Genomic DNA, 259,622 nt, shown 5'->3' with positions numbered 1-259,622 from the left:
CAACAAATAAATAGTGTGCGTTTTTTATATATTTGGAAATATTTTTTTTTAAGCAAAATTATATATGCATATTCTCATCTAAATATATAACACATATTTGTATAACATATTATAATAGTTTTTCTTAAATATACCAATTATACTTATTTATGAATGTATATATGTTATTCTTATATACATAAAGTTTCAAATTTATTCACGGGTTAACTTTTTGTTTACAAAAAAATATGGTTTTTGTTAAATATTTTAATTAAAATTTGTTTGTTATAATAACTAATATACGTATAATAGGAATATAATATATTCATATATAATATAAATATATATGCGTATGTATTTTGTTTTTTGTTTAACTATATTCATAATATGAATGTTATATTCTATTTGTTTTGTTATTTAATATCAACATTTTAACATTTTATAATATTAAGTACTTTTTTGTTAATTTTTTTTTTTTTATTTTTCATATATTTAACCACATTTTCTATATATTACCATTATATACATACATATTATTTACAAAAAAAACCTTATAATATTTATGTATATAATAATATAAACAAAACTTTAAAAAAAAATAATAATTTTACTAAATATATTAATTTAAAATATATTAATATAAATTTTTTTTTTAATTTAAGTATAACAATTTTTTCAAAAAAAAATGCTACTAACTTCTTATATATATTTAGATTTTTATTATTATAAACATATAATTTTATATATTTAAAAAGAAAAGAACAAAAGAAAAAAATTTGCAACAATATTCTTTAATAACAAAAAAAAAAAAAACAATTTAATAAAATAAAAATTAATATGGGGGGAAAATATAAAACTCAATTAATTTTTATTACAATAAGAAAAAATATTTAATTTAAAATTTGCTATAATAATCAATCAGAAAAATATAATTAAAAAAAAATTTTTAATTATATGTTATTAATTATACATATTTGTACATAAATATAGAATGTTTAATGTTACATAAATAATATTCTATATTTATTTATTAAAAAAAATTATTAAACATTATATAAACATCTTTAACATATATATAACGATTAAAATTTATATAAAAAATTCATTTTAATTATCTTATTTTTAATCATATTTAATTTCATATATATAGGGAAATAACGATTACACATATTGATTAAATTTTTATAAAAATAAATTTCAATTTGAATTTATTAAAAAACTAATATTAAAAATATTATTTATTTGTTTTATTATTAACTATTTTACTTATTTACTCAATTATTTATTATATAATGTATATATAATAAATAATATACATTAATTAATATTTTGTATATCAACATTTTATATATTCGGTATCAAAATAATTTATATATTAAACATTATTATGTGTTTTCTTTTATATTTTAAGTATGTTAAATTATAAGATTTGCTAAAATTATTTTTTTGTTTTGGCGTGTTAATATATTTTATACACATTTACATTAATTTTTTTTTTGATTCTATAAAATTAGATATAACAATTTTATTAATATTATTTGATATAAAATTTTTATCATATATAAATTTAATAATGAATATGAATTGATTTTGAATTCTATTAATTAACTATTAAATATATTTATATTAATATTTAATATTTAATAACAGTAAATATAATTAATAATGTTATATTAAAATTTAATATAACATTTATATATATATATATATATTAATATTTAACACTTATTTTATAATATTGTTTATATATTGTAAAATATTACTATTTATTTAGAATATATACTTAATATCAAAAAATATGTTATTATATTCTCTATAATACTATAATGTATAAATATTCATATATACTTGTGTTATATATGAATATATTTATGCTTAATATATCATTATTTATGATAAAGTTATCAAATACATTATCAAATTTTATGTATATATTATATTGTATAGCTTTATCAATTTTTTAACTAAATTTTTATATAATAACAAACAAATAAGCATATTCATATGTCGTATATTATATATCATAAATATTAATTATATTAATTGTCTTACAAAATGAAATTGAAAAAAAATTTAAGAAATTAAATAATTTAATGAAAAACAAAAATAAATATTATTAAAAAACATCTGGGCATAAAAAATAATTAAAAATTACAATAATTTTTTTAGGATATATAAACGATATATTAATATGAATTTATATAAAAAAAAAATTATTAAAACTTTATTGTAGTAGCTTACCTTAAAAATTGAAAAACTAACTAACGTAAACAAAAAATATAACAAAATCTTTAGTTTTAATTTTTTTTTCTACTTACTAATTTTTGTACTTTTATTAATTTTGTGTACTCTAAAATTAATTATTGAGTAATTTTAGTCTGCAAAAATAATCATTTTAAATTATATTAAAACCGTTTTATACTCTATTATAATATTATAATGCTATATACTTATATATATATATATATTTACATATATATCAATATGCACGCACCCTTATTAATGTATGAATTATATATTTTCATTATATATGTATGTTTCATACAAATATATTGTTATTTATTTTATTTTTTTTTTAAATATGAAGCATATAATTATTTTCTAAAATTATTTCGTTACAATATGGTTTAATATAATGGCAAAGTTATAAAAAACAATTAAAAGAATTTTTTTTCATGATATTTATGTATATATATATATATACCTATATATAAATATATATAAATATATATATATATAACTAAATTATTTAATATAATTCAACATCAAAATGTAAAAAAGGTTTTCGTTATAAATAAAATCTTGATATTGAAAAAAAGAAAGCAAAACAAAACAAAAGATAAAAAAACGAAAACTGGAAACAAAAAAAAATATTATTTTTTTTTTCATTTAAATTCTATTATTTAAATGAGTAATTTAATAATTTTTAAATATAAATATTTAAAAAATAATAATATTAATATGCAAATAATATGGTCTATGCGCGAGTAATTCAAAAATTTCTTAATATGACACTCACAAAAAAAAAATTAAATTAAATTACATCAGTCCCGTTATATTAATTAATTTTACTTTATAATTATTTAAATTTTGTTATTTTATAATTGAAAATTTTTCAAGTTCTACTTCAAGACCAATATTATATTAAAATCAGAATGGTATATGTGACTTATAAAAATTTTAATCCAAATTTATTTAGTTAAAACCCTATATTAATAAACGAGAAACCTCTTTCATATTTCATCAAGCGAAATTACTCTTCTTAAATTAAATTAGACATGATATTTTATGAATAAAATCGAAATTTGTGGCAAAAAAATTTTCTTTTAGAAATTTTAACATTATACAGAATAGATAAAGAATAGGTAGAGTTAACCGTATAAATTCAATGACACACGAATGAAGAATTCTAAATTTGTATGATATTGTCACACCGTTTTATACGGCCTCTTCTTTTTACAAATACCATATAGTGCCATATATAAAGTAGCAACTTTAAAGTCTATATAATATCAAAATTAGGTATTACGTTTCTAAACAACTTCTGAAGTTGTATGGCAGCTAATACAAGAAGTTAAACGATTTCAAAGAGTCTTATCAAACAAAATTACATATTTGTCCTCTAATATAACTTCTATAATATCTGAAATATAGCCAAATAACTTTTGAACTTGTATGACAGCTACCAGAACCGCTGCTTCGATCCAATCCATATGAAATAAGTTTCTGGCTATTTACTAAAATAAATCATTTGTGAAAATCTGGAAAATTTAACTAACTAAGTTTTTAAGTAATTATTGAGACAGACAGACGAACAAATATTGCTAATCAAAAATATATACTTGCGTATATACATACCTCAAATCGTTATTTCTAAGCATTACAAATGGAGTAGCAATATTAATACTCTCCGAGTATATGTTCGTTCGGATATAGACGAAAAAACTTCACTTTCTTTATTAGGTAAACCTAATGGAAAAAATTGTTCTATATTAGGCCTCTCTCGGGACCGCTTTAGGAGTCTGGAACTCCGAATGGAATTTTTTTTTTTTTGATATTGTCGAAAATAGGCTATAAATTTGTTTAATTATTGCAGAATATATCAATGAACTGCTGTAGAAAACGCCCTGTATAAATATTACGGTTTTATTCTTGTAAAATACTTGTATCATAAAAACTTGCTTTAAAAATCACATTAAGTTCCATCTCATTTCAACTTACATACATACATACAATCATATGATATTTTAAATTTTTCTACGACTCGAATATACGAGTATTGCAAAAAGAACAAAAATTAAAATTTTTATTTAATTGTTTTAAAGAATTGTTTACTAAAAATGAAAACGACGATTTGTTTACAAATAGTACATGCATATATAAATAAATTAGAAAAATTTAAGACCTATGTAGGTACACGAATTTGAAGTAAATAAGTTTTACTTATAACTTATATTAAAAGTTTTTGGACATTCAGTTTATTTTTAATTTATAGAGAGCATCATATCAAGAGGTGTGGGTTCTCTTTGATTAAACATTGGTTTATAATAAATTACTAAAACAAAAAAGAAGAAAGGTGTATAATGACTTGACATATTAGAATAGCATTTCGATTGCATATAGTAAGTAAGTATCCTTGTAATTATATATCTCGTTCGTGTACTTTCTAGAAAGTTAAATAGAATGTTAAATGTAAGTATTTATTATTTTTTTTCAAAAATTTTGAATATATGTATATGTATCTATTATATCTAGAAAAAAAACATGATATCCACTTTTGGTAAAATAATGAACGAAAATAAAGGAATTTTACGCAGCTCTTAAAGAATATTAAAATATTTATATTAAAAAACTAAAACTAATTAAATTCACTTATTTTTTGGTCAAAAATTATAACGAAAACAGGTTAATGATTATTATGGGCTACGTAACAGAATAAGAAACTTTAATTTTTATAAATGATTTCTATACTCTATCAAGTCTAAAATGCTATACGAATGAAATTAGTATAGAATATTACGAAATAAAATACAAATTTAATCGAAAATTAAAAATATTTTTCGCACCTGACCATGATATTTCTTCATAAAAGAACGAAAACATTGCCAATAAGCTATTTACAAACAGTAATTTTTCTCAATTGCAAGGCTATTTAAAATAAAAATTATCCTAAAAAAACTTTAATAACTTTACAACGTATTGATAGGTGAGTATAATGTTTGCTTATTAATTTCTTCAAACCAGAAGGTGTTTACGAAAAAGTAAGCTCTCAAGAAAATTTATGCAATGTGATACATGTAGTTTATATGCAATGGCTCTTATAGAAAAATTGCCTTATTTCGGTATATAAGGACTGACTCTCCGTCACTTCAGGGGTGTCACAACTCTGTATTTTATTAATACTGAAATTCACTGAAAGGACTTGAACGAAAAAAGATCCTATCTTGCGGATGGAAACAAGAACTGGAGCACTGGTTATCTTCAGAAAAAGATTCCTCTATTCCTAAACAGTATTAATGTATTGTACTAATGTATCATACTTATCAAACTATTACGTCCATCAAAGAAAATTTTTGAAGGATACTCATAAGTCATAAGACTTTCGGTGTATCCATAGTATAAATTTTGTAGCAACATCGCTTTTTTATAAAATGCTACAAAAAACTACACAAAAGCTTTTTAAAATATTTTTAAATAAAACAAATTGACACTGTCCACGAATTGTCGGAAACAAAAATTACACTAGTTGTATGAATTTATATAAGAAAATAAATGAAAAAAACCTATTGAATCTGAAAAACAATTAAAATAAAAAAAATAATGAAATATAAAACAACAAGCTTTTTTATTAGTTTTGTAAATTTGTGTATATTTCGTTATATTTGCAACGTAGACAAAATTGACAATGTTAACAACTTTTTAAAAACAATAATTAGTTCATGAAAAGTAAAAGAAAAAAAACATTACGACTCTTTTATATTTTGTTTACTTTTAAATATTTTATTAGAAGCAATATTCAAAATCATATAAAAAAAAAAGACAAATATTCGAATTAAAAATTTTTAAAAGCGAATGAAAATAATTTTTTTGTAATATTTTTTTTTTCATTTTTTTTTTTTACAAAATTCTAACGAACAACATAATATACATAAAAATATAAATTCAAATTCGTTAAAATGTTCTAAAATTTTGTTTTAATCACAATGTTAACTTTAAAAACAATTATATCCCATAAAATAATGTTTATTAGAATGTTTTAACAAAAAAATCTTAAAAATTATTGTAATTTTTAAAAGATAAATTTCATTCAGTTGTATTTGTAAATTTTTTAAATAATTTAATTCCACTTTTTATTACTATTACAGAAATAATTGGGAAGTAAAAATAAGTAATAAGTTCTTGTCAAAACATTCTTACATATACATATACTAAAAATTGTAATAATCAATTTGTTTTGTTAGCATTGTTTTTTTTTAAGTTTCTTAAACTTATCTCACATTTCTGTATAAAATTCACTTCAGCTAAATCATTACATAGTCTCAATTATATTTTGATTTTTCATAAAAAAAAAAATTCTGACTAATTTTAATTGATCTAAGAAAACATTAATTAGAATTTCTTTTGTTATTATCAAATAAAAATTCAATTTAAAAAAATCATTTCAGTTCACGTTATAAGTTTATTTTTAATATTAACATGTTCAATTCAAGGTACATAAGCAGTATATTTTATTAATATTTTTTGTTTATTTAAAAAAATAAAATAAAATAACATTTTCGTTTCGTTCTAATTCAATTTTAAATACAAGTTAGAATTTTAAATTACACTCATGTAGAATACGATAATGTCGACGTTGTTATATTTAATTTATAATAGCTTATAATGAAGCCTAAATGAAATTGAAATATTCTTAAATGCTTTAAAAAACCAGAAAATACAAAAATTCAAGCCTAAGTAAATATTTTTTCTGTATTTTGTTAACTTATGTAGCTCTGACTCTTCAAATTTCTTTCATATAATGAAATCAGATTATTTTCTTCAACCAAAATTTTTTCAAAATATTTTTTTAAATTTTTATAAATTTTTTAAATAAATACTTGGCAAATTTGAATATGATACATTTGGAAAATATATTATGCATAATTAATTTAATTATTATGTATTAGTTTGATTAGTTTATACACAAATCAAACCTTAAAAAATTGATTTGAAGATGAGAAAACTTAAAAAAATCTAAACTATTTGACATAATATTATAAACATAAAGTAAATCATTAAACAAATATTCAAGTAATAAGGGATTAAATTGAGGCACATTATAATTAGCAAAACATTTCATGTTATATTTCTTAATTAGAAAAATAATATAATTTTTGCGAAATTTCAGAATTTCAAGTATTCCGGATTATTATTGATGCATTGACCTTTATTCATTGTAATGAAAAATACAAAGATGATTGCACTGAATATATTGTTTTAATTTATTAATTAATATAATAAAATTAAGTTTTACTAATCATTAATTTTTTTATAAATATAGATTAAGAATAAAAAATCTTATTTCCATCATCCGAAAATGATTTTTCATTTTTAAAAAACAACACTTAAAATGTTTTTGATTCATGAATGGTCAATGGTCTTACATATTTTTACCATCTCAATGTTGATTCTAAAAAATATTAATAATTAATGAATTAATATAAAAATTGGGGTTTACTAAAGTTAATTCAAAGCCGTCCAGTGTAATTTATTAAAATAAGTAGAACTAAAATTTTATTTTTAATAAAATTAAAATAAATTAAAATATTTAAATAATTGACTTGAATTTGTTGGAGTATTTATATTGAGTAAATAATATATTATAGTGTCTAATATATTACTACTAACTATATAATATTATAGTTAATAGTTTAACATATTATAGTGTCTTCTGATAACAAGGTTCAAAATATAATTTTTCTTATACGCATTTAAAATTGCTTTATGTGCTATTAAAATTTTACGAAATTTTTTAATATTCATTAAATTTTTCACAATTAATTTTAAAATTAGGATATAACCAAATTCTGTCAGTATTATTACTTACGTATTCTTAAGCGTTAGTTTTCACCAAAAACATTTGTTCAATATAGCTATGGGTTTTAAAAGTATTAATCAAGTATTAAATTTTTTTTCCCTGTGCATACATATATCACATAGAAGTTAAATCTACGACCCCAATATAAATCCAGAATTAAATTAAACATTTTTAGATTGCAACAATGTTATGGTAAAATTAAAAAAAAAAAGTAAAAAATATTTATACCTAGAACAAAATATAAATATATATATTATAAATAATTGTGTATTTATGTAAATTTCTGTTTAATTTTTTAAATTAAAGCTAGAATAAAGATTGCAATGAAATTAAATAAATGTAACTTTAAATTTATGCACATAATTCATACACGGGTAAACATAAAATATGAATACAAAAGTTTTTAAGATATCCACTTCTATATTGATTATAAATATCTATTTACATAACATAATAACTTGCCATTTGTTTTAATTTATTATGAAAGTTTTTATTTTATTTGGCTTTAAATAAAATTGTACGTCATTTTCAATTTCAAAACATTCAACATTATAATGTTTCAACCTTAATTTATTTTTTTCTACCTACATTTTCTAACAACATTATTTTTTTAGACCGCAATATATGACCCAGTTTATCATAAAAAAAGTAAAAAAAAAAAAATAATGACGAGTAACTATAAATTTTAAAATTCAATATCAAAACTACCTAAAAGAAAATAAGGATATTACAATATTTGAATTTTCCGTAACCAAATCTATTATCTAACTGAATTCAATTACAATTCAGATAATTGTAAAAGATAGGTAAAGCGGGAAAACTGCCCATAAAAAGCTTGATAAATTTTCTGTCTGGAAAAACATACTATGATTTGAAAATCTAATTATTCTAATAATAACGATTAATTGTAAAAAATAAAGAACAAAAATATTGCAGTTATCATGTTATGTCTTCAAAAATATTTTCAATATTATACTAATGTATTCACAAATATAATACATACATTATTTTTTATTTGATTCCACAAAATATTTTATCATCCCATCAATATTCTATTTCTTCAAAACACTTCTGGTTTTTAATAAATACTAAAATATTTTTTTTTCGTACCAATTTTCTTCACACCCAGTTATTTGAAATTAAATTTTTTTGGCAATTCTGACAAAGAAAATATAAAATATTACGTAGTTGAATATTTATTTTATTTTATTTTATATTGTCTCGTCTGATGTAATGAAATTAAAACTTACGTTACTACTTAAAAACTTTAGTTCTGAATGTAAATAAAAATTTACTTTGGATAAAAAGAAATAAAAAAAATCATTTAATGAAGAACAACAGAAATTGAAATTTAAAAGTTTGGTTAAAAAGTTGATTTGTCTACTACATAAAATTTTTCGTTGGCAAAAACTAAATTAACTAGTGCGATATTCGTAAATTAGAAGAAATAGAATAAGCAGAACTTAATGAAAAGTTAGCGTATAAATAAATATATCAAAGATAATGCCTATGCATACAATACAATATTTACTTAACATAACATATCATAAAAAAGCGTTTCTTATTTTTGCTTTTAAATAAATCAAATTAAAATTTAATAATGTTTGCAAAAATGGATATTTATCTTCTTTTTTTTATAGTTCATGCTCCTAAAATATTTTTTCTATTTGAGTAAAAATAGTAAAATAGTATATTTTTTTTTCGTTTTTCGTTCTGATAATACACATAGTATATAATTTTTATTTATTTTTTTTTATAATAGTATAACAGATAATAGTAGTATTATTTGTTCTTGAAAGAAGTAATAAATTTTTTTTAAGTTTCAAAAGTTAGTGATTCATTTTCTAGTTTTTATTTTAATATTTATTGTTTTTATGATTTGTAGCTTTTCCTTTCCTAGTATGTATTTAAAAAAATTAGTATTTCTATTGGTTTTTTCCTTTTCGAAAATTTTACAATAATATACAAAAACATTTTTATTATTAATTTTAAAAACTAAGTTTGTTTTAAATAATATTAATATGAACATTTACATACATATGTTAATTATATTTCACTATGTTGTATTTTTAATTCGATTTTGCTGAATACGGACTTCCAACAGACGTCGGTGGAGTAGGTGTTGTGATATTTCTAATACCATCCCCTTCACATATATATTTACCTAAAAAGTTTTTATTTTATTTAATTTAGGTCCCATAATAATACATAATTCTCAAAATAAAGTAAAACTTACCAGCCACAAATCTTCTTTTAACTAATGATAACCTGTAACCAGTTCCTACCAATTCGAATTCGATACCAGATAAAGTTGTTCCTTCACAATTAAATTGCACAGTCAAAGTTGAAGGAGTTGAAGGACCATTACGAACTTCTAATCTTGCTCTTAACGTTCCAATACCGTTGCCTTCAGAATGTTGAGAAATATCTGTGAAATTCCAAACTAAACGATTGGATTCTCCAAGCCTTAAAAAATAAAAAAAAAAACAATTAATTAAAAGAAAGCAAACACAGCAGAAAAGTTTTTTTTTTAAAAAGGTACACACCAAACTGAATGAGGTTTTGATTGGACATTTTTAACATCACCATCAACCGGCACTGATATAATTAAGTTTAATAATGATGATGGAGATGCCATAGCATGGCTATTATATTTGTAATCAATTTTTAATGCTGTGTGAGTCGGTTCACATTTCCAATAACTAACTAATTGAAATGGACATGAAGATGCACCTAACTTAGATTTAATCATATATTTTAATATATCAACATTAAAATATGATGCATTCGGATTTTGTTCAGATTGGCGTCTCAATAATGCTGTTAACGCATTCATATCAAATTCTAACATTGTACTAAAACTAGTCGATTGCAATTTATCTCTAGAAAAAATAATACAAAAAACGATCATAATAAAAATAACTTTTTTTTTTATAAACTGTACTTACATTTGAACTAATTGCTTATTTGGAATTAAATTTTCAAGATTTTGTGTATGTTTAATTCGAAAACCTAATTTGGCTGGATTCGGATTGTTTGCTAGTATACTAACAATTCCCGCTGGAAATGATAACATCATATCACCAGACATTTTAACTTGACATCGAGATTCATCACTACCTCTACAATAATTAAAAATAAGTTAAATAATCGAATTTAATAAATAAAAAAACTTAAGGAATTGACTCTCAAACCTAAAGTAAGCATGAATTATTTCGTGAAAGGCAACAGCCAAAGGTATTGTATCAGTCATTCCAATTGTTAGTGGCGATGGACCACGCGATGATCCAATACCAACAGCAGTACGAAATTCCATGCTACCAACACTGTCAGCTCGTGACATTGAAGAAGGGCTAACACGGCCACGAATAGCCGCTTCAGACCTTCGTGAAGGTGGTCTAGGAATTGCTATACTGCTTGCAGATGTCGGGGTTGGTATTTGCCTACTGCTTGCTTTTGATAAAGTAGCCGAAGCTGGTGCTGACGCACTTATTTCTCCTATTTCAGTTGAAAATATGTCACCTAAGTCAGCATATCTAACATAATAAAATAAAATTTTTTAATCCTGTATATGAAAATACTACTAAATTTATATTGAATTCACCTGGAGTTATTGGATACTGATAAAGTTGGACTTTGTAAAGGTGCGTAAGGATGTACAGTTGTCGGTGTTGATGCATTTGATGCACCAGGACTTTGCTGTTGATATGAATTATTTGAATGGGTTGATTGTAAATGTTGACTATGCTGTTGATGAAATAAAGTTAGACCGAGTAAATCAATGCTCGGTTTTTCACCCAATTTTTGTGAAACAGATTGTGATCGTTTCATTTCGTGGTTGTCAGAAGTTGAACCACCACGATTCTTTTATATACATATAATTTTTTCGTTTTGTTATATATGATTTTTTTACATAATAGCATGCATTTAAATGATATGTAGCGGTAGAAATACATAATATATGATTTTATTTTGGTAGTGTATGTATGTATGTATGTATAAATAAAAGAGCCAAACAACAACACATAGCGATAGTAAACGTAAAGCCATTTTTATAGTAAAATAATTTTGTTGAGTTACATAAAAATAAGTTATAAATAAATATTAAATTTTAACTAAATATATTAAAAAAATAGCAGAAATGTTATAAAGAAAAATATGTTTTATATTAAATACAAAAATCTACTACGATGATCACCAACAACTTTAGAAGTTGAGAATTTTATAATTTTTTGTATAAATTTTTTTAATAGTTTTTAAAATTAAGATAACGATACAATTTCCTTTTTCTATTAGAAAAAAATAACTAATTAAAACAAAAATATTTAAAAATTTAACACAAACCCAATTTTAAGGTTTTTCATAATATTTAAAAAACCAAAAAGTTTGGAAAAAGATTAAAATTTCAACAAACATAAATTAAGCTCAAAGCATGTATCTATTAAACTAATATAGTTTTACTTAAATACGATGAAGTATTTTAATGTTCAATTCTAAAATCAAAGGTACTAAAAGCAATTCAACGCTATATTTAGATTTAATTGTATTGAGGCAGTTGAATCTGAAGTAACCAGAAATATTGTATTGTCTTAGACCCCAAAAATTATTAAAATGAATAAAAATATCTTTGGTGTACAATATTTTAAAAATATATTCACTGTCAATTAGAATAATATTATCAGGAATAGAGCACTCTAAATTTCAGTGCTATACATTATTTTCTTTGTGTTACTTCCAAGATTTTGAAATTATTTGCAAAGCTTAAAGCTATGAAAGCATTATGTAGAATAATTAACATTACTCAAATGTTTTTTGTTTAATGTTGAAAATAAACAACTGAAACGTTTTAAATATTTTGACAAAATCTTACAGAATCCTTTTTGAACGCATATAAAGTGTAAAATAATTATTATAATCAAATTATAAATTCTTTCAATTACAGAAATTAGATGGGAATAAAATAAACATATTACTTCTATTTCAATATAAAACAAAAATACCATAAATGATTTCAATTTACAATAAAAAACAACAACAACATTTAAAATATTTTTAATGAAAGTGTTTTGTTTCATAGATGAAAAGTCTGATCCAAAAACATAATTCTGAATAAGATTACTGTTTGAAATTTGTATATGTGATTGATTTCTTACCGAAAGAACTCCAATCGGTGATAAGGAAATATTTCCAACAGTAGCTCTTAATTCATCAACGCTAGCTGATATTGGTGCTGTACCATTATTTAATGGTTTGATTTCGACATGAATTTTTCGTTCAGGTTTGTCATTATCAGAATCAGAATCTGAACTTGAGTAAAAGTTACCTAAAAAATAGATTATGAATTATAAATTTTTTTTTTTCAATTAATTTATATTATTATTATAATTACCCTTCTCTCTTTCATCATTCCAGCTGGTTTCTTTATTTCTAGGTTTAATACTGTATCCATCTTCATCGACTTCGGGAGTTGCTGTAGGAGCTATTCCACTTGTTGCAGTATTTGAATTTGTAAAATTCACATTTGCTGTTGTTGTAGCCGGAGTTTGTACAGGACTATTTTCATTATTCTTTTGATCAGATTTCTCATCTCTAAGTGCATTTACAAAAAAATATTAATTAAAAAAATAAAAGAGAAAATTTATCGTTAAGCAATTATTATTATACAAACATTTATTATTATATTACATTTTGTTATTTTTATAATTTAACTCAGACACATATTTATTTTAATCTAATTTTATTCTTGAAACACCGCTTTTGTTACTATATTTTAGTTTCATTATTCTAAACGAGATTAGTGCTTAAAACATAAAATTATAAAAACTTTTTTCCAATTTTATTAATATTTTCGAAATATTTTCAATTTTCTCTTTACAATCATTGATATTCAAAATAATATAAACATCGTATCAATGTTTCAAGATAATTTTATTTCGAATATTGATTTTTAAAATAATACTTGTAACTTTGCATAATTACTTACATTATTATATTCTCATCTTTGTTACTCGATGTTTCAGTGTCTTTCTTTTTCTTGGATTTTTTTGTTTTAGCTTTATCTCTTCGGCTACGTAAAATTCCTGAAACTAAATTATCTGTATTAAGAAAAAAATAAATTCTAAATCAAAATGTTATACAGCAATTTTTTTTCAATTAAAAAAAATATCATTTTTAATTTATTACTTTTCTTCAATTATAAAAATATTTTTACTTTTCTTTAAATGATGCATTTCTAGTATATGTAAATCAAAAAATTAGAAATGAAACGTTGAAGAGAAAAAAAAAAAGGAAACTAAAAGTGTAAAAACAAATTATTAAAAAACAAATAAAAATGTTTAAGTATTAACAAAAACTATAATTATAATTATATATATAATTATATATATATACTTTTGTATATATTCCTAAAAACCAAAACCATTCTGGTTAGAACACAATTTTACTTTCTTATTTGAAATTAAAACTGTTTGTTAGAATAAAAATTCTTTATAATTTTGTTAATTGATAAAAATTAACACTATCAACTATGATATCATTTAAATGCACATATTCATTCTGAATTGTTATTATAATACAAACAATAAGTTTGCAAGGTTAAGAAGTTATTGCTGATTCATTTTGATTGACGATTTCAGAACTCTACATAGTTCCGAAAAATATGTAACTTTTATAAATTTATTATTGTAAATAATTAGCAAATCAATATCGAAGTTCGTATCAAACGCTCATAAATGTTGGCAAAAAATTGTAAGTATTGCGAATACTTATTTTGTAATTATTGATAAATCAACAGAGCATGTTATTTATTACATTAATCTATTTTATTACATTCTAACACATTTCATTAAAATATTTAATAATTTAAATTTTTTTTGAAATGTTAGTAATTAATGTTTCAAAGTTTATTGAAAAAACTTCCAATAATATACTTACAATCCATCTAAATTTACTACTCGTAATTAAAAAATTTTGTACAGTTTCACAAATTCACAATTAAAAATTTCAGATTACTAAAACAATATTTCGCATTTATATTTTCTTTTAAATAATTTTACTTTTAATAAACACAAACTCTTAAATATTGTACGAAGATATGATTTGAGTCAAATATCGCTAATTTAAAAAATAATAAGTGCAAAATCAGCCTATTAACTTTTTATTCTAATGTGATTAATTAATATGGAAAAATAAAGATTATGTTCAAAATTATATGTGATTTATAATTATGAGTCATAGGAAGAGAAACTCCTAACAAAAAAAGTATAATCATAAATTAATAATGTGAAAACACAAAAAATGCGGCCAGAATTTTTTTTATTACAGTGCAATACATGAAAAAAACGACGCATAATTTTAAAATGAAATTTAAAATTTATTAAAATTTAAGTTGAGTTTACAAATCTTCAAAACAGAATGGAAATTTTCTTTTTTTAAGACAATAATTCTATTTTTGTAAAAAAAATTGAGAAAAATTTTCAGTTATTCCGTTAAATTCATTATTTCTTGGCCTTACTCAAGAAGTTATTTAAGAATAAAATTAAGAAAAAATTAAGAAAATTAAAAAACTTTTTTAAAAAAAAAATTATAACGTGGAAAACAAAAAAAAAATACTTAATTGCCAAAAATTAAAATGCAATCATAAACATTTTGAGTTTAAAATGTAAAAAAAAGAAATTTTGTATAGAAGTTTTGTACAACAGCAACGTTTTTTATGAATTAACAAAGATTGTTGTTTAAAAAATATTCTTACTCAAGCTACTACACTGGCAGTATAAGGCCACAGGTAATATAAGGACACCGAGGGAGCGGTTCTCATTTTCTTCTTATGTTTTGTATTTTGTTAATAAAATTTTCACTGTCCTTTTCTATATTAAGGAATTTGCAAATACATAAATGTACATGCACAAAAATGTTAGAGTTTGATTTTGGTATTTGTAAAAGAAAAAATCAAAAAAAGGGAAGTTTTCATTAAAAAAAAATATATCCTTAAAAAGATTTTGTTTTTTTTGAACTGTTAAAACAAAAATTTTTCTTTTTAATTCCGTGTCGCCAATTCTTCCGTTTAGGAGAAATCAGCTTATGATTGCGTGGCTTTATACTATACCAGAGCAGTGCTCAAATAGAAGATAGCAACTTTTTTTACATTGTGCAATTATATGATTAATACTATAAAACGTCTTCTACATATGTATTAAAATTAAAAAATATTAAGGTAAGATATTTACTAAAGAAAAAAATAAGGAAAAAAGACATTTTTATTTACTTGGCTATTAAGATTTAATGATTATGGTTAAGTGCATGTTTATTAAATCAGTTCTCTTATACTTAGAACTACAGTGCGATATTTAAAAAAATAGTTCTGCCAATAGCAACGCCTGTTTGGAAGTCTAAGAGTGCTAAAACAAAAAATTACAAAAAAACAAGGTATTCTGTAGCAGAATTTCCCAAGAGTTACAAATTAAACTGGTCTATTTTTTGCTGTATAGTAACAAAAATGGGGTATGATTGTAATTCTAACTAAAATTTAGATCTAACTAAATTCTGTAATTCTAACTAAATTTTTTTTTGTTTTTGATTTCTTTAAATACCAAACAAAAATTCATAGTAATTTAAAATGCGAATTTATAATTTTTACACAGCATTATTAATTCATGTTTTATGAATTATTATAGAAAACTGACTGTTTTACAAAATATAATTTTAATCAACTTGAAGATTAAATTATGATACTATAATATTTTTATAGTATTATCATATAAACTCAAGAATTCATAAGAATTTTTTTTATAAAGTTTTTGGGCACATTAAAAGTCAAGCAATAATTGTTATTATTGTTTTATGCAATTCACATTAATTTTATAAAATTATTATTAAAAAAAAAAATAGAATAAATTAAATTAAAAAAAAAATTAAAAGCAAAGGAAAATAACTAATTAATAAGAAGGCAAAAGAGTACATTTATTTTTAATTGAAATAAGAAATTTAAACTTCAATTAAAAAGCTATTATAATATTTGAATATTATTATTAATCGATATAAATTTTATTTTCAAATTTAACTACTATCATCAAATATCAGATATTTTTTATTTTCCAAAATTTTAATATTTATTATTTATTTCGGATATATTTTATAATTAATATTAATAATAGTTAGCTTATCATCGGGATTTGTACTATTTATTTGATATATGAGGTTGTTTTTATATATGTATGTAAAAATTTATACTGGACCTTCCCGCCCACTTTCCTTCTCTGCTGAAATAGATTACAGGCAGGATAGGTATATATATATATATATATATACAGTAACAAAATTAAAAATAATAAAAAATTATAATTTAATTTATTTTAAGAAAATTGTTAGTATAGAAAATTATTAGCAGGTTATGAAAGTTAATAAGTTAAAAACAATAAATCAACTAAAACAAAAATAAACAAACAAACTAATAAAAATATTATTAATATGATTATTATCAATTTATATAAATATATAACCTTTTTAATAAACGAGTAGATATCTAACGTACAAAAAAATCAAAAACTCTTACTTTCAATATTTCTCATATGCGATCATGCAATAAAATTGTATAAATTTGTTTATAACTTTTAAAATTATCTATATGGCTTAATATTCTTTAAACTACAAAATATTTAAGATAATCAAAATTACATAATGTATATAAATTTGAGTAATTTTTATTTATTTAATTCGTATAAATAATTTAATTCTAATTGAAATACGAATAAATTGAATAAATTTAATCATCATATAAATTGTTTCGTGCATAAAATATAGAATTGTGCTAAATTTATTTAAGCATATATATTAAATTAAAATATTGAAATAATTTGAGATATTATTATAAATTAAGATTTTGTAAATATAAAATAAAAAAATTTTAAAGAAATCAAACTTTTTTATTAAATGTTTGAATAGCGATTTTTAGCTAAGAAGACAAAGAATAAAATAGGAAAATTAAATTTGTAGTAGCTAGTTGTTTATTAATTCAAATTTTATAAAAGTTGATTTAACTTGATTCAAATGAATATATAAATCATTAAGTGCAACAATGATTAAGTTGAAACACACTCTTAACTTTTTATTTTTTTTTTATATAATTAATATTATATATAACAAATTTTTAATATAAGAGCTCTTAAAAATTTTTTATATTTTTTATTAATTAATATTTTACTTTGCTGAATAATTAATATGTACATTTTTACATGAAAACTATATTATAATATTTATTGTACTCACTCATGCAATAATCTTAGATCTATATATACTTCAATACTAACTATATCAATCATCTTACAGTGTATAAAAGTGCAGCCAAATTAATTTACTTCTAATACTTATCAAAATTTACATATATAAAATACTAAACATTTTAAATACATACTAGGAATAAATAAGTGCAAAAAAATGTAGGGAAGTTTTCCAAGAATGAATAGAAATATTTTTTTTTTCTGTTTGTTTACAAAATCCACTAGATTTTCCTATTTTTCCTCAATTCAATTAAAGATTGAATTTAATCAGAATTTCTTAAATTAAAAAAGAAAATTTCAATTAAGAAAACGATAATTAATATTACAAATATTTTATTTGATGCAAAAAGGAAATTGTAATTAGCTTGTAGAATTTCATTTTTTAACAAAAATTTGCTGAAGAAAGGTAATAATTAAAAATATAAATTGGAATCATAGGTAATGAAAACAAATCGAATTCAAATTAAAAAAAGGAAAGTGTATTAATGCATGAGGAAAAATATTAAATGAAAAAAGCAAATCTGAAATAAAGAAGTACATACATGTCTTGTGTATGAAACAGAAGATTTTCGATAACTTAGTTCTAACTTGTATGTTGATATAAAACATATTCTGAAAATGAAAATTGTGCTTAAAGTTCTAAAGGAGTTTTTAAGTTTTTTTATAAGAACTGAAAAAATATTATAAATTAGAAGAACAGCATAATAGAACAATCTTGGATATTGAAAAATTACTCGAGCTTGGTACAAATCTGCAAAAGTAAAATACATATTCAGTTTCTGTAAACATGTAAGTATGTGTGAAAATATTTTCAAAATTTAATTTAAAACTTTAAATGCATGTTTGAATTATAGAAAATCCTAATCATTTTATTATAATTACAATAAATGCAATTCTAGTAAATATTCTACTGAAAATTCGTTGTGTATCACACCGTTAACAAAAAATCATTAAAGACTTCATTTTGTTTATTAAGTTACAAAATATAAATATTCATTCTTTCGTATGATTGCTTTTTAATAAAGTATTTGCTTAAGTACTTATTTACATATATAAAAAGAATTTTTTTATACTACCCAAAATAAATATTAAAACAGAGTTCTTTGAAATATAAGAAAAAAACAATAAAGGTGGTTTAAAAGCAAAATTATTATTTAATAAGCCTACAATATTTTAAAGTAAAATATAAGCCGTTTACGAAAATATTAATTTGAAATTATTTTTCAAAATTAAAATCAAATTTTGTGAGGAAATCAAAATTAAAAGAGAATCGTATTTCTTAATTTGAGAAAAAATAAATTAAAAAATAATAAAAGAAAAAAAAATCCAATTACATTTTGAACCTCTTAATAAAGGATTCCTTCCAATTTGTGAAATATTTTGATTGGACAAGCCTTGTTCATTCGGGCTCGTTGGAGCTGACAAGGCTTCAACCTGTTCACGGCTTTCCCGGCTTCCTGCAAAATATTTTTTTTTGTGGTTTCGTTTTTGTATTTTTTGTTTTTGTTTTTTTTTTCTTACTTCTGAACTATCATACATTTGATTTGATTTTATATGTATTTATATGTATATTATGTAATATTCTTTACAAATATGAGAAAACAAAACAATTAAATTTTACAATGAAATTAACAAAAAAACTAAATAAACAATTAAACAAAACTTAAAACTAAACGAGAAAACATACATACAGATAAAATGAGAAAATATCAGGAAAAACATTAAAAATTTTTTAGAAAAATAAGTTTTTAATAAAATAATAAGATTAAAAGGAATTTTAAAGGTCTTTTTTAAGGGAAGATTTTAAAAAAAAATCTTCATTACTACAAAACTGCACTTTTTTTTTATCAACAAACACAAATATTTTTTTTTTTAATTCGAGGATTTATATTTTGAAATAATGCCTTAAATTTTAAAATTTGTTTTATATTATGTCTTAAATTTTTTTTATTTACAGATCAGTGAATGAAATTAAAATTATACTTAAAAAAAGTTAATAAATTTGAAAATTGAATTTAAAATTATTCGCTAATTTTGTGAAACAAGTTAAATGTAATTAAAATATAAAACAATTCGATTAGATTAGATTTCATATCTTCATTAACAATATTTGTAACAAATTATTAACTACTAGTATGAAATAATCGTATAGATTTATTGGATTTAAAAATTTTTTATCATTTTTAGGTTACAAAGTAATGCAAAATTGTTACAACATAAAAGATTACGAATTTTTAGCTAAGCAACAGTTTCCATTTAAAAAATTAAATTATTCTAAATTGTAAATTACTAGTTTTAAATTTTAATAAGAAAATATGTATAACAAACTTTTAAGACCATATTTAACATTGCTAAATGAAAATTATATTTTGTAATTTACTAAATAGCAAGTTTTTGCAAATTATTGAATTTTTTTCTTTATCTAAATTAATAATTTTACATTTAATTAACAATTTTTTTGAAATAAATAGGTTATAATTTTAATTTCCTCAAGAGATCTGAAAATTTAAATAAAAGACATAAAATTTATAAAATATATCTTTTATGAAACAGAATTTTCGAAAGTAAAATACGATGGTACATAGTAACTAACTTACATAATTCTAATAATAATAATTGTTTTACTACAAAAAAAAAAAACATTTTTTCTTGCAAAGAACAAACATTTTATTTGATATTAAGCCTTTCTCTAACAAAATCATATAAGAAAAAGTTTAAAAAAATATTTAGGTGTCATGGAAAACTTTCAAGTTAATTGGAAGCAAACTGATACAAAGTTATGATGGAAAAAAAAAACAGAATAAATAAAAGTTTTTTCACTTAAAAGCGTGATCTTGCCGGTTGGACATTCATTTAAATTGTGCGAATAATGAAACAAAAAATGTATTGAATTATTATATGCTTTTGAATTGAATTTTAACTTGATGGGTTTTATAAAAATGCTCGTGCAATTTCAACTATATTATATAATATTATATTTATAGTAAAACTTTTACTTTCTTTTTAATTTTTCATTTTGTTTGTAATACTAATATAACTCATTATTAGAAATAACATATAAATTAAATTTTAATATAACATTAAAAATAATTTCGTTGATTTGATTAATTTTTTTTTTCTAGTTTTTGATACAATATTATTAAAAAGTGCAAATTACGGGGTATAAACACAAGTTATTGTTTTGTGTCTCTATTGAATCAGAGTTAGTTATTTTGCTGTTGAAAAGCAAAAAGCGCAAATGTAATATTTGTTTAAAAAGGCATTTATAATAATTTATGTAATAAAATAAAAAATACATTAAGAGGATATTTGTAAAATTTGAAATAAACAATAGTTAATTGAATTTAATTAAATAATTTAAAATTAATTATTATTGAAAAGGGAAAAAACACGGTATTTCTTATAACATTTTTTTATCTAGTCAATGTTTTAAACTTTATAAAAACTTTATATAAACTCAAAAATTCAAATTAATTCTATTTGACAAATATCCTAAATTAAAATAAAATTAAAACAATAAACAAAATTAAGAAAAAAGTGAATTAAACTTAAACTTAAACGTATGGAGCGCAATTAAAACAAGAATTAATAATTAGAAATGTTAAAATGGGGAAGTTACAAAAAAAAATAAGCATAATTATAAGTAAGTAAGGAATTAAAAATTAAGAAGTTAATGAAAATACAGGAAAAAAGTAAGTTATTTTAAAATAGTTTAAAAATATTTTGAACATTAACATAAAAAATGAATTTCTTTTTTATAAAAACGTATAATGAAAGTAGTATCTTCAAAATCAAAAGAAAAAAATTATTTAATTAATTGAAAATGAAAAAAAAAATGTGTCAACGAAAGTATGTTTGCAATCTGATTTTTAAAAATTTTTTAAGAAAACAAGAGCAGCGCATTTTATTATTTTGCAGCGGCACGCCAACAAAAGCAACTTTGTTAACATTCAAAATATTTTTCATAGTAAACTATTATTGTCTTTTATTTTTTTTTTTTGACTATTATAAGTGATGAATAGAACAGCAGAAAATTAAAGATTTTGAAAAATATTTTTTTCCTTTTGCAAAGCAAAATAAAAAAAATAATTTTGTGAAAAATTTGAAGATTTGCTTTTTTTCTTTTTGTGTTTTTTTTAAAAAAATTGTTTTTTTTTTTTTTTCATTATTGCAATTACCCTGGGAATTAGACATGAAGAGATTTAGAAGGGAAGTAGTACGGCGGGAAGATTTTGTTTGTTGTATTGGTTGCTGTACTTGTGGCGACGACGTTTGTTGCTGATGTTGGGTAGATTGTTGTTGTTGTTGATGTTGTTGATGAAGTTGCGATGAAACTTTTGATGTTTGCTGTTGCTGTTCATTTTGTTGTTGACCTTTTTCTAAATTTATATTTTTTTTTTAAATATTGATACATATTTGTATTTTCATATTTTTTAAAAACTTTGAAAAATTTATACTTTTCAAATTCGGAAAAAAAAAATCTTTAAAAAAAATCTTTTATTTTTCTTTGCTTTTAATTTTCGTGTGAAAGTAAATTAAGTACCAATTATTTTTTAAATTAAAAAATGTTAATTGGGATATTTCAAAATATTTAACACTAAATTGCAAAAAAAAAAACTAATATAATGTAAAATTTACATTGATTTTGTATAACTTTGGTTTTAGGTAGTTGATTTACTAATATTAGAAATTTTCAGAATTAAAATTAAAAAAAAAAAATATATCCAAAAATATTTAAATACCTATTTTTATATTAAAATACTTTAAAATACATGTGTATTTTCAAATTTTCAAATAAACCACAGATCAAAAATGTATTTATGTTTTGTAACAATCATTTAGTGTTAATTTTCCGAAAAATTATGCAACTATAAAACTATACCAATAGTAATCATAAAAAATTAATCCAAAAATTTAAATGATTCGTGGTTATCAATTTGAAATTTTTATACTTTGTCATACAAACATAATTGGAAACAAATTCATATCGTTCGGAAGTAATTTATTTTTTTATTGTGGAAAAAACTGATCTTATAAAAGTATATTAACTTTAAATAGTATTAACTTTCAGTCACAAAATATTTTAGATACGTCAACTTGTAAATATATGTATTTATTTGTCATATAATTAATATAACTGCGATTTTTTTAAATAAAATGGTAATTATAATAATCCATTTTAGAACAAAAACAGCTGCAATAGTGGTTATATATTCAGTATTGCTTATAATTCTGTATTTCTAATAATAGTTAAATTAAAAAACTATATTGCAAAAAATAATATACTATATCCAGAGACAAACGAATAATAAAGTAATTAATGAAATGACATAATATAATGCTTAAACACTATGAAATTACTTTATGGAAATAGACAGGTGGCAATACGCAAACAAAATGAAATAATTAAAATTTTTAAAAATGTATATTAAAAAAAAAAAATTATATTTAAACTGAAAATAGGAAATAGCAAAGAAACAATGTTGTTTTTAAAAAGAAAAACATACTTGGGACAGTATTTGTTGATGAAAATGAAATATTATGTTCAGACAATTGACTTAAAGCTGGTGAAATATACGAACTTTGTATTGTGTCCTGGTTTTGTTGTTGATTTGTATGCTGCTGCTGAAGCTGATTTGGGTTACCTTCTGAATTGAATGCTCCATTACCGCTTACATTTGAAGTTGTATTGTCTTGATTTAAATTTGTATTAGTTATCGCAGCGTTTGGTTTTTCGGAATGTTTAGATGGAATATTTGATGAAAACCAGTTTCTTAAATTTGCTCTTACTGTGCTTGTTACTGAGTTTGGTTCAGGTGATACACCTCTACTACCAGGACCGCCGCCCCCACTTGTACCTAAAACCTTTTGTTGAGATGTTACTGATGGCACTGGACTTACTAAGGCATTTGTCGCTCCTGATACAGAACCAGCTGCACCAGTGGAATGTACTGATTGATGTGATTGTTGTTGATGATGCAATTGATTCACTTGACTTAACTGATTTACAAAAGATGTATTGCTATGTGTTTGATTTGAAGAATGCAAAGATGAAACTACTGGAGTTGTGCTTGATGATGGCGCCGATGACAAGTTTATTAATTCAAGTTCAGTGATTTCTGATTAATATATATACATGTTTGTATTATATGTATATATATATATATATATACACATATGTATATTTTTTTGTTGTTGTATTTATGTTGTTTTTGGTCCATTGATTTTAACATTTATTTATTCACAGTTGTTTGTGTTAGGTTTTTTGTTGTGTTATTTATTTTTTATTTCAAACCAAAAAATATACACACAAAATCAAAAGAAAAAAGTATAAGTAATAAAACGTATATGTTATTCAAAATTAAAACATATAATATTTAGTAAAATTAAAATTAAAAACTATCTCTAGCATTTTTTATATTTTTTTAAAAGAATTTGTATGTACCATGCCTTGCATTTTTATTAAGAATTCTATTATGGCAAACAAAAATTTCTTATCCTAACAAGCAAATTTTTTCTAAAACATTAAACGAGCAAAAACATTAATATTATACAGCTAGAAATAATATCGGCACTCTAGTTTTTTATTAATTTTATGTCTTCGATAATTTTATGCCTTATAATTTTATGAAAAAAATGCATAGGCACACAGTATAAAGCAAATTATAAATTTTAAAATTTTTTTTAATACTTTTTTCTTTCTATTAATAAAACAAACTAACTGCTTACCTGGTTTTTCTAGACCAGTATATTTATTTAACACAAATTGTTCCAACAATTTATCAACACTCATATCAAGAAACTGTCTCTTGAATTCACTATGAACCTAAAAATAAAATAAAAGCAAATAGTAATCCTTCAAAACATTCATTATGTATCAAATCTCACCTGTCCAACCATATCGTGGTTGGTTTGTACAAGTTCTAAATATGTTGATAAAAACTCTCTCATTTGCCGTAAATGTGCTTCTTCGATTTCTTGGAATCTCTAAAATGTTAACGTAATTTTTATTTGTTAAGTATATTTTATAATGAATTATGTATGTCTGAGATATAATTTATTTTAAATTTTCTCCTTTATATGGTATAATAAATTTTTATAATTCTAAGAAGAACTGAAGTTCTAAAATAGCTATTTCGATTGGATCATGTTTTGGATTTAAATTTCTGGACAGTTTATTTAATCTATTTCATAAATTATCGACTTTAAAGACATTCAAAACTCTTTAAATAGAAAAATATTTTCCAAAAGAAATGTTTTAATTCTAAATTTCTATAGTTAAACAATGCAAAACACTTGCAAATATTTTTTTATGTAAGCATTTCATGATTCATTCCCCTTAAGTTGAATCACAAAATCAAATCGAAATATAATTTAAAACTTGCATTACATTAATTACAAAATAATTAATAAACCCGATTATAATTATATTATTAATTAAAAATTGTACTTATATTAAAATATTATTATTTAACTTTCAAATTGCATATGTAAAAAAATAATACTCACTCTACACGTTGCAGTCATTTTGTTTTCAAATTCTAGCTTAATAGGTGCATGTTTATCCATCAAATTTTTATAATCATCTTGTAATTTTTTCAATTTTGTTTCAACTTTTTCAATATCTTTCGAAGTACCATTTTCTTTTCGTAATTTTTCCAATTCTTGCATTTTATTTGTATATAAATCTTTTGATTTTTGAACAGCCTGTGTAGATGATTGCATTGCTTGAACAGCTTCTAATGTACTTGATTCTTCATCTTTGACTAATTTATGTTTTTTATGTAATTCATCAGCATATTTACTTATATCTTTAACTAATTCACTTAGTTTTTGTACCATTTGTAAATGCAAATTCGATAAACGTTCTGCTGAACTCTTTAATATACCCCATATTGGGGCAAACGTTCCATTTAGAGTACCAGAACCAGCTTTATGGGCTAATTTTGTCATCAATTTAGAATTTTGTTCCTCAACATTGGTTTTCTCTCGAAAAAAATCTGATAATTCTTTGCTAGCAACAAATCCAAATTTCATATTGTGATAAAGAACATCATAGCCATTGTTTTTTTCTCCCTAAAACAATTGATGAAATCTTATTAGTTTGATTATTTAAAAAATTAATTAACTTAATGAAAATTAAAATAAATATTAGATGTACCATATTTCACTTGTTTTATTTAAATAAGTTGAAAATAATTAATGTGTTCTCATGTATTGTTAGTTGTATTAAACAATTAACACTAACAATTGATGTGTGTTGAAAAATCGGAACTAAAATTCAAATAAATATACGCCCATAACTTATATACTTAAAAATTTACAGTTGAATTGCAAATTTATCATTATTTTATAATTTTATCTAGTGAAGTATTTGATTCTTTTTATTATTTTAAAAAAGTGTTAAATGATAATTTTTTAACTACTCTTATCTAACCTTTTACCAAAAAAGTTATAGAATTTTACAGTTCACTCCTTACATTGTAATTCAATTCTTTTCAATTTCTAATATTCAATATTTTTAAAATAATATAAAAATTTAAAGAAATTTAAAATGAATTACCATCCTTCCAAACATTCATAAAACGATCCTACTATATTAAAATCATGTACCGTTTGTAGGTTCCTATTAAAGAATATAAGCAAAGGTTTCTATCAAATAGAACATGCATACATAACAATATTATGGAAAGCATATAAACATATTGACAAAGTAATAATACTACTGCATGAAATAAAAACTATAGGGAATATATGTATATATTATTTACCTAACAACTGTTTTAAAGTTTCAATTGGTTTAAAAACCATGTTAGTGCAATTTAACTAAAGTTGCAGTTTGTATCAAGAAAAATGGGTACATTGATTTTAAAATTTTATTTTAAAATTTGTGCAATAAAAAAAATATTCGTTTTGTATACTCACCCAAAAATAATCATTAAAATCGACCGTCATCTTGAAAATATACAAAATTTTCTGTTTTCTTAATTTTCAGCGTATAAGTTCTCAAATATCTTTTTGTTAAATCTTATTTTCAAGCTTCTACTTAATTTGCTCGTTAATTAATACAATTTCAAAAAAATCAATAAATATTACTTATAACAAACATCTAACTAATTAAATTTAAATTTGAAATAAATTTTAAATAAACATTTAAATTGAACATGACTTGTATCTTATATCTTTCAATAATGAAAACACAACGTTACAAAAACAATAAAAAATTAAAACTGCAGTTAGCGACCAATCTTAAAATTTTGAATATTCACGTCACATGCAGATTTTCTTTTTATAAAAGAACATTAGTAAAACAAAAAAAAAATAAATAATTTTATCAATATTTCTTCTTTTTTTTCTCTTTTTTTCAGATTTAAATTTTTTTGCTGGTATCGTATTTTAATTTTATTTTGTGATTGTTTCCATTTGAGGTGCAGGAAATAGTAATCTTACATCTTATTGTCGTTGAACAACAATGTCTTGAAATTAGTGTTTTTACAAGTAATTATAATATTCAACTGATACTTGGGTTTTTTCGCAATCTGAAAAATAAAATATCTGATATTGAAAATAATATTTAGTATACGATAAATTTAATATACATATGTAAGTAGGTATTCAAATTTCTAAAATATTAAAAATTTGTTTAGTTTTGTCATATACTTAATAATAAATTATATATATAAGTAGGCTACCTACCTTCTATGCCTACATAATATTGAAATTTGAATTGAATCAATAATATATAACTTGCTACAATTAAAATTATAAATTTATTTATTTCAATTAAAATTTAAAACTTACATGTATTACTACGTAGCTATAGCCAGGTATAATTTGTTATCTTGGTTTCATAAAATTATTAGAATATTTTGGACTCTAACTAGAAAAAAGGGGTTGTGTTTAAATTTCTCCCCTAGTTTTTTCTTAGTTTAAAACAAATTTAAATTTATATACTTAGGAATTATATAGGCAATTTATTGCAACTGAGGGTATAAAACTTATTTAAAACAATTCTAATGTTACCATATCTTTATTTGAATTGGGGAGCGATTATGGTTATACGCTCTTTCTAAGGTTCTAAGAGGAGTACTTATAATTTGATAGGTACATTGGTAAATACTTATAAATAGGTAAGTTTATCAAATTATATTATAATGAAACTATAAAGGATAAGCCGGCAGGCTAGTCACCTACCTAGTTAAACCTTATGACGCTATGAAACTAGTGCGTGAGAAATCATGCACTAGCCCTATGCTCCTTCTAGGAGTGAACAAAGGAAAAAAAAAAAAAAAAAAAAAAAAATAAAGGATAAGCCAAATTTTACTGAAATAAATGGACATACGACACCTGGCATCCTATCCAGAATATATTTCAAATTTAAAATTTTGATTTCTGGTAAATCATGAACTATAGATTGAATAGAGCATTGAATAAATAAATAACAATTCTAAATTAATAAATAAATCTAAAATAATAAATAAATCTCTAAATAAATAAATAACAACTTTATAATATCGGTGGTACTAATAAGTTAAATTCTTTTATTCTCAAACAAATAATATTCTTTATTCTAACAGAATCTTTTATTTCGTTGATTATAGAGCATATTTATGCAAAATACTTATCATAATATTGAAATTTATATACTATATAAGTAATTATAGACATATATATTTAGATAACTAAATTCTTATCAAATCTTTAAATAACAACAACATAATGTATTGCAAAATAAGAACCACCGTCACTAGTTAAAGTAAAACAAAAAAAATTGAATCACTGATAATAATAAGTGCCGCATAGGAGAAGCAAATAAGTATATTCAATTAATTTCAATGAATTACGAAGCTTCAATTGCATCCATTGACTTTATACAAGAAACATTTGACCTTTACAACATTGAATATAATATATGTATGATATCTTTCATAATATAAGTACAGATATGTATGTACAAAAAGAAAAAAACAAAAAGAAAATATTTTTCTCCCCACTATTGTAGTAGAAAATACTTTGCAATTCTTTTTGTATTATCATTATCAATGAAATTATAAAAAAACTACTAAATAATTAAAATTTTTAACTCAAAAGATTAGTGGCTAAATTAATTATATTTTTGGTTAATTTATTATCACATTTTGTTTGTTTACAGGAGATTTATAAAACGTTAGTGTAAATATGCACACTTACCTACCAACCTTAATTCTAAAATAAGATTTATTAAATTTTCTGATAGTCACAAGATCACATAAGCGAAAAAATTCTAAATATGTACATATATAAGTATGGAAGTATGAAAAATATAATGTTTTATTATTTTGTTTTTATAATTTATTGTATACTTCAAGTTACATACAATAAAGTGAACAAAAATTAACCAAACGAAGCAATTTTAATTATTTATTCTTTCTTCTCTTTTGATTAACCTTAAAAATGTAATTCAATTAAGTAGATAAAGGGACAGAATTTTTCAAATTTCTATTTTTTTAAAATTTCTAATAGTAAACTTTCTTTATAAACTTACTTTTTAATTACTTTTTAAAATGATTTCACTATGGCTACGTTTTTTTTTTTAAGAATAAAAAGATTGATTGTAATTTAAAATGACTTTTTTATTATTCGTTTCGTTCAGCAGCCCCTACTTTTAGTTAACAATTTTAAAAATGAATTTTGAACAAATTCAAAATGCCCAGTATTAGATCATCAATGAACAGTATTGTTTTTCATTTATATTTAAATTATGTTTTTTTATTCTATTATGTTTTTTAACTATTATATGTTTCTGTAATCTAAATTCTGAGGTTTCTTAAAAACCCATTGGATATGCTAAATATAATTACCTCAGAGTCTATGTGATTTAAACTTTTTACATTGATGAATGAACTACTTGTTAACATTAATTATGCACAAAAATTTATTTTTAATATATTTTAAAATAATTAGTTAATTATTTATAACAAGAATATAATAAAAATGGGTATTTTTTCGATACAAAAATTAAATCAATTTTCCTTCACCGAACCGAACTCATTTTTTCTGGCAATACTTCATATTTTCTGACAACAGCGACACTAGAAAAATTTAAAACATGACATATTAATTGTCAAAATATGTCTGCAAAATTCTATTTGGAACAATGCCATATTATATAAAAAAATCTTAAAATTATATTACAAGGCCATGATGTAAAAAGAACGAGATAAAAATCAAATATTAAAGGTAGATTTCCATTCAATCCGGACAATAACATTTTTATACAATAAAGAAAGTGCTGTTTATCCAACCAAAAACGTTGTACAAAAATATCGTTTTCTACTTATTCTGAAAATCTGACTTATCTCATTTTTTTTTATTAAACAAAACTTGTTAAACTTTTCAAATATTTGCACATATGTATCTGAGTATATTCGCTTCAGCTTTCAGTCAAAAATTATTTTTTTTAATTCAACCGAGTCGATTTTCCAATGAATCATTTTTAACCGGAAATTGATCTACAACTAAATTGGAGTATAATGAAAATCATATCAGATTTACTGTCAGATTTTTTAAATGTAAAATGCCGATAATTACTTTTTTGTGAAACTTTTAAACAGCGATAAATTTATTTTTATTTTGGTTACAATTTTCGTAGCAAATTATTTTAACCTAAAGTCGTCGTTATGTAAATATAATCATATGTTTTATCGTAGATTAAATCTAAGATTTTATCGTATATGTAAACCCATCTTTATCATCTTTCATTCAACCTCTTTCAAATCACTTGATTTTAATAATCTACTACATTTTGCACTAAGCGTTTTTTTATTTTTGACATTTTGCAGATTAGCCCAGCACAATGCACACGTTTCTGCATAATCAAAGTCAACAGTTCCTATTCAATTAAAAAGCCGGATCAAATGTTATTGTGGAAAAAATACCATACATTTTTGTTTTAATTTATTTGTAAAAAATTAAAATGCACACAAGTCATCAAACTACCCGACAATTTCTCCGGAAAACAAAACGCGGCAGCATATTGAAGGCATGATAGGTATAATTACTATTTAAACAAAAAACTAATCAATCGAAATTAAAGGTAGTTCGAGAGCATTATTTGCGTGACGACTTGAGTTGCGGTTCGAAGTTATGCAAAATTTGTTTCGAACTAGCAAGTGAAAGAAAGTTATCAAAGGATCCAAACATCCAAAGTACATTATTTCCATTTCCGCATTATTTGGTTTTGGACACTAACGTAGTTATTGATCAAATTGATGTTTTTGAAGAAAATATCATCTGCAATGTAATTATCCTGACAACTGTTTTAGATGAAGTGAAGAATAAAAGCAGTGCTATATACAAACGGTTTCGTGACATTATTAATTTCGACTCTAGAAATTTTTATGTGTTTGTAAATGAACACCACAAGTAAGTTTTCAAATGCATATATTTACATATAAACTTGTATAACTTTAATGTCTTTTTTTAACGTAGAGATACGTATGTTGAAAGAAAGAAAGGTGAAACTACTAATGACCGAAATGATAGAGCTATTAGAATTGCTACTAAGTGGTATGATAATCACTTAAAAGAATGCCAAAGTCATGAAGAAACTAAAAAAGTAACCAGAGTTGTTCTCTTAACTGATGACGCTGATAATCGTCGAAAAGCTGTAGAAGAAGGTATTTTAGTTGCTTCCGTCGAGGAGTATGTGCAATCGCTGACAGAACATCCAAATCTCCTGGATAAAATATCAAAAAAAAATTATGAATTTGAGAGCAGTAAGAAATCGCTTTTTCCACCTCATTTGACTGTTATGCAAATCCACAATGGTATAAAAAATTCAAAATTTTTACAAGGAGCTTTTATGGCTTCCAGAGAAAATTATCTAGAAGGACATGTAATGGTTGAAAAATTTGAAAAGCCGGTAAAATTTTTATATCAATTATTTTTTAATCAGAAACGTACTTAATTGAAAATTTTTCAATTAATCTTTTTTTAAATATAAGGTGCTCATACAAGGCAGAGAAAATTTGAATCGCGCTATTGATGGTGACACAGTTGCTATTGAAATATTACCCGAAGACGAGTGGTCTGCACCAAGTGAAATTGTACTTCAGGAAGATGAAAACGATCCTGGCGATATTTTAGAGGAAGAAGAAAATATTATTGATTCGCCTTCCAAAAAAATCGCAATTGAAAAATCACCTACAGGTCGTATAGTTGGTATTATTCGTCGAAAGTGGAGGCAATATTGTGGAATTCTTCAGAGCAATCCAATCGAAGGTTCAACAAAACATATTTTTGTACCAGCTGACAGGAAAATTCCTAAAGTGCGCGTTGAGACACGGCAAGCTCACAACTTGCTAATGCAAAGAATAATAGTAGCTGTAGACTCTTGGCCACGACACTCACGATACCCGCATGGGCACTTTGTCAGATCATTAGGTCCATTAGGCGACATTGAAACTGAAAATGAGGTCGTACTTTTAGAACATGATGTACCACATAGTAAATTTTCGGATGAAGTTTTAAGTTTTTTACCTCAGTTACCGTGGACTATAACCGAAGAAGTAAGATAAAAGAAATTTAATAAAAACTTAGAAATTTTAAGAATTAAATTTAAGTTGTTCGGGTTTTTCACATTGGAAAAACTAATATATTTTCCCAGAAAAACATTATGAATCTTAATTCAACTTCAAACCCAATTGCTATTAATTAAGTTGAAATATGATCTTATTCACCGTACTTTATCTTACTTTTGCTTCCCAGAAATTTATTAAAAAACAAATTTTTTTCATATCCTAAAGAACTTTTTAAAGTATTATATTTAATTCTGTATTTCGGATAATTTTAGGATTATGCAAAACGTGTTGACTTACGTGACCTTTATATATGTTCTGTTGATCCACCTGGATGTACTGATATTGATGATGCATTACATTGTCGTGAAATTTCACCAAATCTTTATGAAGTTGGAGTTCATATAGCCGACGTAAGCCACTTTATTAGACCAGGTAACGCTTTGGACCGAGAAGCAGCTCTACGAGGTACAACTGTTTATTTGGTGGGCAAAAGGATAGATATGGTTCCGGATTTACTTAGTTCAAATCTTTGTTCCTTACGCGGAAATGTTGAACGTTTTGCATTTTCCTGTATTTGGGAAATAGATGGCGATGCAAATATCATATCAAAAAGATATCATAAAAGTGTCATTAAATCTAAGGCAGCAATGACATATGAGCAAGCCCAAATAATTATAGATGATAAAAATCAAAATGACGACATTGCCAAATCTTTGCGTAATCTTAACAAGTTGGCAAAAATACTGAAAAAGAAGAGACTAGATAACGGGTAATAAATCAACAAAATAAATATTTAATTATCTTTCTGTATTCACCAAATGTTTTGATCAACAGTGCTTTAGTACTTGCATCGCCGGAAATTCGATTTCAAGTAGACAGTGAAACACATGATCCAATTGATGTGGAAGCAAAACAGATACGGGAAACAAATTCTATGGTAGAAGAATTTATGTTACTAGCAAATGTAACGGTGGCGGAACATATAGAAAGAGAATTTCCGGAGTGTGCTATGCTAAGACGTCATCCACGTCCATCTCAAAGTAATTTTGATCCACTTATTAAAGCAGGACGTAATCAAGGATTTGAAATTCATACGGAATCTGGTAAAGCTTTAGCAAATTCCTTAGACTTGGCCGTAAAAGAAGATAACCCCTATTTCAACACAATGTTGAGAATTCTGGCAACACGATGTATGATGCAAGCGCTATATTTTATAAGTGGTACGATTCAAAGAGAAGAATTTTTCCATTATGGCTTAGCTACTCCAATATATACACACTTTACATCTCCAATTAGAAGATATGCTGATATAATTGTGCACCGTTTGTTGGCAGCATCAATCGGAGCTGATAGCACATATGCAGAATTATTAGATAAAAAACAAAATGCGAACTTGTGTCAAAATTTGAATTATAGACATCGTATGGCACAATATGCAGGTCGTGCTTCTGTTGCCTTAAATACACATCTCTTCTTTCGTGGAAAAACACAGGAAGAGGAAGGGTGAGTAAAATTTTTTGATTTAATTTTCAATTTGTCGCTATTAATTATCATTTTATTATACTCTTTTTATCAATTTAGGTATGTTTTATTTGTACGTAAAAATGCTTTACAAATTCTTATACCGAAATTTGGGTTGGAAGGAACGATTTATTTAAATAAACCAAGTCAAGAAAAGGGATCTTTAAACGAAGTGAAGGCTTTGTTTGTTTATAATGAAGAAGTAAGTGCTTAGTTAAATTGAACACGAATTTATTTTTTTCTCTAGTTCTTACACATGAATTAGAATAGTTTCTAGTTATACGTGTACATTTTTTAATATTTGCAATTTAAGGAACACACGCAAACATGTGGAAATGTTACTTTCCACTCCTTCGATCCAGTTACTGTTAGGTTGAGTTTAGATTCGTCAAATGTTCAACACGAAAAATTAGTTTTTCAATTAGTTAAACCATACATTGAAGGTTTCAGTACCGTCCCAATAGATAGTGTAATGCCCGAAGGGGAATTACCAATTGAAGCAAATGTATCCACAGAAAAAACTCAAAAACAAGATGTCACCAAGAGGAAGAAAATGTCAAAACTAGTAGCAATGCAAACAGGAGAAAATGAAGAGCCTCGTAAAAAGAGTAAAAAAGGGAAATGAAATATTATTGAAATGAATTGATTAATTTAAAATTTTTAAATAAATATAAAAATTTTTCATAATTAAAAACTAATATTTTTTTCACATTGATCCTTTAAAAATTCAATATTTAACCAAAAAATTGAAAGATAGAAGCCAGATAATTGCCATCTTATAGATGGATAATTAATTGTGTGTTTGGTTCATACTTTTAGAACTCCAATTAGAATATATACAATTTATCGCTAAATAGGAGTGTGGTTCTTCTCGGAGGCAATAAATTTTTTTTCACTTATAAGTAAATTGTCAAATTTATAGTTTTGAAAAAACTCAAGACGGTTTGACTTTATTCCAAGCTCAAGACTTCTTTTTATCAAAAACTGTAGAAGGTGCATCATCGTTTAATTCAAAGAATGTATTTGATTTGCCTTTCTTAATTGCACTTGAATTTAAATTATGATAAAATTTATATATGTACACATATTTTGGTAAATAATAGTAACATGTTTATTTCTATTTCATCTGAATACTAAAATAATTTAAATATAATTTCTTAAAATTTAATCTAAAAAATAAAAGTGCAGAATTATAAGTAAATCATTCAGCTAATATTGGATTTGGAGCCGTCATAGCATACCCTAATTCTTGAAGAGCTCTTCTTATCTGCAAATTAAATCAAATTTAATTAAATAGAAATTAAAAAAAAAAGTCATTAAAGGTAATAAGAACATTGTAAATTTGGCTTCTTCAATCGTAGGTTTGGTAATTAAATTGACTAATAAACCTATACATGTATACTTATATGCTAAAATTTAACAAATTATAAGCAGCAAATCAAAACATACATACATCTGAAAATACGGTAGGGTCTTCTATTGTAGCTGGCAAAGTAACTTCTTCATTTTTGGCGAAATCGGCCATGGCTTTGCGCATTGTTTTACCTGATCTAGTTCTGGGTAAACCTTCAACTTTAGCAGCCAAACGAAAAGATGCGATTGGCCCAATTACATCACGTATTATTTTGATGATTTCTGATGAAATTTTTGTAGCTTCTTTTTTTGTTCCTAAACACATAAATAATTAAAGTTAGAAAATTTGTACGAACTTCTACTTTAGAATATGATTTAATGTAACCTTCTTTAACAACAAATAAACATAAGGGAACCTGACCTTTCGTAGGTTCAGGTACCCCAAATACTGCCGCATCTGCGATATCATGATGACGCAAAACTGCATCTTCCAAGCTTGAAGTTGCAATTCTATGTCCAGCTACATTAATCACATCATCATCTCTAGCAACAATGTAAACATAACCATTTTGGTCCTTATATCCAGCATCCATGGTATCATAGTAACCCTTAATAATTAAAAAACTAGGTTATTGGTTGTGTAAACATGTATGTATGAACATAAGCATTGCTACAATTTCTACATTTATTTGAAGTTATGTATGTATGTACTTATGCACTTACAGGAAACTTTTGGAAATAAATTTGCTTGAAAAGTTCATCGTTTTTATAAAGTGTTGACATGTTACCAGGTGGTAATGGTAATTTAATAACAATTCTTCCTAATTCTGCAGATTCAGTTTGCATACCATCTTGATTGAAAACTTCAACTGAAACGTAATAATGAACATACTAATTATATGTTTGCATTTACACTTGTTTTCAAAGCAAAATTTCTATTTAAACCTAAATATATATAGCTATTTGTTTATTATTATGTTCCATATCTTTATATATGTATGCATTTGTTTGTATTACTTTGATATCCCATAAAAGGTAAGCCGGTTGTGTATTTTGGTGGATACATGCTATGTCCAAAACCAACGCAACTCGCTGTTATTGCAGAGCCAGTTTCCGTTTGCCACCAATTATTTAAAGCAGGAACTTTAAATGTTCTTTCAATCCAATTTTTCGTTTCAATATCGCATTGTTCACCCGCAATAAAAATCGTTCGCAATGAATCTAAACAATATTTTTTGCCATATTTAACTTCTGGGTCTACTCGCCTTATAACCTAATGAAAAAATCGGGAAAGGAAAAATGTTTTCGTAAATATTTGGCAGGAATAAATTAACTTAAAGTATGTATAATGTATGCATGTGCATTGGGATAATTTAAATTGAGGACATGACTTACACGAAAAGCTGTTGGTACTGAAAATGCAGCTGAAACCTTATGTTGATCAATTATTCTAAAATATTGTCCTGGATCTGGTGTTCTGTCTGGTTTTCCTTCATACATTACAGATGTTGCTCCAATAAGTAAAGGTGCATAACAAATATATGAAAGACCAACTACCCATCCCAAATCTGAGGCTGTCCACCACACATCATTACTTGTAATACCATAAATCATTTTCATAGAATAAGATAATACAGCAAGATGACCGCCAATTGGTCTCTGAACACCTTTATATTACATTTTTAAAAATGTATGTTTCTTAATAATATAAAATTTTACCTTTAGGTTTGTCAGTCGTACCAGATGTATACAAAATGTATAACGGATCATTTGCTTCAACTGGAACACATTCACATCTCTCTGCTAAACTTCCTAATTGCAATACGGTATTCCATGAAACGTCTTTTTTACAATCTAAGCTTACACTTAAAACATTGTTCCGTTCAAAAATAACTCTACATACTGGTTTCCATGTAGACATTGCAATAGCACTATGCAACATATCTAAGTATTTGACAACTTTATTTGGTTCTACACCACAAGTGGCAGCAATTACAACTTTCGGTTTGGCATGTTCAATACGTGTACATAGTTCACTAGCAGCAAAACCTTTGAATTATTAATAAAAAATTAAACAAAACTATTTATGCTTTAAAACATGTAAATAATCAACGTCCATATACATATGTATATGTATGTATATGTATATGCACCTCCAAAAACAACAGAATGAATTCCACCAAGACGTGCTGTTGCTAGTACTGCCATAACTGCTTCCGGTATTAAAGGCATATAAATTATAACGCGATCACCTTTTTCAACACCAAGTTGCCTTAAGCCACCAGCTAACCGTGAAGTCTTAAGAGAAAATAATAGAATATTAAAAAAAAATAATAATTTACTTAATAGAAAATTTTGTTATACTTACAGTTTCATAAAGTTCATTATAAGTAACGTGTCTTATAGTATTTGTCAATGGACTATCATGAATTAAAGCTACTTTGTCTCCTTTGCCATTTAAAATATGCCTATCTATTGTATTATAACAAGCATTTAGATAGCCGCCAACATACCATTTTGTAAATGGTTCCATTGAGTTATCTAAAACTTTTTCCCATGTTTTATACCAATCAAGTGATTGTCCAACTTCACCCCAAAAATCTTCTGGTGTTTCAATTGATCGACGATAGGCGTCTAAATAAGTTGGGTTATCTATATTTGGAGGTTGTGTAGCACCTTAACATAAAAAAAAATTTATCTTTAACCTTTCGCTATATATGCAAACTTAATCAGCTATGTAAATGTACGGAAATATTTAATTTTTAAAAATTTACAAACAATTCTGTGGCTTAAAAGTTTTTAAATAAGAATCAAAAGTTGTGCAACTCTTCAAATAAGGAGCCAAATTAGCTGCCTAACCGAAAAAATTATTGGTTTATTATATATATTGAAAAACAGGAGAAAATATGCAGAAATTTTATTTATAGTTTTGTAATTTAATTTTTTCTAATATCAAAATTTTGTGAATTTTAATCTTTCGATCAGCTATTTATGCAACTTTCCAGGTCTATTAAATTTCTAATGAAGTGCGTTAACAGAAAATTGAATATCCTCATTGAAAATTAAGTTTTATGCAATAAAATTTGGTTATAAATTCAATAAAAATTATTAAAGTGTTCGTTTTTTTCTCAAATAACAAAAGGACTACTTTACAAACTACAATTGGTTAGATAAACTCCGAATTGCTTCACTTATGATTAATTAAATAGAAAATACTTTAACATGATTATTATAGTATTATCTAAGTATATACCTCTATGTATACTATACACAACAGGTGCTAAGTGTGCTATCTTAACACCTGTTGATGAATTCAAGAAAAACAAAAAGTACTTTGCATCGATTTATATATTAACCTTAAAATGAATTTTGTATAATATGTAAATTAAGCATAATTATAATAATTTTTTTGTCATTATAAAAGTTCGAAAGGTTATTAAAATGTTTAATATATATATACATATATATATAAATAATGTAAAGTAAACCTAAACATAATATGTATATGCATATAGGTACATATAAACATGCATACATACTTGAATTTAAAATATAAAGAAACAAATCTAAGCTCCGAATAAAAATATTTAAAACAAACAAAAAAAAAAATTTATTACAATGTGTAGAATAAATAATTCATAAATTAAACTAAGTAGCTAATATGTGCATTTTGCCACATATAAAAATATTTTATAGAACAAAATATAAGAATAATAATTATGTGTTTAATTAGACATTCATACGGACTTTTATTCGCACGCGTATACAATTATTTTAAACATTTGATGTTTAAAACACATTAATTTTAGAATATAAGAAACAGTATGACTTAAGGAATTTAATTATGACTTAAGAAATTTCCATTTAATTTAATTGCATACATTTATATAGCGTAATATGTATATAATATGCATGAATAAATTTAATTAAATAAGCGCTTGTTTAAAAATTTAACTTAAAAAAAAAAATAATCAATTATTTATGTAGATAGTTTCAACAGAAAAAAAAATATCCAAAACAAATTGGAAAAAATGCTTATCTATTAGTTTATTTCCATCCGTCTGTCCGTTTGCCTGTTTATAAGCTTTCTAAATTTTTTGATATATAAAAAAATATTCTTGTAGAAGAAAATTTTTACTATCTTCCCTACCTCTAAAAGTTTTCAAATCAAAGTCATTAAAATGTCATTTTTGACTATTCATTGAACCGAAACCACGAAAGATTTTTTTAAACTTTACTACAGCCTCCAGTTTATACCAGTACAGCCCAATTAAATACAAAATGGGTGGTAAAATAAAACATTTCCTAAATTACATTTGTTTCAAATTTTTGATATCGTTGTTCTCCTAAACAGAAATCTTAATTTTAAGAAATCTTTTTTGGACACTAATTAATTATTTAATTCATTAGAAGAAAATGTTTTCCAGCTCAACCCCTATAAAATCGACTCTACAATTTTGTAAAATTCAGCGCCTTATATTTCTGAAACAACACGCTCTTCCAAAATTTCTATAAAATCGAAAAGGTAACAGTAAATATCAAAAAGTATAATTATTTATCTTAACTCATTTACATAACTATTTCAGTTAAATCATTATGTTAACACTTCTTTCAATATTTCTCTTTTGGTCATCCTAATTATATGCAATAAATTGGAAATATTTTGGTACATGAATAAAAGTAATTTATTGAAATAATATTATTGTAGAAGATCGAATTTATTTAAAAACAGTATTTTCATTTCTTTAAGGGAAAAGTTCTTCTTTACAAACTGTTGGTTTGATTCAACTTTATTTAATTAATGTTTTAAATTGAAAAAACCTTAATTTTGATTTAAATCAAGTGTAAAATGAAAATTAATAATATAGTTTTTATATTTCATTTTGATCAATTATATAATATTATTTTATAAATGAAACAATATTAAGTACAGTACTTATAAATTATTTTGACCAATACGTGTATATGCATATTACATAACAAATTTTAATTTGGTCTTAAATTTCTTAGTTTTTCAAAATAACTTTTAAAGTAAATAAATTATTTTCTTTCATAGATTTAAATATATATTTATTGTATTAAATATAGATAAATGTATATGAATATAATTTACATATTTATGTTTCATTGCTTGCGCCTTCCTTTCAAGCACACATAAACTACAAATTTACTACTTTAACTAAACTACAAATATTCGCGGCTTTAACTATATTTTACATGAATACTACATATATTTTGCATATTATTTTCCAACTGTTATTGCAATTTAATATTTCTTTAAAATAAATTGAAAACATTGTGAATTTTTTGATTTATATTACTAATATTTAATCAATAACCCATTATGTAATTGGAGAACACAAATAAATACGATATATTCGTATTTATATTCGTATGTTCATGACAAACTTATTTTATTCACTTGATAAATTCAAAAGAAAAGTTTCATTATTTAAATATTGCTTATAAAATGTATTCCAAATAAAATTAAAAAAAAATTCGTTCAAGCATTGCCATTATTGTTTATTACGAAATTATATTAATAATCTTTATTACTGGTGTTATAATTCAATTTACTTGAAGTTACGCGTTTGCTTATAAGTTCGATATTTCGACAATGTAATTGAGAACATATAGGTGCAACGTTTTACAAAAACCCAAAAAAAAAAAATTAAAATTTATTTAAAATTTAATTTATTACACCGATTTTTAAAATAGAAAATTTATATTCACAACTATTGATTAATCAATAGCTGCAATCAATAGGAAACAAGCAACGGATTTAAGTGAAGAAGTTTTAAATATATGCAAAATTCTGAAAACATTCAACAATGATTAAGCAAAATTAATTTGATTGTCAAAAAAGTACAAATTTCAAAATTGCAAAACTATTTGCAAAACTTTTATATTTTTACTTATATAATTTTGTATTATATTTACAAACATTTTTATTGAATTTAGTATGAAGATTATGTTATTGTTAAACACTCTAATTTTATAGAAAAAAAAAATTTATATTTTATTATTTTCATTTTAAATTGTAAAGTGCATTGTATTGGTGTAAAATGTAAAATAAAAATTTATAAAAATAGTATATAATTTGTATATACAAGTCATTCATATTATATATATGTATATACGTTCTATTATGTACGATATATATGGGTCACATTTACATTATAATGCGCGATCTCGTCATTTTAATTTTATTATTATTTTTTAATTGTCATATTAATATTATTAATATATTGTTTTAATAATGACAACATATGATTATTTAAAAACAATAATAAACAAATTGTAAATATTGTATACCTTGAAGCTTTTCGTTGAGGTATATATACTCCATATATACTCTATATATATGTACATATATAAATATTTTGTTAACTGAATACACGAAAATATCAAATGACTTTAAATGAAATTTTTTTGTTTAATGCAAATAATGATATTTAAAAAAATTATATGAGCAATTTTAATTTTTAATAATTAAATTGTGTAAAATCGGTATAAATAATAATTTTTTAGTGTATTCGTATAGTGTGTATGTAGAATTAAATTTATTTATATATATTTATGAATTAAACTCTAACCAAAATCTTTATTTTTTAAGTTTAAAAAAGTTGCTCTATGGCCATTTAACGCAATATTGTTTTTCTTTTTCTATAAACCTTCATTCTTTTCATAATCTGCACTTCGTGAATGCAATTTGGAGAACGGGTTTGGGTACAACTCAAAGAACTTTTTCAAATATTTCAAAAACTAATAGAGGTATTAACATTTAATTTTGTTAAGATGTGTCCAATTATGTTCTACATAATATTCTGAAAATTTTAATATGGCACCGTTCCACTGGTTCGCGTAACTGCCATACAACTCCGAAAGTTAATTTTAAATATTTGGAAAAATATTAAGGCTAGATTCATGGCAGTTGTGTGTCCAATTTCAGGTCAAATATATTTTTGAAGTTTTGGTGGAATTTCTTAACAGGTTCAAGTAATATAGTTATTTCTAAATATTTCAAAAATAAATTTTTAAACTCAGATTGTCAAAGTTCAATCGGTTTTTAAACTCAAATTGTTATTATTTAATCGGTTTATACCGATTGAAACGTTTTTACTTATTATAAACTCTTATTCTTTCTATGCTCTTATTATGATTGCTCTTGTTTAGGATTGTTTATTTTGAAAGTGACTTAAAGTCCATTTGCAATTTCAAAACTCTTTTATATCCAAAATGCAATGACAATATCAATAGTTGAAATTGAAACTTATATTGTTGAATAGGAAAATAAATATTTTAAGAAGCAAGTAACCAATTAACCAAATTCTTGATTACTTTAAACTCAAACGGAGTAATATCTAATTTTTTCTTTAAAATGGACTTAGATCACTTTCTATCCTAATCATCCTAATAAGAGTTTATATAGTAAAAAAAATATTATATTTCATTTATTTTAAATGTTTGTACTTTTTCATAATTATTTTTTTTTTATTTATTGACGGGATATATGAAATTCAATTTGATGATAGAAAATTGGCTTTGTTTATGTAACCAAAAACAGAGTAATTAATATTTGAACCGATTTGAATTTTATATATTTTTATGAAAATTTATATTTTTTGAAATACGAAAATTTTCGATTAAAAAACTTTAATCTGATAAGTACGAAGATATAAAAGCATTTTAGGTATAATATTTAAAATTCTTATATATAGAACATGATGCTATTTTTTATAAAATATTTCTAGTAAATATTTTTTTTTTTTCAATGTAAGTAACAGTATATTGCTTGTTGGTCATAAATAATAATAAATTAATTGTTAAAATATGATTTATTCGAATAATATAAACACATTCAATTATTTACATTCAATTAAAAGCAAAAATTTAATATTCTTTACGTTTTATATTCGAAAAATTATTGGTAGAAATATTCTGGATATTCATTTATAATAATTAAATAGCTTAAAATTATTTATAACTTACAATTGTATTTCATATTTGAATTGCATACATTAAAGCGACTATTATGTCCTCCAGCCATAATTTTTTTTTTTAAATATATTATATTCAAATATATATAATAATTATGTATATAGTAAGTAAATATTATAGAATATTTTGAATAATTTCTTGTATTTCAATTTTTATTTTGTTAATTTTAATAATTTCACTTTCTTTTTCTTTTATATTTAAATTAATTATGTTTATTTATATAGTAGAATTTTTACACTATTAATTTTTTAAAAATTTTTTTTATTTTAATTCATATGTATTTAATAAAAAATATATATATATCTAAAATATTATTTAATATTTAATTTTAATAATTTTCAGAAAATTTTATTGTTTTTTTTTGATTATGATATTATAATCAAAAATGTATATAAAATAATAAGGTTATTTAAAATATTAAATTTTAAGAAAATTTTTAAATTTAAGTTTTATTCAATTAAATCAATATAGAATTTAATCCGGTTTTAAGGAGTGAAACCAATAAATATAAAATAGAAACTAAATTGACTTTCGATATTGAACAGTTCATACTTCCTGTCATTTAATTTTTAATGTACATATGTATATATATATATAAATTAAATAAATGTAAATTATTTATTCGTGTTAAAACAAAAAAAAATTTTTGTATATAGGTATTTATTTTAAATTATTTTAATTTAATTTTATTTATATATATATATATATATGCATATATGTACAAATAGAAAAAAACTTTTAATTTATTTATGATTTCATTTATTTTAATATTGTATTTAAAATAAGTTTATTTAAAAATTTTAAAGTCTAAACTGAAAGAATTTTATATTGTTGAACCGAAATTATTATTGCCCAAATACAATAATATATAAATATTTTGTAATTTGAGTTAAATAATTTATACTAATAATATATATAAATACATTCCATATATATGACATAGTCTTAATATCACGTAAAGCAGTAAACTTTCAAATAATTTTCCTGTTGTCAAAAATTATATTCATTTTGCTTTTAATTGAATTATTAAATGCTACTACCTCTTCCAATTACACTATACTATTAAATGGATTAATATAAATAATTATATTTTTTAATTGAACAGTTTCGAAACCAATAAAAAACTGAAAACTAAAATTTTGCATCAGGAAATCAAAAAATGACATTTTTAGGATTTTAAAGTGTTATAAGTTTTAGGGATGGAATTAACTAAATCGAAATTTCCTTCTGCAAAACTGATTTATCGAAAAAAACATTTTGTATATATATGTAATTTCACCTTTCGATAACTTAAAAGTTTTGTAATTAGACGGACAATTTGAAATTTTGACGGACAATTTGAAAATAGTAGCCATTATTAGTTTTCATTTTGTAGGAAATCGCTATAAAAAATAACTAGTAAATATTTAAAACATTTTATAATATTTGAATATACATATATGCACTGGTTGAGATTTGATTAAATATTTAAATTTAATAGTCACCTGAAACCAAATTGTTATAAAAGTTAAGACAATTAATTTTTTTAGCTTATTTTTCACTGTATATAGAAAAAATATTAATTTGTATTGAATGACAAGTACATAAGAAACAATTATTTTAAGAAAATAATACTTACATAAGCGTTTTATTCAATTTCCTCACAGTAGATATTTCGACCTCATGTCGCAATATTCTTTTAGTATACAATGGTTCATAAATGACATTATAGCTAACAATCTCTATAATAAAAAAAATAATCCCTATAATATGCACTGCTTACCAGTTTTTCATTTTTGTTGCATGTTTAATTGTAACATTATGTTTTTATTAAAAAATAATAGTGAAACTAACAGAACTGATTATGGTCAATTATATACAAGTATAACAATTTATGAAAGCTTATAGTAAAATTTAATAAATATTAAAAATTTTTGTTGTAACTAAATTTAATTGTACGAAATTTTTCATTCTTAAATTATTCATTTAAGTAATTAAATTCAAATGGAATTGTTAGACGAATAATTAAAACTTTTTAGGCAACTTTTAATTATATTAATTTATTTACATTAAACTAGGGCTTATGAATTACAATTAGGTATCCAAAATTTTATATATATTGTGAATGATTATGGATATTTTTATTATTATTTAGAATTAACGTTTCCCCAATTTTGAATTACATAAAGAAATAATTTTTTTTTGTATTAACAATTAGATACAATTATTAGATTTATTAGGTTAGCAAGCAATTCTCTAAAATACCTGAATTTCCAATTTTTGATAATTTTTTATAGCGAAATCGTAAACATTTTTCAAATTCGGCAGATAAATATTGGTTTTTGTTGTTCTACTGTAAAACAGGATAGTCAAGCATTGTAACGACGAAATGACGGTTGAAATTAAGCGTTATCTCAAATTTGTTTATTCTTGTAAAATTTTTTGATTTTGTTTTTCTGTTAGGCTGTATAAGTTGTAAGAATCTGAAATTTTGTAGCAGCTTCTAGAACAACTAATTTATTTCGTTTTTTCTACTTCGTTCCCTCCTTTTATCTTAACTCACCTAATTAATCTCCAAATTCGATGATATTTTATTAATGCTTTTTCTACATTTTGTTTTTTTTGCCCCGAAAAGTATGCAATAATTTTTAATAGCATAAATAATTTCGATATTACATATGTATGTGTGAAATTAGAATAATTCAAGGATTGATTTTGAAAGAAAAAATATTTGTACTCGTTCAAAGCAGAAGTAGCAGCTTACAAATCAAATTTATGGTTTGCTTGAATTTATATTTCGTAAATTTTTAATCCAATAAAGGACATTATTTACTCTTCTTTTAAGATGATAAAATCAAAAAAAAGTTATTTATTTGTATAAAGTAAAAATGAATGATTTAAGGTTATTTTGGAAAAAAAAAACACTCATTGAATTGAAAATTATCGTATATCAATGACATTTCAATGACGTATACAATTATAGTTATACCTTTCAGGTGTTAAATCACTACTACAAATTTAAATTATTTTGTATAGTATTTGTAGGTATAATATAAAAATAAATTGCAAAAGGAAATGAAAATATATTGGTAATTCTTCTAAAAATAAAGAAAATTCAAAAAATTTATTACGATTATTGAATCTTCTTTAGAATTTCATTATTTTATTTAGATGTAGTAAAAATCCTTATAATAGAGCGAAAAAAACAAAACTAAAAATTACGATTCTTAACAAATATATACGCATTTTTGAAAGAAACAAGCAACAAACACTCGATGGAAATTTTTCTGGTAAATGAAGAAGAATTGGATTGGATTATAAAGAGTCTGAAAAATTTTTTATAGTTTTCGTTTATATATATATGTATATGTACATATATTTTTTTTTGCTTATTAACTCTAAATTTAAATAAAGCGTAGGTGCGTATTTTAAGGATTTAAAATAATGGATGATCTACATATACACGCACACACATATAATAACAAATAATGAGACTTTTCTTTAATTGAAGATTGAATATAGCATTTAAAGTTATTTAATGAAATTAAAAGAAAAGCACAAATACTTAAATCGATGTATTTCTTAAAAAAATAAAAGAGTAAAAAATTTTACCTCATATATGCATCTAAGTAAGTTTTACATTTAAAATTTAATAAGTTCTATATAAGAAAAAATAGGGAAACTCTCCATAACATTAATAAGTGGTATGTGGCCAGCAAATAACCGAGCGCAAGGCATTGTCTATTTTAGAGAACATGTGGTATATAATTGTGAAAATGACCTTGAATTAAATACTTCTTTCAAATAGAAAACGTAAATTTTAATTTTTTGAATTCCCTGAAAAGTTTATCAGTTAGTTCCAGAAGTAAACTGAACTCAAATATTAAATTTCAAGAAAATCCGTTAATTAGTTGCTTAAAAATGGTACAAAATATAAAATCGGCCCCCATTGAATGTTCAATTTTCAAGCCATGATGTTAATATATAACACCCTAAATTTAAAAAATTAATTTCAAAAAAAAAAAATTGGTTCAATTATTTCTTCGCTTATATGGAAAAAATATAAATTTGGCCCGTAGGAAAACACAAGTTGTTGACACCCTATATTCACAAAAATATAGTTGACTTCTCAACTTAGTTAGTTGACTAAGCATTTATATAAATGTTCAGGTTAATCTGTTGAATATTTTCTTACAAATGATAAAAAATGTAAATTCAACCGCAGTAGCAGAGATTCAGTCGTCGATCAAATCCTCGAAGTAAGCTTAGGATTAATTTTTGATGAAAATCGGTTCAGTCGCACTTGAAATATTGATCTGCACAAAAAAAAACTGACCGACAGGCCGATATCTCTCCAAAAAATAGTTTATTTACGCTTCTCCATTATAAAGAAGTGTGTTTCCACCAAAAACTTGACATACGGTATTTGGTGCCATCACATAATCTGCGTTATTGTATGCAATGCAGTCGGTAATACATCTTTTCAACAATATGTTTAAAGCTAAGAACAGATGACTCCAATATAACAGGTGATTCCAATAGAAGACAATGATATTAGAAATCATTCTACCATAGGGATCTATATTATTTTGGAATTTATTCATTTTTGTGTTTTATGTCTGTACTAGTGAATAGAGAAATATTTTACCACTGAGGCAAAATTTGATATCGAACAAGAATATATAGCTTAAATATCATTTGAACATACATCTTAGATCAATGTGTCATAGCGTTATGAACGAACATTTAAATTCGTAATGCCCTATAATTATTATTCATATACGAAAAGAATAATTTGTTATGTAATTTAAGTACTTTAAGTAATGTACTTTAAAATTCGAGGAATTTAATCTAAAAAGTATATGTATGCATGCCACTTAGTATTGCATAGTAGAAATAATTTTATATTTTGTATACTTTGTAATTAAAAATTTACAAAAAGAGCAATTGAATATACGATTAATGTGCTCCGATATCGTTCAATACATCATATTATAAAATGCGAAGGAAATTTTTTTTTTTGAAAATTTCAAATATTTCGTGGATTGGATGTAAATATAACATAGGATCAAAGTGACAATTCAATTTTATTAATATTTGTAATATATACGTACTGGTATTTCAATTTCATTATTATTCGTATATTGTGTCTTCATTGTTCGACTTCTGTAATATTTTCGCCTGTAATTATAAAACTTACTTGTAACTTTCACGTTCTTATTAATTTACTTGTATAGCATTCACGTTCAACTAGTCGTCTTTTATTCGTCTTTTATTCTAATTACGATTGGCAAGATGCTATAAATTATTTTCCTAAATCAAATTGTAATCTAAATTATTTATCACTTTATCATATTTTTTTTTATATTTTAAATAATGTATAAATGAATTGTATATAATAATCTATAATAAAAAGAAAGTTTTATTTCTATATGTATAGTATAAGTTTTAGTTACTTAGTACACAAAATAAGTACAACCCAGAAATCTACTACGTGAACAAGTTATATGTGTGTGTTGTGTGGGTTAATCAATCAAGAAAAAATTTGCATTTTCCATTAAAATTTTATAATGATTTTTTTTTTAATTTCCTTATTTTTTTTTTTATTTTTTTTTTAACTATATATTTAAATATTTATTATAATGGTTTAGTTGAATTTGAATAATTTGATTAAAAATCATTTTTAATATATGTAATGTAAATTTTAGTTAACGTAAAAATATATTCCTTTAACATTAACTAAAAATCATATTGAGAGGAAGAAAAAAATTACAAATTACATGGTGTTTGGTTCTAACTACCGATTTATATACGGACATGTTAAATAAATGTAAATTGTATGATATATTTGAGTTCTTAGTTATGAATCTTACAGAGTGGTTCACGTAGTAGTGCTTTAATATATTTACCCATTTTTAATCTATCTCTATATATCTATATCATAATATAGAGCATTAAATATGGATAAAATTTTTATTTAGAACTATAGGGGTAAAATTTCAAGGATTCCCAAAATATATAGGGATTGTAAAGAATTTTTAGAAAATTGATAATTTTCCTCAAGTTTTTTTGCTTAGCTAAAAACCATTTGTTTGAAGCATCTACCATTCCATTCCTGAAAAGATAGACATTTCAAATAAATAGTTTTTTTCATAGGGCTAGCCAATGGCTTGAAATCAAAATGTAATTTTATTTTGTATTTTATGTACTTTCGAAAACACAAACATTTAGAACTTTAGATAAAATCCAATTTTTGGATGTAATGTAAGTATTATAATTTTTAAATTGATGGTTGCCGATGGGCCTTGTTGTTGGCTTTAGTGCTATGTCCTCACGGAATTGACCAGCCGTGGCCTCCTTTCTCTTATTATTTAAGTATATATGTATGTCATTGCATTGCCCTACATGCACATCACAAATTATTAAATTTGTGAAGTGCATGTAGTGCAATTTACTTTTTTCAACGCAATTGAAAAAAGTAAAGAGAATTATTCTCTAATTTAAAACTTTGAAATTATTCACAATAGCTAATTATAATTGTTGTTGTTATGTTGTTTTCTGTGAATAATTTGACATTTTGTTCTCTCTTAATAACATTTTCAAATAATTATTTTTTTTATGTTTGACTTATTTCTTTAACAAATATTTAAGTGAACTTTATTAAGAAATAATAAAAATGATGTAGGTACTGCTCTATATTAATGTTTGTTTTTTAATTAATTTTTTACATCGATTTTTTTCAGAATGAAGTTCACATTTTTATTTGTTATTCCTGTATACCTACATACATGTATGACATACCTAAATTAAAACTTTTTTTTTGTATTCCTGTTATATAATTTAAAAATTTTATCTATTTCATTTAATTATATGTAATAACTTCTGATATACATGTACACATATACTTATACGTATATATAAGTACAAAAATCCACAGGATGCTTAAATTTATAAGGAAAACTATAAACTAATTATTAATTGTGTTTGATAGGTGTACTAGGTACACGAACATATTTAGTGAAAACAAGAGATAAATATCTTCAATATATACTCGTATACATATGTATGTATGTATCTTTCATATTTATAATTATTAATATTTTAATACATATATACCAATACAATATAGTAAGTTAATGAAATATTCTTTTGTTTGACTTTTTATTATAGAAGAGAGAAAAAAAAAAATCATTTTAATATCTGCGGTAAGGCATGGAAATAGGATTATTGTCATCAAATTGGTTTTTAAGACTATAAATACTTGCACAAATTACGATTATTAAATTTTTATACTTAATTTACGATGAAAAATTTTATTTAATTTTATTTAATATATGATTTCCATAGTATATTTAAGATATTTATACTAAAGGAGAGGTAATTAAGTTGTTTCTATAAAAATGGGGGATGATTTTTCAATACCCAATAAAATACTATATTTAATTTTAGGCCATTTTGGACTAATATTTTTTATACTGAACGAGGAAAACTATAGATTACTATAGAAAAAAAATATGCGATAAAGCTTTAAAATGTTTGGAAAACTAAACCTCAACATGTATATACATATATTGCATGATGAAGAGGCCGACAGAATTCTCTTATATATTTAAAAAAACATCGTTTTGTATTCTAAATTATTTTAATATAGAAAGTTCTCTTTCATTTTGATTTTTCATATATGTAAAAACGAATTTCCTTTCCGGACACCTCAATTAAAAAAATTTTTTATTAAAATCATTTTCTAACTATACTCAAAATGTTATAGACGAGCGTTTCTCAAAATCCATGGCAACGTGACTCGCACTTGTTTGATTTTCAAATTTTTGTATTAATATTTAGAAAAATGTTTTTTATATACAAACCAAATTCATTTTATGACAATGCTAATAATACATTTACATTTTATATTTAAATTTTAAATCTTAATAATGACTTTTATATTGTTCGTGCTCCTTAACCAACTTTTCTACTCTTCCTTTTTATCGAATTATACAAACAAAAAACTTATTAAATTTTTATTTTTCAATATCACGCGACCATTTTTATACAGTTCCCGATAAAACTTTTGGCGCGCGATCCCCTGTTTGAGAATCGCTCCAATATAGACAACGAAATATACATATATGAATTTCTCAAGTATTTTCATTTTATTTTTAAGGGCAAGAGCTTTTAAATTTTAAATATTCTTTTTATAACGAAATTAATGTGACAATATACCACCATATATCACATCTTATTAGACATACCTACATATAAAAAATCTATTCCGTATTTTACACCTAAAATCCATAATTTTTAATTTTGATCTGCTATGCAGGGCATAAAAAAGCGGATTGAAACTTTTTCCAAATTTTAGATCAAGATCTCAAAACTCATATAAAAGCAATTTTTTAATATACAAAGGACTTAATTGTAAAATATATTATGCTCTTATGGTTTAGGGGTGAAGATTTAAGTCTGAATGACAATAATTATTAAGATAAAAAATTTTAATAAATGAAATTTTCTTGAAAATTTGAGAAAAAACAAACTCGTTTTTAATACAAGCGTTTTCATTTCCTAGAATATTTAATTTTTTTTTGCTTAGGGTGGGTGAGATTAAAATTATAGAAGAATTTTAAAAAATGAGATTCAAATTTTATTATAAAAATTATAACTTTAATTAAAGTATGCTATATTCATAAGAGCTACAATTAGCGAGGACAGGGTTTCTTCAAATATAATTCTGTTCTAAATCAAATTAAATTTATACTTTCAAAACTTTTGCTTGCATATATGAGAAAATTTTTACTTCTTACATAATAATATTCACGACATATTCTTTCTTAATTTTATTTATTTTACTTACTTTCTACAAAATATCCAAATTATCTTTATTATTTACATTAAGTGTATAACTTAAAGTAAGAAATTGTAGGATTTCAATCAAAACATTTACAAATATAATAATAACAATGTATACAAATGAAAGGATAATTTATAAGATTATAATAATTATTTTATATGAAATTCTTTATACTTATCAAATTGTACTCCTTTTCATCTCATTATATGATGTAATTAAATTATGTTTGAAAAGAAAAAGGAAAAATGAATATCCCTGCTTTTTTATCAAGTATTGCAACATGTTAATTGAGTAATACATCAGAACATATGTGGTGTTAAAATTAATTTCATTAATTAAAAATACAAATTAATATTATTCATAATTATTTTCATCCTATATGTTATTTTAATATTTTCTATTTTTAGAAATTATGAATTAAAGTTTTGGTCTTCTTTCATGTTTTTTTTTGGATTGGATAAATACAATATTTTCCGCCCAGGAAGTGGTAGTTTGTGGGTTCGAGTCCAGTTCGAAAAGGAAAAATTTTTTAATTAATTTTTCTGTTTTGATTCGTACTCCTGAATTCGTTCTCCTGAATCAAAACAGAAAAATTAATCGATCTGTTCTGAAGATAAATGATTGATAACGAAAATTTTGCAAATAAATAATGATTATTTATTTACAATATTTTTATTATATTTTAGTCACTGCCCTAATTAATGACTAAATTAATCAAATAAATTAACTAAATTAATTAATTTTTAATGTGGCGGCCTTATACATTACCAGTGCTGTCTTTTATTAATTAATTTAAATAAAATTATTTTTAAACTGTGTATGAGTATAAACAACATAAATTCTAATTATAAGAAATTATAAATTTAGTTAAAATTTATATACATATGTATGTACATATACCATTTAATAAAACAAAAATTTTTATACAAACTTTAAAAATATTCTTAAAAAATTTTGTATACTCGTATTAAATCAATGATAATCGCATTTAAGAATTTTATTTTGTAACACAAAATCAAATAATTATAGCCTTCAATTGTAATAAATTAAAACCATTTTTCAAAAACACGGTATTACAATTACATTTTAATTTTAAATATTTTTCAAAATTTCATTATATCAAATCACAAATAGCTATTGAATTGACCATTAATCTCTTAAGGAATCACAAATATTATAGTGCCCATAGTAATTATAGTAAAGAACTAAAAACGTCAGCATTATGTTTTAATTACATTTACTTTTTTCTGGTATGTACGACTTTCAAAATTCCAAAAATATTTAAATAATATAAATTTAATATTACAAAAATAATGAACACCACATATTACTATACAAACAATTACTTTCTTTTACAATAAAAATTTTGTTATGTAAAATAAAAAAAAATTTCACATTATGCTTACAATATTTTTTAACCATATTTTTCTTTTTACCACTCATTACGAGTTCATATACATAAATACATATATATACACAAGTACACACCAATCTATATGCATATGAATATGAAAATTTTGATATTTATGATTTTTGATATGAAATGACAATATCGACAAGGACATTATTGTACAAAATATTATAATGGTAATGATGACGAAGTCTTTGATTTTTTTTTAAAGAAAAATTTTTTATAATATATTGTACATGCGCAATTTATTTAAAGAAAATTTATATACATATATTTAATATATATATAAGGGTATATATACATATATGTCATTTCTATAATGCACTACACAAATACATAAAAAAAATATAATTTTATATTATAACAAAATCACAATATTAAATGATAAAACTTACTATATCTATACATACACACATACATAGAAAAATAAAAAAAAAAATTCGAAGAAATTCTGACTATGATGTTCTCTTATTCCTATATAATAAGGATATTTTTCTAAATTTTCATCATAAGTACAACAGGTTTCAATTCATTCACAATAAGTGAAAAAAAGAAGCTATACTTAATTAAATATTTAAAAAATTAAATTAAATTTATTAAAAAAAAAAATTAATTTTCATTTCCCTAACAAATAGAGGAATTCTATATTAACATTAAAAGTATATTTTATAAATTTTGAATAAATATTAAATATAAAGTTATTTTGTACAAAACAATTCTTTTTTTCCACAAAAAAAAAACAATAAATCAAATAAATATTTTATACAGGTTTGTATTGTAAATATTTACATTATATATTAATTATTTAAAAATTAAATTAAAAAATTAAATTTTTAAAAATGCTTTTTTTTGTGTTAATATTTTCAAATTAATTAAATTTTTAATAGAAATTAAACTAAAAAAAAAAGAAATTATGGATTTTATTGCGGAATTAATTTTAAAAAAACTATAAAAAAATAAGTGATAAATTATTTAATATTTTAATTTATTTAAATAAATTATTAAAATTAATAATTTAAGTATTTTGTAAATAGCTTATACAAATTTACATTGATTTTCATAAATATATTTGTGCTTATTTATAAAACTTAATAAAATATATTACTATAATTTTAAGTAATATATAATTCGGACTAAATTTTGTTAATTTTCATTAATATAAAATTTACAATTAGTCACATTAATTAAATACACAAAAGTCCTCGAGATACGATATCTTTTAATACGATATTTCAAGCTACGACATGGTAAAAATTTGGACCATTTTCATTCGGCTTGCGACATTGTTTTGTTTCTGATACGACATTCATAATTTTTTAAATTTTTTTTTTGACAGATTTTACTGATTTTTGAATAAAAATCTATTTCGAATTTAGTTATAAAGCAAATCTAAAGCACATTCTTCAATAATGAACTCTTTCTGGTTAAAAATACTAGTCAGTATAGTTAAAAATACGAATTAAAGTGATATATATATATACATATCAACTTAATCTGATTTTATTTTATTTCTCTTTCTCACCAAATTAAATTTGTTTTGGTTTCGGAATTACATTTGGTTGTTTTTTTTTTTTGAAACTTTGTTACCTTTTTTTTAAAAAAAAACAGGTGAATATAGAATAGTTTGTCTAATTCAGTTAAAATTTCTTAAGTTGTAGAAATGAAAACTGCATAATCAAAAACTTTCATTATAATGAAATTTTCAATATATACATAATAAAGTTAAATTGGATTGCCGATGAGAAAGCGGCTAACTATAAAATTTATTATAATTTTTGTCAATTACTTATTTCAAACAAGGTTTTTAAACACAATATTGCAATTTAAGAAATCACCCTGAATTAATAAATTTGATTTTATACAGGGTCATTTGGTATACCAACAACAAAATGTACCATTTGCTAGATAATCAAAAACGGGGGTAAAATATTATTCCGTAGTGGAATTTCAGAGATAAAAGGATTTAAACGAATTTTCGCAAAATTTCTACTAGTTAAAATTTTTTTGTTCATGGCTTCCGATCCGAAAAAAATGGTAGCTTCAAATATGCAGTTTTCGAAAGGACTAGTAAAGAACTTAAAATCAAAATATAATTATCAAAATAATTTTTTTTGCATATTTTCGGAAACACAAGCGTTCGAACTTTAGTAAAATTTCAATTTTGTTAATTTTGTAATTTTTTAGTTTTCTTTATCCCGATAATTTCTTACGAAATTTTAAAAAATCTGAAAATTTTCTTTACATAATTTTCTCCAGTTCTTCAAGACACAATTTAAGTCATCAAACGTTAAAAAATCTTTTATAGTTCTGGGAATATAGCAAAAAAAAACCTTCTGATTTCTGATAAACTCAAATATTGGCCGCTATTTTTGCTTTTTATTAATTTTAACTGCTATAATTTTCAATTATTATTAATTTTTGATCAAACTAATCATTCTTAAAGAAGCTCATATTTTTGAGAACCGTTGTTTTGATAAAAAAATGAAATTTTAAAATTTTTATTAAAATAGAATAAGTTGCTATTTTAGAATTTTTTTTGGAATTTTTTTCTACAAATAAACTTTTAAATAATGTACTATCTATTTTTGATCGTCTAACCTGGCCGTGGGCAAAGTGCGGCACTAAAGTCATTTGTAAATTCTTATATTTCTTATAATGTAAGAAACTCGAGTGGCCCGTACTCATACTCATATTAGCTCATACACCACAAAAGTTTACCGATGATTGCTCTAACCAATGGTTTATACTGCCTTATATCTTTTCGAATCACCCTGTACAGTCCACAACTTATAAAAAATACTATTACTATATGTACATACTTTTAAGATATTTTTCGATTTATTATAGTGAGTTACAAATCTAATATTATTCGAGATTTATATTCTTAGTAAATTATCGTCCAATTTCTATCAATTTTGAATTTGACTTTGAATATTTTTTTATAGTTGAATTTAATTTCACTTTAATGTTTCAATTTTTAATTAGAACTGATAGTAAGTTGTCTATAAATAGAAATAATAAATCCAGCGATTTTAAAAAAAATTCATAAAGAACTGCAAATATTTTGCTTTATTTTGCTTTTAAGTAAATTTAATTCTACCTTGTAACAAGTGTATTTACACCAAATAACAACTAAAGTGAATCAAAATTTAAATATATTTATCGTACAAAATAAAATCTACTAAAGTTTATTTTTAAATTCGAAAAAAAATATTTAAATATTTTCCGACATTGTAACTTGATTACGCATATCATAATGTTATAATGAAAATAAATTGGGTTGAAAAGCAGTTTTTTTGGTTTACCTTCCTTTACCCTCTATAGATGAATATCATACATCTTTAATATATTACATTTTGAGATTTTGTGAAAAATTAAATTGCTAACGCAAAAATCTTGTTAAATAAAAATTTTATAGCAATTTTATGATATTGTTTGTTTTTCCCTGTTAAATGATAAGATTATGCATCTTCTATTAGAACTTTATTTTTTGTGTACATGTTTATACACATATACATAGTACATAAAATGTGAATTCTTATTATTTTAAATCATTGTATTGTAAGAGATCCTGTTAATTTTTGGAAACTAAATTTTTAAATTTTGCAAATATTCAAACTAGAAATTTTATTCATTAAACATAAAAAATTCACTAAACATATAAGCATTATCCGAATGTCATAAGAATTTCCATATTTACACGATTTACTTTCTATTCGAAACTCAAAATAAAATATTTTCCATTTTTAAATGTTTCTCAGTTCAGGAGATCTCTGAAGAGCTTGATTCCTTAATATTTCTATAATAGGATTTGAATATTTTTACATTATACATATTTCTAACTCATTACACTTACATGCGTATGTACATATATATTCAATTTATATGTATAGTGACTACAACCATACACAATGATATTAGAATAGATTTAAATTTTAAATAAAAATAAACTAGAAGTATATTGGCTGTTAAAATCGAATATAGCTTTACAAAAGCCCTCTTAGAAGTTATTTTTTAAAAAAACCTAAAATATCTTCTTACTTAAAATTAGTTTCAGCTTCCTTTATTTTGAATAAAAACATATTGGCGAATAATAATATAATAAAAATTTAAATGCAAAAGAACATCTTTCCAAAACACTCTTCTTTAAAATAGCAATATTATGTAGGAGATCTTATAATTAAGGATATAAAACAATAACTCACATAGTAACAAAATAATATAGTTCAATAGTTCAAATAAAATATAACTTGGGCAATCAAAATGAAAAAATTAATATGTACAACAAGTACATGCAATTTTTTAAACAAAATGTAATAAATTTTAATAAATATAAATTGATTTTATATTTCTATACATATAAAATACAAATTAGGAATAAAATATTATTAAGGAAAATGCATTCGTATATCGCATTTATTGTTTATACAGAATTCACCTGAAGAAAATACCTACAAGGACATAAGATTGAAAATCTAATATTTTGTATGTACGAGTATACTTGATTAATTGAATTTGAACGATTTCAGAATAAAAAAATAAGAATATTTATTTTGAGAAATAAACAAAACAATTTAAATTATATAATATAGTGATGTTCCTTGAAAAATGTTTTCAAGCATTTTCTTTATTATTTTCTCTTTTTCTAAAAGTGAAGAACTATACATTCATATACATAAATACCTACGCAGTTAACTATTTAACATTTATATGGAGAAAAATTTTCTGTAATATTATATTATACGGTTGTTACTTATGACCAATATTCCCAGTAGTATTCCATTTTTTCTTTAACATTACCATGGTGTATATAGTACATAAATGATTTCGAATATATGATTTATATGTTCAGGAAATCAAATCAGTAAGTTAATATTAAATTTCACGCATAAACTTTATTAAAAAAATAAATATATAGCATTAAAATTACGTACTTTTCATAATTTAATAATATTATTTTCAAAGAAGTTTTATTATGATTTATTTCAAAATCTTAACACACATTGCATATTGCATAGTGTAATATTACACTTATTTAGGCATAAAATTAAGTACATTTCCTTGAAAACATTTTATATAAATATAAGTAAGTTACTTGAAAATTTCTTTGAAAGTATTTAAAATTGTATTCCGTAAATTAATTAAAATATTAAAAAAACTTATATATATATTAAATTATTATGAAAATTGAAAGAGTGGGTTAGTTCTGCATTATAGAAATTTTGTTAATAGAAAAAATCTGAATATGCGGAAAATATTTTATGTCAACATTTATTTCTTTAACTTTCAAAATTATTGACCTATTAGTTATAGATTCGTACTTTTCAATCTAAATAATTATTATATTTTGAAAGAAACCATTTTCCAAACTTCTAATTATTGAGAATCTAAGAAAATGCAATTCTATTCCTTTAATTAAATAACAAAATTACTGAAAGTTTTAAGATCTAAAATTTTATGAATATTTTGACAATTTTCTTCAAAATTTTTTATTTTGACGCAAATTTTATATAACATGTTTTTTTTCCCCTATTACACTCCTTGAAGGATATAGGGCTGATACATGATATCATAAATAGATAGGCATGCTTCAGTTTAGTACACCATTGGGTTTTTACCATATGTACTATATGCGTTTAGTTATTCTTTATATTAAATATATTTAATGTATTTGATTATATAATGCTTTATTTTTGCTGGTATTTAATAACAAATATTAAGGAAATAGAGGTAACTAGTTTTATATTAATTTTTTTTGTAGTATATTGTATATTAAGCTCCTATATTGAATACATAATTTTTATAGTTTAGTTAGCATGGGTTTGAACTCAAAACCCTTCGGTTGAATGATCAGTTTTATAACCAGTTCAATTATTATAACATATATGTATATTGCATGTAACACAATGCAATTTACTAAATATAGGTTTATATATTTATATTTACCTTCATAAAATATGTATTCAAATGTGATAAAAATTTAATACATAGCTATAAAATATGAAGTATGACAAATGTCCAAATTTCCTGATTTATTTCCTATAATACTTAAATTGTATATAAGTTTAATATGAAAGATTAGAGAATATTCGCAAAATAAAATTAGCCCTATATTAATTAATTTGAGAAATTAGAGAAAATTTACCAAAATAACTTAAATTTCTTACATTATAATTTCATTGTATGTACTTACTTGTTTAATGTTGGCGTAAATATTTTTGGAGCTATATAAACATGTACATGTAAATAAATTTGAAAAATCTACATAATTAACAAAATTATATAAATTAATTATAAAATATTAAATAAGCTATAAATATTACGCAAGTTCATATAAAATTAATTTGGTATAAATTATAAATAAAATGTGCTTAAAGCACTACTTTAGAATGTCTAAGCATTCATCGTTTTATAAAAATAAAAAAAGTATAATCAAATTTAACTTTTAAAGTCAAAACACATGTACATACATATATAAAATTGATATACTTACGTATGCACAATATAATATATTTGAAGGATGATATGACGTTTAATATATTATAACAATTCTTTTAAAATTAAATCACTAAGCATAAAGATAATCTGAATGACATAAGGATTTGCATATACTTACACAATATTTAACACATCAATTATTTTTGTATTTCCTTGAATTCTTTTTCCTAAGGAGATTTTGTTTTTTAAATTAATTTGAATGAGGCTCAAATATACTATATATATATATATATATATATATATATATATATATATGTATGTACAAACAGGCATACGTACATGCTTATATTTTAATAACGCATTATCTCAAGAATAAAAGCTAATAATAAATATATTAAATTATATTTTGAAAATTATTATGTCACTCATGCGAAGGATAACGCTAAAAATTATAAAAATGTAAGATATTACGGATTATATAGTAGGTACATAAATATGTATGTATATATATAGCATTATATAAGTACATATGTCGATATTAATTTATTTTTTATAAAAATTACAATTTATAATTTCCATGTACATTATATTTGTAAACTTGAGTTTTAATTAAGCTTGAATATTAGACGTAATTCTCAATTAAATAAATAATATAGAAACAAAATTTAGCTTAACTATTCTTAAATCTATTAATAATTATTATGTTAATGCTCAAAAACAATATGAAGCATGGATGTATACATAATGTTAAAATTAATTTTATTAATAATTATTATTAATAATGTATAAAAAGAGTTCATTAACATTACGAACTCTTTAACTGCAATACTGTAGGAAAAAAATTGTAAAATTCTATTAAATTCAATTACAAAATTGGTTTGAATGAGCTATGTGAATAAAAGATGTTTCTCATAAGATGGCAAACAGTTTCAGGGATGATTCTTTGATCAATTTCTAGCACTGACAAAAATTCTGACTTTGACGAGTTGTATCTCGAAAGCTATAATAAATAATTTGTAAGATCAAAAATAAAGAACAATCAATCGTCCTAATGATAACACGATGTTGTATTGTTTCGAAGTTAGAAGCATTTGTTTATATGCAAGAAAAGTCCGGTACAGGCTGTAGCTCGAAAAAGAGTATATAAGCACTCCATCCCCCCATACGATTCTTTGTTGGAAATTGATCAAATAATTGTCTCTAAAATAATTTGCCACCTTATTCGAAACACCCTACCTATATGTACATATATGTATATGCATTTATTCAAAAATTACAGTTTTCCTTATAATACCTATAATGTAAAATAGATTTTTTCTATTATAGAATGCCATCACAAATTGGAACAACAATCTTTTTAGCTTTTATGCTTTTCGTTACAATTACTCAATCATACCAAGCAACTACACCAACATTATGTGAACCTGGTGTATTGGAAGAGGTAGCTAATTAAAAATTTAATTAAAAATCATTCATTTTTTAATAATCAACTTATCTTTTTTACATATAAATTATATGTATATGTATAGATGCCACAACATATTAAAAAAGTTTGCATTGCTTTAGAAAATTCCAATCAATTATCTAATGCATTAAATGCCTATATTAAAAATGAAGGTAAGTGTATGTGTATGAATATATTATAATTATATAAAGAAAATTAATTAAAATTTAATTTAAATAATTAATGCACAAATTATGGTTTTGAAATGTTATAACAATAAAGTAGCAAATTTTAAACATAAGTTTAAGTACTTTCGAAATTTCGTTACAACATTATGATTTTATCGATATTTTAGGAGTTAGAAAAGAAAATAAAAGTTCCTAACGTAAAAATTTTAAAGAATTTTAAAATATTATTTAATATTTTTAATTATATTTTGTAAATTATTTAAAATTGTTTTCAAAAAATAACAACTTAATTAGTATGTTTCATTCGTTACTAGTCTCAACTTCTCCTATATACTCCCAATTTTCAACAGAGACGTAAATATTAATAACGGAGAAGGGTAGTTAAAGAATTATTTAGATTTTTAATACTACATACTTTCAAAAGTTGCGTTGACTTATTAATTAATTATTATTGGTATTTCTTTTATTTCAAAATTAAATTTTTAAATTATATTTAATTATTAAACCATTTTTCTTCAATTTCCTATTTGTTGTTTTACAGCACTAATGTTAAAAAGTGACGATTTATTAACAGCAAACAATGGAAAGAGAACTGATGTTGATCACGTTTTCTTACGATTTGGTAGAAGACGTTAAAAATCTTCAATAAAATAAAAAAAAATTATGCTTAATTTGATTTAATCCTAATATCAATATGATTATTATTGTTTCTCTTTTTTTTAAATAGATTAAAAAAGTTTATATTTAGTTGTAAAAAACAAAATTTAATGAATTCAATAATTTATACCATCAACAAATTAAGTATTTGTTTAAAATCAACGAAACATCCTGTAATGTAATGTAATGTAACGTAATGTAATCTAATGTAATGTAATTTTTAACGCAAATATAAAAAATAATTCTGAGACCTTTTTTTATTATTTTTAATATTTGACAAAAGACTTATGTTTATGTAAAACATAAAAAAAATGTCAGTACATAATAATAATAATAATTAAAATGACTAAATAATATTGTATTTCTGTGCAGCGAAGTGTAATAAAGCATTTAATATATGTACATCTATAAAAAATATTCGTTATGTATAATAATATTATAAAATTAATATTTTAAATAAATACAGAAAGTTTTCCTCTCAATTGGTTGCATAAAATAATTTTATGGTTTTATTTCATGTCCATGTGCATTTGTTTTAATAATGAACCTACTAGATTTTAGATTTCTTATATTATCGATATCTTGATTTGAATGGTAAATATTTTAAATATTCGATGTGTTTTCTAATATTCCAAAATGGTAAGAAACGTACACTTAAATTTTTATATGAAATTCATATCTATACTTGGTAATGAAAATTCAACAAATATCAGTTTGAGATTAAACTCACAAAAAGAAAGCAAGTAAAAGAAAAATTAAATTCCTACGTTTTCGGAAGATATTACATTTTAGGAAAGTTTTAGGTTAACTGTATAGGTCTAGAAGTATTAAACATTAAATATTCTCGAAATTTTTATTTATTTATTATATTTTTTAAAAGCAAAAATATTTAATTTAGTTTTTTTAATTTTTTAAAGTACATGTTTTCTTTAATTGAAAATATTAACTAAAGTTTCTAATCATTATTTTTTTGATGAAAATAGGGCATCTTTAGCACTTTTCGCCAGATCTGAAATTGAATCTGAAATTTCTGATAAATTTGTTGGGAATTTCGGAAGTTTAATGGGTTCTACATCGTCTCCAGGCTTAATTCCAAAAACAAAATTATATCCTATATTTATTCCTTTTGCGGCTTCTTTTAATGCAACATCACCATATTTCGCAGCTTCGTCTGGATAACATATTGAAGCAATAGCGCCCGCGCCAATACCCGTATATAAAACTCTTTTGATGAAACCGCCACGCAAAGAAAATATTAAACCTGCTAAACCACCAACAGCAATAGCACCAACACGGGGCATTGTATTTTCTGGTTGATTTAAGTAATCCACAGTTGCTAAAAATTAATATTGTTAAAAATATTGTTATTACTTAGAGTTCTAGCGATAATCAAATATTATATTAAAAGTACATATTTATATATATATATATATATATACATGTATATATGTATTCAGAATCCTATTGCATAAAAGTATGCACATCCTATACTAATAAATCTATAATAATTTATACATTATTTTAATAGATACTAAATTAAAAAGTTAGATCACAAAATTTACTAATGCTACTAAATAGTATACTAAAATATTGTTACACATATATTGATATATATGTTGTAGCTACTAATGCCTTAGAAATATTATTATAATTGCACAAATTGGAAAATTTTCGGTTTTACATACATTTCGTATGAGCCTTTGCAGTTTCAATATAATCTGCAAAATGCTGCTTTTGTGAAGCAACCGCATTGCATGCTGACTTTATTTCAAGTCTTACGGCTCTGATCCCACTTTCTATAGCACCTGGTTCTTCCAGCTTATGATGTTCATCACTTTTCCTATAAAATTAAGTTTGAAATCAATGATAAAAAAAACGATAGTTTGGTAAGAAAATACTTGTTTTTAGCATGTAGAGGAACATATAAAGGTAAGTCTGATGGTTTGCATTTATAGTGAGCAAATTCATCCTCAACTTTTGGGGGAACTGGCTTTTCCTCGCTCTTCTTAACAGCAGTCGCAGAAATGTATAATGGGACAGAACTAATTACTACCTTCCGCAACATTTCTGAAAAAAAAAAAACAAACGAATTCGAAATCAAATTTATATCATGAGCGAATATTGAATCGCGATCACCATTCAATTTTATGTTAAACAACATTATAATTTACTTTATACCCACTTTTCGTTAATGTTTTCGTATTAAATCTATATGAATTTCCTTTTTAATATTTCAAAAAAATTTTCATCGGTCAATTTTTTTCATTGCGTAACTGTCAAAAGAACACGTCAAAAGTAATTTTACTTAAATCAATTTCATGTTTATATTTTTGAAGGCTAAAACTTTAACACTCTAATTCCATCAACTGCATGAATGTATCATATAAATGTACCGTATTGAATGAATTTGTTTACAAGTTTCTCTGAAAAAAAATTACATTTATTGAATACTACTTTATGGCTTTATAATAATAAAATTCACCAAAGTAATTTTTCGTTAAATTTAAATTGTATTATCGTTGGCTAAAATATAACAAAATATGAAATTCATTATTTGCGTTGTCTTCTTTAAATATTTTGGTGTAAAAAATTATATGTTTAAAGATTCCTCTTAACTATATGTTTAAAGATTTCTATTAATGATTCCCACATTAGTAGCTACTATTATATGTACAAAATTTATAAGACTATCCAAGGTTCGCACACGACATTAACGTTACTTAAAATTTTTAGCAACACGTAAAAGCCACACGTACACAGCATTGTATATTATTTAAGATATCAACACATTCATGGAAGTAATTATTTGACAGTATTGGGTAGTTTATTTGCCATTTTCCTATGTATTTTATAAAAACAGCTGTTCAGGCTTGCCACATTTTTTTCGATTTTTGTGATTAGTAATTTTAGTAAAACCAATTAAAAAACACGCAACCAATAAGTTCGCATACGGCATTAAAGTTGCTTAGCATTTTTAGCAACATGTTATTGTAACAGGAGAATACAGTAGCATTGTATATTAATTCCAAGAGATCAACACATCCATGGAAGTAATTATTTGACAGTATGGAGTAGTTTATTTGCCATTCTTCCTATTTTATAAAAACAGCTGTTCATGTTTTTTCACATTTTTCACGATTTTTGTTTTTCATCTACGAGTTGAATACTATTGTAAACTTCATTAGAAATTTTTGTGTTTAACAAAAGAAAAAGATATATTAAAAATAAAAATGTCTGATAAAACTTGCATAGAAGAAATATCGAATAATGAAGAGGTGTACCATGATGCTTTAAATAAATCAAATGAAGAAATTATTGATGAAATAGTAAAGAGTCAGGGAGAACTTAATTTATCTGATGAAATTGTTACTGACAAAAATGATGACAAAGAAGAACATGAATCACCTGAGGTATTTAAAGATTGTGAGGAAGAAATATATGATGAAGAAGCATTAAAAGAAATGGAAAAAGAAATGACTGATGAACAAAAAGCTACTAACAAAGAAAATGCAGATTTGCTTAAACAGGAAGGAAATGACTTATTCAAAAATTGCGATTATGAAAAATGTTTAGAAAAATATACAAAAGCATTGAATATAGCGCCTTCATGTTATCCTAAAGATAGAGCAGTTTTGTATGCAAACAGGGCAGCCGCGAAAATTAAATTAGATTCAAAAAAATCTGCTATAGATGACTGTACGAAAGCAATTAGTCTTAATGAAGAATATACGAAAGCATATTTGAGGTAATTAAATGTAATTTTAAAGTATCTTAATATCGCTGTTGTATTTTTTTAGGAGAGCGAAGCTTTATGAAGAAACTGAAAAATTAGATGAGAGTTTTGCTGATTTTAAAAAAGTTTTAGAGTTAGAACCGACATGCAAAGATGCGCAAGAAGCGGTTCAAAGATTACCCCCCCTCATTGAAGAACGAAACGAAAAGCTTAAAACAGAAATGATGGGAAAATTGAAAGAATTAGGGAATGCAATTTTGAGACCTTTTGGACTCTCTACAAACAATTTCCAGATGCAACAAGATCCGGCAACTGGATCATATTCTATCAATTTCAAACAATGATAAAAAATTTTTAGATATGCAATTAATAAATATTTAACTTAAATAATATTGAGTTATATCTACTTAAAAGTAGTTATTACCACCTAAATTCTCAATTTATTTAACGTTATAATTAATTATCGGTTTCAAAGCTAAGACCTTATTCTGGAATGTGAATTTTCAAAATTACATGTTGGGCCGAAGTTTGCAATCTATCATAAAACTTGAGATAAATCTTTCTAGAATTCAATTGAGAATATTTCTATTGCTGCTGGTGTATTATAAGTTAATTTTATAAAAGCTGAAAAATAAGTTAGTCGTTTCTATAAATTTAAATGTTATAACAATTTGCAACTTTTGTGACATTACATGGTACAATATTTGAAAATTTTAAAAGGAAAACATGAAGAACTTTTAAAAAAATTTACTGCCTTAAATGCTTTGTTTTTGTTCACTTTCATTTCAGTTCTTTCTCATAAGCTTGAAGTCATATGTATACGTACATATGTACATATGTAAATGCGTTCACGCATAATTGTAAAATTTGTTAAGGATTAGTGTACCTACTTCGTGGATTATAACACTTTCAAATGTATTTGACATATGTAACTGTTTATTTAAAAAAATGCTTCGCATGTTTATTTAACGGTTCTTTTCCTTTTTCAAAGACATTTGTTAAAAATTTACCTTATTTTTTTGTAATCCGATAAGTTTCAGAAGACTATTTATGTATGTTTGTACATACATATGTACATACATATGATAAATTCCAAATTATTTCTAGGATTTTCTTCTGTAAGATTCTTAAATATAAACATGTACGCGGGTACTTTTTAAAAATTGAAACATTATGTAGTTCTGTTTGGTGATTAACCGATATTTTGATGGTGTAGCAATACTTGTTTCACGCCAAGTTCTAGTATAGCTCTTGATTTCTTTAACTTTCATTTAAATTAATGTGCTTTCATTTCCCTGACTATTAATCGTCAAAGCCACTGGGTCTTCACCACCTTCATAAATATCATAATATGTATCAGTTAAGTCTTAAATCGAAACAAAGATATGAATATTGTAAAAAGTAAAAACAAAGAGAACGAACATTCATATAACGGGTAACATTTTGGCTTTTTAGTTTAGTGATTTTATTTTTGACACATCACATGTGATTGATTCGTTTTATTTTTCTGTTTACGAAAAATCAGTGTACATTTATGCTTGCTATTTCATCACGTAAATTAAAGGCAAATGCATTCACTTAAAAAATTGAAAAAATTATATTTGGTTCTTTTGAAAATTATTTTTTTTTTCTAAATTTTCCTAAATTGAATTTTAAATTTTTTAGAACAAAATGTCAAAAATTAAATTTCAGAACAAAATTTTTTCGATTTTCTTTTGACAATTTTTTAAGCATTTATTTATAAAATATAAAGCAACATAAGGGAAATATGTTTACATATGCATACAAACATAAATTATATTATTAAATTATGTATATTAAAATACGTTTTAACATATGCCTGTAAAAAAAAATTCTTATAAAAAATTCATTATCACATTTCTTTTAGAGAAAATATAAAACAATCTGGCAATATTTCACAGCTAAAAGCAAATTGAATAAGAATGAAGTAAAACGGAATAAAAGGTAAATTTTTGTAAAAATTTTGTTAGTCCGATTTAAAGAGTCGCTCTAGTTGTATGGTTTAAATTTTCTATTCTGTGCGATTAGAAATATTTTAATTCAAGTTAGTATATTTGCCGGTTCAAATAGCAGTCTTATAAATATTATATATCAAAAATGGCTTCATGGGTTGGAAAAAAATATAAATTAGAAAAGGTTAGTTTACAAACCATACTTGATATTATACTACTAGTCGAGAAAATTATCTATTTTAAATTTTTTCTATATTACAGTCAGATAACTTTGACAATTATATGAAAGCGCTTGGTAAGTACCTAAATTCTGTATACCTACTTATAAGAAAATAAATTTTCATGTGCTTTTAAATTTAACTGTAATAAGATAGAAAATTTATGTAAGATAACAAAATTTAAAAACAAGCATGTTTAAAAATAATATTTAATCCGCGTGTAGAAACCAATTAGGTACAGTGAACTATAGTGTCATTCATTAAATCATCATATTAAATCATAGAAAAAAACATACTAGTTTTAAAACTACTTGTTAAAAAAAAATGTAGATTTTTGACACGCGCATTTCCAAAAATAGAACACTAACAAATTTTTGTATTTGAAGGCAAAAATTAAATACGTTGCACGGAAAAGAATCAGTAGAGTATAAGAGTAATCTTATAAGAATTTTATAAAAATGATGCTCTTTTTTTTTTAATTAAAAAAGTTATACGCAAGACATTTTTTGCCGGCATTTTTTATGTACATATATATACATATGTACCTACTACATAAAATTATCTACCTGCCTATGAAAATGAAGAAGAAAAAAAACTTCCAACTATGTACATACTTATATAGTGTGAAGCATTTTAAAGTTATTTTAACTTAATTTCAAATTAGTATTTGTGCTCGAAAATTATTGTATTAACAATGAATAAGAATTTCTTTTGTATGTATAGATGATTCAATATTATTTTACTAGTTTAAAAGTATAATCACGCGATTTCCATTTTCCAGTATACTTTTTTTGTTTTGGCCAAATATATACATAAATAAATATCGGATGATAACCAGTCTATAGTGTATAAATATAGGATAAAATTGTAGTAGAATTAATTATGTATATGTATTACAACAGTACAGAGTGATGCTGAAAAAGTTATCACTTAAATTAATTGTTCCACCAGATTATTAGGAAAAACAAAAAAATATTACATATTCATACATACTTGTGTGTATGTATATGTTATAATGTCGACATAATTTATTTATAAATTTTTGTATTTATGAAATTTTCTTAAATATAATTTAAAAATAAAATGCGTTTGATTAAATGCAAAATTGTTTATCTTCTTTTATTGTACATACATACATAAGTATTATTAAGGTGAAGAAAATATTAATTATACAAAAGAAGCTGTAGAATTTGCAGTCTTAATTTTCTCACATGAGAAATACTTAGGCCAGTGTTTAAATTCAATTATTTTCAAAACAATTGACATTTTCAAATAATTTTAAGATATTAGATTTTACAAAACATGCATAATTATTAATTACATTACTTACATACTTAGTTTTTATACAAAATCTTTTAGTTCCTAATTGATATTAAGCGCCTGCATTTATGCAAATCTAAACCGAATGATATAAATTTTCATTAAGTTTAAGTAAACAAATTATGTATATATATTTAACATCTAATTATATATTTTGTGGAAGTTCATAATGATGATCATAAATATTTTAATATTTGAACCTTATTTATTATTAATTTATTCTAGTCATATTAATTAAGCGGAACATTTAGTATGCAACATCAAATAAAAATATGTACATACATATGAACCTCTGAAGTGTAGAAATATCAAGAAATTATTGTTTTATAATGATGTGCAACTATTGATTTCAAAGCTTGAATGAGATCTTGAATTTCAAATAATTTATATGTACATATACATATCTACATGTTTTTCTCCCTGTTTTACTATTATTTTTTAATTCTTCCTTCTACATTTATTGAAATTAAGATTTTTAAACGGTTCTCATATCCCTCAAAAAGCGTCCCTTTTTTGCTTTTAATTTGTTACCCATTTTGAGGGAAATTTCAATATTTATTTATTTCATACAGAATTATCCGGACTCAAACTACATTTAAACCTCAGAAATATTCATTTTTTATGTTTAAATTGCAAATCATGTATCACGAACTAAATAAATAAGCAAATAAACTTAGTGATGCATCAAATGCAAAATTTTAGTGTTTTCAGTAAGAAACTATTATTGCGTTAAAATTTTATACAAATTGGGTTTTAAATTAATTAGATATTATACGTGTTAGTTGTGAGGTTTGAAAATTACAAAAATAAAGTTAGTACATACATATATACATATATATTTATAGGTATATAAGAATTCTTACATATTTTTTTCTATTTTTATTTATAATTGATTCTTACTAATGAAATACAATAATTATTATGATGATTAAAGTTGAATTATCATTTAAAAATTTTATTAACTTGGTTCACATTTTATTAAAAAAATTTTCATTTTCAATAATATGATAAAGTATTAAAAGCTATTTTTATAAATTTCGAGTTAATTACAATAATTCAGTTATTTATACAAGTGATATTCAAGTATAATTACTTAGGTAATAATGAAAAATGGAACAAACATTATTATAAGGTTTTTTTTATTATGTATGTATAAAGAATAGGTAACTGGCAAATATAGCGTTCTTTTTCTAAAAATTTTGTGAAAATGTTGGAGTAAACACTGCAATTTTTTTATTTCAATTCGACATATTAATGTCATTGCAATTATTGCATTATTGTTAGACCTATTAAAATATTCTAAGTTAATAGATTTTTTCTGCTCCTGATAATTATTCACAGTATATAATCAAAATGAATGAGCCTTGTGTCCGCTCATGTGCCATCACTGTTTTTATTAACTAAATTTTTAATTGAGATCTTTATGTTAAATTTTAGCCCTATATTATTTTTTACTTATCAATATTTTATTTCTTATAAATAAGATTAAAGTTATTGTTTATTAATATAGTGGAAATAAAAATGTATTCCCGAATAATTTATTACTGGAACAAAAACGTCGCTTTTTAATATTAATTTAATCCCATATCTATTCAATATTTCTATATTTTACATTTCATTTAACATATATAATATGCATACAAGTGTTTACTTAATTTGATTCTAAAATATTTTATATTCAGTTGTAAAATACAGTCAAACACCTTTTACTCAAACTTCCTATAACTTATTTTGGTTGACTTTACGATCTCATATTATTTATTAATTGTATTTCTCTCATATTCAAGCTTTTCTATTTTTCACATTCAAATTGATTTGAATTTTTAAAAGCTCCACTCTGTTTTATTATTTTAGTTATACTTATTAAAGAAATTATTGCAATTATTTATAGCATGTTTAATTTAACTTTAATAGACTGATAAAAAAATTCTTTGATTTTTCAATAATGCAAATGAATTGCATTATTTTTGAACTTGGAACACATTTATAATTTTAACATTATTAGTATCATAAATTATTTTTGATATTGAATTATTAATATTTATATATTTTTTGATAAAATTTTTCGATTTAAATTAAAATTTTTACAGAATAAATCATTATGCAATTACTGTGTATATTCATCATAAAGTTATAAATTTGGTTAGAATGTTGCATATGTACAAGTACATGGTTGCTTAAATATATGAACAATTTTTAAAGTTTCACTTTTACAAAAATTTTATTGCTTTTAATAAAATTTAATAGCTTTGATTAATTTGAAAAGATAAAAATTATTCTTATCCTCAAATTATTCCTATGTACATCATATATGTATAAATATATTTACATAATTTTTATTAAGGGAAGATTATATTATGGTGTTTGACAACAAAAAAATTTTTAATCGATTAGAAAGTTTTTTTTGACATATTAGAGAATCTTTTGAATTAATTAATAATGCTGGTTTATTTAACATTGTTAATTCCATTAATTTAAAAAATCAATTATAATAGCTCATTCAAATCATAAAAATTCTCTGAAAACCGATTTAATTGTTTAAAATAAATATTTGCAATTTATAAGTAAGCGAATTTTTCTGCTTTACAACCTTAACAATAATTTATAAGTCATATCTAGAAACTGTTAAGTTTATATTCAATTTCAAAAATAATAACAGCAAAAGCACCACCATTACTGTTATAATTAAACTTGTACATCAATATTAAAAACTTGAGTACACGTTATGACGTAAATTGTTAAAAATTTTAAAGGGGAAAATTCCATTGAATTGATCATTATACTTTTGTGGTCAGTTTCGGCTCATATTTTTATTTATTTGAAAGAGAACAGCAACCTACCTTAAAGTTATTTCGAAAACTTTGAACATTTTTGTAATTTCATTATCATTTGCATATCACGTTTATAGTAGCAAATATTTTCACTTTTATTTACTTGTCTGTTTCATTTTACAATTTATGCAAATATGTATGTACATTCTATAAACTTGTGATTTCAGGTTCTATAGGTTTTAGCCCATAATTTTGGAACTTAGTAATGTACATGGACTTAAACAGATTATAGGGAATAATATTATTGGAATATCCAAATCTAGATCAAGCAGTATTGTTTACTAACATACAAGAATTTATGTACATTCTATAAACATTCTACATTTACATTTTACATGTACATTCTAAACATTAACTAAAGTTATAGAAACACTGAGTTTCTACGATTTTTACAAGTTTAGTCGAATTGTTTTTATTATAGTCTACAGCAGTATTTAAAATCATATTACATATTTATTTTAAAATATAACATACATATTAAAATACATACATACATATATATTTTCAATGAATTTTAAAATTAATTTTTTAAAATTTTTATAAAAGGAAAAATAGATCACGTATTAAATAACATATTATTTTTCTTTTTATTTTTTTGTAAAGTTTTTTTTTAATAAAATTTACATAACATTGTGGTTTTTACAAATATTTTTGAATTTGATACTGAAAATATGTTGGAATATGCTTATACTCGTATTTTAAAAATTATTCAAATTAAAACAATGTGATACTTTTCTTGATTATTTAAAGAAAAAAAATTTTTTTTTAAATCCGCACTGTTGGTATCTTCAAAGTATGTTTTTTTCATACAAACTTTGATCGAAATTTTTAGTGCAAGAAAAACATTCTGTTTTATTTCATCGTTGGAAGGTACTCTAAATCTTTATTACTACTTTCTTGGTATAACAAACAGGACAATTAATTTAAATAATTTTTATATTTTCAATTAAATTTTTAATTTTTTTGATGGTTATTTTAGCTAGGGTATTGGATTAATAGGGCTTAAGCTAGTGTAAGGGTTAATAAATGATTTAATAATTTTTGAAAGACTTATTGATTTATAAAGAAATTTATTTTTCATTTTATCAAATAATTATTTTAATTAAAAGCTGTCCCACTTTAAAAAGTCTGAATAATAACGCAAAAAAAAATCAGTAACAAAAATTTTTTTTGTTTGTTGCTTGCTTGATATATATGTATTCTTTAATTATGTTATATGAATATTAAATCAAGGTACAAATTAAATGCCAAGGAATTAAATTTTTATGTTTTTATATATATATTGATCTATTTTTTTCTTAATTTTATGTTTCGATTTTTTTAAGTGCATTACTTTATTGGATGCATTACTGTTTGTCATTGCAAATCGTAAAATACAAACTGTAATATATGCTGATTGCACAATTCAACTGAAATTTTATTTACAATTAATTGCACTTAACCAAGCTCATATGGTTATTCTTAAAAAAATTAAATGTTACCATTTCGAAAATAATCAATAATCTCTAATTTACGCTGAGCTGTTATGCTTCAAATTAAAATTCATGAATTAAAACTTCAAGTATGATGGGATAGAGCCTGTATTTTGGCATAAAATTTATTAAATTTTTAAAATGAATTTTTATATAATTGTAAATATATGATTTTGTTGTAAAACATATACTATTTTTAACATATAAATTAAATTTTTTTTTAGTTCAAGAATTGCTTTTTCATCTATAATATGTGTACATATAAATATATAAAATCAAATATGGAGCTGGCTAATAAAATGGCCATATAATATGTGTAATCATAATGATTGTATAATACATATCAAATTAGCGCTTAATTGAATTCAAGCTTATTAAACTTATTATTATATTGTTACTAAAGAGAATTTACTTTATAGCTTTACAATATATATAAGTGTTCATCTTAAAAATATATATTTAATATAAAAAATACTTATATATGTATTTGCCTATATCTCTCATCAAAATGTAAAAAGTTTTAAGTATCGCGTGTCTAGTCATCTAATTTTCATATTATTCTTTTATTTTTTTTTTGATTTACCAAAATTAATATAAATGATTTTCTATTCTTTGTGATATATGTATAAAAAGAGAAAAAAAATTTTTTAAATTTCGATAACAAGACAGAAACAGCCTATACTTTTTAAAGTACTCTAAATACAATATTGCCTTTAAAATATTATGTATGAATAGTAATTGTCACCCCTAAAATGAAAGAAAAGTTTACCATTCAAATAAAATTTCATTCCATAATTTTTTTTTTCTTTTTGATTATTCTTTTCTTAAATTTAAAATCATTTTCATCTTATAACAAAATATAGTCTCTTAATACTTATGTATACCTACATAATGTACATGCTATATACGAAAAATCTAAGATGATTCCTTTCAATCAACCAAAAATTTTAAAAAAAGAAAAAAACACATTTTTCAATATTTCAATAAAATTGTTTAAATTTATTTACTGAATTGAAGTTTAACATTACTACTTATAAACGTATACAAATCCTAATATAACTTTAAGTACATACATATAAAAGTATATCAACTACTTATGTCCATATTCATATTATATACATATATATATATATATATATTAAATATTAAGATAAATTCATATTTTTCCCACAAGATCGTATTAAATTATTTATTATTATTATTGAATTAAGATATTCTTTTTTTATTGAATTAGATCCAATTAAAATAATTTACCTACCCTCTTCTTTAAGAATATTTTATAATTGATTCAAGAATCATCTGAACTTGTAAAATTTATTTATTGTTATATATACAATTCGACTATATAGAATATGTACATTAAATCAATATATTGTTATATATACATTATCATACCTACATACATACTCGTATATACAAAATTTTTAATTTTTAAGTATTAAAAAAATTTTGTCTCCGTCTTTAATTTATATAATATAAATATGTATCTACATAATTACATATTTATACAATAATATATGTATATGTATATTAAAATGCAAACATACTAATTTAGTGGCACTATACATACTATGATTTTTCTTACAAAAGTAAAGAAATATGAAAAAAAAAAAAATAAATAAAAGAAAAATTTGATATGAGACAGCATATGCTCGATCACATTAAGTTATTACAATATGGGAGAAGCATAAAAGAAGTGTTGTGTATACGGTCAATGTAAACCGGCCCAATGTGCATACATTTATACATAAATGACTATATATTCGCTAAGAAAACTGCTCGTATAAGATAATTACCAAATATGTTTGACGCAAGGGTATGAATATTTTATAAAAGAAAATTAGTAAAGGACATTATTAAATTTGTGACTGCCCGTTTGTTTTAAACATTCCTTAGACATACGAAATTTTATATTCTCGAAAATTTTATCTTATTAATTACTGATTCGTTTAAGACAGAACTAACATATTAAATTTGATTAGAACTGCCAGTTAAATTGCCTTAGATATGGTCTTTTCTTATTTCTGGTTTTTGTAAAACTGAACAAATTAAAAATTTACTAAAGGTTATTCTACTCAAATATTAAATTTTATGTACAGTTTTTGTTTTTTTTTTTTGAGTCTTCACAAATCAATTTTTCGGAAATTAAGATACTCCTGACGTAGACAACTTTATATATAAAAAGGTCAACATTTTAGTCCAAATATTTCTTTGCTTTCTGAAAAGAGCATTTCCGCTACTAATTTCAACAAATGAAATTTGGGTGTGAAAACAATACCTTGCATTTTTGTACACGATTCGGTTGGTAAAAAAAAAAGCAAAATTTTTTTTTTAATTTAAGAAAAAAAAAATACAAAAGAATTCTTTGTAAAAAACGCTTTTTTCGTTTATTTATTTATTTTTTTTTTTTTTTCATTGATAAAATTTTTTTTTGCCCATTGATGTTTATTAAATTTTGTTTTTACATGTGTACACACATAATACGAGAAACATTAATAGTACAATGCGATGTACATATGTACCTACATACATACTTTTAAATAAAAATACTCGTATTTTGATGAAACATAGCTACTCATAATTTATTAAGAGCTTCAATTTATTATTGACAATTTAAGAGCAATGAATTAGGACAATCTTATTACATAAAGAAAAAAAAAAGTTGTTGGTAGGTATTACATGTTTGACCGCAGAGGGGTGGGTAGAAAAGAATTGGAGTGAAAAATTTCGTAATTGAGGAGAGAAATTTAATGCTATGTGATTTTAATAATAGAAATTTTGTCTCTTATTATAAAGAAAAATTTTGTTTTCAAAAATATTTTACATTTTTTTTTTTTTTTTATTTGTCACTCATCTTATATTTTGAGTTTCTTTTCTTATACAAATCATTACACTCTTACATTCTTTTCTTAAACTCATTTTTTGAATTGGATTTTTGTATTTTTTCTCAAGTTATCGACTGCATGTCTCACTTTCAAAAACAAAGTGAATAAATTTTGTATACATTTTAGAAAAAAAAAAACGAGATACGCAACACCCAATAATAATTCTAATTATTCGAAAATTACATTATTAAACATATAATAATTACTCATTTTCCTTCAACTTGCCAAATAAAATAGCCTAGATAGACTATCAGGTCCCTAATTCAATTGTATATGCATGCGTGGCTCTTCTTTATTCACATTTAAATCAACTTTATGTAAACTCAATATGTTTCTAAATACTTGTAGAACAAGCAATTAGAATACTGAAATATGTCTGTATCTACATAAATTTAGTTAGATATTGCAAAGCCGTATTAAAACAGCTCCTTACTCAATTATCAAATAAGTAAAAATTATAACACTTCCTTGCTAATATCAAAATTGATCAAAAATGTTATCATAATTAACTAATAATTTACATTATATACGTACATATGTACTATTTCCTCTTTATCATTTTACAATTAAAATTTAAAAATTAAAGGCGCCATCCATATTTAAGCTTTATATTTCATTGATAGTTTTAAGCTTATAATATTAATTAAAAGGTATTTACAGTTCACACATGTATTAAATTTTCACTGTAAACTTATACACGTAAGACGTATAATATAAAAATATTCTTAGGAAATCATACTAGTAAATATTGTATTCGACATGCAAATTATTCATAAAAAAAAGTATTGCTATGGAAATAATATGTACATATGTAAGTGTATTTGGGAAAACCTCGTATTCTTATACATATATATATATAGATATACAGTAGTATAGTGCATTATAAGAACTATTTCCGCGCTTTCTGTCTAGTAAATCACATTATTTACTATAATGTATAAAGATAAATAAAGCTATATACTTAAAAATTCGAAAATAATTGAAAAAAATTTATTACTCAAAAAGAAAATCAAAATGTCATTTTTTTATATTTGTATTTTAACTGATAAATTTCAACCATTTTATTTAAGTATACTTTCTTAAAACAAAATTTTTTTTGAATTTCTCTTTTCTCTTTGGAGTCCTACACAAATAAATAAAATAATGGTATTTAAACTTATTATTATAGAGGTCATATTTTAAAGAACTCATAATTCTCAAAATAATAATTTATCATTTTAACATTCTTCTCTCCATTACTTGATAATTCAAAAAAAAAAAAATCTTAAATTTTTAAATTTATGTCAGCCATCCCAAGTACGAGTACCGTATACGAAAATTCACAGTTTTATTATATCAAAAGATTTTTTTGTTTTATTTAATTCTTATAATGATTTGTGTTTTGTGCATAGGAGGAATATTGTAGCGCGCATTAAGAGCAAAAACAATGCTACTTCTTTATCTACACATAATTATATAATATTTAGAACAAAAATAAAAATAATTATGTGTATATTATGTAATATTATATGATTGAAAAAAATATAAACGAAGAATTTAAATGAGATCTAACGTTTAATCACTAAGAAATTTTGAATTATATACGGAATACTTGAACTGCTATTTTCTAAGATTTTATTATTTGGATTTAAACAACAAATTTATGCCCTTAAATGGTTGCATATTATTTTGTCTTTTGAACTACAAATAAACTGTATGAAAATATCTTGTGTTCTTTCAATCACAGCAAGTTTCACGATTCAATATCGAACATGATAGTGTACAACATAATTAATATTTTCAAAATAATAGTTAAGATACCAAAATGAGTTACCGTAACAAATGAATCAATTAATATATGTATGTATATATTAAATAAATAAATAATTAAATCGGTAATTAAAGGACTTCAGTAAATTTTGTATAAAATTTTGAATTTTTCTGTAAATTTAAATGTTAAAAAAACCAATTTCCAGTAAATTTATTGGACCAAAACTTGAAAATTAATTAAAAAAAAAGAAATTGAGTTTTGTAATTTTTTACTTATTTTCGCTAAAAAATTGGGTAGAACATGGCAATATTCCAAATTTCTAATCATGCAATTTGTAAAATAAAAAAACCAAACACAGCTTTCCGAATTATTGCTAAAATTGAGATCATTTTAAAAAACGTTAAGTTTCTATTCTTTTATCCATAATTTCAGAACTAATCATCGTAAGAAGTTATTAAATTCAGATTTTGCTTAACAACCATAAAATTATTAACTTATTAAAAATTAATAAAAAAATAAGTATATATAAATAAGTATTTATTTACAATAACAAGCCTTTAACAGAAAGTTATTTGACACTATTTTATGATTCATTTATGGTATAATAACAAAAATTTACTGTCATGTAAACGGGATATGTATCACTATGTAGGCATTGCCATTTTACATTGGCACTATTATCGCCATAAACTCAAAGAGAGATAAAAATTTTATGAGAAAGTGGGTGTGAAATGAAATGCACATAGATCTATACCTATATATATATATAAACCGGTGGAGTTATAAACTTTATTAAAAAATTTAAAATGTTATAAATATAATAAATGTTATACAAGAATAATTTTCTTTAAAACTTAAAAATTTTAATCTGAAAAAAATTTTCTTGGACTTTTTTAAATTAATTATAATTTTATGTAATATTATGTAAGTACTAATAATTAACTACTATTACACAAAATTAAAAAATTAATAAGCTAATTTATTTTAATTATACTTACTGTATAAAAAAATTAAGAGTGCAATTTTTTAATAAAATTAAATTACTTCTGCATATCATTAATAATTGGTAAAATTGAACAGGTGAATTTTTTTTTAATTTTTTCTTCAATGTACAGGACCTTTAACTTTATGCCGAAACGATCCCTAAAAAACATATGTATGAGCAAAAATATTAAATAAAATCTTTTCAATATTTTGCCATTTAATGACATTTGATAGCATTCTTTTTCCTGGCCCTATATATTTTCTCGCCTATCTTGGAATTTTCAGGAGAAATCGGTTACAAAAAGCACCTCCTAAATTTATAATTACTTTTAAATTTTCAATAATATTGACGAAAAATATAATGAAATAAAATTGCTAAATAAACACTAACCTTCATGGTGAGTATAAATAATTGATTTATGTGTATATATATTATGTTATAGTTATACTCTTTATAAATCGACACGAATAATTAAATAACAATTTCATAAAAAATTAGACTAGATAATTGCAAAATGAAATTGTGATGAAAACACCCAAGCAGATATAAAATTAAAAAAAAAAATTACCGATAAATAGATATAGTTGACCATGTCAACTTTTTAATAATAAACTCACAAAACCAATCATTCATAGTCAACCTGTATGAATTAATAATTCATTTTATGAATCGCTTATATTTAATTTAGAAATAATGTTTTATCATTATTTTTGAAAAGTTTGTCTTAAACTGTACAATCTACCACAGCAATTTGAAGTTTTGATAATATCATTAAACACACTCTTTGAGAAAAATTTCATTATTGTAAATAACTCGATTGGAATTTTGTCGCTAAGCACAAAATATATCATGCCAAAATTTTATCAGTTTTACGAACGGAATAATAAATTTATAATATTCTAGAAACACAAATCGTACGATTACAAATAAAGCGACATTGCTCTTATTTTTAAAAGTTTTCATTTTCTTTATTATTTTTTTTTTATATATTTAGCGTTTTAATTACCAATCAATTAATTTATTTAAAATTTATATTTGAACTTAGCCGTACCTTTTTTTCTGTACTTTATATGATGAATACATGAATACACAATTTGTATGAAGGGAAATAATTGAAATTCAATCATTGAATACAATAAGTATAAGAGCAAAAAAAACACAATAATTTGCATGGAATTTTGCAGTCAATTACCGTTTTACTTATTTAATTTTAGAACTGTATTTTAAAATAATTGAAATTGCAACGTTTTTAAAATTATAATCTATTTTCAGTTTTTTAAAAATTTATTTTGAATTTGTAATCCAAAAAGAAATTACATACATACGTATGTACAAATGTATATATATTTTTTTTAATTAATTTTAAATGTTTGAATGGATGCGTTGATATTGGTTCTCTTAATATTATGTATTTGAAGGATAAGTTGTGTTCGAGTTCTATAGTTGATGACATGAAAGAGTAATTGCATATAAATTGCATACATGCGTTGACATTATTTACAAAAACATCAACTTATGTCCGAAGCAGTTTGGCATTTCTGCCGGAGCATTTACGTAACAGAAGTAGTTTGGATGTTCGTTTAAACATGTATCAAGTATCATGTATGAAGCATGAACAAATCATATTAAAATGCAATACATGTAAATTTTATACCAGATTACTAACACTCATAAATTTTACACAATACTAAAAATCACAGAAATTTTGTATTAGTTAATAATTCCCAAATTCCCTTTAAAGAGAGTTCGACTATATATATAAACAGATTGTCGCCATAAATATTTGATTTTAAGAATTTCGTATCAATTTTGACTTCCTAATTTGTTGTCTGAATCCTACGGTTTCTAATCATACATACATTATGTCAACATTAATAACATTATAAATATTATCATTTGTAACTTTATTTATACAAAAAATAGAATAAATATTTTTTTACCAAATTAATCTTACCAAAAATAATGCATGAAATGAACTTCATAATCAAAATCACTTGTTATGTTGCGCGTTATCAATATTTCATTTTTTAAAATTTTTCTTTTTCTTAATTTATTTCACGTCCAAAACAATAATGAATTTGAAATCAAAGAAATTCATTTCTAAATTTTTCAATTTGATAAAATTGAAAATATTTACCTTAGAAACAAAAATATTAAATAAATAACTGTTTAATTGATATTTACTTAAAATATGAAATAAAATTAAACTGATATTTTAAATAAATATAAATAAATAATTGAAATTTATTTATAAAATAATAAATAAAAAATAATAACTGAATATTAAGTGAAATTTTTAATAATGTAAATTAAGATTATCGCACATATTCGTATGACGTTAGTTGTTAAAAGTTAAATTGACGGCCTGAAATTTTCCTAATATTTTTTCTGCTACAAAATATGCATAATATAATTAGTATATGTATGTATGTAAGTCGCAAAATTACTTGTATCAGCAAAGGAACGCTGCTGAAAACTACTATTTTTAGGATATTGCATAAGTACGTGAATAAGTACGTGAATAAGTAAAATATATTGAACATTTTTATAAACGAAAGCACATTAAAACGGCACCGTTTGATAAGTATGAAGGTGCGTTTTTGTAAAGTTGACGGGACTGTTCACATTTAAAAAGGGACAGTTTTTCTTGGAATTCCGAAATTTTTTTTTTTTAACTTAACAGTTTTACAATTTTTATTTTCTAAAATTGTTGCAATTCTTATTAAATTTTTGATCAAAAGATAATTTGTATAGCAATTTGAAACGCAAATTATCATTTAAGTCAAATTCTATAAAATTTTGTTCTAAAAAATCGATTTGAATTTTAAAAAATTAAAAAGATAGAATAATTTTAATTTCCAATAATTTTAAAGTACATTTCTTGCTTCTAGCAAAAATCTCAAATAAACTTGATCATATAGAAGTCTTTCATTAATTTTTCATGTTTCTTTCTTCATTATCAGTATTATTCAGCAGTTATGTAAATACATACATACTTACATATATGAGGTGTGTAATGACCAGACTAATTTAATATTATGTAAAAATTTTATGATTTAATTTTTGATGATAACATTAAAATATTTTTTTTTTTTTTTGGTATTTTTTTTTTACAGAGAAATTGATTTTAATAAAATGTTTACAGTAGTATTAATAAGTACATTAAATACTCATTTATTTACTTTCTCAAATCAAATTATTATGACTATAAAAAAAATATTTTACTAATTCTTATCAATATTTTTGATAATAAAAAATAGTCAATAAACTTTAAAGTTTATTTAATATAAATAAACTTTTATAATACTTTTATAATAATGATTAATGAAATTATTATATTTATTTATACATAAACTAGCTTATCTCCTATATGACACATAGCTACGTACATATGACGTACATACTCACACTATAATGTGCATATAAATTATTTTATAATATTATTTATCAATCAAAATTAAATTGTAAAAATCTAATTTTGACGTTAATTTGTATTTATCTTAATACCTTAATTTAAATTTTATTTTAGATTATTTTATTAATTTTTAAAGTACCCACTTATTTTTTTAATGTAGATAAGTGATATTTTGTTTTTTTTTTTTTGCTTTATAAATTCAATTTTATTAATTAAAATTTCATAATGTGAAATGTTTCCATGTTAAATTTTAAATTATATATATGTATGTACATAAAATTCAAAATATACCGCAATAAATATTTTATAATTTTATAATAATTATTTAAAATAAAACAAAGTAGGATTTCATATTTATTTTCGTTATTAAATTAATAATTTTATAAGAAGTTTAAATTATTCATATCAAAAATTTAGGGTCACAGATATAAACACTATATTATGCAGACTCAAGGAATACGCAGTGTATATCGAATCCATCACTTCATAATCCATTTATCAGATTAAACAAATTTACAAGACAATACCATTTGTTTTTAATTAAAACTTTTATTTATTTAAAAAAAAAAGCATACTAAATAACTAAAATACTTATGAACATTGCCAACATTTCATAAACGAACTTTAGCCTTTCATCGACGAAAATTTCACTTCTAAAATCTATATGGAAAATGTGGGATGGTTTAAATAAAATATTTCCTATCGATAGTATATTGCTCAACCAAACTTTTAACAAAATCCGATTCATGAATTTTTCCAAAACACAATCAATTCTACTTATGTTTGTTCAACAATGCAATTCAGGATTACTAATATATTTAAAACTATTCTTAAGCCTAATAGTTTCTTAGACATTATTGTCCGCTCTGTTAATTACTTTTCTTAACCACCCTTGTATATTTCAAGACATACATTTGAAGAAAAAAAATGCAATTTAATTATGACTCAATAAACTTCAAATGATGAAAAGAAAATATTCTCATAAATTTTATTATAAAAAATAAAATTTTAATAAAATTTCTTTGCTTTGTGTTTTAAATTTTCGTCATTTAGAATTTTTTTTCAAAATTTTTTTAAAATTTTCATTTTCTTTAGGAAAGCGAAAATCGAAATAGCCTTCATTATGAGGTGACGGTCAAAGTTTCATTCTGATTATACTTTTTTTTTTTTTTATAAAACGAAAAAAAGAATTTTGTTATTTATTTTTTTTTGTCAAAGTGATGATAACTTTTTTGAAGGTGTTCAAAGATCATCGCAATATAAATTTTTATTTTTAATTCATAGATAAAAATCGCACAATTTGAGAAGAGAAAATTAAATAAAAAACAAAACAAAATAATGAAATTTTATTTTTATTTTTTTTTTTTTTAATGTCAATCGTATTGCTACAACAAATATGTATATTAAAATTTTCGTCGGCAATTATAATAAAAATAATTATTTGTGCACGGTCAAAACCTTAAATAGAGACCTATAAATTAACAGATTACAGGTCTATTAAATATAACATCACAATTAAGAATAATGTTAACAATTCACAATAGAGATGAGTATTTTTCGTAAATTGAATTCCTCTCTAATTTTCACAATAGAAATGTTAAATCACTCAAGAAAAACTTATATTCTACATTTTCTAGAAAATAATTGTCAATATTTCAATACGGTATCTAGTAGCGTTTCTTAAAATAAGTAATTAATTTTATTACTTTAAATTCTAAAATATTAAATTATTTATAAAGTTTTGAATTTAATAAAATAATTTTTCATAATGTTCATTTTTACAACTTGTAAATTTCGTGTACATATTAATTTTAAAATTCCTTTAAATTCAAATAATTAAAATTCCATTATTTTTAATTTACTTGTGTAAATTCTAAAATCACTTTAATATTCAATAAAAATAAATCTTATATACATACTTATATTATTGACAATATTTGTTTCGAATCACTATAATGATAAAATTATTATAATTATTTATTTCATTGCCAAATCAAATTTTATTCTCAGGTTTTTTTCAACAAAAAAGAAATTCCAAACAGTTAAATTTCACAAATAAAGGTCTTTAATTAAATTTATTTCGGCAATTTACTTTGATTTCAAATAAGATACATTATAAAACATGCATACAATAAATATATTGTAATGAATCAATTTTAAAATTTTTTCGCAAATATATTATGCATACAATATTATAAAAAATAATATAAGAATTCAGTTAAAATTAATAAATTTTAAATAAATAATGGAAAAAATTTTAGTCGTCCTCCACATACATAAATATAATACATTTTATTAGTCAATTCAGACGTAAGCATTAAATGCATATAGTCAATGACAAAAAGAAAAGAAATATTTTTCACATCCTGCAACAATAATAACAACGTCCGGTTGCATTTTATTCTTTTTAAATACAGAACAAAAAAAAAAATTTCTTCGTTGGACACTCAAATTTAAGAGCTAGTGTAAAAAATTTGAGACTCTTGAAAATAAGTTAAAATTAATTAAATAAGTTAGAACATTATTGTATAAATTAAATATGAATTAAAATCACAAATAATAACATTGTTAGTGAGGAGATTCGAATACAATTGTATCATTCAATATGATCAAAATTTCAAATATGCTTTCGAAAATTGTTCAAATTATAAAAAGTAAGAATCTGTATCGAATGGAATATTATATTTTAATAGAATATTTTTATTATTTTTCATAATAAACCTCTTGAAATTTTGAATTATCTTTCTTAAGTTCTATAAAATTCTGTATACTTTAGTATACTTAAAATAAATCTAATATAAATGCTACTAAAAATTATTTTAAAAATGTTTTTGTATTTAAAATTAAATAATGAATTAAAAACCCATGTCATTTTTTAAATTTAATTTTGTAATTCAAACATTTGAGACTAAATTTTTTAAAATAATTCAATTAATTAAAAGTTTTAATTGTAATTACATTCAATTGCCATTAAATCAATTTAAAAGCAATTAATTACAAAATCCAATTTCGAAATCAATAATTTTATTTTAATCTTGTAAAAAAAATTTACAATACAAACTTATATGATGTGCAATTTTTTCCATTGTTAATTGCGTTGAGGATATAGAAAAGCACGTGTCCAATAAACATAAAAAAAAAACCGCGAAAATAGATATTGGCATTTTAACAAAAAATGTTTTCAACGTTTCTCACATAAAAAAAGATTTTTAATTATTTTCAACAATACACAAAAGATATAAAAATATTTGAACTAGAAAAACTAACTATGGGAAGCAATTTTTTATTATTTTTCTGCTTTGTTTCATAGAAATGGAAATTAGAGTAAATAATATGTAAATATTTTTAACAAAATTAAAAAAGAAAATAATAAAATATAAGTACGATTCGTTTTACTAATTAGGTACTGATGTATACATGTATATAAATATACAAATGCTACAATTAATATAAAAAATAAACGCTTAGGTTGATATACACTACTCGTATGTACGTATAATAATGATGTATAACAAATAAATAGTTATGCAATCATAAAATATTTGATTTTTTAAATTTATTATTTTCCACTGACCTGCCTTTTAAAAAACAAATCAAACTCCTCAAATAATCATTTACATACCTAAATATATGTACATATTTTAATTTTATTCTTTACAAATTTACATAAATACTATAAAATAATAGAATTAAAAACAAATAGCCTTAATAAAATAAAAAACAAAGTAGCTGACAAAAAAATGAGTTGTTCGAAATTTCACAATTTTACAATTAATTTTCAATTCCGTAAAGAGTTTTCTTTAAAAATTCTTGCTATTTAAATTTAATATTTTTATTATAATAAATAATTTAAATAATTTGTTTAAATTGTCAATTATTACAAGTTGTTTTTTTAAATTTTGAAAAAAATATTCTTTTTAATTTTATTTTAAAATAAATGTGTAATTTCTATAAAGTAATTTTTTTTCCTTTTTCATTTATTTTTTTAAGGTGTTGGTATGGTCCTTCGCACCATTGGAAATAAAGCTAGTGCAACTGTGGATTTAGTTAAAGATGATGATGGTTCATACACCCTAACAACATCATCAACATTTAAAACAACTGTAATTAAATTTAAACCAGGAGAAGTTTTCGATGAAGAAACGATTGATGGACGTAAAGTAGAAAGCGTATGCACTTTTGAAAATGAAAATAAACTTGTCCATGAACAAAAAGGTGAAAAACCAACAACTATTATTCGTGAATTCAAAGATGACGAAATGGTTGCGGTAAGAATGTTTTTCAATAGTTTATTTAAATATTAATAAAAATTTAAAAAATTAAGTTTGCATTAATATTATTCAATAATCGTTCAATCTTATTCATATTTACATTTTTTGCTATTGTAGAAAGAGGCAATGTTTGATAAAATTGAAAATTTAGGATATTTTAAATTTCGAATTTTTGTTTGTAAATCTCTATAACCAAAGCGAATTATTTCAAATGAATGTCAATTTAAACAACTTGTATTCTTAAATTTAGTCAATTTGATAATAATCGAATCCAGAAATATGTATATATGTATGAAACCAAAACAGGAACATGCATATTAATTATTTCTAATATTAAAAAATTTAGTATATTTCAATTTTATTTCATATTAAACTAATTAATAGCTCCTGTAATTTAATTACATTTACCGGCGTACTACTCAAATGCCGTTATACAAATTTTAGATGTAATCTACGGCACTGTTAACGATTTCTTCAATTTCAGAGCTAAAATGTCGTCTATCGAATATTAATAATAATTCACTAAAAATAAAACAACAAAATTGTTGATTATTTAATTTAATAAAACTCTATTAGATTCATAAAATCCTGAAAAAATAATTAGACAGATAGATAGAAAAGTACTTAAAATTAAATATTTCTTTTTACTTAAATCTTACTCACTTAATTTTCATGACGGATGAATAATGTATCAAAAATTGTATTTTAAATATAAATTATAAATATAAATAAATATTAAGAAATGCGGAAATTTCCCTCTGGTTTGTCAAATTAAAAAAAAAATTGTGTATATATTATTGTATTTTATGTATATATGCATAGTTTTTTTTATATTTATGTATTAAAAAATATATTTTAAAAAGATTTTTTTTTATTTTTTAATATTATTTTTTATTTTCTTTTATTTTTAGACTCTAACTATCGGCGACGTTACATGCGTCCGAACATACAAGGCTGCCTAGATATTATATTGAAACAAATAAAAATACTATACTGACACCTACCTAAATTAATTAGGAAATTGATGTCCTCTAAAATTGTATTATTGTTCGACATCACAAAGCATTTTTATAATGTTAAAAAAAAATATATATATATAAATTAAAGATTTTTTTTTATTATTGTAAACTATAATAATAATCTAAAATATCAATAAGACTTTTATTGTCCTATTATTATTAATTAGATAGGGACATTTTCCAGGCTTTCTATAATATTATAAATTATAATTTTTTTTTTTTTGTAAGAATTAAAATTTTTGGATATTTGTATTAAAAATTTACAAGACAAAAAAAAACAAAACAAATTTCACTGATTGATTTTTTTTTAAATATTTCAACTAATAGATGTAAGCTTTGCATTTACATAAAAAAATATACATACGTATAGCATTTATAAAAGGAAATTAAAAAAATAAATATTGATAAAAACTAAATAAAATGGAATGAATAAAGTATAATTTGTTATATGAAGCTTAAATTAATGTTATTTCTAATTTTAAGACTAATTTCTAAAAGGTCTGAATTGAATATAAGGTATAAGGTATCACGGGATGATAATGCATCGCGACCCAAGATCATTTTGTGTGCCTAATGGTAAGTGCAATATATTCAGATAATTGAGAGCATTTCAGATAATCGCCCCATATTCTAAAAAGCTTTATTATAAAATTTATATAATTATATAGAAAATTTTATTTAAATTCTTAAATTTTTTAAATACGTATACTCTATTTTTCCAGTAAGAAATATAATATATTTTTCATAAGATTTAAGTTTGTAAATGTAAAAATAAGGTCCGCACACTAAACTGTTTTTATAACAATACATGTTGGCAATTGGTTTAAATTATAATCACCTTAGCTACAATTATTGTGTATAAATGAAAAAAAAACTCATAATTTTGCAAAAAAAACTTTGTATTAACTAATTTATTAATTTTACTATTCCATTGCTATTTTTACATATTAAATTAGCTTTTCTTGATTCAATCTCTGAAGAATTTACAAACTTGGTATGATTCGTCTTTTTCATTTCTAAATATTCTTCTCGTGTTAAATTCTTTTGGCAACTGGATGGTCCTGCAGCTTCTGATAAATATTTATCAAGATTAAAATCGTCATTTACTTTACTTATTTTTTTATTGTTTTCCTGACTTAAGGTAAAATAATCTGTATTAATAGGCCTACTTTCAGCATATTTTTCAATTAATGAATTAGTATATTTCAGCTCGTCTTCTTCTTCCACAACTTTTGCAATTTTACTTTTGATTTTCTGTCGCTTTAATCGTTTTAAGCGCTTTTTTTGTTGTTTCGATTTTCGTTTCTTTTCTAATAAAGTTTTTTCTTTTTTGTCTTTTTCATCTAAGGCTTTTTTGATTATTTTATCTCTATCATTACTAAAAGTTGATTTCTTTTTACATTTTCCCCAAGGTGGAAAACATCCTGGAATAATTTTTAATACATCGTGCACAACACGAATGCATAACGTGTTATCAATTGGAATAAAATTATTTTGTATTGTTAGGCCAACATTTTTATACAATGATTCAATTGAAATTGTTTTAGCATTTACTAAATTATTTTTGCCATACACAAAAAATTTACCATTGAATTTCGGACTGTATTTTAAAAAATAACTTCCATCAGGAAAATTTTTAAGCATGCGTACAAATTCTTGTAATTTACTTAATAACACTGAAATTTTCATATTGTACAACTCAAGTAAATCATCCGCAATCTCATTTTTCGTCACCTTCGATGAATCTACTACTTCGAAAGTGTCCGCATCTATACGATATCTTACAGTAGATGAATTTGGTATAAAATATGCTCTAATATATTCGGTTAATAATTCATTAGATGTCATTTTTTCAAATCCAAATTTTTTTTTATATTCTAATTTACAACTTAAATTAACAATTTTATTATTATCATCCAGATAACCCATGTTTTTGAAATCAATCAACACATTTACCGGTTCCGTATTCGATTCATTGAGAGTTATTTTAGAGGTTATATGATTCGACATAAAATCTTCAACATAACTTTTTTTTAAATACTTGTCTATAGGATGAAGTTTATAATTTTGAGCTAAATCAACTGCATCAATTACTTCTGTATTATTTGAGATTGTTAAATATGATCCATTTTCAAATTTTTTATAAGAGTTTTTATGTCTTTTATTAATAAAATTTCGGAGCAGAATATCAAAAACGAACGTATTGGTATTATTATTAAAATACCGGCTTGGAAGAGGTTGAAAAATTGTTATTTGACTATTCTTTATATCTATTGGTATTTCAATTTCATAGTCAGTTTCGTTAGATATTCCCATGATTAAGCTTAAAGCCTGTTCCGAAATTCTTAAATCGTACTCTGTATCTATGTGTTTAATATTATTTTTGAATGGATGAGATAGAAATTCATCTAAATTATTCAAATAACTTACTAAGTCTATCCTTATTTTATAAATATCAAAATATTTTTTTAAACTAGGAAAGAATCCTTGTATAGAAACTAACGTTTGGTTACATTCCCAGCTAACCTCATTCTTTGGTGTAATGTTACTTAAAATCGGCAATCCAGCTTCAAGACCAAAAACATCCGATAAATTTGTTTTTTCAAAATACTGTAAAATATTTCTATATAAAATTTCAAAATCTTTGAAAGACTTGTACGGATTTGCTAAAACGTAACTTCTTATAAAATCTGAATATATTTTGTACTCTGCTTCGCGTTTATCTTTAGTTTGTTCAAATGCTTTTACATCATCACCTTTAGGTTCTTTTTTTTGTTTTTTAGCTTTTAAGTACCGCAAGCAAGCAATATGCTCTTCCCTCGATAAGGTAGATACCTGTGGAAAATTTTTAAAAAAATTACTTCTTCTTTCGAAGCGGCATTTTTCTGAAAAATCATTTGTTAAGTTATGTATAATGTTGTTGTTCCGGGGGTCTATTATATGGTCAGATACCATTGCAGCACTCAAATTATCCAATTCTTCATTATCATCTAATAACATTGGATCAATTTCATTCAAATGACAAAACACAATATCTTTCGTTCCACAATCATTGAAAGAATAATAAAAATTTATTTTTTCGTCTGTAGCCACTGGGGTACTATTATAAAGCCATTTCAATTTTTCAAAGTTCTCCATAATTCAAAGATAATATTATAGTTGACAAATAAACTGTTCGAAATACTTATTTATTTAAATTACTAGATCCTTTTTGTATATTTTTTTTTATATTCTTTGTTGTCATAATTTAAACGTTTCCATTTACGTGTAACCTAAAAAAATTTATAAAAAATTATTCATAAAGAATATTTTACTGAAATTATGAAATTATATTACACTGTTTTAAAATAATTGCCTTCACAGTATATTTCACAGTTCAATTCTTAAAAGCAAAGATCAAATCAAATTTATTTTTAATAGGAACTAAAATTCGAAGAAAACAAAAACATAAATAACATTGGGCATTTGCTTCAATAATTGCAGGAAACTGACAGTCCGTCTGACTCAATAAAAATCGATACTCGAAAAATATAATATTTTAGAAGGGTTGAAATAGACACAATTGTACTTTTACAAAAAAAAAATTGATTTAAAAAACATTATTCAATAAGAGTGAATGATGTGATAACTTAGTACGAAATAGTAGATCCTAGGAAATATTTTTTAATATGTTAAAAATTGTTAATATGTCAATTTTTAATATGTAATGTTAAAGATTTACGTTTATGATATTGACGTTTAATTTAATGAAGAACAGTTAAATTGTACTCTACTAACGTACAATTTTAACATTAACATCAAATTAATACATATATGCACTACACCTTAGATTACAAATTATTAATAATAGTTTCCACTTATTACCGCCAGAGTAGCAAAAATAGTCATAGGTGTCTACTGTCTATAGAGTTAATTACTATATATTAATAATTAATATATTTTACGAAATATTTAAAATATAAAATAGTTACGGGATTTTTGTTAAAAAAAAGTATAAAATTAAAAATTATTATAGTGCATTAAATTAATATAGCATAAAAAATTTAAAATTATCAGATTGAAACATTTTAATAGCGCTTTAACATAAGAACCGTTATTTGTGTATACCTAATCAAAGTTACTGTGGCTTGTACTTTTAGTATTAATATATAATTTATTAATTACATTAAATATGTAATGCATTTTTCAAAAAAACTTTTCCAACTAACTTTCATTCGTGAAATTTATTAATTCATTGTAATAATTGGCAGTAGTTACTTTCCAGGTAAGTGCTTTAAAATATTTTTTATTTCTAGTATTTTTATGCATTTTCATTTCATAATTTTAAATACTTAAAACTCAAAATTTTAACTAATTCTCAAAATTTTATGGAATCTAAAGACATTATATTAGAATCTTAATTTTTTTTTGTTTTACGGGCAGCGTTAAATCATTATTTTATTGTAGACGCAGTCATTAATTTTATTGTAGTATATCTTTTAATCAGCACGTTTTAAAAACAAAAAATATTTTATTTCAACTTATTAGTAGGTACATATTTTAAAGATTTAAGTAAAATATAATAATATGTACCATATCTATATTATATTTAATATTTTAAGTAGAAAAAGCAAAATAAATATAAATATACACAAATATTTATATTTAAACACTAAAAATAAACGAAATTAATTTTGATGGCATTAATAAAAAACAAACAGCACTTATAAAAAAAATTAAATTTATTACAAAATGTTTTGCTATTCATATAAAATACATGTGCAACATTTCCCATAAAGAAATTTGCCTATGTACCTAACAAAAATTAAAAGCAATTCAAATTTAAAAATATATTTCAAAATAGTCTAATACAATGACATACATACTCCGAATTCATAAAACTCTATAATTTATATTTGAAGCCATAGCTTTTTTTTTTTTATTGAATACGTTTCAAAGATTTAATAAATACAATTTCCATTAAGAATATTTTTTTTTTATATATTGGACAATTTAAATTTTCTTATTTTATTGTAAAATATACGAAATGAGATTTTATAATCACCATGAACTGTCTTGACTTCCACCTAAATTACCGAAATCATTTTCAAAATTTGATGTTAACACCAAATTAACAGCATTTTCAACATTTCCTCCAGTTATACCTAAAACACTTGCATTTACTTCATCATTCTTCAAACCCATTTCTCTCATTTGACGCATTTGCTTTGCATATTGATGGTTACGATAGCGAGCTGGTAAATCATCTAAACTACTATCATCAACTATAACAGTTGGTGTTTCTTGTGTATCCATTGTTTCAACGTTTTCCGATTGAAGTTGAGTTGCAAGACCTCCAGGGTTGGAAGCAGATGGAGATGTTTGAGGAGAAACATTTGAGTTGTTACCTTCACTATTTAAGCCACGCATTAAGGCTCGCTGTAATGCGTTATTAAGATGAGATGAAGAAATTCTATTTATTGGGAAATTTCCTTGTGAATTAGATGGTCCTTGAGATTGTTGACTTCGTTGTTGTTCTTCAATCAAATTTGCATTTCTTTGGGCGATATTTGACAAAGAATTCCGAGATCCAGAACCCATATTGGATAATGCTGCTTGCAGTTGATCGTGAGTAATTCTTCTTATCATTCGTTGTTGATGATTTGCTCCATTACTCGAATTTTCTTCTTCAGAGCTACTGGATGTGTAATCAGAAAATACTTCTTCAGCTAAAAAAAAAATAATATTTACAAAGTTTTCCCTTGTTAAATTTTTTAAGAAAATCTGCGTAAAAAACAAAAACAAACTTCTTTTATTCTTATTTCAATTAATAATAAAACAACGCATATTACATATACCGTTTCTATTTTTAAAACAAAGGAAATCCTTGAACTTACTTATTGTATATGCGACATTATTTACATTTTTGGCTAATTCTTTTTTAGTTGTTTTAACAATAAATTCTGCCGCATCACAAATTATGCTATAGTTTTCTGCAACTTTCTCAATAACTTCCGGTTTATCCAATGAATGAAATAAAACTGAATCCCTTATTAAGGCTTGTGCACCTAAATTCCTACGAAACTCTGGATATTCTAAAAGAATTTTCGTCAAGATATTAATTCTAATCGCCACATTTATTTGAGTTCCAGTAACTGTTCCAAATAATTTAGCTAAAATTTATTAAATATTTGTTTAACAGCATCATTTTTACGTACACATCTAATTCAAATTACCAATTCTTTCACAGTCTGTTTTAGTATATGTTTTTGGTGTATAAGATGAGACTTTTGTTTTCTTTATTACTTGAACAATAGAATCAGGTAAAATGTCTAATGAACTATTGTCCTCTAACAATTTACCACGATAAAGAATTTCTAAAAATTCATATTAAAAATTAATAAATTATAGCTTTTTTATGGAAGTGCTTACCAATTTCGTTTTCATTTAAGTTTGCAGCTCTCGAAATTTTAGATTTTAATTTTTTTGTTGTAATATCCGTAGAATCGAATGCAATGGTCATTGGATTCTCTAAAGTATTTTCCGTTTTCGACACCCGTATTTGAGCATATAAATTCATGTTTTTTATTTATTTTTATAATAATTTGTTTTTACGAATAAGTTTTTTTTAATTTGAACGATTTGATTGTCTTACGACTTCGATGCGAAATGCGAAACGAATATTTTTAATTTCAATACATAGAAACTGTGTTGATAGACTTTGTGGAATTTTTGACAGGGAATATGCAAAATCAATCAACAATCAACATAGGAATCAGCTGAGAGTTGATAGAACAAAATATTTAAAGTTTAAATAGAACTGCCACATTCAACTTGGTAACACACAATATGGCTTTATCTCCAAACATATGGAACTTTTTTTGACATTAAAGGGGATATGTATGTATTATGACATTTTGACGAAAGAGTATATGTATGTATTATATACGCAAAACTTTCGGAAAGCCACAATGAGAAGTTTTATTAAAAAAAAAATTTACGTTTCATTTATTACGTGTTCCAACTACACGTAAGTAGCCAAAACTGAAATCTGTATATTATTTGTACAGTTATATTTTTTTCGATAGGTGGTAATACAATAGGTGGTCTACAATAGATGGATTTTGTGTTTTTGAATTTGGTATTTAATTTTGTATTTGAAATGATTCTTTTTTGATTAAATTTGATGATTAAAAAAAAAAAACTATATGAAAAAAAATTAAGGTTAAGTTTTACTTAGAATCCCAAAAAGATCGTTTCATTTACAAAATACCCATTTCTACTCAAGAGTTGTTTGATTACTATCAAATAATGATTACTTACACAACACTTGGGCTATGTGTATAATATAAGATACGTAAAATTTCATATGTAAAAAGAAACTGTTTTTCAACATATACTTTGACAACGTCAAAGTATATGTTAAAATTAACACGACTTGCCAAAAAATTAAATAATAATTTCTTATTGAAAAAAACACGTTGGCGAGACTAAGCTTATTATGTTTTAAAATGATTAACTTAGTTAAACTAATAAGGTCCGTAAAGAAATATTTTTGGCTTGTTACTTTTTAAATGGCTCTCGAAATTGTAACTTCTTGATTCACGATAGAGTTAAAATGAAAATCATGTGTTATTGACAGTAATTTTAATATTTAATTTTTGAATATTAAAAAATATTCAAAACCGAAGCAATCACGATTTTATTTAGGTTTCAAATTTAATCAATAATAAAACATTAAAAATTGAAATAACATGGTTTTACAAATGTTTTAAAATTTAAAAAAGAAAAACAAAGATTATTCATTTTTTGAGAAAATGAAGGCTATAATTCAACGTGTTACATCTGCCAAGGTAACTGGTAAGCAGTATGCTCCTTACAGTGTTTTTTTTTTTATAAATAAATTTTTTTTAATTTTAAGTGAATGAGGAGTTAATAAGCAGCATCGGAAGGGGATTGTGCGTATTAGTGGGAATATGCCAGGATGACACTGAAAAAGATGTAGATTTTATGTAGCTTTTAAAGATTTGAAAAAAGTCTAAATTATACTCAAAAGTATTTTTACTTTAAGGGTTCGAAAATTACTAAGCATACGTTTGTTTGAAGATCCTACCGGAAAACGGTGGCAAAAATGTGTTAAAGACGAAAATTTAGAAATTCTTTGTATAAGTCAATTTACCCTTTATCATAGATTGAAAGGTAATAAACCAGATTTTCACATGGCTATGCAAGGACCAGATGCCCAAAGCCTTTACAACAGCTTTTTAAGAAAATTGGGAACTAGCTATAATGTAGACAAAATCAAAGGTAATATTCAATATACAGACAAAATTCAATAGCGAATGTATTATAAATTGACTGAAATATTTTTATCGTACATAGATGGAAAATTCGGAGCTTATATGCAAGTTCACATACAAAACGATGGACCAGTTACGATAACATTAGATTCACCAAATAATGGAAATAATAAAACAGAAACAAATGAAGTAAAAAGTGAGAGTTAATCTTGTAATATTATTATGTATAAATAAAAAAGGCTAAATTATTGTAAGCTAAAATTTTTGCTCCGAAAATAAACCGATAATTTTTTTTTTAAACATTTTTGTATATTTTATTTAAAATATGTATGTAAACAAATTTTAATAGGACTAAGAGGTATTCACTTACACTTGTGTAAATATACAACAACAAAATATTGTCAGTTGATTTTTCTTGAACCTACCTTTAAGAAATTAATAGCTAGTATGCACTTTCGTTAGTTGTTTTTAGAAAATTAAAATTTTTATTTTAATTCTGAAACCAGAATTCATTCGTTGTCCCATCGTTTATAACAACACTTCATAGTAGTGGTTTAATATCATAATATTAACATAGAAATTAGAAGAAAGGCTCCAACATGTACAAAAAATAGTTAGGGGTTAATGTTTGTACACCTTATCTTATCCCATCAAAAGTGTTATACTTACGTAAGTACATACTGCATTGCAAAATCAATAAAATTGTAATTTTAATCGCCTAATTTTTATCAACATCAATTTTATTCTGGAAATAGTAATCTATTTGAACAATGTCCTAACACATCAGGTGTTTTACAAAATAAGGATAATATTTTCAGGTAAACAGTGTTAAATTTTTAATAAACTCTTCTTCCTAATAAACTACCTTTGCACACTGAAATTTTCTCAGTCGGTCTTGTCTGCTTAGACACATTATGCACATTATGGGAATTTTCGAAATTTCAAATTTAAGTTAGATCTTAATTTAAAACATGTTCGGTGAATCAAAACTACAAATGTAGCATTTTCGATAAATTTTTATTATAAAAGAAGCACAATGTACATTTGGACATCGTAGCATGTTTAAAATTAAAAAACTTTTTTTACTGCAATAATATTTTAAATTTAAAAGAAATATCACATAGTAAAAGTAAACCAGTTACTTCCAGTAGATCTAAAATGATGCAAAAACAGATTTCAAAGATTTAAGCTAGAAATTTAAGTGCAAGAATCTGAATTAGCGAAGATCCTTTATGAAATTTTTTCAACATTCAATAAAATAATACACATTATTTTCCAGTTTTTATTAAATATTTTTATTAGATTCTTAAAATTCTTTTTTTACATTATATGTAAATTTAAAATACAAAAAAAAAAAATGCCTACAAGAAGAAGAATATCTTGAATTAATTTATTTGTCGGTACATCAAAATTCTACTCTATATTGCTTAATTTTTCTCTCTACAATATGGGTTTTATCATTTTCACACGCCATGGCCAAAACAACATCACATCTATCTTATATAAATTCCACATGAAAATTTTTGTTCTACTCAGAAAACATTTTTCAATCATAATAATTGTTTTTTTTTTTTCGATAATATAATCTTCTTCCTGTTATCTTAAAAATTTAGATATTTATCAGAATTAAAGATTAAAAATAAAATCATGAAAATAATAATAATAATAATAATAATAGGAAATAATAAAAGAAATATTAATTAAACATAAGAACTTTTATTTAGAAAAAAAAAAAAAGGAAAAATTTTTTACTTAAATATTAAAAAATAAATTTTTTTATAAATTTTTGTATGCACGTATGTAAATGATTTTTAAATTATATAAGCTTGATTCAATTTTAATATCTATGTATATTTAAAAAAAAAATGATATATGTATGTATATTATATAATTTATAGTTCTTATTAATGTGTATAATACGTGTGTGTTTATGTATATAAATGTTATGTATAAAATGTTATGTATGTTTAAATTAAATTGATTATAATAATATGGAAAAAAAAAAACATATTTATTTTTGTGTATTTTTTTTTTTTACAAACTACCAAATTAATTCGAAATTATTTATAAATATATTTTATAATAAAATACGAGAGTAAAATTGAAAAAAAAAAATGGTTGATCGGGCAGATTTCTTAAATTATCACTTAATAAATTAATATGAAGAAATTATTATAAAAAGTAATTTTTAATTAAAATATAAATGATTTTTTTTTTTTATAATGTTTAACATTCTAAGTTGATTTCCATTAAATTCAATTTTGTTTGATCTTAATTTCAAATAAATCTATCTGAAGATGGTCATTATTTTAATATTGAACGATTATTTTATCTAATCTGTAATTTATGTTCAATGTACATAAAAAATATTAATTTATAATTTTATTGAATAATTTAATATAATATGTAGAAGAAATAAAATTTATTACAATTATTAATTATTTTTATCAAAATATAATAATCTTACATAAAATTTTTTTAGATATTTTTATTAAAAATTTATTTGCATACTTATTGCACATCAATCAATATTATGTATTTTAAGTTATTATTAGTTATTATAAAATACCAATTTTTATTTTGAAATAAAAAGGCACTTACAAATCTTTAAATATGTACACATATTTCATTATTTGAACATTTATATTTTATAAAAAAAATATTTATAAATGATATTGTAAAAATTACAAAATATAATTTTGGAATAAATTATAAATTTTGAAGAAATTTTAAAATATATTTTTACATAATTAAAAATTTAAAACCAAAATTCGAAAATTGCATATTATTTAAAAATGTATAAATTTATACTTGATAATATATTAATACTTATAAGTATGTGTATTGATTTCAAATTTTGTAATGAATTTTTATGTTTTCTCTTCCAATTTTTCAAAATTAAGAGAATTTTAAAATATTAGGTTCTTATTTAAAATCATCTCTTTATTTATTAATATTTCATATTTGTATAAATATGCGAAAATTTGACTCGTTCCACCACTTTTTGTCAAATTTAATGAGAAATCAACTTAAAATTAAATGAAAATTTCATTATTGTTAAACAAAATTAATTGTTGAGATTGTGAATCTGAAAACCGGGGAAATAGAATATAATAATTATTAGAAAGATTTTATAAAATAGTGATTTAAAGTATTTTTGTAGGGGACATAAAGGAGGAAATAAGTAAATGAAAAAAAAAAAAGTTCAGTCGTGCTATAAAACATTATTATATATTATTATTTATATTATATAATATTTTTTTTTTTTTATATTTTTGCATAATGTTTATTTTTTTCTCTTTTTATATATAAATTTTTATAATATTTCTAACGAATGGTTAATCATTTTATTGTTTCATTTTATTTTATTATTATTTTTTTTTCAATTTTTTTTTTTTATTTTAATTATATTTAGTTATAATTTAATATATGTGATTTGTGAATGAAAAATACAAAATACAATTAAAAAAAAAATGAAAAGTACAATGGTAGAAAAAGATTACATTACAAAAATAAAAAAAAAAAAGCTAAAAAAACAAAAAAAAAAAAAAAACTCGTGATTACACAAATAAAATTTTAATTTTTAATTTAAAACAAATTTGATTACGCATAATTTTTTTTTTTTTTTCAATTTTTCAGTTTATTTGCTTTATTTTAAATCATAATTTTTAATTATTTCTTGTATATAAATGAATTTATTTTTTTTTCTTATTAAATTAATTTTTTATTTTTCATTTAAATATAATTGAAATATATATTTTATATATATATATATATATATATAAATATATAAATAAAATGATGTTTTTCTACAAATTATGGAATAAAATGAAGAGTAAAAAAAATTTATGAAAAAACAAAAAAAATTTGTAATAAATTTTTAAAAAGAAATTAATAAAAATTTTAAAATATTTTTTAAATTTTAATTTTAAATTATTTAATTTTGTAGAATTCTTCCCTTTAATTGCTTCCGATCTGAATTGATTTCTGAATTATCGTAAATATTATAGATTTCCTATCCATATAGAGAACCGATTATAGTTTTATCAAAGAAATATGTTAGTGGGGTGATTTTTGTTTTCTCAAACTATATTCACTATACGTGTACGACGAAATTTTAATTTAAAAATTTTTAAAAATTAATTTAAAAAAAAAAATTAAACAAACAATTCAAATTTTTTTTTTTTATGTTAAATTTTTTTTATTTTATATTTTCATTTACAAGTATGAATATGTATTTTTTTTTTTTTTTAATTAATAGCAATTAAAGAGTGTAAAAAAAATATTTTATATTGAAATTAATGAAAAAATTTTATTGATAAAAAAAAAAAAACAAACAAACGTTTTATAATTTGTCCGATACATAAAAAGAATTGTGGGTATTTTTTTTAAAAAAAAAAAAGAAAAAGTTTTTCTCATAAAATAAAAAAAAAAAAATTAAATTATATTTTTAAATTATTTTTAATATTTATAAAAAAAAAAAAAATGGAGATGGAAAACAAAATTAAATTTTTATTAATAAATCTTTGCTGTTATTTTCTGCTTCATTTCTCAGCTTTTAAATCTTTTTTAAATAATAATTATTATACAATTTTAATATAATTTAAATTTCTGTGTGATATTTTTTTGTTTTTTATTTTTACTTCGTATTTTGCTTATAATTTTTTTTTTTTTTTTTTTGTAAATTACTAAAAGATTTTTTTCTTTTCATCTAATTTATTGTTTTATTTTTTTTCTTATTATCATTTTGTTGTTTGTGTGATTTTTTCTGGAAAAATTTTTAAATGCTTGTTGTTGTTCTATTTGTTTGTTTTTTTCCCCAAATTAAAGAAAGAAAGAAAAAGTTCTATGTACTTCGAAATTATTTCTAATTTGAAATTTTGAAGTAAACAATTTTTTTTTTTTGGTTTTTTTTTAACATTTTATTTTTAATTTATAATATTTTTTTACTATCGTAAAAATTTATAATATTATTTAAAATGTTCTTGTTCTTGTTGTTATAAAATTGCTTTTGTGTTTGTTTTTTGATAAAATTTCCTTTTTAATCAATAAATGATCCTTTAAATTACTTTTTTTTTCTTTTCAAATGTGTGTGTGTTGGTATTTATTGTAAAAATTAATTTGGAATCATTTGTATATATGCATTTTCTTATATGTATTATGTTAATTCTTCATTTTGGTAAAATTGGTAAATTCTTAATTTTTTGAAAATCACACAAATTTATTTGTTTTTCGATTCTCCATTTCTTTTTTTTTTTTTCGCGCGTGTTTTTTTGTTATTTTTCTTTTTTCAAAAAATTTTATTTTATGATTTTTTTTTCTTTTTTTTTTTCGCCCCTTGTTTTGTTTTCAAAAAAAGAATTTTCATATATGTATATATATATGTATATATAATAATTATTAAAGAAGATGAAAAACTTATTTTGTATCTACCACAGACCAGATGAATAACCACCTGGTGGGATACGATTTTTATTGATAACTTGATTGGCACCATTTAATGATGGAATTGATGTGTTTATTTCAGCACCTTTATAACCTTCACCGGTAACTGGATTGCCATCTAAAATGAAAAAAAAATAAAAAATAAAATGATTAGTTTAAAATTAAATTTTTTATTTTATTTTGTTTTCGATTAATATTGCGGTTTTTTTTTTTTAATCAAAAAAGGATATTTAATTCTAAAAATGATAAAAAATTTTTACATTAAAAGAAATAAGTATAGATATAACGGTATATAAAATACATTTAAAAAAAAAAATTATTACATAATATGAAATTTGAATGTTACATAACAAATTTTATTAAATTATTAAAATGAAATTAATTTTTAATAAAATGGCAACGATGGATTTTGTTGGGTGAATTTATGAAGCTAATTTTTAAATTAACTACTTGTTTTTTTTTTTTTTTTGTTTTAATATTAAAATATTGATTTTCTGTGTGTTTTCTATTTATGTATTAAAAATATGAAAATTCACAGTTTCAGAAATAAGTACATACTTACTTTGTTATCAGAGAATGAATTTCGTTTTAATGGAAATAATGGCGATATTTTAAATATTTTTTAATTTTTATTAAATAAAAATTTAAAATATCCATATAAATCGAAACTTAAAACGTGTAATACAAAAAAATTTTCCCTTTGATTTTTTAAATTGAAAATTGTTTTGATTTTGTGTTTACATTTTTTTATATTTAAGTTTTATTAAAAATTATTCTTTAATTATGAAAATGTTCGGCTAAATCTGATTAAAGAGGCAATAGTAAACACCGTTGGAGAAACTAATCAACAACTAGAATAATTTATTCATTCATCTTTAGGACGAAGGTATGATAGTTGCAGTTCTAATTAGACTTCGTATGCAATTTGTATTAGATGTTCTCGATTACACATACATAGAGAAACAAAAATTTAGTTTATTCTCTTTTTGTAAGGAAAAAAAAAATAACAAATCTCTTTCTAAAATCTTAATGTGATTAAAATATTAAAGTTAAATTTAAAAAGTTAGATTTAAATTTCTTTGTGAAATTTGAAATTTTTTATTTTAAAATTTAAAATATTTTCTAAGTTTTTCCTTTAACGCGATTTTTTCCGAGTTTTTTTCCCTTTCGTTTTGCTCATTTGTTTATCAAACTCGTTTAATTTGCGTCCTTATAATTATAATATGAGTTTAATTCGAAAATCATACCTATAAGAACATAATATACCGAAATTACAAAATGTTCTAATATTTTTCATACTTACTCATGACAATTCGAAATTTTTGAATTAATTACTATAACGTTTCTATTTTTGATATTTATTTAATTGAATATAATCAATTAAATTTTAAATCTGCTAAAAATTGTATTAAGTGATATTATTTAAAAAAAAAATCTAAGTATTCTTTACGTATGTATATATGTGAAAAAAAGTTTGTTGTTTTATTTTTTTTTAAATAATGGGTGTTTGCTTGTTAAATTGTGAAAATATTGTGAAAAATACTATTTATTTTTCTTTTGTTATTTTTAATATCACCTGTATGTAAAATACGTCTATATCTAGTAAAATCAGGTTCCTTAATGCCAGTTCCAAGTATAACATTACGACTTAAATCAATTGTATGTATTGGTGATTTTTTATTTGCATTACACATATTAATAAGACCATATCTTGGTAATGTATAAAATTGTAAAACTTTTTTAGCTTTTGGTGGAGGAGATGCTGGTTCAGAACGATTTGTATCAATAATGCTAGTATCAGCATCACTATCATTATCCGCCGCCGTATTCTTAATATTTGTTGAATTTGTAGAAGTAGTAGAAGCAGATTGTAGTTGACGAGAAGAAATTTTTATTTCTTTATTGAAATCATCGTCACGATTTCGTTTAACTGCACTAGATGAAGGTGTAGTTTCATAACTTCTACTACCTTCATTAATGATTTCGTTCATAACACCTTTTTATTGTGTGTACAAAATAACATAACAATAATGTTGATTTTTATTTTGTTTTTATATTTTGAAAATAATTAAAATTAATATAATTAATATTAATTTTATAAAATTAAAAAATAATTTATTTAAATATAAATTTTATAAGAGTTTTTAGAAGCAGTGAAAAATATTTTCGTGATTAAAAAATTTTGTTTTGTAAAATTGTTGCGAATTCTATTGCTTTATTAAAATAATTGATTTTTTTAAATAAATTTGCTACTAACTATGATTTTTTTTTTATACCAATATTAGAAAAATTTTATTAATTTGTATTTATAAAATATATTAAATTTTTTTTTGTATTAAACAAAGGTAGTGCTTCTATGTCGCGTCGCTTTTCGTAAATATTTATTTTTAAAGCAAAATATTGAACTAAAATTAGTATTTTTGCATTTTTTCTTCATAATTAAAAGCCAAAAAAAAAAGTCGTGCTAGGTTAATTAAATGAACTCGTTGAAGTTACTAAATTTTTATTATTTTATTATGTCGTATATACATACATACGTTTATATACATAATTCCCTCAAGGAATTGCAAATAACTTAAATACATATATATACATATCATTATTACTAAATCACATAACGAAGATTGATTTCGAAATTCGAAGAAGGTTGTAGTTATACCTAACCTTAGATAAGTAAGATAGAACATAGATAATCGCAATCACAAATAGACCACAGTTGGATCCATAATTCATTAAGAATTTCTTTACTTTCTTTTTTTTAGTTAAAAGTAGTAGTATTCCATTTCCCAGTAGAACAAATCAATCAGAAAATTACTTGAACTAATAAGTTGGAACAAGTATAAAATTCTGATTTTTTATATAGTTTGAAATTTTATTATTAAGTTGTAAAAGTATTAAAAGAATTTTCACTGATGCTTTGGTTTACGTAAGAATTATATTTCTTTCCTAATTTATAAAACATGAGGCGGTAATATTTAGCAGAATAAATTTTAAAATTATGTTGGTAAGCTTGTTCTATAAAACTTAACAATTTATAATTGTTATTTGTTGCTTTTTAGTTTCTCAACAATACTGCTAATATTATTCTTTACCAACATTATTCTTAGTTGTTTAGATTTAGGGATCAGGATCGCTAATTGTCACCAAATAAATTTAATAAGGGAATTACTTTCCTAATTAAATTAAATTATTACTAAATTTAATTAAAAAAAAAAAAAACTAAAATTATCAACTACAATTTGCTTTTATACATGTTGCGTTCAATGAATTTGTGTTTAATGATTTATTTTTTAATGTATTGTGTACAAAATGAGCATGTAGAAGTCTTTACACATTATTAAAAAAAAATTTTAAATTTAAAAATTTAGGGACGCAAAAAATTCAATACAGAATACAAGATTTTTTTCATACAAATATTTTGAAAAACTAAAATTTGATTTAAGTAGAAAAATAAAATTCTTGAAATCAATGAGAAAAAATAAAACCCTTAAATAACGTGATAAATGAAATTTTGAAAAATTATTCTGAAATTTTATTACTGATTAAGAAAAGCAGTGTAAACTCTTGAAATTCAGAATTGTATTTGCACTTTTGAAGCTACCAATTGTACATGTTTTTTAAGGGTTATTTCAATTATATCTACAAGGTAAGAAATGATCTAACTAACTAATATCATTATGGGATTGAATAATAAATTTTCACTAAATTTGTGAATATATTTTAATAAAATAAATAAAAGAATTTTGAAATTTGTTTTTGTTTTGTTAACAAAAAGCAAAAGAACTTGAGTGAACAAAAAAAAAAAAAATTTTTTTTCACCTCTACGCACATTAGCACCACGTCTTATTCTTATATTAAGACCATCACCAAAACCAGTACCAGTAACTGGATTACGAATTGTATTAAAATCACGTCTTGGTGATTTAACATTTGCATTTGCAAAATTTATTAAACCATATGATGGTGTTGTGGCGGCAGAAGACGGATTTGTTGTTGTAGCTGATGAAACTGTTTTAGAATTATTTGAACTATCAATATCCATATTTCGTACAGAATTTATTGTTGATTCTGTATAATTTGATTTTTGTGATCGTAATTGTAATGATACTTGATCTTTTTCTTGTTTTCTCATATTTCTATTATTTTTATTATTATTATTATCAATGATACTTAATGTATCATCATCTTCTTTAATATTACTTAATTTATCGACATCATCACCATTTTGTAATAATATATCGCCATTGGGTTGACGTGATGATTTCATAATGGAATCATTGTCACCCATTTCTTCTTTTATTTGCCTTGGTGATAATGATGTCGTCGTTTTTTGTTGTCGATTATTTTCATCTTTTTCTACAATTTTCGAATTTGCTTTCGTTGTTGTTGTTCTATTTGAAGGTAAATTTGTACGTGATGTATCTATTTCAGGAGAAGAATCAGGAGTACAAATATTTTCATATGTTTTATCATTTTCATTATCAATTAAATCTAATTTTATATTATCAACAGCAACAGATAAATCGTATGTTGTTGATTTTATGTCATTTTCGTTATTATTTTTATTATTGGATACTAAATTTAAGTTAAAATTTTGATTTGATTCATTTGATTCATTAATTTGAAAATTATTATCATTTTCTATATCTAAAGGGATGAAGGTATTTGATTGTATTTGCATTTTTGTTTTTCGTTTTTAAAAAATAAATATATGAAAAAATGGACAGAAAATGTTCTAAAATAATATAGAATGCATCTACTTAAAATAAAATGTAATTGTTATTCATTTAAAGAAAAGAGAGCCTAATATAACGCTGTTCGTAAATAATTTGTGCTTTCTTTATTAATTACTGTCCTTTTAAATAGAACTATGAAATTGAATTTATACTTTTTGTAAAATTTCAAATCATAATTATTTTGAGGATTTTTCGAAATGCATAGACTATTCCTATTTACCTAATCTGCATATAAAATGTATATTGTATATGTGCACATTCATGATTTTCAAAACTGAAAAAGTTTTTATTTTAATCAAAGCCAGCCACTTACCTGTTTTTTCTTTAAAAGTTAAAATTTTTTATTTATTTATTCTACTTAAACGTTAATCTAAACCCTAGGGCTATATTAAGTAAATTTTGTAATAATCTACAACAAAATAAATTTAGCCACATATGTGTATGAAATTATGTTTTCATTTACATATTATTTCGTATATTCTAAAATCTATGACAGATAATGTTAGCTTACATCACTAATACTTTGTACACATATACATTTATTTAATATTCTAGTATCCGGTATACATAACAAGCTTAAAACCTATATCAATTATATAATTTATATTAAATAAATATCCTTAGAGCTAGTGTAATTGACCTAAGCGAATCAAATACTTATTTTAATTGATTATTTCTGAGCAAAATATTTTGCTCTGATCAAAACAAAAAGCTTTGAATTAAAATGCATGAAACTCTTATAGGAGTGCATACAACTCCCATATTTTTTATCTTGTATAAAGAATTCAAGTATTTTAGTATACTGTAAATTTCCTATACTATTCCAATTATATAATTCAAGTATCTAAAATAAGAACTATGAATAAAGTTGATTTTTTACAAATAAATAACACGTTTAGCAAAAATATATCTAAAATACAATTATACTCAGTAGCTATGTGTTTTGAATTATAAAAAAAAATAAATATTTAAAGAATTTAATTTAGCAAAGAAATATAAAATAAAATATTGAATGTCATTAATGATAGCAATTAGACCTAAAAATAAAAAATGTTCAGTTTCCAATTAATGTTGCCAATTCCTTCTTCTGATATTATTCCAAATGTTTAGCCATCTTTTTCAAATTTATTACTAAATTTTCTGTTTATATTTAATAATTTTAATTTTTAAATTTTAATTTAAAAAAAAAAGAGACAAAATAAATTTTCAATAAAATAATTATTACTTACTGCTCATTTTCCGATAATTATGAACTGATTTACGATTAAATATGCAAGCGTGTAAGAAATTTGGAAAATAATTATGTTTAATTTTAATAAAAAAAAAATTATTTTTCTTTTTGAAATATTTTCTTTTTCAAACAAATATGTAATGAAATTTTAAAATCAAATATAAAAATTTCAATAATAACTAAATTTCAATAATAATAAAATATGACAAATTTTGTAATGATAGAATTGAAAAAAAAATATTTAAATAAAATTAATATCCAAAAACGATTCGAATTTTCTGAATAAATTGGAAAAAACTAAGCACTTTGCTATAAATGTTTGCTTAATCCGTATTTTAATAAACATATTTTTTTCTATTAATTAAACAAATATTATTTTGACGCTAAATTTTGTTTTATAGAAATCCCAAAATAATAAATTTGCTTTTAAAATTATTTGTACATAAATTATTAAGAAAAAAAAGCTAGTAACTAAACATGCCATTTAAAAGGAAATTTAAAATGATTACCATAATATGTACAAATTTAATCAATAATGTCAAATGATTAATGGCCAAAATAGGCAAATGAATTTGAATAATTTATAGAGCTATTATGAAGGGCTAATTCGCCAACTTGTCGAATTAAGGTAAATTGACAATGACACAATGACAATATTTCAAAATAAAATATAATAATAAAATTCATTATACTTTTGACAAATTATCATACTTGTCACATCATATTCCAATTTGCCAAATTTCTTTGTGAATTTGACGAAAAAATGTGATGAATTCGGTATACATACGTAATACTAAACTTTCACATTAATTAGAATTCTTAGCGAATTCATTATACATAACAAGCCTAATAATTTTTTGTTATTTTACAAAATTAACATTATTTACGATGTAAATGCAGCAATTAAAAATCAATATCGTAAGTTTTTCGATATTTAATCGATAAAGTAGATTTTCGTTATCTGAAAATTTTATATCATGAAAATGAGATTGAAAATTTCAGAGTTCCAAATCTAAAACTAAAGTGTTTTTCAATACTTTGTTTTCAGCAAAATCTTTATAAATTTTAATTTTTAACGATTCGGTTGACTTGTTTTTAAGATTTTTTGTTTTGTTATTAAATCAGTTTTATACCTAACAAATAAGTATATTGAAAAATTTTTTATACGACGCCATTAACAATTTGTCATCTATCTTTGATTTGACATGTTACACTTTAATTTTTTTTAAAAAAAAATCTCATTTCTATACCAGTGTTTTTAAATCAGAAAAAGTAGTATATTGTTATAATATTAATAGTAAAATAGTAAATAGTTCCGAACTTTATTAAAAATATTAAAGTGGATTACACTGCTTTATTTAAAAAATATAATTTGATAATCAAAAAATTATAAAAATTTCAATATTACTAAAATTGTAACCTCAAAAATTTTAACACTTTTCGAGTTCTTGTAGAGCTATTTAAGATTTTACATATAAATAATTTTAAAAACATACTTTTTTTTCGAGATTCGATTGACTTTATTTTAACTGGATGGTAACACTAAAATATTATTTCTTATTCATTTAAGTTTATTTTATTTAGAAATATGTATATACATGTGTACATACTTATAAGGAAGCTAAACACAAAAGAATATTATTGTAATATTGGGGATGCGAAAATTTTGCTCAAAAAAAAATTTTTTTTTTAATATTTTTCTTGTTTTTTCACTTTAATATTGTTCTTAATCAAGCTTAACGGTTATCATTCATTTTCAATGGATTTATTCAAGGCCAAAATAATTTTTTGTACCTATTTGTTTTTTTTATTTTGTGGAAGAGACACAAACTTCGCATAATTTATGCTTTTAATATAAACGGGAAATAAACACAATAGAAGAAATTCGTAATATAATTTCGAAATTTGATATTATTGATATTATAATACAAAATGGTGGATATTAATAGCCATTTTACTCACTGTATTGTTGTGATTTTTGTTTCGTTAAATAATTATTGATATCTTTTAAAAAACTTTCATGTATCTTAGTCATCAATACCTTAACATTTTCACAATAATTATTATTATATTTGTAGGGGTGCCAAAATCCATGTTTTTTGAGAGGTAATCATAGCTTCATTTATGCTCTCATTTCTAAGAGACATATTTTCTACATGTCTTTGTTAAATTTTATAAAACATATAATGTATATATGGTTATGAATACAGTGAAAGCCTGAAAGAGTTGATCATATATTAGGTGAAAATTTAGATATACGTACGTACATATAAGTAGTAATTGACATAATATATATATCTTGATCCAACTGTTTTATGATTTCAACCAAAGATGACAATTTTCATTAAATTTGAATTAGCTAATCTAATAGAATATAACGAAGGGATTGACTAATTTTTAAAATATTAATAAAATCAAATGAAACGAGTATTTCAAAACACAATGTTATAACAAAGTCCTTTTGAAACTTGTGGAATCTTTGGGTAGTTATATTTGATATGAAAATTTTAAAATATGTTATTTAAATTCAGTGGGAAAATGATGATAATTTTAAGACATCTTAGTGAAATTTCAAAATTCGACTATAAAACGGGTCATATAAGTGGAATAATTTTGTTGAAAAAATTCTTATGTGTAGAGCAAAATTTTTTTGGGTAGCTAAAACATTTTTTTTAAAGCAACACCGGAAACGGCTCCAAAATTTTGTTCTAATTCTAATAAGTGAAATATTCATTACTAAATCAGCTTGATTGTCAATTAGTTTTTCCTCACGTTTTATTAACTTGTCAATTAGAATAAGTTATGAAGATTTTCTTTCTAAATTTTCACTCGATAATTTCTCGAAATACACAGGTTTATCACATAAAATGTATTCTTTATGATAAGAAATATTTACTTTCGTCTGAGCTTGTTGAATAAGTTGCAACTTATAACGTATTTATAAAATACAATAATATTAAAAAATATGTTTTATTATTATTAGTTTCAATTTTAATTTTGCTTACTTATACATAAATCTGCTTAAAACACATTAAAAAAAAAAATAAACTACATTTATGATAAAACAAGATTTTCTTTCTTGTTAAAATTTCCAAAGAAAAATCTGCAAAAAAATATTTGAATTACGAATACATAAAAAGAAAAACACCTTCATCTTAAAACACCCACTGTTAAATTGCTTAATAACAATATTATTATCGCAGTGTACGAAAGTATGTAATTTTCTTTTTTACTTTTTTTATTGTAAAATTAATATATGTGGCTATCTTTATCGTTATTATCATAATCTTTGGTAACAAACACATTATTCAATCTCTCTCTATATCTACATAAATAATTTTAATCTTATATTGATATTTATCTATTATTGCTGTTATTATTTAATTTTAATAAAATAACTCTTGTCTTATATTTTAATTTTAATTTGTAAGAAAGAGTAAAAGAGAATAAAAACATTAATACTACTCAGCTAGTAGTGGTTATTTTTTTTTTTACGGTTTAATAGCAATTAACGGAAAGACAGTAGTGGCAAATTATAAATTTTTATTGTTTATTATAATATAACCACAGAAATTATAATAACATCTACATGTTAAAATATTTTTTTTTACTAAGATGCCATCATAATTCGTATACTTGTATTTTCTTAGAGAGGCTGTTGCCTCAAGCAATGAATACAAAATTTACGTGCCAAATACTTTGTACTCGCATTTTAAAAAAAAATTGTTAAACTAATATAATTAGACAATCAATCAGTTTATAATATTGAAATAATTTTGGTATTCAACATATTGCGGCAATAAGAAGTTATAGGAAATCGATAAATAGTTGAATAATGTAAAATTGACTTAGAACAAATTGGAATTTAATTAGGTATATAGTTTTCTAAATATTTTCATCGTTTAATTGGATTTATTTGGAACTATATATACACTAATTTTAAGTTAAGTTATTTTTCCTTATTGCCACAGCATTGCTGTGACAAATTCGTTCAACTATTTTTTGGGTCAACATAATTCTAAAATTTATCAATTGTCGTTGCTATAAGCAATAGAAAAAATTTACTGTGTATAGAAAAATTTCTTAGGGAAAATATATAGGCTTTCAGGAATGTTTTGAATCGAAAAAATTTCATTCATTTGGAATTCAGTGTATGTCAATTAAAAATTCCACAAATCAATTTAAAGATATAGTTTTTAATAATAAAAAAATTATTTTTGTTCATCAGACTAAAAACAATTTTTAGAAAATAATTGAAAAGCCCAATAGTTGAACGGAACAAACTTTTTTTTTTCATTTTTTTCATATTTAATAACTCTTTTAACTTAACTTTTACTTACTAATTTCAATAGTGTTAACAACACTATCAATTTATCGTCATTTTTTTTTTGATTCTCTTTCATGATATTGTGTAGTGATCATTAAAAGTCAAGTCAAGTTGAATCAAAGTCAAATAATTTTGCTTGTTTTTCAAAAACAGTAAAAATTATAAAAAAAAATAAAAACAAAAAATGCAATTATTCATTTTCAGCTCAGTTTGCGTTTCGTTTATTACTAATTTTTTCCTCGGTTTTTTTTTACACATTTTGGATAGTTTTGAATTTTCCTTTTTCGTGTTAGAAATTTTTTTCCTTTTTTTTTTCTTTTCTCAGTAGTTAAGATAAAATAAATAAAAAAACATTGAAATTTATTAAGACGAAAAGAAAAAATTGCCTTTGATGTTAAATAGTTAATTTAGTAGAAGAAGAAAAAAAACACATAATATAAAAAAAATTTTCTTAAAAGCTTATAATCTTTTATCCAAAAAGTCGCTTAAAATCAGTCAGGTCTGACAAATGATTCAAAGCCAGCCAATTATACTATATTAAACAATTGACTGATTTTTCTATTTACGCTATACTTTTTTTTAGTCAAAAATAAAAAAAGTTATAAATTTTAAAGCCAGTTTATAATTCTCTAAAGAAGTAAGGAAAATGTAGATAATGAAGGGTACAGTGATGATTCTATTCATGAATAAACTCACACATGAACAGTGCTATAAGAAATATTCCAACTTTGGTTTAAATATTACAATTATTGTAGAATATAAAATCAGAGAATCATTTGAATAAACGTGTTCAGCAATAAGCTTCACATTCATCTTAATTGATTTGTTAATAAAGCAAAATATTAAAATGAAAGCAATTTGCAAAAGATTTCAACAAATCCATTACAAAAAAATTGCCTTTTCAATCGGTTAAGATACTGGTGACGATATCAGACTTTATTATTTTAAAAATGAGGCAAAAAATCGCCATTTATCATTTATAGAGCTCGACTACCATATTATATGATCGCAATGATTTCTTGTTTAAAAATATTGATGACATTAATTCGAACGAAATGCAATTTCAACAGAATCATTCAATTTAATTTGAATTTGTGTAATTATGTTACAAGTTTATTGTTTTAGAAAATTTGGAAAACAAACTTTTTAATCTTGCAATCACTGATATTTCGGACTAAATATCCTAAAGTTTTAAAGAAACACAAAATGGCTTTATAAGTATAAAATAAAATATTTAGTATAACAAAAAAAAATATTTTTTTTCATTTTTGAATTGTAAAAGATAAATCATTAAAGAAAAATACGAAAAAATTTCTAAATTGGGGGTTGGAACTAATATTCACTATGAAAGCTAATAATTTATTATAATTTTTAACAACGATTTAAAAATACAAATGAATAAATAAGTTTAATGTATAAGTAAGAAGGTGTTGTTGTTTTTGCTATTATTGCTGTTACTGTTACTGTTGTGCTGTTTTTTTTCCTTACGTTCAAAATATACTCATATTACAGAGTTTATATTATGGCGAAAGAAACTGTCAGTGTCAGTCAAATGCAATAAATAAACATGTTATACTTCTTTGTTTTTATTATACTATTTACCTACCTACCTACCTACCTAACAATGTCTGCAAATATATGGTTAATGAAGAATTGAAATGCTACTGACTTTTAAAATTGTAAAAAAAATTAAAAGTTAACAACATTCACACGCGAATTAATGTTTAATTTAACCATTTCTTTTTTTCGTTTTTAATGATTTTTTATGATTTTTTTGTTAAAGAGTGCGCAGTTTAAATCAATTTTTAGAAAAGAAAAAATTCATATAGAAAACCAACCTTTTAATAATTTTTCTTTCGAATATTAAAGTAAAAAAAAAAAATTCATAATTAAATTTTACTAACAATTTTCTTCTTTCTTTTATAATAAATTTTTGTATAACAAAAACAAAAAAAAAAAAAACAGAACTCGAAACTTTTGTTGAAAATTGAAATTGATAGCAGCAACTCAAGAGTTATGAGATTTGTTTTCTTTTTTGGTTATTAAATTTGATGTTTACACCGCCAATTAAAGTATGTATAGAGTTTTAATCGATTTTGAATTAAATGGTTGAAAATTTCCTTAAAAGGTCTTTTTGTTTTCCGTTTTACTTTGCTTCATATGTGCGCTTATAGAAAGTACTTGAAAAAAAAAACAATTATTAAAAATTAAATTTATTCAAAGTTTTATAAATTATGATCTATTTTAAAATTATAACTTATTTGATTTTAGAAAATAAGATTATTTGAAGCATGGGATAAAAGTAAAAATTAAATTTTTCTAAAATTTGACAAAGTATTTTAGAAAAAGTTATAATAATTATTAAATGAAATATTTAACTGTTAAGACTTTCTCTAACTGAAATTGATATTAAATGTTTCTTAATTTGCAGATGCACGTCACTGAAACGCAGTACGATTTTATCCCACAAAAATATGAAAATTAAATTTTTGTTTGATCGAGTATTTTAGAAAATTCAAAATTCAAATATTTGTATTTCTTATTTCGAAAATATATATTGAAAACAGCAAACAATCGAAAAAAAATTCGAAATTAGCAGCACTTTTTGTTTGCTAACGCATTCGGCAACAAAAGCCAAACTGACCTTCCCAATGAATATCTCATATTGTAGTTCTGTCATAGAGTGTTCTTACATAACTAATATGCTGATACAATGGTACTTGTACTTTTTCAAACACAAGTTTTTGATACTCGTAGCTTGAAAAGCATACTTTTAAACACAAAAGGTTTTGCATAAGCATTTTGTAATAAAAATATAATTCGGGCCTATATGAAGACTACGAATTCTAGAGGCATTTATTTTTAGTTTTACTGGGATCATCTTACAGGAAACATAACACCATTTTATTTATAAATGTATGTAGTTTTTGTGAAAAAAAATTATACTATTAAGTTTTTTCTTAAATAAACTCAGGTAAGTTAAAATTTAAATTAAATGAAATGAAAAATGGTTTTTGTTTAGACCGGTTTTGAAATTTTGTGCCTAAAATTATTATAAAATTACCTATTTTGCTGAAAAAGAGTTCCCAATTCGAATATGTCTTTTAAAAACGGATAAAAGAACTGGTAATTTTAATTTCGGATATAGACCGCTTAAAATCGTTCTTAAGTGTTTGCGAATATGATGCATTTATTTTAATACATGAATTGAAAACCGTTTCTCAAGGGTTAATAATATTTTAAAATTATATTTAGAAAAACAATTAAGTAGTTAAAGACTATCCTAAAAATTTTAATTTTTTATATTTTTTAGACTGTATTATATTTTCTCTTTTACTTTAATATTAAATAATAAGATTATCATCTTCTATAATATTTATTGTCACTCTTTAATTCAATTCTCCCTTATTATTAACCAGTTGATTATATCTACTTTATTTAATATTCTTTATATCTTTTAATATTTTTTAAAATAGATTTTATAATAGACTTTTAAAAGTAATGTTTTTAAAATTCTTACTCATTATTATAAATAAAAATTTCATTGTAAAACTATATATACTTTTTAAGTAGCATATTTAAGCATTGTTTCCTTAAGAATTTTGTTATTTCAATAACAAAATTAGTGTAAAACCGTAATAAGTGTAAAGGATGTACAACAATAATTAAAATTTAATAATGGCTAATTGAAAGCAACAGGAAAAATATTATAAAATATTCTTTAAAAATTGTAATTTACATTTTGTTATTAGTAAAGGGTTAATAGTGTACATTTTTAATATATTGATTTATTAAATTTTACATTAAAAATGTCATAGGTTTTTTAAGTACGTATTCAAATATTGATTAGTTTTGAAATACTACAAGATAAATTTATATTGAGTACACTCATAAATCAAGCTATACAAGTCAGCTCATAATTGTTCGGTATGTTATTAGGTTTAAATACCTACAAAGAAATTACAAAGAAATTATAATTATAATTCAACAATATTATTCTTTTCGAATGAAAAAAATTCAAGAAATTTCGCCTTATATAATTTATTAGAATAAGCTTAAATAACTAATGTTGTAGTATAATATAATAAAAATAATAATAAAATATTGTTATACAATAAGAGCACGGACTGAAAATACAATTTAGTTCTAAAAACATCTTTATAACATCCCCTAATCTTTATACCAAAAAAAACATTTTGGTATAAACTAAACTGAATTGTTTGTAAAATTGTTAATTATGTACGTTTAAGGGTGTAAATTAAATTTTTAATTGTTAAATCTTCATAGGAAATTCTTGAAATAAATATTAATTGTTCTACATATAAAGCTATTAATATTTTTAATTTAAAAAAAATTTATGTATATTTTTGCACATATTATATAACGTAAGTATAAAGAAAACTGAATATTTATAATAATTATTATAACCAATAAGAAGCCATTTTTATTCCAATATTATAACGAATAAATACTAAAAATTTTAATTGATTTTGACAGAACAGATTCATAATGTTGACTTTTATATAAAAAAAAAAACTTCATTAATTACAATTTATATTGGTGTGCGGCTAGCAATAACTTGTAAATTAATTTTTATTTCAAGAAAAATATATATTAAATTACAAGATTAAAATGTAAGAATTCTTTTAATACAAAAGTGTGGCTTATAAATGACATTTATTTAATTGTTAAATGTCATCAATTTGATTTCAATTTGATATACTTCAATTCTAACACAAGTGACAGATTTCAGTAGTTGCTATGTAAATAATTATATTATTATCATATTCGAATAACATGTAATATTACAGATGAAATAGTTCTGTTTAAACAAAATGTTATATACGTAGTACAATCTTCTCTAAAATTTTTCATTTTCAAGGAAATGTTAACAAAAACTTCCTATTGATTTCTCTTATATTTTAATTTAAGATACTCGCACATATTAAATGTCTAATAATTAAAATTAACAGATTCAAAGAGATTATGTTGATGATTCTCTCTTTTTCATTTATTTATTGAAAATTAATATTGTGAATTTTAAATTAACGAATATTGTGATTATTATTTTTTATAACATTAACACGTACGTTTATCGTAAAATGCGTGGTTAGTCGATCAAAAAGAAAAATATGTTGTTTAACCATATTATTTGACAGCAAAACAAAGAAGAAAAAAAAATTATAATAACGAGAAATTTTTCGTACACGTAATATTTTCTAAATAGTCGAAACGATACGTAATATTTTTTGAAATTTTTATGTCAGACAACTGGTTGGAAAGAATATTATTGAAGTGTATGTGAAAAAAGTTATTTAATAAAATAACAATTATGGTTGAGATTAGATTATTAATTATTACGAAATTTTACAATTTTTCTATACAATTTTGGAAAAATTAAGAAATTTATTGAGAAAAAAAGAAAATTTGAAAAATTTTTCAATATGTTTTATGGAATAAAAATAGGATTATTGTATGATTTTGAGAAGTAAAACATTATGTATTTTTTATTTTACGTGAGTTAATCTTATTAATATGTACAACATAGATATTCATACTTATATATATTGCAAATGGGAACCCATGTGAATTGGATTTTTTTTTTTATTTTAGAAATTGATTAAGCAAAAACCAATTTTATTTTCAAGGAGAAAAGCAAATCTTAATGATGAATTCGTAAATTCTAATTGAAAATGCTGTGAAATATAAGTTAAATAATAGAATTTGATTTTGAATATCTTAGACATAGACTGTTTCAAGCACTTCTTTATAGAAAATGTGAAAATGTCTTGTTGGTTTCAATATTTCTGTTTGTTTTCCCACATTAACTTTTACAAAACTTCTAATCTCCTTAAAGTAGAAAGCTGTAAATTATATACACAAATTGAAATTTCAATTTTTGACAATTCACTATACGAAAATCAAAAATATTTTTGAAATTTTAAAATTCCAGAAAGATGACGAGAAAATTTTGCTATCGTAATATTACACAGACAAACTACAATATACTCAAAATAGACTTTTTTTTGAATTAGATTTTTTTTCATGTTTCCGCATTATTTGTCATGTCTTTTTTATAAATAAAATAATATAAAATTTTTAATTTAATCATTATTTTTTAAGTATGTTTCTGCACATTGAGTTTTTTGTCATTTTCCTAGAAGTATGCAATAAAACAAAGAAGCACAATTTAACAGAAACCAAAATAAAATGTCATTTTTTAAAACAACAACTGCTTTATTTTTCAGTTTCTTGAAGAAAATATTGACTATTAGTTCAGTTAAATTTTATTTTTAAATGATTCATAGGAAATTTATTACAGAAATATTAAATATATCGGGAAATACACAAAATAAGGCAATATTATCGATGGTATTAAAGTCTAATTTAAATTAGACATAAATTTGTTATATAAATTTTAAAATTCTTAATAGAATTGAAAGCAATGTTGCGAACAATATTTGAGGTAATTTTTAAAATAATAAAGTAATTTAATTTAAGGGCAAAGTATCATACCAAAAATATAATAATTTTACTTTTAAAACAATTAATTTAGAAAAGAGATAAACAAATTTACAATTGAACAAAAAAGTGAACCTGAATAAAAATTCTGCAAAATTTTTTTCCCCAAAAATTCTCATAACTTCTTATTTTTCTGTATATTTTATTGCACAGAAAGAATAATAAGAAATTACAAAAGAAATAATCATATTTTTTAAGACTTTTCCGTGAAAAGTACACACCTTATAAAGCATATTATTGTTATCATTATCATTATAACAGTTAATATTAATTGCTATTAAAAAAATCAAAACACAAAAAATTAAAAACTGAAAAAAAAAAAAATCTATTACATTAAAAATAAAAATAAAAAAAACTGTACAGGTGTGCACAAATTACAGTTTTTCTTAATGCATTTTAAAAGCATATTGAGGCAACTCGCTTAGCCAATTCTCAACGGGACACAAAAAAATTTAAAAAAAAAACAAGAAAGAAAAATGGAATATTATTCGTTCTTTTTGATTAAGTAGTGATAAAATAAAAACAAACCATAAATATTAAAAAAACAAAAAACAAAATCATAAATTAAAATTTCATTTGAAGCAAAAAAAAAAAACAGAAAAATAAAAAAAAAAATAAAAAAGAATTAAATTAAATTCTCACCTGTTTTTGATACACCATTTTGATATTCAGATGACGTGCAGCTTGATGAACCACCACCATTTTCCATTTTACCATTTCTAGCTGAAGAAGAAGCTGATGATGATGTTATAGTACCATTACCATTTTGATGATGGTGTACACCATTACCATTTTTATGTCCATTTGTTTCTGTACCATTTGATGATGTTGATGATGATGATGTTGATGTACCACCAATTGGAATGCTGCTCTTCATATGATTTTTAGCTGGTGTATAATTACGTTCTGGTTCACCAAAAAGTCGGGTATATGAATCAATTTGCTTTTGACCACGACGAATACTATCACCTGTATATATATATTATACACGATACATATATGTATATATTAAGAGGAGATTTTATATATGTGAAGAATATTGTGTATATAGACAAGTTGTTTGTAATTTTTGTTATTGTTATTAAATATAATGTTAATAACAATTAACAATAATTTTTTTTTTGTATTTTTATTTTCGTGATTTATTCAGAAAAATTTTTATGGTGTTCATGTTGATGTTGTTGTTGTGGTTGGTGTTGTTGTTGTTGTTCATATGGTGTTTTGATCCCAATAGATAAATTGATTGTGTTTTGATTTTGTTTTTTTTTTTTTTGGTTATTTTACAAAGGCAAATAAACGAAAATAGGAAAAAAAAAACATAAAAAGAAAAAAAATTTAAAATTAATAAAATTAAATATTATTATAGTTTTATTATTTTAAATAATTATTAGATTCGAATTAATAAAAAAAAAATTAAATGAAAAATTGTAAAAGTAAAACTCTAAAATGCAATAACAATATTAAGAAAAGAAAATTTTTAAAAAACTATAGAATAACTTGCAAATATTTCAGTAAATAAAATTTTATTTTTTTTTTTAATATTTCTATATATATTTTGTATTTTAATTGTTAAATAAGAGTATTAGATTAAACTAAATCTTATATTGTTCGTTCATACTGTGATGGTATTGTTATCTTAACACTATAAAACTATTATAAGTGAAGAATTAGTGTTCAAAAAAATTTTATTTAAATTTATATTGTGTTATACAATGTATTAAATATTTGTATTTTAATATTGATTATTATTGATTAATTTTAATGTTTTAATATTGAAATATTTTTGCTTTAATTTTGAATTAGTTTGCGCTTACATTCTATTTATTAATAATTTTCAAGTTAATACGGATTTATTATCACATTTTTTTAAAACAAATATTTTGTGAATTGTTTTGCGGTAGATATAATTAATATCCTGATATATTTAGTCCCCAAATTATCAAACTAAAACCCTTTCTATAAAATTAATTTTTATTCTAATAATAATTAATATGTATGATAAATAATCGCCTGTTTTATTGACCGAAAGTTATCAATACAGGGAGTTTCAATGCTTATTTAAATTAGAAAATAATTAAATAATTCATATCGTACATTTTTAGAAAAAGTATATGGGTATTCACATTAAAACTCATTTAAGCTTAGTATAATCCATATTTTGAATCGAATTTTTTTGCTTTTTCAAATGATTTCCGGAACAATTTTTTTCGATATAACGATAAAAATTAAACTGTAATTGATACACTGAGAAAAATTTGGTTAAAGAAAATTAATTTTTTTTATAAATTAATAATGAATCCCTTTAGAATTATGAAATCTGTAATACTGAAATATTTTATCATATCTTTTTATAAGTATAATATTTTTTATGTTTCATGTTCATGCATCTATCAGCATAAAGAATATTACACAGAGAAAGAACATTTAAATAAATAATATATAATAGCACATATATGCATACATATATTTATGTATGTACGTAAAAATTTATATAAATGATAAAATAATTTTATAAAATCATGCAATAAAGTTGAAGAAGCGCAATTAAAAATCATAATAAAAAAAAAAAAAATTATAACTGAGTTTAAAATATTTGGTAACGTTGTTAAGCTTTATGTATATTGAAAATAGCCCCGAAAATTTAAAGAAAGGCAAAAAAAATGATGACAAAATTTGTGAATTTTTATTTTCCAAAAAAAGGCTTTTAAAATTTGAGTAAGTAAATTTTTTTTTTGTGTTTGTAGTCTCTTATTCGGTAAAAACTCGGAGAAATGTTTACAAACTTTAATTGAAGTTGAAAATGGCAAAATAGTAACGCTAACTATTTCAAAAAATATTTAAGATAAACAATTAAGCTATAATACCTCAGTATTCGCGTTTTGAAATACCTTTTATTTCAAAGTTTTGGTTACAAACCCAGACTAAATTGCAAGATAAAATTTAGGATATCGCAAGAATGTTATGGAAAAGTAGAATTTTTTTTTTGCAATTTTTGTCAAAACTTCTTAAAATCTATATATCTCTCGGAAATTATTAAGGTTTTGACATCTATTTTAAAGCGAAAATTTTACAACTTTCTTATTATCTAAAAAACTCTATCTAATTGCTCGCAATTCTTTATATAGAATACCGAAAACCTAAGACAAAAATAACAAAAAAATTTTGATTTATTTTAAATGAGCATGAAAATAATGAACAAAAAAAAAATTAAAAAATAAGGTTCTTTTGCTTTGTTTTTAATAAAAAATTTGATTTGATTTCGGTCCCTTTAGTTTGTTTCCCTTCTCGTAAAAAGAACAACTGGAATTAAATAAAATTTAGTTTCATTTGAACTTTTGCTTGCGAAGACTATTTTGATTTTTTTTTTTATTATTACAATAGAAATTAACTTCGATTATCTTGTCAGAATAAAATTTTTAAAACAGTTGCTACAATAGTAGTGGGTGGTCACTAAAAGGAAAAAAAATCATTTTTTTTTTTCTTCTCTTCCCGTTTATTACTTGTCATTTTACTCTGTACCATTATTTTAAATGTATTAACGGTAATTTACTAACATTTTGAATATTGCTGTTATTTTTTATTTTCAAAAATTAAAGTAAATTAAATTAATTTTTTGTTGTTTTTTTTATTATTTTCTTTTTTAATGGGTGTGCTCACTATACCTATCTCTGTTTCTCTTGTCTTATAATTTTTTCAAAAACCAATTACTTTTGACTTTTTTTTTTGGTTAAAATCTTCGAAGGTGCATGTTGAAAATCATATAGTTGGAAAATTGAAGTTTATTCTACATTCAATTCACAATTTCTATTTCAATTACAAATTCAAAAATGACATTCAAATTTAATGCAAACTGATTGGAAGATACGAAAAGACTTGAATGTCGACATAAAATTTTAAAATAAAGTTAATTGAATTTTAAAAATAATTAAATTTCTTTCCTCTTTCGTTTGCTATAGACATTTTGGAAAATATAAAATTTACTTTCGATTTTTTTTGCAAAGAATGACAATTATACAATTTGTAAAAGTGTTCTTCGAACAATTTCTGTGAAAAAGTTTTAAGGTTATAGTTATTAAGTTAATTCAGACTGTTGTTATACAGTTCCGAAATTAACAATTTGTTTCAAAGAATTTTCATTAAATTAATCAAAGTTATCAGTGCTTTGAAAGTTTAAATTACAAAAATTCAATACCCTATAATTGCTAGCTATTGCTAGCAATTGCTATTTATAGTGTTATAAACCCAATTTCAGAATCTATCAAAAATTTTTAAATGAAATCTCGAAGTACTTTTATTATGAAAACTTTATGTTTTTCTTCCTAAAGTGAAAAGGAAATTTCATTTTTAAGAACTATGTGGTGTTTCTGTATAGTGTTGATTCTTTAGCATCAAAATTTTAAAAATAAGTAATAGCCTTAGTGAAAACTCAAGTAGCTCAAAACCACTACCTTTTTTTAAGTTAAATTATAATTTGGAGGGTATTTGCCACTTATTCAATTGATACAATTCATGACTTTAATTTCCGATAAACTTTCTTAAAAATAATTTTAATATTTTCATTTTTTCGTAAGAAAAATTTTCATTTAACACACTAATCTTTATCTCGATAATTTTTTGAATCTACAATTTCTAATTAGATCCTTTTATTAATTAATTGCATTAATATGCAATGCACTAGTTTATTTAAATATTGTTTTTTCATTTTTCAAGTTTATTACTAATTAAAAAAATACTTAAAAAAATTGGGTCTAAAGTCTACAAATATACGCCAAAATAAATAAATTTATTTCAAGATTTTTATTGTATTAAAATTAAAAGCAATATTTTTGTTCTATTGAGACAATCATATTAGAAAGCTATATATAGAAACATGGTTTCAAAACCGACAATTTACTGTTTAGTCACACCTGTGGCATAAGACTTCAACGAGGCAATAAAATATCTGTATAAATAATAAAGACATTTTTTGGAATGCCATTTGATACTTTAAAAGATTTTCAACATTAAAATATTTATAAAGGTGGTAACCAAATAATGTACATACGATTTTAAAACACGTCAGATTAAGAAGAGATGATTATAAAAAAATCGAGGATATGCGATTACAATTTCGATGCAATCATTAAGAATTTATTATGAAAAAGTAAAAGGAAAATCATAATATTTAATCGTTTTCGTGAGTTTATCGTGGAAATTACAGAAAAACAAAAAAAATATATATTGGAAAGATTTCTCAGTTGGTACCATTTCACTTTTTCACAACAGTCCAATTTCTTATCTATATTTTTCATTTTTTCTTTTTCATAATATACACATACATTAAATATATTTATTATTTTTAATATTTTTATTATTATAAATATGATTTGAATCACGATTAAAATTATTGAAACATTTTGTTGCGGTTGTGTGGTTTTAATTAAATTTATTAATAATTTATATATATATATATATATATATATATATATATATATATATATATATATATATATATATATATAAAATATTTTACTGATAAATAAATTTCGAAGTGAAAATATCTAATATCGCGCGCTGGATAAATTATGAACAAAACGAAAAAATCATGATTTCAAAAAATTTTAATTCAATTATCAAAGTTGAAATTTTTTTTAAAAATTTTCGATTTTTATTTTTTTTTTATTTTATGGTGTAATATAAACCCCATCTGATCTTATTATTTTGTTTCTTAATTTATATAGATTATATAGCAAATATACGATACGAGTATTATGATAGTTCCAATTTCTAAACTGAAATTAAATAATTTAAGTATAAAAGTATTAAAATTTTTGATTGCAATTATAATTGCATGATTTTTAATACCTAAATATATAGTTAGAAAAATATAATGCTCAAAATATGTATATGTAGTTGTTTTTATAACTTTATTAATTTAATCAATGTGAAAGGATCTTGATATTTTCGTGGTATAATTATTGTTTTTTAAATTCTTTATTATGAAAAAAGCATGCATATGTACAATGCACTCATGTATAAGTAGTCTAGTAGATTTTTAATTATAGATACAAAATCATGTTGGAAATTGTTAAATTTTTCATGTGCTATATTTTAATAAAAATAGTTTAAGATTATTGGAAAATGAAAATTTCTTCGGGATTTTTTTTTATATAATTATTCTTAGATACATTAGATACATAGAGTAAAATTGTTCAAAATTGTAAACATGTATAGTTGCAAAAACAAAAACAAATTGATTTCATTGATTTAATAAAGTTATTAATTCAAAAAATTTCATTTACAGTGCAATATATATACATTATAATTTATGTATATATACTAAGTTACTTCTGTATATTGAAATTATGTGCAAAAAGAACTCAGAAAACTATTGCTAATAATATAATAAGGAGCTTGTGTAGAGATTGAACAATGCATATGCAATTTTTTGTGACCCGAAAGTGTTAACTGCAAGTTTATTAAAAAAAAATTAAAGAAAATTAAATCAGTTGGAGTTTGTTGGAAGATGAGAAGTGAATGCCAACCTTCAATATTTTCACTCACAATCAAATTGATATTAAAGTGGCAATTTTTTTTTTTAAATTTTAAACATTTTTCTTTTAAAATTTCTTTTTTCAAACAAGTTCACCTCCCTTAAGAATCACTCAAAATACAGGTTCTATTGGTCAATATTAAAATATGTATACAACAAGTTCTTGTTGCAAAATATGGAATACAATTTACAAAAATCTAATTATTAGGGTTATAACAAATTTAATATACAACGTAACATATGAATATGTTTGTCACTTTTAAGCATTATTGTTATAATAATAATTTTCACAATTATGGCCTTCACAATTAGAAAACAGTTAAACAGCGACAGAAAGCAGGGATGCCATCGAAAACTTTTAAAAATATAAAAATTCGATTTTTTTTTGCAAAGAATGACAATTACAATTAACTTTTTCCAATTTTTCGATCATGTATTTTACAAAAAAAAATGTTTCTTTGTACTTAGAGCGAAATTCACTTGATAACAAGGGTGGGGTGGGGCACAATTTTTTTAAAAACCTCGTAGGGCGGCGAATAACTGAGGAATTCCGGGCCTAAATATATTCAATACTGTAGTGTAGTTGTAGATAATACTGACATATAAAATTAAATTTTTCTTAACATATTATGTGTGAGTAATGCTCTCATATTTTTGGTTTTATACTAATATTACTTAAAAATAATAATAAATTTGAATAATATTTAGTAAATAATACTATTAATGTTAAAATATAGGCAATATATTATATAAGTTGCAATGCAAAACAAATAAGAATATGATTTTAATAAATTTTAATTTAAAATTAAAATGGTCGTTTTGAATTTTCAACTAAACATGTTCAATTTTTTTTTTTAAATTTCACATAAAATATAATAAACTAATAAAAGACAAGAGAGACACATTAAATATCAAATTTCGTCAGAATGTCACAAAAATTTGTTCGTTTTAAATGTATGTTTATAGCCAAGAGGACTTTCTTTTAAAATGTCAAGTAAAATAAAATGAATTAACCTCTGTGTAACATAAAAAACAAAAATTAACAAAAAATAAATAACATTATTTATACATATATGTATGTACATGTATGCGTGTTCATACTTTCTGACCTCCAATTAACTTTATATTTCATATATGTATGTATGTAATTGTATGATATCGTTCAAAACTTCACTGATCTTGTTGATCTTAGAGAAGTTTTTAAAATAAAATATTGTGTTGTGTATAAGCACAGCTGGCTATAAAATTTATTCATTTATTTTTTTTTTTTTTTACTTTTATAATGAATTACATATATTTATTATATGTTACATAAGAGGAAAATGTAATATATGTCAAGAGAAATGTATATACATGAATTATAAATTAAAAAAATAAAAAAAAAATAATTAAAAAAAATTTAAAAAATAATCTGCACACTAGTTTATTTATTATTTTTTATTATCTCTGATTCTTATTATAAAATAAATTTTATTTAATTAGAAATGAAAATTATGTCATACTTGTAATTAAACAAATATTGTTCCCGAATTACGAGTTAACACTTACAATTAAATTTCCGTATTCTCAAATATAGAAATTTAGCTTACTTTAGTGTATGACAAAATCTAAGATTTCATTTGATTCTAGAAAAAGTTGTATTCATATAACGTACAAACACTGTTTGTTATCAGGCTTTGTGTGACGACCAACAAATACCTTATTTTTTTCAGATTTACAGTCGAGTTTTTTAAATATAAAATTGTGATAATTCATTTTTTGATTGAGTTGTGATCAGCGATTAGCAATCAGCTAATTTTTATTTTGGAAATTTAGTTTTCGCGCTAAAATTTGAGTTCTCTAAGATAATTACAGTTTGATATGCAGATTTTATCTTAGATATAATTTTAGATGTTCATGTAAACTTGCATCTAACTTTCCGGTTTTCCGGTTTTCATAACATTTGCGGTACAAAAACATGCTATTTTAATAACGCATCGAAATTGAAAAAAAAATAAAATACTCATTCACATATCACGATAGCCTATAACGATATTGATTGTGATTCGTGAGTGAATAGGAAAACGAACAACTAAGTCGACTTATAACATAAAGATGAGTGATTATTTTGGAACTAAAATATAAATTTTTAATTACTTAGTGCAGGATTTTTTATGTGATAATAATATTCAAGGAATGAAGCATTCTTCAACTAAGCGAAATGTAGTAATCTTTCAACTAACTAAGTAAATAATAGAAAATAAATTCAGTTCCTTGTTTTACATCTTAAAATTAAAATTGATTTTCTTTGTTGTTCCCATCATTAGGTCTAATATATTGATTATTATCCAAATATTTTACAAATTAAAAACAATTTTATGCAGAATAAATTTTATTTTAATTAAAAAATAAAAAACACTTTTTATATACTTTCTTTTTTCGTACATTCATTTTAAATTTTCGGAAAATTTAAAATTTAAATTGAAGATCATTAAATTAAATTAAAAAAATAGTCTAACTTAAATAGCCTATTAAAAATACCTTTTCATTGCATTTGAAGTACAAAAATTGTAACGAAATTCAAAAAAAAAAATTTTTCATTTTTTTTTTTTTTTTTTTTTTTTACCATTGTTATGTGAAGCCTATCAATAAATTTTCGCGAATTTATCAAACTCTTTTTTATTTTTTTGTTTGTTTCTTCTTTATTATTACGCATCATTAAGAAACACACCTGAGGCATGCAGTTATAAATTTGTACTAGCTAGTTGCTAGTTTTAATAAACTGTTAGTTAAAATGAGTTCCTTTTCTTTTGAATTCTTTTTACCGATTTGTTAGTAGACAACATTCGGAACGCCATAAGAGAGGTATTATCATCTCAACAGATTTAACATTGTCCCATTTGCGTAAATGTATAAAGTTTTTTAAGTGAAAGGTAGAAAAGACTGTCTGTTCAGTTCTGTTACCGATTTTACAGAAAATTTGTATGTAAATTAACTGAAAGGATGTGATAAATTAATACTTCTAAGTTACGTCAAATTCTGGCAATTAAATCCCTATTAAAGAGACTAATGATCGGGTTTAAGAAAATAGTTAATTAAATTTTTTGCAATTTCATATATGTACATATAAATTCTGTATAACAATATTTACTGAGGGTCGATTCTACATATTATCGTACCTAAGGTATTAAATTAGCGAAATTTGTTATCCCTATTATTATTAAAATTTACTATACAATTTAGAAAACATACAGAACACAATCGGTTATTTGCAGACCATATCAGATTTTTTTTTCATCTGCTTTTTGTTTTCATTGCTCTTAATGAATTTTTAATATGCTACACTATAAATATTAGATCATTGCATTTTAATGTAAGTGTTTTTTTTACAAATTTTGTATATTTAATTCTTAAAAAGTGAAAGCCAAACAAAAAAAAATTTAAAATTTTTCCGTACACAAACAACAAAAATAAAACAATTGTATTTATTTTAGTTAACAAGATTTTGTTTATTGTTTTTTTTTTTTCATATATTTTCTGCAGATATGTGCTGCAATCATACAGGTTGGCTGATTGCATTTATAGGTTTTCTTATGGTTTTACATATTCGATCGAAAAGCTTTCATTTTATATTGTCACTTCAATAATGAAAAGAAAATTGAAATGAAAAATACGCGCCATCAAAATGAGTACATCTAGAGAGAGAGAGAGAGAGAAAAACAAAAACAAACCAACTCTGGAAAGTTCAAGTAGTAAAAAGAAGCAAAAAAAACAATCCCATGAGAACGAATCAAAATGTTCAAGTTTTTCTTTTTTGTCTTCCCTGTTATCTTTATTTTTTTTTCACCTGATCTCTTGGTACTTTCGACATTTTTTTTTTTTTTTCTTGTGTTTTTTTGCAATTTGTTTTAATGCATTTTTTTTAATTTAGTCGCGTTTTAAAAATTAAATTTTGTTTTTTGCAATTTATAATTTTAAATTTTAATACAATTGAATATTTGCACATTATTTTTCGTTAACATCATTGATTATTTTTTTTACATAGAATATAGCAGTGTTAGTTACACGACCTGTTGTCATCTTTTACGTTAGATTAATTGAGTGTATACACGGATTTACAAGAGTATAGTTATATAATTCCTAAAATTATAAAATCTTTTTAAATAAAAATTATGACGATTGATTTATTACGTCCCATATCGGATATCTTCAAAAAATTTTAGGCACCCTGAATTGTATAAGATACGTTTTGGAAATACATAGAATGCAATTCAAAAAATTCTGGAAGTTTTTCATAAAACTTTGTAATAAGTATTATCATTGTATGCTCTAATTAACATTTAAATTGACGTCGAATTTTGGTGTAAAAATTTGGCATTAGACTGCTAATTTTAAGCTCATGATAGTAATAAAGAGTTTTATCTACAAACGTCAACGTTAACTTTGTATTTCGAAATGTGAAAAATAAATCCTGTTTTTGTTTGATAATAAAGTATAGTTGTTAATTAGTTTTGGATTTAAATTCAGTTTCAAAACTTTGTTTTTGACAAGACGAAATACAACTGTACTTTCAATTTTGTTTTTGAATTAAGAAACAAAAATAACTTCAAATTTTAATTAATTTGAGAGAATGTTAATGAGAATTATAAGTATGAACAAATTTTAATTAAATTTATTCAACATTTTTATAATCAATATAAGTGAAGTTTTTATGTAGTTTAGTTGTATATATTTTACATTAATTATTAATATTATAAGAATTATATAAATATTAACTTTATTTAATAATATTAAATTGTTTTTAGAAATTATTTCAGTCAAAAAAGTATTCGTTTAGATGAACGTCTCAATTTTTGTATGAAAAAATTTTGAAATTAATTTTGTTTTCTTTTTTCTACTCGTTCATATATGCAATATTTTCGTATATTTTTACATTTGTATTGCACCCTGAAAGTGGTCAAGAACATGTCTTTATAATTTATTACAACAAAACAATTCAATTAATTTGTACATTCTTAGTATAGACGCAATCCATATCTAATGTCCAAAATTTAATTCGCAATAATATGTACATATTTTACATGCTAAATACAATATGTATCATACAACCTTCAATTGACTACAAATTTATAAAGAATATGAAATTTCAAATTATTGTGCAAAATGTAGTGACAGTTTATTTGCTAATTGAAAAATTGTAAATTTAAATTGAATTTTTTTTATTTTTCTTTTTAATGTTTACAAAATTTTTTACATTACATCCTTTTGTAATACAAAAAAAATTGCAATAAAAAGTAACAAAAAGTACGTATGTTGCAAAATGAATTTTTAATTTTGAACAATAATTGAAATGTCAGTACATTTTTATTATAATAATAATTATAAAAAATATTTATTAAACGTCAGCGTGACATACTAATAATAATAATAGGTAATCAGAAGCGTATCATAACAGTGAATAGTAGCCATATTAAATATATTATAAAGCCTTTGTTTTAAACCTTAGAAATTGATTATATGTGTATAGCCTTTTTCTGGCAAGAAAACATTTCTTATTTCATAAAATTGAAGTGAAAGTCTCAAGTTGGGTACTTAAAAACTTATGATAAATTAACTTGTAATGTCAATTTAAAAATTATATATATATATTTTTTTTTCTTTTTTAAATTATTAAATTTATTATATTAAAAAAAAAATACATGTATGTTTGTATATAACAGCATTTAAACAAGTTCATTCGAATAAAGAAAAGTTCCATAGTGTGAATGTGCAGCGAATTAATAATTTTATAATGTGCGAGACTCATGTTGGGATATAAAAAATACAAAAAATGAAAATTTAATCATAAAATAGATATTATAACATTAAATTTATATGATATCTTGTAAAATAATAATATTAAAAGTACACAACAGAAAAAAATAAAACATAAATCAACTATGACGCGCGCAATTATTATTATTAAGTATGTACATATAAATTACTTTATGAACAAATATAACAAGCCTATGGTAGTGAGCCAGAAAATAAAAATAAAGGTCAGAAATTTCAACAAAAAAAAAAATTATCAAAACATAACTGTAGAAATTACTACTATTTATGTTTAATAATTATTTTTTATTGCCTAAAATTTATGAATACATTGTGCATTTCTTGCAGTAAAATGCAATAAAATCAAATTAACTTACAAATTCAAATAATTTTGAAAATTTGTAACAAAGTATTAAAACAATGATTAAAATATATAACGGTGAGCTAATTGCCGTAAATAAACGTTTTATTGACCGTCTCCCTTCCTTTCCCAAATACAAATAATACTATACATATGTAAATTTATATATTTATATAAACCTGATTTAAAGGCAAGCTTAACTATAGTTGAGTATGTTTTTGAGTCCTTCAGTAACATTTTTAAGAAATTGTTTGATAATTCGAAAAATATTTCCGACCATCCGACCATGGTCGGAACTATTGCATTAATATTTCTTATATTAAATCAAATATTATTATATACAATTTTCATTCTGACCATCAATTATGTTCACAAAGATTTCAACTGTTCAAAAGAAGAATTACCAATTTTGTAAATATTTTGGCTAACTACAAAAACTTCAAGAAGATGAATAAAATAATGTACAAGTATTATGTAAATATTGCTTGGTTTTTAACAATATCTAAATAATATTTGCCGAAGAGCTTCATTAGCACAATACAGATTGTGCTAAAAATGTCTAGGATATTGCGAACCCGCAATTATAATTCCGATCATTTTGACCTTGGTAGTTGTATGGTTGTGTATACTTTCTAGAAATTCAAATTATTTTTAATTATGGGTAATATAACAGTAGTATTATAACTCAATTTATTTTTGATTTTTGTATTTTTGGTTTCCGTAGAAATTAAACTAAAAATTTTTGTGTCTCTCATATTAATAAACTTAAACCCTTACTAAACCCCCCACCATTCTCCTCTCCTTCGTCATTATATGATTAGGATTTTGCTTGGAAATTTAATAACTGCATTTTGTGATTCTAAATTATGATTATTTTAGCTCTTTCGCCTAAGTAATTCTTCTAGTAATAAAAAATCAGGTTTTCCTTCAAATTTGAAATTCGAATGAATTTCCAAATGAAAATGAAAATATAATTTCTTCAATTTAAGTACAAATTACACAAAATGTATAATTTTAATTTAAAATTTCCGGTAAAAAAAAAAAAAAGAAAAATTAACTTTTTCAATCAGATATATAAAATTTTTTTAATGTGTTACACCACAAGTTTATTTAAAATATGGCAGAGTATGCAATATATTTTATAAATGAATGACTATATAGATTTTTGATTATCAAAAAGAAATTGAATTAAATTTGTAGATAATAAAGAAAATTTAATAGTAGAAGAAAAATGTATAAGATTTTTTATTCTCTCTCTCAGTTATAACATATGAGAGCCATAACTGATGATCAGTGCGCACAAAATTTATATTTAACGATCATAATTTTTTTATTACTTTCTTTCTTATTGAAAATTTTCTTATTATAGTACTTTAGTATTGAAATTAATAATAATAAAAAAGTACATCATGCCGTGAATTAAATTACTTATGATATATATATGTATGTATATATAACATATATTTATGCATATTTACACTTGGAACATAAACTTCCAATATACTCGTATAATGTTACAAAAATAAATTATAATTTTTTAATATGCTTTAACCGCATTGATATTTAATTGTTGATCCTAAAATCGAATAAAAAAATTATACATAAATGTATATCGCGATGTACTAATAAAAAAAAAAACTATTTTAAATATGACACGTATCGGCATTTGTTGACTAATGACTGATTAATTGGTTCATGAAACTTGAAAATTGTTTTGAAAATATTTATATATAATTATATTCAATAAACTATATAGTTAGTATATATGCATACATATATACACAACTTAAATATTTGCACTCAATTACTCTTAAATAAGCGTCACGATCGCTCACTTTTTAAAGTAAAATTAAAATTTTTAAGATAACAGGCAGACGTAAAGTGATCAAACTACATCTTAAAAATGAGAATTATAAATTCAATAAAAAAGAAAAAAAAAAAAACAAATTGACATTTAAAGAGTGACATGATAAAAATTAATTTTCTCTCTCTCATTTTTCTTTTTTTTTTTATAAATATATTTTTGTATTTAAAAGGAAAAGGAATGCTTTACAGACACAGTAATCAACAAAGACAGGACATTGAATTTATTCGTGTTGCTTGATTATTATTTTTTTTTTTGTTGCATTTGTAACTTACACCCGGCAGATTATTTATATTTGTATGAAAGAAAAAAAAAAATTTTTTTTTTAGCATATCGATTACAAATGACGATAAAAATATGAACTGTAAAAAGTAAAAAAAAAAAAAGAAAACGTGATTTTTTCAATGAAATTTAAATTTTTTTTTTTCTTAAATTCTTTGAAATTATTTTTTATTTTTGCTTTATATTTAAAGATTTTACTGATATTAAAATGTTATGCACCAGAGTTATGCTGTTGTACAATATGTATACATTGGGATACTGTTATGTAAATTGTGTTTTAGTAGCACGCTTATAAAGGTAACAAAATTTATAAAGAGGTTATTACACTAAAACCATCACTTTTCCTCCCATTCTTTGATAAATTCTTAAATGTACATATTTTCTTAAATGTACGTATGTATGAGAGTATGTTGATGCTATCGTAAGTGAAAAATAACTTGTTATATATATATAAAAAGGATTGTAATCTTTGTAGTAGCTAAAATTTTTTAAAAATTTGATACTCAGCCGTATTTTTGTTACTTTTATTTTTTCCTCATTCAAAACAAAAACTGATGTATGACAAAAGGTACTTCCCTTTTGTCAATTAAAAATGTTTGCTTTTATTCCAAAAGAGATGTACTGAAAAGTGTTCTCTTATAAGAATCCTTGGGTTTATTTTTATTTTTATATAGATTTTCTTTTTATTTTTTTAACATAGATTTTGTCTTGATAACATTGTGCCAATATTGACAAGAATAATTATTATTTTTGACAATGACATCAATATTTCTTTTAATATTTTTTTATTCATATAAAGTGTTATTCTTAGAAACAAGTGTAGTTTTGTTTTACTACAACAGGATGTTATAAAAAGTATCTTGTATAAAAAGGTATTTTAATTGTTATTATATACGGAAACAAACACACAAATTTTACTTTTTCTTAAAATTATATCTTCTATTTTTTTGAAAATTATTAAAATGTTATAATTTTAATTATAGGGTTGCAATTTGAACGGGTTTGAAATACAAAAGAAGTCAGATTATGTAAATATGCAAATCAAGATAATATGTAAGTATATGTGAAATTTTTTAAGTAAATTTACATAAATTTTTGGTTAATATCTGATAGTTTATCTATATTAAATGGTAGTATGTAATTTATTTATAAAATATCAGTTCAAAAATGTATATAATCTTATATTTTTTCGAATTTCTCAAAATCTAATTATATTGAAATCATTGTACAATTTCTCAATAAAATTTTAAAAATTTTATTCTCATATCATTAAAATTGTGCTGTTATTTACAATAAGTGTACAGATGAAGAGCGAAAACAAAAAGAGAAAAGAAAGCTTTTCAAGACATTTCAAGTGACAATATTTATGATGTAACACATATGACGTAATTATGAGAATTTAGACAAAAGTGTAGAAATCCTTTAATAATTTAGTATATATAATAAATCATTAATAAAACAAAATAAGAGATTTGGAATTCCTTTTTGTCAATTATTTTCAGTGGAAAATATAAGATATTATTAAAGTTCCATATTTTTTGTATAAAAATATATGTCTAGTGTGAGAACATTGTGATTATGGCATAATGCAAATTATTTGTTAGCATTACGCCATTTAAAGAAAAAATAAAATAAAATTTTTGAAAATAAAGTCAAAGAAAAACCTTTGATTTTAATAAGGATCGAATGAGACAAAATTTATAAAAATTGTTTTAACAATTTTTTATACATACTTGTGCAGCAACAAATTTTGCAAACAGGCAGATGGTGTAATGATAACATTTTGTCTGTTATCATTACACCATCACAATTCATTTTATGATTTGTAAAGAAAGTCGATTAAGACAATTTTATTGGCTTATGAGCCTATAATTTGATGTGTTCTTCAATATCTAGCATGGTTTTATAAATGTGTACAATTATTTACATAACTATGGTAAAACAGTTAAATGGTATGACAAAACTATAGATATATAGTTCCTTAAATGTAAGCAAAAATCCTCGAAAATCTATTTGATATGTCTTTTTACAATTTGATTTTAAAATATTTTAAATCAAATAATTATAGTGACTAAGAAAAGGTGAAGATGTTAAGCTTAAGCGCTCATTAGTTTTAAATTTATTCAGAAAATTTTCCGTGAGATTTCCAATTATTTTCTATATATTCCATTATAGATATTCCATTATCCTATTTATTTTTTAAATTTCGTGATTTTATTTGAATATTAATTTTAAAATTGCTATAATTATTGTTGTGTTAAATATTAAATTTGCATTATAAAATTCAAAAATTTCACATTTTATGTACATTTTTTTAATTTTAAATTTATTTTGCAATTACGTATAATAAAAATTATTATTTTCATGTTATTTAACAGCATTCTAATTATTTAATTAATATTGCAGAAATTTATTTGTTTTAATTAATTTTATATTCTATGAAAAAAAAAATTATTTTGTTAAATTGGAACAAAAAAAAAATCTAGTCAAAGTGTGTTTTTCGTTCATTTAGAATTTTTCCTTTTTTGTTTAAAAATTGGAAAAAAAAATCAAAGGAAAATAAAAGTGAGGTTATTTACAAAAATAAATTGAATATTTTTTTGTTTCTTTTGTTTTTTTTTTAGTTTAAAGTACAAATTAAACAAAATTATCTTGCAAAATTAAGAAGAGTAAAAAACAAGATTTTGCTTTAAAATTGTTGAAATTGTTATTGAGTACGTATTTTTTCATGTAAATTGAAAAAAAAAACAATTATATTCAAAAATATCAAATTAAATACGTTTATTAAGAAAAATAAAAAAAAAATTAAATAAGAAAATATACGCCAACTGTTTGTTTGTTTTTTTAGTAAATAAATTTAACATTTTCGCTGCCAGAAAGGATAATCATTACAATATAATAAAAAAAAACATGAATTCTTTTGAAAACAATTCACTATTAAAAGGCATAGAATATCGGAATTCAATTTAGTGATTGCGTTTCACACCAATTTTTTATTTACATATGGAATAAATCGTTCCGAATTGCATTCACAAAAGCATGTAAGCAGTTTTACACGAAATAAAATGTATAATTTATTTATTTATTTACAATAAGATCTAAGAGGCCCAACTCCTTCTGGGTTTCCATGGGCTCAAAATGCACAATTAAATTGAATTGAAATGAATTTTCTACTCTTAAAAAATCATGCAAAAAATTTGCTATTAAATTTATGAAATTATATTTCAAATAATGTTAATAATGGCAGTTTTAATGTGAAAACGTAGCCCTTATAAAATAATATAATTTTAAAATTTAAGTAAGCAATTTTTAATTAACATTATTTTATAAGCATACATAAAAAAAATCTTTTGCGTGGAATTAATTTATTACATTTTTGGAAACAAGTTTCATTTCTTAAATTTTCTGAAACCAATAATTGAGTGATTTTCTCTTAATAACATTAATTTTATTTTAGTGATTGCCGATATTGCGACAATTATTTTGAGTACATATTTTAACATTCAATTATTAATTTAAAAAAATTTAAAAATTTTGCGATATTAATAATTTTTCATTAATGGATACCTTAATTTTCCCAATATGTACATTTAAAGAATTTGAAAATTCAATTTAGCCTGGGCATGAACCAATTGAAATATGAATTTTTTAAATTAATTTTGAAAAATGTGCTACAGGTGGTGCACTGTTAATATTTTTATTTCTTAAAATTTGACTTTTATTAGTAATGTTTAATTTATTGTTATATGTCCGATATTTAATTTGGAAAATCATTTAAAAGTAAAATATCGAGAATTTTTATTTTTCTAATTTAATTAAATATGGCAGCGAAAAAGTTAAACGAAAAAAGTATTGAATTATAAAAAAAAAATTGAAAAAAATGCAAATTCTATTTATTTGTTTTTTTTTTTTTTGGTTTAATTAATAATTAATTATTATTAAAAAAGGAAAACAAAAGTTGACAAAAAAAAAACAAGAATATTTTATATTTTGTTAAAAAAATATTAAATTTTGAAATATACCAATGAAATAGTATCTGTGTATCCCTTGCCGGACTGGAGGGTTTTATATGAATATTTTTTTTTTTTATTAAATACATGAAAATTTTAATTATTTTTATATTTTTGTAATTTTGTCCCAGTTTTATTTTTTTTTTAATAATTTTTTTTTTGTTTATATTTCATTTTTATAAAATAGAAAAAGAAAAAGATGAAAAAATTTTATAATTAATTTTTTTTTATATTTGTATAAAATTAAAAAAAAAACATAATTTATTTTTATAAATATTTTTTTTTCATATACTTATATGTAGAAACATTATAATAATATAATTATGATTTAAAAAAAAAATGGTGAAAATATTATAAATAAATTTATAAATTAAGAAAAATGAAAAAGTTAATTTAAAAAAAGAAAGCAATTGCATACTGTTAGGGGTCATTAATTTTGTTTATTTATCATTAATATAAATTATGATTTATTATTAATTAATTTTAAATTAATAATAAAAATAATTGAATTAGAATGGTAGTAACGTCACAGTTTATTCTTTGATTATTAAAATTTAATAAAATTAAAATTTTAACAAAATTCATTCTAATAAATCAATTAAAATTTAAGCATCCTTCTAGACCATAATTACTTATTTGTTCACATTGTAATTAAAACGCAAGCTTTTCCTCTATTGGTTATATTAAAAGTGGATTCTTGATTATAATAAAATGCTTAATTTATTTTAAACATTTAAATATAAAATTTTCAAAAATTGAAATTTTTATTGAAATTAATAATGAATAAAATTTTATTGAAGTTTTAATTACTACTCGTATATTGAATTGGTCTAGTATAATAACAACTATGTACTGGCGCCTGATTCTCGAAAATTTTCCAAATGAAATACAAAAAGGTTGATAATTGCAAACAAAAAAAAAGGCTATATTGCAATTTATCAAATAACGCATTTCTATTCAGATATACTTGGGACCTTTTTTTTTCTTATCTAACTTTTCCATTTTTCCATCTTTTTTTTTCTATATCAAAAAGAATAATTCATTTAAGCATTAAAAATAATTAATTTTTTTTTTATTTTTTATTAAACCTCAATCACTTAATTTAAAATAAAGCAATAATAATATTTGTAACTAGAAAAATGTAAATATTTAAAGGGAAAAGAAATAATAATTATAAGAAGAAAAAAAAAAAATAAATTAAAATTTAATGAAAAAAATTTTGTTTTACCATTTTGTTTAACGGAAGCATTCTGTTCGCTGCCAAAAATGTTTGACGCCATATGATTTTTAACTGAGCGTGGTGTTTGCGGCATATCGTCACCAAATAATTGGCTGTTTCCACCACCTGGTGGTCTCAAGACTCTGTAAGAATTAAAATAAAAAAATTATTAAATATAAAAAAAATAGAATACTAATTGTTTCCTATATTAAATATTTTGTACAGGATTAAAGAGTTAAATTTAATTTTGAAATATGTAGTAATTATAGAATTCTATAGATTGTTGTAGATATGAAAAGTTTTCATTGAATTTTCATTTATTTTTAGAATTTATTACGTATTTAGTTTAATTTTTTCTTCAAAGAATAATTAATTAAAAATATGTTTTAAAAATATATATACAAGTGCTTATTGCACTAAATTTTTTTTTATAAAGACCGACAAATAAAACTTTTAATTATTTTTAAATTTATTTAATTATTTTTAGAAATTTTATTGATTTTTTTTTTAATTTTATAAATTAAAATTATTGATTTTATTATATACTCGTATATGTATGTACATACGTTTAAAGATTAATTATAATTATAACATTTTTATATTAAAAAAATCTAATTGAGAAAAATATTAGGCATTTTTTTTTAAAGCAAAAGATATTTTTTGCATATTTCTCGGCAAGAGAGATAGCAAAATCGTTATAAACATTATCGACCAGTGTTCATATGTTTACGCATTATTTCTTTTGCATATTGATGCAGAAAGATATGATTTTGAAAAATATACCAACTTCATATATTAATAAAGGACAGACTAGAACAGTATAATTATATTTTAGGAATTATATTTTAGGAATTTTGTTTAAAAACAAATTGCATAATAAAATAATTTTAAATAATAAAATGTTATACATAGTAAATTTGCCGAGGGGACTAGTAAAATTTTCCATAATATATATTAATACCTTGATAGATGTAAAAAGGAGAAGACCGTTTCAAGCTCATAATACTTAATTCAGCTTGAAAAACCAATAAATTTTTTCTTGGAAATTTTTGTTCGGAAATATTAAATATATGTTAAAAATTTTGATTATAATTGTTAACGAATAAAAAATTTTACGAATTTAAATAAAAAAAATTATTTAATATTGATTGATTTTTGTAAGAATTTTATTAAAAAAATTATTAGAACCCAACAATAATTTTTATATGTTAAAATTTTTCAATTAATCTTTATAATTATTATCTTTCATTTCGAACATCTTTAAATTGTAGCAATTCAAGAGCAATTATTTTTATTCTATTATTAAATATTTTAAGGTAGTTATTGTTAAAAATCAACTACAATTTTTATAAACCATAATTATTTCAAAATAAAAGAAATGAAATTAAGGCATAAGAAAAAAACTGTATATGAAACAAGAATAAGGGGCGGAGGCACATAATCTAATTCCGAAATTCCATTGAAAATGTAATGATTACCAGATTTATAACAAAAAAAAAAAATCAACATTTATTTGTTAAGCTTTTCAATTCTTTTTGTAAACTTCTATATAATAGAAGGGTAACCTTCTTTTTACATTCTCCACTTGAACTTAAAAAAAAAACAACAATTCATCTAACGTTTTAGATTCTTACATTTCATTCATTGTAAAACTTGATGATAACTCCCTGTTTTTTCTCATTTTTTTATTGTTTTCATTAACTAAGTATAATGAGACAATAAAATATTTAAGGTGAACAAAAAATGTTACCCATATCAGGTGAGATAAAAATAAACTCAAAATAATGAAAATTGAAATGTTTTTGATTACCATAATTTTTTCCTCTTCTTTTTCTGTTTTTTGCAGTTATAGTTGAAAATATCTCTTTTTTTTTTGGTCAATATTTTTCTTGTATTATTCTTCTATTTCAATTCGTTATTCTGATTATTTTGTAATTTTTGTTATAACATCGTTTTTTGTTATCAGATAATGTTGTATAAGAGGATTGAGACGGATCGAATCGGATCATATTATACAGATGAATCTTTTGAAAAGATACAATAAAAGGCAAAAGAAAATTATGAAGATATCGTGATCCTATTGTTTTATGGGGAAAAAAGAGTTAGTAAAAGCATAAGACGACTTTTAATATTAAGAATTAATCGAAATATTTGAGGTTTTCGAAGATTAACTAAGAAAATATTGTTATACATTTTGAGTAACATGTTGTAGTTGGAATTAATTCAAAAGTAAGAAATTATTTTGAATACAAAAATATGCAGCGTTCTCTACCGGAACTGGCCGTGATCGTCTAGTGTTTACGACCCTACGTTGTATACCTACCGGAATAAATTTGCATAACTCCAAATGATTCTTTGCATAAGCTGTTGTTAAAAATGTTAAATAATTTGAGACTTATGTATGCACATTCTAGTATTATTTGAAATTATGCTAAATATGCGAACGCTTCGAATGTCGGATATCGAACAGAAGAAATTTACTTTAAATGGGGAATGAACTATTTAATTACAATCAACATAATTGCATTGTATTTGTTCATATACCTTTTTTTTTATCTAACTCCTTTTATTGTTACCTTGTAGCGGTATCTTTATTAAATTTTCTACATGTATTAAGAAATTAATTTTTTAATGTTCTTAAGAATTTGAACCCACTTTAAAAAAATAATTGATTTTTTTTTACCTTAAAATACTCTACATTTTTTTTTAACAAAAAACGCTTTTAATATTTTGTCTTAGATGCTTATAAAATAAGTTGAACTTTAGTATACAGTGAAACTCTCACAAATTGCCTTATTTTGTAAAGAAAATTTTATATGCGTATTCATCTTAAAAAAATTTTCTAATATATTACATAGAATTATTATTCTAGAAAATTATTATAAGCCTTTCTTTATGTCAAGGAAATTCAGGTATTTATATTTCTTAAATTCAATATTAATTATGAATATCTGGCGTTGCAAATTTCATAAAATTTTTTTACTTAAATTATTTACACGAAAACCTTATACCGTGCATTGTTAAACTTTCTTTAAAATTCCTCTTTAACTTAGATATTTACCGTATCAATAATGTATTAGAACAATAACTTGAAAATTCTTCTCAAATATCTGCTCAAATTTTTGAATCAATAGAACTTAGTTGAAGTTTCAGTAAACGTTGTACTGTATGTTTATTACGTATAGCACGGTGCCACTTCAATTGCAATAATAAAAGGTGATCATATAAAAAGAAAAAAAAAAGAAATATAAACGAAGATGATCCAAAAATGAAGAAGGAACAAAAAAAATTTTAAATTATAATGGACATTTTCTTCTTGAATGCAAATAAAAAACATTATGGGAGTAAAAATCATGACTTACAGATCAACGCACAGCCATATGAAAAATTTTATTGTTAAAAATTTAAAAATGATAAAATAAGGCAAAAGGTTAATACTGGATTTTTCATATTTTCCTTTAATATTTTTTTTCCGTTTTTTCTTTTATTAATTTTTAAAATTAATCTTGGTCATTTACATTTTATATAAAATTTAAAAAGGCATTCATCATTTCCAAACAAAATCAACAAAGAAAATAAAGACTTAAGAAATTAAATTGAGATTGTGAACTCAAATTGTGAAAAATTGTATACTTAATGGCAACCGTAACAAGTAATAAAAAAGAAAAAATTAATTTGAATTTTTCATAATAAGAATTAAGTTTTTGTAATTTGAAGATGAATTGAAAATTTTAGTCCAATACTCACGAATAAAATATTATTCAAATTTACTTAAAAATCACTTATCATCTCCCAACTTATAGGTAATTTTGTTACTTAATTCATAATTTTTTTAATTTATTAATATCAATGCCTTTAATTATAGGTTTTTCATATTAAAACAAATAAATCGGCTTATTTCAAATATTGTTTCATATGTATTACAATAAGTTGAATAACAAATTTTAGCTTTGATTGGGTCTAAATTGAATTTTTAATTATGTGTTTAGTCAAATTTAATATATGCAGTATAAGTTATAAAGTAGAAACAAAAAATTTGAAGTTGTAGAATAATTAAACTCAACCTTCAAAATTTATGTTAAAATGATAATGGAAGATTTGACTAGGCCAGCCAATGTGATACTTTTACGAATGAATGATGCAGTTTAAATTGCTGCAAGCAAAATATCATAAGGATTCATATTTCCTGAAATACTCTTTGTTTTATTAGTATAGATGGTATTAAAATGATTTGTACTAAATTTGATAACTGTATTATTTTGAAATTTATATATGTCAACATCTCTCAGACCCTCAGATAGTTTTATAAAATAAATGAGTGATTTTATTCCGTAAGGTTACGATAAGCATTCGATATTATAAGTAAGTAAAGAATTTGCAATTTTATTGGTATTGCAGTCATACTATAGGATAGATTATAAACAGGACATAAAAAATTATTTTGTAAAAATTATTTTGCTGTCCGAAGGAATTTTACGAAACTTACCTTTTAATTGCAATAAGAACGATTTTTTTTTTATTCATGTAATCGTAAAGTAAGTTTAATGAAAATCGAATACAATTTATTATCTTATCAAATAATGAGGAGAAATGGGAAATCGAGAATTTATTTTAAGCTTTAAAGAGTGAAAGAGTAATTAAATTCGAAGCAAAAGAATCTCTTTCATTTTGATAACATGACTAATTTATATTTAAAAAAAAAAATATTTCTTTTTTATTTTGCTTTTGAAATCAAGTGGAGGGTTTATGTCTCCTCAATTACATAATTTCTTAATTCTGATAACCACGCAACGCAATTTATTTCAATATCATTTTTTTTTTATCTCGTAAAATACTTTCTTAAAATAAAATAATAAAAATCAAAAGAAGACAAAATCATATTATCAAGAAAATAAGCCAACGCAAAAAATATTTAATAAAAGCAAATGTATAAAAGAAACAGAAGAAGACGAAGAAGACAAAAATATACTTTAGAATTCATTATTATTCGGTACATACAAGTTGTTATGCTGGTCCTGAAGGCTTTTCAAAAGGATATATTTCAGATGGTTTACTACTACACTTACTACCCACGTTTAATATTCCAATTAAATTTTTTTTTTTAATTTTAATTTTTAATTTTAACTTAATTACATTAAGAATATCTCGGCTTTAAAAAAAAAAAATCATATCTGTATTGCCTTGATCGTTTCTAAAAAAAAAAAAATTTTTTTTTTTTAATTTCTATAAGGAGGTCAAGTTTTTTAATGTTTTGTTTTTATATAACAATGTTTTTTATTTTGTATAACATTAACATTAATTTACTTGACTAACGCCAACGTACATGAAATTAAGGTTCAATTTGATTTATAGTTAAATTTATATTGTAATTTAGTTACTATAATTTACTGATAAAATGTGATAAAACAAGATTGAATGCATACAAGAAGATGAAAGTTAACTGAACTGGGCATGCAACATTGAGAAGAATTATTGAATATAAGACAAGTATATCCAATAAAATGAATTTTAAATATATTTTGCAGCATAATATATGCATAATATTATATATAGAAAAAGTCATCAAATTTAAATCTTGTTTTAAAGTTTAGTTACTCATTTAAATCAATATAAAGTAACCATATGTACTGTATTAATATTAAGGATATTTTAATATAGGGAACAAAATTTTATCTTACTGAATTTATTATAATTACTTTAATTTATTTACTATTATTTATAAACTAAAATTTTTTATTGTAAATCTTGTAATTTTTTCGACGTATTTTCACTTCATGCTAAACCAAAAATGTCTAAAGTATCACCTAGTAGAGCAAGAGTAATTTGATAGTTCCTATTATACAGAGGCATAAGAATGATATTCTGTCGGGTGTCTGTCACAACATATAATTGATAAATTATTAAATCGTGATAGTAATACAAAGTAAATAACAATATTAGATTTTAAATTTTAATTAGTTTTGTATTTTATTTCAATTAAATTTTAGGCTATAAATTTTAGGCTGACCCTGCTTATATCAATAACTTTTTTAATATAAATATTTAATAGGATGTTATATTTTTAACTGTAATTACTCAGTGTAAGCAATACATCACTGCCAATGTAAAAGCCACGAATTTTGGACAATTAAAGTATTTTTATTATTTAATATCAATACACAAAAGTATTATAAATTTCATAGTAAGAGTATTCGAGAAACAATGCAAATTCCAATTTTTTACTTAGCACGTCACATGCTTATTTTGGTTTTAAACAATTATTATGTACAGAGAGAGAAATATTGAAATTTTATTACCGTATGCATTGAAAATGATGAATGTAAATATTACAAAACGCATACGTTTTCCATAGATTGTTTTAAAAAAATGTTTTGTTTTAAAAAAAATTGCATTTTTACGTATATATTTAAGCAATAAAGAATTGTTTTGAAAATAAACTTGGTAGGTGCATCAGATTGCATACAAAACTAAATCAAGTTATTCAATAATAAAATAATGGGACTTAAAAACAAAAAACAAAAGCAATTTGTTCACTTTAAATGGCAACAAAAAAAAAAAACAAAACAAAAACAAAAACTGGGAGCCTTACAGAATGATATTGTCATACCATATAATTATAATCAAAAATAATAATAATAATAGCAACAATAAATAATAACAATTAAGTGATTTCGTCACACTTGATTTATTTATTTCATGTCCATGTTTCATGAAAGAAAATTTCCTCATATTCAATGGTATATTAAATGAATACACACAATATACATGAACGTACACATAAAATAATGAGCACAAACTTAAAACGAATATATATAAAATTATAAAATAAAATTTCCCACCTTTTAATATATAATTTCCTTTTATTTCAATATATGTACGTATATGTCTATATATATATATTCGCTATAACAAACATAATATACGTAACAATGTAAGTTTAAGTACATTTTAATTTTATTCCTTCCTTCGTTCCACAACTAATTTATCAAATTTACCATAAACCGTGTTGAATTTAAATATTCACAGAGAAATAAAATAATTGTTATACTAGTATAATACATATATATGATATGTATATAAATTGATAGTATATATCTTACATTTGCATACACATAAAATTATATATTATTGTACCTGTATAATAAAAATGATTTGCAAGAAGAAATTTTAGCATTAAATTTTCACGTACGATCTAACAAGATCTATTAAAAATTTCACATAAAACATACATATTATATGTATATACAAATGCACATATTATATATATTTAAATAAGTCGAACAAAACTACAAGTATCATATTGAATATTTTATTATATATAAATGCGTTTTATAACATCAGTTCCACATGATTCAACTTAGTTCCGAAATCATTAAAAAGACTCATTGATAAGCACATCGAATTAATTTGCCTTTCTTTTCTTTTTTTTTAACAAAAGGAGGGCCTCTCTCTTTTTTTTTTTAAATTTCCCGAGATTTATATTGTATATGCATTTAAACATACTATTGTTGTGTGGTGATATTGTTAAAAAAAAAAAACAGATTTTAAAATAAAATGTAGGTAGGTCCAGATTACAGTCTTACAACACAGAATAAGAAAATGTAAAGTATAAAGCTTAAAAATCTTCATATTGCTAATTTTTAATACATTAATCAGAAAGTGGATAAAAAAATCTATATTTTTGGGAGAAACAAAAAAAAAGACCTTAATATTCAAAAAAAAAACAAGAGAAAATTCTCTCTTTCACTTCTCTACATAAATTTTATATTCACAATTTCTGATATAGTTAATCAAGAAATCAGTTAATCAAGCGTAAAGGGAATAGAAAAAAAAAAACAATAAGAAGAAAAATACTTTGAAAGCAGGTAAAAATTTGATTAAAAATTAATTTGAAAAATTTTAAAGAAAAGAGAAAAATCGGAACTATGGTTTATTATTTTCACTCATTCACAATAAAGTTATATTTATACTTTTATATTAAATTAGGGGAAATTTATTTAATATTTTTTTTTGTTAGATGGAATTACTCTACCTTGGAATTACTCGACCGCCTTAAAATACTCTTTATTATATCGATTTTGGTTATTTTGTTCCATTATTGCCATTCAGTGCCAATATAAAAAAATATTTGTTAAATCTATGCATGAAAAATTGGGAGTATTTGAAAAAATATTTCGATTTGTTGTGCAAGACAAAAATTTAATATAAATCCAATTATGAAAAATTGTGATCTCTGTAACTCTGTAAAAGGATGACATTACCACAAAAGAATGTAAATCTTCTGCAGCAATAATAAATATGCTTCTTAATAATATTGTTGTCTATCATAAAATTTTAATATCCAGTATAAAAACAAAAGAATATCTTTATTTTGAATTTGCGCCAATAAAACCGTTGCTACTGATTTCTTATGATTTAATATAAATCATATAAAAAAAATATTTAATTTAAGTATTTTTAAAAACTATTAAATAAAGGAATGAAAACAATCAAAAATGAAAAAAAAAACTGATCAAGTGATCGGATCAATAGAGGCGCAAAAATTTTGTATTTTCATAATTTTGATGTAAGACACAATACACGCTCAAAATTGTCTTACGAAAATGTCTTTATGAACTGGTAATTGACCTGTTATTACATTGCCCATGAACTTAAGATTTATCCTAACCTATCATATTAAATTAGATTTAAAACTTGTTTTTTAAACTAAAGATTACCTCAGATCAAATTTCTCCCGATTTTCCAATTCAATATTGTAAATAAGGCTCTTAACATGTATGTACGAATATTCTGTATGATTTTGTTTAATTATTGAAATAAATTAAATTATATTTCTGAAAACAATATTATGTCGATCCTTGTTATCATGTTCAACATTTCTGACTAAAATATAAATACTAACTAGTATTTATAATAATAAAAAATAATTTCTTAATTTTTCCGTTTCACAAAATCTTAAAATTTATGTCATGTTTTCATTTTACTAACGATATTTGTATTGAACATTACAATTTGTTCCCCTAATTTTCCATTGAAAACTCTTTAAACCCCATATTTAATATTTTATAGCGATTTAGATGAGTTTTTAATACAACAACGCTTTTTTTTTAAATAATTATTGATTCGTTTTACAAACTCTTAATAATAAAAAAAAATAGAAACATCCATTAAAGAGGTTTTCTTGATCCTCCTTCTTCAAAATTACATGAAAAGATTTCTCAATTTTTTTTTTCTTCTTATTTTCTATTAGCTGTAAAATTGTATATAATTATATATTTTGTAGTGCGGTTTTCTTTCTACATCAATATATAATGTGTTAAATGAATACCTATAATTAAAGTGTATAGAATAAACTTTTCAGGTATGAAAATTCGTTACGCATTTTATTTTACAAAAAAATTTTTTTTTCTCTCTGTGTGTGAGGTGCCATTCAAATGTGTTGCCATTACATTATTATGTTTTCTTAATTATCTTATCCCTTTACCTATAATTTAAGCCTATAATTTAAGAATATTATTAATTCAGCATTTTTCGTGATGGAATACTATTTTGCAACAAATTTCATCATTTTAAAAAGTAAAAAGAATATACAATGATGGCAGAGATACATGGTGGATGATATAGGATTTTTATTGTTTTAATGTGAAATTAGATCAAATATTTTATTATTAAAAATTACCTAACTTTTGTATTAGTTTTTTTAGCATATTTTTCTAAATAATTTTAAAAATGTGCTTATTATCTTGAATTTTTTTAATTTGTACGTCATTTACAAATGTTTGATATAAAATATTGCAATTTAAAAATCCAAGTTTTGGTCAACTTATCATAACCGAAAGTTATTAGAAAATTGTGACTTAGTTTTTCTTATATCCCAAATATCTTCAAATAATTAGTAAATTACAAATAAAAAATTAAGTCTAATATAGGTGTCAGGATTTAAAACAATTTTATTGGGTTTCTGACACGTTTTGTTTTGTGAACGGCAAATGTTTGAAATTAAAATATATTCAATTATATAAATAAATATTTGACTTTATTATACTAAAAGTTTTCTTTATTCCCTTCATTATATATAATTGAAAACTCACAGTTAAATTTAACCGACATCTCATTCTAGATCAAATACGATTTCAAAACTATTAGCTTTGTTGAACATTAAAAAATAGTTTTACATTGAAAATTAAGATTACAGTTGCCAAATAAATTAAGCACCATCTTATAATACTTTAATTCCTTTAATTTTTTAAAGAGGTCTCATACTTCCCCTAAAAGTATGCAACCAGATATAATTCCTCTGATTTTTTTTCCCGATTCAACTCTTATTGACAATTAAATCATGTAATTTACAAGTCAAATTCTCAAAATAAAAATGTGCTACTTTAGAAACCATTGATTTTATCAAGTTCTTTTAGTTTTATTTCTCAATTTGTTTGAGACACTTTCTTAAAAATTTTTATAATCACCATTTTACAATAAATTATAAATTTTGAAATTATATTAAATTAACACGTGATTAGTAAAGTACATTTCAAAAATTTTGTATTAATGTTATAGTTAAGTACAAATTACAAAATCTAAGACAAAAAATGAAAATTAAAAATTTAACTTTTAAACATTGAATTTTTTATAAAAAACTTTCACTTTAAATAGCAAAAAAAGAGGCGGACAAGGTATTTATTAGCATTTCATTTTCTTGACATACATTAACTAAAGGTTTTCAATTTTTTTTTTTGCTTTTTTAATTTCTTGTAAGTAGTCTGATAATTGTATAGTTTTTAATGAAAATCGGAAAAAAAAAAATTAAAAACATTTCTAGGTTAGTCTAATACAAAGCATATATGAACTGAAAATCTTTTTTTTATGAAAAATACATACTTGAGATTCGATATGGCAATTACACAATGCATATGTGCTTTAAGAAGTATCTTAAAGATTAAAATAAAAATTGTATTTCAGAAATTGTAAAAAAGAAAATGTCTTCAAAACACGTAGTTAATGCAATGCGTGCATGTCAATTGATAGCAGTATAGTCTTTATGAATGCAGAGTAATTTAATTTTATGTTACAAATATTCAAGGTGGTCCTAATTTTGAATTTAATACCATTACTGGTTTTAATTAAATTTAATTTACAATTAATTAACTAATTTAATTTTGTTATCCTTGTAATTTTTATATATAAAGAATTTATATAGTTAATTTAATAAACATGATTGAGCTCTTTGCGATACCAATATTATTACAATTTTAATCAGTTTTCCAAATTTATTTAAGAATTTCATTACAAATATTATTTTGTAAGGGCTCAATGGAATTAATTGCTTATTATTATCCATATCGTGTATACAAATAGAGAAAGCTGAAAATAATATCCTAATAAGGGTCAATTAAATTTAAATTTTATTTTTATAAAATTATGATTTCTAGTGTTTTTATTCACAATTTCAGAGAACAATAAGTGAGTTACACTGATTAAATTTAAAGAGAATATTAATAAAATGATTTAGAATTGAAACTTGTAATGTTTAGAACAATTTAAAACAGAAACTATCAAATAGGATTTAGTAATTAAATATTAAATTCAAAACTAATTTTTAAGAAAAAACTAGAACTTTTGAATTTTTATTTTCAACTAATTAATAAGATGCATGCATATACTCGTATTAAACAAATTTCGACAGAATTTAATAAAAAATTTAAAATTATCAAAAACTCAACTTAAAAAGTTCTTAATGACAATCATTTACACTTACTGGATTAACCATACAATCCAGCAAAATAAAATAAAAAATGGGGCTTCTAAGTTTGGATTTTATTCATACTCGTATTTATGAATTTTCACATGGAAATATACAATCAATTTTATAAGACCAATAATACATTAAAAATTCTTTTACTGAATCCAAATTCGAAATTTAAATGAATATTTTTTTAAGAAGACTTAAAACTTATTGCATCGATTTTTATTTTGTAAGTAAACGAAAACTAATAAACAGCAACTACTCTAATTTAAAAATAAAAAGCAAAACTTTTGAATAATAATAAACCTTTCTAATAAATCTTTTTAATTACTTCAAAACTTTGAAAATTAAAATATTTTATTTATATTTTTGTGATTATGATTTTTTTGTTGTAGTTTTACCACAAAAAAAAAAGTAAGCCCTTGCGATAGAACAATTTGTTGTTTTCCAATATAATCGTATTAATTTTAGAAAATATTTGCAATATTTAGAATATGTAAAAAAATATGAAAAGAAATCGGTACCATTTGGATCCAAATCCTGTATAAAATTTTTTTAGTCAATAATTTCAAACGAAAATAAAGTTCTTTTTTTTCCATTTTGTTTTATTTATATAAAAAATATTAAAATAATAAAAATGACGTAAAAATATATTATAGAAGAATGTACTTACATATTTACGTATACGTATGTGTGTGGTAATGAGAAAAAACTGTATAAGTCATAAATTATTGAATCCAAATAAATCTTGTTTAAAGATTTAATATTATTTTAGAAAAAAATTTCGAAAATTTAGAGAATTTTAAAATATGTACCAGATAATTGTGACCAAGACTAGATGGAAATGCCTTGGGTAATTTTTCTTTTTGCGAAATATTGACCGGGCGAATGTAAATACCAGGGACTTCATAGTCCCTGGTTGTTAGGGTTGGTTCCAAGTTAGGGTTGGTTCAAATACCAAGTTAGGGTTGGTTCTTGTGAATTCTTCAGTGATATCACAACTGGTCTATCTGACTTATGTGTACCTTATGGCAGTAGCGTTAACTTAACCTAATCTGACCTTGTTTTAAAAAGTTTTTTTTTTTATATTTTTCCAGTCATAATAAAATTTTCGAACTCATACTATTTAAAAAACAAAAATTTTTCAGTTGACAATGGACATTTCTCTCATTTTTATTTGTTTTTGCATTATAATAATTTTATAAGATTAAATTTATGCTAAATCGACTTACATCATTTTCATCTTTTGCAACTGACATTTATTTATTGTATATATATATATATATATATATATATATATATATATATATATATATATTTATATGTATATATACACTAAACATATACATACGAATAAAATCAAAATAATCCTTTTGTAATATTTTTTTGCGTGTTTATACTTAATTTCTCTCCCCCCCCTTAATCCTTACAAATTCTAGGTCAAAAATTTCTAAAAATGATGAAAAAATAAAATGTAGGTAATGATTTTTTTTATTATTTTTTGTTTTGTACGATAATACTCGTATGTAAGAATTTAAGGTTTTCGTTTAACAAAGTATACAATTTTATATACACGCTAATTATATATTTAAGAAAAAAATTACGTCTGTTACAGTTGCAAGCAATTCTTCAAGATTTTCTGTCAAAAAATTATTGTACATAATTGGAAGACAATGTAAAACATAATGTAATAGTAAATTAAAATTTATTACATATTTATTGACTTTGACATTAGTAAATAAATTTTTTTTTTATTTATATAAAATATTGCTTGTATACTTTGAAAAATATTGAATTCAAAATCAAAATGTCTGATATTATTATATTAGGAGAGGGTTTTTTTTGTTAAATGTGTTTGTAAATATATATATACATGAACTTGTAATTTTATTATGAAAAAATGCGTGTACAAAATTATTATACAAAGGGAAATAAAATTTAGGTTAAGTTTTATGTTTGTTTCATTTCGATTATGTTGAAAACAATTTCATTTATTTTAAGCTTATTTAGAAATATATTGAAATTTATATAAAAAAGTTAAAATATTTTTCATGTTGTACTCAAATATTAAGGTGTAGAGTTTATATTGGTCCTTACTTAACCCAATTATTATTTAGTATAAATAATTATTTTCCAAATGAAATCCCTTACGATTTGCATTTTTCGCAAGTAGTGTGGAAAAGGATTAAAAAATTTGTTTAATGAATAAAATTCTGTTTGATACTAATAAAATAATAATTTAGAGCAATGTTTTATTGGAAATAGATCAATAGAAATTTTGAATAATTGCTAACAACATTTGAAAACTTTTTGAAAAAAAAAAATACCTTATCTACTCCTTCCATTATAATGTAGTACAAGATTTGTATGGAAACACAAGGGGTGATGTATGTGATATTGTATGTGAGTGTTTAACAAAGGTATAATTCCGTAAAATTGAAAAAAAGAGCCCAGAACAACTGGCCAACTAAGCTTTGATTTGATGATCAATAAGTTATTGTTTATTACATAAGCTGTTATGTAAAAATGTACAGATTTGTTTTAGAGGAATTGGCTTAAGCTATAATATATCAATATCTATGTTATAATTTTAATATTAAATTTCAGAAAACTTACCCTTTGAAACGTATTATTCAATATTTTTTAATAATGCATACAATAGACAGGGTTAAAAAAACCAGTATTTGAGCAAAAATGTTAAAAAAAACTGTTAAAATTAATGCTTTTTTTTGTAGTATAATTAGTTATTAAAGCAATATTTAGTGCTAAATGAAAGTGAAGTAAAAAAAAAAATTTATGCAATCAAGAAAAAATAAAATAAACATTCATTTTTTTTTTTCAACTTTCTTAAAAATAATTTTTTAAGTTAAAAAATTCATAAGATCATCATTTCTACATAGTAGGTATTTATCAATTCGTGCTGCGATTTCTGACAACAAAACTTCATAAGAAAAAATCTTAATGAATATTTATTAAATTTTTACGCTGATTAAAGACATCTAAAAAAGTTGAAAAAAAAAAAATAGTAAGAAAAAAATCAAAAATTATGTGCATAATATGAAAATTGAAAAAAAAAATAACTTTTTTTTTTCTCTCCAAAACGCAAATATTTTCTCAAGCGTTAAATTTTTCTGTCATAACACATATATTATAGTTATATCATTATAAGTATCTAGTAGCATCAAAACATAAATACGATATTTTCACTCATTTCACCATCTTTGCAATTGAAAAATATTATAAAATATTTTATTTCCCTTTAGTATAACTTAATTATTTCTATATATCAACATAAATATATGGTTAATATAACCATATATGTACATACAAATATACATAATATCCATAACCATATAATAAACATCGAAAAATGACATATTCGTTTTATCTCTTCAAAAATGCTATCATACTCATTAATCATATCATAAAATTAATATATGAATGTATTTATACATAGTATATAAGTAAATATATATATGTATTCAATATTATATAAAATCAATTTAATCTTTTCTTTATCTCATCTCATATACAACGTGTTAAATGACGTATGTATAGATTAAGAAAAGAAAATTTCCTTATTTTTAAATTTTTTTTTTACTTTTCTTCAATTTCTTTTTGTTCGTCTTTCTAACTCTTCTGTCTTTATTGTTTTATAAATTTTTAAAAGAGTTGATTATTCGTCAACTAAATATAGACATAATAAGTCAATGTCAAATTAATTTCATCATTATTAACTATTATTATATAGGAGCACATAATATACCTATTATATATATGTATTATACATATACATGTATAAAGAATTCGACATGTGGGATGAAATGAATTTTGGTTTTAGTTTTCGTCATCATTAACTCTATTGAAAATCATTAACTATCTTCATCAATCGGTTATCTTTATTTTTTTTTTAATAATTAATAAATTTTGATAGATTTATTAGTAAACTTTTACTGTCATTGCTTCTCATTTTTTTTCTTCTCTTTTTTTATTTCTATTAATTTTTTCATGTATTGTGAATAGTGTACATCGAATATACTTATATACTGTAAATAATTCCAATAATATGAAATTCAAGTCTTTTAAACATAATATAACATTTATGAAAAAATTTTGTAATTAATGTCGGTATATAGTTGAAAAAACAAAACAATTTAACTACGTATATGCATACATATACGTATATTAGATGTCAAAAATGTAAAATTACTAAATTAGCTACTATTATTTTTTTTTAAATAAGTATATATAGAAAAATATCAGAGAAAATTGAAATTAATATCGCTTTACTATTATGCATTCACTTTAATTTGAAAGAAGATATACCGATAAATTATCAAGTTAAATTTAATATTCAATAAGTGTTAAGTTTATGTTAAGGTATATACTACATAATAATATTGCATATTACTTATAAGACTTGTTAATTAACTTGTGAGAAATTCCAAAATAACTTCCGAAATTCCATATAAACACATCACATTTTTTTTTATCACATTTCAATTTATATGTTTTTTTATGTGTATACATAAGTTTTCGAATATTTTTTGTACTCCAAAAATTTCTATTTTATTATTTTCAACATTTTCTGTAATAATAGTATCGGCATTAATAAAAAAAAATTAAATTCTTTAACTCTAACATTAACAATAAAATATTTCAAAATTAAATAATATTTTTGTTAAAAAAAAATTATCGGTCTCGGTGATAAAATATACCGCTAAAATAATAATTAATGTGGTCTATTAATACATTATGTACAATATGTATGTGTGTATGTATAAAGTAATCAACATGAATTTATCACATCAGATTTTACAAAATGAATTTTCTGCCTTCTGTTATTTGCTATTTTTGTTTTTGTTGTTACAATAATAATTAAATAACATTTGAAGCATTTTACTTATTAACAAGCTTAATATGCGGTTTACTTTAATGTTTAAACATAACTTAATAATTAGCCTCAATATATGTATGTACATATATGAAATTTTTATACAAACATTATATTACTCATATGTATAACATGTTTAATAGCATAAATACTTAACATAACTATTATACTCTTTAATATTTTTATATAGGAAAAAAATTGATGGAAATGTGAAAGCAAAAAATGAAGTAGTAAAAAAATTTTTCAAATTGAAAATATTATAAGAAATTAGCAGAAGGAATGGATTAATTATTTTATAATAGAAATTTAAAAAACAAAAAAACATAAACCAAAATAATTTAATTTAACTCTTTAACTAAAATGAACATTTCATAGTTCTGAGTAGCGTAAAATCTAGATCACATAATAAAAACAAAAAGAAACCAAATATTTAATGTTTAATTTAAAATTATTTTGTATGTAAGAGTGTTCTTTCTCAATTCATTTATTTTTCAGCCTATTTAATTAGATTTCAACAATTTATTATAATCAAATTACGACCGATTTATTTTCTTCCTCAATAAAACACAAGAATTTAAAATGATCTAAAATTATACTTATGGCATATATTTTTAAATTAACCCGTCTGTATGTATATGTGCATATATGATGTGAAAATTGCAATTAATGACATTTAAAATAATTTCTATTATTTTATAGTTTTAATTTATATTAAATTGAAATGAAAATTAAAATTGTATGTGACTTTCACATATTGTGTTAACAACAATTTAAAATCAAAACAATAACAAAAAACTTTTTTAAAAATAAAAAAAAATTTAATTAAAATTAATTTTAATGTTTCAATTCATATGAATTTTATGTTATTTATTAAAATGAAAGTCTTATTTAAAAATATCTATGCATTTTTTAATTTTTTAGTTCATAAAAAATATGAAAATTCTAATAAAAAACACATGTGTAGCCTCTTATGTATGCTTGTGTGAGAACAGTATGTGTGTAAATTTAGTATTTGTCATATAAATGAAGAAATTTAATTATTATACACAAAAACTTTGTATATTCACTAATTATTTAATAACAAAAATTATAAAATATTGTCTATTAAATTAGGAAATTCTTATTTCTTCTTACAATGTAATAAATATTAAAGTATTAAAATATTTTGTGAAATGTAATAAGAATTTATGAATACTCGTATTATGAAATGATGTCAAATAATTTTTTAAAATTATTTTATTGCCTTAACTTGTTGAATTAATTCCAAGATCTTTTATAAATAAATGATATAAGAAATTTTACAGTATAACTATTAAAATTTCCTATTCCCAATTTGTTGAGAGAATGTACATATATTGCAACATATAAAATGTAATATTTAAAAACATTCTTTATTTTTTTAAATATATCACAATAATTTCCTAAAAAGAACATATGTAAATGTAATACTGTTGATATTATTATTATCAAATTGAAGAAGTCTTAAGCTTTTTACTTGACATTGATATTGTATTCTTGCAAGCAATTAAAAATAGAGAAAACTAAGGAATGTTTAATACTTTTTTTTAATTCAAAATGAGCGTAAGAATTTTTAACAATATATTTTCTCGTAATTTAAAAATTTATCGGACAGAGTAATTGTAATTTTTTTATCCAAAAAACTATTTTCTAAAAAACTATTTTCTATCGTACGTGTACTCGGTAACGAAAAGAAGATAGCAATTCACAATTGAGATAGAAATTTGAATATATTAAAGAAAATACATAACAATATTAGAGTTTGTATTATGCCAATTCACTTGCATAACAGTAGCATTCTTGCGGGTAGATTATTATGTGAATTCAACAATGAGATTTAATTAATAAAAGTGAGTATATAGTTAAATTTTTGTGAGTATACTGTTCTTTATAAACTATGAGTTTTTAATAATATTATTTTCAAAATTTTAAAAATATAATAACATATATATTAACTATATAAGCTTAATAATTTAATTATTTTTAGTTATTTTAAAATAAGTTAGTAATGAGTAATTTAGTTAGTTAATCAGTAACTATCAGTAAATTTCCTATTCATTTAGCGAAAATATTAATAAAAATTATACGAACAATATAAATTAAATACAAAACTATTTTGAATCCTTTTAAAAATTCTATTTGTTTTGGTTCGATAATCTGCATTCTAAAATTAAAATGGTCATTATTATTTAAATAAAATGGAATCGTTATCAAAACGCAAATCAATTTTGCATTTTTACATTACATTACAGACATTACTAATAATTTTTTAAATGTTAATTGATCACAGAAAAAAAGAAACAAATTATTGAAATGTAGTGTAACAATAAATAATGTTAATAGTAACAAAAATGTTGTTAAATAAGTAATTATTTATCATTTTCACATTTTAATAAAAAATTCCGTGACATTGAAATTAACAAAATAACATTAAAATGAAAAATAATAATAAAAAGCAAAATTTTTTGATTTGCATGAAAAAATGTGTAAATTGAAATTTAAGTATGCGTTCATCTGTATATGCTTTTACATAAAATGTAAGTAAATTTATATATGTACGTACGTGAAATGCAGGTTTTTTTTCGAAAAGAAGTCATTAAAAATTCAACATTTTAAAAATATGCTCGTATATTCTTTAAAACGAATGAGTAAACTATTTAAAAAATTTAAGAAAAACGAAAAGAAAAGAAAAATTTAAAAATCTTGTTCACCGAATTAATCTGCAATGGTGGAAAAAAAAATAAAGTGGTGAAAGTTATTTTAATTCAGACATTTTAGTGATAAAGGTTTACACGAAATTAATTTTTTTTTTGTCTTGTAACACACAAATCAATAACATAATTAATTAATTAAAAATATTTAAAAATTTTACACGCTTATATTTATAAAGATAAAAAATTTTTTTTCTGGTAGATTTTTGAAATTAATAGGGTGTAAACAAAATAAATTATTAATTTAATTAATGTGAACATATTTATTAATATAAATGGATAGGGGGACGGATTTATTAATTTTAATTTGGATTTTTTTTTTAAATCTTAATAATTAATTATAATATTTCAAATATTTCAGTGCCGCCTTTGTATAAAAATCAAAATTAATGAAATTTTATACGGAATTTGTAAAAAAATAACAATTTTAATCAAATAGATTTTGTGTTATAACAACAATTAATTTCAAGAGATAATTTAATTGTTTAATTTTAAGTAATTGAAAATTAAATTGAATACAAATGTATTTGCATTTTATTATTTCCTAATAATTATTATTAAAATATAATTATTATATAAACATTATGTTAGTAGCATAAATCAATGTATGCTTACTAATTTTCCGTAAAAATTTTCAATATATTAAAATTCGATATTCACAATATGAATAAATAAATAAATTACTAAAGCGCAATATGATGAGCGTAAGTACTATATTTAAAATTTTCTTATTTATTTTGCATATAATTTTGAAATTTTTATATGCAAAATTTTTCCTTACATAATTATTTTACAACGAAATTTGTAAGACATTATTATGCTTAGATAGGAAATTAATGTATTTAATTAAAAAATTTTATATGTATAATTAATCAGGATGTTGTTGCTTAAATTTTATCAATTTTACATAATATTCGGAAATTGAATTTTATTTTTAAAGAAAAAATCAATAAAATATATAAAATATTTATATCTATGTGTAAAAGTGCCAATCAATCAATTTAATTAAAATTTATTTGCGCAATAAAATTTATTTTTCAACTATAAATTAAAATTTAATGCAAATGAAATTTTAAATAATTAATTTCTGGATAATCAATGATATATTAACTTTTGAATAATAGTTTACACAAATATACTTAATACTTTGGTAATTTATAATAAAAAATTAGAAATATGCATGTTCCCTTTTCTTTATCTGAAAATACATATATGAATAGATAATTTTATACGTGATCGTATAAATCTCACATCTATTCCTATTGTACATAGTTTTATGTGAGATTTATACGATCTATTAAATATATTGTACATAGTTTATATGGCATGGTATATTTTGATGGAACTTAATACGTAATCGAACTGCAATAGATTTGAAAAGTTTATCATAAGAAGCTTAATTTCTTATATATTTCATGTGTACTCATTATTAGTCCTACCTTATATTAGCCGAAATTCATTACCACATTATTAAAAATATTGCAATAAAATCTTGTATAAAAATCTTGTTAAAATCTAGGCATTTGTTCCAGAATAACTGTTATTTTTTTTTTTAAATTAACTATATTTACTTCGGAAGTTTGACATTTAATTATTGGCCAGTATCCTACCAACACCAAAATTGTGGTTGTAACACAATTTCAAATAAAAATTTAAATTTCTTTTCTAATTACGAAAAATTAATTGTTGTACTAAATTAATTATAGACCAATATTTAAAAATTTTATCAATTTTATTGGATAAGTGCATTTTAATTTGCTTAAAATTCTGAATTTGATAATTTTTCTTAAAAATTTTAAAAATAAATGGATATGCCCCCAGAGGTATGCAATAAAATATTTCATATACTGCAAAATATTATATATGTAAAAAATAAATGTACATAAGTACACCGGTAAATTTTAATTTGCAATTATTAAAAAAAAAAAAATTATTTTGTTTGATTTTAAGAAAAATTTTTTTAATTAACAATAAATTATGTGTGCAAAGCATTAAAAACATTAGTCAATAAACCTGTTCCTTAAAAGACATTATGGATTTATTCTACAATTATATATTTTTTTACAATTTTTGTGTAACTTGAATTAATAATGTATATTTTTAACTGCATCTTAACTGAATCAAATCCGATCACATCTACATATCCGATCATATATACAATTATAGCTATACTAAAATTTTAATGTTATCCGAAAATGTTTTTAATTGAATTTACATGAATGAGTTCAAATGTTAAAATCATTACGATATTCCTAATATTTATGATTATCTATATGTACACTTCATTATAATTCATTATTTATTTTCCGTTTTTGTACAGGAAATCAAATTTAAACAAAAATTTGTACTTGAATGTATGTGCATTCATCTACCTTAGATGTTCAATTCATAAAAATAAAAAAATAATGACATGCAAGAACCTTTACACAAATAATATGGTAATTATATATAAAAAAAAAAAATTCAATGAATTTCAGTATATTTTTTAATTACAATAGGCTGTAAAATAAACTATAATTATTAGGGGTATTGAAGTACACACGCACGTCATATAAACATGATAAAAATATTGTATTTTTATAACATTTTGTGTTTAAATGCACTCTGTATAAAAATTTACAATGCATTTTGTGTCATACTATGTGTATGGTTGAAGTTTAATGTTAAAATTAATTAACTTTATAATATAAGCGATTTTTATCACTCTTATCACTCTATGCTATTGGATTAATTTGTCATCTGAAATTTTTGGAGATTTTGTAATATACTTGAATTTTAATAGCGGCTCTCAGTTAACATAGAGTTTTGATGGAAGCGATTTTTATCACTCTTATCACTCTATTCTATTAATTTGTCATCTGAAATTTTTGGAGATTTTGTAATATACTTGAATTTTAATAGCGGCTCTCAACAAAAATTTCAAATTTTTCACCCCGTAACTATAGCAATGATATAGATAATCATAAATCAAGGACTAATCATAATTAATTATAAACATATATGTATATATATATATGTTTATACATAATTAATAAAAATTTCAATTTCACTATATTTCATAATAGCATTGCATTGAAACTTGTGAATATTTTAATTAAAATGAAAATTTTTTTCACATCATAATCATTAAAGAATGTACCTACATATGTCTAGAGTGCAAAAGCCTGAGAAGATTTTTTTCATTTTCTCAAATATTAAAGCACTTGCATTAAAGCACTTTAAGCATATTGTATTTTCAGTCATCAAATTAACAATGAAATAACTTGCAATTTTTATTACTTTTAATTTTAGATTTTATAAATTTTTTTTTTTATTTTTAATATAGATAGGTGAGAAAAATTTATAAAAAAAAAATTCTATTTTTATATTATAAAAAACACTAAGAAATATTTTTATTATTTTTAACAAAAACCATACATGTGACATAACATTGGCAACATTAGTTTAATTAACGAAGCACATACATACGTATATTGTATACAGCAAAAATAACATAACATGTGAGCATGTAACATTCTTCATTTTGTATAACAATTAAAGTTAAAGTTCAAATATAGTTTTTTATTATTTGCATAAAAAAAGGGTAATTTTTTATTTTTTTAAATATTTTTATGTCAACACTTATGTAAATGCCCTAAATGTGAATATAATTAAATTTTGTTTTTTTGTTAATTCTCTAGTAACTAGTTGTTTTCCTTAACATTAATGCTCGAACGAAGTTAATTTTATTTTTTGTTTTGCTATTCAAACTTAATGTAATTTTAATTACGTTCAAAAATGCTATTGTAATTTTGATTTTATTTTTCTTTTTTCTTAAATTCTATATTGTAAAAGAAGTTTTTAAACAATTGAGATCATAATTATTTAATTTTGAATACGAATTACATTACACATATTAAATTTTTTCAATAACTGTGTACAAGCCAGTACTAAATCTGAATGATACCATAGAGTTTTCAATTAAAAATTTTATCAAATTTTTGTAAAATATTGTTGAAAGTCTGTAAATTTTAAATTTTAAAATGTCAATTGTCATATATTTGTATAAGTTGCATTAAGTTTTCGGACTGTTGTTAAAATCTTTTTGAATTCTTGCTCTAAAAATTTAAATTCTAATATTTAAGCAATGACTTGAACATCTAATAGTTTTTATCTTACTAAATTTTCTCTGTTTTATAAATTGTAATTTTCTAATGTAAAAAAGAGCCTTGCTTCTAATGCCAAAAATTCGAAAAAATTTATTTAATTTTTCTATTTTTCTAAAACTTTTAAAATCTTAATATAGCAAAATATTGTTTATTGCAAATTTCAAAACCAAAATTGTAGGCCAATAATGAAAAATTTTCATTTTTAAAACATAGAGTAGTTTCGATATTGAAATGAAACCGCCACAGTTTCATGGTTAATATACATAATACATATGCCGCCTGTAAGAGATTTTTCTTCTTTAAGCAAAAAATTTTATATGAGTTAAAATACACATGTAAAAATAATGTAAGAATTTGAAGTGTTAAGTAAAATTTTCATTTTAATTTTACAAATTTAAGTATTTGAATTTTGTAAACCAAAAAATATTATTGAATTTGTAATATTATAAGTATATTTAGGCACAATACCCTACATATATATATAATATGTTCTTGTGATTGTGTGCTTCGAATAGAAGATTGAATGTGGCAATTTCATGTTAACAATATTTCGAAATCATTTAGGTTATTATGTATAAAGCAATGTAAAGAACGATTTGCCGGTAATTTTTTTATACTTCTGAAACTCAGTTGGAATAGCGTCCGCCTAGAAAGCAGTAGGTCATTGGTTCGAATTCGCAGTTCGAAAAGAACAACAATTTTTTTTTTATTTTTCTGCCATGAATTGTTCCTTTGATTACGTGATCCCCGCCTCTGTTCTGCAGTTGTATAAAGGAATTTCCATTAAATTATTCTCATAAAAAAATAATAATAACAACAAACAACTACACGTTGTATTATATTATTTTGTAATATTAAAGAAAAAGTTTTATAAATATTTTTGTTTATTTTAATAAAACAGAATATGCAAAATTTTGATTTTTCGATCAAGACGTACTCACTTAACAATCTCATTTGTTAATCTCTTCAATTTCAATCAAATTTCAGATTTTTTTAAAAAAAGTGGATTTAATCGTATTGTGAACTGAACAGCACAATATCTAAAGAGATGCTATATTAAAATAATGTTTTTTTAATTACAATCAAATTCAATTAACTATGCACAATATTATTTACAAATGTGATTTTGAATGCGTGTTCAAACTATGCTTCAATTTTTTGTATAAAGGGAAAAATTATTTACGAATTACACGCGTTGATATAAAAATTTTTAATTGTAAAATTTTTATTCATTTTCCCTTTAAATACAAAAAAAAAATTTCTGAATTTTTATGTCAATTTTTTTTTTATTTATAATATATTATTCCATCACGTGTTACGACGATCTTATCACATCAAGTTAATCAAATAAAAAAAAAAAAAACCGTAACATCACACATAAGTAGAAATGATATGCCGCTATCGCATTATCATCATTCCCATACTAACATTCCTGTTCAAAACGCACATTGAATGATTATTCAAAAAAAAAAAAAATAAGGGAACACAATACAATAATGAAGTTCAGAGTGAAAGAACTGCAACCAAACTTAATAAATTATTTATTCGTTCATTTAAAAAAAAAAAATGCCTTATTACTGTCATTTGTGAAAAGTGTAGTGAAAACTATTTTGGTATTTCAATTTTAAATTTTTATTCAATTTGGAATTTTTGAAATTTTCAACCTTATTTTTTTTTTTGAAAAATCATTGCAACTAAAATAAAATTAAATCTGTCATAAAGTCAGCAATTTAAATTCATTGTTTCTCATACATATTTTTTTTTCATATAAATAATTTTAAGTTTAATTTTGAGAGCAAGCACACCATAAAATTTCTTTTGTAGGTATTGTTTTTAAAGGCTTTTTAAGTATTCTAAAGTTGTTATGGTCGGCCGGCCATTTACCATACATAATTAGCGATATCATTGTTTTTGATTAGAATCACATAAATTATAATTTTGCTTGCAGATGATGACTATAATGATGATGATGATGGAATTTTGTCGATACAAAAATTATTTATATATTCCGAATCATAAAAGAAAAAAAAAAAATATTTTCTTTTCAATAAACAGTTAAAAAAAAAAAGTAAGCGAAACGTGTACTTTTGGAAATGAATTTTTTTATTTTTCTAAAATGGAAATGTGAAAATACACACAAGAATAATACAATTGAATTACGAAAAAAAACAAAAAATATAAGGGTTTGCCAAGTGCATATGAAAGCAGTTGTAATGTTGAATAAATGTGTTCATTGCTTCATTTTACCTTTTATTGTCTTAAACTATACATACTTATTAGGTATACAGGTATAGGTGATAATGTAAAAGAAAATATTACAGCAAAGGTATTTGACTTCATTCATAATAATAATCAGATTAAAATTTACATTATTGTATTTGTACATTGTTGTGCGTCATACTATAATTTTTATGAATATTTAAATTTGCTTTCTATATCCAAAAAGTTCTAACCATCAATTTCTCTAAAATTCACATTAAAGTTTTATAGTTTTTAAAATTAATTTTTTAATTTCTTTATATTTTCAGTTTTAATCTTTTGATTATAAATGTCCAAGAAAATATGTAAATATTTCAGGTGAGTAAACACCATATACCTTGCAAAAGCATTTAATTGATCTTAATTTGACTTTGATAAATGTAATTGTTTAAGATATGAATATTCATTTAATTGAATGTTAAGTGAACAGTAGTGTTAACACATACGAATACAGCTGCATAGTAAGAGAATCATTCTCGACTGCAACCTATAATTTTTTGTTACGTACACTCAACTCAGTACCGACTCTACCTTAATTATATGCAAAGTAAGCATTTGCAATGCGCCAAGGAAATGACGGCGACATTGAAAACTTAAAAAACTAATTTTTGGAAAATAAAAATTTTTTTCCATTTTTGTCTAATTCTGTGACTAATCTTGCATTCAGCATGATAAAGTTACAAGAAACTGATTCATTATGCGTAATAGATAATGTTTTTTGCATATTTGGAAACCGCATAGGGCGCTGAACAAATCAGATCCCTACCCTAGGTATATACTTAAATTATCAATTAAAAAAATTTGCCCTTAATCGAGAACATTTCTTCATTTAAGTGAAATATTTTCAATTTAATCTTGAAAATTTACATTAACAATATGTGCACATATGTATGTATTTAAATTTTAAATTTTTTACAAAAATTGATTAATTATTTGTAAAATTTAATTTAATTATTGCTACTTAATTTTATAACAATTTCCTTAAAGTTTCACACAGTCTGCTTATGATATTTTGCAATTACTTTTTTAAATCCATTCGGTAATCATCTTTTTACAATTTATTCTTACACTGATAAAAATATATTAATTAAACGAATAAAATGCACATGTAACAATTCAAAGAACTGATTTTATTTTAAGAATTAAACTATATAAATAAAGGTTTACTATAAATGTAAGTAAAAATTCCAAGTTACTTGATTTTCTTAATTCTTTTATAGTGTACTGCTTAGTATATTCCAAATATATAACAGATTGTTGATTGTAGATTGTACAGGCGGGGTAACAGTATACCGCGGCCAGCATATAAGGATCTATTGTGTTAAAGAGGTCTAGCGAGATAGAAGTATATTAAGTATATTAAAAGGTTACAAACCGAAGCGAAAATATATCAAATATTCTGAAATTTATAGATTAAAATCTATTTTATTTAATTTAATTTTGATGCTTCAATAAAAAGCGAATATACTTAACAAAAAAAAAAAAATTGTATGTGTTATGAAAAGCACATTTTTTTTTCTTTTTCTGAATCAGAAGAACTGAATACATTTTCGTAATGTGGGAGTAATTAAGGTAAATCTAATTAGCATTTAAGAAGCAATACCATTTATTTTTTTTTTTGTTTCTATTTTCTTAAAGTGTGCAACTTTCACGCGTATAATCTTTGACCTCTTATTTTTTACGAAAAAAAAAAAGTACATAATAAAATGTAAGAACATTATAATTTGAAAGAATAAAAAAAAAACAAAAACTAAAAAAGTAATAGACCGAAAGGAAAAGATAATAAACTTAAGTGTTTGTTACCTACACAGGTAGGGGAATATTTATGAGAAAATGGAAAATATTATTATGGAAATGCGATTAAAATTGAGTAATAAAAATTTTCAATAGCTTCTGACAATTTTATTATTTTGCTATTTTTTTTTGTTACCTTTTGAAATTTTGATTGATTACTTCAACGGGTAACAGGTTTAAAAGTGAATTTCAAATTTTCAGCAAAAAATAATTTTAATAATTTTATAAGCTAAGAAATTTATAGTATGTAAATTGTCTACCATTACCTAGGTCAAAGTTTCTTTCATATATTATGTAATTGTTAAAACGGGTATCTCTTCTCTCATGAATATGTACACGATTTCTGATAAATGCCAATATTATATAATAATTTTTTTACATATATACATTGATATGCAATTTTGTAAGAAACGATAAAATGTTGAAGTTATTTTAAATAGTTCCTTTCTCTCACTAATCCCTCACAACATAACAATAACATATAACAGCTGTTAATTAGTATAATTGTGTAGATAGTTTTAAAACCACTGTTATAAATTTTAAAAGTTTCTAATATATTTCATAATTATTAATTTTATAATAAATAAATCTGTATGCTCTTCAAATTTTTCTTTTTGCTCTCTGAAAATTATGGTTTTTGAAATACATAATTTACAAATGAATACTCGTATGAGTGAGTATTTGGAGTAGATTTTTAAAATCTCAAGTTAATTTAGGAGAATTTTTGTCATAAAATGAATATTTTACGAAGAATGAACGCATATACTTGGATTTTGCTATATAAATATTTAATTAATAATTGCACGGTTAATAGAACAAATTAACAGAAAGCAATTATGTGATTTTTTTTTATTTTTTTTGTTTTTTGAACTTCACAGATTTTTTAATAATCAATTAATTTAACATAAGAGCTCTTATATTAGTTAAAAATTAAGGGTCATTTAAGAAAATTCAAATACCAATGTATGTAGATTCAATGTATGTATGTACACGTGTATAAAATTATGAGAAAAATTAAATTATAAATCATTTTTTTTGGTAAATAAGCATTTTTATTATAAATTGCAAGTAAATTTTCCAAATGATATTATAAAATTTTTTCATTCACCCAAAATAATTTTTTATTTTAAACACAAGATTCCTATATTATACATACTAATTGAAAATTATATTGGAAATAATCAATCATTACAGAAGTTTCTATTTATTATCCTACTAATATTGAATTAACACATATACTACTCTTAAATACATATTTATGTGTCCATATATTGCATATACACTATAGAATTTGTCACAATTAATTAGAAATCACTAGATTATCATTTAAGATAATGACAATTTTATTTTAATGACTCAACTATATTATTCAATATTCTATCATTTTTGTTGTATAAGCATAAAACTGAATCTCTTTTTATTGATTTTTATAATTTTACTAATTTGTTGCTGCATTTCATTAAAGCTTAAACAGCATCAATGAATTAATTTACAAATAAAACACCAAATTTCTTAGTTATCTAGTTAAACAAATTATAGTGATCAAGTTAACTAATTGATTGTTAATTAATCTTTTAATTTAAGCCTACTATATCAGCCATAATAGGAACAAATAGGAAAAAAAAAAGAAAATTTGCCTACCAAAATGGCCTCTAACTTTTTTTTTAAATCTACAAATAAAATTAATTGATTTTATTTTTTTCTTTAATTCACTTTTAAAATTTTTAACTATCACTTTGAAATTGTGAAAAAAAAATTTCAGTAACGGTACATAATTAAATAACTTTCTTTAATCTTTTCGAATAATTTTTTTTTTTTGCCTACATTTGTATTTGTTTCCGCAAAATTTATAGCAATATGTTAACCCATATAAACCTCAATGCAATTAATTACTTCTGAAATATTAAAAAAAAAAACTATGATGGCAATTAATGAATGAGAAGAAAGGAAGACAAAAAAAAAACAAATTCAATGATTGCGTAAAGTTAAAAGAAGACGGACGAGATTGTGAAGAAGAAAAATTACATACTTTAGGGCAAAAAACAAATTCATTCATTGTACATGCATTTGCATTATTTTTTTTCGCATTTTAATCTTATTTTATTCAAATTAATACAAAAAATTTTAAACGGGGGAAAAAAAAACTGCAATCTCTTTCCTAATAACATAACCATCATTAATTTTAAAGTCTATATTTTTGCGCAATATAACAATATAATCTACATTTTTTTTTCTCTCTTGAAAAAATTTCGTATGTCGCTTATTTGAATTTTATAAGATGGAAAAGATCGTCTTTATATGCACAAGCACACATCTATTACATACCATATATGAATACTATTATAATAATGTAAGTACATATATAAATTTTCAACTAAATTATTATATAAAATAGGAAAAAAAGAAGCAATTTTCTTAACAATATAAAAAAAAAAAAACTTTGTATGCAAATTTAAAAAAAAAAAAAAACTGGGGGAAAAAACAAACATATGCACTGAAAATATGTTGCAAATGCACTGCTTAAACTGTACTATCACACTTATTACATGGGCAATAAACAGCGAAACAATGCAAGTAGAAATAAATAAGAGAAAAGAGAGAAGAGAAGATCTTCTTTTAATCAAAATTATTAGAAAATATAAGGAAGACCACTATTAATACAAACGCCCTCTCACTTTTGATTCTTTTTTTTCTTTTTGCTGCTGTCCTGACAATATTTTTTCTTTTTATTTGCATCTATTCTTGTTAATTTTATCGCAATACCATTTAAAAAGAGAAGAAAAAAAAAAAGAAACCAGAAAATAAGTGCAAGTGTTGCCGAAAGCTATTGTTAAATTTTTTTTTTCTCTCGTTTTTATTATTATACTAAAATTAACGTTATTGGAAATTGAGCATCAAAATAATCTTCTTCTTTTCTTTAATATAAAATTTTTTCAGTTTCACGTTTCTATGTAATAAAAATTATAAAGATGTATAGATAAACTTGCACTGTTAATAATAATGCAGTATATTAACTATATATAAGGTTTAGTATATTATTTGCGTTCCATATTTAAGAAAGTATTTATTAACTAATTAGCAGTAGTTGAGAGTAATTTACAAATGTGACATTATTTTTTTATTGTAAACTCTGTTAATTGAGATTAAAAATCCATCTGCCGGAATAAAATGCGCAATTATTTCTCTTAATTACTCTCTCATACATAAATTGTTGTAGTTGAGAATGTCATGCGTTTGAGTTTTCATTTTTAATTTATTCTCCCTTATTGTTTAATCTCACTTGTAGCACTGAAATTGAGAGAAATTATGAATTTCATATTATGAATTCCGAAGTAGTATAGAATTGTATTTCGAAATTCGTAATAGAGTAAATATGAATTACAGTCGCAATGAAAATAAATGTCAAAATTCTACTAATGATATTTTTATAACTAGAAGGCCGGTATTCAAGAGTGGTCGGTTAATTTTCTTAAGTTTTTGTTTATTTGTTAAATTCTTTCTATGTAAAAGAGGAAAATGCAAGTATTTAGTAGAATTTAAACTTTTTTTTTGATTGTCTATTCTTTTTGGAAATATTTACTATGAAATTTGAAAAATTTTAATATTAACACATGGCAGCTGCAATAAAATGTTGATTTTGACGCTCCGAAAAATAATGTTGCCATTGAAGTTTTATAATATCTACGACTGAGATTTATAATTACTCAAAAATCTACTTGCGTAACTTAATTTTAAATTCTTGCAATTCTACGAGTGAGATCCACAGTAATGGTGTTTATTTGAACAGTTTTAAAAACTGAAATGTACATACTAATAGGAAAACTTTTTAATTTGCAATTTGTAAAAAACAAAATTTACGCATTTGCAAAATTAAAATTGCATAAAATTCCACTCAAATTCTTTATAGTTGCAGTTTACATTTGTAATTTTCAAGAAAACTGAAAAATTAATTCAACATTTTCGAGCATACTGTTAACAATAGTTCATCAAATGTACTGCGAATTTAGTACTATATTACACTTGAAATATTTGCAATAAAAACTTTCATATAAAACTATGCAAGTCGTTATAAGATAAGTAGAATTATTGGAAAACAGGAAAAGTAAACAAAAAGTATTTGAACGCTTTAATCCCAGTAAAAAATTTAATTATAATCCGACAGTTTTAACATTTAAAACAAAAATGATTAAATTAATTGAATTCTTCTATTATACATACACAATACCACAATCTTTTATACTGAATATAGACAATTGTTATATTATGTGTAACTATAATTATACTACAATTTTTGTTATACCATTTGCAACACTATTTCACTAAATTTTAATGCCATGTATGCAGACACTAAAATTAAGTTTTTTTTTCCTTTTAATATTAAAACGCTAATTTTATGCAATATTATAAATTATGTATTTTCATTTTCTTTTATTTAACATCATAGTATACACACATATGTATTTGTACACAAAAACGAGTAGAGATTATGTATATTATGCATCTTAAATGTAAAATTAACTATACAGTTATAATATTTAACATGATTGTTATATGTAACATATTGATTACATGAATTTATATTGTTGCAAGTCGCAACAAACAAAAAAATGCAAAACATGAGTATATTAAACGCAACCCTATTACATTTGCGTTAAAAAACAAAAATTGCATTAGAAACGAAAAGAAGAAGAAAAAAAAATCATAAATGTTATAAAACGTTTGTAAAATTAAAACATCATAAAGTGAAATGAAGACATCTATCGTGTTTTTCTATAACATCAAAAGAAAACGCCATAATAAATAAAATAATTATTATTTTACAAAAGCAGAAAAAAAATTTTAAAAGATTTTTTAAATTAACTAACAAATTTAAGAGTGATGCAGTCAGTACGTTTCTATCATAACTTAAACGTTTCTGTATAAATTTGATGTCTTTATTCTTTCTCTTTCACAAGAATCTTGTATAACGTTAAAAATATCGATATTATTTATGTGGAATTAGTTTGAACGAATTGAATTCTTTTAGGCAAATGTTAGCTTTGAAATATGGGCGCGAAGAATACTGAACTGTTATACATATTAACTGTTATACATATTATACTGTTATACTCCTAGAAAAACGGGTATGCTTTGAGATTTAACGCAAGTATTTATTCTGATATTATAGCTGACAATGAGGACATGACCTAATTCCTTTGAACATCTAAAAATTACAATCTGTGTTATAAGGAAATTCAACAAAAGAAAAGCTAGTAAAATTTAACCGATAATTTTAATTGTAATCGATTACATTAACTCTAACATCAACTACATATAAAAAATTATACAAAATTACAATAAACGTTTTCAGTTCTAAATCTGAATGTATGCAGAGTCTTTAGGCGGATACGTTATAGCAGCAAAAAAGTTATGAGAAATCGATATCCTTTATCAAGAAAGCGAGAGTTTTAAGCGCAATTAGGACATGAAAGACACAATAGATCCAAAATTAAAATAGTCTGAATTATAAAATGATTAAATTTAATCATTAAAATTACAGTAACATTACAGTTAATTGATAATAGCCAGTTTAGTTGCTGTAGTTACTGCAAATACTATGGCGTTAAAATACGGAAATTTTAAGAAATATTTTAAATAATATCTGATAAATAGTGTAAATAGACGAATTACATGAAAATATTAATTTCATGTAATGATAGTATTAATGGCACTGAGCTATATGCAAAACTTATCGGGAATATTGTCTTCTAATATTTAGCCTATAATATTATACAAAAATAACGAATCATTGCAATGTAACAAACTGAAAATTTTAATCTAAATAAACTAACAGAATAATATAAAATTAAAGTGCATCAATATAACATAAATTGCATCTTTTTGTATTCACCTATTCACATAATATTCATAATGGTAATAAAAAATATTCTTTCTTCATAATGGTAATAAAATAAATTCCTTCACCTGTGTGATTTTTCGCGATTTTTTCTGCATACTCTATTATTTTTTTTTTCTACATATGCTTTATTTTATGTGTGTTTGTATGTATATAATTGTGTATTGTTACTATTTAAATCTAAAGAATGTATCTAATGTAAGCATATATTCATAGATGAACTATACAGATTAATAAATAAAATGTTAAAATGTATGTAAGAATTGCGTAAAAATTTCAAACTGCATTTTTTTGTTGACTTTAAAAAAAAAAACTTGTAAAATAACTGGATAAACTTTTAATGTTAAAATTTTTTTTTTGTTTTTTTTTTTTGTTTATTTTATTCTTTGTGTTTTTAGTAACTTGAGATTGAATTTTACTTTGATTCCCATATGATAGTGTGATAAAATTATGTAGGTACATACGTTATGTACATAGAAAAACATACAAAGAAAATTTTTTTTAATTTCTGTTCATATATTAAACAGGGTGGTTAAAAATTCTTGATACTATATTTCAAAACATGATAAAATTAATCAATAAGAACACAAGATATTTGAGAATATTTTCTTTACTACACAATACTTTTCGAGTTATTTAGCTTCAAAGTTGTCCTTCCTATAGAATTTTTTTTTTTTTTTTTAGATTTTGCCTTTATGTACTGTTAATTTTCCTCTTCCGTTACAACTTAAGAAATATTACAAATACGGTGAACTTGTTAAACCTGATTTTTAGCGATGTGCTAATGAGATTCCAGAAATTTGGTCTTTTCTAATTACGAAATATTTAAGTGATTTTCAATTTTTTAAGAATTTTGCCCTCAATTGTTCTTTAATCAAAATTATACGTTATTAACATTTTAATTTTGTACTCAGAGTTTTTTACGTGAACTAAGAGCACACTATATGATTGCTATATGACACCCTGTACATAATTTTCATTACAAAAACAGCGGGGTGCCCAATTGCAATTATTAAAAATTAAAAATATAGTAAAAGAATAATATAAGAAAAAAAAAGTATTTTTTCTCATGGATATTAAATACAATTGAAACATAAACACAATAAATTAAAAGAGAAAAATACTCAGATATGAATGTACATATGTATATGGTGATGGTCTACGATGATGAAAATTATTATGATAAAATTTCTTACCAATACTAAAAATATTTATAGGCGAATTTCATAACAGTACCTACCATTATCGATACATCATCATATTTTTACCGATATTTATAATAAAATGTTAAAAGGTGGATCGTAGAGAAATGAGAACATTGGAGAATATTATAGGATTAAAAAGTATAATGTTTAATTTGAAATTTAACATTGATTTTGTGTGTCTTATTAACTTAAGAATGAAGGAGTAAAAAATAAAAAATATTGATTTTAATATTTAATTAAGCATGTAATCGATTTTGTTAATTTATTTATAGATTTTTTTTAAATGAACCACCCATTTAAAATGTTTCATGTTTTTTTGGGTGTAAAGAAAGTTTTGGTAAAGTGCGTATAATTATTTTCTTTCTATCATTGGGTATTTTATTGCAAATTATGTATGCCTCACGGAACGCAAGATTTCTATTTTATAAATGAAGGGAAAGAAAATTTTGTAAATCAAAGTTCATGTCATTCGATATATGTAGTCGAATAGGAAGCAAATTATTCCATTGAGATTTGAGTAAAATAAAAATTGCAATGATAAGATTTTCGAATACAAAATTTAAATTTAGTTTATACGAGTTTTAATTATGATTTCTGTAACAATAAATTATTACAAAGTATGTAATGTCATGGCAAAATTATTGCAATAAAATTCACAAGTCGATATTATATAATCAGGTTAACAAAGATAATGAATTCAAAAAAATGTGATCTATATATAGTATAGTTTCATAAAAAATTTTAAATAAAATTAAATCTATATTAGTTTTTGATATTCACCCAAAATTTTCCAGTTCATTTTATAAAAGCAGACTAATTACAACAATTTTTACCGTATACGCAATGCGACCGTATTGCGTATACAATAAGGTAGGTTATGTGATGGAAACAAATTTGGGATGTTGTGTTTTTGAATGTTGAACGCATTTCTCCATAGTAGGGAAGCGTAAATAAACTACTTTTAGAGAGATCTCGGTTTATCGTTTTGTTTGTGCACGCGTATATCTCAAGTTGGGCTAGACCGATTTATACATATGTAAGTTTATTTCGGCTATGGCACGTGTTGATCAATTTATAGAATATATCAGGCCTCGGGAACTGGATCTTTTAACGGATCCGTTTTACTTTTTGATCATTTTGAAGAAAATATTGAACAGATTTACTTGAAATTTAATATACATATAAGCTTCACTCAAAAGAAATCAGGCTTCAGCAAATGCATTTAAATTCGAGGTGTTAAAACAATGAATCTATAAATTTTTTGGAAAGATCAGGGCTTGGAAACAATTTTTCATTTTTTAACATATTCGGACCCGATGTTCTGGTTGTTACCAGAAGTTACTGATGAATTTTTCGTATAATTCGGACAGCACAAAATGAAACTCTACTAAGAGGCAAATTCACATTTTTCTAGGTATGTCAACTAAAAGCTTATAAGTGTCCATAAAATTGTATAGAAGTGTTTAAAACGCATTTTTATAATCTTCTGGAATACTTTTACTGTGGTGACCACATCAGGTTTTTTTATTTATTAATATATAGACTTATTATGAATAACAAGTTAGCTAAGATAACTGGTGAGTTTTACAGTTTAGCGTGTAAATTATAATTGCAATTTAGAATTCACTTTGAAATTGCAATTTGGGATTTTTTTTTTTTATTATTTAAAATTAAAACTGAATTTCATATTTTCTGTTAAATCACATTATAAATTAAATCAAATTTTTTAAATTAGGGAAATTTTTTTTATTTATTTTCTTATCATTATTTAAAAAAATTAATTATTTTTAATTATCATTATGGTATGGCAGTTAGTTTTTTTCAAATCTCACAAGAAAAATGCACTTTTATTTTAAAAAAATTTTAAAATATTCAGAAATTTTTCATTTTTGTTAAATTGTGTGTACATTATGTGAATAACTCTTTTACTCTTCTTCTTCTTACATACATAAATTTTTTAACATTTTGGAAAATATTTTTTTTTCTTTTTAATTCAAAAATGATTTATTTTTAATTCGCATATATAAAAAATATTTTATTAACTTTCTCTGTTAATATGCAATGAAAACAAACTGAGAGAAAAAATACAAAAACAAATTCAAATGAAAATGTTAATTAGAATAAAAATTTTCTTTTTACCTTATAAAAAAATTTTCATATAAAATTGGAAAATGTCTCATAATTGAATTCACAAGAATTTCATTTATTTGAATAATTTTTTTTTTTTTGTAATGTGTTCGCAATTCTTTTAATTTAATTTATTTAGCAATATGGAATTCACAAAAATAAATTAAGGAAAAAATTCGCGAATTCAAATGCATAAAATATAAAAAGTTTTACGAGGGAAAGTTGCCTTATTAAACGACTGAATTTATTAAATTAAAGCACAAATATTTGAATTTGCCTCAACATAGAAGTTTTATTGAATATTTTAAATAAAATTCTTGCAGATTTTAAACATAAGTCATTTGTGAAGAAAAATTACCTTTTACTAATTTTATTATATGAATACAAAAAAATATCAAAATTTTTAACACTAGACTAAAACTGAATAGAGTAATAGATTATAGAAATAGAATAAAACTGAAAACCGCTAATTTATATTGTGTTGTTCGTAAAGTGCTCATGCTAATTATGTTGCATGTTCATAAAGTACTCGAAATTAAGAATTTCCTATTCATATTACATAACACGTTAAAAATATTACACGAATTGATGCTATAAAGATGTAAATTTATTTTGAGCTATACAAAATTCCCATTGATTGCTGTAAAACAAATAATATGGAAATAAATCAAAAAATTTCAATCACTTTTAGAACTAAAATGAACTTTCAGTGTACTTTCACAATTTAAGACGTCATTTCAACAAAATTCCAACAAAATTTCTGCAAAATTACTTTTTGTTTATGCTTTTCTTTTGAGTATCCATATACGTTATTATGATGAACAATGCCATTTTTGAACTATAACTTGAAAACATAAAGGAGAATAAGGTCTTTACTTATAGTTTTTCACTTGAACGATTAACAATATCATTTTACAATGTAATAACATTACATCCAATTACTGTATATAGAATTAACAGATTCTATTACTTCCCATTTTACTCTAGTATAATTTCTTTACCCCATTTTACATTGACATCAATCATAGCTTAATAATGATGAACTGTGACTTACCTGAAAGAAAAGAAAAATTTAAAATAAATAATTAGAATTTTTTTAGCAATAAAATTTTAAAATTATTTAAAAAATTTGCAATTGTAAATTTCTGGTAAGAAAATTAATTAAGTAACATTTTTATTAAATATTAAAACAGGATCAATTGTGAAGGTAAATGATTAAAAGTAATGGTAAATACAGCAAAATTCGTGAATTCTAGAAATCTAAAGAAAAGATTTTTTTTCCAGCTTAAACAATTTTCCAGAATGTACAAGTTGACAAATAATTATTCTTGTTTAATGGTTAAATTTTTAATTCTTTTATATTAGTGGCCTATCCAACATTTTTGCACTAATGAGTTATTATATTTAATAGAGCTGTAATAGCTTAAAGAATTGAAATTCAATATTAAATTTTTCTATGGCGTTTTCTTACTTTTATTTTTTTATTTTTTCAAATATTTCAATAAATAATATGGTAAATTTCATAGGTTTTAGGGTTTGTTAACACTTTTATGACTTCCTTGAAATTTGAAGATAATACACATACATATATGTATGTATGTATGTATGTCTGTATATGAAGAATGTCAGAGAGTGCAAAGTATTTTTCAAATTCTTGACAATATGATGGCAATTATTAATTACGGTTGTTCATATTATGCCTTATATACTAAGTTACATAGTATAATATTTGATGTATAACTCACATATATTTTATTTTTGAATGATTAAGTACAAATTATGCAAATAAATATGACAGTTTGCAAATTAACCTCTTGTGTAATGTATATACATAATAATAATAATAATAATATACTGGACTTGCAATAATATACATGATTTATTTTAAAAGAAGAAAAGAGAAAACAACCAACAAATCAAATAATTTATGAGACTATTTAAAATTGACTGATACAAAATATTTTGTTCAATAAAAATTTAATATTATTTTATTAAAGGTAGTAATCAATAATCAATGATCAATAATCATTAATAAATTAAAAATTATATTGTGGTGTTTAAGAAATTCTATATTTTTCATTTGGAATTTTTCATCTGTAATTTTTTCACACTAAAGCATTTAATAAAAATTAAGATTAATTTAAAAATTTTGAACTCTTTTTTTTTTTTTTTTTGGATTCAAATAAAATTTTTGGAAGAAATTATGTAAAACTGATGTAATGCCTCGGATTCTAACTCTGGTCAGATCGTTATAATAATTATACTTAATATTATACATATAGCTTAATATACGATATTATAAAATAAAATATTCATATAAAAGTAATTACTCATATTTTCACAGTATTCGATATTGCATACTAACAGAAATAAACAATAAGTGGATTAATAACCTTTCTCCGCCTATTTAACTCAATGAGCTACAAAACTGATGCTTGACTCTAAAATCAAGTGAAAATTTCTAATGCTCCCGAGTAAAGGAAAAAAATACAGATTTTATAAATTAAATATATTTAATTGATTTCAATACTCTTAAAATTAATAATTAAAGGTTATGAATTTAGATTGTGTTTCAATTTCAATATGAGTACTGAGCAGATAAACTAAATTTTTTTTGAAACAAATAAAATGAGATTAACAGTATAACAAAAATTACTTTAAAAACAAATAAATTTTATACGTGAGTAATTACGTGAATATTTATTATTTCTCTTCTGTTTCACTCTCTTTCATTTTGAGTGCTATAAATGAATAACAGAGTACACAAAGCACATGAATAATAATCTGTTATTGAAAAAAAAATTATTTACAAATTTTCATTAAATCCAGGTTCAAAAAATAAGTGTTAACTATAATAATTTATTTATTTTAATAATAAGAAATGAAAAAAAAAAATAAAATCTTATTTTTGAAGCCTAGTTTAACATCGTGCTGTTATTGAATTTTAAATTTAAGGTCGAAGGTTTTTCTAAAATATTATTTTGTAATTTTATTTTAATGGTGGAGGTTAAATATGACATTGCACTTTTTCTTTTTTTCAAATAACACTTGAAAAACATATTTGAAATAATTTTAATTTCCTTATTTTATTTTTCCGAAAAATTTTCAACGATAAATCAATAAAAAATATAGGTGAGTAAATGAAAAATATTTTTAAAAAATTATTTATCTTATTTGATCATCAGTACAAAACAAATTTTTGAAAATAAATTTTCAATTATTTTTTTTGGTATAGTTGAAGCCAAAAGAAAAAAAAAATAGAAATTCCGGAAAAAACGCATATGCTAGAAACAACAACATAAGAAGGAAGTAAGGCGTAAGAAAAAATGCTAAAAACGAATATTTTTCTCTCTTGTTATTTTTATTGTTGTTTTATAAAATTGAAATTAGAACAATATAAAATATGAGCTTAGTTGTTATACTATGTGAAAAAGGAAAAACACAATTTATCTTTCAAAACAAAACATCGTAAATTTTGTAAACTGTGGCAAATTTCGTTGCCAAATGTGTGACATTTATAAAAAAAAAAAATGAAATTTTAATTAAATGCATTATATGTACAGGCAAGTAGTTTACACGCGAATTGTTCATTTAAAATGAACAATTTGATCATGTCAAAATTTGAAATGTTTTAAAAATTAAACCGAAATTCGTATAACAGATTGCTGTTAAAAGTTGCTTAATTAAACTTCAGCTTTATAAACTAAAATTCCATTTACGATAATACGTTACAAAAATTTGACATCTTTTAAAATTATATTTGTTTCTGACAAATATTTATTTGACAGAAAATATTTAGAATTTTTTTAGATTATAATAAAAATAATAAAATTTATGAAATTTACAATAATTTTAAGACTCTTTAAAACTACCCGCTCAAACTGCTGAAAATCCTAACGTCTTTTAATTTTTTTTCCAGGAAGAAAGGAGTATAGTAAAATTTAGCAACTTAGATGGAAATTTAAAATTAAAAAGTTTATTTAACACTCTACGATATTGATGTGAGGTGATAAATTAAAAAAAAAAATAAAAAATTTTAAAGGTTAAAAATCATGAATCAATAACGAAAGTCAATTATTTTTTTTTCTACTCTTTTTCATTTTACTTCAATTTCAAATTTTCTTAAAATGAAATTTTACATTTTTGCTTTTAAATTTTTTTTTATATAGGAATGACCCTGAATTATTTTTAATATTTTTTTTTTTTTTCATACTGAAAACCAATAGATTTTTGCTTTTAATATTTATTTTTTATTTGATTTGAAAAGATATAAAAATTAAAATTCGTGCTAAAATTTTGCAACTGTAAATCACGACAATCTTGATGAGTTTTTTTCTTATATTTTTGTTTTAAGAAGAATTACAGATTTACCAATTTCAGAATAATATTTTTCTCTTTTTTCAAATTTTTCTTATTTTTTTTTATTAGAAATGAGAATTTTCATAATTTTGCAAGAAATTCATAATAAATTCGATTAATCGAAATATTGATGTTGAATATTAAAATTCGGCATTATAATAAAAGCTACTTGCTGGTAATTGAAACGTGCTTAAATTAAAATTTTGAATGGTTTATAAAATGAATTTTGTAATCATACCATAAAACCATTGTGAATAGGATTTTTATTAAAGATTTCTTTTTTTTTTTTCCTTTCTTTTATTCAATAATTTCAATAATAAAAATTCGATTATGATTTGGATTCACACATTTTATACGTTATTAAATTAGGAAATAATTTAAATGTCCTAGATATTTTCAAAAATTTAATGAAAGAGAAATTATCGAGAATGCTAATATATTTTTTTTTTCATATTCAGTAGATTATTTAAATAAAATTTTAAAGAATAAATAATAAAAAATAAATTACTGTGCCATTTTTCATGAAAGGGAATTCATAAAATAAATTAGGGAAAAAATGATACAACAAAACAACATGATTTAATACTCGTATAATTTACGATATAACTAATTTTTCTATTTGTATATTGTGCAAAACACGTAAAATATTAAAAAAAAAAAATAATAGGTCACGTGTATATCTATGCTATTTTAGAATTATCAAGCGGGTTTGATATTCGTTTAGCCTCTACTGTAAATGTTTGGATCGTATATCTTAAACTAGCTAAACAATCTAAATGTTTTAAGTGGTAACTAAATGTATAGCAATACTAAAACGGCAGCAGCTTGAATGTGAAAAACTTTCCTTAGTATAGGTAAAATTCTTAAGGCTCTATAGATTTTAAATTTTTAAGTAATTCGATTGATATTTTCTGCATAAGAAATTGTATCGAAGTTATTTGGATATTCAAGTACTGTTAATAGATTTAGTATTTCCTGATAAGAACACAAAACTAAACTATACATAATAATGTTAATTATGATTCAAATATCGCGAACTCAATTTCAGATGGAATAGAGAAATAATTTTTTGAAAATAAGGGGACATTGATCAATATACCAAATGCGCTAATTAATTTTTTGTGCTCATTTTCACATGGCGTAATGCATATGTGATATTAATAAGATTCTCTAGTATGTCAATTGCAAAAATTGTTTAATTGCAGGTGATTTTTAGAAAATCTAACCAATTGACACGATTGACATAATAACCAGTCATACTGGGAAAAGACTTGTTTACTTCATTAAAGTTTTAAACTGAGATTATGATTTTAGGTTTTGGGAAAAATGTTGGGGTACGAGCGTAGTATTTTGTATAGTGAATTAAGTGCGAAACCATAAATGAATGTAGTGAAGAAAAGATTCGGCAAATATGAAAAAAAAAATAATTAAATGGTTCCGATAATGCGGCTTCTTAAAATGGTATTTCCTTTATCTTAGTAAAATTGCAAATTCAGTTTTTTAAATTTTTTTCAACAAAACAAAACATTCATTTCAAACCCATAACAAATGTATGTGAATTATATTATAAATCAACATTAAATTCATGACTAAATATGGCATTAAAAGTTAATTATGTCAAATTTGTTATTCTAATTTTCTAAGACAAATACAAATAAGAAATGAAAATTATAAAAACCAAAAATTCCGAAACAAAATTTTTATAAGCAAATCGCTAATTACGCCAAGATTTAAATAATTCTTATCTGTTCACATTAAATTTTATGTACTATAATTTTTGCCTTAAACCATTTTTTTTTCCTAATTTATTTAACTATACATTTTTTTTCTCTTTCCCTCCAATTCTATATATAAATATATTAAAATTGTAATTGTCCAATTTAAGTCATTCGTTTTCATTAATTTATTTAAAAATTTAAATTGCATATAATTTAAATTTTTTTACCATTTCTATTTAAATAATGTTGTTTTTTTATTACTTTTACGTTCATATTAACAAATATGTATGAATGTACGTACGTACATGTATATATGTAAAAACAAAACTAGTAGAAAAGGAAAAATATTTAGTAAAAAAATTAACATTCCAAAAATGTTGAATTTATTGTAGTAAAAAATTTTCAAACCAAAAATATGGACCAAAATGATGGGAACGAAAAAAATTAAGTAGCCTTATGATGAGGTAATAGAAATGAAATCAACGATTTCTTTAGTATAAAGTGTTAACAGTTCTTGGAGATGTGAATTTCGTAAAAAAACTCACACACTTAAAATTTGTATTGAAGACAATTTGACATCACACCTATAGATGAAATTTTTCGGGAAACGTATTTCTAGCAGCAAAATCACTTAGTTACAGCAATACATTTCTGAATTTTATAATGTCTAACGTGAAGTCCTCCCATGTAGCTTTATATAGAGCAATAACATTTTTTAAAAAAAAAAACTGTTCGTCAAATTCCTATAAAACGAGAAATTAATTAAATGACAATTATAATAATTTGACAGTTGCAAATGGGTAATAATGACATACGCGAAATGTAACTTGACAGATGTATAGGAATTTGGCAGACACTTCAGTATTTTGACAATTCATTTTAATACAATACAATAATATGTACGAGTATAACAGAAGTTGTATTATAGAAATCCCTAAAATCGCAAAGCATGTCAGGCACAGGCACATACATTAATATTAAAATCTCGAATATCAAAATCAAATTTTAAATTTTAAGTCGGCATAAGTTCCAACAGCATTGGATACACTTACATATCTTGTAAGAGTCAATTTATGTGATTCTAATAAAAATACAAAAAAAAAAAAAAAAATATTAAAAAAATGTTTAAAAATTCAAAATATGTGAAAAATAGAAAAAAATGTTAATTTTTTTTTCTTGTAATAAATTTTCTTTTAACAATTTAGAAAGAGACGGAGACTTACGAATACGTGCACATGTAACATTTTTTTTTTGTCTTCTTAAAACAAAAATTAAACATCTAACAACAGTAACTTGTATAACATAAAAAATTGCGGTTGTATTCTGATTGATATAGTAGTTAGTTAGTAAGTTGGAAAAAAAAAAAACAAATAACAGCAGTAAGAAAAAGGATTTTTAATTATAATTATAGAAGAATTGTTAGGGGGTATTACAAAATTACTAATAAGATTTGTAACATTTTAATAACTTTTTAAATTTGTAAGATGTGAATATTGTTCATATAGAATTTTTAATATTTCCAGTAGTATACATATTATGTATGAAAATATTATGTAAATGTTATGTAAGAAAACATTTAATAACTTCTGACAGAATCATAATTGAGCTTTGTATCGAAATTTTATAGGTTTCTAAATCTATCATAGTTCTATATGCATTAAGTAGAATTTTGAGTGAATTATGAGTGAATGGGGGATGCAGTATTTACTATTTTAAATTATGCTTAATGAAAAATAATAAAGAAACAGAATAATCATCCTTAAATACTTCTCAGAGGGAAGTGAATACTAGAGTGAATAAAATATTTTGCATTTTTAATTAAAGTTATTTATAAAACGCTAAATATTTTAGTTTGGCCGAAAATTAGAAAAAGTTATAGAATGTTAAAGTACTTTATAGTTTAATGTAGTAGAAGCAATTCATTTAATTTATCAATATCCCATAATTAGATTGGATAACTCTAAGACTTAAAATATGTTTTCGGTTTTTATTTGTTTCTTATTTTTAAAATCATTACAAAATAATATGTTTTATCTTTTTTTTTTTTTTGCAATTTGAATATTCATTTGATTTGATCAATTAGTATACCAATATTTTATATTGGAATAACATCGTAATTATTTAAAAATACTATATTGGAATATAATATACGTTAAACAGTAGCAACAACTTTGAAAAAAAAAAATTAAATGGGACGGTTTTTTTGTTTTTGGTGTTCCATATAATTTTTATTTTTGTATATTATTTTGTATAACACTCACTCTCACATATATAATTTTAATTGTTAGTGATTTTTAAATGGCAATAATATAATTTTTATTTAATTTGTAACATGTTGATTTTTTCTTATATCGTAAATGTTATATTATTTTAACATTGATGTAAATTGTGGCTTTCTTACACTATACAATATGTAAACAATCTGCTATACTATTGATATTATACACATTATACAGTTACTGTTTGTACATGTAAATTACTCTTATTTTATTTCGCATTAATAAATGTAATATAACATTTTCTTCTTTACCATATAATGAATATATGTAATATAATAATTTTTTTCCTATCTTTCTTTTAAGCAATTATTTACAATTACTTAAAACCTAATTTGATTTAAGATTTAAAGAAATACATACAAATTAAATTAATTATAGAGAGTTGAAAAGTAAAATCGCCTAAAGAATAGTTTAGTAATAAATAAAATATATTTGAGAGCATGATAGTTTGTGTATCTTTATACATAAGTATGTATGTACGTTAAATATATGTATGGAGTTTTAACAATATCATATTGATTGAAAAGGGTATACACACGTATAATGAAATTAAAATTTATGTTCGTCTGTTATTGAAATGTTAAATGAAAATATTATAAATTGTTTAATATATAGATGTATGTATATTTAATATTGTAAATATATATTTAAATTTTATTAGATTTTTAATGGTGTCCTGTGGCGGTAAAAAAAAAATTGTTAAAATTTTGTTAATTAAAGATTAAAAGAGTTTTTAATGAATGGGAGGGTAAAAGAAATTTTTTCAATTTTTTTTTTGTTTTTGAAATTATTTTTGATTAAAATGAATATGGAAATTTTAGTGAAATTTAATTTTGAAATTTTTGTATTTCGTTTATTTAAAAAAATTAATATTAGATATGGTTATTGTGATTTTATTTTGTGTCTCGCTTAAAAATTCACAAAGCAAATTTTTTGCTTCCACATTGCAAATTTTAGTGAATTTCAACAATTTTTTTGTAAATTAACAATTTATTTATTTGTATTATTTCTTTTAATTTGCAAATTGAATGTATTTAGTATTTTAATAATCGGTAATTATGCTAATGATTTTCTTAACAATCCTAGGAGAGAAAAACCAAATTTTGAAAGTGAACAAATTCTCGTTAATTGAAAAATTTTACAGATTAATTTTTTTTTAAAGATTGGCAATGAATTTTATTATTTTTCTAAGCGGAGTTTCAGTATTGTTTTATTTAAAGATCGAAGTGGATGATGACATAAAACTCATCAATTTCCATTCTTGTAACCACACCATTAGGATAATAAAATCACATACAATTGTTTAATTATGCAGTCATTATCATCAAATCACGCAAAGTTTTTTAATTTAAATGATAAGTTTTGAGATTAATAATATTGTTTATTCGAAATTATTAGAAAATCATAGATTGCACTTATTGTAATAATAAGAAATCGCGGATTTTATTTTACAAAATATTCCAGGCAGAAACAAATTTATATTGTTTATAAGTCTGTTTTAAATGTGATTATTTTACATTATCTTGAAAAGTTCAACTTTCGATTAATTCTATAATAGCTTACACTTTTAAAAAGAGGAAAAGTTTTAAAAAAGAACTAATGTTAGGGCTCAAGTAAATATGCAATTTTTATTTTTGCAAATAATGCTTTTAATTTTGCAACTAAACTATTATGCGTCAATTCAAATCGATTGTTTTTAACTAAAAAATGTAATCACTTTATTAAAAAATTACAAACTGTTTGATTGCTTAATTGTATGCGATCATACAGTTGTATATAAACCTATGGAATGTAAATATGCAATCGAAGAATTGCAAAACTAAAAATTGCATGTCTGCCTGCACTCTTATATGCAACATATTTTAACAAAAAACGGCTACATAAACTTCGGGTATTAATTAACGACCACAGTGTTTTACCAACATCCACAGTCCAACATTTTTCTCAATTCTCAATTATTTCATACCATAATGATAAACTTAAGAGGTGATCTTGTTTTTCAATTTTATATTAAAAATTTTAATCGATAAACTATTAAAAGATTAAACTATGAAAATAAATAATCATAAAATCAACAATAAATAAAATTACTAACAAAATTTGTACTTGTTTCAACAAAAAAAAATCTTGCAAGAAAATAAAAATTATAACAGGAATCGCGAGGAAAATATTTTAAATTTTTATTCGAAAACAGCATAAGACGTGTGTACGAGAATATTAAATGTATAGAAGTAAGAGACGACAATGTTCTCAATATTTTTCATAACTAAGATTATAAATTTTTTATTTACAACATAAAGATTTTTCCACGCATGAACCGATAATTTTCATTGAATTAATAGATTCATTTTAATAAATTACTTAAACATAGAGAAAAATAGAAGATACGAAGAAAATTAAGTGAAATATATTGCAGTATAAAAAAATTTTTTTATGAAATAGAAAATTCAAGAAAATGAGTTCTTGTGTTGATGTATGCCATGTTATATGTTGCTATATACACACAATATTACATGCAAATTTTACTTTACATATTTATTAATACAAAGTATATTTTCTCAGTTAAATAACTTTAATATTGTGCATATATTCTGTATTATATCAATTATATAATGGCAGTAATAGACCAAACACAAAAAAAATAATAAATAGTAGAAAAAATTTCATAAATTACCGATATGAAAATATTTTAACACTTCTTCTCAATTCATACATGGATGCTGTATTATACAATTATTTGGATGTAAGACGTGCTCCTCTCAATATTGATTGGTAAATTTTTTGGTTTTTCTGTTAATTTACAATTACAATGTTGTTGGATTTTTTTTAATGAACGCTCTCTTCAAGCTATAATACATAACATGAAGTAAAATGCAACATATGGACGTATATACCCGTATAGGAAAACCGCTAAATTGTAATAAAATAAAGTTAAGAATTAATAGATCATTTTAAATTAATTAATTATTACTATAAAGATTACATAATAATCTTATTCGATTTATTTTACTATTTTATACTAGGCACAATTTATTTTTTCTGTTAGATATTAAATAGCGTGTATTTTTAACAGTTAAAATTTAAATGACTTACAAAATGGTATTGCGATATTTTTTAAATATTATTGAGTTTTTAAGAAATAATTGGCATTTTAAAATTAAAATCTTGTATCTCGCCTTTTTCTTAATATTAAGAGCCTAAGATCACCTATCTAGATATTTTACTAGGCAAGCGAGAAGAAAATGAATAACTATTATATATTTGTATAATTTAATTTTCGTCTGAGAAGAACAATTCGGTATTGCGAAATTTATTCACTTTGTTTTTGAAAGTGACACGTTCAGTTGATAATTTTCAGAAAAAATGTAAAAATTTAATTGAAAAATTGAGTGAATGAGATACTCATTAAAAAAACGGAGAATTCTGGTGAGTTAAAAAGTGAGTTAAATTCTGGTTAATAAAAAGTGAGATACACGATTACGCTGAAAGGATCTATGCAAAGATATAAATATATGCAGCTCAATACGATAATTCAATAAAGTTATCAATATTTTTAAAAATTGAAGAGAAATGCAAAATTTGATTTAATATTAAAAAATTTACTGTTTTGCATTTTGTTTCGTATACAAAAAATGTTGACAATTTCTCACCACCACATTTTGATTTAATTCGAAATGTGAGCCACTATAATTGAATAATAATTAGTGATATTGTAAAAATTTTAAATATTTTATTATAGACACGAACCATTTTTTCTTTAATTAACTGGTTTGCGTATACAATAATGATCTCTGTTACGAGCAATAATGATTTTTATTACAATTATATTACGATAGATACACGGTCTTATCGAAACACTTTATGGTGTAAAAATAGCTTTGCAAGCCTGTACTATTATGATACAATAGCTCTATTGGCTATCGTATATCGTTTATCGAATTTTTTCCATAATAAGCGCTAATATCATATCTAACTTTTTAACTCCTTAATAACTTTGAGATTTCCTTCAGTGAAATGTCACAATTCATATAGAGTACAAATATATTTAAATGGGACTACCCAGAATCAAGCAAAATTACCGTCCCGAATTTACACCTAAATTCCTATTTTACCGCTGATATAGTTTTTTTTTGAACATCATCTGTTTCCAAATGTGTGTGATATTATAAGCAAAATACTGTTCAATTGATTTTGCCTTTCTACTCTTGTTCTGGATTTATAACGAAAATCATCCGCCGTTACCGGTTAACACTCTCTAGTTCTGTTTTCAACAGTAAACCGATTTGTTTTTCGAATAATCCTCATGACTTTTATATAATGATCATTTTATCAAAAGCAAACAAAATTCATTTATATCTAAAATTTTTGATTTACATCTTTAATTTCGGATTAGACAAGTTGACAATTATATATTATATGTTATTCTGACCTCAGGTGTTTATAAAACAAAATATATATATATATATTTTTTTGTGTTTTTATAAAAATAATTGAATTAAAATTTATTACCAATTATTTGTTGTTCACGCAAACATAAAATGAATCAAATAATGTAATTCAAAAAAAAAATTCATGAACATTGGTGCCGCCTAAACGCATGGCGCATACGTGATAATTTATGAATATTATATTCTTACTTTCATTCTTCATTTTTGAGTTGCGTTTTACAATGATTTTTTTTTCTCTATATTTTATTTAGATAATCTTCAGGTGATTTTGATGATCAAAAATTTCTCTGTTTTAATATTTTGTTTTATTTTGTAAATTATTTTTTTCGTTATTGCCCTAAAAGTTATCGTTTTTAGATTGCATGTGTCTATACGGTATAATGAATACTTTCATATCAGTATAGATAAAGGTAAATAAAATACAATTTATGATTTTAAATACAAATTAATTTTAATTTTATTAGTGCCTACATTTACATATGTTTGGATATGTATGTATGTATATGCATGTTATTTTACACTAGTTAACGCAGTTTGTTTTGACAATTTCACACAAAGTGCGCGAATTACTATTTTGCATCATACACGCTTCTCTTAAAGATGGCATATGTTTATATACCGACATACATAGGTATGATAAGTGTTATAAATGGTATGTGGTGTTATCTGTATAGCAGAATCTATAAAAATTTAATACAAATATTTATTTTTTTTTTATTTAATTTATTCACGATTATTATTATTATTTTTATTATGATTATGTTTTCATATATGTTGGGAACCCCGAAGGCTTTTAAATTGAATTTGTTTTGTTTTGCACTTTGAAAAATCTCATATCAATTTTTTACTTTTATTATATAATTTAAACATATACAAATATAGTGATGCTAATAAATTTTTAATCTAATTTTATTTGTAGAAAAGAAAGAAAGGGAAAAAATTTAAAACCTACATGTAGTCTGAGTGCCCATATACTTTGTTTTGGTGTTGTTTTTTTTTTAGGTGAAATTCAATTTTATGTTCTGTTTTCATTTGCATATTTTTATATTAGATATTATAGGCAGCTGTAATAAAAATTAATTAAAAGATGTTAGAGAACTAAGGATTTCTTTATATTTTATTGAGTTTTTTTTTTTGCAATTCAATCCGGATGTGATACATAATTTGTTGTAAATGCATTTTAATACAAAAACAATGTTTTAAATTTAAAATATGTATGTATAAAAAAGTATGTTAATTATATTATATAGGTATAATAATATTTTTTTTTTTTTTTTTTTTTTTTTTTTTTTTTTTTTTTTTTTCATTTCATTTCATTTATTTCAAACCAAAGTAAAAATTTTACAATTCAATAGCTAATTATTTACTTAAAAATAGTTGGAAATAAAGAAGTAAATTAACCATTTGTACTAAACAAGTGTTGGTTAATCCCTACCATAGTTTTATATACTTATAATATATTTACAAAGATTATTTTATCTTATTTTATTTTATTTGGGGTTCCAAAAAAGTAAAAGCATTTTAAAATTAAAGAAGAGAAAAGTGACACAAAGTCAAGAAGTTCATAAAAAAAAAATAGAATAATATCGAATAATAATACAAAATATAGAATTTTTAAAATTAAAAGAAAATTATACAAAATTAAGAAAAAGAAAAAAAGTAATAAACCTAAATTAAAATTAAATTAAATTAAATTACACCAAAACACGTAGAAGATCTTCAGTTTCATTGTAATTTAAATTAGAAAGCCAGAACCTTGTTTGTTTGTCAAATCTAGATCTAGAATTGATAAAACTAGTTTCAGCTGGTAGTGTATTAAATATTTTCGGTGCAGTATAACTGAAAGATTGAGTGAAATGAATATTGCGAAAACTAGGAACATGAAAAAGTCTGGCATAGTTTGATTAAGATTTAGAATTAATTTTACTTGCATAGATTAAGTGCGAGAACTAAATTATTAAAATTTTATTAAAATTTTGAAAAACCGGCCACGTTTTCATTTTACTTTTAAAAACATGTTACAGAAAATTTTTCAAACTTGCTTACTATTGAAATTAACCCCCAAAATTGTCTCATAATACGCATACATACAATAAATTCGTGCAATGAATTGTGTTTTAAAATAACAAAAGTAATAATTATAACTTTAATCATTACATTATCATACCATAACAGTCAGATGACACCATAACAGAAAATTTCATAGTTTCAGGAAACACTGAAAATTTTTGAAATAAATGAATGAAAATTTACTAAATACTTAATTGAAATAATTACGTAATTTGGATGAATCACTTACTGTTTGTTGTGTTGTTATACAGAATGTTTGAAATATATTGTATACTTAAAAATGTTACAGGATTGTTATACAGTATATAAGAATAAAATTCACTTTTAGATATTGTTATATAAGATAATTGAAACCTAATCGGATTTTTGTCATCTTTAAAAACGAAGTGAATAAATGGTAACTTAATTTTGATTTCATTTTAGAAACAAACAGCGGCACGCTATACAAAAAATTGCTCTCATTCGAAAATTACACATACAAACACACGCTTGTTTCTTCCTCGGTGAATAAAACGATGAATAAAAGATACACGATTAAGCCTGTTATACGACACAATTATTACTCGTATAAAAAAATATGCAAACTATAAAATTACAATTCTTCCGCTAGAAAGTAACTGAGATTATCTGTTTGTCATTTTTGGCTCAACTTATCTCCAATTTAATCAAATATTTAAAGAACATGACAAAGTCTACGAATACTTTTTTACCTTGGCTCACACATAATTGACGTCAATTGTGCACCATGTATAATAAAATTTTTTAAATCAATTGAAAACCAAGTTCAAGGGAACTCATATGGAAAACCTTGAGGATTCTTGACAACTTCACCTAATTCCGTATCAAAATATTCGTAAAATTAAAGTAAATCGATATATGTACTTCATATATACTAAAACCATTCAAAGAAGATTTTTAATTTTTACTAATAAAATATGACTTTTTATCTAAAAAATTTTGTATTTGCCACAAGTTAAATGGAATTTATTATTTCATATTGCAATATAACTGTTTTATAAACTGTATAAGAAACAGTAAAAGTATAGAAAATTTAATGCATATATTAAAAGGTTTACTGTCATAAATATATAAGAGCCTCATATCAAAAATTTCATATTTTTTTGAATTATTTTTTTACATAAATAATATCTGATCTTTGTTTTGTGTAACATAAAATCCATACATAATACATGCATTACATTATATATTTATGAACGTAATACATGCTTGTGGTGCATGTGTGAATAGATAAATTCAGAACATTGACCAAGAATGAATATATTCTCTAAAATCCGAAATGAATTAATTTTCCGCTTTAATATATAAAATTTTCTTGCTTTAATGTTCAATCTCTATATATAAATTAAGAGTACATAAGGTACACACAAATTATTAGAACATACATTGTAATTTATTGTAGACAATGAATTTTTTTTTTTAAATTTAATTGAAGAAATTATTTTATTACATTCATTTTAAAAAATAAAAATTACCATTAATTTTCTTCTATAATAACGTTTCTTGTTTTTCTCTATACTACATAATTCATAAATAATTTGATTGAGCACATTATTGAGTGGATATTGTGTGCAATGTGCGATATGTTCTGTTGCACACATGCAAAATAATAATAATTGTAAATTAATTAATGGCTATATAAAAAGAAGAGTGAGCGAGAGAGAAAGAGAAACGCTTTAAGATCAAAAGCAAAAATTATATTATTTTTATCTTTGTTTTTATTAATAATTAATGGTTATAAACAGTTGGAACAATAAAAGAATAATTTTTTGATATTTAGTGCATAAATGCAAAATGCTAAAATAATTAAAATTTTATTATATGAATATATAGATAACATTTAAGAAACCTGCGATAAACAAAAGGTAAAGAGAATAATAAAAAATGCAAATAAAAAAAAAATAATTTTCCACCTTAATTTTATGCTTATGCTTTATGAATTTTAACGTTTTATAAGAATTTGATGCGGATGATAGCATAAAAATGCATTTAAAATTTTTTTAATATTATAGAAAAGTTTAAAATATTTCCGTATGAGCATATGTGTTTATAGTCGAGATTTTATGGAATTTTTTTCGAAGAAATTCTTTATTTTATTATAAAAATAATTATTAAAAAAAAAATTTGTTATTTTCCATTTTGTTTAAAGAAACCAGGAAAGAAAATCTAAAATAAGTGAAGATAATTTTTATTCTTGTTTCGTGTTAATTGGATTAAATAAAATAAAAAAAATTTCTATAACTTTTATGTGCCATCCCGCCACCCTCTTTTACTCCTAATAAATATTTCATGATCATATTCAGTGGTGTGCATTTTTATCTTTTCATTTCTAACATACCTCAAAATATAATTACATATTTATATATATAAAGATGAATGGATCGATGCACATTTTAAATATCACAAATAAAGTATTCATAAATGATTTTCTTTTTTAATGATAATCTTGTCTATATATAACAATTTATTTTTAACATGAAAATATTTATAGAATAAAAATTGTTTTTAATTTTTTTCAAAATTTTTTTTTTTTACTGAGAGACCAATATAATTTCAAATGGTGTACGTACCACTCATGTATAATAATTGAGAGAGAATGAACAATATTGGAAATGATTAACAAGTCGATTAATTTATTTTTTTAGTTCCAATAATAGTTGGAAATTATGAAAATGTAATTGAACTACATATAAGTATATAAATTTAATTTATATACGGCAATTACATTGTAAGATAGAGCGTATGATTAATACTTATAAATAAGGTGTAAAATTTATAATTTTCATTTAATTATAATTATTGAATGAATTTCTTTATATATGAATTAAAATTGCATGTGAAAAATATTCTGTGTTGTTATAGAAACTGGTAAGGCTTTACTTAAAAAATTTTATTTTGATAAAATGAAAATAGGGGGTGAAGTATGCAAAATGTCTAGTCTAGATTTTTCAATTACAGAACAGAAGAACTTCAATTTGGGAGATCCTACAATTTCGATATTTTTGTTACATAATTTACAAATTTTATATGAAGAAATTTTAAATTTTAACATTAATTCGATTTACAGGAAATTCTTGTAAAATTATTACTAAAATTGCATTAAACAAAATTATACTATCGATCGTAATTGTTATATGTATTTAAAAAACCTACATTTAATAATATTGTAAAAAGATTTACTTGCATGCTATAGAGATAGTCAATATTTACGAGACACAAAAATTCTATATAGACTACTGATATCAAGAAATTTAATGAGAACATAATGTTTGTGTTGTGTTGGTTTTTCTTCCAAATGCATAAGACGAAAATAAAAACAAAAATTTTATAATAGAAAAATATTTTTCTCGACTCAAATTACAAAAGAATAGCAACGGGTACCTTGTTAAGAAGAGATTTACTATAGAAAAATTTTATGTTATTTAAGATTTAATAAATCATTTTTAATTTTTTTTTTTATATAATTAATAAATTTATGAAGTTATAACAAAAAAAAAGAATCATTTTCTGTTTTTATACAATAATAAATGAGCACGAAACACTCATATATTCTGTCAATTTTTAGAACCCTTCTAATTTTAAAAAAGAAATCATAAATTTCTAAAAAGGTAATTCCCTTTTGTTTCTTTCTTTTTTTTTGTTTTAAAATTAGAAGAAAATTCGGTAGCCATTTCTTTTTGGAAAAATTTTAATAAAAATTTGAAAAAAATTCTTAATTAAATTTTTCTCAATGATGAATGATGGAAGCAGGAATATTAAAACTAAATATACGTATATACTTTAAAAAGTGTATAGGTGTTAAAAGAATAAAAAATAATTAAGTAAAATTAGTCTTTGTAAAAAAAAAACTTTATTAGAAATTTCGAGAATCACAGAATTCATACAATTAGGAATGAGGTCGTTATATAATAAATTTAAAAAAAAATTGTAAATTTTAGACCAATTTTAATCTTGTATAAAGGAATTATTCAGCTGTATTAATATATCTTTAGAATAATTCAAAATTAGAAATTATTCGTGTAGGACTCATGTTTCGTATACTAAATAAGTTTAAAAAAGAATAAATACTAAATTATAATAATAAAAAACACGGTATTTTAATTTTAATATTTAACATAAAGAATCGAAAATTAAATCTCGAAACTGTTATAATTGTTCGTATTAATGCTAAAGTACAAGTCGAAAATCTGAAGAAAATTATTAAAATTTATGTGAGAAGGCTAAAATTGGTGGTCAGTTTTCAAGGATAATATAAATTTTAAAAATAAACATATAGTCGAAACTCGAAATCAAAATCTCCTTCCTGAACACCTTGAAATTGTAAAATTTTAGAAATAATTATACAGCTATGTTTTACAGAATTCTATAGCTGTTTCATATAACAGTATTGAACATTATAAGAAAATTTCATAATTTTACAACTATACACATATTTTGTTTAATATATTCTAACATAAACTCAATTTAATTGTAAATTATGCATTAATTAACAGTCAATTTACGCGTTATAATATATTAGACTATTACATTATAATTAAAAGAAATTCTATTTAACGCGAAATTAAATAGAATTGATTAGAAACCTTAAAGAAATATTCAACAATTTAAATTTATTTTCATATTATAAACACACAATTTATTCAAATATAATTAACTTACATAACATTGTTATACTTGCATGACAATACACAATATAAAACCAAAAGAATTAAGACACAAAATCTGATTTGATTCAATATGCATGCTAATAGAGGTATATTGAATGACACAAAATTCGATCTCTTTTGATTAATTTTATTGAAGAATCATTACCACAATTTTCAATGCAATTTCAAATTAAATCTTATTAAAATTACAAAGAGTTGGAGAGAAAAAGGTTATAAAAAAAACAATTTTTTTTTGATCTACATATTTAATTTTTAACACCATTTTTTGCTCGCTTTTTTTCGTTATCATCAAATTCTATCACCTAATTTTTAAATTTATTTATTTTCAAAATTTACTTTTAATTCATTTTCTCACGAATTGTTAGCGAAAGAAAAACTCAATTACATTTTTTTTTCTTTTTTTGCTTTTCTCACTAAATTTGTTACAATTTCCATTGAGTTTTTAAATTAATTTTCTTTAATAGCATTAAGGAAACAAGCAAATTAGAAAGAAATTAACGATTAGACGAAAAAACAATTACAAAAGAATTCGAATTAAAAATTTTCATTCAATTTCGATTTGGTCCGATTTCTAAATTGAGAGAAAAAAAAAAATAATTATACAATTTTCACACGGTTCTTTTTTCTCTCTTTTGCGCGGCGCAGTCTGCTTCGTTTTTAGCACTTTTCTTGTCTTTCTTTTCCTTTTTTTTTCTTGAGACTAATAGATAAGCAATTAGAGAAGTGATCTTAAATACAAATAAAAAAAAAAAAGGAGAAAATAACAACAAAAAGTTGTGTGAACAAGTGATGAACATTTGAAATAGATAAATAAATAGCAGTAATTCATGTCAACTATAAGATCCAAAGTTAATAGATTTAAGAATAATTACTATTGAGAAATGTACTTGAAAGAAATAGTGTGATAATTACAAAATTTTTTGTTATATTAAGAGAAAATCGATATTAGAATGGCACAATATGCGTCATTAAAATATTTGTCTAATAGTCTGTAAGTCCCAGGCTCTTATTTTAATATTAATATTTACGAGTAAACAAATTTATTTTATTTTTTAAATATGTTTGTTATCATAAATACAATTTCTTTCAGTAATTTAACTCATATAACAGTTTCTTAATGATTATTAATAACGTTATAAAAAGTATTAGGGTTTTCACTGTATTTTTGATGTTTCGACGTACTTAATGAGAGCATGTCATCCAAAATTACTTTCAAAAAATACAATACGACAATATTGAATATGTGAAATGTTTATATACAATGCATGTAAAATGTATGTATTTTCTGTTTATTAAAAATTCTTAAAAAATAATTTTTTAATTCCTACTATCAAATCAACATGTACCTATATAAATATGCAATATTTTGTGTAATCGTTTTTTAAAAATGTCTGAAATATAAAAAAATTGTCATCGTCTATCCCCTGGCGGCCAGGGGCTGGCCTAATAAACAATGATGAAATATTTGGAAATAACAAAAGTTATACCAATTTTTAAAATTCATTCATATGTACTTGTTATGTACAATTTCGTAACCACATAGTACTTTATTTCTTAATTATATCTACCTTTTAAAAATAAATCAGAAAAACAAAATCGGGCTTCTATCATTATCGTACATTATTTTTTTGTCTACACGTTACTTAAAGGCCAACAAAAAAAAAACAAAGCCGGTAAAATAAAATCACATAAAAAAAAAAACATACAAAAATTAGCGGCCGGTAAAGAATGAAAGCCAACAAAAAACAGAAAAATAAATAAAACAAAACACATGTTGCTAGCAACACTATCAAACAAAATTATTTTCTCGAGATAATCAACAAAAAAATGGGAAAAAAAAAACACAAGTCAATGAACTAATGACCAAGTTTTATTAAAAAAAAACAAAAGCACTAAACGATTTGCACTCTTTTTTGTTTTTTATTGTGTTTTTATATTTTATACACAATTATGTAGTTAAAGTTCCGATTATAAAACAATATTAGAGTCACATACTTACTTACATACATACATACTGATATTACGTTAATGAGATCTTGGTGAGAACGAAATATTATTATTTTTTTTTTTTAATTTTGTAAATAATAATTTTAATTGCCCTTGAATTTTATTTAATATTAATATTTATGTAAATAAATAAATATATTGGACTTACGTAAATTTCAAATTGAAAAAACAAAATGAGAACATTAAATTATGTCTTTAGTATTATCGTATAATATTATACATATAGTAATTTGGAAAAGACATGTTATGAAAAAATATAACAGTAACATAATTTGTACGCTCAACAAAATATTTCAGCCCCGCTCCCATTACGAAACAATCGTTTCAAGATCAAGTCAATTAAATATATAAAATTTACAATATTCTCAATAATTTTATTATTCTAGGTTGAGCTAACTTCTAGGTAACTGTACTGAAGTAACTAAACTTATATTCAGTACAGTTCAGAAGAGCAACATTTTATATCCGAATTAAAAACTATTGCACATACTTGAATTATTGAATTTGAGTATTTTGCCTTAATGAGAAAAATATATAACATTATGTATTTATGTTTTAAAATTTCAAATTACTCATTATTCTTAAATATCGTTTATTAATATCGTAATGTTAATGCTACAACTAGATTAAGTCGCGAATTATTAATTTAGAGATTTTTTTTTTTCCTTCTTCACTCCTATAAGGAGTACAGGGCTAGTGCATGATATCTATCATGTCCTAGTTTCTATAGTCATAGAGAGTTAGCTAGGTAGGTGACTAGCCTACCGTAGTTTTTATTTATATTAAATATTTCCGTTTATTAATATTTTACTGCTTATTTTCCTTAGTCTTTTTTTTTAGTATCGCATATTATGAATATTTGAAAATTACTTGTATAATTTTATTAACATTGCATATTAAGTTATATAATTAATATTGAATATAATTTTTATAGTGACCTGACCGATTTAGAGATATTGACTTTTAAAGATACAAAATTTAGCAATAACAAAATAATTTATTATGAAGATGTCTATAGTTTTGGCATTATCATTTTCAGATGTACACTTTTAAGCTTAAATATTGGTCACAAATGAAAGAGTATTCGATTTTATAACGCCTACGTTAATTATTAAATAATATAAAATTTTCGAATTATCTAGTTGTTGTATTAACCTCACGATATGAAATATTCATAAGAGTTGCAATGTAAATGTTGGAGTTTTGTACTGAATAGGTAAAAGTCAATATCAAGTAGGGAGTAGTGAACAAAAATTTGAGTATTTCAATTCAAGAATTATTGTCAAATTGTATTAATACTCGTATGTATAAAGAGCACAATTTAAAATTTTTAATAACCGTCCGTATCTTAATTGCCCGAGAGCTAGATCAAGAACAAGGTGAGTTGACAATGTAGAAAATGATGCCAGAAAGCTGGGAGTCTTAAATTGGAAAACATCAGCGAAAGAGAGGGCAACTTGGAGGCAAATTGTACAGAAAGCTAAAGCCTATCCCGGTCTATACTGTCAAATTATAATGATGATATTAATATGTTTTTAAAGTATATATTTAGTAAGAAATTGAATTTGACGAGAAGACGAACGCATATAATAGAGAAGGGAATACAGTATAACAAATCGAATCTTAGTTGTATATATTTTTGATCTGTAACAATTTTATTTAGGTATGTATGAATTGTGAATATTAACAAAATCGCAAAAAAAAAAACAAACATTAAGTCCTCTATATAACATTAAATTTTATAACAGAAAGATAATAAAAAACTCTATACCTGAAAACAATTTGTGTAAATAATTGAATCGCGAAAGCGCGAAAATTACTTTTTTTTTTGTTTTTATTTTTTTATTAAATTGTCACACTTTTTTCCGTTATGTATACAAAAATATAAATAGAAAAACATTTTAAAATAATTCAATTCGTCAATGTTTTTTTTATTTTGTGATTTTTTCTATTTTATTCAATATATTGTTGGTGGTGCGCGTTTTTTCTTAAAATCATCAACGATAAAAGTAATGTTGTTTTTTTTAATGTGAAATTGAATTGAATTGAATCAAAAAACAAAAAAAAAACAAACTAGTTAATAGAAAAAATCAAGCATAAGTGTAACTGAAATTGTATAACAGATTTTCATGAAAAACCTAATTATTATTTACTTTATTTATTTTTTTTTTGTATTATTATTATTATTGGATTTAATTATATTCTATATAAAGTGATTTTAAATCACTTTTATTCCAAAACAATCACAACTAATAATAGAGAGGTGAGAAAAATAAAATTATAAAAAAGTGTACATATAAAGTAGTTTTTTTTTTTTTGTGTTTGCTCAAAAACAAATAATGGCAGTAATTGTATGTTATTAAGAAGTGTTAAAAGATTAAATGTGGAATTGTTGCTTATAATTTTAACACTTTCTTTTATTTATTTTGAATTTTTTTTTTTTGTCCCTGCAATATTGTTATAATTTTTCATGTTTGAAAGCTTTCATGTTTGAAAAATTGAAATTTCCTTTAATATAGTTACTTATTTGGTTTTGTCTTCGCCTTTTTTGTAAATTTCGGAGAAAATGGTACCAGATAATATATATATATATTAATATATAAAATGTACTGAATTTTACTGCTTTGTAATGGAATTAAATTTAATAAAAAAAAATTTGTATTAGAAAATATTGTATTTATTCTGATTAAATTTTAAAAATTTAGACAAGTTTAAAATACAATATTAGAATAAAAGGACTAAATCACAATTCCAATATAATTCCAATTCTAATATACTTTGTTCTGGACTTCTAATATAATTTATTAATAATTATAAAATTTTTTATAAAATGATCATTCGTAATTTCAAAATTTCTTTAATTACTATAAGTTTTTCCAAATAAAAACTTGTTCTTACTTTATGAATGCGAAATTATTGAAAAAGCTCTAGTACACAAAAATTATTCGATAAATGATTTTGTATAAAAATAATTTTTCATTTAGTAAAATGTAATCTTAAAGTGAGTATACAACAAGTGATATTAAAATTCACTTTGGACATGCAAAAAAATCAGAATTAATACAAAAATATTTTTGCATAGATTACAAAATCAATTTCCGCTAAAAAAAATCAATTTACCATAGTAACAACAGACTCGTTCCTAATAAAATTTTTTCGATTTTAAGAACCAACTTCATATTTAATCTTAAATTTAGATTTGGAAATAAAGGAAAAAATTAATTGACCAAATATTCTTGTCATATAAGTAATTGAGTCATTACAGTTTTATTCTACATTATATAGATAGGTTCTACAATTAAGTTATTTTTTAATTTAACATGGATTTGGATCATTAAAGATGAACGTATTAAAAATTTGAACTTTAATATTAAGAGCAAACCATCACACAAAATTTTTTCATTTAAAATTTGAACAAAATTTCAAAAAAATTTCATTCAGTTTACTCTCAGTGTTCAAAGCACATTTTATTTTGAGAATTAAAAATTTTTACGATAAAAATTTTAAATAAAAACGAGAAAAAAAATAGAGTTGACCTTGTCAACTCTGTGATACCCGTACAAATTTGTTATCCTATGAGCAAATAAAGATGCCATAACTGACTAAGGGACACATTAATTTATGCAAAATTTCAATACTGTCTGTTTTTCAAAATACTGTGTGTGCCAAACTACTATTTAAGTTGTATGGCAGCTACCAGAAAAAGCTAAGAAATTTTAACAAATTTTATCAAAAACATTGGCCCTAGTAATATATTCGCTTGTGTGAAATTTCAATACCATAGCTTTTATAGTTTCTGAGATATAGCCAAATAACTTTTGAAGTTGTATGGCAGGTACCAGAAGGAGCCAAGTAATTTCAACGACTTTTATCATACACATTGGCCCTACTAATATATTCGTTTGTGTGAAATTTCAATACCACAACTTTTATAGTTTCTGAGATATAGCCAAATAAATTTTGAAGTTGTATGGCAGCTACCCGAACCGGTACCCCGATCATGTCCAATTTAAATAGGGTTCTGGCACTTACTACAATAAATCATTTGTGAAAATTTGGTGAACTTAGCTCAATTAGTTTTTGAGTTATCGTGGGGACGGACGGACGGACGGACGGACAGACAAAGCTAAATCAACTCAGAATTTGACGCTGATCAAAAACATACACTTGAGTCTATATCTAAGACCGTTATTTCTTAGCGTTACAAACGGTAAGGCAAATTTAGTATACCCTTCGAACATACGTTCGTACGGGTATAAAAAAACAACTGTTCTAACTAATTTACCATATAAAATCATTTTTTTTTTCTTGGTTAATTTCCAAAAAAAAAATTTAAAATACAAAAATTTACAATTTCAGTGTAGGTAATAAAAGTTAAAAATTAATTTTTTTTTTTCGTTCTTTCCTTACATAAAATCGCGATATTCCGTTTTTGTTTTTTTCTTTTTTTTTAATAAAAATTATCACACCGGAAAAATTAACATTTTGTACTTTTCGTGTAACATTTATTACTTTAAGAATAAGAAAAAAAAATTATACTTTTACACTTATAGTTTTGCTAAATTTTTATCTGCTATTACCGTTAACAAAAAAAAAAAATTCCCCCAAAATTACGGTAATTTCATGAATGTTGATTTTCCATGACTTGCTGATAAAAAAAACACACACTTGTATAATAACACAGATAAATTTTTCTTTTGCAGAAAAGCGTAGCCAAAAAGCTACACATGCGGATACAACAATAAAAGAACAAAAAAATCTCAGGGAAAAAATGACAAAAAGAGTAAGTGAATGACAGACAAGTCAGTCAAGTGTTTCCAGATGTCTTTAACTTGCAATGTGATTTTCGATTTTGTTTATTTTATAACAGAGAAAAAAAAATTTTCAATTTTTCCATTCAATGATTTTTCTTCAACAACTGCGGAATTCTTCAATTTTATTAACTCAATATGGCATATAATTTAACACAAAGTTGGATGTCGAACAACGGAGGTAAGTAGTATATTATTGCAATATATTTTGTATTGCTCTCAATTAATTACAATTTATAGTAGACTTGTTCAAGTTTCTCACATTTAAGATTCAGAGATGTAAGCACATTTAATTTCAACTGTCAATCAATTCTTTTTTTTTTAGTCAATTTCAAAATTATAAAAAAAATATAGCTTTAACAAATGGGTTTGCCACTGAATTTCTTCAAAATTAGGATTAGATTTAAGATTATATAAAACTTATCTTTAATTTTTGACTAATATTATAAAAACCATATCTAGCAAATCAGGTTCTGCGCGATACGTGCAAGTATATAACCCAGTAAAAATAAATAGCAAATATTTAATTGAAAATTAAATAAAATGAAAGATACGCCATCTATTCTATGCGAGTACTTTCAATCAAAAAATAATATGCCCACAAGAGAAACAGACGGATGTCTCTGGTATAACTAAAATCACATAAAATAATTTATATTTTTGTCATTATAATTAAGAAGAAACTATGAAAATTTTTTAAAAATTACCAAAGAAATTTTAGATTACCCACTTCCAAAAATCGTATAACAATTAACTGATTAAATAGCTCTGATCAACAATAGTTTTAAATTTTCATGTACAATATTGTCGCACTAATAACAGAACAAACAGTAGATATTTATAAATATATGCATCTGTCATTCAAAATTCCAAAGATATTAATTTAATAATGGACATTGCTATTGTTTCTTAGTTGTTTTCAAAATTCCCAGAATTCTACACATATTTGTATTCATGTCGTCGGCAACTAAAAACTATAATACATAATACGCAGTTGTAACAATGTATTTTACTACTCGTATATAGTTGTTGTATCCAAGTGAATATTATAAAAAAAAAATTAATTTCCGGTATTCACAATTAAAAACAAAAAAAAATACCATCATTTGAACCACTTAAATTTAATAACAATAATTAAATTTCCATTGGAATGAATTATGAAAATAAACAAAGAAAAACGTATATGATGCATTTTAGTATAATTAATTTTTGTAATTATTTTAAAATTATAAAATTAAATTTTTAAATTTAAACAATTTTAAAAATTTTGCATCTGATTTTGACATAAAAATTTTGAATTCTTTAACACTAACTGCAAGAGAAAGGATTTATATGAATAAGTGCTTTGAAAGAATATAACAATTGCAAACATATTGCAATACAGAATGGACTGTGATTCTAAAACTTATATACGAGTACTAACACAAATAATTTAACAAAATCAATCAAAACTAGTCAAATTAAAAGAAAAAAGCATAACATTAAAGCGATAATTACTAAAATTAGGTTTTTTCTAGAAAAGAACAAAAAAGAAGGTTAAAAATGCAAAAACAGTTAAGAAAAAAAGTAATTGGTTGGATTTGAACCTGATTCTCATGTTCCCATAATAATAGTATGTAAGACTATGGGCATGGTTCATAACGTGGATAAATTCTAAACTCATACAACACGAGTATGAAAAAAGTAAGGAAAAACTAAGAAATTAATTTAAATTTTTTGTTACTAATTTTCTTTTTATTATCTGAGTGAGCGCTTCTTTAATTTTATAATAGAATCAAATCAATTTATTGTTTCTATCACAAAGATCTACTATTCTATAATATGTGATGCTATCTAATATAATAAGTAAGACAAAGTTTATTAAAAGAATTATGCACATACTTGTACATCTCTAAAATCAACTGGTCTCATATTCTAAACTCTATACAATAAATTAATAATAGTAAAATAATAATTGAAGCGCATAATAATTTTTATTACAGTCGAGCGCATTTAAAATGAACTTATAGTTGAGAATTACTCTATTATAATTTGGTAACTATAAATTAATTGTTTGTGATAAAAAATTCTAATAAATCACAAAAGATTCTAGATCAGGGGCCTCGGTTCAAATACAAGAAAAATAATGCTTCAATTGTAATAATATAGAGAAATTGAGTGTTGCCACTGCTATAGCTAATTAAGAAAATTTTGATTCTGCTGCCAATTTTTTGGAGGATAATACGCGTTTTATTGTTGACAGTGTTTAAATTTCAACACGAATTCTTGTTTAATTCAATTTCAACAAAAAAGCTATAGTCGTTTGTTTTTTGATATATTAATATAACAAAAACATTGGCTAGAATGTTTTTGGGCTCAGCTGAATATTCAACTTTTAATTTTGTAATCATTTAATTACTTATTTGTTTGCTATAGGTTTATATTCAAACACGCGCACATGCAACTGTATATGATCGCATGCAATTAACTAATCAAAAGGTTTGTAAATTTTTACAATTTGAGCGCAATTTTTGTTTAATGCATTCGATTTGAATTGATGCAATAGTTTTGTTGGTACGCGCAACAATTCTACAATCAAGCAGTAATTAGAAAATTGAAAATTGCATGTCTGTTTGAGCCCTAAGAAACATTAATTTTTTTTTATTAAATTTCAAAAGTTCCAATATTAATGTACTGTACTGTATATTTTATATGTTGTACCTTATATATATGAGAATTTATATTGGAATACAGTTATTAACCGAACCGTTGGAAATTTTATTAAAAGAAAAAACAAAAAATATAGAAATTATAAAGATCATAAAATTATTCAACCATTTCTAAAACGATAATTACATCCTGAATTTCTCATATAGGAAAAGAAAAATTACATAGGGAGCTAAAATAACTTTACTTATAATTTGTTTACAAAATTCTTATTTTAATTTAACTACATATATATTTGATTATGTGCAACAATGTGGACTGACTAACTACTAAACCACTTTGACCACAGTAAATGCATTTCACTTATTTAATGGTATGGAAAACAAAAACAACGAAAAATAAGAAAATAAATAAAATTTTTTTTATTAAAATATTGACCATTATTGGTTAACCATTTTTATATTAGTCAAAACTTGGTGCATAATATTTGATTAAATGGTATAAGATTAACTTAATTTGATATCATTATGAAAAATTTAGCAATTCTAATTTCCACAGTAGAAAACAAAAAAAAAAGGAAAATTATGGTAATCCCAAAGGCATTTTCACAAGTTATAAAATGTGGTGTATACATTTTTTACCCTAAATAGAAAAAAATACAAAATCTCTTCCTCTGGGGGATAAAATTAAATATATTATTATAATAATTTCAGTTTCCTTTTTTGATATCTGGTAGTGGCGCACTATTTTCTAGAGGATTATATTAAGTAATGAGAATGGAAAAAAAAAATTGCATATTAAATAAAATTGAATCTTTAAAATATTTATGATAATTTTTGTTAATTGTATTTTTAAAACAGAATGTTGTTAAAAACGATATTAAAAATAAAGAAAGTTTTAAATAAAAATTAAAAGTAATTTATAATGCCACACCCGTAAGCTGCTGGACAAAGTACAAAAACGAATAAAAAAATATTTTATTACAATGTTAAAATGAATTTGAAAGGAATTTCAGATCCTAAGGAATGAAATTTTGGTAAATTTAAGAGCTGATAAAGCATATAAATATAAATTCAAATATTTTGCATACTTATGGGGGCAGAAAATGTTGTTTTTGTTTGAAAAGTAATTCTTTTCTTTTCCATGAAAATTAGTTTTCCCAATGAAATAGTTGCAGTCCAAATTATTTTAAGATTTCATTTTAGAATTTCATTTAGATTGTTAATACTATTTAGATTATTTTTCATGAAAATCATCTTCCAACTTCTTTTCCCACAGTAGCTCATTCTACATGCATTGCCATACAAATACAATACAATAAACAGGAAGAGAAAATCAGAAACTAGACCCATGAACAAGTTGGCTGCATGGACAAAGTATAAAAGAAAATGAAGCCGAGACTACCTTAATGTTAATAACAACTGAATAAGTTTGAAAATATTGTAATTTCCTTTAAATGACTGCTTTTAAAAATCATTTTTAATATAGAAATATTATAATTTTTTAAACAAAATTCATAAGAATTCCAATTAAATACTTAATTCTCAAATTCTTTTAATTCAAATTCCATTCCCCTTCAATGGAATGGTTAATGTGAAGTTAACTTTGCAATCATTTTTCAATTTTCAAAATAACAAAACTTTTTGTAAAGTAAAATTAAGGAAAACGAAATCTAATATAAAAAAAAAAACACCTTTACTAAATGAAATTTTTCTCTTCTCTTCTTCTACTTGTTTTTTTTATACCCGCACGAACGTATGTTCGAAGGGTATATTAAATTTGCCTTTCCGTTTGTAACGTTAAGAAATAATGGTCTAAAATATAGACTCAAGTATATGTTTTTGAACAGCGCCGAATTCTGAGGCGATTTAGCTTTGTCTGTCCGTTTGCCCGTCCGTCCGTCCCAACAATAAGTCAAAAACTAATTGAACCAAGTTCAGCAAATTTTCACAAAAAACTTATTAGAGGAAATGCCAGAATCATATTTAAATTGAATATGATCGAGATACTGGTTAGGGTTTCCAGCTTCCATACAACTACAAAATTTGGCATTATCCCAAAAATTATTGGAGCTATAATATAGAAATTTCGTGAAAACGAATGTATTATTAGGGTTTTTATGTGTGATCAAAATCGTTGCAGTATCTTGACTCTTTGTGGTAGTTGCCATACAACTTCAGTAGTAGTTTGGCCAATAATGGCAAATGAATATCACAATACGGCAACTTAAAGTCATAGTCTGTCCCATAGTCAGATATGGCAAATTTATTCGCACATAGGGTAACAAATTCGTATGGGTATCACAGAGTTGATATGGCCAATTCTATTTCCTTTCGTTTTTTTTTTGTTTTTATCCTCATTGGTGTGGTTACTTAAAGTTTTATACTACAAGAGCACAGCAACCGTTAACAAAAAAATAACAAAACAAAGGAAACGCGGTTAATAACTACATTATTAACTTTAACATTTTTACAACATAACATGAATGTCAAGAGTTTTTATTATTAAAATCGTTTATATTTTCATTAATAAAAAAAACAACAAAAACAAGAACAAGTAAAACACAAAATTAAAAAAAGAAAAATATTAAATTAAATTTTTGTTTTTGCTGCTTTTTAAAATTTATTTACTACCTGTGTGCTATCAATGATATTGTATAAAAAAAATTTAAACTAAAAATAAGTAAGTAAAGTAAGTATAAACTTGCTACTGTTTTTATTTTATTAAAATCTACTTAATATCCAAATTACCATTTTTTTATTTTTTCGTTGATTTATTAACACTATATACATAGCCATACAGTATAAAATAATATTGAGAGCATAAAAAAATCTGATGTGATCAGCACATAACCGACCGCAATTTGTTTTTCCAAGTTAAGTGTAAGTATTACAGAAGATTGTAAAAATGACATTTAAACACTTCTTTCCAATACTTAGGTCGTTAGTAAGCTTTTAGTTAACATATCTAGAAAAATGTAAATTTGGCTCTTAGTACAGTTTCGCTTTGAGCCTTCCGAATTCCCTGAAAAATTCGCTAGTCAGTTTCGGTAACAATCCACAGCTCAAATGTAAAATTTCAAGAAATTTCATCACCGATATGCAAAATATGTTGCCATCACATTATCTCCCTTATTGTATGCAATGCGATCGGTAAATATAAAAACTAAACATAAGAATAACTGACATTTTAATAATGAAATGAAATGAAACGAAACGAGAAGAAAAAAAAAATCAGAAAATATTAAAAATGAAAATGCCAATGGCAATGACAATGATAGCAGTAATAGTCTAGTAAATACCATATAGTTATTATGATTATTATTGTTATTGTTGTATTATTACTTCTCTTATTATTATTTAAAATTGAAAACATTATTTTAAATCAACTATCATGATAGTAAAAATTATGGTATAGGTACCTAATAAAATAAAACACATTGATGTCTTTTTTTTTTTTTGGATAATGGCTATTGCTGCTCTTCTATTACAGTAAGAAAAATTTTGATGAATCAGTAATGAGAGAATCAAAAATGTTCATTCTTCCCTTCATAACCCTTTCAATTTCTCTCTCTCTCTCTCTTATATTTTATAGCATGCCAATGAATTCAATAATATGAAAATTATATAGTTTTTTTTAATTTTCTCTATATACGAAAGATTGGGTATTTTTAAGTTTGGAATTGCCAATAAAAATCAACTAATTGTAATCAAAAAATTTTATTACTTATGTTTTTGATAGTAATTTTTTCTCTTTATTTTCTTTGTTCTCAACCGATATATTATTTTGATTTTCTGTTTTTTTAATCTCTCTGATGGTAAAAATTGTAAGAATGTTGTAAAAAAAATTTATTTCTATAATTTAAATTTATAAAGGTAAGTGATATGATTTAATTTTATTTTAATGTTTTGCATCAATAAACTACAAAATGCAAAGCAACAGATTCGTTATTTCTCTTCCGCTCTGCTCTTTCAATGTTTTAAATGAAATCAAATGGAAAAAAAATATGAAAAATGCAAAAGGCTCGTGCATTACACGAGTTTTGTTTTGGAAAAAAAAAAAAACAGATTTAAAAGGCAAGATAATAAAAATGAGAAAAATAATAATGGAGAAAATAGAAATGTTAAAAGGTATTTTATTATTATTACAAAAAACAAAATCAAAAATCAAAAATCTAATGAACATTAAGGCAATACAAAAAAAAATCAATGACATGTAACGAAGTAAAACCAACAACAACAGTAACAACAACAGCAGCAGTAGTAATAACAACAATTACAGAAGGAAAAAGGCAGAGTACATAAAAATTAAATTCAGTTATATTGACAGGTACCTTTTGATCAAACAGGTGAACTCTTTTTTTTTTATTTTGTTCTATTTTTTACATGTTTTTTTTTTTCTTTTTTGGTGAATTTCCGGTTTTCTATTTTAATATGATTTTAAACAAAAGGTGAAATATGTTCGTATTTATTGTTCTGTTCTTTTTATTTTTCTTTTTTTTTCTATCTTAATTGACTCAATGACATAGCATTTTTCATTTTTTGTTGTTGTCATTGTATTTTATTTTATGAAAGGTAAGTTAGTATTTTTTTTTTGTGTACTTTTTATCTTCTATATCTTCTTATAACTGATGCTATTATATTTTTACGATCAAATGAACGTTAACATAGACTTACTTCTAATTCAAATCGAGTTTTATTTTGGTTCTTTTGTACTCAATTATTTTTATGCTCTTAATAATGAATTGGAATTGTAAATCTTCAATTGTATTCTATGAAAATAATTAAAAGGTACTTAATGTGAATTAAAGTAAAATTGAATTTTCAAAATTTTTTTTGAGGTTAATTAGGATTTAATCACCAAAATCGCTGATATATCTCCGAAATTCTTGTTAATGAAGATTCGAAATTTTTGCAATGTTGTTCAAAAAGTTTAATTAAATAATTAAATGAAATTAATTTTACAAAAAAAAGAACAAAAGTTGAAAGAAGAAACATAAAAAAACTCTGAAGCCCACCTGATCTAATCTGTAGATGTAATATTATTTGTAACTTCAATATTCTTAATTTTTAATTCATATTATTTAACAAAACTTCCCCAATATAGTAATTATTTATAGAATTTGCAAAAATTTGAATCTCTTGAGGAGTAAATAGAATTAAAATTTTATTGAAATTCTTACGATTAACTATCAAAATTATATTTATTAGCTATTAATAATTAATAAATGTTTAAAATTTTCTATTCCTTTCATGATATTTGTAGGTAATGAAAAAAATGCTAATTGAAAATCGCATTCACCTGAGCTTTTTTATGAAATGCAGAAAAATATTAAATATTATCATCTAATACGAGTAGTGTGTAGAAACTTTAGTATTTTTTTAAGTTGAAATATTTCAAATGAATTAATGTTGGTGTTATTAAATAAAATGACGGAGCAAATGAAATTTTAAAAAAATTTAAGATGCTAAGAAATTTTTTATAAAAGGTATGAGGAAATTGAATTTCCGAAAAATATTTCAAAACGACAAATTTTTATATTTTAAAAATCTATAAAATATTCGATTGCATAAAAAAAAAGAAAAATACAAAGTTTTTGTGTAATTTCCGATGACAATATTTCATTCATATTCATTTGTATGTATTCTGTTAATTATTTTATATAAAAATGAAAAAAAAATAGAGTTCACCATATCAACTCTTTGATACCCGTACGAATTTGTTATTTCATGTGCAAGTAAATATACCATGGCTACCTATGGTACAGACTATGACTTTAAGTTGCCGTATTATCATAATTTATGTAGAATTTCAATACGGTGTTTTCAATATTTTCTAAGATATGGCCAAACTACTATTGAAGTTTTATGGCAGCAACCAGAAGGAATCAAGCAATTTCTCCTATACTTTTTTGTATTATAATTTTTGATAAATTATGAATAAAATCTCAATATAAAATTAGATTTATTTAAAAATAATTAAATAAAACTTGTAAGTCGTTTTAATTCTCTTCCCAAGAAAAAATTTAAATTAAATTATGTTTAATATGTACATAACATTTATGTTATGTTTTACATGTTAAATTTAACATGATACAAAAAAAAAAAGAGATTATTATTTTAATTTACTATGACTAAAAATAAAAGAGACATTTTATATACCTCTTTATTGAAAATGGACTCTCTATTAAATTAAAGAGTACAATACGAATGACAACATCAATGTTATTCAACTTCATATGTATATACAAATGTTTAAATGAGTAAAAAATTAAATTTTATAATTGAATGAACATGTCGATTTTGAACTATACTTGTGTGTTTTTCATTTTCTTTGTACATGTAAAACATATAAGAGAAAACTTCATTTTTTGAATTTTCGGTAATTATTTCCGGTAACAGGATATGAAAATTTAAAATACAAATATTATGTACATACACATGCATGATATTTAAATAATTTTCAATTATAAAAAAAAAAACATATTTTATTATTTAATTTCAAATCATGACAATGTTTTTTAATTAAGAAAGTAAATTTAATATTATTTCAATATGTAAATCATTTATGCATTTATACAGAAATTCATGTTGAATTTTCAGAGTTACAAAGTGTTAAATTTTCTGAGATTTCTATATATAGCTAATAAATATTAATTGTAACTGTTGCATGTTATGTTTTGTAACATGTTAAAATATATTTGCATGGTTTTCAATACTTGCATTTTATTCAATTAAACTCGTTTAAATTGTATGATTGTACACATTTATGATATCGTAAATACTTTAAATAAAATATTATATATTAATTCTTAAGAAATTTTTAATAATAAGCAATATTATATTAAAAATCGTATTGTTTTCAAATTTTGTGTCCGTCATCGAACTTAAAAATTACAGACAAAACTCTATAATACAAACTTCCGTAAAAATGTAATTGTACTCAACAAAAATTCTTTTGTTTGCATTTTGTACATCATATTTTTTATATTTTCATTTTTCATGAATTCATGAAAGCGCAAATTCTAATACGAACTAATTTTGTTGAAAAATTAATGATTCGTATTATGATGGTTCAACTGTAATTAAAATATTTCTGAATATAGCGCAAATCAATGAAAATGCAATTTATATTGCAGTCTGTGCCCTATGGTGTAGTCTAAATCTAATGATGTATTAACGTTTCATTGTAATTTGATATTTGAGTTCTGGTTGTTACCGAAACTAATTGGTGAGCATTTCATGGAATTCGAGTAGCTCAAAGCGAAACTCTACTAAGAGCCAAATTTACATTTTTCTAGGTATGTTAACTATAAGCGTACTAATGTTCTAAAAATTGGAAAGAAGTATTCAATAGGAATTTTTATAATCTTCTGTAATACTTACATTTAACTTGGAAATACACATTGCAGTCGGTTATGTGCTGATCACATCAGATTTTTTTTATTCAATTATACAAAAAAAAACTAAGTGAATGGAAAATCATTGTATTGAAGTATCGAAAAATATTGACGAGCTCATGATTTTCTTCTAAGGAACATTTGTTTTTTTTTTATTTTTAATATCTAATTTAAAGTCACCTTTCAATTTTTTAAGCATTTTATTGAAAAAAAACTGACTCTTTTTTTTTTTTTTTTTTTTTTTTTTGTCTATCATTACCATTATTTGTAATGATGTTAAAACAAAATCAACGTCATATAATTTACTTGTGTGTTGTAATTTTTGTTAATTGAATTTTCGAATTCAATTTAAGAAATTTAATTTTTTTTCCTATTTGCTGTTTCTGTTCCTTTCTTGTGTATTTTTTGTTTTTTATTGGAAACCACAAGATCATTAGCGTTTTTATTCAATATCAAAATAAAATTAAAAGATGTTAGGAAAAAAAAGGAAAGACCCATAATTTTAATTAACTATTGTAAAAAAAAAAAAAATACCGAAAAAAAACCAAATTAAAAATTATGTTCGACTCTTGTTTAATCGTATAAATTTTTCTGATCGAACAAGAGTTAAACGTATGTGTGAGTGAGTAGCAGTTTACAATGCAATTTATTTTATATTTTTTATAAAAGTGAGTACATAATAATAAATGGGTTCATTTTGTTTTTAATTTTAATTTAACAATGATTTCGAATTATTTTTTTTTCTTTGTTTTGCAATAAAGCAAAAAATTATGTGGAATAAATAACTTTCACTTAGGTGTCATTAAAATTTTAATCATAAATTTGTAGAAAATAAGGTAAATTTTTTGTTTAGAAAAAAAAAAAAACAATTATAAATTAGATTTTGTTGAAAAGCTGTTCGCTTTAAAAATTCAAGAAACCAAAAACTATATTAAAAAAAAATTCAACAGATGAAATAAGCGTAAAAGTTTGTATTGTAACAAGAAAAAAACAGGAATTTTTTTTTTTTTTCATTATTTTGATAATCATTATTAATTTTGCTATTTTATTGCCAAAAAAATTTCGCCCCTTTGTTAATATTATAAAAGAAAATTAATATTTTCTTGAAATTTTAAGAAATTTTTTCAATAATTAATTAAAATTTTTATTATATTTGTTTAATTTTTGCAAAAGAATTTCCAGTTGAGTTCAAATTTTATTTATGACTTTAATTTTTAATTTAATAATTGTAATTTATAAATTCAATAGACAAACGTTTTAAAAATTTCATTCTCATTATAAAAAAAATTGAAGCGATCTATTTAAATAAATATTGTCAACTCCTCACTACTCAAAATACAATAACTTTAATTTGAAAATGTTGTGCTACTATGAAATTTTAATTAAAATTTTTCCAAAATTTGGGACCTTATTCAATAATTTTTGCAAAATCATACAAGAAAATATATTTATACAGTTATTAGAATTTGAACAGTTATTAGAAACTGTTCCATACGGAAATAGAAATTCTGTTACATAAATAAAATCAAACCTTTAATTTAATTAAATTGCAATTATTTTCCACTTCCATAAATCAAAATAAACTTGTGTACAACTACTCCTTTTATAATTACCTTTTTACTTGTATACCATTAACTATTTGTTTGCAGTTGAAAATAATTACTAATTAGTAATCTTAACGTTATTACTAATTAGAAGAAGCACAACCAATGCGCTAGTTCCTGTTAAATGTTTTTTATACACTTTTGTATTTTGAGCCAGGCGAACTTCAACAATAGGCGTAATTAAAGGAGTAATTGAGAATATTTACTTCCATATAGATTTATTTTTAAAGTTGTTATACGATTTTTTTGATTTATTTATTTTTTTACAATTAAAATTAAAATATTTCAAAATTGCTCATAAAAGAAAACAATCTCTAAGAATATTTGACAAATCTCTAATAATATTTTAATTTTTTCTTGTAAAAAATCAGTGCATAAATTTTTTGCCTAGTAGGTACTCTTGTTTCTCAACGAGTAAAGCCCAGTTAATTTCTATGAATTTAATGATATTTTTTTTCATGTTTAAATTAAATTTTAATGACATAATAAAAGTAACTGTATACAAACAACACCCACAAAAATAACATTGGATTTTAATTTATATAGGAAAATTTTTTTTTCCAAAACGTGTTTTTATGAGAAAATAATTTCTATATTATTGTAGAATATAATATTTCTATCTATATATATATATATATAGGGTAAAATTAATGAATTTTCTATTTTCTTTTACTGTTATTTATTCACATAACATGTATACATACATACATGTGTATATGTAGTATGTGAAATATTCTAATAAAAATTTTTTTTTTTCTAATACTAGAAAAACTACATTTGCGTAACACAATTTTGTTTTTACTAAAACTGAATATTCATGACAAGCTTTTAATTGTGACATCTGCGCATAACAACAAATAAGTAAGATGTATATGAAAAAAAAAATAATAATTAAAATTTAAGATGATAAGGGTTGTTTTAGCTTGGACAAGATTGCAACAATGTGCAATTTATAAGTACAGAGAATTTTTTGTATATACACGGGCATAAGTTGGTTGTTATAAGCACATCATTATTTATGATTTTATTTTTATTCTAGAATGTAGATAAAATTATTTTATTTTTAACTATGTTTGTATGTAAATTTCATTATTAATTTTTGCAATTATTACGAATTCATTGAAAATAACGTCAACTATGAAAATTATTATAAAAAATTGGATGGAAAAGGCAACTTGAAAAATTTTCATTTAATATGGGCAGCAACTATAAAATTTGATTGGAAAATTTGAAATACTAACAATTAGTTCTTTATAAGAACAGGAATTTTTCTATTATAAGAAAAGATTTCAACAGCAGATGAGAAATGAAAATATGGAGACGATATAGAACTGATATATAATCGAAAACAAGAAATCGTTGTTAATGATCTTTTTTTTTCCCCCTTGATCGCTTCTAGAATAGAAGCATAGGGCTAGGTGCATGCTATCATACTCATGCCTCAGTTTCATTGCATCGTAGATATTTTAACTAGATGGGTGACTACAGCAGGTTAGTTTTTCCTTTTATATTAAATATTTAGGGTTATAATTTATTTTATCGAGTATTATGGATATATGAAAATTGTATATACAATTTATAAAAATACTTATAGTAATTACTATATTAAAATATATTGTATATTAAGCAATAATAATATTGACCAGGGTTTGAACCCGAGACTCTTCGATCAGGGTTTGAACCCGAGATCAATGATCAGGTCTCTTGATAATCTAAAAGCAATATAATTCTCAAAAATTAAAATAATTGGATGATAAAACAATCCTAATTGATTTTATTTATTATAAAAGAATTATAGAAAATATATCGGAAGTTTAATATCGAAAAATTTGATTTACGATAATGCAAATTCAAAATAAAGAATTTTCTATTATTTTATAGCTTGAAAATTTTCATGATCAAATTACGAACATTTTAAATAATTTAAATATGAAAAATTTTATTTGTTTTTTTTTGCTAAATATCAAAAATTACAGAAAACACAAACAAAAAAATCAAAAGTTTTTATCTTTAATTGCTGCAGTCAAATTTTATCAGATATTTAAAGCAAAACAGTAAACTAAAAATTTGGGATCTAAATATGCTATTATTCACATATATATGGAAATTTTGTAATACTCTACTATTGGACAAGGATACTCCTAAGGATAACAAGTGCTTGAAATTTTGTAATATGTTACAATTCTTATAATAAATCAATTACATACATGTATGTATGTGTGCCTCCTTTTTTATATATTTTTGCTACTTGTTTAATAAAATTTAAATGTTTTTGAATTGCATGATTATTTAAAATAAAATTAAATTTATTTAAACAATTGAATTTCAAACTTTATTAAATCAATTTTAAAAATATGTATAACATAAACCATTGGTGTCTAGTATATGTGGTATAAATTTTTAAAACGACAACAAGCTACACAATTCAGAATTTAACATGAGTGTTTGACTAGTAATAAATATTTTTATTTTTTAATTTAATTTATATAATCTGTTTGTGTTTTCATATTCTAAAATTTTTAATAATGTAAATATTTGTTCAATTAGTTTGTTTAAGCGCCACAATCAAAGCAACAAAAAATAATTCTATAATTTACGATAAGCAAGTATGAGTTTATACGAGTACTTCTGTTTTAGAACTATAAACACGTGACACAAAAAGTGGACGCTAGCCTTTTTAAATTATTTTTACAAGACTACAAACATTTCAAATTCGGAATTGTTGCGGAAATTTTGTATTTAACTAAACATCGGTTCAAAAAATTTATTCTGTTGTTCTACTTTATTCGAATCTCCTCACATATCTCTTCCGTAGTAATATATTAAATGGCATTACTATTTATAAAACATCATTAAAACACCCCTAAAATATCTTGGCCTACATAACATCAAAACTATTAAAATTATTTTTTTTTTATATACGAATAACAAATACTTTAGGGTTTTCTTTTAATTTTTATTTTCTGTGTCATTTAAGTTATGAATAAAAGCAAGAAAAAAGAGAAACTTTTCATTTTACCAAATCATAATCCTTTTATCGTTATCCTGAATGAATATAATGTATGTATGTAGAACGTATATGTACATTTAAGAATCATAAAAGTTAAAAGAAACTTTTCTCTATTAATAATTTTTGTTTCTGTAAGAAAATATACACAATGATTACATATACAGGACGACATCTAAATTTTGAGACTAAATTTATTAATTCGACAATTGGAATGACTTTTGGTTACTTAAATTTTTTCACAGCCGCACGAATTTTTTTAATACTATAAAATTCAATCAACAAAGTACGCCCTTTCAACACTATTTTCATTAATGTGAAAGTGTAAATTTTATATTTTGTTTAAAAAATAAGGGGAATATGATTGTATTATTGTGCAATAGAAAATTTTTTTTTTTGTAAAAAATTCTCGGGCATAAACTAATCGAACTGCAGTTTTGAAAAATTTGTATAACCATTTCATTCATGGCAAAAGAATTATCAAAATTACTTCAAACGACAATTTTATTGCCGCATTCTGTATATTCATACATAGCATGTATTCATGTGTGCGCCTAATTTTTGAAACCCTACCCTTATTGTGCATATGAAAATTCATTCCGTACAGCTTATGTACATGCACTTTAATTTTATCTTTTCACTCACTCATGCATACATATATATACGATATCCTTTTCAGAACTTCAACCTTGTCAACATTTTCTTTGTTTTTCCGAAGAGAGAAAAAAAAAAAAACAAGAATAACATAAAGAAAATTGTAGGGGAAATAAAGTAAAATTTTAAAGGGAAATTTTTTTTTGATTTATTTTTTCATGTCTTTGTTCCCTGAAATTTTTGTTAGTAGTTTCATTTTTTTAAATCACTAGGTTTTTTGTACACTACAAAATTAACAAAAAAGATCAAAAGAATCCTTTTTTGATAATTTCCTTTTTTTTTTTGTAAATTATTTAAAATCATTGCACAAATATATATATTTTTTTTTCAGCATACTAGGCACTTTTCTGTTTAAACTTTGTTACATTTTTATATGATTGTATATGTTTACAGTGCTGAACAACTGTAAATATTGCATAATTGTGTGGTAAATTTATTAAAGTAGAATTTTGCATTTAAAATGCGAGAAACCGTCAAATATAATTAAAATGACAATCAACTCAGTTCCGGAGTTAATTATAATAAAATTATGCTTTACATTAACGTTATACTTGCATTAGTTGCGTTCAATTAGCCTAACTAATTTAGTATAAAGCAGTAGCGTTTATTCAAACGTTATACATAATTAAATTGTACTTTATTTAATCGTCTAAAGCTCTTAAATCCATTAAATTTTACAATTGAATAATATATTTAACAAAATAATTAAAAAAATTGAAATTTGTTTGAATTGAAAATCTATAAATTTGACAAAACAGTTGACATATACTTATGTTCATTATTGTAATCACTGCATAATTTTTATGCAGTATATTTTATACTTTAAACAAATTTTGATTTTACATATGCCATGCATTAATGTAAATATTTTGTAGAAGGCAATAAAATGCTTGATTAAACATTTAGTTTTTTTTTTATATTATTAATCTATATAAATCGGAATACTTCCCTATTATATAGGGCACAATTATATGCTTTGAATCTTAATAATTCCCATATATTCCAAAAGAATGCAAGGAAAATTTCTAACTTAAATATTAAATATTTATACATTATATTTAAACATATGCATATGTATATATTAAAAATATTTGTTTTATTATAAATATTTATATACATACATACATAATTGTATATGCCTTATGTATAGGCAATCATTTGATGTCTACCTGCAATTTAATTTTTTATGTGCAGTACATTTATTATTAAAACTTATAAACATTTACAAACAAATATATTGAAGAAGACCTACATATATACATATTTAATGTAAATATACATACATACATGATATATATTTGTATACAGAAATTTAACTGCAAAAATAAATAGTTTGCAAAGTGCAATGGAGAGGTAAAAAGGAATTTATTAAAGAAAATTGAAAATTTAAACATAAAATTCATAAAAAAGGTAATTTTCATTTATGTCTATAGATTTTCATAATATACATATACCTACATGCAATTTATGGATATATATATATTATATCAGTTGCATGAATGTGTATTACATGTAGTGTTAATGATAATCAGATAAAAAAATATAGAATAATAAAAAAAAACAATTATAAATAATAAATATATGGAACAAAAAAAAATTTACACTATATAGAGAGATAGAAGGTGGGGCTGAAGGAAAAGACACAAAATTATATGAGCAGTAAATGTAGAGACAAGGCAACATACTCATTATTTTGTTATACAAAAAAAAAATGTAGGAGTGGGCCAGAATATTCTTCTTTTCTAATCGGAATTTAATCTTTTTACAATTTTCTTTCTTGGTCTTTTATTTAAGAATTTATGATAAGAAAATTAAATGAATAATAAAAGTAATAAAATTTATCATTAATTTTTTATAGTTGATAGCTATTATAAAAAACGAACCGATTTTTTATTGCTTAAAAATTTCTATAAATAATTGATAAAACTGAAAATAGACAAAGAAAAATTGGAAAAATTTCTGTTTTCAAAATATCAAAACTGATTTATTTTGTTTCGTTATTTATTATTTATTACATGAACATACACATATTATGTACGTATATGAGGAAATCAAGAAATTTTATAAACACTCTTAAAATATTATAAATCTGAATAAACATATTTTGCGTAAATTCCTGAATTTGAGTAAAAAAACACAAAAATTATTACATTTTAATTGAAGAGTTTTGCAATACATATTAAGAGTAAATTCATACTTTTAGAATATACTAAAAGTGATACCACTGCGTAAAACAATTTCATTTAAAATTATTTCTATAGTTAAAATAATTTTAATTCTTAGTATTGTAATTAGAGTTGTAAAAACGCTCGACTATAGACTTAAGATTTTACTCAATTAAATTTTAGGGTAAATAAATGAAAAAAGCTCAGTTTTTCAATGAAAATTACGACTTTAAACAGTGAAAATAATAAAATATAAAAAATGAGAATTTCCAAAATCACATCGATAGAATCTATTTCTCTCTCAGTTAATGTGTTAATATATATGTATACTGTTCTTTTTCTGTTTGGAAGAAATTACATAATGTATTGTTCCCCGATTTATCGTAAATTTATTCCCTGCATCTACAACATCTTACCAAATCAAATTATATTCGTCCTGTGAAATTTCATAGCGAAAATATAAATAACTTCATTTGTTATAAATATTATCAAACAATATTTTAAAGTGCAGAGAAAAGGACAATTACATAAAAGCATTTGTTAACAGCCATTTTCGTTAATTTAATGGTAAGTTTGTAGTCTACTCTACAATCACTATTTTGTGATTATTTGTGATTATTGGTAACAAAATCATTTGAAGATAATGTAACACAAAATATAAATCAGCCTCTAATTACTTAAATTTTTTAATCTATGTAAGTATGTAAGAACAATCATCATCACTGATTACTTGAATTAGTGTAATATTCTAATAATAATTAACAAAATTGTAAGGAACATTATGAAACAAAGGGCGAAACTAACTAACTAAAAGATGTGTAGATTTATTTTTTCAAAGAATTAACAAATTCAGTTTCTATTTTATAATTTTTATAAATCAATTTAAAATACTGATTAAAGCTGAATACAATACATAAATAATAAATACTATTATTGACTATTAAATTCATCAAACAAAAAATAAAAAATTTTTTATTCAAAAATTACGGATATAATCTCGTATTTCTTCTTCTCATAATCCTAATAATGTTCATTAAAATCCAAATATTTTGATCGTAATCAATCAAAATTCAATAAATCCTTTACCGTTAACATTTGACATTACCGTTAATATTTTGACATATTACTTATAATTTAATTTAATTAAAATGTAAAAAAAAAACAAACTATACAATAGTTTTTATTGTTGAATAAAGAAAATGAGAATTAGAGAGAGAGAGAAACATAAATGTGAAAAAAATGAAAGAGAAGAAATAAAAAAAAAATGTTTTATAAAAGTTCATTTACTCTAATATGAGAGAAAAGCAAATGACAAAAACACGAAAAGAAGAAATAAAAATTTTAATCTGTCAAAAATTAATTTCGTATCTGTCAAAAGTTGTTTTCATTTTATTTCTTTAAATTTTAATTTCTCAATTATTATTATTTTATTCTCTAAAATCAATCATCAATTTAAAATTCATTTATGATTCCATTATGATTCCGGAGATTAACAAAAGATTAAAGTCAAAATAATGATATTAAACCACATTTTTAACTGTAGTTAACTGCGATAAAATATAGCAGTCGTAATAAAAATGACAAACCAAATGATTTTGAAAATTTTAAGTCAACAATAATGAAAAAAATTCCAGTTTCTTTTTTTATTTTATTTCAAAAACTTTTATTTTCACACTATTAAAAATAAAATTTAATAAAGGCAAAACACTAAAAAATTCTACTTATTTTCTCATGTTATTTTTTTTGTAAATTTCTTTTATATGTCAACCTCTTTAAAATTTTTAATGTACTTAATTCCATCAATTAAATTATCTTATGATATTTGTGATATAAACACCAGTTATTTATAAGCTCATTATAAAATGACTTTTATTATAGCTTTCTACCTGCAACACTATATTTTTACCCTAACTATATTATATTTTATACTCGTACTCTATAACATTTTAATAAAAGTAATGAAATAGTTAAATAATAAAAAAAAATAGAAAAGAAAATCAAAATGAGGTTGTCAATCATTTGAAATTGACTATGTTATTAAATTTATGTCAAAATAAAAATAAGACAATAATAAAGAGAGAGACTCAAAAAAAAAGAGCAACACCAAAAAGAGCCACTGTGTATTTTAGTGTATTTATAAAAATATTAACACGGTGATTTTAAAACTTTTTCATTTTGACATCTAATATTTTTAATATAAAAAATAATTTATACTATATAATTTTTTATATAAATTGTGATTATATTATAAATTATAAATTTGAAAGTATATTTTTAATGGTTTTCACGTTTATATATTGAATTCAAGTTTATGTTTTATTTTGCAGTGCTAAATTAATAAAGTGATTTTATTATATTAAGAAAGAGAAGAGCATAAAATGTATAAAACCAGTATCTATAAAAATGGCGACCTCTATTTATAATTTTAGTCTTTTACAAATTATAATAAAAAAATCTGATGTGATCAGCACATAACCGACCGCAATGTATATTGTCTAGATTAAAACACCTATTAAACACTCTGGTTTTAAACACTTCTTTACAATTTTAAGGACATTAATAAGCTTTTAGTTAACAAACCTAGAAAAATGTGAATTTGGCTCTTATGAGAATCTTATTTTATGTCCTCCGAATTACACGAAAAGTTCGTCAGTAACTTCTGGTAACAAACAGAGTTCGTGTATTAAATTTCAAGAAATTCCATCAGTTCATTTCGTATATATGGTAAAAAATGTAAAATCGGCCTGCAAATCAGTTTCCGAGCCCTGATTATTTCCTGATCTTTCCAAAAAATTTATAAATTCATTGTTTAAACACCACGAATTTAAATTTAATGAAATTGGTTGATTATTTTTCGAAATGTATACAAAAATGTATATTTGGCCCGTAGTAAACATCTACTTGCTGATTTCTTCCAAAGCTTAGAAATATTCGCGTACGGTCGAATGAAGCTTATTTATGAAATTTTAAGTAAATCTGTTGAATATTTTCTTTAAAATGATCAAAAAGGTAAAACAGGCCCGCTAAAAAGTCAAGTTCCCGAGGCCTGATATATCCCAAAAGTTGATCAATCTGTGCCATAGTCAAAATAAACTTGCATATAAAATTTCATCATAATCTAGCCGAACTTAAGATACACACGTCCACACACAGACCGACAAGTTGCTAAAAATATTTTATTTACACTTCCCTACCATGGAGAAATGCATTCCCATCGAAAACTCGAAATACAAAATTTGTTGCCATCACATAACCTACCTACTGTATACACAATTCGGTCGGTAAAAAATATAGAAACCAATTAGAAAATTATTAAATTTAATATTATTTTTTTCGACAATTCTTATTCGTATGCAATTAAAATAAATAATTTTCGAAGTGAAATGTTTGAATTCATTTCTAGAATATATGTGCGTGATTGAGAGGAAATATAATTTTCATATTAAAAAAAACAAAATTATTGTGTAAAGAGAGAGATTTATGGATATTATTCAAGAGAGTGAGAATTATGTTAAGTATTTCCTATATCTTGTAATGTTGCGATTTGCAAGTGAATACTGAACTGAATTCGTATTATCACATGAATGGAGAAAAATTTTAAATTTTAAATTGTCTTTTTTTATCAAAAACATGATTTACTTTAAGATCTTGCATATGTACTGACATCACATGACATGCTCAATTTATAATATGAGAAATTTTAATGAGCGCGAATAAACTCTAACTTGATATTTCTCCTCAATTGAGAACAACAAGAACAATCGAATGAAGTTTTAAAATTTAATAAACATGTAAAATAAAAATATAAAAATTGAAATAAAATTTCGTATATTATTAAGAAAATATTTGAAAAAATATATAAATGTTTAGTCGAACTACTACAGTAGAGTCTCGGTAACATTACAAATCTAACATTACAAATTTATGTTAAAAAAATTTTTAATAATGAGAAATTTTTGTTAGATTACGGTGCTGCTATTATATAACATAATGTGTCAAACTATAAATAGAATTAAATTGACATTCAATAAAGTAGTTCGGTCCGGAATTCAGAAATCAAAAGATTACAAAAATATTTTTTAATTTTGATTTCTTGATTACAAAATTTAATTATGCAAATCCAATATTTGTTTAAAAATTTTCAATTTAAAAGCATCCTTTAAAAAACTTTGGTAAACACTTTTTTATTTCACAAAATTTAAATTCAAATTTTTTGCTCCATTTTTCTTAATTTTTTTGTCTTTTTCATAGAATTAAAATATAATAACAATAGAATTAAAAAAAAATCAAAAACAAAAAAAAAACAAAAACCAAAGACAAAAAAAAAGGTTCTTTTTGGTTTCATTATAAATGGGTTTTACATTTAAAAAGTACATTGAAAATATTTTTATAAGAAAATTTTATGTATCGGGGGTCTTTTTCTGTTATGTTAAAATGAATAATAAAAGTAGATAAAGCAAAAAAATTAAATGGAATGAAATTGGAATTAAAAAGTAAGTAAATAAGTTCTAAATATTAATGCCATTCCAATATTATAATACGAGTATACGTAGGTAATACCGCATAAACTGGGGGGGAAAAACATATATATATGGATGTGTGTGTTCATTTATAATGAGAAAACCATCAATGAAGAAAGAAAAACAATAAAGACCCCCATTTTTAAAAAAGTGGAGCGCGTTTAATTTTTTTTTCTTCTTCATTTTTGTTTTTTTTTTTTACTTTATTATCACAAGTTAAAAAAGAGGCAAAGAAATTAAGAGATTTGAAAAGTCATTCAAGTGCAAATTCAAGAAAAATCCAACTTGGTATAGAGAAAAAAAACAAAACCAACTGAATTTAAGTTAATCCCGATCAAATATGTAGGTTAACAAAATAATAAAAGAAAACCACAAGGCAAAAGAAAATGCCATCACTTTTTTGTATAAGTTTTTAATAATTTTTTTTTTTTGGTTTTTCGTTTTTGAAGACAATATCAAATTGAAAAAGTTTTCGAGCATAAAAAAAAAAAATACAGAAACTAAAATATTAGAATAAATAAAAAAATTCATTATTCAAAATTTAATAAAAGCTAATCAATCACAATAAACCACCCATCATGATCTGATCTGAATAACAAAGAAATTATACAAGTATATACGTAGGTACTACTGGAATGAAAAAATTTTCTTCAGGAAATAGTCAATGTATAACGAAAATCAAAACAAAAAAAAAGGAAGACTCAGGATATCAACACAATGATAACAAGAATTTTTTTAATGCGTAACAAAAATGAAATTTTTTTTACAATAAAATATTTTCAAATGAAAGTCAAATTTCTAATATAATTTGATCTTATAGTTGTGTGAATCGTACAGATTTAAAAAAAAAACAAGCGCTAAAAATTGCAGTAATACAAAACTGTACAATTCAGCAATTACAACTTATAAGCTGAATTTTCAGTTTCTGATCACGACAACTAAAACATTAATGAATTGCAAAGTTTAACATCCCCCATAAAGCTTTTGACTGAGCTGAGTATCTCGCATAGTTGCGAAACATTCAACGGATGTTTAATCAAATTTCAAAATCTTATGCTGAAAATTGCCTAATGCTACAACTTTATTTCTTTCCCAAAAAAAAAACTGAATTCCAATTATTTTCGATTCGACTGTTTTTTTCATTTTCAGAGTATGAAAAACCGGAAGGGTACAAAAAAAGAATTTTTTTGCCTTTTAATTTTGCTCCTAAAATAAATTTACTTTGAAAGAGAGAGAGAAAAAAAAATAAATCAAAAAAAATTTTCAGCTGTTTTAGGGAGTGAAAATTTTCCTTATTATATAAAAAAAAAAGCAATGTAATTATTCTAAACTAAATAGAGGTGGGACACATGGTGGAAAGGGTGATTTCTTTTCAATGTTTTATTATTTTTGTTATACTGTTAGTTTTGTTATACTGTTTTCTTTACTAAAAAGAAAACGAAGAATAAAAAAAATTCTAATTTTTTTTTTTCATTTTTTCTGATTTTAATCAGACAATGACTTTTTGATATGAAAATTTTGTATAACAATTGAACAAAAATAGTAAAAATTAAAAACTAGAAAAAATGTTATAATGGTATATGTGTGTATAGAAGATATAAAATATGTATATAAAAGATATAAATGAATGTATATACAAATATATATATAGAAGTCCGAATAGAAGAAAAAAATATCCTGATTTTCATAATTTTTCATTTATTTTAATTTTTCTTAAAGTTTTTGTTTTTTTTTTTTTGTTATAATAAACTTCCTGTGTAAACATAGACAATTTGGCACACACCCACGAAAAAAATAATAGATATTTTTCGGTTCAGTTTTAATATTTTGAGAACTTCTTTCTTTGTTAATGTAATAGAAATATGCTTCATTTTTCAGAAATTTCGTTAAGTAATACGAAAATTTCAAGCTGGTTATTATAATTTCCTACAGTCTAGTCTTATTTTTTGTTCTAAAATGAATGAAAATTTTGATCAGCTTTATCAAATTCGAAATTTTTGTCGAATATTTGTGATAACATTAATACTAATTGTAAATGACACAAGATAATCAAGAGTTGGATATTGAAAATATTAAAATGTAAAAATTTAGGCTATAAACCTTGTTAATCGTTTGCTATCCACGATGCAATATGTCTTCCTATTTAGTTCCCGTGAACGTGCCCGATTCTGATATTATAAATTTTGGTTCGTAAATATATTAATTAAATTTTATACATAATTAATTGAATCATTGAAATGGGACGTTAATGGGTTAATGAAATTTACAATAGTTAACTTAAACAATCTTACATAAAACGATATACTATATCATTTCAATTCTAAATTAATTCTATATAACAGTACACGTTATATATGTAGTTTATATATTGCAAAAAAAATATTTTCAGTGATTCAAAACAATTTAATTTTATTTCATTTATAATATCATTCTAATATAATATAAATATATCGATTAATATATACATGTTTTAACCATATACATACACATATAGAGTAAGTGTACTGTTAAATAAAAAACCTCATCGTCATTATCATTATCGTCATTGTAAAAATTTACTCGGAAATAAATTATAATGGTGGCAAAGTTACTGTGTATGTATAGATATTTACATGCTATTACACGATATATATGTATATATAGAAAACCGTATAACAATAATCGGGTAGACTTTTACTCTTTAATTCTTTTATACACATTCTTATTCTTTGGTTTTTTTCTTCCGTCCATATGATATGACTTGTTAAAAAAAAGTGTTTGTTTTTTTTTTTTTTATAGAATAAAATAGAAAAAAGAAAAATAAGAATGGAAATGGGAAAAATTGTGTGCTTCTCTGTTTTCTTTCCATTTATTTTTTTTTTATTTTTTTTTTGCAATACAACTTAAAAGGGCATTAGCCGGCTTTTCAAACTTTTCTATTTTATACTTTACACGTTATGAATTTCTTTTTTCTTTTTCGTGATTCTTCTATTCGTAATCTAAAAAGTAAACTCGTGCCAAGTTTTCTTCATATTTTGTTGTTGTTGTTGTTGTAATAGTAAATCCTTTTTTACTTGCATGCTTATAATACTATGACGAAAGTATAACAGTAGCTGTTTATATTTAATATTTATAATATAAAATATATAAGGATTTTACTGTTATATGAATGTATAAGAGTGAGTGTAGTTTTATTCTATATAAGGAAACCTTTTGTATATTGAAAAGAGGACTAATGATAAATTAACTTTAATTTACACTTTAATTAGAAAGTTACGATAACAAAATTGTTGTTATATTTTTTAGGAGAAAGGATTTGTTTTTTCTTCTCTGTATTTTTGCAAAACATTTTTAATAAAATGAAAAGCAAAAAAAAAATTATAACTCTTCCTTGCCAAAAAAAAAAAAACTAAAATTGTGTCATTTGGTCTTTGTAGCAAAAAAACAAAAACTCCATTTTCTTTATTTTAATACCAAAATTTTATTCGAAATTATTTTAAGATATTTGCATATACTTTAAGTTATATTGTAACTATTTCGTTTTTCTTTTGGAATTAAAAGAAAGCTTTAAATTGGATTTTATTAACGTCCTTGTAGTATTCAAAAAAATTTTTCACTAAAATAATGAAAATAAAGAAATGAATTTTGTATGACACGAATTTTTATTTAATATTTGAGTATAGGGTAAAAGGTAATTGCGTATTTCTGTATAGAGTATAGAACAATTTTTAAGGAATGAATGTGAAGAATAATGAAAAATTTGAGTACTATTGGATTTCCATATGATTTTAACAATAGATGGCGCTCTTAATATTTTTTGCTTATCGAAAACATTAAAGTTTACAATTAAAAATTACATTTGTGTCGGTTCGCAGTAGCCTTTCAACAAAATAATATTAAAACAGAAGCCGAAAATTATAAATCGATTCGGTCGGACAATTATTTTTCTACGATTGCAAACAAAATTTATATGTATACGAATTTCGAAATATCTCGCAATTTCGAAAATTAAAGTAGTAAATAGGAACTGTAGTTGTTTTTTGATGTAGATACCAAAAGTTTTATAAAAATTCACAAATTTTATTAAATTACAGTTTCTTAGTGTAATTAATTAACGCAATTAATAATTAATAATTTCTTACCAGATTAAAACGATTTTGATTTCAAAAGAAAAGTGGCGCAAAGCTTTTATAAATGTTGAAGAAACTTACCTAGAAAAGAAAAATATAAAATTTAGAATTAATAAAATTGTTAAATTTTGATTTATTCATAAAAAATTAATTTATATTTTAAATAAAATTTTCTGGCTATAGGATGCACGCTAACAAGAAAATTACTGTATTACTTAATTATTTATTGAAATAAAAGTTTTAAGTGTTATCACTAATTAAATTGAATTCTGAATTGTAATTAGTTTTTTTTTTTTGTAGTTTAATTTTAAAATTTAATTTATATTCAAAATTTTAGGCAAGATAATGTTAATGTTATATGAATTGATTTTACTGAATATTAACAGATTTTGAAACGGGAAATGCAAGAATTTCAAAAATTCTCAAATATTTTTTAGAGTAATTATATCCTCTCACTTGTAGAGATTTTCTATGTTATAAAATTTCAATATGTTTTGAATAATTCTAAAATTGAATGAATTGTACAATGTATACATGCAATTTTAAAAATCATCCACGTATAACGTCCAGGCATATAAAATTTACAAACTTTTTAAATTTTTGAGACCATTGTTTTTTTGTAATTTCTACAAATTTTGCTAATATTAAAATATAGGTTAATTTTTTTGTGATTTTTTATTTTTCATATCGATTTTCATTATATTAAAAGAAAGAAAAATAGAATAATGTCATGAGAACAGAATTCATAAAAGAATAATGTTTTTCGCCTATAAATAGGCAATGGTTAATAAATTTCAAATACATTAATGTTTTTTTTTTCCTAAAATATCATAATTTTGGAATTCTATTCAATTGGAATAACATTCTAAAAATTTATTCATGCAAACTTTTATATTGATTTATTAAAATTATTTTTGTTTTTGATCTTATTTTGATCTACTTCAATAAAATTAATGTAATCTAGTTCTCTATGCCTTATTCATTTTATTAAATTACATTACTATTGTTGTTGCTTTTATAAAATATTAAAATGTATTAATTTTCAATATTTTATTTTACATTTTCTATTTAAATCAGAATGAGAATGACATATAATATATAAATTGCATAAATTTTTAAAACTTCATAACTTATATTGACAATAAAGTAAAAATACAAGAGAAGAGCGAAGTTTATTCATTCATAGTGGTAGTAAGGGACAGTGAATTTAATGTTTATACTTTATAAATCACAATTGTAACACAAAATTTTTAAAATATTGAGAATTGCTGTTGACACAGTAAAATCGATACAAATACAAAGTCTCTCTTCAGTTTCTCTTTTTCTTCTATTCTGCAATATTTCTTTCAGTAATTTGATATTTAATAAATACCCGTAATACAAATTCAATTACTTCATTATAGATTACAGTGTTACATTTATACGATAATAACACACATTTTCGTTACAGTATTAAACAGAAATATTTTGTACTGTTCAGTAAGTTGCTTTATGCGTAAATAAGTGAATGAAAATGAGAGTATGAGCTAATAAGTTGCATATTTTTTTTTGAAAAGAGAGAATGTATGTGTTTGATTTTTAATTTTTTAATTTTACGCCTACGAAACGGAATTCACAATTATTCTGTAATTTAAAGATATGGTGAATTCTTTAATTAAAATTAGGATGAAAATAAATTCAAAATTTGCTAACAAAATATTAAGATATTTGTGCTTGCAGGAAGAAATCTAACATTGTAGACTTAAATATCTAATATTTAATTCTAGACTAAAATATTTAATAAAAACTAAAATCACATTAAATAAAAAAATATGGAAAAAATTATTAAAATCAGTACAAATTTAAAAGAATCGCAAATATTTTTACTGAAAACAAAACAATAAAAAAATAAATGCAAAAAAAAAAAACAATTTGGTACCAGTTACCATTTTCTTTTAACCAAAAAATATCAACTATTTAAACAAATATCAAAATACCTACACACCAATGAACCGAAAAATAAAAAAAATAAGTCAACAATGATGGTTACTAAACAAATGTTAGCGCGTTTTTGTATTCTAAAAAAAATTTTCTATATTTTTATAAGAATCCTTGAGTCACAAAAATACAGTATATAAAAAAATATTCGGTTTCTTATTTAAATAGGAGAGTCATAAAAAGCAAGAAAACAGAAAAATAATGAAAGACTAAGAAACAACGTTACGTGAATTTCTCGATTATTTCACATACTTTGTTGACTTGTTACAGTTAAACAAAAATTCTTGACTGACTAATTTTCTTTAATTAGCCAGTCAGACTTTAAAATAACATGAAATTTAAAAGTAAAAAATTCAAATATTTACATGTAAGCCACGAAAATGCCAAACAATATTTGAATGCCGATTCTAATGTCAATTTTATTTATTGAGCAATTAAAATTGTATTTGATATTGGGCGTTTTAATAAACCGTTTTAGTTCTTTTGCTCTTTGGTTTGTTACCGCAAAAAGCAACAAAAAGTAAAAAATTTTAAATTTTCCTACATTTGTAATTCAAATTATAAATTATGTTTCTCATTACCGGCTGTGAATTCAAAAATATTACAGTTTTGGATTGTCATTTTAAAGTGACTAATATTGCCATTTTAAGTGAAAACTCGCGACAATCACCTTTACTTATGTATATGTATGTAATATGACGACAACTGGCACTATCAATTAGTGAATAATAATTGTGTGTATATGTAAATAATAATTATGATTTGAGGATTTTATAAATTATCCAGTAATTTAGTATATCAAGATTTTTTAAGATTTTTTGTGCATTGCAATATTTTAAGGAAATTTTCTCGGGAAAATAGTAAAATACGATATTGAACCGAAAAAAAGTAAGCAATATATTTTTTTCCCATAGAGGAGATCCTCCCAAAATTTTATACAAAAATATTTTATTAGCATACTTCCATATACATAAATATATATGTATGTATTCATATACATTTATTATAAGGATATGTGGTGCATTGAAGAATATTCCAGCCATAAAAACATATTTAAAAAAAAATATTTTTACTTTTTGTATTTTTACTCCTACTTTTTTTTTATTTATTATTATTTTGTCTTTTTGTTTTTTTTTTGCCTATATAGAATAAAAATTATTTTGTTAAATCAATTTTCTCTTCATGTCAAGGGAAATAATAATATTTTGTGTATTCTATCTATGCAAAACACACATATAAAGTTATTATAAACTGTTATCTAAATTTTACTTATATAATTTCAGTATACTATAGGCATACATATAGATTACGAGTATTAAATAATATGGGAAATAAATTGAAATATAGAATAAAATTAAATAACAATTTTATTTTTTTGAAATTCGATATATGTGACAACAATGGTTTTTCTATATTTCTTAAAAATTAAGAAGCCGAAAAAGCAAACAGAAAATATAGATAAAATTTTTAAAAATTCTTACTTATTTAATTCTGCTTTAACTAACACATATGATTTATGTGAATGAGTAAAGGACCAAATACAATTTTTTAAGAAATGCATGAATTGCTTGTAATGAGAATTAATAATGTATAGACCATAGAATAAATTAAAGACTATTTAAAATTATAAGATCTAGATGACACTTATTGAAAAATATTACTGTAAATGAGCAAGCTAATATAATTCGGTTCCAATTTTACATCAGCAGGGCCCTAATTATGTATTTCGATTTTCGAGAGAGATTTTCTTATTTGCAGAAATGGAATGGTAGTACAATACAAATTGATTGGTGCCACCATATTATTTCTGCAAATACGAAAATCGTTTTACGAAAATCGAATTACATAATAAAAGACCAGGTATTCAAAAATTTCGGAAAAATATTTTTAATTTTTAAATTTAAAGACATATGTAGATGACACATTTTATCTTTAAAACTAACTATTTTCGAATTAAATTAAGTATTTTCAAGACGTAGAAAACAAGAGAAATTTTCCTCATTTCATATTTTTAATTGGGCATATTTAGTTTCCCTATTAATTTTAACTTGCGTTTTCAATTACAAATAATTAGCTTCTAAGAACATAAATTTTTTGCCTCAAGAATTAATCTTGAAAAAAAATCTTCTATAATTTCATTAAAAATCATTCTTTTTAGTTTCAGTCAAATTTTAAGAATTAAAATAATAAATTTCTAATAAGACATTAAAATATCAAATCCTCTTATAATATAATCAAAAAAAATATCCTATTTAGAGCGTGTATATATATTTTTTTACTCATATTTAGTTTAATATTTTTCACAAATTGGCAAAATTAAAATTTTGCCTGCTTTTAGCGGCTTCTATTCCCTGTTTTGCTCATTACTGCTATAATGTTATTAAATTTAAAAAGTGATTTGTTACACAATGTTGTATTGTTTGTCTTACTATATAGAATTTCACCATATTGGAATGAGAAGAAGAATAAAGCAAATTGAAATTGATTTATTCACAAAATCCTTGAGATTTTCTTTTCATAACGCAAAAAAAAAAAAACAAACCTTCTCTATGGTGTACAAATAAAATTAAATTGTAATAAAAGAAGAAAATAAGTGAAGAAAAAAAGAATAAGAAGAAAATGAGAATAAATGAACAAAAAAAAAAAATACAAAAGAAATATGATTGATTATCCTTATTATCCTTAATGTAAAAATGTTTTATATGTTTTGGAATAGTTTGCAGCTATTTTTCTACCGAACTTTTTCAGTATTTTTTGTTTCTTTTTCACCAACTGCATTGCATAAAATAAGGAAGGTTAAGGGATGGCATAAAATTTCATATATCGAGTCTTACACAGAACCATTCCTGAATGGTAGGGAATTATAAATAAACCAGACATATAGTTTTCTTACTATTCGAAAAAATCTTGGGTAGATCTTCCTCTAAACTAGTGAACACATTTAGCGATCGGCTATGTGTTGACCATTACCAAGCATTTTTTTTTTTTGATTATATTTTCTTACCTCTTTTTTGTTTTTCCAACATTGTAGAGTTCTACATGCTTAAATGCTGCATAAGTTGCCATCTTTTTGCTTCCAATTTTGTTGCCTTTTTACTTCCTTTCTTGGTTTTTATAAACTTTTTTTGATTTTATTTTTGCACTTTTTGTTCTTTTTGCTTTTTTTTTTTTTTATTTTTTATTTAAGAAAATTTTCTTTTTCAAAAATTTTCAAACAAAAATTAAAAAGGATTATTTTTATTTTTATTCCAAATTTCCTTTAAATTTCACACAAAAAAATTGTGAAAAAATATTCCGACAAGAAGCGTAAGAAAAAGACTATATTTCAACTGTACACACAATTTGATATAATCTGGAAATATTCCCGAAACTTTTTGGTATCCTATATATAGATATTTTGTAGAATATGTTAAATGATATTCTGTGAATACAAAAAGAAAATGACGGAATTGATAATGAAAATGTTTTCATATTCTAAATTGAGAGATTAAAAGTGATAATTGTTTAGATTCAAATTTAATGCCCAGCTTTTACTCAAATTAAATTAGTTAAATTATTTTCAGAGAATTATTTAAAATATATTCCAAAGAAATGAGATTAACGGGGAACTGATTAACTACAAATCAACTTGAATTTTGTGAAAATCACTATGCTACCATTAACATTAATGTTCACTGAAAAAAAATTCATACTGCGATAATCAAAATGCACATTTCTGAAGGCAATTTTTTTTAATTTGAAATTTAAGGGAAGAATTATTATTCATTTTAAAATTCTATTTTAGCCATATTTTTGAAAAAAGATTAAAATTGATGGAAGAGTGTTGTCTGTATAACATAAATTTTCTGAATTACAAATTCCCGAAAGAATATGAGATGGTTATAACAGTCTGGCGTACTTCTAATATAACCACATTTCTATTGACAGTAATAGATATTTTTTATCCTCATACACTGTTGTGCTATATGAAAAATCAAAATTCAAAAATTTTAATGAAAGCTGTGCCTATAAAAAACTTTTGAATTATAAAAATTTCAATTGAATTTCCTCAAATTAGTTAAGATCTTTATTAATTATAATTAAAAGTTAAAATTCAGACTTAACTGAAGTGTGGACAACAACCAGATATTTATTTTTTTTTTTAATTTAGCCTTCAATAAAATGGACACGATTCCTATATTATAATAACGTTCTCATTAATTTTCTAATTCCTCGTTTAAATTTTAAAGATGTACATGAATATTATTGCACTCTCAAAGTAACTTCATTATGATTACACCACCTACATACTAATTTAAAATCTTAATTTGGAACCTCATAATCGAATTGAAATTATAAAATTTTCATATTTAAACAATTATCACTTTTAATCCTTTTGATTCTGTTTTTTTTTTCTTTTCCACACGTGATGGTTTTTCATCTTATATTCAAAAATTATTTTGAATTCATTTTTAATAATTTGTGTATATTGCAAAAAAAAAAATAATAAAATCCTACATTTGCAAATCACATTTAAATACCAAAGGACATAGACGAAAACATACACACGCATTCAAGCATGAATGCGCATTTATATACACTAATGTGTATGCATATGTGTGTATTTAATTATTGTAATAAATTTTAATTATAATAAAAGTGCCATTTTTATTTATACATGAAAAGTCAAATAGTAAGAGTTTCTGCATTATGATGGTCATTAAAAAAATAAAATCATGCATAAAAGAGAAAAATTATTTATTTTTTGTTTATTTACACTTTATTTATTTAAAATTGAAGTTCAAGGATCACATATATTTCACACATATACACACACACTCACTCGTATATAATCGAAACAACATGAGCATCAAAAGAAAAAAAATATTCTTATTTATTTAAATTTTTTTATTTAAATTATAAAAGTGCATAACTAAACAGATTTCGAAGAATAAAATGAGCAAAAAAAAAACTAATAAAATTGACCATTATAATTAGGAAAAGAAAATTGAAAATGCAAATAAAATCAAACAAATACACAGAGAGAAAAATTTAATATTATTGACAATGTTGAATTAAGAAGCAGTTAGACAGACATTCGTATATGAAAAAATTTGTTTGTACATATAAATGTTATTGTGCTAAAATTGTTATAATATATTTCAAATTTGTATAACACATAATTCTTACAAAATAGTCAAAAATTTTGTAATTATAAATGTCAAATCAACGGTTGCGAAGCAAAAAATAATGCCTGAATCAGATTTTGTAGCTCTTAATTTTATTTCATATTATAATTTTTAACATTTTATTCTGGTATAATTAGTGTATTCCCAGTCTATTTTGTGGAACTATCGTATATTGTAGGAAAACTATATGAGGCTAGAATTTCTTTTAAAAAATTAATTTTCTTTTACAAATTAATTGGAAGACTAAATACATGTACCTTAAATAATTACCGAAAATTTATCGAACACATTTACAAAATCAAATATTTTTTCTGAATTATTATAGATCAAAATATTGACTTTAAATTATACTTGAGACACAAGTCTTTCTTTATTAAAACCCCAAAAAAATATTTTATTTTAAATTTAATAGAATGAAATTTATTTTGTTAAAAATCACACGTGTATTATTTGATTTTATTTGAAAATTTGTATAGGTATATGTAAAATCTGTTTCCAAGATTAATATTGAACTGTCATGTTCCTCAGAATTCAATAATAAATTAGAACAAATTTTTTTGGTTCTAAATGAATTAAATGAATTAAATAATAATTTTTTTAATAGTGTATTGTTATAAATTTTTAATTGTATATATAAAATTTTGCTTTTGTGGTTATAATTGTAAGTTGTGTCACGATTAAATTATTGATAATTTATTGAATTTTGCGGTTAAAATTCTATGCTATTGTAGAACAGTACCAAAATATATAAAATATTTTTTGTGAAGAAATTACAAGATAAAGAGGATATGAAATCGATTTTTAATTAAAATATAAAATGAGGGATAGTGTAAATATGCCAACAAAAATAAAGAATACCAAAATTTGATTTTGTTTCATATATTCGTGCCTCTCTGAGACAGCACTTCCGTGCCTTCGTTCACGCAATATAGACAAAGAAACACGATAGAGTAAAACTTATGATTATAGTCAGTTTGATTAGTTTTAGGAGTTTATGATTATTCAGGTGCATTTCCAGTTTTTAACCCAACCTATTTATAGGTTAATCCCATTATTAACAGGTCTGACGACAGTTTGGGTCCGTTAATTTTTGTCTCTCGATGATTTTTACAACATGTGTTAAAAATGTATTAAACAACTGGGGACAAATTTTTTTTGTCCCATGATTCATTTCATTAAAAAGCCTGGAAATTTTAATTTTTACAGCAAAAATTTTTCCTTTTCTTATTTTATTAACCAAGTTTCCTTAGATTTTAATAGGCGAAATCTTCCCTCTAGTATTCTTTAAAGTACTGAAATCTTTAAAGAACCAATAAGAGAATGAGGATATTCTTTAATTTTCTTAAATTTAAAATCAAATGGAAATTCTGTTTTGGATACCATGCTAGTAGTTTTATCTTGATACAAAAATATCAAATTCTGGCAATTCCCCAATTTTATAAACAATGAGAAAATTTTATATTTTTATAAAAACCTCTTCCGTACAATAAAAAAACAAACCAGAAACATTGAAAATAAATTTTAATAAGAACAAGGAATTTAAAAAAAAAATTTAAAAAGAAAAATTTTAAAAATAATTGTAACACATACTGTAATACATACATACATTCTTGAGCATGGTACAAAAAAAATAGAAAGAAAAGCTTCTATTATAGAAAAATCATAAATTCATTTAAAAAAAAAATACGCACCTAAATTTTAAAATTCTATTGTTTTTTATAATATAAAATTTTCATATATGAAAAAAAAAAAAAAATGAAAAATGAAAAACAATGCCATATTGTTTTCATATTTCTAAAACGAAAAAAAAAAAATTCTATAAAACACAGTAAAAAAATTTATAATTAAATTTTCAGAATAATTTCATATTTTTAATTGTTTTCCCGTAAAACAAAAAGTTTTTCAATTCAAAAATTCAATTATGAAATTTAATATTTTTTTTTATTAAACAGTGTTGCTCGATTCACCAAAAAATCCTCGGCAATTTAACAAAAGTTGATTAATATCTACAAAATTAATAAAAAAAAAAATTTGATCAATTCTAAAAATAAATGTTCTCATTCAATGTTAAATTTAATATTGTATTCAAAACTAATTTTAACTGCACTTTTTATATATACGAATTGTATAACAGTTTTGATTTATAAAATCAATAAAATTAAAAATAATCGATTATGTCAATTTATTAATTCTATTTTTGAAAGCGATAATTAAAATTCGTGTTTTGAAATGCTCATTTCTAATCTTTTTGCAAGATTTGTTTATTCCTTATCAGAAACCTAAAATTCAGAGAGGCCACAATGCCATCTGTAATAATTTGATTGCATTAAATCTCTGATATCTTTTAAAATTTAAAAATTTATTCATTAATGCTGCTAACTGCATTATTATTTCAAAAGTGAAAATGTTGCCAATATTGTTGATGACACCACTATTGGGGATCCTCTTAATTTATATATGCAGCAAACAATTGATATAATTAATCTTATATTAATTGCCACAGATTTAATACCATTTATTTTGTTTTCCTTTGGTGGCATTACTGTAATTATACTGTTGTACTAAACAGTCCTAATCTACATTATTTTATAATTGTTCACATACTTATGTACATAGTTCAATTTTGATTTAAAGATTTTGATTTTACTCCTGAAATTATGCAATCTTTTTATATTAAATAAACCACAGGGATTAATGAAAATTCTGAACATTCAATTTAAACGTGACAAATTGTAAAATAGGCGAATGTTATTTTTCATCGAGATGCAATTTCTACATCGATACTAATTTGAATTTATAAATAAATTGAAATTAACAAGTACAGATGAAATTCAGTAGAGATGAATGTATTTTATTGATATTAAATCGCGATGTAACAATTTGAGAGCATTTCAAAGTGATTTCAGTTGCCAACAATTAGAAATCCAACTTGATTATATTAACGTTAACCCATATTTCTATGTAAATTTCTTAATTTTGTTATTTTAAACCCTTACCAATTTGGGTCTAATTATAATTAACTTAAAAAAAGTGAGTTAACAATAATGTATACTTTGTACATTTTTAAATACCGCAATCTTGTTAATAATTCCATTACTATGAAAAATATGTATTTTGTATATCCGAAATTTAATTAAAAAAAAAATTCCAGATATAAGGATGAAAAAAAAGTACTAAAACATTCATGAACGCGGTTTATAAAAAATTTTTTTTTTGTTTTTTGCTCAAAAAATTTAAGAAAATTTTTAATAATTAATTAGGAAACGAAAATTTTGTATTAATCCTGATTAAAAATTTAATATAAATAAATGATTAAAATTAAAGCACAAACTCAGCGACATGAGACTAAAAACTGCGACTCTATGTATAAAGTGAAACCCAGTAACTTTAATTATAATTTATTTTTAGTTTGTAACAAAATTGAACAGTAACAAAAAAAAAAAAATATAATAATAATAAAACGTCCTTTTAAAATTCAGAAACCTTCAAAATCGTTCATTCTTCCAATTCTATGTATGGATATAGAGAAGTATGTGAGTGTGTGTATTTGTACTGAATGGATGATAGAAATGATGAAAGTTAACATTCAATGTACTTCATCTCGTTTCTGAATAATTTATTACGTTATATATATATATATATATATACACATATGGAATATGTACATATACATTATTACATAAATATTTTATATTTCAATGTTGATTTTCAATTAACATACATACAAACACATACATATATGTATATGCAATTTTTACATTTAGCATCCTTGAAATTAGCAGAATATAGCCTTGAAAATTGAGTAACGAAAAAAAAAATAAAAAAAATATTTCTTTTATTTTGCAATCACAACTTGTAAGGATTTTTCTTTCATTAAAAAAAAAAACAAAAAACAAAAAATACAAACAATTTTTTGTTTTTATTTTAAACAAAGCTTTCATTTTTCATTTTGTCCTTCCCTTTTTTTTTTATTTTTTTAAGTAGTGCTTTAGGACATTTCAATTTCAGGTTGATAACGGTATATAATAGTAATGGTGGCGTTGGTAAGGTAGTAGAAAATATTTCGTTTCCGTTTTTTTTTAACTTAATTTTACCAAATTTAATTAAAATACAAGGAGTAACAGTATGTTGCCGATCCGGACAAGGTAACATGTGTAGAAATTCATGTAAAATAGTAAAATATGTAGAGATGTATGTGATATAGTAACTTAATATTTCTATATAAATGTTGTGGGTAATCAGGTGGACAAAGATATTCTATAATTTGTGAAAATAAAAGAGTCTATGTTGACTTAGAACAAAACTGCAAAACATTTACGAATTTCCGATAAATTAGGTTAAATAATTTAATGTTTGGAATAATACAAACTTAAGAGTCTACAAACCTTCGAAATTTGAAGGAAATATTAAAAAAAGCAAAAAATTTTGGCTTTAATTCTAGCTTTTCGGAAAATTATTTAAAATTTTTAAATACATTAATATTTCTGATTTATAAAGTTTGGCCTTATGGCAACATGCGAAAATTATAAATATTATGTGTTTTTAAAAAATTTTAATCCCTTTATGATATCCTTTAGCTCCATTACCTATCCTGAAATTGAGAACATTTATTTTTAAAGACAAAAAGCTATACAATTAAATTTATAAATCTCTAAACTTGTTATACATGTTATTTCGTATCTTTTCGCACAAAATCATCTCAACTCTTTTAAAATAAAGTAAAAAAAAATTCGATAATTTCCAACATCACAATTTTTGTCATATTTTATGTTACAACAGTTTTCTATTATAGATGCGCAATTTATAATATTTTTAATTATATTTTTTCTGCTATCATACACACACAACTATTTTATGTAAATATTATTATAAAAGTTGAACAATTAATTAATTAGTACAAGTATTACTGAAATTATATTTACTCGAAGGATTTACATTGAATAATTATGTGTATAACCTTTTACACATGAACAAAATAAATGAAATTTTATAAAACAAATTAGGTACCATAACAGTGCTCTTTCGAAAGAGAAAAATACCTTCATGACAACACCTAAAATGTAAAAACACTACAAAAGAGTTTAAGAATTTTATTTTGAGACTTGTGAATAGACTTTGTTATTATAGAGAAACTGTACCAGAGCAATGTTGATGGTATTATATGAAAAATTATGTGAATAAAAGGATTAAATTATTATCTTTATTTTATTATACATAAAATAAGTTTTTATTTTAATGGAAACTAGTAAATTTTTCTTGAAAATAAAATAATGTTCGCTTATGCATACACATATATATATAACATTAAGGAACATATCCAGGATACATTAAATGTAGTTATGCAAAATTGTATATATAAAAAGGTACCTGCACAAAATTATATTGTATAACAATATTATATTATAGGAATAAAAAAAATTTCCATTTGAAAAAGCGAAAAGCTTTTTTAATATATGCGCCAAAACAAATCATTGTATAACAGTATTTACATAACATAACAAAGCAAGGAATATTATCTATATATAATACTCGTGTATAGGCACGTAATATTCGTATAACATATATAGAGTAAAATTTGCACTGTAAAAAATGCCGGCTCACGTTTTGTTCTACAATATAAAAGATAATAAGAGGAAAAGCATTCTTAGGGCATTACTTAAAATTTATTGTACATTGTCATTCAATTGTATACCGAAAATGTGCATTTTATATATATATATACATATTTCATACAATAAAATTGTTAACTAAAATATTAAAATTATTTAAAAATGTTGAAAAAATAAATGTAAAATAAATTTTTTTAACTACCATTTTCCTTTTTTTTTTTTTAATTAAAAATATTAAATAAAATGCTCTATTTAATTCAAAAAAATGAATTTAATGAAAATATAATATGTGTGTGCGTTTGACATTTTATATACATACATTTATATTCAAACAATGCCACTCTCTAAATATAGTTAACCCTCAACTGCCTGTATCTCATCTCCCCACCCGCTTCATTATTCTGAAACATAGCATCATTTTAATTTTAAAGCATAATTATACACGTGAATAAATAAGAAAAAAAGGAAAGGGTATAAAATTAAAAATTAAAAAGAAAATAAAAAAAAACAAGAATGGTAAAAGGATTGTGAAAAGGATTGTGTTTAATTTTTTAGCATCCTTTTTTTACCATTTTACAAGTATACATTTATACTCAAGGTAAATATAGGTATAGGTACATAAAAAAAAATATATCCAAAGGCAAAATGCACACATTTTAGAAATTCTATAGAAAAAAATAAATTAAAAAAAAAAATTCCAAAAAAAAAAGTATGAAAGGTAAAAAAATAAAGGTAGGGTAATTTTAATCAATATATTTTTTTTTTTGATATAACATCGTAAATATCATTTAATATATATATATATATACCGTAAAAATTATTAATGTCGTATAATAAACTTAAATAATATTTTTATATAACGGTAAGTTGATGACAATCAATACAGTTTTACGTATTATAAATTATGCATGTATGTATATGTATTGTAATGTCATGGTATACAGGATGAGAGAGGAAGGAAGAGAGAATATTTAAATATAAATAAGATTTTTAATATTTAATGTAGATATATATATAAAGATAAAATATGTACATACATACAGTTTGACAATGTATGTCAGTGTTTTAAAATTTAAAAAAAAAAACAGTAATTTTTTTAATTATTTATTAATTTTAGTATACCTCAAATATTTATGTGCTCTAAACGTACTATTTTTAACTAACAATAATAGCATATTGATTTTCCGCTCTTAATACAAAAAAAATTCTATTAACTCAAAATATGCTATTTTTTCAGTTTTCTATTAATTCTATTATTTGTATAGAAAAAAAATTGTTCAAAAATATTTCAACCCATTTTATTATTCCACGTTTTTTTTTTCAGCTTCCTTGAAATCGATTGATTTTTGAGTTAAAACAATTTTGTTCTTAACGTAAATTATACGTTAACATTTTTTTAACCTGTGTCCTTTAACATTTTTCATTTAAATAAGAAGTATTGGCTATAATAAAATAAAATTAAATTTTTTTTATATGACCTAGTAATAGTAGATACCCACAACTTATCAGAATGGTATTTATAACATCGAAATATTCAAAGAAAATTTGATTTGGTTGTCAATTTGTGACGTCTCAAAATTTCTTTATTCCTATGCAGATATTTAATAATAGACTAGACAGACATATGAGTAATATTATTTTATTTACTTGTTTCTTTTAGAAAATCAAAATTTTTGTATATGGAATATAGAAAATGAATTTTCATTTTTATATAAATTAAGTGAGTTAAAAAAGGACGACATACGAGTATTATTCCGAATATATTAAAAAATATTGTGATCTAGTAAAATATCAAAATATTGCATTAACAATTTCTAAATATTTTCATTAACAATGTTATATAATTTGATTCGCAAATGAAAATTTTAAAATAATAAGTGAAAATGAAAATATTTCTTTAATTTATAGAATATTTTTAATATAAAATTTTTTTGTATTATATTAAATAATTGAAAATGGCAATTATTTTTTAAAAAATTATTGACTATTGTCGTTTCAGATTATAAAAAAAATTAATATAATAAAATAGAACAAAATCACATATTACGATTCTTATAACATGAAGTTCAGAAAAGAAGCAGCTCTCATTGTTTCCCATATACATGCAATACCATACATCTTTCTATAAATTATGTTAAAATTACGTTAAAATTCATGTGTAATTTACAAGTGTAAATTCATAATTTATTAACTATATAAAAAACAACTCGCAAATTTTCTCAATTTCTTTATTAATTTATGAGCCATTAAGTGAAAATAATTCAAGATAATAAATACCATACTCGTATTAATTTAAAAGAAAAAATTTATAATCTCAAAATCCAAAATATCAAATAATTGAAATTATAGGAAAAAAAAAAAATTCATTGCTTTCATAAAATTTTGCTGCACAAAAAAAAATTAAATTTTTTTTCCCGTCATCAATATTTTAATTTTACCCACAGACTATGTAATAAAATTTAATTTTATTATGTAAAATATAGAAAATATACGTTAATTGAATTTTTAATTGCAAATCACGTAAAATTTCATCTTTAAAATAAAAAATATAAAAGAAATCATAAACTAAGCATTTATGCATTTAATTTTTATCGTTTAATAATGAGAAAAATCAGTAAAATTTCAATATAAATTTTATGACCTTAAAAAAACAATTATGAATATTAAATTCGATTCTTCTCAATTATTTATAAATCCAATTAGTAAGCTAGTATTTAGCATAGTAAAATATTTAATAAGTAAGAAATAATGAATTATTAGGTGTTCATACATAAATTATATTTAATAAAATCCGAGTGAAATTTAAAAAAAAAATATCCTTTTCTAATAGCTCATATTAAAATATATTTGAAAATTCAATTAAAAATTTCAATTATAATTTTAAACAGAATAAAAAATTTAATAAATACTTATTGCTCTTAAATTAAAGTAATTATTACAATATATAATTAAATATAAAAAATATTAATTTTATTAATGAAATTTTTATTAATTCCCATAATATTTTTTTTTAAATAAAATCAAATATGCAATACGAATGCAATTAATTGAATATTAATAATTAAAAAATCAAAATTAAATATAAATATTTTAAAATTTTTATGTTATATAATGCAAAAATAAATTTCGGAAAAAAAAATTCTATATATTATAAATAAAATTTTATTTTTGCAAATTTTCAGAATATTTTTAAAAATTTACAAGAAATCTTTATAAAATAAAATTCATTTATATTTTATATACCCTTTATAATTAGTGCATAAAATAAGTATCTCGTTTATAGAATATGTAAGTATATATACTACGCACTATGTGCAAATAACGAGATTTCGTGTAGAGCAAAAAAAAAATAAACATAAAAAAATAAAAGCTTCTTTAAATGCAGTTTACAATAAAGCATCCTTCACCACAGACTCTATTATTTTTTTTGTTTTTTTTTTTTTCTTAATTAAATTTTTTACTTCTACACATATGCATACAATTTGTTTTTTTGTTTTAAAAAAAAATATTATTTTTTATCCAAGCTTGTTAGGTATAAGGTTTTGTGTCGTACTTTTTCTCGTCTTTGTATCGTATATAATTCTAAAATTTTCAAATATTCTATATAAAATACATAATATATAATATTATACACCAATACATAATTCCTTATTCAATTATAAATTTAAAACTTTAAAATAATGTATACAAATCCTTCAGGATGTTTATACATATATGCTTGTTTCAAAAACAGAAAATTAAATTGAAACAAAAAAGTTTTAAATTAAATTGAGTAGCATATTTTTTTCTTCTATATTTATACGAAATTTAAATTCTAAATATTATTTAAATTGTATTGCATATAGTATACACTATAAAATTCTGTTATATAAAATTTTCATAAAAAGAATTTTCTATATACCACCAGGTATGTAGAAATTTATGTAAATAAAAATTATATTTCAATTGTAGGTATACAATGAAAAAATAAATGAATGTGTACTTGATGCAGAAAAAGATCAATATTTTTTCACAGGATAAAATCAACAATAACAATAACATTCACTATAAAAACAAAAACAGCATTCACACAGCAAAGTAAAAATGAAAAAAAAAATGAGAAAAATAAAGCTTTTTAATATCCTTGTTTTCTCTATTATCCTTTCATTTTTTCCTTTTTTTTTCCTTTCGTTTTATTCCAGAGAACAATAAAGAATCGAAAAATTTTTCTATATTATAGAGAATATGCAAAAATTAGGAATATGAAAAAAAAAAAACGTCCTTATTTCTTCTTTGAGAAAAAAGAAAATTAAATTTATTTTTTTTTTTTAAATGTGATTGCAAATTTTTAAATTAAATTTTAATTTTTAATAAAATATGCAATTTCTTTAATTTTATTTTTAATTTTAGTTTATTCTCACTAATTAATTGCACTTTTTATTACAAAAACTTTGCTTTCATTATCCTTAGATTTTTTTCGAATTTTAATATTCTTAAAATATTTGAAATAATTTTTTTTTTTTTTGCAACATACACACAATTCTTAAAGTTCTTAAAATGTTAAAATTTTTATTTTTTTTACTTATTTTTTTCTTCTTTTTTAAAATTACTTTTGTTAGAAAATTCGTTTTTTTTTTTGCTTTCTTCCTTCCAAAACTTTAATTTTATTAATTAAAAATTAAATTAACAGAAATGTTTTTTTTTTATATTTTATTTTTCTTCTGGTTTAAAATAAAACTGTGATTTTTTATTCTTTATTTAAAAAAATTTTCTCTATTGTAACAATTTTCCTTTAAAATATTTTATTTTATATTATTTTTTCTTTTCTTAAATCTTTTCGATTCGGCAATGAGCTTTCAACTGAATTTCCATATGATTGTAACAAAGATTTTATATCGATTCCATAAAAAATTATATGAAAATAAAGTGAAAAATTTTATACAAAAAAAAAAAAAAAAAATGTAAAGAGAAACGAAAAGAAAAGCATAAGAAATAAATAAAATAAAAAACTCATCCAACCAAGAAGTATAGCACTGCTTTAACAGCAAATATAATGATATACAAACAAACATTAATATTATTTCGGTGCGCATTTAGAGAATTTTCCTACTACTCAAAAAAAAAATTATTACATTACTTGAAGTTTAAACAGAGATGTAAGAGAAAGAGAGTGCAGAAGAAAATAAAATAATATAAAATGTATATGCAATGTAGGTACTTTTAATATTTTATTATGTACATAACATATTAAGGTGAAAAGATAACAGTTATATGTACTCAACAGTTTACAGTGTCTGTAATAGAAAATAAAAACAACATTACGGAATGAACTTTGTACATTCATTTGTTAAATTCAGCATGAAAATTATTGGAGTAAAGAAAAAAGAAATTTTTTTTTGTTGTTGTGCAGAAGTAAAAGCACTCTCTTTCTCTCTCTGTTTTCTCTGTTACGAAAAAGAGTAAAATTAAGTGGTTTATGATAATGTAGTACTATAGTATACATTTTTGTAAGGAAATATACTACGGTGGTAATAAAATCATATGTATGTTTGATATAATATAGGTATACATAAAAAGCTGTATGAAAATTCTAAACATAAAATATGTTGAGGTTTTTCATTTCAGCAATAACTACCAATAAGAAACAAAATGCATGAAGTTTAGGAGGATTATTATGATTTGCGAGTTAGTTTTATACTCTCTCTCTCTCTCTCTCTCATTTTAACCGTTTTATTTCAGTAGTTCACATTTTAGTATTCTTTTATATTATTTTTGTTCTTTATTAAGTAAAAAAATTAAATTAAATGTACCCAAATTTTTATTTTAAAATTACAATATTTTTTTCCTTGATTTAGTAAGTTTTTAATTTTTATACAAATTTTTACTTATATTCAATAGTTTCTTTTCTTCAATTAACATTATTGCATATGTTTTCTATAAGTAAAGAGTAAATTATAAAACTACTTTTCTTTGCTCTCTTAATGTCATAGTTTGAATTATTTTAATGTTGAGGGATGAAGAAATTGTACATGGTGTGGTATATATGCATTACACTGCGCATATAATTTCGTATAATTTTATCAACCATAAACTTTTTGGTATGTATAACAATTACCCGTGAACCGTGTACTATTTAAAAAAAAAGTGTGTTATGCGTATATAGTAACAGATTTTTTATTGAATTGCAGTATTAAATTTTAAGAGTATAGAATGGAAATGGAATTTATTTAGAATAGAGAACGAAAATGGAAAAAGGCAATAGTTAAAATATAAAGTCGAATTAAATAAAAATTTATACAATTTTTTATTCTTTTAAAATTATGTAGAAAATTCCATGAATAATATGTTATTAGTGCCCATATATATATATATATGTATAATATACAATTCTAATAACAGTGATAAATGCGATAATGTTTTGCTTTTAGGATTTTAAAAATTAATAAATTAAATTCGCTTATTTTCTATTATATTTTACTCCTGCTAATAAAGAGAATAAATGTGCAATTCCAGGCCAGTTTCTAGAACAACATGAAATAGAATAACAAAAAATTTAATTTCTCTATTTTTGATTCCAAAATTTATGTGAACAGTTTACTACATTTACAAATAAAAACAATAAAAACAAAATTCTCAGCTGATTTTATTGTTGGAATTTTTATTCTCTCATTTTATACAATTTTTTTCTTTACTTCTTCTTTTATTATTTTATCGCTTATTACTTTTTATTATGGTTCGCTAAACTTCAATGAACTCAAATTTATATACTAATTTAACATTCAATTCTCTAAATCCCTACTAGTATACAAAAATGTATAACATTAATTGAGAAAATAAATGAAACTGTTATATTTAATATAAGAAAACTAAAATAAACAAATACCATGAAATAATGTAAAAGAACAATCGTAAACACAAACATATTAGAAGTGCTCACAGAAATGCAGTGATTTTTTTTTTTTGCAGATAAAAGGCAATACACACAATGCAATCGAATGAAAGATATTTACAGATCAGAATATGTACATAATATGTCGTATGAAAATCTTTTCTGGGCGTGGGAATATTAAAAAATTAAAAGAATAATTGTATTCAATTAAAATATATTTTTGCTCATTTAATTGTTGAAAGAAATTTTCTATAGAAATGAATTTATCCCTTCAAATTACGAATGGACAACTATATAGATTTATTTTATTGGCTTCTATAACTTGTATTTAATTTGTAATTTAAAGAATTATTACATAGTTCTTAGTTATTGGATGGAGAGAGCCTCATATCATTATCGCCTTAATTTAAATGTTACTGCAGATTTTGATTGAAAATTATTAAATCTTATTGAATTTTTTAAAAATTTAAAAATATTAACACCACCATTAAGATGGTCTGTTTCCGTTTTACATTATATTCTGTTTAGGGGCCTGTAAAATATATATTTTACGCTTATTATTTAAAAAAAATTAACTGGTTTTTCTTCACGTATATTAAACACTGTGGCCGTACTTTAAAATTTGCAGGAATTCTACACAGTTTGAAATTTCTGTTATACGAAATGTAAACGAACATAAAATGAAGTAATTTGAATTACATTCCAAATATTCATAGTGCCGAATAAATGTAATCATGAAATCTGGAAACCAAACCATTGAATTTTGCTTTACAATTCAATTTAAGAATTTTTTCTGTAACAGAGAATTTAAACATTAAACTAAGTGCTTTAAAATAATATTGTATAACAAATACACCATACTGGAATTAAAATAATTCAAAACGACAAAAAAAAAATGAAAAGAGACAAAAAAAGCAACAAAAGTGTAACACAGTTTTTTTTTTATTTTCTATAATTTTCTATAATTTTCGCATGACTTTTTTTTAAACGTTGTAATTTTTCATTGTGAATTCATTATTTGACTTCTTCCTTGTTCTAAAATAAACACAAACATTTGTGCATGTGTATGTATGTTGATACAAAAAATTAAAAGAAATAAGAAATTGCAAACATGGTGCAAAAAAAAAAAACTAAATATTTTTTTATCTTTTTTGCAATTTTCTCACTTCTTTTTTGCTTCTTTTTTTTACCTTTCGCATTTTTCCATTCTTGGATCTCTTCTTCATTTATCTTTGAAATAGTATGTAATCGTATATACTATGTGTAATGTCTGTGTGTGTACTACAAATATAAGAACTTCAATGTTAATATGAAAGAAAAGAAAAAAGTCGGGTGTCGACACATGTACTTAATATAGAACAGCACACGCCAAGGAACTACTTTAGTTTTATAATTTTCAAAGTAAATTTTTTTTATTATTACTTCTTTGAATTTTAAATTTTATAATAAATATGTATGTACGTTTTTTCCCCCAAAAACCTCTTTCAACAATATTCTTTATAGAAAAAAATAAAAAAGAGGAGAAAATGAAAAAAAAAGAAAGGTGAAAGAAAATAAAATCACAGTATTGGCACCGCACCATCGTCATTCTATAGCTCTTGACATACAGTTAGTCATTTTTATATTGTACATACACACATACATATGTACACATTTACATATAGGAATATGTTTTATCTCTTAAGTAAAATAATTATTTAATTCTCATTGTATGTATTCGATCTATTTCAAATAAGTTGTATTAAATACATACATATGTATGTATATTCAGTTATTATCTATATATTGTTGATTTTAAGCAATAAATGAGATTTATGTTTGTATTTATATATAAACGAAATGTAATTTAGTTTTGAAAATGAGATGATTGCCAGTTTCGCAAAACATAATTAATTTTTATGTACATTTCAATTTAATTTTATTTGCGTCTGTATATTATACGGAATTATATTCTATGTATACAAAATTGCCAGATATAATTTGGTTATAAGAACATTTAGAAATAAATTCGGGCTGAAACAATGATTTGAACTTACCATGTTTCCCTTAATGAAGATAAAAATAATCTATTTAAATTATACTCAGATATATATGAAAAATATTTTATGCAAATAAATTGCATACTTTCAGGATTATCGTATTAGAAAAACAAAGATTAGCGTATTGCATAGGTTTAGGTTAGGTTTAGGTTGATGCGACTATGGGCAGATACACTTAAGCCATGTAGACCCGTTGTGATACCGCTGAATCCCAATATCTCCACACTCACGTATGAACCAGTCCGAGTCTATAAACTGGTTTAGGTACCCGAATTTTACATTCGCCAAATCTGTTACTCGCAAAAGAAAATCCGATCCAAGGAACCTCCACCTTCTGCATGTCAAAGCTGGGCATTAGCACAGAAAATGAGCCGTTGTCCCTACCTACTCCTCATCACACCTGCTCTTGCAGCTAATGGTAATATATTAACATAAGTGGGTTAAAATAAATAATTTATTGAATAATAAATATAATTTCGAAAAAAATTTAGAAGCCGAATAGTTTATTTTAAATTTTAAGTTTTAAATTAACCTAACAGCTTCCTAAAGTTAAAAAGAAAATGTATTGTTCCGCAGAAATTATTTCGTTTATTGTGTTTTGTAGCATACCTTTAGGGAACATTTTTTGTGAGTAAATTTTTATAAAGTTTTAGGCCAGTACTTGATTTTGTCGAAACATATAATTTAAGTGAGGTCAGGGGTTTTGTGTTTCCTCCTGCTTTCTCAACAGTTGAAGATGAATGATCATATGAAGAAATAATAAATAGCCTTAAAGTAGCCTAAATAATCGTATTACGAGTCGTAATTGAATTTTGGTTCTCCGGAGATTTAATACTTAAGTAAATTTCGGAAACTGAAGATGTTTTTATTATTATATAATTGAAAAAATAAAATTCTCTTTCATGTACAAAAAAATATTTAACATACAAAGCTGGCAATCTAAAATTTTATTTATTTGAAAACCAAAAACAAAAATAGAAAATTCTCGATTATCTATAGTAGAATATCAAATTTAAAACAGAAAATTTAGAATATAGAAAAACATTTTTTTAAGATTAAGAATACAAAACTGCCTTACTTAACTTTTATAACACAATTTCTTTTCAAAAGATTTTCAACATATTACTGTTAGATACATTCATATAAATTTAAGTACATACATATACAAGATATATATGTGCTTATACATATAGACTTTTCAAGTGTAATATTATGTTGTTCAAGGAGTTTCCTCAAAGATGATCCACATACAAACCAATGACAAAACCAAAAATAAGATTGAATATCGGTGAAAAGAGAAGAATAAAAATACAAAAAAAAAAAAACCTACTCCACTTGTAAATGCATTCCTTTCATTTATAATATCACTGGCATGGCACAGGGTTTTCTTTCAAAATTTTACTGTGTTTTCTTTTCTTATTATTATCACTTTTATATTTATTTTTACATCTTCCTAAATTGCATTATGAGAGAAAAAGTTCATATATCGTATTTACGAGTATAATAACAAAATATGTTTGTGTGTATGGTTAACAAATAAAAACAAAAAACTAATAAAAAAAGAAAATTGTGTATATAAAATTACTCTGATAAGCATGTGAGGTCGCATCGCGCAGGGTGAACAAAATTGAATACGTTGCACAAATCTCACATATATAAGAACGCATATGCATACGTATACATACATATGCATAATGTATATATAATAGGTATGAGAAAAAAATTAATAAAGAGATATTTCGCTATGTAGGTGTTTATGTGTGCCAGAATATTTGTGTTAATTTATATATGCAGCACGTAGTTCACGTAATTGAAGAAAATCTCTATTCAATATATAGGGAAATGAAAAATATAGCAGTTTGGCACTTATAAAGATTTTTAATTTTTTTATGCTGCTTTGGTTTTTTTTTTTCTTAACGCTTCTCAAGAAGATGCTCCCATGATATTTTTTTTTTCTTTGTATTACTATAAAAAAAAAAATTTCTTTAGCTGATAAGTCACCGACCGATAAATCAACCAAAAAAAAAAAACTATATACACACTCATATACATGCAATATCTCTATACATATGTAGGTATACATACACACACATGTGTTTAGAGAAAAAGAAAGATTATTTTAGGCGGTAAAATTTTAAATATACAAGATGAGAAAATAAGGAAAAATTAAAATAAATTATTTTTAGATAGTTTTGAAAAGTGAAGATTTTTTTTAATGTTTCTTCTTCTTCATCTTGCCATCATATAGTTTTTTTTTTTGATATTAGACAAATGGATTATAATATTTATGTTAAATTTGAAGATTCATGGCATTTTAGTGTAGATATATTGTTATGAAAATTGTATGAGTATACAGTGTGCTTCAATTTTGTTGTGAAATATTTTCAATTATAACGAATGTAGCCTTTAAACTTTAAAAATAGCGCAGCCGAGCCTAAATGTCGTTTATTAAATTTCAAAAATTTCAAAGATCAAATTGCATTTCAGAAAATTCTAATTGCCTTCCATTAACAAATTATAAATAAATATTTGAACTAATTTTGAAAATGGTATAAGTTCATTTTTTCATATATTGAAAAATTTAAGGGTTTGCGTTTGAATCAATTTAAAAATATTGGTCATAATAACATAATTTGTTACTGGCCTTAATGGAACTCTATTAAAATTGTGATTGTAACTGTGGAGAGAATGTGTCAATAACTAATCAAAATTACCATTAACGTAATCTTTTTATAAATAATGGACTTATACCACTTTCAAAAAAACCCGGTTAATTTTATAAAAACACAATTTATAGTCTTGGATTTTTTTTCTCTTGTACAAAAAACTTGGACTTTTTTCTCTTGTTTTCATTTAATAGCAAATCAATTTATTGGACACTCATCTACTAGAACACTCATTAGTTGCATATTATGTCTATGTAAAGTACATACTGTAATAAACATTTTGTATATATATACAATGAATATTAAAAGTATAATAGACGGATATTTAAAATAATTATTTGTTGAAATTTTTTGTAATTAATTTCTAATTTTGAATAAAAAAAAATTATATAAAATAAAATTTAAAGAAATTTAACATTTGGTTTTTTTTGTTAAATACAGTGTCTATCTGCAATGTAAATGAAAAAGTTTCAAGAAATTTTATAATATTATATAGAATGTTTTGTTTTTCTATTGTATAAAATTTAAAATTTACAATGTAACACTAGCTTAATTAAAATATTTATAATTTTTTATTTATTAATTGAGTACAACTAGCCATAAATTGTTAAAGAATAAAATTCTTAATTTGTATAACAAAAATCTTATTATAGACAAATAAATTTTCTCGAAAATAATAATTTCCTCTTAATGACACAGATTTTAATATATGCATGTAAGTAGAACCTAAATTTTAATATGTTTATAAAATGCTTGTAGTCTGGATACAAGGGGTTAATAATTTTTAAAATTTTAATTAGACAGCAATGTAAATTAAGAAAATTTGATATAAATACAATATTGCTAAATTTAAATAATTAAAATACTATATCAACTATTAAATATTTTAAATGAAAATATTAATTTAATTGAAAATTACATTCTCACAAAATATGATTAGAAATTAATTTTTTAAATGAGTACGTATTTAAAATGATCAAATCAGTAGACGTATTCTTAAAAAACAGCGATGAAATCCGAAATAATATTAAATGAGAATAATGTATAATTAAATTTTACATTCTTATAATATTTTCCTCTTTTATTTGTTTTAATAGAATATTTTAATTACTTACATGTAATAGTAAATTTTAATATTTTGCTAGTATTGAAATATACTGTATCATCATAGCAAAAATAAAGCTAAAAATTTTAAAACAAATTATTAACTAAATTTGGAACTACATAGTTCTCTTTTGCATTTTATAAATAGCATTTTAATTTAAAGAGTTGATACCCTAAATACTAATGCAATTCAGCTTCGTATATCACAAATTTCTTGAAATAACTTTGAATTCACATTTATTGTGTAAACAACAGGTAGGTTATGTGATGGCAACAAATTTTGCATATCGAGTTTTCGATGGGAACGCACTTCTCCATGGTACGAAAGTGTAAATAAACTATTTTTAGCAACCTGTCGGTCTGCTTAACCGATGTTGATGAAATTTTATATATAAGTTTATTTCGACTATGGCACGGATTGACCAACTTTTGCGATATATCAGGCCTCGGGAACAGTACTTTTTAGCTGTTAGGCCTGTTTTACATTTTTGATCATTATGAAAAAAATATTCAACAGATTTACTTGAAATTTCAAATATCAGCTTCGTTCAACCGTCCGCAAAACCTTCTAACTTTTGGAAGAAATCAGGTGTATCAAGCAACTGCAGGTTTATTACGAGCCAAATATACATTTTTACGTATATAAAGAGAAATAATCAACTGATTTCATTCAAATTTATTTAAATTCTTCATATTGAAACAATAAACACATAAATTTTTTGGAAAGATCAGGGTTCGGAAACTGATAGAAAATATTATATATAATATTGCATATATAGAAAATATTACTACGAAAATCTTAGTTGGTGGTTAATTTTAATTTAAATGTAAAAATATCATTTTTTTAATAAAACTAAAATCGTATTATATTTTATTTTGAATTCATTTTCACTATTAATATTTTATTTCAAATGTTTTTGCTTTTGTATTTTAAATTACAGTGAAGGGTTATTGATTATTTGCGTGACTTCTGTGCTTTACAATAAATTGTATTGCAAAATTTCTCTGAAATATTTGCCGAATATATTTTCATGTATACGAGAAATATTTTTATTGTATGATATTTTAAAAATATTAAAATTAAATCTTCTCAGAAGATTAGATTGTAAAATTAAAATTTAGATTGAAAATCATAAAAATATTTAAATAATTTTGAGACATTATGTAGTTGCTAGTGAAAAAATTGTGATTACAAACACATATGAAACAAAGAAGGGAATTTCAATTTATTACCATCTTATTAACTATTTATTATAAGAAATAAATAAATAAAAAAATAATAAAACGACAAACGAATTTATAAAATCTTATTGAATTTGAATAAAAAAAAAATATTGACTAGCAAACAAATTGTTACACAATTATTATAAAAAAAAAAAAAAAGAATGATTGAAAAAAAACAAAAGTAAATTGAAATTGAAAGTTAATTTCAAAATGAAGACATGACTAAAGTGATTTTTTTTTTTGGGACGCGGCAGTTCATGGTGTTATACTGTAATCAGTTACTATGTATTACAATTATTTTTTTGTTCCCTTTATTTTGAGATTTTTTCAAGATGAGAAAGAGCCAAACCTTAAATATGAAGGCATCACAATATTCAATTAATAAAATACAAAAAAAAATTTTTTTTGTGAAAAATCCGTAAAAAAATTTCCCGAAATTTGATTATTTTATATTTTTTTTAAATTGTTTTTAATTGCAAGTCATTAAAAATTACTTGTACTTTTGATTTTTTATTATCTAGATTCACTTACAATTTTATTTCTTGAGAAATGATACCGCAGTACCATCGTGTTTTAAAAAAACAATCACACACATTTTTTTTTTTTTTTTGGAAATTCATAATTTTTCCATCAGATCAGGTAATAAAATCGTAATTTCAGTTGTCTATCGCTCATTTTTTTTTCTGTTTTTGTTATTTTGGTATTAAAAATGCAAAAAAAAAATTATTTTTTTTCAAAGTTATTTAATTTAGTAAAATAAGCAAACGATAGGCGATTTTTTTTTAACATAACATTTAACATAACATATTTTGTTGTTGTTTTAATTTTTGTTTTTCGAAATAAGTGTTTTAATTTTAATTTTTTTTTTTGTGTAAAATGGTTGAAATTTTACAAATAGCAAACAAGCCAAAAAAACACAATCTACTATCAAAACACTTTCAATTAAAAATAAAAAATATAAAAAACTAGAAATAAATGAAATGAAAACCTCATTTCCTGTTCATGAAAAATTTCATTTCACCTTATTATTTTACCAAAATAATAATAACAAAATAATAAGAAAAAACCGAATATTTTGGATCGAAATTAAATCAAAATTTTATTGATCATTTACAAGAAGGAGAGAGAGAGAGAGAGAGAGAAAGATTAAATTTAATCTTATTAAAAATTGCAATTTATTAAAATAAAGAAAACAGAAAATCCTTGAATTTCCTCGAAAATTAACATTTGATTGAGAATATTGATCAAAGTAATAAAATTTTTTTTAGTCTAAGAAATTAAAGCGATTATTTAGCGCAGTGATTCTCAAAGGGGTTTATGAAGACCTGCTAGGGGTCTACGAAAAAATATGAATTAATTCTTCCTCACATCATAGATGTACCTTGCTACTGTTAGAAATTTAAATCTATCAAAGAAATTAGCAGGGGGTCTATCAAAAATTGAAAACCACAACAAGGAGTCTACGAGAGAAATAAGTTTGGGAGCCTCTGATTTAGCATCAACACAAAATTTGTTAACAGAAATGAAAAAAAAAAAAAATATTTTTCAACATAAAAATATTTTAATTGGAATTCTAGAACTGAAGGCAAAATTTTTAAATTTAGTAGCAGTTTTAAGGGCATAAAACACTCATTATTTCAAATGTTCGGGTATTCATATTACATGGGTGCATTTTCATGATATTTTGTATGATATAAGGAGTAGGAATGCCAATCTATAATACATCTATAGTCGAAAATATAAATTGTATATTCGCCGGATTGAACAATAGCAATGGACTGATTTTAAGAATGACATTTTCGTTTACCAGCAAGAAACAAAATTTTTTCACTTTTTATACTCTATATTTAACTTCGTGTAGGATGTATTATACAAAAATTAAATGCCGTAAATTCATGCAAGTTGGTAAGAAAGTATTAAATTATAGTCATAAGCACATTGAAAAGGTATAGTACAATTTGTTCACTAGTTCCTTGTGATTTCCGTACAATTGTGTATGGAAACTAATTGTGTCAAATTATATACATACGTTATTTATAATCGAACTGGCATATGCTGTATAGGACTATAGGGTATGATTCAGTCGGTGAAGATTGGCAAAAACGTTTTTCTCGTTTTCGAGCTACAGCCTGTTGAAAAAAAAGGTATCGGACTTTTCCTGCATATAAATAAATGCTTATAACTTCGGAACCATATAACATAGACTTATCATTGGGAGCTAGTTTTACAGGCGATTGATCGTTCTTTATTTCTGATCTTACAATCAATTTGATTTGAACTATACTTTTTGAGATACAGCTCATCAAAGTCAGAATTTATGTTTTTTTTATTGAAATTTTTTTTAAATAACTCGAAATTTCTTGAAAATTTTTGTTTACAATTTTTTTTTCGACGCACTTCGATGACATCTAATAGTTAACCCATATAACATTTTTCTCTATCTCATAGTTTTCGCATTAAAACTTGTTAAGAATGTGTTCTCTTTTACGATTTACAAATAGAAAATATCCTTTTCATTTCGCTATTTTTATTCAGTTCTAATTGTTTGAAAAGTGCTTGCTGGCAATGGCGCATAAAACAAAAAAAACAATTTTTTCTATAAAATTTCATTAAAGCTTACAAAATAATATTTTTTACACATCGAGAAATTTCAATAGAAATTAATTTTACTTATTACTTATAATTTCAAAGAGTTACCACCGTTTCTATCATAACACTTTCAAGAATCAATCAAAAATTTGTTAATAACTCAAAGAAAAAGAAAAAAAAAAGTAAAAATTCAATTTCATCTAGATTTTAAATTAACAATAAGAATTTAAATTTACGAACTTAATATTCTTGTATCTAGTTTGTTGCTATAAAAAAATTTGTAATCTCTATGTTTTGGTTATAATTTTCCTCTCTAATTTTCCTAAACGATATTAAAAATTTAAGTTTGAGAATTTAGCAATAATAACAAAGCGATAACATTACAACTACACTTAACAACTTCTCGTTCACAGCATAGTAATTGAGTAAGAATGTGCATAATTTCAGCATTTTCCCTTATTCTTTTATAACTCTTTTTCTTTTATTAAAAACTTATAATTTTCTGTAATATATTAGAAAAGAAAATCATGCCATACTGTTAAATATTTATTTTCACCTTAAATCATTATCACAATGTATAACAAATTTTACGTTTAAGAAGTAAAAATCGAAAAAAAACAAGAAAAAATAGAGTTGATCTTGTCAACTTCTGTGATACCCGTACGAATTTGTTATTCTATGTGCGAATAAAGATGACATAACTGACTATGGGACAGACTATGACTTTAAGTTGCCGTATTACTATATTAATTTATGCAAAATTTCAGTACTGTGTTTTTCAAAATACTGTTTGTGCCAAACTACTATTGAAGTCGTATGGCAGCTACCCGAACCAGTACCCCGATCATGTCTAATTTAAATAGGGTTCTAGCACTTACTGCAATAAATCATTTGTGAAAATTTTGTGAACTTAACTCAATTAGTTTTTGAGTTATCGCTGGGACGGACGGATGGACGGATAGACAAAGCTAAATCAACTCAGAATTCGACGCTGATCAAAAACATACACTTGAGTCTATATTTCAGAGCATTATTTCTTAGCGTTTTAAACGGTAAGGCAAATTTAGTATACTCTTCAAACGTACGTTCGTACGGGTATAAGCAGCGGAATATAGTTACTTTATTCCTACATAGGTATATAAATAGGTAGGTACTGTATAGACAGAGGATATTCGCGCATATTTTCACGTTCATTTGTATTTCATTTTTCTTCTTCTTTCTTAAAACCATTAACTATTTTTATATCATAAGTTTTAATATTATATAAAAAGTTAAAATAGACACAATCAATTTATTACACAAGTTAGTGGCTTAAAAATCATTCAGATGTTAAAATAGAAAAAAAAATGATTTCTTAAATTACAATAAGAAAACAAAAAAAAACAATTACCCATCAACTTCTGGACGGAAGAAAATTTTGAAACAAAAGCAACAAGTTTTCAAACAACCAAAATAATAAAGAATTTTCTAGTATATTGGGATGATGCACTGGCACAGAGCGACTTGTGTGCTATTCACCGGTGCACAATGGATCATAAAAAAAATGAGAACGTAATGCAACTTTTTTTTTGGTTTTTATTATTTTTTTCTATATTCATTTTAATATAAAAATATTTTAATGGTTTTTCGAGGAAAAATATAAGTGTGTATAGTTTAATCATAGTTAAAAAATCATTCTTTCGGAATTTATAATGCATAATTGTAGCAAAGTATAGAATATAAAAACAAGTTGAACAAAATGTTTAAATACAAAATAAATCAAAATGAACATTGCAAGCGGTTGTACCGTAATCAGAAGTTGAAAAAATGAAAATGTTTTGGAAAATATGTCGTTTTTGACTATAGACGATAATTTGATGAAAGTTGTTAATAATTAAAGGGATCCTATAACTTAAACATTA

General features: G+C 22.7%; 11 protein-coding genes across 32 annotated transcripts; 5 read left to right on the top strand and 6 right to left on the bottom strand.

Moving 5' to 3' along the window:
- Positions 1–9,828: 9,828 nt before the first annotated feature.
- On the bottom strand, positions 9,829–30,369 carry LOC129609662 (F-BAR domain only protein 2). Of its 17 annotated transcripts, none has more exons than XM_055521724.1 (17): positions 30,171–30,369; positions 27,256–27,885; positions 25,840–26,406; positions 25,219–25,317; positions 25,060–25,156; positions 23,838–24,449; positions 22,509–22,709; positions 19,665–19,787; positions 14,040–14,151; positions 13,446–13,645; positions 13,210–13,379; positions 11,661–11,920; positions 11,251–11,592; positions 11,005–11,178; positions 10,603–10,938; positions 10,293–10,522; positions 9,829–10,220 (listed from the first exon to the last, which is right to left on the bottom strand). In XM_055521724.1, the coding sequence occupies exons 2-17, from the start codon at positions 27,283–27,285 to the stop codon at positions 10,126–10,128; spliced, it is 3,648 nt and encodes a 1,215-aa protein (XP_055377699.1). In that variant the 5' UTR covers positions 27,286–27,885; positions 30,171–30,369; the 3' UTR covers positions 9,829–10,125. The 17 variants fall into 17 exon arrangements, with proteins under 17 accessions (XP_055377699.1, XP_055377696.1, XP_055377702.1 ...); XM_055521721.1 differs by having other exon boundaries at positions 27,256–27,869; XM_055521727.1 differs by having other exon boundaries at positions 14,040–14,142; positions 27,256–27,869.
- An 810-nt stretch (positions 30,370–31,179) lies between these two features.
- LOC129609575 (exosome complex exonuclease RRP44) lies at positions 31,180–35,085 on the top strand. The gene is made up of 8 exons (XM_055521571.1): positions 31,180–31,351; positions 31,406–31,734; positions 31,801–32,233; positions 32,316–32,879; positions 33,164–33,660; positions 33,726–34,394; positions 34,473–34,614; positions 34,726–35,085. The coding sequence occupies exons 1-8, from the start codon at positions 31,286–31,288 to the stop codon at positions 35,035–35,037; spliced, it is 3,012 nt and encodes a 1,003-aa protein (XP_055377546.1). The 5' UTR covers positions 31,180–31,285; the 3' UTR covers positions 35,038–35,085.
- Positions 35,086–35,505: 420 nt separating this feature from the next.
- LOC129609746 (acyl-CoA synthetase short-chain family member 3, mitochondrial) lies at positions 35,506–43,874 on the bottom strand. 2 transcript variants are annotated; one of them, XM_055521860.1, is made up of 10 exons: positions 43,758–43,874; positions 38,134–38,441; positions 37,919–38,063; positions 37,485–37,814; positions 37,161–37,432; positions 36,783–37,038; positions 36,489–36,634; positions 36,151–36,373; positions 35,866–36,080; positions 35,506–35,679 (listed from the first exon to the last, which is right to left on the bottom strand). In XM_055521860.1, the coding sequence occupies exons 1-10, from the start codon at positions 43,813–43,815 to the stop codon at positions 35,614–35,616; spliced, it is 2,019 nt and encodes a 672-aa protein (XP_055377835.1). In that variant the 5' UTR covers positions 43,816–43,874; the 3' UTR covers positions 35,506–35,613. The 2 variants fall into 2 exon arrangements, with proteins under 2 accessions (XP_055377835.1, XP_055377836.1); XM_055521861.1 differs by having other exon boundaries at positions 36,187–36,373.
- Positions 43,875–54,541: 10,667 nt separating this feature from the next.
- LOC129609857 (dromyosuppressin) lies at positions 54,542–63,064 on the top strand. The gene is made up of 4 exons (XM_055521996.1): positions 54,542–54,772; positions 61,769–61,883; positions 61,972–62,059; positions 62,616–63,064. Exons 2-4 carry the CDS (start codon positions 61,770–61,772, stop codon positions 62,708–62,710), a joined length of 297 nt encoding a protein of 98 aa, XP_055377971.1. The 5' UTR covers positions 54,542–54,772; position 61,769; the 3' UTR covers positions 62,711–63,064.
- A 506-nt stretch (positions 63,065–63,570) lies between these two features.
- Positions 63,571–65,043, bottom strand: LOC129609754 (MICOS complex subunit MIC27). 2 transcript variants are annotated; one of them, XM_055521869.1, is made up of 4 exons: positions 64,914–65,043; positions 64,630–64,798; positions 64,417–64,571; positions 63,571–64,067 (listed from the first exon to the last, which is right to left on the bottom strand). In XM_055521869.1, exons 2-4 carry the CDS (start codon positions 64,794–64,796, stop codon positions 63,694–63,696), a joined length of 696 nt encoding a protein of 231 aa, XP_055377844.1. In that variant the 5' UTR covers positions 64,797–64,798; positions 64,914–65,043; the 3' UTR covers positions 63,571–63,693. The 2 variants fall into 2 exon arrangements, with proteins under 2 accessions (XP_055377844.1, XP_055377845.1); XM_055521870.1 differs by having other exon boundaries at positions 64,903–64,994.
- Positions 65,044–65,828: 785 nt separating this feature from the next.
- Positions 65,829–67,156, top strand: LOC129609743 (tetratricopeptide repeat protein 1). Its single transcript, XM_055521858.1, has 2 exons — positions 65,829–66,476; positions 66,529–67,156. The coding sequence occupies exons 1-2, from the start codon at positions 65,962–65,964 to the stop codon at positions 66,806–66,808; spliced, it is 795 nt and encodes a 264-aa protein (XP_055377833.1). The 5' UTR covers positions 65,829–65,961; the 3' UTR covers positions 66,809–67,156.
- A 1,295-nt stretch (positions 67,157–68,451) lies between these two features.
- On the top strand, positions 68,452–88,980 carry LOC129609618 (fatty acid-binding protein). The gene is made up of 4 exons (XM_055521654.1): positions 68,452–68,621; positions 68,699–68,732; positions 87,304–87,581; positions 88,496–88,980. The coding sequence occupies exons 1-4, from the start codon at positions 68,583–68,585 to the stop codon at positions 88,544–88,546; spliced, it is 402 nt and encodes a 133-aa protein (XP_055377629.1). The 5' UTR covers positions 68,452–68,582; the 3' UTR covers positions 88,547–88,980.
- A 528-nt stretch (positions 88,981–89,508) lies between these two features.
- On the bottom strand, positions 89,509–92,019 carry LOC129609683 (little elongation complex subunit 2). The gene is made up of 2 exons (XM_055521777.1): positions 91,942–92,019; positions 89,509–91,875 (listed from the first exon to the last, which is right to left on the bottom strand). Exon 2 carries the CDS (start codon positions 91,739–91,741, stop codon positions 89,510–89,512), a length of 2,232 nt encoding a protein of 743 aa, XP_055377752.1. The 5' UTR covers positions 91,742–91,875; positions 91,942–92,019; the 3' UTR covers position 89,509.
- A 1,287-nt stretch (positions 92,020–93,306) lies between these two features.
- LOC129609699 (uncharacterized) lies at positions 93,307–95,310 on the bottom strand. The gene is made up of 4 exons (XM_055521805.1): positions 95,015–95,310; positions 94,819–94,959; positions 94,480–94,755; positions 93,307–94,311 (listed from the first exon to the last, which is right to left on the bottom strand). Exons 1-4 carry the CDS (start codon positions 95,160–95,162, stop codon positions 93,644–93,646), a joined length of 1,233 nt encoding a protein of 410 aa, XP_055377780.1. The 5' UTR covers positions 95,163–95,310; the 3' UTR covers positions 93,307–93,643.
- A 936-nt stretch (positions 95,311–96,246) lies between these two features.
- Positions 96,247–97,184, top strand: LOC129609759 (D-aminoacyl-tRNA deacylase). The gene is made up of 4 exons (XM_055521876.1): positions 96,247–96,442; positions 96,504–96,594; positions 96,654–96,889; positions 96,965–97,184. The coding sequence occupies exons 1-4, from the start codon at positions 96,400–96,402 to the stop codon at positions 97,087–97,089; spliced, it is 495 nt and encodes a 164-aa protein (XP_055377851.1). The 5' UTR covers positions 96,247–96,399; the 3' UTR covers positions 97,090–97,184.
- A 4,353-nt stretch (positions 97,185–101,537) lies between these two features.
- Positions 101,538–246,054, bottom strand: LOC129609848 (microtubule-associated protein Jupiter). 4 transcript variants are annotated; one of them, XM_055521981.1, is made up of 8 exons: positions 245,793–246,054; positions 233,459–233,875; positions 139,211–139,344; positions 137,995–138,027; positions 119,786–120,112; positions 108,293–108,316; positions 106,147–106,749; positions 101,538–102,445 (listed from the first exon to the last, which is right to left on the bottom strand). In XM_055521981.1, exons 2-8 carry the CDS (start codon positions 233,518–233,520, stop codon positions 102,312–102,314), a joined length of 1,317 nt encoding a protein of 438 aa, XP_055377956.1. In that variant the 5' UTR covers positions 233,521–233,875; positions 245,793–246,054; the 3' UTR covers positions 101,538–102,311. The 4 variants fall into 4 exon arrangements, with proteins under 4 accessions (XP_055377956.1, XP_055377955.1, XP_055377957.1 ...); XM_055521980.1 differs by having other exon boundaries at positions 245,821–246,054; XM_055521982.1 differs by having other exon boundaries at positions 233,459–233,836; positions 245,821–246,054.
- Positions 246,055–259,622: the final 13,568 nt, after the last annotated feature.

The sequence above is a fragment of the Condylostylus longicornis genome, unplaced genomic scaffold, assembly GCF_029603195.1.
Source record: "Condylostylus longicornis isolate FDR11 unplaced genomic scaffold, ASM2960319v2 ptg000040l, whole genome shotgun sequence".
In the NCBI taxonomy this organism is placed as follows: Eukaryota; Metazoa; Arthropoda; class Insecta; order Diptera; family Dolichopodidae; genus Condylostylus; species Condylostylus longicornis.
This window is presented reverse-complemented; position numbering and strand designations above follow the sequence as displayed.

What these genes read in the sequence shown, in the direction of transcription:
- LOC129609662 (XM_055521724.1), bottom strand. Translation starts at nt 27,285, where the DNA reads ATGACGGTCGATTTTAATGATTATTTTTGG. An exon ending in TACTGGTCTAGAAAAACCAG is followed by an intron (nt 24,450 to 25,059) that starts GTAAGCAGTTAG and finishes TATATTAATCAG; the next exon opens with AAATCACTGAACTTGAATTA. An exon ending in CACCGATTGGAGTTCTTTCG is followed by an intron (nt 11,921 to 13,209) that starts GTAAGAAATCAA and finishes TGTATATAAAAG; the next exon opens with AATCGTGGTGGTTCAACTTC.
- LOC129609575 (XM_055521571.1), top strand. Translation starts at nt 31,286, where the DNA reads ATGCACACAAGTCATCAAACTACCCGACAATTTCTCCGGAAAACAAAA. An exon ending in AACGCGGCAGCATATTGAAG is followed by an intron (nt 31,352 to 31,405) that starts GCATGATAGGTA and finishes TCGAAATTAAAG; the next exon opens with GTAGTTCGAGAGCATTATTT. An exon ending in TGTTTGTTTATAATGAAGAA is followed by an intron (nt 34,615 to 34,725) that starts GTAAGTGCTTAG and finishes TTGCAATTTAAG; the next exon opens with GAACACACGCAAACATGTGG.
- LOC129609746 (XM_055521860.1), bottom strand. Translation starts at nt 43,815, where the DNA reads ATGGCTGGAGGACATAATAGTCGCTTTAATGTATGCAATTCAAATATG. An exon ending in TCATTCTGTTGTTTTTGGAG is followed by an intron (nt 37,815 to 37,918) that starts GTGCATATACAT and finishes AATAATTCAAAG; the next exon opens with GTTTTGCTGCTAGTGAACTA. An exon ending in TTTATTTGTTGTTAAAGAAG is followed by an intron (nt 36,081 to 36,150) that starts GTTACATTAAAT and finishes TTATGTGTTTAG; the next exon opens with GAACAAAAAAAGAAGCTACA.
- LOC129609857 (XM_055521996.1), top strand. Translation starts at nt 61,770, where the DNA reads ATGCCATCACAAATTGGAACAACAATCTTTTTAGCTTTTATGCTTTTC. An exon ending in AACCTGGTGTATTGGAAGAG is followed by an intron (nt 61,884 to 61,971) that starts GTAGCTAATTAA and finishes GTATATGTATAG; the next exon opens with ATGCCACAACATATTAAAAA. An exon ending in TGCCTATATTAAAAATGAAG is followed by an intron (nt 62,060 to 62,615) that starts GTAAGTGTATGT and finishes GTTGTTTTACAG; the next exon opens with CACTAATGTTAAAAAGTGAC.
- LOC129609754 (XM_055521869.1), bottom strand. Translation starts at nt 64,796, where the DNA reads ATGTTGCGGAAGGTAGTAATTAGTTCTGTCCCATTATACATTTCTGCG. An exon ending in CCTCTACATGCTAAAAACAA is followed by an intron (nt 64,572 to 64,629) that starts GTATTTTCTTAC and finishes TTAATTTTATAG; the next exon opens with GAAAAGTGATGAACATCATA. An exon ending in TGCAAAGGCTCATACGAAAT is followed by an intron (nt 64,068 to 64,416) that starts GTATGTAAAACC and finishes ATTAATTTTTAG; the next exon opens with CAACTGTGGATTACTTAAAT.
- LOC129609743 (XM_055521858.1), top strand. Translation starts at nt 65,962, where the DNA reads ATGTCTGATAAAACTTGCATAGAAGAAATATCGAATAATGAAGAGGTG. An exon ending in TATACGAAAGCATATTTGAG is followed by an intron (nt 66,477 to 66,528) that starts GTAATTAAATGT and finishes GTATTTTTTTAG; the next exon opens with GAGAGCGAAGCTTTATGAAG.
- LOC129609618 (XM_055521654.1), top strand. Translation starts at nt 68,583, where the DNA reads ATGGCTTCATGGGTTGGAAAAAAATATAAATTAGAAAAG. An exon ending in AAAAATATAAATTAGAAAAG is followed by an intron (nt 68,622 to 68,698) that starts GTTAGTTTACAA and finishes TCTATATTACAG; the next exon opens with TCAGATAACTTTGACAATTA. An exon ending in AAGATGACGAAATGGTTGCG is followed by an intron (nt 87,582 to 88,495) that starts GTAAGAATGTTT and finishes TTTTATTTTTAG; the next exon opens with ACTCTAACTATCGGCGACGT.
- LOC129609683 (XM_055521777.1), bottom strand. Translation starts at nt 91,741, where the DNA reads ATGGAGAACTTTGAAAAATTGAAATGGCTTTATAATAGTACCCCAGTG.
- LOC129609699 (XM_055521805.1), bottom strand. Translation starts at nt 95,162, where the DNA reads ATGAATTTATATGCTCAAATACGGGTGTCGAAAACGGAAAATACTTTA. An exon ending in CTTAAATGAAAACGAAATTG is followed by an intron (nt 94,960 to 95,014) that starts GTAAGCACTTCC and finishes ATGAATTTTTAG; the next exon opens with AAATTCTTTATCGTGGTAAA. An exon ending in AACAGACTGTGAAAGAATTG is followed by an intron (nt 94,756 to 94,818) that starts GTAATTTGAATT and finishes AATAAATTTTAG; the next exon opens with CTAAATTATTTGGAACAGTT.
- LOC129609759 (XM_055521876.1), top strand. Translation starts at nt 96,400, where the DNA reads ATGAAGGCTATAATTCAACGTGTTACATCTGCCAAGGTAACTG. An exon ending in TACATCTGCCAAGGTAACTG is followed by an intron (nt 96,443 to 96,503) that starts GTAAGCAGTATG and finishes TTTAATTTTAAG; the next exon opens with TGAATGAGGAGTTAATAAGC. An exon ending in TAATGTAGACAAAATCAAAG is followed by an intron (nt 96,890 to 96,964) that starts GTAATATTCAAT and finishes TATCGTACATAG; the next exon opens with ATGGAAAATTCGGAGCTTAT.
- LOC129609848 (XM_055521981.1), bottom strand. Translation starts at nt 233,520, where the DNA reads ATGGCAACTTATGCAGCATTTAAGCATGTAGAACTCTACAATGTTGGA. An exon ending in GTTGGAAAAACAAAAAAGAG is followed by an intron (nt 139,345 to 233,458) that starts GTAAGAAAATAT and finishes TAATTCTTACAG; the next exon opens with AGTCTTGAGACCACCAGGTG. An exon ending in ACACAGATACTATTTCATTG is followed by an intron (nt 120,113 to 137,994) that starts GTATATTTCAAA and finishes ATATATATACAG; the next exon opens with GTGATAGTATTCGTCGTGGT.